This window comes from Pelecanus crispus, chromosome 9 (genome assembly GCF_030463565.1).
Source record: "Pelecanus crispus isolate bPelCri1 chromosome 9, bPelCri1.pri, whole genome shotgun sequence".
Lineage (NCBI taxonomy): Eukaryota > Metazoa > Chordata > Aves > Pelecaniformes > Pelecanidae > Pelecanus > Pelecanus crispus.
Genome location: NC_134651.1, coordinates 27,437,649 through 27,726,006, shown reverse-complemented (window position 1 = coordinate 27,726,006; position 288,358 = coordinate 27,437,649). Strand labels below are relative to the sequence as shown.

Here is a 288,358-nt window from a genome sequence, read left to right as displayed (position 1 = left end):
GAATTGTTTAGCTTGGAAAAGACCTTTAAGATCATCCAGTCCAACCATTAACCTAACACTACCAAGTCCACCAGTAAACCAATTAAGGGTAGAGTAATAATTAATTTCATGCTTCCTGGCTTGGTGGCTGGATTAATTTTAATGAAAGTAAAACTAGGAATCATTAAGATTCGAAAGGACCTCTAAGAGCATCAGTCCAACACCACTATACCCATTAAACCATGTCCCAAAGTGCCACATCTACACCTTTTTTGAACACCTCCAGGGATGGTGACTCCACCACCTCTCTGGGCAGCCTGTTCCAATGCTTGACCACTCTTTCCATGAAGAAAATTTTCCTAATATCCAATCTAAACGCCCCCTGACGCAGCTTGAGGCCATTTCCTCTCGTCCTATCACTAACTACTTGGGAGAAGAGACCAACACCCACCTCAGTACAACCTCCTTTCAGGTAGTTGTACAGAGCGATAAGGTCTCCCCTCAGCCTCCTCTCCTCCAGGCTAAATGATCCCAATTCCCTCAGCCGCTCCTCATAAGGCCTGTGCTCCAGACCCTTCACCAGCTTTGTTGCCCTTCTCTGGACGTGCTCCAGCACCTCAATGTCTTTCTTGTAGTGAGGGGCCCAAAAGTGGACACAGTATTCGACGTGTGGCCTCACCATCGCCGAGTACAGGGGCACAATCACCTCCCTGCTCCTGCTGGCCACACTATTCCTGATACAAGCCAGGATGCTGTTGGCCTTCTTGGCCACCTGGGCACACTGCTGCCTCATGTTCAGCCAGCTGTCAACCAACAGCCCCAGGTCCTTTTCGGCCAGGCAGCTTTCCAGCCACTCTTCCCCAAGCCTGTAGCGTTGCATGGGGTTCTTGTGACCCAAGTGCAGGACCCAGCACTTGGCCTTGTTGAACCTCATACAGTTGGCCTCGGCCCATCGGTCCAGCCTGTCCAGATCCCTCTGCAGGGCCATCCTACCCTCAAGCAGATTGACACTCCCACCCAGTTTGGTGTCATCTGCAAACTTACTGAGGGTGCACTCAATCCCCTCATCCAGATCATTGATAAAGTTATTAAACAAGACTGGCCCCAAAACTGAGCCCTGGGGAACACCGCTCATGACTGGTCACCAACTGGATTTAACTCCATTCACCACAACTCTCTGGGCTCGGTCATCCAGCCAGTTTTTTACCCAGTGAAGAGTACACCTGCCTAGGCCGTGAGCCGCCAGCTTCCTTAGGAGAATGCTGTGGGAGATGGTGTCAAAGGCTTTCTAAAGTCCAGGTAGATGACATCCACAGCCTTTCCCTCATCCACTAGGCGGGTCACCAGGTCATAGAAGGAGATCATGTTGGTCAAGCAGGACCTGCCTTTCATGAACCCATGTTGATTGGGCCTGATCCCTTGTTTGACCTGCACATGCCTGTTGAGCGTACTCAAGGTGAACTGCTCCATAATAAATAGAAACTAACAAAAAAAAAAAAAAAGAGATTGAATAATATGTACCAACGGACCTGAAGTCTACCAAGGTACCTGGCAATTCTACCAAGGTGTCTAGAAAATACAGAAGTCTATCACACAAGTTCCAAGCAGGATTATGATGGTAGCTTTCCTTGGAAATTAGTCATTTATAAATATGTGTCATGTTCTGTAGTGATGGCAAGCCATTGTCCCAAATTCCAGATGCACGGAGGCTACATTGACGAGAGAATAGAAAATTTCTGCATTTGCTGAAAGTGGAAGGAGGCATAGAGGTTCCTTCCTAACAGTTATGAATTCCCATCTTTTTGAAACTAAACCTTCTAACCCCGAGCCTATTTTTTGTGACATCCCACATGCACCACACAGCAGAGGGTACACCTGTGTCTTAAGCAACCTCACCTCAGCAATGCAGAATAATTGGGCATCAATTCTGACAGCTATTCTGCAGGTAACGTGTGTGTGTGTGTGTGCACTAGCATGCATGCTTGCGTACACATGTCTTTGTCCCTCATGAGCCAGAACTTGGCACTTACCGGCCTGTAATATACTCTTGTAATACCATCTTGGCTGCATCCCAAGAGGAAGGCTGGGACAACACTCAGACCATAATGGGATTGCACAGTGGGGGAGAATGACCTGCCTTCTAGCAAGCAGAGTAAGCAGCGCTCACTTGGCGTGTGTGAAGGTGTGTAATGACACAGATCCCAGAGCCCCACCAGTCTGCCTCTCTGTACAACATCATGAACTGGCTGGAATGAAATAAGCCTTTCCCTGAGGGACAGAATGCTCAAGACAACCAAGGGATGCAGTTGAAAATCCTTAACTGGTATGTACTTCTTATTTAGTTTGCTTTGTTCCCTGCCTTTCAGAGTTAACAGACATCAGTGACTTAAAGCTACAAATCTGCTTAGGGGAAGGGGATTAGCGTAGACAGGAGGGCTTCTGAATGAGTAGTTTAAATTGCAAATTGTTATATGCAATCCACCTCCCTTCAGAAACCTCAGAAAAAAAACCTAGTTTAAAATAAAATGATGCTTGTCATCTAGGACTCGCTGATGCAGAAATGACACGGCCACTTTGATTTAGCTGGAGAGGAAATGTGAGAGGTAGTCCCATGTGCAAATTAAACCCTTTGATCCTGACATCAATCTCTTAATTAGGAAGCTGTCAGGAGGAGGCATTTTTGTTAACACATGTCTGTCTGGACAGACCTATTGCTCTGAACAACAGCAGGATTAAATTCACCAGCGATTATCCAATTTTAATTTGTGCATTTCTTAGTGCATTATTCATCAGCATAGGCCATACTACAAATTACCCCTAATTACAACTACAAGTGTGTCTGTGCCCTGCACAGTCCCTCACCAACCTCTGTCTTCAGCAATAAACAGAGTTGCTCACTCCTGGCAAGCTCCTGTCTTTCCCCATTCGCACAGCTCAGTGACTTTCCAAACCCGAGCTCCCCCTGTTCACCCACAGGCACTTCTCTGAAGAAGCCTTTAGCAAGCTGCCTGCTCATCTCTCATTAGGTACATGTGCTTTACAAAGCATCTGGGCTGCTTCCGCTTGGTATATCAAGTCTCTACTCTTTTAGCTTATGTTTTCCAGTTCTTGAGTATGTCTGGACTTAACTGTGGAAATCTGTCTCCCTCCCAATACGTATTTCAGCCTATGCTCTTATTTCTGCACCTGCATCTTCATTTCTACTATAAAACTTAAACAAAAACCTCAGGTAAGGCAGTTAGTATTAAAACACAAACATGTAACATGGACAAACACACATTACTCCCAACGATTTATTGCTGTGCTTGAATGTTTACCTCTGATGTGGATATGGAACTACAGCAGCAGCCCAAAGAATCTGTCTCAGACATGGAGGCTTTTTGTTGTTTTTCCCATCATACAGGGCAGCTACACTGAACCTAGGAAACAAGAAAATAAGAATTAAGGTATTAGGTATACTAACACATGTTCACAATTATTGCATATTTTAATTTGCGTGTTTAATAAAGGGCATACAGAACAGTGCATAGTGAGGCAAGCCACCTGCTGTGTACAGTGCCCTGGAGGAAGGTTATATAGTTGGGTTAAGGTAGATGGAAAAAACCTCATCCTCGCTGTTTGGGCTTACCCTCACCATTAGGGTTGAAATGTCCCTGACTCCTGGGTCCTTGCTCTGGCTGGTGAAACCCTGTATCTGCCTCACTACAGGTATACTACACTTCTGTTTCCTTCCAGACATCATATCTAGTGCTGGAATTTAACAGGATAGGCAAGGACACAGGATTACTGAGAGTACATATGGAGCAACCAGAAAGAGGGAAACTCTTGGCCATCCTGTCCTAATCTGGAAAGAGAGGAGTGGGCAGATAAGGAATTAACATGCACCTAGATGCTGGAACACAGGGACAGAGTGTTTGTTGGGAGATAAATTAATGATAACAAAACCAGGAAGTTTTAAACAAATGGACTAGAAATCCCAGTCCCTTTATATGCTTGTGCAACTATCAATTTCAGTTAAGTGTTGTGAGTTTATTTTGCCGCCTTCTCTAGGTACTGTGAAACACAGTCCACACAGGACATAGACTGATGTGCATTTTCTGACCTTGCAGAAAAAGCTGTGCAAAACCAAGGGGAGAGATGAAAGATGAGGGCCTGATTTTCCTCTTATCTAACGGGGTGACTCCAAGAGAACCCAGGGAAGTCAGTGGTGTTGGAGTAGCGTAAGACCAGATGCTAAAAGGTTTTCTTCTGGCAGTGCTTTCCAGAAATCTGAAAGGATTCAGGCACAGTGGAGAGATTGAAGTTTAAGGTTCACCCAGGCAAGAATTAGCCTTCCTGCTTACTGGAACACCTGACTTGGAAATGACATATATGCTGAACCGGGAGCAAAGTCCTGCAATAAATAACCATGCTTCAGTCATTTCCTCCTTTGTGCAGCGGGGAACTGGCACTTGGTGAGTGATCCCTTAATGGTACCAGTACCAGTTTCACCTTTCTTTTCCTTCTTACTGCAATGCTTATGAAAAGAAGGGAACTAAGCTGCAGAAGCCAGACAGTGAAGATTTCTTCTGGAGAGGTAATTTCCCATCCTGTGGGGTGCAGTTTGTTTTATGGTGCTGCATTACTTTGGAAAGAAGAGCAACAGAGTGAGCCAGGCAGTGTCAGAAAGCGACCATTCAAGCAGGTGGGGGGCTGGCCACTTATGGCTTAACTGGGAATAAGCATTTTAAATGCTGAAACTGTGTATCCCAGGATTATACGGGATCTTGTCCCTACATGTCCATTCTTGGCTGCTATCATAGACTGGATCTGGAGCTAGCTATACCTTTGATGTGACACAGTATGGCTGTGCTGCATGTTTGCACATACCACTCCCTCTTTGTTCTGGGGTAGGCATTTCTGCTCTATTGCAGTATTCTGGTTTCTGGCGCAGGTGAAAAAGTATCTGTCAGTTGTGAGTCACTGTGGCTGACTGTGGCCCATCTTTGGCCTATGTTTGCTAAGTACCATGCTTCTGCACCACCTTGCATCGCTCATAGTAACAGGTCATCACATTCTTGAAGTTAATACGCAGATCCAGTTCCTGAGTCCTGAATAAGAACATGAGGACTTCACCATAAGAATAACTGATTATGAAACACAGAAGTTCCTTCTTGAGAAAGTGTAAAAAAACAACAGAAAAAACCCAAGCAGCCAGAAAGAACACATTCATGTTGCATTGTTAAATTTTCGTAGATGTTGTGCTACAAAATTGGGAATTGTCTTAGTTACAGATAAGCTCTGGCGGTTGCCGTAGTCTCACAGGGAAAAATCAATTCTTAGTATAGTCAGCAGGTGTTGTGTTGGGGACACAGCACTTGCAGTTTCTCCATGCGCCAGCCTTTGTTATTAAGTGTGACATTCCACTTCTTGTTATTGGGTCACCTATGTGAAAATTACATTTAAAATTCCTGCTTTAAAATGTGAGTTAGTGTTGGACTTCTACATCAGCCATCTGTCATCTCTTGAAGTTTCTATTTATTCTTCACTTTGGGTTCACAATATATTTTGTAATTTTGATAATTAGTTATTTTCAGCATATCTTATGATTACTTTAAAGTGGTAAATCATTCTGGGCTTACTCAGAAACCCTCTTCAATCCATGCTACTGTATAGCCCTTCATAGCCACAAATAGGGCACAAAGATCTTGTAGCTCGTCAAGGACTTTCTAGTTTCCATTTTGCTACCCTAACAGCCTTCCTTATGGTTAGGACATTGGTGTAACCCACAACAGTGGCAGTATCTTGCATACAGGAGTATAACAGCTCCTTCCATTTAGTCTGAAGAAAAGGTTGTTTATGCACCCATTGATTTTAAATAAGACCATGATTTATGGAAGCTATTTCTACCTTCCCAAATAACACAGAGAAAAAAAAGTGGGCAGCTATAGGAAAGCAAGTGATAAAATGAGCCCTAATTCTCTTACTGCAATGTTTTCTTCTAACATTGAAGTTTATTAAAACAAGAGGGAGAAAACAGTGGTATCCCCAAACTTCACCTTGGGGTTTTTTTTAATGGTAGTCTTCATTTTTCAAGAGCATGAATTTCCAAAAATAAAGACGTGACTTGAAACACTTTTCTGATAATTTAGTTGCAAATTTCTAAACCTCAGAAACTTGTATAGCTGCATCAATAAATGAAGATAAATTATAAAATTATTTAAATGATTCAATCAGAAAGCTAATGAAATCCGAGTACCTCTCAAAAAGATATACCATCCATATTATACAGAATTGTAGTTATCAGAAATTTTAAACATAAGATTTTAAAGTCTTTACACATGATAGAAGGAATCTCAGGGATTTCAGTGAAATTATTGATGAAGTATCCCATTAATCACTAATATTAATGGTACTGCAAACTCCAATTATCTGTACAGCATAGGTAGAAAATGGAACTTTCAACTCAGTTAATTTCTGGTTTTCTTGTTTTGCTCAAACTTTCCAGAGAACCTGTCCAAAACCCAGACAAACATAATTTAGGGCCAGAATAAAATAACTTCTCAAAAAAACTATGAGAAAATAAGAAATTTGCATTTGAGTGTCAAGATAAAACTGGAGCAGGTGTTTCTCTTCTTCATGGGGGATGTTCCAAGAGGTCAAGGACTTGCCTGGAATAAGTGCCAAAGATCAATTTCTGGTTCGGTACTGTCCACTCATCTTCTTGTAAAGTAGTTCCCAAGCACTTTGCTGTCAAACAGGAATGTACAGAAGGGATGCAGATGATTCAATATGTCCTCTTTGAGCATGAGTTGTAAAATCTGTTTGAGATAAAATGCTAAGAAAACACCATTGATAATAGACCATAAAAGGGTAAAAATAGAATTAATTTTTGGTCAAAGGTTAGCATTTTATGGAGTATTTTGCTTATTGCAAGCATTTAATTCTTATTATCAACTTTGAGCTGAGCCTTTTCTCTGGGTGTGCTGGAACAATGGATAGAGGGAGAGATCCTTTAGAGAAATGGAGGGGGCAGAATGGATCACACAGCTGAGAGAAGTTTGTCAATATGAGGCTGTGGAGAGCTGGGCTAATAACTGATGTCTGCTGCACACAGCAGCCACTGAATCACAGGTTACTTACCAGCCTTAATGTGCAGGGATCACCCCTGCTAGTAGGAAGAGATAATGGAAAAAACCCTGTCTGGAATTCTGGAAACATTTAAAGGGAACTTTGCAGAGTCTTTGCCTGTGATTTCCCATGCACAGTAAAAGGCATACAGTGGCCTTCCCACTGTAGCAAAAGTGGGAGCCAGCAAATTAGACCTAGTCCTGGAATCACGCCCAAAATCCAGCTGCAGTAGCCTATGGGACAGGAAGCGGCTTCTGAAGACTTTGGTTCCTGGCTGTTCCAAGGATCACAGCCTAAACGGCATCATCCCTTAATCAAAGCACTAGTGTAGATTTCTGGCCACCAATATTTTCACTATTATGTTCTTGATAGTGAGCTGCTAATTTTATTATTGTTCCTTCCTATTCCTTATTTTGCTGCTCATGCCTTCATTGCAACCCCTCCCATTCCAGCTAAGAAAGGTGAACTCTAGACCTTAGTTTCTGTATGGTTCAAGCTCTGAGAGTTTGAGGGTACTGAGCATCTTAGGAGAGTATGAATTCAATCTGTGTCACTGGGCTAGCCACTTGTAGGAACTGAACTGCTGGGTCAACAGACCACCCAAAGGTAACTCTACTGTGCATTGAATTACATTGCATTGTGGGGTCTTTTTATTTGTGAGCCAAACTTGAAGTTTAGCCAATAAATGTGCCTAACATTTGATTGAGGGAACTATTCTGTGTAAAAATGTGCATGGTGACTTCTTCAGGGTTGAGAGCACCTCCAGGCTTATGTGGTAGAACTTGGAGCAGACCACCACCCCAGTGCTGCATATCTTTGCTTTAGGTAGATGGTTTCATTGTTTCTACATTAGGTGTAGCTTATTATGATCCCTTTTGCTTTAATGAAATCTGTAAATATAATTATTTTAAGGCATTTTTCTGTTATTTTTACAAGGAAATATCTCTACCCCACTGTCCATTCTGATCAAAGCCTGAGCCCTTTTCTGGCCTAATCTTATGTTCTTGGCACTGCAGGTTGCATACAGTGATCTGAAACATAATGGTGGTTTTCAGAAAGGTAAGTCCTATTCCTTGCTGTGATTTACTGACTAGCCTGAGGCCCAAAGAGAAGAAAACTACCTTAACATCATGGTCCATCTCAGAAAGAAGATAGCAATAACCCAGTATCAACAAGGTATAAAATAATATCAATCTAGACTAGAGATGCAGAGGTGTCTTGCCTAGCCTGGCTGTGCTCATGCTGAACTGGTGACCTCTGTCACAAGGTGTGGCACTGAAACTACACAGATTACCTCTGGAGTTTTATTCAACACAAATGAGAGCTGTTAGTCTGTAACATACTTCATAACCTTGTGCAATGTTTATAGATGCTTTACACTCCAGTTGTTTGGTTTTAAATGTAAACCCATAAAGTATTTTGAGAGAAAAAAAGAAATAATTTTTCAGTAAAAAACTTGAAACTTTGACAGTAAATGCTGCAGTATGTAACAAAAGTTGTATAAGACAAGACACTCAGCTAGAAAGCCAGTTCCTCAGCAGGTGTAAGTATGAACTATCGATTGAAGATCTGACCTATAGCTTCACTCAATTTTCATTCCAGCCGTTAGAGTAAAGCTTTCTCTTTGAATGTGTATTAGTGCCTGGAGCAAGAGAAGGTATTCCTTGGGGCTTGGAGTTGGGGAGTATCACCAGGACAGTAGTGCAGGTGACACAAAGATGGTGCTCATTCCTAGGAAAGGGGAGCTGTGGCTCACACCTTTCCTCCCGTGACAGCAGAGCAGTTCTGCTTGCTTACTTGCTCTGCAGAGAGGCAGGATGTCGCCATGCCTCTACACATGTGAAGAGAGGAGCTGGGCTGAATAAAGAATGGGGTTTTTTTTTCCAAAGAGAAATCATGGATGCACTCACATTTCTAAGTGAATTCAACTATAGCAGAAAGAATATGTATCTAAAAACTCTTGCAACAGAGCCCTCTACATTTCCAGGTATCTAGTCTGTACATCTGTTTGTTTGTTTTTCTTTTTCCTGGTAATGTCTATGTTTTCAAGCATCAATTCTGAAAGAATACTATAGATAATGTGAGGCTGCCAAAGGCACTTTACCAGTATTCACTGTGCCCCCTGCCAATCTCTGGGAGGTAGTGGAGCTGAGTAATTGCTGTCCTTGTAAAAGGTGTTGCCTTATTTCCTCTTGTGAGACAGCTGGGTTTGATGACCTGTGCAAAGTCATGTTCCGGGTCAGCTGTGGAGCCAGGAGTGGAACTCAGAGGTCCCAATACTATAAATGTTAGACTGTACTGCCTGCAAGCAGTAAGAACTTATCCAGTTAAACACTGCTAAAGAAATCAAATTGCTAAAAAATTGAGACCAAGAGATGTATGCCTGTGAGCTACATGGCATCAGGTATGTTACTGTACTTGACAATAGCTTTTCTTCTCCCCAGGGTGATCATGTGTGGCTGGACGCTCAACCAAACAGTGAATTTAATGTCCCTATTGGGGCAGTTGTGAAGGACTCTGACTCAGGACGGATCTTGCTAGAGGATGATGAAGGCAAGGTGGGCTATGCTATAACTTTCTGTAAAAGATGAACATAAAATTTAAAAGTACAAAGTACAAAAGAATGGCCCTATTGAGTCAGACCAAAGCTCCATCTAGCCAAATGATCTGACTTTGATAATGTCTGGTAGGATATACTGGAAGAAAGAATATAAAAATAAGGCAAGTATAGGGTGACACCCTAGACTCCCCAGGTCCCAGCACTATGAAGACTTAGAGCTTCCTGAGCTAGAGGTTATATCTACGTAGTTAAGAAAAGGAAATGGACAGGCTCCAATCCCTAAATTTGGTGGAGCTTTAGGTGAAATCGTGATCCCACTAAAGTCAGTTGGGGTTTCATCCCTACCTCATACAATGCTGTGGCTGTGATGACCTGACAGAGCTGCACTCTGAACAATGCTACATTTGCTGATGTCCAGAACCCACCTGAATGGCTTCATCTGGTGTTTTAAATCATCTGGTCCTGGGGAACAGCAAACCAGTTAATTTCTGTAGTTCAGTCAACTGTTTGTTAGAATATGCTGGTTTGAGCATGGATTATACCGAAGCTTGCTCTGGTCTAAAATGGCTCTCCTTCATTTACCTCTGAGCAACAGCATAACACATTAAAGCTGATGCCTTGCCTTTTTCAGGAACACTGGATCACGGCTCGGAATATGCACATGGTGCGCCTGATGCACCCTTCCTCTGTCCAGGGGGTGGAAGACATGATCCGCCTCGGGGATCTCCATGAAGCAGGCATGGTGCACAACCTCCTCATCCGCCACCAGGAGCACAAAATCTATGTGAGTGCCAAGGTCACCAGGCATAGTACTTTCAGGAACAACCTCTACTACACATTTAGTGGAGCGACCTGAGCAGCCTGCAAGCCTTTCATACATGGGGCCCTCTGCTTCCTTTACTGATTGAGGGTGCCAAGGAGACACAGCATAGTTTTTCTCTTCTTTCATTTGAGTACTTTGGCTCTTAAGAAGAGAGCTAATAGCAGTCTCTGAAATCACAGAGATATGCATAGGTAGTGACCCTGCTTACTTTCTCCTAGAGGGATCATTTGCAGTGATCAGTGACTGACAGCTAAATCCAGCCCATGTTACAGCTTAGTGCTGCTATTACCTGCAGCTGTGACACAAGATCAATCTAACTAGTACACAGTGACATGATTTGGATTGTCCTCCAGTCCAAGTCAATGTTTACTTGATTTTGATGTAATAAAATATATGAAGAATAAATCTGGATATTTAGGACACCTGGTTTCATTTCTTGTCCATTACAGGTTTTATCTGTGACTGAGCAATTCAGCATTTTTAGTTTCTTTGTTCCTTAGTTCCCAGCTTCTAATATGATAATAATATTCAGGTTTTTCCATGCTTTGCCTGCGATGTGATATACACCATAGGAGACGAGCTGTCTTTTACAACACAGATGTGGTGACGTTTAGTGTAATCAAGGACTGATTTTATAGATGCTGCAGTTGTAACTGGCAAGATGTGTGCATAGACCTGTTATATTAGACTCTAGCAGTGTGCAGCTGTCTTATGTAGAAGTTCTTGAACAATATTATTGCCTTGCATTTCCACAGCCTTCAACAGCCTCCTTCATTTCAATGGTGCTGTTGTTGATGTTACTAAGTTACTGTATGAATAACACAACCATAACATTGCCCATTAGCAAAACTCAGCTAAATGTGCACTAGAACACAAAAATAGCTTAACAAAACATTAAAAACAGCTTATGATAACACACAAAAATGCCAGGTCAAATTGGACTTTCTTGTGCTTTAGCTTGAGACAGTGAAGCGAGCTGTGATTTGGCAAGGAGATTATAGCTAGCATTCTTCCTTTTGCAAAAACCTCCGTATCCTGGGATATTTAATAGCAGCTTATAGTGAGGAACCAGGCTCTCAGCCTCACCTAAGTGCTGCTGTGGATCTCCCAGGCATCCCCCCTGCCTCTATTTAGATTTATACTGCAAGTGGCTTTGGTTGTATTCTTGTTTGCAGGTTTGCTGCTAGAGGTAATGCTCATAACTGTTTTCCAGACTTACACAGGATCAATCTTGGTAGCAGTGAATCCATACCAGCTGCTGCCCCTCTACACAATCGATCAGATCAAGCTGTACTGTAACAAGAGGATTGGAGAGCTACCACCTCATGTCTTCGCCATTGCAGACAACTGTTATTTCAATATGAAGAGGAATAAGAGAGACCAGTGCTGTGTGATCAGGTGACTGGACTCAGAGAGGATGAGTAGCAGAAACCAAGTCTGGCATGTTTTTGGGGCACCTTTGTGGACACAGGAGACCTTCCAAATGGAAGGGCACAGATAAGACTAGAGACAACAGGAAGGAAATATTTTCTCCCCTGCTACTTCACTTCCAGTTAGGGCTGCAAAAGGTAGAACATAAGCAAGGTATTTCTGAAGTCCATTGTTTTCCCCCAGAATCTTTGAATGTGGTGATACATTCTGCACGTGGTCACTACATATAGAAACATAAAATATGAGCCTGTGAGATGTAAGGCTATCTTTTACCTTGGGGACACGATACTTACATTACATGTATTTTCTGAGAATAGAGATTTCCTGGAGAAAAACAACCTCTGCTCACTTGAAGATGGAGGGAAGCTTTCTTCATCCTATAAACACATAACATGTATCCATTTTCTGTTAACCATCAGTGTGAAGAAACAGATGTCTTATTGCAATAATATCTGATTATAGCTGAGGCAACTCAGTTGATGTACTAAGACTAGCATTGAAAATCTGGTAAAGCATTAAAGAGGAAAAGCAAGTGGTCATTTAATTTGCACTGGTACAGAATGTCTTCCATGGATTTGCTTGTTTTTAATCAGTGGGAGAACTTAGTCCTCAGCCTAAGTCTGAAAAACAACTTACATTTTAGCAAGTAAGATGGTGAAAGACTAAAATTCTCCAGCCCTCCATGAAAGACAGTCAGATCTGCCATTCACAGGATAAATATAAGTGGGATTTTTTTTTTTAACTTGGTCTGCCATTTTGCCACCCTAGCCAAAAAAAGAAGAAAGGAAACCTGTAATGATCTTGTTTCTTACTGCAGTGGAGAATCTGGAGCTGGGAAGACTGAAAGCACAAAGCTAATACTACAGTTTTTGGCAGCTGTCAGTGGCCAGCATTCCTGGATAGAGCAGCAAATCTTAGAGGCCAACCCCATTCTGGAAGGTGGGTTATTTAGCAAACATGCCTGATTTGCCACCTTTATCTCAGGGTTTTTGTAGCAGCATAAAAAATTCAGAAACAGATCTTTGAACCATTATTGCATAACTGCTAAAAACCCTGAAACACTGGTGATGCAGGGTAAAAGTTCTCTATACTTTTCTGCCATGTCCCCATGAAGTCCACAGAAGCTCCCACGCTGTAGGAGGAGGTGCCACTCTAGTATGTAACCCAGAACTGCTGGGAGCACATGAGTCCTTGGGAATGCAGAGCCCATTGACTGGCCAAGCATAGATGTATGTGTGAGGGAGCTCCCTGAGACACCCATCTTTCTCTATAGAGGGATCCAGTGTGTTCCCAGTAAGTCCTTCTGGAGTTCTTCAGACTTGCCCAGCTCTCTTGGCTGGCCAGATATAGGCCGCATTTGGATCATCTGAATATGTCTTTTAGGACCCAATTATCTGGATGCACAGTATGCCTGCCTCTCTCTTTAGGAGGCAGCCTGAGACCAGTCACTCTTCAGTGCTTCTCAGCACTGTCACTTGGAACACAATGTGTAAAATACTAGCAGCAAAAAAGAAGGCATAAAAAATAGACTTGATGTTTATTAGCTAAAATAATCCAGATGCTATCTCTGTCCCTTGCCCATCAGCTTTTGGAAATGCCAAGACAATTCGAAATGACAATTCAAGCCGCTTTGGGAAATACATTGATATCCACTTCAACCAAAATGGTGTGATAGAAGGAGCCCGGATAGAACAGTTTCTTCTGGAGAAGTCCCGGGTTTGCCGGCAGGTGAGGGCACTGGCAGATGTCCATTCTGCCTGCTCCTGTGTTACAAGCCTATGCTGACAAGGCTGTTCATTGGCCTATTTCTTTCTTTCAGGCTCCAGAGGAAAGGAATTATCACATCTTCTACTGCATGCTAATGGGGATGAATATAGAGCAGAAAAAGATGCTGAATCTGGGCACTGCTTCAGAGTACACTTATCTTACTATGGTAACAGTCTCAGCTTTCTTCTCCATTATCCCTCTGCCATTTGCTTCTCCCAGCGAGCAATTACAATCAATAGGAGCTGCAGATGGGTAGTTACCAAAACTGAACAAGCCTTTCCTTAGAGTACCAGAAGCAGTAACACCAAAAGTGCTGTGAGCCTCAGTTTCAGAGATTTATTGTAATGTCCACCAGTGGGAGGCAGCTTGTGGCAGTTCAAAGCTTTCTATCAAAGACTTAAAAAACATAAAGGACATAAAGGAGGTAGGAAATATCCCCCACTTTCACAGGTACTCAGATTTCAGATCTCATGCCAGGGAGAATATTAATCAGGTATATATACTTCAGGAGAAAATGAATAAGCAGAAACAGTGCCAAGAATCCTAGTCCTTATATCTGATCTTATATAAATAATGCAGGAAGCTGGCATTCAATCTAATCTCCAACACCTAATGTTAATGTCCATGTCTGGGCTTATAGTGGCAGGAGTGGGATGTTCATAGGTGAGATTTTTGAAAATAGGTAGTTAGTTGGTTTAGGGCATGAAAGACATTGTGAAAATCCTGTTCTTTAGCCTGTGCAGATACCTCATATTAAATATGTCAGCTGGTTTGATTTGGGCTGTTCTACAGCTGTGGAAAAATGGCGCTAAGTTCTGCCTCTGCTGAAGCTAATGGGAGCTGGGCATCTACTTTCAGAGGAAAATAAATCAAGCCTATAAAGCTGCTTCTGGAGTCTCAAAAGCAACACTGTTAAAGTTGCTGGAGATTTTTTCAAATGTAATGTTTTCAAAATAGCAGTGATCTTGCAGCAAGAGCTGATGACTGCAATTCACACATTGGCCATTCCATAAAAAGGTCTGCAGTTCCTTGGGTCAGCAGTAAGGCAGTATAATACAGAGACAGGAGGATTGGATTGAAGGAGAACCTATCCATGGGTTTGTTCAGGTCAGCTGTTGGCACAAACTGGCATGTTTACATGCTGTAAACTGAAATGTCTAGAAATACTTCACTTTGATAATCATCACACTATCTTGTTGGTAATAGCAAGAATAAAAAAGGCATTTTCCCATCTCCATTTGGGCTGAAAATAGTTTCTGTCAGGAGCAGCATCCTAGGATCTGCGGTGCAGGCTTTGCTGAAGGTTCTTCTGATACTGCCTTGGATGCTTCCATCTGCCTTCCACTAGATGCTAATATTCTTATTTTGAGATTTGCCTTCTACTACTGATCCAATCCTACTTGCTTTGATTTGGGATTAGGGCTCTTAATGGTCCATTGACGAGGCAGAGAGAGGAGACCAAGGTAACAAGCATGGCCTTGTAAGTGTAGATAGCTTTGTCAAAGTTTCCTGTCCTTCTATGCTCCAGAGCAGCCTTCCCCTCAGCTTTTCCTTTTGGCTTTCCCAGTATTCAGTCTATCCCTGGAGAAATGCATTATTTAGCCCTCTCCTAATGCATTCTTTTTGAGAGTAGAGATGAGGGAAGAAACAGCCATGGAAAGAACATATAGAATGTCTAAATAGGCTTTTACTTTGTGTCTTGTGGCAAGTGGCTCACGGGGCATCCACATTGTGTACAAGGGTTTGTCAGCCTGCAGATCCTTTCTTCCTTGTATGGGTGCTGGGAGGATTTTCCTTACCTGTGGGTGTGGTGTCTTGCAGGGCAACTGCATGTCCTGTGACGGCCGGAATGACACGAAGGATTATGCCCACATCCGCTCGGCTATGAAGATCCTCATGTTCTCAGATTCTGAGCAGTGGGACATCAGCAAGCTGCTGGCTGCAATCCTACACCTGGGGAATGTAGAGTTCGAAGGTAAACTCAGCATTGTCTGTGCTTGGACTTTCCTCAGACTCCATGGTAAAGGCCTAAAGGTGCTGCCTGCTTCCATCTGTACAGATTAGGTTGTGCTGCTCTGCCCTGTATAAACAGGCGAACACGGTTGGAAGGGCTGGCAGATAAGCACCATAAAATTTTGATTTGTGACTCCGCTGCCTAGTGTTTTAAAAAACATAATCTTATTATTGTTTTGTCACACTGTCAGGTTTCCGTGGTTATAAATAGGCCCTTATCACACAAACTGAAACAACAGATAATATAATGCCATGTTACATTTGCTGACTGTTGTGCTACACAAGCCAGAGGACACAGGAGCAACTGAGTGATGTTTGCTGTGGAGATGATAGCAGTCGTTTTCCTGGGTTTGGTGAACACTCACCTGCATAAGTGCACTTCTGGTATGGCACAGGCACAGTGTGAGACACGTACCAGCAGGATGCCAGAAGCTCTCACATTTTAGAAAAGGACTCCTTCTCACGTTGTGATACAGAGGGCCCAATACAGTAATGCCAGCTGGATTCTTTGGAGTAATGCTGGCTGCTAAAACGAGGGATTTCCCTTGTTCCCTTTTGTTGTCTAATTTTCCCACAAGCCAGATACACAGAAAAAAATATTTTCAGAAACACATTTTCTGAAGTCAGATACCACTTCCCCAGAAACCCAATAACTACTATTTAAAATTAATAACCTTGTCAGTTTTGCTGCTCTTTTTAGCCTGATGTTCTGGAGTTGTGAGTGCCTCATACATCCCAGGATCCCTGGTGTAATCATAGAATCATAGAATCATAGAATTGTTTAGGTTGGAAAAGACCTTTAAGATCATCCAGTCCAACCATTAACCTACACTACCAAGTCCACACTAAACCAATCAAATCAGGACCCTCCTTAGTAAAATCATCAAACCCAGGAGTTTGAAAAGATAACTTACTGCTTTGCCACATTCCCAGAGCTACAGGGTTACAGAAATATGACTGCAATAACAGCACAGCCCCCCCACCGTAGCAGAAATGATTCACCCTGAGATTGACTGTTTCCTCATTGTAGCGGCTGTGTACGACAACTTGGACTGCTCTGATGTGATGGACTCACCACACTTTTCAATTGCAACCAAATTGCTTGAGGTAATGGACTCTCATCTTCTCCTACTAGTTCGCTCCTTCACCCTTGCTTCCTGAGCACACTGACAAAGCATGTATCTGTGGAATGTTTATGTATGGATGCATGTATGTCCCCTTCTTCCTGCTGACACTCAAGTGATGCTGTTGCAGATGTTTCTCTGAGCTAGGAGACCTTTAGCTGGGACAGCAGGCCACCAGTGAATGCTTCTGGACAGGCAGTTTGTCATGGCCCTTTTCCTGAGACAGACTTTGCTGGATCTTCTTTATCCACCTGGAATGACCAGGTTGCCATGACTGTTCCTCCAGGTGGACTCCAGTGAACTCCAGAACAGCCTCACAAACCTCTCCATCATTGTCCGAGGAGAAAGTGTGTCCAGGCCTCTGAACATAGTTCAAGCTGCAGATGGGAGGGATGCCTTTGTGAAGGTACTGGTGCTTACATCTTCTCTGTTTAAAGACTGGGGATGCTTTCAGAGCTGTCTGTCTTACTGGTTGAGGAGCCTTATGTGGCAAACATTCACCCAGAGGGCTCCGGTCCCTCATAGTTTTCAGGCATAGTTTGACAGCATTGTAGCAGCACGATAGCAAGCAGTAAGCTATGTCCAAAGACTGTAATGATGGGCTCTAATTCCTCTTTCATTTTTTCTCAGGGTATATATGGACGGATTTTCCTGTGGGTAGTGAACAAGATCAACTCAGCCATTTTCAATCCAGCTTCTCAGAAGCATAAAGACAGACGTCAGTCCATTGGGCTGTTGGACATTTTTGGGTTTGAAAACTTCAGCAACAACAGGTAGGAGGCTCTAGATTCATTTCCACTAGGAAGCTGAAAGCAGCTGATGTAAAGGGAAAGAATGAAAAAACAGACAGACACATGCTCTTTCACTGTCATCCTGATTCTCAGAAAAGCAGTGAAATTTCCATCACTGAATTTTCCCAGTGATGATCATGGACAGATTCAATTTTTCTTCAGTCTTGGTCATATTTCTGCCTCCTCCCCCAACCTTCATTTTGGTGCAGCCGTTGCACATGTCTATTCCAAAACCTCAGGAATTTTCTCAGAGGAGATGGCTATGAAGCTGCTATGAGCAGGCAGCCACTATATGAGGATGTAGTATGTCCCCATGTCTCTGTACCAAATTTTCTTGTTCCATAGCATTTTTACAATGTCTCTTGGGATATATTTTGCATATAGTACAAAGGAGGCTGTGTTGTGTTTCCCATTTCAGCTCATGCTTCCATCTTGCCCAGTGTTCTCCCATGTCTTCTCTGGGACTGCTTTGTTTCTCTACTCTTAAGGACAGGTCAGGAAAATACCTGGTCGGTATATTGTTGTCCCACTGCTACCTCTCCTACTGGTGGTTTCAGTCCCAAAGCACCATTTCTGTTTGCTCTTCTCTATGGGGGCAGCATTTCTCTCAGTTGTGTGGTACCATATCATCAGTACTTCACAAACCATCAGCACATGTTCTGCAGTCTTTTCCAATCCATTTCAACTGATGCATCTTGCTGGCTTTCAGCAAGATAATATTCCTCACTGACTTTTGGAACATGGTCTAGGAACTGTTCAGCCCATCTTCTATCTTTTGTATTCTCTCCTATTATTTTATGCTATTCCCAAAGGCTGCAGTCCACATGGGGCCTTACTGTGGTGAGCACTCCACAGGCACACACAGTGTGCTACAGCAATTACCTGGTAATGAAACTCAAATGCAGCATTAAGGAGTAACTAACAAAAGAAGTGGTAGTGTCAGTGCAAGTAAAAACACATCACACACTCATATAGTCAAGCTATTTTCACAGTTATATGTTCCCCTTTATCTCTACATTTTCTTGAAACACACACAAGATCTTTCCTTGCTTACTCAGCAACACTCAATCGTCACTTGGCTCATTTCTGCTTATCTTTATCATAGCAGAAGATGTATCCCTTATATTGCTAAGATTGGCAACATGCAGTGGTGGTGATCATTAACACCGTGGAATATAGCAGTAGTATATCTGGATATGTATTTAATACAGAGAATAAACAAATACCATAGAGCAGTGCAGCACTGGCCAAGGATGACCATGGGTTCCCATCTTGTCACCCCCCAGTTTTGAGCAGCTCTGCATTAACATTGCCAATGAGCACCTTCAGCAGTTCTTCGTGCACCATATCTTCAAGCTGGAGCAAGAGGAATACCTGGCAGAGCACATTGCCTGGAATAAGATTGACTTCACTGATAACCGCCAGGCTCTGGAAGTCATCGCACTCAAGCCTATGAATATCATCTCCCTCATTGATGAAGAGAGCAAGTTCCCAAAGGTAAATTTCTGGTTTCACCTGCAATGCCTGGCTTTGCACACAGCTCACAGGTAACACTTGGCTTCACACACAGAAAAGTGCAAAACTGGCTTCTGGATACATTATAAGAGGCAATGTCTTCTCCCCATAGATGTTCCTTTTAAATTAGGTCACTATGCAAATGCTTTGGTCTCTGCTGGAGTGTGCTCTTCCTGGTACCTTGCTGTTGAAACTCTTACAGCTGTTCCAGACAGAGAAGGAAGGAGTCTGGATCATTTTACAAGAGCTTCTTAGGAAATCTTTGAATTTGCATATTATTTGAGTGTTGTTCTGCTGTTGGTCTGGGCTGCAGCTTGCTCTTTCTTCTCCTGGATGACAGACCTAGTTAAGCAATGTCACTGTTGTGAGGAAATGTTATTCTGCAAAGATGCAGGCATCTCAAACAGGGGAGCAGAGATGAAAGTAACATCTGATCTCAGACATCCCTGCAGAGCATTTTCATAGTCTGCAGAGCACGGTGAGGCTAAGCAGGAGTGCTGGTACAGGAATCAGACGGCAATGTGGGCTTGTCCAGAAAAGCAAGCCCCTGCCTCAGCTCATTTGTAGTCCTCAGGTAGCAATTTGAGAGGATCATGTACAGGCAGACAGCTTTCCCCTTTCTTCCCTAAGAAGAGGGTGGTCCCCACTGTATGTCCTGCAGTCAGGACAAGAAAGCATCTCTATGATTCCTGGAGCCCATGACTTCTCAGATAACACAGCACTCACTACCCCTAGCACAGGCCAGTGAGCAGAGCCAGCCTCACATGCACCACAAGGAAATGAGATTGTGATGGCACCCCTTGAAGAGAAGCACCCAGCTGCCTGCCTGCCTGTGGAAGTCATGATCTGGGCATGCCGACTGGTATCTGCTCAGGGCAGCCTTCTTCCAGCGATCTCTGAGTCTTTCACCAGTTAGGAAGTGAAAGAAGAACTATGCCTGCCTGGGAGAAGGAGCACACACCCCTCAGAGCATGGCTGGGCAGGACGGCATGGGAAGGTTGGCGAGGGGCTCTGCTTGTGAGGTCCAAACATTTGGGAAATTCTCAGCGCACCTGGTGATGTTAGTAATGTTATGGGGGTTTATGTACAGCCCTAAAATATCAGGCCTTATGCTCTGGTGGTGTGTTCTGTCCTGATGCTTGAGAGAAGGGTCTGTGTAAAAGGGAAGACACTTCTGGCACTACCTTCCTTCAGATCTACTACACAAATAAGGGCCAGAATTTGAGCTTTTGTTATCTCTGAGCACCACTTCTATTTGTTCTCTGAGCATTGCTGGCGGGAATCTGCTTAACTGTCCTTTTTTCCCTGTATTTGTTTCTAGGGCACAGATGCCACCATGCTCATCAAAATAAATTCCCTCCATGGCAAAAGTAAAGTCTACATCCCACCTAAGAGTGTCCATGACACCAAGTTTGGCATCAACCACTTTGCTGGGGTTGTCTTTTATGAATCAAAAGGTGAGACTATCTCTGCTAGATACAGAGGGTGAAGAGAAGGGCATGACCTGCCCTGGATGTGTGGCACTCCAGGGTAGTGTTGATCTGAAGTCAGATCAGGAGGTCAGGAGGATTACTATAAACTAATCTGCAAGTTACTGTAAATGAAGTGGATTTCAGCTAGACAGAGTAGTGCTAAGAGCCAGCAGGCTGCAGAGGTGACAAGCTGATTTTGTTTCCATCCTATAGATTTCCTGGAGAAAAATCGGGACACACTGAGTGCTAATGTAATGCAAGTGGTTCATTCCTCCAAAAACAAATTCCTGAGAGAAATTTTCCAGGTGGAAACGACCCCACCTAGTCTGGGACGTGGGACCATCCGGCATGTTGGAGCTGACCAGGTCTACAAGGTTGGCTTACTGGCAGTGGGTTGCAGAAACAACTCATTTCTCCTCCCTTCCATAAGGCTCTGGCTGTTCTTTACCTCCACTTTTCTTTTTCACTGTCTCTGCAAATCCCTGTCCCTTTCATTCAACTCATTTCTGCAAAGGAGTCTGCAGGAAAAGTCAGGGTCTGGCATTCATGCTGTGAACAAGTGTAATGTCAGCCCTGTCTCCCAGGACTGCATGCCTGGACATCTGTGTAGCCATGCCTTCAGGCTGCCACAGAAGCATGAGTCATGCTACCTCCCCACATGTTGTCATCAACTGGATGGGTTTGCTCTGTCTCTCCCTGGGCATCCATACTACATCCACATTGCCAGGATGTGTTTAAATTAGTAGGAGGAAACTGTAGTTCAACAGGTTCATTGGAATGGAGAACAAGGCACCAACCAGAGACCCCTCTGCAAAGCCAGTAACTGTTCAGAAGCCAGCAGCTAAACTACTGCCATACTGCACATGTAGACAGTCTGCTGGGACCATAACACCAAGGGGTCTGACTGGGCAACTGGCAGGTGGGTCTTGGCCTTTTTGTTCTTGCAGAGGGCTGACAGGCTTGCACAAAGGAGCAAATAGCTGTGCTGTCACAGAAAGATACTCTGTCTGCTGCTCCCAGTGGCACCTGTAGACACAGTCTCATTGCCCTGCATATTGCTGCAACTTTAGCTCTCCCTCCTGGCCCAGAGACTTTGTGACAAAGTTCGTGATGGCAATTATCACAGAATCATCTGTGCCTGGTGGTGTAGGAAGCCTTGTCCTGTGCCTAGTGAAAATGAGGTTGTAAAGCACAGTGGACTGAAAACAGCATGGAGCAGAGCTCAAGCTCTCTGTCCTGCTGCAACTTTCACATACCTTGATATCTGAGCATTTAACTATGCAGTGTCATCATTGTGTGAAGGTACTTTTGCTTTTAATGTTTATATCTTTGAATTTTCCTGTCAGGGTACAGAACAAACAGTCAGCTTGCTATCTTACCTGTTATCTGTCTATTCTCCTGGCATTGTTTTCTGATCCTATCCTTTCTTCCTCAGTCTTTATCCCAATGTGGCTTTCTGCTGTCCAGAACATCTGGCCATGGACAGGTAAACATCCTGGGGGAGAAGAATGTCAGAAGCGATACAGGCAGCAACAGAGAACTGGCTTATCATCTCTTAAATGCTATGAATACCTTCAGAATAAATATCAGGTGTATCTACATTGCTCTAATGCTCCAATGGTTTTTGTCTCTATAAATAAGGCTGTGTTATTGAAAAAAAACCCCTTTCCTACATTTAGAAAGTACAGCAGCATGTCAAGAAAGGAGATACTAAATGTGGGCTACTGCCCATTTCAAAATGCACAGAAATTAGCTGAAATACCCCTATTAATTTCAAATAGGTTGGGCCACCGTTGGGAAGCCTAAGAAGCAGGCTACAGTGAATGAAGTCCCCAAAAAAACTTTGCTGTCCTGAGGTCTCAGAGGTGCTCTCCTGGCACACCAGGGGTGAAAAGTCACTGCCATCTCAACAACAAATTCAGCTTTAACAATGTTAGATGCGTGAGACGATGAGGGCATGGGCTTCAGACTTGTGTGGCCATCCCACTGATTTAGTGGTAGAGCAGAAAGGCCTCTAAGATTTGGGAGTGCTTTTAAATCTTATACAGCTTAAACATGTATATGCTGTTATCAAATCTACTTCAAACAGATGCTTGCTAGCCCTAAGATGCGTCAGAGCTGCTATGAGACATTCCCCGAACTGTTTTCCAAAGGCATGAGTGTTTGGTCGCTGGAGGGCAGCATTGCCCTATAGCTAAAGCAGAAGGTGGCCACTCGCGCGTTAAAAGGGACTTTAAACGTAAGAACCTGCAAAATATAAGAACCTGCAAAATGAGGTACCGTGGAGACCATGGAAGTGAGGGGAGCCACTGGACTTTAAATTATTTACTTGGAAAAAAAACCCCAAAAACCCACAACCCACCAAACGCTGTATTGTGCTGTAATGATTAGCTCCATGCCGGTATGAAAAAGACCAGTGGAGTCCTTTTGTTACTTGGGATATGCACTGTTGTCACCTAATTTGATGTACCCTCAAAATGTACAAGGAGGTAGAAGCTTAGGCCTACTCTGATGATCTGTGTGAAAAAGACATAGGTGGAACTGTGCTTTCAGAGAAGCTGGGCAAGTCAGGAGCTAACTGCAGCCAAGTACAATCCCTGTGGAGTTACACTATTGCAACTGGGAGCAAAATTAAACCCAGGAGCGGTGAGACAGAAAGCACTTTATATGCAGCCATAAATGGAGTAGCTCTTACCTTATCCTCTGGTAAAAGTTTGTCTTTTCACTGCTTACTGTAGTATTAACGAGCAAGGCGATCAGTCATCCTAATCACTAGGAATGAGCTGTTCTGGATCTAGCATTCCTAACTAGCTATGAGATGGCAGCAAAATGCCTGGCCTGGAGGTTGTTATTGCTTTGGGAGTGGCTGTTTCTCACCAAGCTTTCAGGCACACACCCATGAATAATAGGTTGTCACCCAGGCCCTACACTAAATGCAGCCTTGGTTGGAAGACAGGCCTATGTGGGCCTGTGTGGAATTTCTTCCACCACAGCCACCCCCACTGCTAGAACTTGGTGCCCAAGTAGGTGAAAGAGTTCAGTGGGGTTTCTTCACAAGAATAAACCCAAATTAATAAGATGCAGATGGCCAATTTAGCTCCCATGTAGGTAAATAATTTTTTTTCTGGCAGTTGTGTGATACTGTTACATTGTACAAAAATACAAAGATTTTTTAATTGGCCCTCTGACAGTCAATGATGTAGCAGTCAACATGTACTTACTCTTCCCAGGGCTTGGATACCACTAAACGGCTCTCTACTCTGGGAGGACAGTTCAAGCAATCCCTGGAAAAACTAATGAAAATCCTCCAGCAGTGCCAGCCATACTTCATCCGCTGCATCAAGCCAAATGACTACAAGAAACCACTGGTAATGTTTTAACAACACAAGGTCTTGTCTTGAGTAAACTTTTTAATGAGAAAAAGCTGTCAGTTGCTGTGTAGCATTTTATATCTGTACTTCAGCCAAGAAGAGCTGGAGTACAGGCTATTATGAGAATAAAAAGAGTGGTAGGATATAGCATTGATTTACAAAAGCATCTTTAAAAGCATCATAGAGTAATAGATGGCAAAAAAGCACACAGGTGTATTCCTGAGAGGAGTTGTAAAAGCCTTTCCTGTAAAGATAAAGACAAAACTGGAGAGTTTCTACCCCCTCAACAAGGGGACAAACAAAAAACTTATGATCCAACAATGATCATACTATGAAATAGCCTGAGAGAGAACAGGGGAGCTGTTGGTGTTTGAGAGGGGTGATGTGGCTTAATTTGACACTACAGGAGAACAGGAATGAGTTTGTCATTAAGATACTTGGCTAGAACTGAGGAGATCACAACCCAGTTCTGCATTAAAAATTGTATGGTGTTGGTCAAGTGACTTAATCATTTTTGAAGTACTGCATGTGGCCTAGTGAGCCTATTTTTAATCTGCATTACAAGCAACTAGCAGCACTCATGCTATGTTTTGCATGTTTCCACTGCCAATAAATACAAATTTGAAGACCTTTAGGGTGACTTGTTTAGGCCTGTAATCAATTAATTTAGAGCACTAAAGAAATAAGAAGTGCAATTAAAAAAAGCATAGTAGGCCATTTTGCAGGCACTCTGAGGTCAGAGGTTAATAGCTGTGTTCTGAGGAATGCTGCATACGTAGCTTCTTTCAGTGCTAAGTCTCCTCCTTGTCTGCTTTCCCTTTCAGTTGTTCGACCGGGAGCTATGTATCAAACAGCTGCGATATTCAGGGATGATGGAGACCATTCAGATCAGAAAAGCTGGCTACCCAGTTCGCTACAGCTTTGAGGAGTTCTCTGAGAGGTACAGAGTTCTCCTGCCGTGGTCTCTTCGAGAACAGGTATGCTAGCACAAACTTGGTTTAAGGCTAATCTAACTTTTCCTTGTGAGGCTTTAGACTTTCCCACAGTAGAAAGTTCTTGGATTATTGGTGGTACAGTTGAGAGACCTGTCATCACAGTAATTGTCATCACAGTAACTGTAGCTAAATACTTACATACTCGCTTGGACCTTAGCTGAAACGGTAGAGATGCTTTTAGGTCCAGCTATCCTTGACCTGCTCCACACAGACATCCCAGGCAGGGTGGCATCCCCATTGCCCTCAGATGTTTCTTTTCTGTAATCACACACTTCTAAGGTCTCTAACATCCTCCTCACACTTGGAATGCTTGGCCATGCACTCATGTTCTTCCTTTTCTTGACCGTTTGAGCTGACCCACTTTCATTCATTATACTGTCAGCCCAGAGGTCTGTAAGACCTCATCTGTTTCTCTTCTTTGCCCTTTGAAATGTAGGGCTATAGATCCTTACGTAGTGTGCTGTGTTTCCAAGCCCTAATATGATGATACTTTTGCACATCAGCTGAAGGATGATGCTCGACTGAGCTGTATCAGCATCTCTGAAGCAGTGCTGGGCAAGGACGAAAGCTGGCAAGCTGGAAAGACCAAGATTTTCCTTAAAGTAAGTAGAAAGGACAGCTTATTGTTGTTTCTCCTGGAAAAAATGGGTGTTCACAGTATAGCTTGACCTGCCCGTGCAAGAGTGGTGACCCAGAAGGACTGGGTTCTCTTATAAACTCTCTCTTGAATCTGACGATGGATCTTTGTTCCTGAAGGCCAAGTAATTTAATGGACACAGCTGGGTGTAGGAGAGGCTGATCCTGTTCCTGTGCTCCAGTGCTGCAGCTAAAACAGCACAGCGCAATGTATTGGTCTCTGCTCAAGCCTTAAGCATAAAAAAGAACTGGATACCAGCACAATGTTGCAGGGGACTTCCTTGTCCATAGCATTCCCTCAGGTAAAAACAGTCTTACTGCAGGCAGATTCTCTGCTTGTTTATGGCTACAGACAGACATGGTGTGGTCAGGTGGTATGCAATCTTCCTACTGCAGTTCCACAAGTGCATTTTAATCGCACTACATCATGCTGATTTTGGGCCTCTTTCAGACCATGTGTCCGGTTTTCAGAAGTTGTGAGGGTGTCTGCTCAGCTGGCATATCCACACTTTCTTTTAACAGGATCATCATGATACAGTATTGGAGCTGCAACGCCAAAATATACTCACAGATAAGGCTCTTCTTATCCAGAAGGTGATGAGAGGATTGAAGGACAGGTCAGTGATCACACAGAAGGAAATTTGCTTTGGTTTGAAGCGGTAGTCTTTGTGGTGCAGTTTAACACACTCTGTTAAGCATTTTCGAGTATGAAATGTATCAATCCATACCTTCCACTAGCCCAAAATTCAGCACTTGTCACGTAATAGTGCACAGTGCATCTATGCAGATTTTGCACAAAGATTTGTTCTGGCTTAGTTTCTTTATTTTCATGATGCTTTTCAAAATGCAGAGCTGTGGCACATGCAGCTTGTATGAAGAGGAAGGGCTGGAAGGAGGATTTGCACTTAATATTTTTAGTAAACAGTAGGTATCCAGAAAGCAGGAAATCCCCATGGAATCTGCGTCCTTCTCAGAGCTACAAGGACTCTCTTATTTAGGATGTTTCTTTGATACAAGACATAGAAGAGAATCAGATAGAAACTAACTAGTCCTTTTCTTTGCCAAAGATGCACAATTCTTGCATTTTGTCTGGTTTAGTTTGAAATATCTTCAGAAGTTAAATTTAGTCACTGTCAAGTAAATGTTTGTCCTCATTAAACACTTTACATCATGATTTATACTTATTAATCTTGTATCCCCCAACCAAAACCATGATATAGGACTGAATGCTGGTTTGGTTTAGAAACATTCCTGACAGTAGAGAAGCAAGAACTATAAAACATGACACAAATGCCCAAAAACTTCCGCCTTTTTTTAAAACTCTGCCTGCTATCTAACAGAATATCACCTCTCCCTAAAAGCCTCACTTTGCTTTTATTTTTAAACCATCAGAGCTATGTGCCACTTCTGACAGCCACAGTGTGACAGCTTTTACCATGGGAAGTTCATCTTTCTCAGATGGGCTCCTAGTCCTGGCAGTTAGGACACTGGGGAGCAAGTAGTCATCAGATGCAGGAGTTAACTTATCCAGGCTTGGTGCAAGGGCTTTTTCATTCTTACAGAGCTCTCGTCCACAGCAATTAATTTGGTCTACGGTTGCTATGAGTATTTTTGCAGCATTAAGGGCAAAGTCAGCTCAGATGCATCAAGGTGGATTAGTAATACTTCTGTCTCATCCTTTCTACTAGCAAATGGATAGCAAAGCAAATAGTAAAACACTTTGTGAGCTCAACTGATTCATAGTGCTGCTTCACTTGCGGAATGAGCTGAGCCTAGGTGAAATGTCCTAAGGCCTTTATTGACAGAAAAGGTCAGGCAAAACAGCTTATTCTGGCCTTTTCATCAGCATGGAGAACATGTAAGCAGACAAAATGCTTTGAATGAGGATAATTTTGAAGCATGTGGTACAAAAGTATCTAACCAGACTAATCTTTCTGCTGCAATATAATACTTTTCTTGGGCTACTCAGAAGCAGGAAGAACAGCCCTTGCTGAGCTTCAAACTTGCCCTGGCAAGATATCTACTAATAATTGAGCTAGTTAGTTTAAGAATAGCTTTCCTGGCTCTAGTGTTCCTAGACAGCAGATAAGGCTGGGATCAGACTATAGACATCCCATAAAAGGAAAAAAATGCCATCTTATTATTTACTATTATCATAAGAAGCAGCAGAAATAACGTATTGCTTGTCATCTCACCTGTCTGTCTGCTTAGGAAGCAATTTCTGAAACAGAGGAAGTCTGCTGTAGCCATCCAGTCAGCCTGGCGAGGCTACTGCTGCCGGAAGGATTTCAGAATGGTAAGAGGCAGGTGTATATATAAGTGTGTATATATATATATATATATAAAAAATATATTATATATTATATATAAAACACACACATATATTATATATATAAACACACACACACAAAAATATATTTGTGTGTGTGTGTGTTTATATACCATGCCCTGTCAGACTGAGTGGAGTATTAGGAATTAAGATATTCACAACAGAAGGGAGGAGAGGCAAGATGGTAGGGTGGAAAGAAGGATGTAAAGTCTAAGGAGGGCTCTGGGAACTCAGGGCTTGCTGAACCTGTGACATTTCTGCTTTCTGGTGAAATAGTAACCCAACTAACCTCTGGCAGGCCTGGCTCTGGTGACCTGACATATGAGAGATTCCACACTTCTAGTCAGGAGTCCAAGGCTAGCATTTGTGCATCACCACCATGCTATGAGCAAAGTGTCTTTCACAACTGTTACAGGAAAACTGGGAATCTGTAAAAAATTACCAGAAAAATCATTACAACAATCTCACATTATTAAAAATATTGGCTGATTTTCTATAGATGGTGGGTTTTCTGGGTGAGGAAAGCTACACCGTATCAGGGGCACTTACATATTGTGTATTTGTGTGGCAGGAATTATTATTAATATATCCCATACATCCCATTTGCAAGGAGCAGGAGGAGAAACTGACAGTTTCAGTCAGAAACATTTTCTATTCTGCATCAGTGATGCAACTGCTGTTGGAAGAGCCAGGCTGTTGTCCTGCACTCTGCCCCATCCTCCTCTGCTGCTTCTCTTGGGATTGTCATACCCATCTCTCCAAGGACATGCCTTTTTTTTTTTTTTCCATTCACTTGGCTTCATTTCTGCTCTCTTCCTTCCCTTGTCATAATCCCAGGCTATCATTGTCACTTCCTGGAGCCACTCCCTAGAACAGGTCCCCAAAACAACTCTATATAATCTAGTTTTAAAAGCCTATTACTGGAAGAAAATAAAGCATAAAAGGCAGTATTGCATTAGCCCCTTCCAGGTCTTTATCCAGTTACTGCATTTTGTTATCTTCTACTCATCCCAACTTACTCCCAGTCTCAATGGTTTGAACCATAACAACTTCTTTTCCTCCACCTCCTACAGGTTATGCTGGGTTTTGGGCGCCTGCAGGCCCTCTACCGGAGCCGACAGCTTGCTAAACAGTATGAAGCAACCCGGGCTCATATCATCAGGCTTCAAGCCATGTGCCGTGGTTATCTAATGCGTCAAAAGATAGCAGAGCAGAAGAAAGCTGTATGTGTTATACAGGCATACGCAAGGGGCATGTTTGCTCGCCAAATCTACCAGAGGATGAAGAGGGAGGTATGCTCACAGATACCTTGTGAACATATTGTTTCTATGAAGTTCTGATAGAGATTTAATGACCAGCAAGTGTTGCCATAGCATAGCACTGGATGTGGATATTTATTTTGGAATATTTTATTTTGAGTTTTTGTCAAGTATGAAAGCAGAGTTTTAAGCAGACAATCTTGTTTACGTTTGCTTTCTGTGTTCATTATCACCGATCAAAACTTCACTGACAGAGCTGGAATGTTTTTGACAGAAGGGAGGAAAAAAGATAAGATGTGCATGTCTATCAGTCACTCCTGCAAGGGAAGCTCAATTTCTACAGCAAGGCCTGATAATACCACTTAGGGATCCATTCAAAAGGGAATCCTAATGCAGTGTCCTTGATATGCACTGCCAGAGAAAATCCTGCACTTACTACCTTAGCGGTCCACAGCACATGGGAGGCCTTTCTGTGATTTCCTTTCTGTATTAATGCTGTACAAACAGGATGAAGCCAGTTTGCAGATTTCTGCCTGTGGCTTGTTTCCTAAAATGCCAAATCTGGAACGGAGTCCATGTTAGGATAAAGTCCTGGTGTGGACAGCTTGTTAATGGCAGAAGAGAGCCAGCTCAGCAGTTGTGGAAACAGTCATAGAATGGTCCTCTTGTCCACAGAACAAGTGCAAGCTGGAAGCCAGAAATATCTGCTTGGAAGAAGAGAAACGTCTCATGCAAGTCCTTGGACCAGTGAAAGCAAGGGAAGAAGCTATGAGATTAGAGAAGGTAAGTATGTTGGCAGAGGAACACTGAATGCTATGTTCCTTGGCTGACAAGATGGCTTGCCCAGCTCACACCTGTGGACTTGCTCAAAGATCTGAGCACTGCTATATTTTAATGAAAAGCAGACATAGTTGTAAACCTACTTACAGAAATGGGACAAGGCAAACATATGCACATTTCTGTTTGCAGTATGAGCTGGCACTTTAGCCAAATATGCACAATGCTATTACAGCCCCCTGACACAAAACATTTGTAAATTTTAAATAATGTGTGGTTTTTCTTATGTTAGGAATTCTGTGTTTTCCCTGTATTATCTCTTGTTGATAAAATTCTTGAAAAATTGCACATCATTACCAATAGGCCAACAGACTTAATAAGGACAGCTGTAAGAGCAAAGCCCTACTGCTTGATGGGCTAGGTCTTTGTGACTGCTTAGCATAAGCAACATTTGACTTTACATTCCAACACTGCACTAGCAGAGCTGGACCTCACTGTCATAACACCTTTGTAATAGTATTTCGTCCTTGCACCCATTCATTCTAGCAGAATGATGGTCCAGTTATGCCTAACCAGCTTCTATGTTTAAAGGAACACCTGGCTATTCTGGAGAGAGAGGAGGCAGAAACAAGACAAAGGAGGAATGCTCTTGCCAATAAACCAACAAATCATGATGTTATCAGCGACCAAGAAATGGTGGACAAAATTTTTGGGTTTTTACCTTCTATGATCGGAGGCCAGGAAGGACAGGCCCCTCTGGGTTTTGAGGTACAGAGCTGCAGACTGGTAATGGGTTATGTTCATCCCTCATGTAAGTCCATTGACTTTGTTGGAATTCCATGGGTGGTCAATTCTGTTTAATGAACTTCTTTTCTGTACAGTGAAAAAATCACCCAAATTAGTCATCCAGACATTCTCTTTGGGATCTGCTTTCAGAGGCAGTTCCCAAAAGTTTTTGGTCACATGCAGTTTGGGGACTATGCGTCTTCAAAAGCTACTTTGTCCAGGCAGACCCTTACCAAATACTGCCATCCTCTGCATTTTGGCACAAACCACATGTTCTGCTGACAGTGCTTGGTGATTTTCCAGCTGAAACAAGCTGGAAGTTCATGGCCCAACCCCCATATTCTTAAAAACAAAATTTGAGATATACTGGTCCTGACAGCTGTGGAGGATGGAATCGTGTAGGGAGAGGTAGGCAGAGAAGAATGGTATGGGTTAGCGCAGGATGTGAGCAATGAGATAGCACCTGGATTTTCCATCAGCAATGTTCTTGCTCCAGCTCTGGGGCCCTCAGCACAAGAAGGACATGGACCTGTTGGAGCAGGTCCAGAAGAGGGCCACCAAAATGATCCGAGGGCTGGAGCACCTCTCCTACGAGGACAGGCTGAGAGAGTTGGGGTTGTTCAGCCTGAAGAAGAGAAGGCTGTGAGGAGACCTTATTGTGGCCTTCCAGTACTTAAAGGGGGCCTACAGGAAGGATGTGGACAATCTTTTTGGCAAGGCCTGTTGTGACAGAACAAGGACTAATGGATTTAAACTAAAGAAGAATAGATTTAGACTAGACATAAGGAAGAAATTTTTTACAATGAGTCAATCACTAGAACAGGTTGCCCAGAGAGGTGGTGGAGGTCCCATCCCTGGAAACATTGAAGGTCAGGTTGGCTGGGGCTCTAAGCAACCTGATCTGGTTAAAGCTGTCCCTGCTCACTGCAGGGGGGTTGGGCTAGATGACCTCTGAAGGTCCCTTCCAACTCAAAGCATTCTATGATTCTAAGACCAAGACAGAAAGATCATATGGAATGGATGCGTCTCAGAAGGACAAGCTCTGAGTCCCAATGATCTGTTGGTAGCAGCTGAAAATGGCTTTGGGGTTAGCTGGAAAGCCAAATTCTGGAGGACCTATGGCCAAGAGAAAAAAAGAAAAGAGAAAAAAAAAGAACATAAAATAAGAATATCAGAGTACAGGGAAAGGAAATATGCTTCTTCCTCATGTTCTGCACAGGACTTGGAAACAAAGCCAAACAAGCTGTACGAGGTGGACCTTGACATGGTTCCCATGAGTGTGGAGCTAGAAGAGGAAGCAGATGGCTTGGAAGAGTACACCTTCCCAAAGTTTGCAGCTACTTATTTCCAGGGGTCATCTACGCATACACATATCCGGAGACAGCTGCGGCACCCACTACTCTACCATGATGACAAGGACAATGTCCTGGTATCTTGCTTCTTGTTGTTGTTGAACCTGCTGCCTCCACAGCCCTGGCTTCTACAGCTCCCCTCATCCTTGGGTCCCCCTGCCTCTGGCACAGCCCTGGGAACCAGAGACTTTAGAGCCAAGCAGATAGTCCTAAGCACTTGTATGAAAGTAGTAGTTCCCATCAGCATTTTTTGGCACTTTGCAGACAGGCACGTCACACAGATACCTGCCTAACACAAGCTGGTCACCTTTAGTCTGCCTAAAGAGGGAACTCTGAGGCTTGTTTGTACTTCTCCAGATAACTTTTGGGGGTCAAAAATGTACTGGAGAGAAGAAGCATCAGAGCTCACCCACCTCTCTGCTCTTGTTAGGGTTGCTGGTCTGTGAGTTAGGACAGAAGGGGGAGGCCCAGGCCTCCAATTTTCCTGTTGAACTATAAGGGGATTGAGGAGGGGAGTTTTTCTTGATGCTAAGCAGCCTTGCAGAGTGGAGGATCCCATGCTGCAAACACTTTGCTATTACTTGGCTTTCTAGTTCTGGGCGTGAGGGGTCCTGGAAGAGTTCACTCTACTGCTTGTCTGTCCAGGTGGGTAAATGCAGAGTGTAGTTCAGCCAAGGTTTCTCCACCTCACCCAGCCACAGCACACCTGCAAGGTACCAATAAAGGGAATGGTGAGGGCTCAACCATCACAGAGCAAATCTGACATTCCCACTAGAGCTGCACCCTCTTCCTTTAGCATGAGAGTGTTGTGGATGTTGCTGTCATGTTTGACATGAAAGTAAACTCCTGGTGTAAATGGTGGGAGGAGACAGGAATTTTAATAGCCTGGACTGGATAAAGGAAGAAAATGCTCTCATATAAACAGGGAGAAATAGCATGAGGCCATTGGTTCTCTTGGCAGTTTCTGACTGTGCTTTCTACCACTACAGGCTTCTCTAGTCGTGTGGGTTATCATCCTGAGGTTCATGGGGGACCTGCCAGAGCCAGCAATGTTTGCCAAGAATGCCACGACCAAGAGCGGCTCCGTGATGACACAGATATATGACACACTTGGCAGGAAAAACCAGGTCCAGTTCAGGAATGACAGCCCAAATATGGTGAGAGGAGCAGGATATATTTGTATTTTCATTTGCTTTCCTTGGTTTCTGTGCTGTTCTACCAAGAGTGAGAGAAGCAAAGGAATCTTTCATGCTACTGTACTTGAAATGCCAGAAGTACAAAAGGGCCCGTCAGTCCTGGAAGGACACCGCAGCTCCTTCTGGCAGGAGGGGACAAAACAAAAACATCTCCATTTGAGCATCTTTCCTTCCTTAATGAATCATTCTTGCTGTGCATTAAACTAATTTCCTGTAATGGTAATGTGTGTTGTAGAGAGAAAGCAGAAAGGATAACAAGATTTCCAAGGGGATCTCTTCCCTGAAGCTGAAACGGTCATCCAAGTTGACAGGGAAGGTAAGAGGTAGAAATAAATTGCTTCCTCTAAGTGTTTTTGCCTGGAACCCTGTCTTCACCTCCTGACAGAGGTTATGTGACAGCAACCTCACAGCTGGGAACTTGTTCCACTGCCAAGCCAGTGCAGCCCTGTGTACGGGATACCTGGTGCGCTGTTTTCTTTTAAACTATCCCCATGTGCACTGCTGTCATTCATTCTCTGGCAGATTCACTTCATCCCTTCCTGCTGAAGAGTGACCCCTGAACACAGGGAACAATTTATTATTGAGAATTGTTGATATTACAGAACAGTTTACCCAAAGCCCTGAGCAGACTGAGAACCACCATGTGCTTAGGGCTATACAGGACAGTACAAGAAAGTTCTCCTAGCCAGTAATAATGCTGCAACACTGCATTTTATGAGTTAGCTTGAGAGAGGGGGAAATATGTTCTGTTCCTAACTGCTCCTGCACTGAGCAGAAAGTTTTAGCCAGAAAGATAGAGAAGGAATGTCTCTCATTTCTGGGAGAGCTGCCTGGTAAGAGGAGAGGTTTCTGGAGCACTCTGGGGTTCTGCTTGGTTTCTTTCAGGTGACAGACCAGCTGAGAAGTGGAGAAGAGGCTTTCCAAGAGGACAGCTCGATCTCTGAGAGACCTATGTCCAACCTAGAAAAAGTGCACTTCATTATTGGCAATGCAATTCTGCGTCCTGCTATCAGGTAGGAAATTTGTACCTCCTTTCTAGGACCAGGCACCCATTACATCAAGGAAATCCAGCATCCCCTCTCCACAGTCCCAGGGCATTTTCCAAATGCTGGAAATGTCTCACATTTATCTCTGGGGATTCCTGACTGAAAGTCCAAGCTAGTCACTTAGAACTGAGATTGTAGGCCACACACCTCTTCGGAAGATGGTTCACCTTTATAAGAGGGGACAGAGAACTACTCCCTTACTGCCTTTTCTGGTATCTTCATCTCATAGTTTAGGTCAGCTGCCTCCAGGCATGGCTTTCTGAATACCCCACAGATACCCAATGGGGTAGAGTTCAGGGCTGTAACCCAATAACACCTGAAGGTGGAACATAGCCCTAGTATGAGGAAGAAGAAACATTCAGAAGAGACAATAAGAAGTATGGAGTTAATGTATGCTAGGTGTATGAGAGGTGCTCGTAACCTCAGTTTCCCAATAGTCTGTTTCTGAACCCTCAAGCAATGTCCCCAATCAGAGAAGGCTGAAGGCCTGGCTTGCTGAATATATCAGCCACTAGAAGAAGAAATCCTGTTTACAAGTGGTGTGAAGCTGGACCTTAGGCCAAAGCATGGTGCGAAGATGAGATAGAAGCTGGTTGGTCCTGACCTGACCCCATGAATTCTCTCCTCTATTTTAGCCCATTTTAGCTTATACAACACTTTTCTGTAACAAAGCCCATAGGCACAGACCCTGCCTTGACGTCAGTTGTGGGCTGCATTCCTCTCTACATAGCTGCTTTGTTTCCGTCAAGATGCTCCCAGAAGCAGATCCTCAGCTGGCAAAAATTGCCTTCAATCAATGTATCATAACAGCCACAGGCTAAGTATCTACTCCCTCAGTCTGTGTTTCATCATATGTCCTATCTGAGAAGAAAAACCCTCATCCACCTCGTGTCCTCCCACATCAGACTTGCCAAATGTGTGTTCCAAGAGTCCAGAAAATTTAAGATGATTTTTAAATAGCAGTTTTGTTTGTATGCAGATTTTTGCATGTTTCCCATATGTCCTTGCTGCAGGCCACTTGCATTTTCAGAAGCTCACTCTGAAGCACCCTTTCCTCCATTCCTGCCCAAGGGCTCACTCCAAGTTTACTAAAAACATAAAATTAAGCAGGGTGTCCCCCTACCCTTATCCCAAAATCCACATATGAGCAGACAGACAAGAGCCATGAAATACAAGCCACATACTGTAGAGAGCTTAGAGCAAGTTTCACATGTGGAGGGACAGCAATACCATTTCACAGCTGGATGACCTGGGAGTTGTTGTCCCTGCACAGCCCCTGCTGCTTGTCACTGGACGTAATCCAACATGGGAATTGCACTTGAACTGCTCAAGTAACAAGGGGCGGCAAAGGGCACTAAAGTATACCTTGAGCCTTTTCCTGCCAAAGCCAATGACACATTGTTTCCTGTGGTACATTACAGGTGGTATCCTAGCTAAGGTGGTTAAACCTGGCTCAAATCTACTTCATCATGCTGCAATCGTGCCAAGCTTACAGTGGAAACGTAGCCAAAGACAGTTCAAGACAGTGAATCAATCATTATCTGTTGCTTTCACATGTTTTATTACAGAGATGAGATTTATTGCCAGATTTGCAAACAACTCACTGAAAACAGCAACAGGAGCAGCTATGCTCGAGGATGGATCCTTCTGTCACTTTGCCTTGGTTGCTTTCCTCCTTCAGACACATTTGTGAAGGTACACTACTAACCTTTCCTACAGCAGCTTAAATGCCTTAGCTGATCTGGTTTCTTGTGTATTTTGATGTTTTGATACAAATAGCCACATAAACTGTTTGGCTGCCATAGCAGCTGGTGCTGTGATTTTAGCAGAAGCTATCTCATCTCATATGCTTATCTGGGAATTTAAATAAATGATTGCTGTATTCGCATTTAATTCTTTTTCATTACATGCCATACAATGATCGCAGCTCTTATTTAGATCTGTAATCTGCAAAGAATCTGGCAAATTTTATCCTCTCCAGTTCTGCCTTTCCAACATTTAAAAGCTCTCTCCAGTTACAATCCTAGTGATTAAATATACTCAGGAATCCAGTATAAAATCAGTCCCTGTATTTTACCAGTTCTTACCCTACATCTCCAAGCCCTACAAAATCCAATAGAGACTTGGGCTTTTTCATAATTTTCTTAAATACGTTAATTTCCAAATCGAAATGGATGATAAATCCAGTTCATCACAGAAAAAAAAAAACAAACCAAAAAAACCACCAACTTGTGGCTCCAACTTGACACCAGCCTTCCTCCTAGGTCTTAGAGGCAAGCAGAATCCATAGATAACCCTGAATCTTCAGCCTTGCTTTACTGATACCCTAGCTCAAATGATTAATCATAAATTCTGCCACGTGGCCACTACTTGGAACAAACTGGACACAAAGCCATAGACATATTCTGACACCAGTCTTAATCCAAAGTCTGTGAAACATGCAGAATTCACAGAAGGCCTGACTTCCTCTAGTTCTCTTTTCCTAAATCCATACCTTATCTCTAGGAATATTCTTAATCATTAAAATAACCAGGTGACTGACCCATGCTTGCACTAAATACAAGTATGTAAATACAAGTCCATACTTATACCACGTCATCCAAGATAACAGTCATACAAACTCCAAAAGCTCAGTTTATGCAATCTTTCTCTTCCAACATCCAATCTTAATTGTGGACTTCAACTATTGATATTGCCAGAGAACTTAGTAAAACTACAAGTAACCATAATCAGCATCCCTAACCTGCAATTAGCCCTCTTCCCAGCACTTTGGTCCATATAGAATGTCAGAAGACTTCAGGCTCTTCAAGTGGAAACACTAACTCTTGCTCTAATCATAAGAATAAAGTCTACACTGTCTAATATTCATCATATAGTTAAACATAGCAAAAAGACTGACACAAGCCTTCCTCTTTAGTCTAAAAACTTTGCAGAATGAGGGAAAACTTGGTGTCAAACCTCCTTTTCCAAAACACTAATCTCAACCCTAACCTTTAACACTTTCTGGTGAACTGTAAGCTAACTGATCAGGGTAATCTATTCTATCAGCTGCAGAAGGTTTCTAGTGTTTTACGAGGATTAGTGTTTCCTAACTCCTTCTTATGCTCTGTGCCTATAGTACCTGTTGAATTTCATCCACCATGGGCCGACAGGCTATGCACCATATTGTGCTGAACGTCTGAGACGTACCTATGTCAATGGAGCACGGACTGAACCTCCAAGCTGGCTGGAACTTCAGGTAGCAACTCCCTTTTTGATAATTTATATTCATCTGTGTCATTTCATGCTGGATTGTGTTTACTAACCTGTGCTAGCAGATCTTCCTAAATTCAATAATGGAAATCAATTGCACAAGGGGATTGAAGACTAGCTGCCTTGTTCTGGGCAGCTTCTCAGATACACCTGTCCTGGTTATTCAGTTAACCTAAATCCAGCAGAGGACATAAATTAAAAGCTGCAACACATGATTTGCAGGGAGATACCTCCATTCACACAGGAGCCACAGGCCAGGACCACCTCCTGAGGGAGGCTCTTACCATCATTTGTGGAAAGAACTGAACGGGGCTTATGCTTTTAAAATGGAGGGAGGAAGTGTGTACGATAGAGCTACATCACCCTCCCCCTTCCTTTACATGTCACCCTAGTAACTAGGAGTCACACACACACATGCACACATACCCCTCCTTAAGTGAAGACCTCAGTTCAATTCCTTCCTAAATCTGAGTGACCCCATTGCCTAACACACACCTCCCTGGGCAAAATGCTTGCTGCAGGCCATGTCTCCACTGATGCATGTAAGACTGTACCCAAGAGTCATCAGGCCAAATACAGCTCATGAAAAGTCTACCAATCTGCACTGTTATGTGCTAATCAACTCCCCTGAGCTGTGGGGAGGAGGGAACTTCATTCCAGTGCTGCTCCAGGGATGTAATATGTATTTAAGACTCACCATGCATTGAAGAAACTGTGTGGGGTTGGAGATTCACTTAAAGATCATTGACTAGGGTGTACAGTGTGTGGAGCTCTTAAATCTAAAATGCCTTCTTCATTCTTCACAGAAAAGTAAGGTTTGCCCATAATTTCTCTCATTTGACTCTGACTTACAGGCAACAAAGCAGAAGAAACCCATTGTGTTTAATGTCACCCTGATGAATGGCCAAAGCATCACTGTTCCTGCAGACTCTGCTTCCATTGCCAAAGAGATTTGTCAGTTCATAGCAGATAAAACCAAACTGAAGGATGTGTTTGGTTTTTCACTCTACATTGCTGTATTTGATAAGGTAAAGTGTAGAAAAACAGAATGAAAGCTCCCTTCTCTTTCTGTGGAGTTGCTGCTGTCCACCCAGACTCACTGAGGACTCCCTCTGACTTCTGGAAGCACACCCGTCCCAGTCCTATGCTCAAGCAAAATCAGTTTTGAATCCCAGCTGAACCTAAGGAGCTGATAATCCTATTCTGCCGGCTAGCCACTTAGCAATTCCTGCTGCAGGCCTGTGAGGTTTCCTTTGCCAGGTCACATAACTAACTATCGTCCCTGCTCCCATGCATGGTGTCGTGGTTTAACCCCAGTCAGCAACTGAGCACCACACAGCCGCTCACTTACCCTCCCCCGCCCTGGTGGGATGGGGGAGAGAATTGGAAAAAAACCTAAAACCCATGGGTTGAGATAAAGGCAGTCTAATAGGACAGAAGAGGAAGAGAAAGTAATAATGATAATGATAAAAGAATATACAAAACAAGTGATGCACAATGCAACTGCTCACCACCCACTGACTGATGGCCAGTCAGTCACCGAGCAGTGATCACTGCCCGCCAGCCAGCTCCCCCCAGCCTCCAGACTGAGCATGACGTCATATGGAATGACCCCTTTGGTATGGAATACCCCTTTGGTCAGTTTGGGTCAGCTGTCCTGGCTGTGCCCCCTCCCAGCTTCTTGTGCACCTGGCAGAGCATGGGAAGCTAAAGAGTCCTTGACTAGTATAAACACTACTTAGCAACAACTAAAACATCAGTGTGTTATCAACATTATTCTCATACTAAATCCAAAACACAGCACTATGCCAGCTACTAGGAAGAAAATTAACTATCCCAGCTGAAACCAGGACACATGAGCAGTGCAGCACTGTGGTCTCCCCACCATGTTCTGGGATCCCACCTGCTCATCATGCATGTAGCACTGCAGAACTGCTGGAGCAGGGTGAAACTAGCAGCTCTCACATGCTAGGGAGCTCTGCTCAAAGACATATTTCTCACCTGCACTGCTGCACATAACTTTCTTGTCCTGTGTTACAGTGCTGCTGATGCAGCCTTTATTATGTGGCATTGAAAGCCAAGGTCCTTGCCAGGGCTGCTGCTGCTAGCTCACATGCTGGCATTTTAGCCTCTCCTTCCCTTTGGTTTTTTTTATAGTAATGCAATAAAACAGACATACACAGCAGGATGACATCTTGGTGCTCAGAGTTAGGCACCAATAGCAAAGAAATTAATTCAGAGATAGCATTTTTGTTTAGATTACAGCAACACTTGCACATGCACTTAAGGGGATATACAGGGGATAAACAAAGTACAAGGGGACAAACAGAAGTTTGTAAACCAGAGCTGCTTTGTCTTAACTTCCAACTTATTTTTCCCCAATACCACCCCTGTGCATAAAAATACACACATTTACCAAAGTACAACTTGCACATTCATCTGCTTACCTTTTCAGAGTTTTTCTTGCTGTCAGGAGACCAGGAGCTTTGGGTTTGTTGTCCTTCACTTAGATCCAAAGCAGGCATGCCAGTAAATACAGTGTCCCTTTATTCTAGGTCTGGTCACTGGGTGGGGGACGAGATCATGTTCTAGATGCCATCTCTCAGTGTGAACAGCTGGTGAAGGAGCGGGGCACACATGAACGCAATGCGCCCTGGCGGCTCTACTTCCGGAAGGAAATCTTCACCCCCTGGCATAACTCCCAGGAGGATCCTATCAGCACTGATCTAATTTACCACCAAGTCATTCGCGGCATCCGGTTTGGAGAGTACCGTTGTGAGAAGGTGGGTCTCCTTATTCATCCTCCTAAAGAGACAAAGCTATATTAACATTTCCCACATTAAAAAGCAGGAAGAAGAATGAAGTTTCTAGTGGCTGTGAGCAACCCTTCCCTTCTTAATGAACAATTCCAGTCCAGGTGATTGTGGCAGCTGTCATACTGGCGGCTGTAAATAATACATTTTTTTTTCTGCAACTTTCAGTTCATGAGGCAGCTGGAGGCATGTCCAAACGGACAGTTTGGGTCCTTTTAAAATGTCTTTGCTAATAATCTCTCTGATGCTATGATTGTGTGAAGTTCACCTCTCCTTATGCTGGATGACTGTCAAGAGTTATGCAGACAAAAATGGAGAAAACCCCATTCTTAAACTGGCTTCAAGGTTGAACAAGGCTATCTGGACTTTGTGACATCTTTCTAGGCCTCTTTTAATGGATTAATTGTTTCAGGAGGAGGATTTGGTCGAGATAGGTGCAAAATACTGTTACATTGAGTTTGGAGAGTCCATTCACAATGAACGTGTGCAGAAGGCGCTCCATGACTGTATCCCAGTGAAACAGCTGAAGTCCAAGCCCCTGGAAAAGTGGGTGAGCCTTATAACCTACGCACATGCTAAGGTAAGAGTTTGTCTGGCACTGCTGGGTAACCACTCTCGAGCACCAGCTTCTGCTTCTTTCACCATTTCCATTTATGAATAGTCTGTTGGGGGAAGAATGAAAAACAACTCAGTTTTTATATCCCAAATAGTTAGTTAGGGCTGGGGGAGCAGAGAACCTTTCCACTCACTCTTCTATATAGGGCTCAACAAGAGGGGCAGAATGAAAAAAGTATATTTAAATCTCTGAATAGATTATCTTTTAAGGCTCTCTATCTCCCATCTAACAACTGAGTCAGGATGAGCATGGGATGCAATATTGGTGTTGATCTGGAAATGGATTACCTGAATTATTTCCATGGCACCCAAAGTGTGTTAGACTCTGAACAGATCAGTCAGTGGGGATTTGAGGGAAATTTGGAATCCACATACCTGTGGGCAGCCTCAGCTGCATGTGGCTTGGGTTCCTGGAGGCTGTTCCTGATTTGACTTTCTCCAGGTACCCTTGACACCAGTGACAGCAGGGGGCTGTTAGGAACCTCTGGGATCAGGCCTGCTCTTTACTGTCTGCAAATCATGCAAACCAGATTTTACTGAGAAAACCTTGGGTATCTTTTTATACTGCAGGCCCCATACACACAGGACCGTGTCTCCTGTCAGACTGTGAAGGAACAACTTGTAGATTTTGCTCGCTTTCAGTGGCCTTTGCTTTTTTCCCGATTCTTTGAAGTCACTAAGTTTTCAGGTAATACCTGGAGCCTGGGAGTAGAGGACAGATATAAGATCAATAGAGGAGGACTTGTATAGCATTGAGAAGGAGTTTATTCTGCATTTTCAGGTCCCAGCTTGCCCAAGAACCACTTTATCATTGCTGTAAATTGGAAAGGTATCTGCTTCTTGGATGAGTCAGAAAAGCGGCTCCTTGAGCTGACCTTCCCAGAGATAACTGGCATCCACACCAACAGGTGAGTTCCCCAGAAAGACAAGATCTGAAGAAGGCATCTCTGCCCATACTTACAAAGGGTCTTCCATGTAGGAGGGAGGTGTACTTTCTCTGCCATCCCCCTAGGTGATTTGATCTGAGCCTGGAAAGGTGGTTTACCCTAGGTCTGGGAAATAGAAAGGGACAAGTTCTGAGCAGCCTGTAAAGGAAGCACTGAAATGGCTGAATCTTCCCAGCTGGTAGAAGGAAAGATGATCCTGCTCAGTAGAAAGGTGTAAGGAAGCACACACATGTACCAAGACAAAAATGGCCCAAATAACTAATATAGTTAAGCCATTGTCTGTTATGCACGCTGGGCGTTCATATGCTTCTCAGGTGTGATGGACCTGAACAAGATAACTGAGGGAACGAGGGTTACCATTGGCTTGCTCAGGGCACACAGCCTTGCATCAGATCACTCAGAGAATAGAGTCTTACATACAAAAAATACCTCTGTGAGGACTGTCACAGATTTAATTAGTTGCCCAGTTACTCCAAAAGAAGGGTGTTCTTTTGTCTATAATGAAGCACTTTTGTACAAAACATGGTGGAGTCCAGAGTGAACCTGAACCACTTCAGTCCTTCACCCCTACCAACTCATGAGAAAGCAAATTAAGAACTACCAATATTCACTGTAAGGGAGTTGTCTGCAAGGAGGTGTAGGTGCCTTGGCTGTGATTGCAGATGGGTTTGTAAGTTTTTCAGATGCTTTCATAATGCACTGTTCAATAATACATAGGGCAGTGAAGTCATTTGGACAGAGTTGCACTCTCATCACACTTCGTGCCGAGGAGTTTGTGCTTACATCTGTAAACAGTGTTGTCATTGCTGAACTGGTGGTCATGTTCCTGGAAGGACTGAAGAAGAGATCACGATTCGCTGTGGCAATGCATGAGAAAAAATCCCAAGGTAAGTCTTACAACTTTTCCACATGGTAGGGAAGAAATCGTGAGAGAACCCACAGCACTTGTTTGAAAGAACTCAAAGAGAAGAGGGAGAACTTCAGCAAGAGTCCCTTTGCTCCAGAAAGGATGCATAGTGATCAGCATGGCAATACAGAGCATAAGACAATGTGATTCAATACCTTTGCATACAAATAACCTTTCCTTCTTCCTTCTACTTCTTTGCATATTTTATTTAGATAGTACAGTGTCCAACAACTCAGCCTGCTTATAGTAGGAAGTTGGATTTGGGCTCCCTGGAAATACTTTCCAGAAAAATTTCACAGAGGTGGTAAACTGGAATTTTCTGTGGAATATAGTTGGCTGGAACAGACAAGAGAGGATTAAAATGTAAGCATTAACTTCACCTGCTTACAACTATCGAGTTTCTTTCCATGCTTTGCTGCCAGTTCCAGACACAAAGTCAGTGTCCATTTAAATCAAATGGAGTTTGCCATTGCTCTCAGTGGATCAAAATCAGGCTGTCAGAGGAAATTTAAGTGGTTTCTCTGAAGTGTTACTGGATAATTAGCTGTATTTACACAAATCACTTTCTATTGCTAATTGAATTCAGGCCTTCAAAATACAATTCCCTTGTCTTTCACATTGCAATCCCTTTGCATTTTCTTGGACTGTCAAGCCTGAACAGTACTCCCTTATTCTGTTTTCCAGAAGACCCTGCCATCTTGTCCTTCAAGAAGGGAGACTTGCTAATCTTCACCGAAGACAAAAGGCTTGATGCAAACTCTGGCTGGATCTGTGCCCAGAATGAAAGGACAGGCAAAACAGGGAATGTATTTTTGGAAGAGATCTACATCATTCCTTCTCTCACAAAACCCTCTAGTCAAGTGCTGGTAAGAAAAGCTGAGCACTCTCTTTGAAGAGACTGGAAGATAAATGATAATAACAGTGTTAAATATGATTAAATTTTTAACTGGAAGTTAATGGTTCCTCCAAAGTTAGACAAGTTCTATACCTGCCATTGAAGTCAAGCATTTCATGCTGTCCTGGCTGAAAACAAAACTAAACCTAGCCCAAACTCTAAGGAGAAGATTGCAGTTGCACAAAAGCAATGACTTTCAAAAAAACAGTCCGTTCACCATTAGCAATTTCAGTGCCTGGAATTGGTAGCAATTAATGGAAATGGGTGTGCTGTTGAATTTTTCTGCATTCACACTGGGCTTGATTGGTGATCATACATTACCTCTCAAGGGAAGCTCTAAGTGCAGCAGGTTACTTCAAAAGAATATGCTCCTTGAGGGAGTCAAGGTTTCCCATTGATCACTCTGCTAACAATTTTATCTTTAGTTTTGGAGACTCAGTATATTGGATACTGTGCTAACATGTAAAAAGCTGAAAAAGTGAGGGAAAAACACACCAGTGATAAGCAGGTGCATTTTTAACAAGTGTTGTGCTTTGGATAATCATACATATTTTGATGGTCACTACTGTTGGGTCTATGGAAATTACTTCCTTGAGTCAACTATTCCCAAGTATTTCCTGAGTCTCTGAAGATGCTGCTTAGGGGACTGAAGGTCTCCTGCAGCACAGAGCACTCAAGTTTAGTATACACCCTCTGTGCATATATGCTGAGTAACACCTGACAATATGTGCAGAGACCTGTGTCCATGTGACATCTCTACATGGCTGTGTCATTCCAGAGTTTGCTGATGATGTCTCCAGACCAGAGAAGGACAGCTTCACAGAACTCCTACATGGATGAACCTGATGAAGAGGATCTCAAAGTGAAGCCTTACACGCTGGAGGAGTTCTCCTATGAACACTTCAGGTGAAGCTCTCTGTATAGTGTGCACCCTATGAAAGTTCCAGTTGATCTTTTGTGATCCTTAAAGCCTAGGATGTAACAGCATCTCCCATTTCTCATTGGGTTTCTTCTCTTTGTTCCCTGTAATGAAGTGTGACTTTGGACATGCAGAGATTCTGGCACATGGCCTGCTTGTATCTTTTGTCTGCAGAAATGCAAAGGGAAGGGTAGAAGAACCCCAGCTGGACTTTTTTCTTTTCTTTCCAGCAGGCCCTATTCTTACTTCTCACCCCTTCTTCAGCACTTACCAACTAGCCAGGGTACACAACATCTCAGGCCTCAGAGAGTAAAGGAAAAATTAGTCTTCTAAAACCTCTCCTTTTGCAAGCCTTCTCCATTCTGGATCTAAAAGAATATTTATTTTCCTGTTCTTGTCAACCTGCACAATCAAAGGAGATATGAGATCACTGTCTTGGGAAAGAACAGGCGTAGAGATAAGTCTCTGTGATAATGACCTCCTATGTTCATAGCAATACTGATCTAGTAATTTTGTATTGCCTGCACTTGTTTTCATTCAGGACTCCTGAGAAGGAATCCATCAGCAAAGCTGTTCTCCAGAAATCCCGCAAGCACAGTCAACTGTGGGCACACTCTAAGGAGCCCTTGAAACAGCCCTTGCTGAAGACAGCATGCACAGACCCTGATCTTCGGGACTTGGCATGTCAGGCCTTCATTGATATCCTTTCACTCTTCTCTTTGGGATCTGAGAACACTCAGGGAAGGAAGAGCTAGCTACCTCCACTAAACTCACCTCCATTGAGATAATACTGCATCTACATTCCAGGGGACACATTTACATCAAGGTGGGGGGTATCAATCCTGCACAACTTAGCATTGTTTCCTTTGTCTACAGAGGAAAGGTTCCTATTAGACCAGACGGGTTAGCTCAGTTGGTTAGAACATGGTGCTAATAACGCCAAGTTCACAGGTTCAATCCCTGCTTACTGCAGGGGGGTTGGGCTCGATGATCTCTCAAGGTCCCTTCCAACCCAAAGCATTCTATGATTCTATGATTCTATTCCCCCCCAGTGCTCCACAGCTCCTGACGATTCACTTAACTGAGAATGTGGCTTTAGGAGTGAGTGAGATTTACTGCATATGCCCAGAGCAAGCAGCTAATACAGTACAAATCACAGCCAAGCAGTGACTGCTGCACAGGGTAAGGGAGTAGGGGACAGGTAGGGAATATGTTCCAGACCCTCCTCACAGTATTTGCCACTTAGGCATCAATAGAGTCACTAACATGTTATGATCCAGGTGAGACTTCCCATTTACCTTCCTAAAATTGGCCTGCTTTTGTCCTTAACAGCACATTCACCCATCATGAAATTCATGGGAGACTATCCCTCAAAACAGGCACACTCCTCTGTGGAAGTCACTGACCAGATATTTGTAGCAGCTATCCAGGAGGAGGTCCTGCGGGATGAGATTTACTGTCAGATTATGAAGCAACTGACTGAGAACAGAAACAGGTACTCACCTGGGTGCAAACACCCTGCTTCTGCAGAGCCAGGGCTCAAGTTCAGGTTGTGAGCAGGAATCGCTGCTACACCTATGATGGGGTGGGAGCAGAGGGGAAGGATGGCCAAATGTTGGAGTGAGACGTTCCCTTCCCCCTTTTTCCAGGCAGTGCTGTGGGGCTCACCTTTGCAGAGCCGTCAGGACCGCTGACTGGCCGTGATAGGCCATAGAATAGGATGGTTACTCGTCTCCCTTGAGCTGCTGCTTTGCTCCCATCAGCATTCAGTACTCGTCTCTGTGCAGTATGGTGTGAGGCAGGCAAGGTGTTACTGAAGCCCTCTTAGTCCCAAGGCAGTCTGTGGAGAAAATATGGCACTGCATAGAGTTCTTGCATGCTTTCAGTGGCTGCACTGCCAGCCCTGCATTTGTTTTAAGTTTCCCAATGATAGTATTTCCCTCCTATAAGCACATGGTTCATGCTAGACCTTTTACTACCAGTGAATCCTTTTGAGTAGTTACATTAATTAGGTTACACAACTGGCTTGCAGAATGCACTGGTTACACAGGCCCCTGCCCATGCATAAGTCTCTGAAATAGGCTGATGTTTGCTTCCCCACTCATAAAAAGTATAATTTGACCTACTTCCAGGGGAACTGAATTGCAAAAAGCAGCATAAAATAATACTAATTATTAACAAAATGGATTGTCTGTTTGTCACTGCAGAAGTTAGAGAAGGTACTTCTATTTGTTTATTTTCTTTCTTACTGTTCCACAAATATTAAACTTAGTGGAACTTTTACCATGCGTGTAACTATTAAATGGTGAATTTCCTTGCCTGCAGTAAATCTTACAGGCTATTTAACACGTAGTCTGTAGCCATGGTGCCAGTACCATGCCTGATATTCTCTACCAATTTAGTCCTGTGGGTCATTCACTGTTTTGAGAGGGATCACTGATGTGGAAAAAACAATGCTTGAAAGGTGGCTATTTCCATATATTTTCATTAGAATAGCCAGAGCAATAAATCTTTCATCCTTCCCAGGCTACTGCCCTGTGGACCATGTCATGCTCTCACACTTACACAAGCACCACTGATCTATAGAGTGTAAGTGGGATTAAAATAGTGTGTCTTCGTCTGCAAAATCAGAAAAGTAAATGGGAATAAAGAAGCCAGCACCTCTTTATTCAGCAGAGTCTGGTGCCCATTCAAGGATAGACCTCTTGGCTTTCCTAATCAAAACCACTTCACACCATTTAGCATTTCAGAGCAATCCCTGGGACACAGCTGAAGTGTGTTCTGCTCCTGGCTTTGAAGGTAGAATGACTGACCACCTCCTGGCTGCAGAGCCTTTCTTACTGGTGAGGGTGAGATGCTAGAAGAGCTTCAATGGCAGATTTCACAGGTCCAGAGGCCGGAAGTACTGGCTTTCTGCCTGAAAATTGTACAAACTTGATCTGGAATTTTGAAGAACTGTAATAACGTCATTAAACAATGCCATCTACCTGCTCATTTTTCAGAGCAGGAGCGTGTGTAAGGGAAAGTCAATTGCAAGCAAAGTGCTTGTGCTCTGAGCAACACTGGCTAGCACAGAGGGCAGGTGAATACAAACAGCTGATAAAGTACAATCCAAATACATGTGAGCTTGAACAGCAAATTGACAGTGGCTTTCCAAGAGGATGGCACAAGGGTCACTGCTGCCAAGATGACTGTTAAACTGGAGCTTATATTTATTCATGAGATTTGCAACTGTCATGAATATTTATCAGCCAGGATTTAGCATTGTCTTCGCATACAGGCTGTAGTCATTGCTCAGAAAATGGCTGCCAGATTCTGTGAAGGCTCTGTTGATTTGCAGGTCTCTGCAGAACGGCACAACATACCATGATGGGAGTGTGTTTCTCTTCCCTGTGGCTGGTGTATGGTCAAACAAAGAATTACATGTGGCTATAGCAGAACCGTTTGCTTTGTGTTCACAGGTACAGCGTGACCAAGGGCTGGCAGCTACTTTGGCTCTGCACTGGCCTGTTCCCACCCAGCAAGTCACTGCTGAAACATGCCCAGAAGTTCATGGAGACACGTCAGAAAGAGACGCTGGCCCTGGAGTGCAGTCGGAGGATTCAGACAGTGATGAGGTAAACAGCCCAGCATATAGCCAGATCTAAGTGTTAAAAAGTCATGAATCAGGTGCCAAAAAGTATGTGGGCTAAAATATTGAGACTCCTACTTTCCTTTCTCTCTTTACTTCCTTTTTTTTTGAAGTGATCATAATTTTTAATTCTCTTATGGACTTTGAGCCACTGAGAGATAGTTTCACTTTTTTCTTTCACAGTTAGCAACATTTTAAAAAGTTCAGCATCACACATAATCACTTGACTCCCAGAGCTGGATATTTCAAACATCCTAAAGGGCATGCAGCTTGAAATGAAATCCTGTGTTGTCACTGATGAGGTCCTGACCTTGCTTTCCTTTGGTGAGGCAGCATATCCTTATCCCCCTTACATGTGCCTGAGGATTAGTCTTGAGTTCGTTGAATCTCAGTAGCATAGAGCTGCATGTGCAGCTAAAAACACTAGGTTTTACTCATAGTAGGTTGGCACCACTGAAGTCACTGACATCTGCAGAGTGCTAATGTGGCTCTGTTGGTTCTCTGATGGTGAAGTGTGGTGGGTTGACCCTGGCTGGATGCCAAGTGCCCACCAAAGCCACTCTGTCACTCCCCATATCAACTGGACAGGGGAGAGAAAATATAATGAAAAAGCTCGTGGGTCGAGATAAGGACAGGGAGATCACTCAGCAACTACCATCAGGGGCAAAACAGACTCGACTGGGGGGAAAATCAGTTTAATTTATTAGCAGTCAAATCAGAGCAGGGTAATGAGAAACAAAACCAAATCTTAAAACACCTTCCCCCCACCCCTTCCTTCTTCCCAGGTTCAACTTCACTCCCAATTTTCTCTACCTCCTCCCCCCGAGCAGCGCAGGGGGACAGGGAATGGGGGTTGTGGTCAGTTCATCACGCGTTGCCTCTGCTGCTCCTTCCTCCTCAGGGGAGGACTCCTCACACCCTTCCCCTGCTCCAGCTTGGGGTGCCACCCACGGGAGACAGTCCTCCATGAACTTCTCCAACATGGGCCCTTCCCAGGGGCTACAGTTCTTCACAAACTGCTCCAGTGTGGGTCCCTTCCACAGGGAGCAGTCCTTCAGGAGCAGACTGCTCCAGCGTGGGTCCCCCGCGGGGTCACAAGTCCTGCCAGCAAACCTGCTCCAGCACGGGCTTCCCACGGGGTCACAGCCTCCTTTGGGCACATCCACCTGCTCCGGCATGGGGTCCTCCATGGGCTGCAGGTGGATATTTGCTCCACCATGGACCTCCATGGGCTGCAGGGGCACAGCCTGCCTCACCATGGGCTTCACCAGGGGCTGCAGGGGAATCTCTGCTCTGGTGCCTGGAGCACCTCCTCCCCCTCCTTCTTCACTGACCTTGGTGTCTGCAGAGTCGTTCCTCTCACATATTCTCACTCCTCACTCCAGCTGCAGTTTGTGTCCCGGCATTTTTTTTTTTCCCCCTTCTTAACTATGTTATCCCAGAGGTGCTACCACTGTCGCTGACTGGCTCGGCCTTGGCCAGCGGTGGGTCTGTCTTGGAGCCGGCTGGCATTGGCTCTATTGGACATAGGGGAAGCTTCCAGCAGCTTCTCACAGAAGCCACCCCTGTAGCGCCCCCACTCCCAAAACCTTGCCATGCAAACCCAATACATGAAGCAAAGCAGATCCATGCTAGGAAGACAGGATGAACACAGTGATTTCCTATTCTTTGAAGAAATCCAAATGAGCAAAGCCCTGAGACTTACATGGCTGCTCACACCAGGGTACTTCTCAGTCCTCTAGGCATTACCCCTGTCCTGGTGAGGGTTGAAGCAATAGGGCCTCCAGCCCACAGTGCTTCCCAAGCTTCTGAATGACTTGTTGGTGTAATGAACTTGACATGACCAGAGATAGCGGAAGGGCTACCTGGTTTTCAGAAAGGATCAACTGAACTGTAGGGGAAGGTTTCCCTAGATTCCTCCAGACACTGGAATTACCCAGCTGGACACTCTGAGAACACAGTGCTTTGGCATCAGGGTTAACCCCAGCCTTCTCCCTTTTGATGCTGCTGTGAGTTACCACCTGCCTGCCACAGACCTCTTCAGTAAAGAAGCTGCCCAGTGATTTCTCCCTCCAGCTCCTCCATCCTGCCCTTTCTTTTAGGCTGGGCCCTGCATTTGGTCTGTGAGCCCTGCAAGCCAGTCTCAAGGGGAATGCTAACACAGCAGCTGTCCCCCTCGCAGTGGATGGGTTTTGGCGCTGCTCGGGAAACGTCACTGCACATTGAACTTGCCTTTGAAGTGCCTGAAAAATGTGTGGAGAGGAATGTTATTCATTGTTTTTTCCTATGGAGAAGAATGAAAATTTCCTACCTCCCTATGTCATGTGCTATTCATGCTCTAAGCCCTGTTGAGCTGTATAGAGCTTCTTCAGAGTGGGGAAACAGGGAGGGGAAAGCAGAATGGGCTGTTTAGGAGGAGAATTCTATCTGCTAAACTACCCCAGATCTGGAGCCTGGGGGATGGGAGGAGGAACAAGGCAAATGTCATTTTCTAAGAGCATTTCTTTTCCTAAGATTAAACCTGCATCTGCTCTTAATAGGATAGGATAGAATAGAAGAGAATAGACTATTTCAGTTGGAAGGGACCTACAATGATCATCTAGTCCAACTTCTCCCTCTAAGTAACCTGTTATCTTAGCAAAAGGGAGAGCAGGCAGCTCAAAGGACTGACCTACAATACATGGAGTGGAAGCCAACCAAGCCCTTGGGTACACCTTTTCCTCCATAAACAGCTTTACAGCTCCATCCCCAGACTCCTCGCCAGGGAACCAGTGAGCACCCCGATGGGTGTTAAGCAGATCTTGCCTTGGAAATGAATTCCTAGCTGAGGCTGCAAGGAGAAATGGCCCTGTGCCTCCAGCCAAGCTGCTGCACTTCCGTGGTCTCCTATAGCCTCCCTCCTCCCTCTGCTGCAAGTCCAGGAGTAGATGAATGAGTAGGGCAGGTGTACACTCCTTACAGCGCCTGTACAGTATCAGAGCACATGCTGTTCAACCTTGGCTTACAGTCAGGCTTTCCTTCTCCAAATGGAACTGCTACTTTATTTAATGGAAAAAAAAATAGTTTTCAAATCCACACGACTAAAGGTGGATGCCAGACTAAACTCTCTTCCCAAGAGATTGTCCCAGTGTGAGAGAGGAGTTTGGCCCATAAGCTATGGTATACAAAATCTCCAAACAGCCTGCTCTGTGCCACTGAGGGCAGGAAAATATGAGCCACAGAAGGTTATGTGCTAGATTTGTCCTCACTTTAGCATGACTCAGACTTCAGGTCCAGTTCCTTTGCTTTAAAAGGCAGCTCTGCTCTGAGGCATCATTTCAAAGAACTGTGATTGTACAGTTTAAGCGCCTCTTGAGTCAGTGATTACATGCCAGCTCTTTTTTTTTATATATATATATATATATATATGTAATGCTTCCAGCAGCCCTCCAAACTTTTCTGGTACTTGCCTCCTAAGCTGTAACTCATTTTGTATCTGAATGCGTATCTTTTTGCTGATACAAGAATTAAATAAAGTGTATTTCTCCTTGTGGCCGCTATCTTCACACTTCAATAACAGTAAGGAAAAATGTCACTGAATATATAGAATGGGTGATGGTACTGGCTAGGAAGGTGCCTTATTCATGCAACCTCCTTGCAGAGTAGAACAGACTTTTAATAGACATGCCAATAAGGCCCTCAGTTTCTTGCTGTTAATACATGTTAACGCTGTTAATCTGCATTGGGGTGAAGATCCATTAGAGCCTGCTCCATGTCACAGTACTAGCATTCTGGATGGAGCCTGTTGTTCAGATGGAATACTGTTGTTCAGTTCCTCAAAGATTAAATATCCAGCACTGATCTCTCTTATGATGGTGGTGGCATTTTCCAGGAGTGGCTGCAGGAAGTGGGCACCTCATCCCGTGGAGGTTGAGGCCATCTTACAGAACAACACTAAGATCTCACACAAGATTTGCTTCCCCAATGAAACAGAACAGGTGAGAACGTACTTGTTTTCCCAGCCTTGACCATTTTCCCAGCCATGATGTGTTCATGCAGGAGCACTTTTCAAGACATTCAGTGTTCTCATTTCTTCCTCTCCTCTGTGTAACAAGAGTCTTGTTATCTCATAGACATTTGATGTGGGAACAAACACCAAAATCCGGACTCTGTGTCAGAACATCGCTTCCAAATTGCAGCTGGGCTCCTGGGAAGGTTTCAGCCTCTTTGTGAAGATTGCAGACAAGGTAACTCTTCTGGACTATGGCAGGGTAGCCAGACTCTTCCCTCCTCTCTTACTTATTTACCAGACCACCTAAACAACCATATATGAAGCCAAGCAACAGAGCAGGTCACTACTGCTTCTGCCTTACTGAGGGGATACAACCTAGACTTGAACTTAGCACCTGACAATTATTTTGAATCTGTTGAAGAGGCTGGATGGAGATGCAGAGTTTCTATCAGCCTACTGGTACACAGGTGGTACTAAAAGCAGAGAAGACACGGGCTTTCTTGCAGCTGCTGGGATGGTAGTAAGTTGTATGTTGCATACTACAGGATTCAGCCCTTTTCCACTCAGGCTTTGCCCAGGAGACGTGCTACACATGAACAGTACCCACTAGTATTAGGAAGAGCAGTGGTTGACCAGCATCAGTTGATTGCTCTCTAGTTTCTCAGAAGCTTGCCTTGCCTGAGCTGAAGCTTGGGTTGGCTGCCTGGCTGAGAGGTCCCTTCTCTCTGGAACTGTGATCAAGGCAAAAGCAGCACTGAGTCCATGCACAGGGAGTTTCTGATGTGCTGCGTTCCCGAAAAGACGAACCCAGTACGTGCCAATATTTTACAAAGAGGAGGTGGCTAAGAATAAGGTAGGCATCTTCAGCTTGACTTCAATAAGCAGGCTGGAAAGAAAAAAGCAACAGAAGATGCAATAAAAATCCCCATATGAACTGTAAATCATTTGAGCCTTCCTCCCCCTACTTCTCTGCTTCTTTACCCTTGCCTCTGCCTTTCCTGCTGTAATTGTGCTCTCTCACTGTTGCCAGGGAAAGAAAATTCAGCCTGATACTTGGGTATGTTGGCACAGGCAGTATTTTATATGATGTGCTAATCCTTCCTTTTCCCCCTTCATTGCTTGGCCTCTTCCAGGTGATCAGTCAGAATGAAGCAGACTACTTCTTTGACTCACTAAGGCAGGTGACAGACTGGAACAGGAGGAACAAACCAGGGAAAGATGGTAAGGAGAATGCCAGCATGACAAGAAGCTGCATGAGATGCTGTGTTGAACTGGTGAAACAGCAAATTTATCCAGTAGAATTTACTCTACCTTGGGAAGTGTGTGGCAGAGCCTTATTATATCATTTTTGTTTGTACATACATGGTTAGGGCCTGCACCAGCAGTAAGATCCAGTGACCTGATGCAGCCAAGCACTGGCTATCAGAAACACCAGAACATCTTTGTGGGGGGAACTCTCCAGAAGTTTTAAATTGGTACCAAAGATTTTTTGACCTGTTGCATCCAAAACACATAGCTGGATGCACACAAGTTAGACAGGTTGATCCTCTTTACAGTCCAAAGCTTGTGCATTGCCAGATCAGGTATCAGCCGACACACGTAAACAGGTTCTTTACAGTGTCACTCCCATTTCTTGGGTTGTTAGAAAATTGTTGTCTAGATTATTACCTGGTGATACCAAAGCACAAGTTGGGCTGCCAGGGGAACACTTGTTAGAATAAAACAATATAACACTAACGACAGCAATTCTTTGTACTTCACTCCCATATATAACATAAATTTTGAAATCTACATCAAACTCAAACTCCACTCAAATTTCATATTCATTTATCCTGACCTTGGTTTATTTCAGGACAGCTGACGTTCAACTTCCTGAAGGACTGTCTACATATCTAAGACTTTCTGACTTCCCTCTTCTCCCCACAGCTGATGCAGCTGCTAGGAGCTCTGAAAATCACAGCATGAAGTTGTAGGTGCCCTAACTCACAATTCATTTCTGTAAACACAGCCATCAGGGAATGTACCTGCATCAGTATAACAGAATTCAGGTGTGCTGCACATCAGCAGGCAGCTGTCATGAGCACCAAGAAATAACAAACACTTGCTGGCATCATCAACTTCTTCCTCCATCTCTGAAGAGCCTGCACCTTAGATCACTGCACAATCAGTGTCCAGAACGGACAGCTAATCACCTTCTTGGTCATCTAAAATGGCCTTTTGTACTTTTTTGTTAGTAATTTTGTTTGTTACTATTAAAACCAGAATTACATTTCTAATTACATTTACAAGCCATTCAAAACCTGCAGACCTCTACAGTGATACAGAGAATACTAACAAGATGTTGTTTCCTTAGGGGCTACTATGTCTGTGGCTTATGAGGTGTACTTCATGAGAAAGCTGTGGCTGAATGTAACTCCTGGGAAGGACCTGAAAGCTGATTCCATTTTCCATTACCACCAGGTAACCAGCTCCCTAAAGCATAAATATAATGGCAGACAAAGTGATCCAAGAAATACTCCTAAGAAAATAAGCCTGCCGGGGTATTACCTTCTCTCTCACCAAGGCCTGCATTATAGAGCTTCCAGAGGAATGCCTCTGGAGGGCACAGCTCAGCCTCAGGAGCAGATTTACTTCTCACAGTGTTCACACCTTAGCTATATATTGCTTATGTGAGGAGCACAGCTCCCTAATCTAATTGTTCCCTGGAGGTGCTTGTTCTACTCTGTAGTTGTGTGGAGACTCATAGAATGGTTTGGGTTGGAAAGGACCTTTGAAGACCATCCAGAGAACCTCCAGGAGGAGTCAAAAGTTCTCGGGATGCCCTTGAACTGTGTTTGGCAAGACTCACATCCTGACCTCACAGATTTAGCATGCACAAGTCAGTGTTTGCTTCAGCCTGTTCTGTCTGGATTCAGAGCTGTTCTCTTCCAGGAGTTGCCAAAGTACCTCAGAGGCTACCACAAGTGTTCCAAGGACGAAGCTGTCCAGCTGGCAGGGCTGATTTATAAAGTGCGCTTCAACAATGACCGCACACAGCTGGCAACCATCCCCAAAATCTTGAAGGAGCTGGTGCCAGAAAATCTGCTCCGAGCAATCTCACCAGATGAGTGGAAGAAGGTAAGAACATCAGCTTTCATTAATCATGCTACTTCCACAAAGCTTTATGAGAGAAGACGGGCACTGAGACATACTACTTTTTTGATCTGACAGTCTTTGAAAGCACTATCAAGGGATGCTACTGGATGTTGCTGTTTTGCCTCTTACAATCTAGATTTTTTGCATCCTCTATACCAAACCTCTGAAAGATATCTGCAGGCCTGGATGACTGATTTGCGATGTGCATTTTTCTTGGAGATACTCATCTATTTTCAGTGCCCAGAAGCAGAGTTAGAGATAGGAAGGTCAGTGACGGGACTGACTTGAGGATCTTGCAGAGAAACAGAAAATTAAGATCTGTCCTAAATATTTCATAGTTTGGCCAGCAAATCAGTCACCTTGCACTGTATGCATGCTACTCATAGCAAAAGGCTCTTTTCCCCACCAAAAGGCAAGAAAGTTTCAGCACAAACTTATCACTAAGTTCACCGAGGAAGACACAGGACACTATTTCAAATACAGAGGGAAAATTCACCCTATGTGTTTCAGCAGAAAATGTAATACACGTCTGTGGGTGTTGAACACTGGCTTTCTGAATTTTGTTTCATCCCATATTGCCCCTCTGTCCCGAAATCCATTCCTGTGGGCTCCTGGACTTCCTACAGCCAAGTCATTAGTAAGGAACACTGGGGAGGTTCTGGCTCCACCTTGCCCCATGGCATGGAAGGCTATTTTCATTTTCACAGTCTTCTGTTGCTGTGGGTGCAAGACTGATTTTGGTGATGGTGTGATGCTGTTTTTAGTGCTCATGCTGGACATTGGAAACCTGTCTGTCTCCAACTGAATAGGCTTTCTATCCTTTTTTCTAAACAGAGCATTACTGCAGCATATAGCAAACATGAAGGAAAAACTGTGGATGAGGCAAAGATTGCCTTCTTGAAAATGATATACCGGTGGCCAACATTTGGATCAGCCTTCTTTGAGGTGAAGGTAGGTTTAAGGGCCTGTATGAATGGCTTTGGTAGTAGACAAGCACTGGGGGCTATGGACTGACTACAATTCCGTATCTGTGTAAGTGACAATGCATTATAAAGCTGGCTTCCCATCATCTACTGAGGAAAACTCAAGTTCCTTGAAAGAAGGGAGATAGGTTTTTTATCCCTTCTGAACTATGCCTGTTATTTACTGGCCGTGTTGTTGTTCCAGTTGTAAGACTTCAATATTATAACTATGTAGTAGATCTTCTGGTTATATAGATACTTAACTGTCCTGTCATTGTTCTCCACTACAAAATGTTGTGAAATCTTGTATCTCCGGGGACTCTTCCCTCAGAACAGAACTGTACTAATCCTCCCTCTCTTTCTGCAGTGGATACCTCCAGGAATCATTTCCCACTTGCTACCTTTAACTTCTCCTCGCTAGACTCTTAACTGGTTTGCAACCAACCATTAAGCCTATTATCAGACAGCCTAGGAAATAATGGACCTGATTCTGCTTTTATGTAGCAGCTGCTCAAGTCATCAATATATGGCCAAAAAAGTCATCCTTAGCAATGGTTACATAATATTGGGGAGCTTTATGGTTCAGTGTTTATTTGGTAAAGAGAACAAGCAGCACTGGACACTGTTAAAGGTCACTATGCACCTGATACGCATTTCTTCGTTTTCTGCTTATCTTGCTTTGTTACTCGTTTATAGCAAACCTCGGAGCCAAATTTCCCAGAGATTGTGCTGATTGCAATCAACAAGCAAGGAGTCTCACTGATACATCAGAAGACAAAGGTAACAGTTGATTCTCAAGAGTCTATCTAAGGAAGGATTTAACTGATCATGCTAACTTAGAGACAGCAACAGGACCTTCTCCCTGAATGGTAGGAGAGGATGAAGTTCCACTATTCATCTTCTGTGTGAAACCGAAGAAAATGTTATTGCCTCAAATCACTTCTTTGCAGTTTCTACACTGGAAAGGAAACAGTGTAGAGCATCTCTGAAAAAAGAAGTGGTAATCATGATGGACCTGGGTAAAGTGGTAAGATCAGGCAGATGGATGGACAGTGCAGTAGGGAACCTGCTTCAGAAAAATGCTTTGTGGGAAACCCAACCTGTCTAAAAGATCAGGCCAAATGACAGTGTTTACCAGCTCTCTAACCCAAACTTGGTGTGGTCTTACCAAGTTCCCAGGCAAAAGCATTTATGAGTATCATCATTTGCTTTTAATAAGAAAACAATTATCCAGCAAGTTTTAGATTATTGTAAATACAATGGCAGTGTGCTAAGGCAAAGATCAATATGTCATGAAAGGAAGTCTCATTAGAGTGATTAAGACTCACCTGCTTGGTGAAAACACAATATACTACTACTCTGGATGCAAGACCTACCTCGATCCACTGTGTTTATAAATGAAGTAGGAAAGAAAAAGAATCCTCTGGCTCTACAGGTTTTCTTCCATAACAGCACATTTTCATTTGAGAAATATTTTATAGTTCACTTTGTTTCCCCTTACAGGATATTTTAACAGTCTACCCCTTCAATAAAATCTCCAACTGGAGCAGTGGGAGCACATACTTTCACATGACAATAGGGAACCTGGTACGAGGAAGCAGGATCTTATGTGAGACATCTCTGGTAAGGAGAGTTTTGTCAACTTATACACAAGAAACTCCTAACTTTTTCCTTACATCCAGAATTGCTACAAAAAAATGGTGCCAAAATAGCTGTTAAAACAAGTGCAGATACAAAAAGCATTCTCTGCTATGTCAAAAAAATTGCAGTTTAGAACTGGTTCAGTACTATATAATGCCATCTGACACAAAGACATAAGCTGCAGAGATGAGGAAAAAGTCATTTCCCAAACATCAAAATTCTATCTGAGACATTAAGAAAAGACTGCGCTTACCCAGAAAACTACGTAAGAGGCTTTTTGTCTTGCATGGTTTGATCCATCTATGCAGTAACGCCATCCTTGTAAGATTTTACACTTTTCAATGAGTGGTACCACCTTTTTAAGAATTGGTTTCAGATTGTCCACAGACTCAGAGAAACATCACTGTATTGATATTTAAAGGTAAATTTGTAAAGATAATATAAAAACATTTAAGGGCTAACTTCTCTCACAGAAAAGCTCGGATTTGTAAGAACAACATGTTAATCTATAGAATGAATGACAAGGAGACAACAGAGCTATGCTCTGTAAAGTTTTGTAAACCTATGAAAGGAAGAGCAGAGGGAGAATAGATAAATAATTATCAAAACAGAGATAGCTGTTAGAAGAGGAGAAGTCCATGCAGGGAAGAACCTAAGAACAACATAAAACAGGGAAGAAATAGTTATTTTTCCTTCTGGAGGTCTTTGAGAGACTTAAGACTTTTTTCTTTCTGACAGGGTTACAAAATGGATGACCTCTTAACATCCTATGTACGCCTGCTAATGAATGCTGTAAACAAGCAAAAGAACCTCCCAGCCTGAGAGTGGAAATAGAATCCATGACCTGTATCTGTGCCAAACTACCTGTAATTTCATCTCCCAGAAGAAAAGCCATTTAAAAAATATTAATCTTGATGATCAGTCTTCTGCTCACACACTGAATTAACTGTGCTGCTGAAATATTACCACAAGAGAAGCTCAAGTGAGCATGTGCTTTCAAGTATCTGTAACGCTTGTCTGTCTTAGATGTAGTATAAGAATTCCATTCAGATTTTTGATTTAGAGAAAGTTTAGCTGGATTTTAATGTAATATCGGGGCGGGGGGCAGAGGAACCCTAATATGAGAGCCTCTTGTGATACTCTGAATCTCCTCCATTCTTAAAGAGAGACACACATTAACAGCTGTCTTCCTTTTGGAAAAAAAAAAGTCCCCTTGTTGTAAATGCTTTTACCAAATGCATAAACTCACTGAGTCTTTGCAAACAAAGGTAATATTATTATTTTCCTCCTACTGGAAATTCTAAGAGTGGAAAAATGCCCTTTAGTAGCAGGATAACTGAACACCTTGAAAGGTAAGACGCTGGCTTTCATCCTTTTATCACTAGGTTATGTGCTGCAAGTTACAGCAGACTATGACAGCCAGTTGCTGTCAGAATATAACTGTCACTCCTGTGTGCTGCTAAATTAGCAGGCTGCCCACTGTTTTACCATTGCCTTGGTTAAATAAAATAGTTTTCTTTCTTCCACACTTTATAATGCGCTTGGAAACTAACAACTGCTTTCTGCTATGGAGTTTCTAGTAAGCATAAACAAACTCTGAAATGAGTCTGGATTTTGGGCCCATTACTTTTACTCAGTTGCTCCTATTTCAAGTTACAGACGTGCTATTCAGTGCAAATCGGACTCGGAGAATGCAGTCTAACAGATAGCTGTTGAAAAGAGACTTTTCTGCTCTACAAAAATGTTCTCAGCTTGGAATTATACAGACATTTGTTCATGAGACAAGAATAATAGCTTTAATTTCTCCTGATCTTTTCTATTTCCTGTTTTGCAGGCACTTTGAGTGGTAAAATTTGATTCAGCACTTGTTCATCTCTCAGACCTTTGTAAACACACAACTTTGGTCCTATAGGAACCAGAGTGTACTCGGAATGTGTAAAGCATATACACGCTGTGGTGGTAGTAAGCCTAGATGCTTACCCCATCAGAGAACAAGTACTCCTTGCTCAATGACGAGCCCTCCCTTGCTCACAGTGAAACACAGACATGTCTTAAAGCATTTACACCAAGTTCCTTGAGACACAATCTGGCGGTGCTGGTAAAGCAGCTCTGCTAGATCTCTCAAATTTGCCAATGTATGCACAATGGTTCTCTTGTTCCCTCAGATGTGTGTGTGTGAAATTCAAACGCTAATGGGAGTTGTATACATGGGTGGCAGGGAAGAGCCCTACTCTCTTTGTGCATCTAAATGAGTGCCACACTTGTTGGAATAGTTGATCCTTTTGCATGCAATTAGATATTCCTGCTGTAATGTCCATTGCTGGCAATGGAAACGTTTGAGACTACGACTTTGAGTTGTTTTGTCATCCTATGTCTGATCTAACTGGCTATAAGTGAGAAGCATTCAATACTTCAGCTGTACAAAAAGAAATTTTGCAGCCAAATTGTATTGTTTCTGGTTTTTAAATAAACACTGCAGAAAATCAACCACAATGTCTTTTTTAACAAGAAACCTGAATATTCGCTCTAGGTCCATGTAACCTAAACCTACCAAACATCCGCTATAGCCTGTAAATGATCTTAGTGTCCCATCTACTTGTCATATACACAACACAATTTGTACAGCACAGCCTCTAAAAGGATGATAACCCTTTCTGCACACCCTTATCAACAAACACATCACCATAGAAGCAGCACAGATCCAAAACGTGAATTCACCACGACAGTGCATCAGATGTGGGCAATCCCCAGAGTTCCTCGGAGTGCACAATGCTCTCTGGCTCAGCACTGCAAATTATAGTTTTTGGTTTTTTGCTGTACAATATAAAACTTTTTTACATTTGTTTTTTGTGTGAAGATTTAAAATGTATTACAGTTAACTTTATTACAGGAACATAAAAAGGTACAGTATTACAACATTTCAATCCACGATCACGTTTTGGTTAGACAGCACAAGCAATGTGTGATAAAATGAGAGCTCTACAAGGTGCAGAATCCACACTGCTCATCAAGGCCTGAACCAAGGCAAGTAGCTGCTACTTCTTTTACTATACCATCCATTACTATACCAAGTCTATACCATCCTCAGCACTTAACAGTGCTTTACAGACTAGTACAACTGCATTTATTGCATGTTTGCTTGCAATCTATTCTTTCACCATCCAACCACTTTTTAAAAAAGCATCAGTCACATCATCGAATACAAAACATGCAACATCTAGAGACTCTCTGTACAGAAGGTTGAACAATATTTGCCTACATTGCACAGACTGCTGTAAAAATAAAGACCGGGATGCAAAACCTAGAGAGCAGATTAGGTTGCTATAAAGAAAGATTACAAGTGATTAACATACCCTTTGAATACAAACAAGCTTCACATAGTGTGGTTTCTAAAAGCAAAACCATTTTCAAGTGTACTCAGTGAATATTAGTGATTTTAATTCAGTATGTATGAATGTAAACTATAAATGTATATAATGAGACAACAGCTTTTAATAAGTGTAGACTTCTGGGCCAAGTTCAACCTTGATATAAATCTATACTCTCCAGTGGTGTGATACCTAGGATGAATTTGGCCAGCATGTCTATTTACAGCAATGGAAAAACGCATGCAGCTTATTTCCGACTGAAACCTTGACTTTATTAAAACAAAAACAAAACAAAAAAACCCAACCTGTCAGCCTATCAAACACACTAAGGAGAATTCATAAGTCTGCATTATATTCTACTTAGTTTTTAAAAAGTGGACTCAAAGAAGTAGAGGAAGATGCCTTTATTTAAACTATAGTTATTTCTCCTACTCCTTCAATTCCACTGTCCCACAAAAGGTGTGTCAGTAATATTCACTACTGTAACTCTGCACATTGCAGGCTATGGGCAGCAGGAGTATAAGAAAAATAATTGTGAAAAATTAATAATTTAAGAGATACTAAGAGAACATCACCCCCTGCTAATATAGAGAGCAGGGATGATGATTTTTTCCCCCACTAATTTGAGGAAATGCTCTGAAGATAAGGACATCCAAATCCTAGAGGACTGAACATCTTATCAAAGAGAATGATATCAACTGTCCTTTGAACGCTGAAGCTTACTAGGTCTACTGAATTTCTAACATAAGACAAAGTGAGAGCACGCACTAAGTCTCTACTTGCAGTACAAAGTAATTCCATTCACCTCTACATACATGCATTTTCCATTGCTGAACTTGAGAGTGGCCACCGAAAGAATATTACTTATTGCCTGCTAGTTACATAGTCTTTCCATATTTACTAGTAGCTATGCGGCTGTGTGTTCCTCCACCATCTTCCCAGGAGGCTGAAGATGCACAGCTGCTCAGATTTAGCATTAGACATGGCCTGTGAGTAAGATTATAGGAACAGACCTGAATGCTTTATGCTGAGAAGAATCTGCATAACATACTTAACCTCACCTAGATCAGTAGTTCTTGTGTTTTATGCTGTAAAAAAAATGCCGAAGAATAGACTTACAAGACTGGTCTTTGCAGTGGCCACATACTACTGAACCAAAAGACATGCTGCTCTTTGTGCCCTTAACTAGAAGGCCATTTAAAGGCTGGTGAGAGAACAGTGACTAGCCACGTGTTCTCCTAAAGCAGTGACAAAAGCAGCCACTATTACTGTAATCTACAGTGCCTATTGGTCAGAAGAAGATGGAAGAGTTCCACTGTTAAAATTAGGCCTATCCCCTCATCAGTGTTATAGTGGATGCAGTATACCTCAGTTAAAAGTCTATGGTAACTTACAGCAACAAAAAGCAAAGCAGCTGAAGGAAACCGCATTAGCAAAGGCAGTGAGTATCTAAGAGATGGTCTCTCATGTGGGATTCTTATCTGCACACAGTTAACCAGGATTTCCCACCACTGCTGTGATATCACTGGTGCAGTTTCATGGGCAGTAGCTACAGCAAGCACATTAACAGCTATCAACGCTTTAGCTATTATCTTGTTTAGATCTATTCATAGTGAAGTGTGATGGCACCAAGGACAATTTTAAGGTAGATTATTGCCCCAATCCAGCTGCTGCTCACACATACAAGAAGTGAGAAAGCTTTAACTTCTTGCTAGCTAATTCACCTGGGGCTGCAGCGTGGTGCCTAGGCCCAACTGCTGTGGTCATTTGACCTACTAAACTAGCCACTTTTTGGAACATTTAAATCATGCAAGGGACAGCCATCCTCCAGTGCCTTTCATTCTGTCCACCTGGCAAAACGGCAAGCGCAGTCTCCAACTATCCAGGGAAAGGGATTTTCAGGCTGCTCAGCTTAGTTCAGCATACGAAACTATGGGGGATACCTCCAGAGATCTCAGAAGCTCACTGTGATTATACAACACACAGGTGGACTCAGGAACAGCACTGCTGATGGCTCACCCCTGAAAAAAATACCAAGTGTTCAAAACCAGTAAATTTCTCAGCACCTTGGGTTATACTAGCAGAGACAGGAGGACCAGTGAAACTTCACCAGTGACAGGCAAAACTACAGAGCAGAACTATATGCTTAAGATGTACAGATTCACATCTGAGGTCCTCTCTTTAAGTAAACTCAGGTCTTAAGAAGAAAGGTGATGGGAAACTCTTATTTGGGTGAAAATTTTAAGAAAAATACTTCATGTTTTTTTTCTGCGTAAGACCACATTTGCTACAAACTGTAAATATTAGAAACCCCTTCGTGTAATTGGTCTTTCTGGAGCATGACCAAGAAGCGTATACTCATCTTTCAAATATAGAGAGAAGCACGGGGAAACTGAAGCGTTTAAATTGGTACCATATTATCAATTCAATTTCATCATGCAAAAGAATAACCAAGGCTCCAGTCACGTTGCCTCAAGAAATGTCAGCTATGCCAGTGGATAAGGCATGCTTTGTGTTGACCACTAGAAGCTCTAGTACCCATGCAGTAGTAGAAAACAAACTGAGAAAATTACAGTGTCAGTTTCTAACAAAATCTTTCATTTCCCATAGCCACCTCCTCCTTAAGGAGAGCCCAACTATTCTGAAGAGGCTGACATGGCCTTGACAATTGAAATCTGCTTAGTACTGAACAGGGAAGCTGCAAAGCAAACTTCTTCAGCTGTCTTAACATTGGACCTAAGCCAGACAAGCAGGCAGTGTAGATGCCATAACTATTGGTTCCTGGGCTTTCCCAGTAAACCTGCAAACCAGAAGGACTGTACAGCATCTGTATATGCTCAGTGGGAATCTAGAGAAAGACCGGAACATTTTGCACATAGCAAGAGTGACAGCTTTCAGAATATTTGCCTACATATTAAAAAAATTAAAAGTGTCTTCACCCAGGGTAAGAAGAGAAATTTTTATACTTTAACTGAAAAAGAGCAAATCACACATTTCTTTCACCCCTACACTCAACCACTGTTTCCAAATTCCTTAGACTACAGAGGAATGGAGAGAGAACTACCGTTCAACCGAGGAAGGAAAGACTGTGTGCAATTCCACAAAGGCAGAAGAAGCTGTTATTAGCAAATTAATAACCAGCCTGTAAACTGCTCAAGCAGAAATCATATTCCTCTTTCTGCCAGTGTTAACGGACAATTGCTTGAGAAAAGGGATAGTCAAGATGCAAGCTACATTACCACAAGCAGGGGAAGATACTACTTATCTTTGGTTTCACTTGTTCTTAGCAATTGCCTCTGTAATCAACAGCTGCTGTGAGCAGCAGCTTATGACTGTAAGAGTGCAGTCAGTAGACTGACAGACCTGTTTAAGCAGAGTTTAAATCCAGAGCTTTGGGATGTGCCTTCTTGGATGCCAGCTCTGACAACTTCTTCAGGCGTTTCTTCAGCTCCAGAGGGAATTTCTCATAGCACTTCTTGCATACAGGCTTCATGTCAAACTCCACAAACTTATTCCTTTAACACAAAGAAGAGTGGGCTATTAAGATGATATTTACAAACTATATGCTTCACTAAATCAAGTCTCCGTGCATCTACGTAAATGCTGTTGTTTGTGTTCTGCTGCATGCATAAAACAACTCATTTCCTCGTCTGGTCGTGTAAGTACAGAGACTGGGGGTTCTTACAAGGGAACTAGGGTCTTTAGTATTGCTAGTTAAACAAGGAGCAAGATTTTGCTATATATTTGTATGTAACAGTCTAGAATAATAATGTTGTTATCGAATGGAAGTGTCACTTCAAAGGTCCTCTTTGTGATGAATTAGAGCTCCTTCATATACAAGGCCAGTGGGGCCAATACAGCATAGTAGGATAAGGGTTTGAACCTGAGAAGGGAAAAATGTAGGATTGCTTTGTTTTCTGTCCATCTTCTACATATTTGAAGTAACTGGCACAATATTTTCTTTCAAAATAATCTACACAATTGCAAATACTGTCATTGAGGGGAACATCCAGACTAAGGAGACATGGAAGCTTCAGGTATTTCAGGACAGGAAGTTACTCAACGTTTAGAGCCTTCCTTCTGCACTGCTGAGTGAGTTCTCCCCTTACCCAACTTTCTTATAGAATAGATTAATGAAGGAAAATAAAGTAGAGAGGATGCCATAGTCCCAGCTCACTTTTAGTTCTGAAATCAGTGGAATTAGAAGCACCTGCTCCCACAGAGAAAAGGTATATTGCCCCTCACAGAGGCACTGGCTCATGGTTCCCCCAAGTTGATACCCTGTCTTAGGGGCAAATGTCTAATACGGTCCAAAATATAAACCCTGACTTACTTCAGTGTAAGTTTGATGTTGCAGGTGGAGCAGGAGAAGCAATTCACACACCAGGCCTTGTTAAGAGCTGATACCACTGCAAAAGCAAAAGCACAAAATAAGAAGAAACTGCCGGATTATTTGAATTTGGATTTGTATCCAAATTCAAATGAGGCCAGATGTGAAAAGAAACACTAGTGCCTTGCAACTGTGGGACTGCAACAGCTGCACTAACAAATGGAACAAGGACAGCAACCCAAAACAAGGAGAGAACAAATCTTACCATCTCCCTCTATCACGTGGCTGCAGTTGTAGCAGACATCTCCAAAGAGCTGCACAGCAAAAGAAATAAGAACAGGAACTCATGTTACTGACTACTCATGCTCCCCAAATTACACAGCTGGTGTGAACATTAAATCCTAACAATCAAAGAATTCCCAGACATTGCAAGTAGCCCCAAAATATACCAATTTAAATCTTCTGAATAACTTCTCATACACTTGCCAAATAGTCTATGTTCCTTTGGATCTCGTGCAACTAAACGCTACAAAACCTTTTTTGTTGATGCCTCACACTCTACCACTGTTATGTGATCTTAAAGTCCTGTACACGTGGCAATTTGGAGAAAAGAGGATTGGTAGAGTATGATGCTTACTGTAGACAAACATTTCCTGATGCTTAACTATGAACATCAAAATAAAACCTAGAGCTACTTTCTAAACAGTAACACCTATCTCTTACCTACTTTCTAAACAGTAACACCTATCTCTTATGAGAGAAAGAGACTAATTTATCTGACAGAAGAAAATACCAAACTCATAGCTGTTCAGCAGAGTCATACAGAAAAAACAGGATTTGATTGGCTTTTGAAATGTACTTTTCTTATGCTTTAGACAGCACAATATTTATCCTAGGCCCATGGAAGCAAGTAATTATCAAAGAAGTCCACACATAGTTTTGCAGTAGAATTACAGGGATTTTAATCACAACCCATGGTCAGTGTTTTTTTCTGTCAATGGCACAAAGAAAAATCAATACCCCCAAGACACTTCTACCATGTTCTCAGCACCACTTTTCACATCTACCAAGAAAAACTATTTTTTCTGTTAAATCTCACTAGTTTCTTAATATTACATTGCCTCTACAAATTCAGATTATGCAAAATCTGCATATCTTTGCATATATAAAATGCAAAAAAAACATTTGCCAGTTAGAGCAAGTGCCTACAGTATAGATGGCAGAATTTACCTGGTTATAGTGAGTTTCACAATAAGCCAGTCCTTTTTTCTCGTAGTGTCGGTGCCCCAAGAATGGCTTCTCACATTTGGCACAAACAAAATGCTGTAAAAGAAAAGAAGACATTCAGTGGCAGGCAAAGCGACTTTTACATCGCCAGGGAAAAACTTGCATTGCTACAAACCATGGCTCAATACAAGACACTTAATCATAGAATCATAGAATGGTTTGGGTTGGAAACCCCAACAGGGACACCTTCCACTAGACCAGGTTGCTCAAAGCCCCATCCAACCTGGCCTTGAACACTTCCAGGAAGGGGGCATCCACAACTTACCTGGGCAACCTGTTCCAGTGCCTCACCACCCTCACAGTAAAGAATTTCTTCCTAATATCTCATCTAAATCTACCCTCTTTCAGTTTAAAAATGCTACCCCTTCAGCTTTAATGAAACTCAGGCAGGAAAATCTTTACGGAAGTATAAGCAAAGAGGAAATATTTAGTCTACTATAGTAATTAAGAATTGTGTTAAAGATAGGTAGAAGACCCGCTGAAAGGGCAGTCACCTTGTGTGATAGACTTGCAGACTATTATCTTGCTTGTTTCAGAGAAGAGAAACAGGGACATAAAACATGGTTGGTATGAATGCACTTCAAATGAGCAGCATCATCTCTCTCGGTTCAAGCCCTAGGAAGCTTACATCACTAAACCCATAAATCACTAAAAAACTTCAAAGCAAGCTGTGACGACTCAGCTGGAAGTTATACAAACAATGAGCTGAAAAGGCTTAAAAAGCAAGAATTGCACTGGCTCTGCCTGCATTACAAATTCTAACACTGTTATGAACCTGTTAACTGGGGTTGGATAGGATATATCTAATTACATCATGGTAAATATGTAAATTTATTAGCAAGTAAATGCTGTTCAGTGAACTATATTCTGCAAGAATCTTTACAATGCAAGTCAGGCATTTTAAAATTAAGGTTATCACTGTTGTGAAAGCAGAGCTTCCTTAGGTAACCCTGATTACCCTGCTGTACTCATTCACTCACATAAGGTGAAGACAATCTGAAACATAAGCAATTGTTTTTTGTCTGAATTCATATATTACAGATCACGTAAATGTCTACAGCTTCCAACTAGCACTAGTCGTCTTCCAAAATGGCTCCTGAAGGACGTTTCAGATTCTGAGAGGCCTCACCTCAACGTGCCATTGCTTGCCCAGAGCATTGACCACTCGTCCCTCAATGGGCCTGCGGCACGCTCCACAGATGGGGATTCCCATCTTGTCATGGCAGGGCAGGCAATACAGTTCTCCCTTCAGTTCCCGGGCCTCAGCAGTCAGCTCCTTCCTGAAAACACAAACATGTCCCTGAAGTAAGAACACCAAGTGAAGCTCTTTAATACCTGAGATGAAGTTTTGGAAGATTCAACTTGAAAGTTGACATACTTTGGCAATATTCGTGCTACAATGCGGAGTCATTAAATTCAGCTAGTGAAAAAACAGTTATTGTCAACTCATCTTTCCAAAATTGCTTTCTCAGTTCACCAGACAAGAGAACATACATGGAATATGTATGTTGGCTAGATACTCTGGCAGAAATAGGAGGTGCGCTTACATGGAACAATGCAGTATCATGCTAAGACTCAAGGTATCTTTGAATAGGATAGCTCAGGTACAATGATCATCCTAGCAGTGCTCAGCACTGAGCCATTTACTTTATTCTTCAGCACTTTACCCATTCTAGGGCAGTACTGTGCTCCAATTATACTGCCTTCATAGTAAGTAATTCAGGTCAGACAGGTATCAGCATGGTAATGGACCGTGCCAGAAGAGTGACACAGCTCACCAAGTCATCTTTTTTTTCTATCCACGAATGCAAAGTGAAACTATTTTGAATAGCTTGGCAACCGCTATCTTTGGACAACACTATTATTGTAAGCTTTCAGGTAAGTTCATAACAAGGAACTATTTTCATTTTCAGTATAAAATAGTGTCATTCAAATTTAGGATAAAAGAACACTGAACAGCAAAATAAAACTAAAGTTCCTGTAGGCTTTCCAAACTTCTTTCAATTTCTCCCCACACAATTTCTGTTTCTTCAACAATGTGAAGGCAGCAAAGTTTAGGCCTTGGAAAGGACTGCACTGCTGACTGTACTGTTTGTCTCTCTCCTTTTTTGTCAGAGTTTAGAATATGAGAACATACCCACAGTGGGTGCAGTTGAAGTGATCCGGATGGTAGGAATCATTCCTAAACATCAGAGGCTGCTCATCAATTATCAAGTGGCACTTCTGACAGATGTATTTGCCCAGTCCCTTAGCTTTTTCACGGTTATGGCATGGCCTGCACAGATGCCTGGTTGAACAAAGTAAAGAAAAGAAAATACTAAGAAATTCTTTCTCCTAGAACAGTGTGCAGTGCATGCTGTAGGAGGTACTTTAAGTAACAGAAGCAGCGTATCCCGAGGTTAGACTAAATGTAATTTAGTTTAGTAACCTGCCTTTCACATCAGTTGCAAAGAAAAGAGTATGTGGATAGAACAGTCACAGAGTTGTATTTCCTTAGAATACTCCTCCAGCATTCACTGATTTACATCCCATCAGGGATATCATTGTGTCATTCTTCTAGGTATCCTTTCCAGTTGTTCTAGATCCTTTTTGAGATCTCTCTATTACTACCTACGGGATCCAGCCATAACAGAAGCATTACAGCACTGGGAGGGAGTCGAGGAGAGAGAATGAAAAATATTAAACCAAAGCACATTGCTCGAATGCCTTCACCATGGCTGGATTCCTCAAGTCTTCAATAGCTAGGACAAACAAGAGACCATTGAGTACTAGGTCTTCTGCCTACAAATTCCTTTTAGTGCTAAGTTAAAGAAAATAAAGAACTACACAATTTTGCAATTTTATGTGGTAAATGTAACTGTGTTCCTATCACATGTTCTAGAACATATGACAATAGAGTCCTGAACAGGTAGATAAGCCAAATTTCTGGTAGAAAAGCCTGGGCAAAGGCATAAAAAAATTCTGGAAAGGCTGATGGAATCCACCAGTTTTATCCCAATATTTAGGAGCTGTTCAGTTTACTTGCCTATTACCTATCCCTCTAGCTGCAATGCTGCAGACTGGGAAGAATTTATGATAAAACAAAAATGACAGAGGAATGACTTCTGTGCATTTCTTTGTCACAAAACAGACAAGCCTGCTTAATTCCTTTCACTATATCACTTTGTGAAACACTTGCTGAGATTTACAGGTCATTCTCAAAAGACACCAGACAAAAGGGGAAGTTCAGATGCAAAGGGTAGATTTATGGCTGAAGTAGTGGGTTCTTTTCAGGGCCCCTTCCAAAATACTGCTGCGATGAATCACTTACCCTTAGATCTGTAAAATGGGGATAAGAATACAACACAGATGTTGTTGTGAGACCTCAAACATTTATGACCCTCTGCTGGCAGGCGCCTGTCTAAGTGCTAAGTATCATTATTATTCTCCCCAAATCTGAGTCCTCCTGTCAGCAAGTGTCTCTCTCCAAGGCTGGAACTACTGTCTGCCCAGACGGAGTCCAGAAAAAGCAGACAGCACCCCATTATAAGGAAACATGCAGCTGTGCTCATCTCAGCATAAAGGCATCAGTTTTATTCGGCACTGTCAAATGCAGAGTAATTATACGGGGGCAGGACACAGGGACCCTGAAGCAAGTGTCCTGAAAGAGACGCCTCTCATTCAGCTGAATAAGATGCCTTCAGCCATTTGGACTGATAAACCATTATCAACCCCTCCCCACTCACAAACCCTCTCTGCTGTCCCATAGAACCTCCTCTATTGCAAGCAAAGGGAAGTGTTGGACAGGCTAAGCTGTTACCATAGCAGCCGCCCTTCTCCCCCTCCTCACTCCCACCATTATGGAATTATCCCATTCTGAAATGTCCTGTTGTGTCTATTAATACCAGACTTCCCCCAAACAATGCTTCTCTCCACCCTCCTGAAATAATCAGGGGACTCCAAGAAGTCTGTGTTCACGGCTGGGAGTTCAGTAGCAGCCTTTAGTAAGCACCATGAACACTGGAATATTCATACAGTGTATTCATATCTATAACAGCAGCAGCAACCCCAGTGCCAAGAGTTCAGCTGGGATGAAGACTGCTCTTCACTGCTGGGGTGTCCTCTCCCCTGCCCTGTTGTGTGACTGAGCTGATAATGCACTATCAGAGCTAGAAGGACACTATATAGAGGGGCTCCCCTCTCCACCCTCAGCAACTCTGCCACTGTGTGCTCTTTTTGGATCATCTTATTGTTTTCACCGTTGCTGCTTCTACTTGGTTTGCTGTCATCAGGAGTTCCTCGAGATTTTCCCCCAAAGGACCCTACACTCCACCCATAGGACTGCACTGTAAAGAGGTAAGAGACAAACTTCTGTTAGCAGAATAATGAAGGAGCTTTCCTAATGGCATTAGTTTTAGCTGACATCAGTGAGGTGGAAAGACACACGCACAGAGGCGGATGAATATAATGCAAAAACAGGCAGCATTTTTTGAACTTTGAAGAGTAATTTCCTCACTCTGCTTCACATCACTCCCCCAAAACATAGAAGTTTTCAGACTTCTGTACCTAGTGTACATCCATTTGTGCCAGGAAACTGGTAAAACTGACAGTTGTATGGTATGTCCAGTGCTCTCTGACACTGCTTTGATGCTCACAAGAAACAAGTATTTTGGCTGAAGGGTGGGAGGCTCAGCAGGGAGTGATTTTCAGGAGAGTAATTTCAGTCAGAAGTGGACTACTTCTAATGAAGAGTACTTTCAGTGAAAGATAAAAGACACTCCCATTTGACAAGATACTACAACCATAATCATAAAAACCCACAAACTAGCATAATCCCAAACCAGAAACTGCTCTAGCTGAGAGCAAGAACAGGAATTTCTGATATCTGCTACAAACGCTAACATATAGTTCAAATTTACCTGCTGTGGGCATTTTAATGAAAGCCCCAAACTAGCCAGGTAACTAACTTACGACGAACTAAATATTTCTTCTGCTTATTAATTGTTTCATTAATGATACAGAGCACCTGCTGAAAGAGTAATCAGGTTGTGTCTATAATGACAGCCTTGTGGATTGTTATCTTGCTTGTTTCTGAGCAGAAGAGAAACGGCATAAAATATGGTCAATGTGCATGCATTTCAAATGAGCTTTGATGTCCTCATTACAGCTCAGCCCTGGGAAGCCTGTGAGAATGGCTCATTCCAGAACAGTGCTCTGTTTAGCAATACGTAAATCACTAAATATTTGCACAACACCAAGAGTGCAATCCAAGTGAAAATTATTGGACAATGAGCCAGACTCCTAAAGGAGTTTTCTGTGTGTGGAGTCAAAGCCTCTTGCACCACATAGCTCAGCACAAACTACACAGTCTAGGTCATTTGGGAAGGTTTCTAGTTTGCTTTTAGCATTCATACAGACTAGTAGAACAAGCTTTCTAGAACTTTTGAGTGCTTTTTTGTAAGCATAACAAATGAAAAAGAAAGAAAAAACTAAAAAATAAACACATTTATTTTAAATTGATAGGATAAAAGCCAGACAAAATAGAAGTGGAACTGTAAATAACAGCAAAGGTCTTTCTGCACTGTCTACAGAACACACTGTCAAAGAACTATTACTTTTGTAAAGTTGTAGCATTTTGTTGAAAACATGTACACTCTAAAAATAAGCTCAACAATTAATTCCAGTGGCATGTCAGCTTTTTTCCTAATCTACTCAAGTGTTACACTACAATTTTCATGTCAACAAGCAGAATTGTAAAAAAAAAAAAAAAAAAAAAAAAAAAAAAATTAAAAACTTGATTAAAATTCCCTTCTAATTTAAAACCTAAGCAAAATTAGAAAGCGGCCCACTTCCCTTTTCTATGATTTCTGATTTACCTCCCTTCAGCTTGCTCTAAAAAGTAAATTAGGTAACAGCAGCTCTCGTATGAAGGCACTCATTTGAAAAGGCGGAATCTATTTCGATTTTATCATTAGTTCTAAGCCTCTCCCTTCCTGACACTGACATACTGGGCTGCTAGATAGCTCTGACATTTTCCTTTCTACTCCACCCCACAGTATTTTGCACTGAAAGCATGTCCAGATGGGAATCAATGCAGACTCAATGCTGCCGTCAGTGAGGACAAAACTCTCAACTTTTAAGTCTTGGCTATTCCAAGTCTGGCACTGACACTCAGCTGAATCTGAATCCCAAAGATCCTCCTTAGGAAATCAGCTCAAATAGAATCAGTTCAATGTATTATGCTGCTAAACCTAGTGTTTAGCTTGTAAACAGGGAAAAAGTCAGCTTACTGCTTCACTTCCTGAACTGACTTAAATCATTATCATCAAGACAAGAGACATCCCTGCCTGTTCCATTAGACAACCCTTGCTTCTGCCTTTTCAGCTGGCCCAAGCCAGCGTATACTGCTTTCTCAGTGGTGTCACAACCATGTATAGAGTAATGCTTAGCCATCAGGCCACCCGATCACTGACAGGTATGTATGTAAAGATCACCTGATGACATTTTTGCAGATGAAAAGCATATTTAAACAAAGTGCCTGGCACAAAAAAAGGCTGCATAGCCAGAACGTCAGGTGACAGGTACTATTGTAAATTAACAGCCAGTAAAAAGGCATGGCCTCATCGTATTTCTCCTTTGGTATGCAATAGAAAAATACATATTTAAACTAATTCCATCCAGGGAGGACAAGTATTTGAGCATTCAACGTTACTATGACATACAAACTTCAGAATCTTGTGCTCAAAAATACTTGCAGGTTTTACTTTGTAAGGGACAAATAAACACTAGAAAGAAAAATTGCGGGCTCCTCTGCAAACCCAGGAAATTCTCACAGAACTGCAACAGGGAATTTTCCTTTTGTACCTGAAAGCAAGATTTCACATATATTTTTATAGATAAAATGTCCCTTGGGAAAAAGGGCAGTACAGTCTTCCTTGCACATGCACTTTTAGTATCTCCAAGACAATAATTTGTCTAGGACTACAAAGAAGCATGCAGCTGGCAGCAGGCAGTGAGTACCCCACACACTCAAACCTGGAGTCTTTTTTGGGCCATAAACATGCAGGGTATCTAGGCAATGCATGGATTAAGAAGGCCCCTCTGTGGCCATATGAAGAAATTTCAGTTTCTGAATTTCACTCAGTCTACCCTCTGTTGACTTTTGTCTCTTCAGCTGTGAACTAAACAGAAGTGGTCCAGCATATTAACCTCTAGCTGTTGTAGTTTTCTGTTCACCTGAAAGTGACAGCAGCCCCACAAAAGATGGTAATTACCTTGGATCTTGTTTACACTTTCCAACATATTGGTCTGTTCTTAATCCTATTTCAGTTTCTTGATTAGCCACCAATATTTTTAGACATCTGAATAATCAGCTCTGTTCAGAAGCCAGATGCATTGCATAATGCCTTGAATCAACTGTCTAATGATGTAAGATTTCAGCATATACCATAGCTTCTCCCGAGACTAAAAATTTCATCTAATGATGTCAGGAACTATCTTAAAATTTTAATCTCAGTAGAGGAAAATGGATGTATTTAAAGATGTATTGAATATTACGGAGAAACGGTCAATCAATACAAAATGCAACAGTGAGCACAATGGAGGTACTGCTGCACATACTGTAACACCTCTGAGGAATCCAAGAAACAGAGACTATACTGGAAACTCAGACTGCCTGCATTTCCCTACCACCTATACCCGCAGATCAGAAATGTATAAAAAGCTACAGGTAGGCGCCTAGAAAATCTTATCAGTTTTTGTTGATGCTGTTCAGGCCCCTGCAGACAACAGAGAGGCTGGCACAGCTAAGCTTGGAAAAGGCCCTGGATAAGCTACAGTGGAGTTCAGGCTTTTGAGGGAGGAAGAGAGAGAATTATGCTGGGAGGAAAAGAAAGCTGCAGGGAAGGATGACACTTTGACAAGTAACTGACAGCATGGGCATTACTAATAATCTTCTCTGAGTCAATTCAGTGCTTTTTGCTGTTCAAATGAGATGCTGCTACCCATCTGAAAAGTTTCTTCCTATATTGGAACTAGATGCATTTGCCTTAAATACAGGACTTTAGACTAAAATAATTCTCAAAGATTTTCAGGAACCCTGCTGGTTTTTCTTAGTAACAGCAATACCTGACCTGTCTTCCACCTCTTCTAGGAAGAAGACAGATATTCTAAGCTAGGTCACCTTACAACAGATACCTGCGCTCAGAAAAGCCGACTTCTTAGGAGCTCTTCAGCCCTGAATCAGGCTTTCAAATTAAACATTGCAAATACTTTCTAGCTAGACATACAGAACCCACTTCCACGCTTCCATTAACCACACACGCATTTCACTACTCTCTTATTCAACTGATCTCAGCACAGGTTGGAGACAAGCTCATAATCAGCTGGCTAGCTCTTTATAGTGGTTCCTTCAACAGGAATTAATGGTCTGGAAAACCCAGCCGAGCAAGAGGTATTCAGAATTTTAATATAATGGTTTAAACTCAGACTGACCTATTGTATTAAATACCAATATTAGCAAGCAGGAGACATCACTGATTTCCATGTGTGGTTTTTTGAGTGGGTTTTTTGGGTTTGGGTTTTTTTTTTTTTCTCCCCTTCACAAAACCAGGCTCTTTTGTAATATACTGTCTCAATTCTTCCAGGTTGTGCTGGTTTTTTTTCTTCAAAACTTTGGTGAAAAATGAATGACCCAGCAGATACCTCAAGCCTACTCTTCAATTGCTCAAATCCATCAAATTTCTCTTTGGAAGTGTCAGAGCAATGTGGTAAAGAGACGCACCTCGAGAACATCCTTTTTGCCACTTTCTACTTCCTGGACTTCATCCTAGCTTTTGTTGGCAATGCCCTGGCTCTTTGGCTCTTCATCCGGGACCAAAAGTCAGGCACACCTGCCAACATTTTCCTGATGCATCTTGCTGTGGCTGACCTGTCCTTTGTGCTGGTACTTCCCACCCGGCTGGTGTACCATTTTTCTGGTAATCATTGGCCGTTTGGTGAAATCCCATGCAGACTCACTGGCTTCCTTTTTTACCTCAACATGTACGCTAGCATCTATTTCCTCATGTGTATCAGTGTTGACCGTTTCCTAGCCATTGTGCACCCTGTGAAGTCCATCAAGCTCCGCAGGTCCCTTTATGCCCATTTGGCATGTGCCTTTCTATGGGTTATAGTTGGGGTTGCAATGGCACCTCTGCTGCTCAGCGTGCAGACAGTCAAGATGAAAAACACAACTGTCTGCCTGCAGCTCTACAGAGAAAAGGCATCACGTCATGCCCTTGTGTCCTTAGCAGTGGCATTCACCTTCCCATTTGTTACTACAGTGACTTGCTACTTATTAATCATCCGAAGCCTAAAGAGTGGAAACAGAGTAGAGAAACACCTGAAGGAAAAAGCTATCAAAATGATCATCATGGTCCTGATGATCTTTCTCATTTGCTTTGTACCTTATCATGTCAATCGCTACATTTATATTCTCCATTACAATGGGACCAAAACCTCCTGTGAAACACAGCGTATTCTAGCCCTCAGTAACCGCATCACTTCCTGCCTCACAAGTCTAAATGGTGCCTTTGACCCTGTCATGTATTTTTTTGTAGCTGAGAAATTCCGTGAGGCTTTGTGCAATCTGTTTTGTGTTAAAAAGACTGTAATGTTGCCTCAAACATACGAGGGCAAGACAAATGAAAGCTCACTGAGTGCTAAATCTGAACTGTGAACATGACTCTTGTCACTGCTTTGACTTAAGAACGTTCTATTCCACCAAAATCAGTTGAGAGCGCAAATATGCAGCGAGATAGTCCACCCACAGTCACTCCTCCTGAGGAGGGAAGTCCTGTTGTTTTTATGGGACTGCAATCAGCAAGAACCCCTCTGACAACAGAGATCACATGTTCTTGTCTTACTGAAACTGCAAACAGAAGTACAGTTCTACTGATTTCCCGGATGTGAAACTGAGGGCTTAGGAACACTTAGAAATATGGAAACACTTAGGAATATGGAAAGTAGCAAAGAGGCTATTAAATGGACATTTAAAAAAAAAGAAAAAAAAAGAAAAAAAAAAAGAAAAAAAAAAGAAAAGAACTTAATTCCCAAAGCATTCAGCAACTATTCTGCACAATGCATACAGCCTACTTTAAAATATTGTATTGTGCCAGCAGTAGAGATCCACTCCTGAGATCGACCTGCCTGATGCTGATGAAATGACAGAATGCTTACACATGTTGTTCAAGTCTCTGATTTCAAAGCGTTTATACATAGTAGACAGAAAATTGGTACTAAATGGTGGCAAGAAAAAACAAGACTAAAATGCTGCAATGCACCCAACCTGGACTGGAATTAAGATAGGACTTATAATTTTACTACTTCCCAGCATTCAGAGATGGAGATGAGCTTCATACTACCTTTTCTATCTGCCCTCTGCCACTGTCTCAAAGCTGCAGACAGAGGATGGACAACAGTTACTACACTGCCTCTTTTACATAGTTCCCTGCAAAACACCAGATAACCTGATATCCTGATAACCCTCAAACTAAAGAGTGAAAAAGGGCTGTTTAGGAATACAGCATTCATCTTTACTACATAACGAATCATAAAAATATGAACCCAAATAGCAAAAGTGAAGAAAAGTAAGCATATGAAGAAGTCCACTTTGTCCAGAAGAGATGCCTGTCTTTGAGATGTTTTACAATTATTTTCTGAGACTTACCTAGCAGACTATTCCTTCACTACAGATAAAGCAAGGATTACCTTAACTATCCTCACTGATACAAATTGCATCCAGTGGAATATGTCTGGAAATGACAGGCAGACTAGGGAAGACGAGGTACAATGAGAAGCGGGAAAAGAAACCCAAGAGTTTCCAATAATATTACTAGAAGACCGCTTCTATGCTATGGAGATAAATATTGTAGGAAATCATGTGACAGGTGAATTATATTTTTTAATGTGTAGATACATACACACACATATCCCTTTTCTGTGCTTTTGAGAATGAGCTCCTTACCATTTTAGATTTGATCTACAAATTATGAAATCAAACACACTTTATCTTGCTTGAACTGCTTCAATCCTGACTGCTTTCCCAGAACACCCTAGGTGCTATCACAACAGCCCATTCTAACAAGCTTAGGTGTCAAAAAAAAAAAATCAGTTATGTCCAGCTCCAAAAACTAAGTCACAGAAGTTGCATGCAGGATGGAAGAGAAGAGGGAGTTGAGGGGACTCCCTGCTGGACAGGGTACAAGTATATAACCTTTCCTTCCCTCCTTCACAAGAGAATGTACACTCTAGGAAACTACTAGGCTTTGCTCAAGACAGATGAAAGCCTGAAATTAACTATGAATTGTGCAACACTGTCTGCTAACTGTTGGATTATTTTATTTTCTTATCATGATAGGCTTTTGTACAAGTTCCCTTTTATGTTTTTATTTCTTACTTCTTAATTAAATGCATTAATCAACCTTTAGGACTTATTTTTATATTTCTGTATGTAAAATGAATGATTTCCAAAGACCAGGGGAATCACATGCTGAACAGGCTTTGCTGTAACTGTCGTGTTATTCTCTTGGCCTTTTGCTGTATCTTGATTTCCTGCTCAGCAGCTTACTTGGTAAATAGCCTGCCCAGGATCACATAATCCCTTTTTCTCACTTGCCATTCAGCCTCTTGCCTGAAATCCCTTTCTTTTCCAGAACCCATCCACTAGCTACTAAAATTTGAGTTTCTGCTTTCTACATGTTTAAGTGGATGAAGTACGCCATTCTTTATTCCATTTCCCATCTCCTATCAGGCTATTCCTTAAAGCTTCTTCTGTACCTTTCCAAGCTTTATCTCTCAGTGTACACTAATTGACCACTCTCAACGTCTCACTACTGTATCAATAACATACTGATAAAACTTTCAGAGCTCCTGCTCTATCTTACCTGCCAGCATTCTTCACAAAACCCAGGTCAGCAAGTGCTACATCGCAGAGCTCACAGCGGAAACATTCTGGGTGCCAGTTATTGTTCATTGCCTTGATAACACGCCCAATAATGAACTCACCTGCAAAAGGAAAGCAACACCTTCAGATGTATGCAGAAAACAAGTTTTATCAAAAGTCTACTGCCCTTCATAATCCTTCCATTTTAATACCACAGGAACTATTACAATCTAACTTTGAAAAAAACCCCAATTATTCCCACAAGCAGGATACCCCAAATCACTGCTGGTCTCATGCTTTGTTTCCCTCCAGAGCTCCTGCTCCTTAAAATGACCTCAACAGTCTCAGGCCAGGGCTGGATGCAATGGTGGCAGGTTTGCACAGCCCTGTAGCTGTTACCCCACAGTGCTGACATGCACCACATCTTACCACATTCCCCACAGCAAGGAGCAAACAGCATCTGAAAGTCATGCTCACAGTACTTCCGACCTTCAAACTGTGAACAAAACAAGAGAGAAGGAGCGCTGATGAATAACTGAGCTACTCTTACGTCTTAATAGCTCAGTATGATTTTCCACTGAAATGACCAATTAGTCAAGATCAGTCAAGTTTTCCAGTTCTAGCCCCCCCTCACCTGTTTTTAAAATCCTAAGGATTTTTCTTAAAGAAATATCCAGATATGGCTTCAGCCTCATGGTGAATTTGCATAGCAAATAGTTAAATTAATAGCAATGCTGCTACAAGACAGTAAAGATCTTGAAGTGTTCAAAGCCCTTTTCCTATAATTGGCTTTAATTTAATTTTTGCTTTAATTTTTTTTACTCATGCAATTCAGAACTACTTCTACTACGTGAGGCTAAAACTCATGGCAAATTAAGAATGCAGCATGTTTAAAATAATGTATTACTCAAAATACGTGCTTGCACATATTCTGTAAGAATATTTCAACCTAATTTTTAAATGGGTTCACCGATTTCAGTTGCCCAATTGGAAAAGTTTGGTACAAAATGTTTAAAAATGAAGAAAAAAACTCACTTATGTCTAATGAAACATTAAGAAACATTTTCTATTTTCTTTTTGAAATGCCTCTTACCCAAAGAGCAAGCACACAGTTTTTGTTGTTACTGATGTATAGGAAGGAGTATGTGAGAAGAAAAAAAAAAGGAAATTAAGTCGGAAGCCCCTCAAAGAAATAGCAACAAAGGTTTAGGGCTAAGAAATTAAACATGCAAGAAAGACGGAAATCCGTATTTCTGCCAGAATTTTCACCTAATTCCTTGCATTTTAATGGAGCCATTTCTCTTCTCTTATACACAATATGAGACCTCACCTCATAAAAAAGTCCATCTGGGAACTGACGAAAACATTGAGCACAGACAAAGCAGTTTTCATGATACAGCTCCCCATTGCTGTTCACAATCCTCTCTGCGGGATCAAATCGAGTCTGGCAGCGTTCACATACTGCATTTGCAAGAGCATCAGACATATTACTGGAATAAAGACAAGAGTAAAAACATGAGCAATGTCACAGCCAATCACATGAGTATAATCATATCAGCCAAGTTTTCCCAACATCTATGAACACAACATTTCCACTGCTTTAAACTCCCTTTTAAATGAAAAAAAGAAAAAAGGAAAAAAAAAAAAAAAAAGACCAATGAGTCAATTCAGCACTGACATCAGTTAGAAATAATGTTCTTGCAACTCACACATAGAATCATAGAATCGTTTAGGTTGGAAAAGACCTTTAAGATCATCCAGTCCAACCATTAACCTACACTACCAAGTCCACACTAAACCAATCAAGGGTAGACTAGACTAAACCATGTCCCAAAGTGCCACATCTACCCGTTTTTTAAACACTTCCAGGGATGGTGACTCCACCACCTCTCTGGGCAGCCTGTTCCAATGCTTGACTACCCTTTCCGTGAAGAAATTTTTCCTAATTTCCAACCTAAACCTCCCCTGGTGCAGCTTGAGCCATTTCCTCTTGTCCTATCGCTAACTACATGGGAGAAGAGCCCAACACCCACCTCACTACAGCCTCCTTTCAGGTAGTTGTAGAGAGCGATAAGGTCTCCCCTCAGCCTCCTCTCCTCCAGGCTAAACAACCCCAGTTCCCTCAGCCGCTCCTCATAAGGCCTGTGCTCCAGACCCTTCACCAGCCTTGTTGCCCTTCTCTGGACACGCTCCACCACCTCAGTGTCTTTCTTGTAGTGAGGGGCCCAAAACTGGACACAGTATTCCAGGTGCGGCCTCACCAGCGCCGAGTACAGGGGGACAATCACCTCCCTGCTCCTGCTGGCCACAGCATTCCTGATACAAGCCAGGATGCTGTTGGCCTTCTTGGCCACCTGGGCACACTGCTGGCTCATGTTCAGCCGGCTGTCTACCAACACCCCCAGGTCCTTTTTGGCCAGGCAGCTTTCCAGCCACTCTTCCCCAAGCCTGTAGCGTTGCATGGGGTTGTTGTGACCCAAGTGCAGGACCCTGCACTTGGCCTTGTTAAACCCCATACAGTTGGCCTCAGCCCATCGATCCAGCCTGTCCAAACATGACAGAATGAGCTCATGTAGCAGACTTACCTACTGAACACTTTTGGCTGCTTCACCAGTCTTTCACCCCATTATGCATCCTGCTAACAGCTCACACCAAAAATGCACAATTTTAAATAAACCAGTAGTTTGCAGAGCAGGAAGCACAATGATCCTGACTTCCCGGGATTTCTGGTCTCAAGATGTACACCTCCGAGGATTTTCTGATGTGCAATAAGCACTGATATCCCTCTGCAGTCTCCCCTTCACTGTAGGAATTAACAGGGCATTTCCCCCTCTACCCAGCAGCTTATGGGCACAAGAATCATTGGAAAATAATTCCATACAATGCGTCTGTCTTCCCGACAAATTAGTTGAAACTGTCAAAATGTTAAAAAGGCATGGGAAGAGAGAAGTCTCTCTGGCTGGCTTGGCAAATACATCATCTTAATTTCCTCAGAAAGTGAGGCTAAAAAAACCCCAAAGCCACACTCACAAATCGTGTAAAGGACCATTTCCTCTATCGCCCCTAAAATGCAGAACGATCCTAACTCTTTTCACAAAATTTTCACACTTGCCATCATGGTAATCTAAGTTCTCCATGTACTAACAGAATGCAGTTTTAAAATCATACATCATATGTCCCAACAGGAGGGAAATATTATAAGGAAAGAGTCTCAGTTTCTTGTTGCAATGTGATCTTTCTTTTAACCACCAGACTAACCAATAATATAAAAATTCAAAATTATTACACTTCTAGATATACAAAACCTATTTTATGCCTTCTGGGCACCTTCTGAATTCTATGATTGGAAAGACAGCAGTTTTATAGGTGGGAGTATAAAAAATTTCCAGCATGTTAAAAATCTCTGAAATATTTGTTTTGCAGTTTTCCTGAAGCACACAACATATACATAAAATTAAAGATGGCTTGGTTTAAAAGGTTTTTTTCTTTCTTTTTATATTCAAAGCTACTTTGAACTGTATTTCCATCATTAGTGTTATTCTACAACCTGACATGCTACCTTCCACACCTCTTCACAGAGAGCAGTAATTCAACAAGCACATTCCAGTAGCAGAAGATTCTCTTTCCTCTGGTCAGAGACACCCCTAGAAAAACATTGCACCGTTTGTATTCCAGGGCTTTGTGCTCCGAGCGCAACTACAACGAGCAGGCAGCAGTGCAGGCAGCAGCCTCGTAGTCCTGAGGCGACAAAACCAGCCCTGTGCTTCAGCTGGCTCAGCTGAGCCCAATGTATCACATCTGCAGCCTGTACACATATCCTACGCTGTGACCTGGAGTGACTGCTCAGTAAAAACAGACTTACTTTCTGCCACTGCAATTCCAAGGGTGGCAAAGAGCAAGGGAGCTGGTAATAATTTCAAGAATGGAGTACCGATTTAGCAGAATTTGTTATAACTTGTTTCCTTATTGCAGTATGAAGGAGCTTTAAAACACAGACATGGACTGGAATTATTGCAGGAAATCCTGCAATTTCATAAGCTAGAGATCATAGGTTGAAGAAACATTTTTATCCTCCCAGAGTACCAAAGGAATAGGTCAACATAAAAACATCAGTGTTTGCAGCAAAGCCAAGAGACCTAATCAGCTTAGTTTTCAATCGCCACTCTTCCTGTTACATCATGCAAATGCGTACCAGGACTTGAAAATATAATCTCCCCATCAAGTATTTTTTCCCTCTTGAAAAATTTGATGCCTGAATTCCAAGACTTGAGCTAGCCAACAGCCATGATTAAGAATGCCTCATGCCAACATCAGTGAAAAAGCTCTTCTGGGTTACAGAAGAAAACCAGGCAAAATAGCGTTCTAGCAAGTCTCATAGTCTCCTACACAACAGGAAGTATTACAGCCTACACACTAACAACAAAGCATGATCGAAGGTTGTGTTTGTTGGGTTCTTTTGCTTTATAAACATGAAATCAACATTTGAAAAATCCTGATTTTTTTTTCCTTTCTCCAAATGGACTTTTACAGCACTCTAGGGAAGGAACAGTACCCATTGCTGCCACTACCAACTACCCGCTGGCTGAACTCTGCAAGAAGAGAGCTGCCATCTAGACAATGGCAGTATGCCACAATTACAGCCTGCAATCTGCACAGCCACGTTCCTGTGGGAAACACAGCGCAAGTTCACGAGTGTGATAGTTCACACCAAACACTACTGAATAAACTTAGCCCAGGAGAGATTCTGACACAAGTTCCATGGCTGTGTTGGCGAGAAAGATAATAAAGATGTAGGGACTCACTCATAAGGCTTTCAGGAGCCTCCATTCTGAAACCAGCATTCGAGGGCTGTCAAGACAGAATAACCCCACCGTAAACCCTAACTTCTAAACAATATAAAATGTATTGGGAAACTGAAATTCCTAGTGAAAGTCAAATGCACTGTTGTTCTGTGTTCTCACTGTCTTCCCTTAGCATGAAGTACAACTTTGGATTTAATTTTTAACTCTCAAAAAATTAATTTACGCCATTCATTTGCAAAAGCCAGAGAATATCAGGAGTCCCAAGAGTCTGTTTACCATTCTGCTGATGCATGATGATGCAAAAGGTCCAACTCCTAGCTATGGAATTTTGCTCAAGATATCCCAATACTGTTTTAACAACAGAATATGATACACAGCAGCAAAACATCACTAATGATTTTGCAAACCAGCATAGAACAAGCACTTCAAAGACTTGGAAATGGAAAACATTAAAAAAATTTCAAAACGTTTGGTTGATGCTCTCAAGATTTCCTTAAAGGCATAAGAAAGATGATCATGATACAGCCTGAGCTGTCCAAGACATGCCACAATGCAAATGAGCTAATCATTGTGACTTGTTACTCATACATGAAAGAAACTATTAGTCCAGGAAAAAATAAAATAAAAGAACCTCTACACAAAATAACACAGTTCTCTGCCTCAACTACAATCCAGTTGAAATTTGTTGGGAAGAGCTGTACAGGAGTCAACTAAATCACACATCAGCTCCTGACCAATGTGTCTCCTGTAATACAAACCAGCAGCTGTGGCTCTTTGATAATCATAGCTCGAGTTTTACCTCTTTGCTCTCTTTTCATTCATGACTTTGCATCCATTTTTACTTAAGACGCTTTATTCTTTTACACTTGTCGTGGTTTAGCCCCAGCCAGCAACTAAGCACCACGCAGCCGCTCGCTCACTCCCCCTACCCCAGTGGGATGGGGGAGAGAATCGGAGGAGTAAGAGTGAGAAACACTCCTGGGTTGAGATAAGAACAGTTTAATAATTGAAATAACGTAAAATAGTAATGATAATAGTAACAATAAAATAATAATAATATACAAAGCAAGTGATGCACAATGCAATTGCTCACCACCTGCAGACCGATACCCAGACAGTTCCCGAGCAGCGATCGCTGCTCCCCGGCCAACCCCCCCCAGTTTATATACTGAGCGTGACATCATATGGTATGGAATAGCCCTTTGGGCAGTTTGGATCAACTGTTCTGGCTGTGCCCCTTCCCAGTTTCTTGTGCACCTGGCAGAGCATGGGAAGCTGAAAAGTCCTTGACTAGCATAAGCAGTACTCAGCAACAACTAAAACATCAGCGTGTTATCAACATTCTTCTCCTACTAAATCCAAAACACAGCACTGTGCCTGCTACTAGGAAGAAAATTAACTCTATCCCAGCTGAAACCAGGACAACACTCAAGCTCAAATTTGCGACTTCGGTATTGCCCTAAAGGTATGACTTTGCATTTATTCAAAAGTTTTACTTTCACATATGCCATAGTTTCTTAATCTCCTTCAGCTACATCCCTGTGTGCCCTCTTCCTTGTGCAAACCCAAGCATTTATTCAGCTAGCTCAAGGTTAAAATTAACCAAGGCTGGAAGGGGGAGGGAGGACAGTTGTAATTTAGAGCAGTTTTATAGTTCAGTTTACTATACTGCTGCAAAAACACTTCTGCCAGCAGCATGGGGAGAGGAAGAGCAACACCAAAACCATCCTTTTGATGGTAGTGCCAAGAGTCACCACAAAAGTCTGACTTGCCGTGTCAATCGTAAGCTGTTTATATCTGAATCTTTCCCACAAGGGACAGTCCCCAATATGGAGTGCTTCTTGTATTCTGTTTGCTCGCTATTTTTTGCAATTCAGTAAAATACAGAATCTTCCTCTGTTTTAACAATAAGCTGGTGACACAAAGACAGGAAAGGCCATGAAAAAAAAAAAAACAACCCCATGACCAGCTCAACATCCTGAAGTTATCCTGTCCTGTGCAAACCCTAAAATTATCAGTGCTCAAATAATGCTTTTTCCAATCTTTTGGCATTATGTGCTATGTCTTTAACAAATTACCTTTGTCAAAATACCTAATTTACAGAAATTAGTTATTTGCCATTATAATTAGGTGTGGGTTTCTCATGCTTTGACTTCTCAGAAGAATTTACTATCAAGTATCAGCATTGCTCTCAAACTGGGGGAAAAAAAAAAAGAAAAAGAAAAATTCCTTCTTTATAAGAAGTAGAAGTTAATTGGGAGACCCATTCTGTGCCACTGGTACAGGTGCTATAGAAAGATTTGAAAGCATTTTACCTTCTTATCTCACTAAAGTCAGTATGAGTCTATCTTCCAAAACCAGTGGTTTCATATATATTTGGGCTAGTAAATGTCATATTTTTATAGTATATTCTCATACAGATTCATGAAATCGGGCCTGTATTACTACAAGAAAAAAAAAGGGGTGGACTTAAATACCAAGAAAGCTGCCTAAAATGCTATAGCTTCTATACTGTTACCTCCTTTTTTAAACATTCGTCCACAGGGATCTAGCACTGGTGACAGGTTGAGGGGGAAAAAAGAAAATCTAATACTTGCACTGCTGAGAGTGTAGACCAGAAGCTCCAGCCTTTGCATTAGTAGAATTCAGTACCTTAAATATGGTTGCAAGACAAAATGAACCAGACAGCTAGACAACCAGGAGAACAGATGAACAGTCTCAGACTCTATCAGGTCCAAGAAAGGAACTGCAAGCGCAAGGAGTGCTTCTGTCAGAAAAGCACAGTCAAAAAAGCAGTTTTCTTTAATCGGTCTTGAAAGCTTTTTGGTTTTAGTGTCAAGGAGAGTTCTCCTCCATCACAATGCTGAATGAAGAATTACTTTAATACAGAGATGACCGAAAACCTTACAAATACTACAAAAAGACAGGAAGACACCATTTCAAGATACAAGAGCCCAGGGCACTGTCCAAACCTCAACAGACAGGCACCATACCTATCCTAGGGAATCCTAGAAAGGTATTCTCCACTCTTTCTGATCTACCAGTAGAAACTAGTGTATACATTAGATATCACAATATGATAACATTTACATAGTCATTTCGAGTATGTATACACACACAGATGCCTAGGATAGTGAAAAGTCAAAAACCTGGAAAGCTATCACCACTTGTGTATATCATAGATGCCAGTAGCTAAGACAAAAATCAGAGCGCTCCAGGAGAGGGGCTTCATCCCATCCCCATAGCATGGTTGAGGATTTGTGGCTTTCAGTCCTTAATGCTGACAAAGACAAAAAAAAAAAAAAAAAAAAAAAAGCCAGGATAATACCAGACTGTATGTATGATTCATTTCACAGATAATGACTAATATAAAGAAAAGAGGAATGGTATTAGTTCATTAACTTCTGCTGAAAACCAGCCCTCAACTACCCTTAGCATTCTTCCAAAATCTCTTCACTGCAATTGACTTTTATCTGGAAAACTTTCCCAAATTGATTTAACTTCTTTAAGTTAACTTGTCATAAAATGTTGGAGGGAAAAAAAAAAAAAAAATCCCATTTGTTCAATGTATGATTTGTTGTGCATTTGATAAAACTATGTGCACAGCTTAACATTTTCAGCATTTCTCATTCTGCTTGCATTGAATTTTCAGTTCATTCCCTATTTAAATATTTTTTCAGCTGGCTAAATAAGAAATGAATAGTGTTTCTCTTACCATATCTTCCTCGACCATACAGCCCCCATCTCTCAGTGAAATAAAAAAGTTTTTGTTCTTATTTACTACACAGAGATAACCAAAATCAGGAAAAATATACAAATGCAACTTATGGTCACAATATGAAAAAAAAATCTTTATGGCTCCTCATCTCTCCTTAGCCTACCAGCAACAGCAATTTGCTATTAGTAGAAGCCAGGGGTTTAAAAAAAAATTCCGCTCCTTCACACATTTCAGCTGAGAACAGAATACAGTGTCCATACAGTTGGCCTGCAGGGGAAGCTACAATCAGGTAGACCTTTGAGACCAGCAGCAGCAGCAATGAAAGTCTGTTGGTATTCACACAGAAAAAAATCCTATGCCATGGGTACTTGGTAGTCCCTCTCAACGCAATGCAATACTGATTTCCAGTAAACTATGACCAATTACTTAAAAAGACACACATTTAGCAGTGTTCACTCAGCCCAGAGAACATCAACATCAAGAAATATACAGGTTTTAAACAGATTATACCTCTTACATAGGAAAAACACCCTTTTATTATCAAGCATGTACCACTTCACCCACAACGTCTATTTGATAAATAACTTCTTACACAGATTTAATCTTTCTCTTCTTCACTTCCATTATCTCAAAGGAGCTAAAATGTGATGTTTCTTTACCAGCACTGATAAGACTGATCATTCCCAAATGTGTTCATCAACTAGCAGCAACACTACTTGTGGATTACTCTCATTTGCCTGAAGAAAGGACATAAACTATCAGGACCTATCAGGAGGGAGAAGCAAAAATTATCAGTAGCTCAAAAACTGTGGATAAAATACAAATAACTCAGGAGACAAAATTCCCAAACAGATTATAATCTTCAGCACTGTCATCTACTGAGTAAAACCAGAATATGTGGCTTTATGTTACTTTGCTTCAAGAACTATGATGTGAAAAATGTATTAAATTTACATGACATTTCCCCCCTAAATCACTCCAGCAGCTGCAAAATATTTCTTTTGAACCTGCTTGGCCTTATTAAAAATTCTGCCAGCATATAGTTCATATGCAAGCATGGTCTGCCTTGCTCTGTACACGTCACCATAGCCATTACATACACAGCCTCTCTCCTTCAACACAACGCAGTATCAGCCCATGAGCGCTCTCCTACCTAGCACCAGAACCCTGTAGTGCTAAGTTGTGCTTGGCCTCAGAGTGAGCTCCCCACCCCACTCCACTTTTCCTAGACTTACTGACATGCCCAAGCCCCATGCAGTACATCTGGAGAACCATTACTGCCAGCATCACTATGCCAGTGCTGCCCAGATCACCTCCTCTAGCACCCTCACACAGCACACTTAATAGCATAGGTTTAAAAAGAGAGGTGGTTTTTTTGTTTTTTTTTTGTTTTTTTTTACAGATAAGCGTTTTCCAAACACCAAGTTCCTGCTCCTGAAATCTAGCTGACATAGAAGGCAAATGAGAACTAGCCTTGTTTTCCTGCAAAACCATACTAGCGTAGTGCTGAGTGCTATAAACATGCTATTCAGAAAAGGGCATTCTTCCTGCACAGCGGATTAAGTACATCTACTTAAGAGAGAGTTTTAAACTCTAATTTAAAAAAAAAACCACCAAAATCAAGGCTTGAAAAATCTGTCATGTTTACAAACTCAGAAAAAAATTATTAGAAATAATATTGGAAATCGTGGAAAAAAAGTATTTCCTATCTTCAGTTCACACCCTGATGTTTGTGCTCCATTGCTGCTTTTTCAACGCTTATTTTCTTTTTTCTCACCAGTCTCTTCTATGCTTCTCACTCTTCCTGAACAGCATCCTCTCCACTCAATGGCATCAAAATTTCTCTCACTACCTTCTTATTCCCCTCCTCACTAAATTCTCATACATTCACACCCACAACTTCATGTAGGAAAAATTGAAAATTTATCAACTAATAGCTATAGGCTAAAAGGAAGAGATAGTGGGAAAAGTAGGGCTCTAGTGAGGGATCCACAGTTCAAACTGAGAAGCCAAATCAATCACTCAATTACAGGTAAGCATCAGATCTATCTCCAGCTAAGAAAACACTGAAATTCAAAACTTCTGACTGCTAGAAAACAACCTCCTCTCCTGCATGCTCACTGATCTTCCCAGTGACAGAGTTCGGATCTCATATTGCTGCTGCTGCAGCTCACAGTTCTCCCAAAATGCAACAAACTAAGTTATATTTAATTCCTGTTAATTTCTCTCATGCCCAAAATGAACTTAAATGAAAATTTAGAAGTAAAGTAAAATTTTAATCTGAAGCACAGGAAAAGTAGCTATCAAATCAAGCAATGGAATTGTCTGGGTAGATTTAAGAAGCTTTGGTTGACGTGTTCTAAATAATCTCAAGAAGCGGCTACACTCGAAGCTTCACTTTCTGCTGGACTGGAGTTATTTACAAAAACTAAAATCAACTAGCTTGCTATTAACAGTACAGGTGAAGAAATGGACTACTGAGCCCTAAAAATCAAGGAATAGTAAAATTTTATCAGCATTTTGAAAAATTCACCGTTTTCACCATTTCTTTATTCCCACAGTGCCTAAATACTTCACCATTAACAAGACTAGAGGTAATGTTGGTTCTGAACAGTCTAGTACAGTGCTTCAAAATGGGAAAGGTTCCCCATTGTTGTTTTCCTGTTATTGTTAAAAACTGAAAGCTTCCTCATCAGCAAAGTCCTTTCCTTCGTAATCTACTTGGAAATGAAAATAAACAGACTCCATCCCCTCTGCCTGTGTGCAGACAATTCCTGCTTTAAACAAAAAAGCACACCACCACCACCCCCCCCCCCCCCAAATGAACATCTATCAGATCCTGGAAAATGGTTCAACAATACCATTCCCTTTGTCTCCGAGACATACCCACGTATCCCAGCTGCTGTATCTGTCCTGTTGCTCAGGAGTGACCCTGTGCCACTTAGCCGATCCTGCCGGCGTTGATAAAGTTTGGAGGATGCCAGCCCCCGAAGTCGCAGGCCAGCCATGGCACCCAATACCCCTGCGAAGGGGAATGCAGAGACAGCTGGAGCAAACACTGGCGACACCGATACTCAGTGAGTCACCTTCCTTTTGGGAGTTGCCTTTACATTTTAGAAGAGCTAAAGCAGGATGCACAGACCCCTGCTCAAGCATCGTTTCTTACAATTCATCTGCCATTCTGCTACAGGCTTAAGGGTCAGACAACCTCCTTCTTGTATTCCACCAGTAATTACCTATTTAAGCCAGCACACTAGGAGTCTACATCAGCAACTCATTCTGTGTTAGACTTGCATAATGTAGCTGTATAAATTTTGTGAGATTAAAAAAAAATCCTGAGTCTTCACATAATTAATCGAAGAAGACTTTCTCATCAAAGCAACAGAGAAATACAGAAAAGCAGAACAGATTACTAGATCTCTTTGACAATGAACTTAGTTTACTGCAGATCAGCATCTGACCCTGACATCTCTAAGGTGCTTCCCTGCACGCCGCTGCATCACGCGATGTCTTCAGGATACTGCAAACAACAGAACCGGTCCTTCCATTTGGATAAAGCACATTCCAAGAAACAAAACCATGAAGACTTTTGCTCTCCGGACACACTCCAGCCTGCAGAAGTGGCATGCAGTGGAGGGTCAGGAAGCAAGGAGAAGGAACATACTTGGCATTCCAGCCTCCAGAGCTCTCTGCTGGGAACTGAACAGGGCCTTCAAACAGGAATCTGCCCTTTCTACCACTCCCCCTCTCCACCCCTCCCACAAGAGAGAGAGGATCACACAGCACAGATGCCTCCGGCCTGGTGTAGGGGGGTAGAAAGAGTAAAAATTTGAGAATACAGAAGGCAGTTTTTAAGAGAACAAAGGGAAAGGAGCGGAGGATGGGGGCATCTGAGTCAGTGTCATTTAATCAGCATTGCCATGAAAAACATCTCAAGAGTCATTACCAACAAATTATCTTTTAGTAAATTATAAAAAAATTAGGATTTTTGTAGCATGAGAGTGAAGTATGACTACAGCCTGGCAAGCTAAAGAGGGGAAAAAACTGAGAGAAGTAGAAGTGATGACTTCATAAGTACTAAATGAGTATTAACCAGCAGAGATCCCTTCTGTCCTTTAAAGAAAACCAGAAGGGTTTACTGGGACCCAGCAGAACAGGCACAAATAAAGAACATCACCCTTTCAAAACTGGAAATCAGTAACCTCAAAATCTACAATCCACCCCACATTTCATTGGGAGTTTTAGGCTCCTGACCTCTGACAGCAATCTGCCACTATGATTCCTTTCAGATTGCATGTGTGCTTTATCCAGTTCTACTTTTGATGTAAATGGAACAGAAGAAGAAAAATGTCCTCCATACTGTGTGGTTTTTGCTGACCTTTTAAATTTTAGAGCAGTAAAACACCTTTAAAATGTAATATTAAATCACCTTTCTACTTTTAGCACAAAGGAAAATATTAAGTCACCACAACATTAGTCTCCCTTAACCTTAAGCAATCTGGCTAAAAATCTCCTTCTCTCTCAAACAGCTAAGCTTTTACCCTTCTGACTCATACGACATGATTTTATTGGTTCTCAAATAACCACCCTTCCACAGAAAAGTATGACTCTCTTCTTCAATAGGGAAGATGAGGGGATTAAAGGAAAAAAAAAAATCCAAATAACCACCCTGTCTTCCCATCCCTCAACACAAGCTTGCTCACTCACTCCTCTCTTGCTGCCTTGCACATAAAGAATGAAAATGCATGGGTTTGTTTTTCTTTCCCTCTTGACAGATTGCTTTTAAGAGACAGGGTTGATGCCAAAATCTTACAGCTGGTTACTTTCTGGGCCAAAGCAGAGAAGAAAGCAGCTAGACTTCTTTCAGGCATTAACAATTAGTTCTCCTCAGAGAAGCACCTCTATGTCCCCAGAACAGACTACTAAGGACCTTCCAACAAGTTAAAATTCATCTAGAGAGCCTCAGAGAGCACAGTTACATGGGAAGATAGTAAGATTAAAAACACATTTTCCAACCCAGTAGAGTAGAAATGGCTGCTTATAAATCCAAGAGATTAGACATCTCTTAGTTTGATGCAGGTACTTTGGAGTCAGTGTCAAGAACCTTTCTTAATATTATCAACCTTTTTACTCCCCTCTCCTCCTTCAAACCATTTTACTTGCAATTGCTTCATAAAATAGAGCACATGCACAGCAGCAGCTCTCTACTGAATTAAAAAGCATCTAGTCAAACGCTAGCCTAATCGAAAACAATATACTCTTATTTCTTACCTCAACTGGATTAGGAGCAATCAATAAGCGTATCTGTAAACGCAGCTGTTCTTCTTTTGTTGACTGCAGGAAGTACATAGGCGTATCCAGATCCCAATTAGACCAAGTATAGTGATAAAAATTTTCTTACAAAAATAATTATGCCCTGAAACATGCACTTAGGAAATATTTTTCCTTGGGTTTTGTATTAGATTAATTTCTAAAGGCAATATAAAACAGCACAGGCATGTTTTACCTTTATGTTTTATAATCAATACCACAGCAGCAAAGTCTTAAATTATCTTCAATTCTGGTTTATTTTCTACTTTGGGCATTTGACAACATTTTGTTCACTGGTCATTCAATGATCCTCTTTCCCAGGAATAAGTCCATCACAAACAACAAAGAAAACAGGGCAAAACACAGTAGCAAAAAAAGAAGCCCCAACAAAAAACCACCCCCCCACCCCCCCAAAACCCCAACAATCCTCGAAAAGGCAAAAATCAAAATGGAGAGATGGACCAAATGCATCAAATACAAATTATAGAAGCAGTCATCACTTATTTATTGGTAAGGAAGTACCATAGTATACTTCTAAAGGCACCAAAAGTCACATAAATTGTATTTCTCAACACTGCAAAATATAGAAAGGCTACTTAGAAACACACTGTTTTTATACCTAACAGATTATCTCTTATACAGTTTATTTCCAAATGTAGTTAATCAACATGTAACTTAATAAAACTAAAATACATATATCTCTCTAATTTCTTTCTGTCCTATTATCTTTGGGTCTTAGTTGGAACACATATATTCAAAGACGGGGCGTTTGGTTTGTTTTGGTTTTTTTTTACGTTAACAGCATCCTCTTAAACCACAGACTGCTCTTGAAATTAGGGACTATAACCACCACTTTAGTCAAGACAAAGAGAAATAAAATAGCTCAGCCAAGACGTGGCAGTCAGAATTACTATTTGCAAAAATTCCGATGATCTACTCACCAGTTTTCTCTAACAAAACACAATCCTTACGTTGTAACAATGTAATTCGTGTTATGTGCAATATTTGAATTTAATTTGCTAAATAGTCACCTATTTTTAATAATTTTCTACTATGAATACATAGAAGTGCACATGTTTCTTTGTATTTTCTGGAATTATATTTTTCCCTAATGCTAAAAATCAGCAAATCAAGTTACTGCAGCTATTTAAGTTCAGGAGACACCCTCTGCAGCTAAATGGGACAGAACACTTAAAACCAAAAATGGGGTTATTTTTCATCTATCTTAATTACTAATAATGCATCAGTAATCACAGTACCTAGAAGCAAGTCATTTTGTGTTTCTATTTGACAAGAAAGGTGAAGTGAAAAAGAATAATGTATCAGCGCTTCATGTTCTCCACTCTTCCTTGCTTTAACACAATGGATCACAACAAAATCATTCCCATCCCTGTGTCAACAGTTTGAAGACCAGAGGCACATTTATGTCATGTTCCTGGCTCTGGAAGGTTCCCACTGATCGGTATTGTGGGGATGCTCCAGCTGTGAAACAGTTCATCTCCTTCCGGAACCCTGAAAACCCTGAATCTCAAAAGCCGGAGAACATTTGATTAGATAATGTCGACAGATTTTAAGAACTACCACATAACAAACATCGAACATCTGCCACAGTTGAGTGACCTGTAGGTGGATCTAAGGAAGTATGTTCTTGACGCTGAATTCTTTCTAATTACTTAGAAGTCTGTCCCAGCCTGAAAATGACACTAAACACGGTGCTTGTCAAATGACATTGGTCACGCAAGGTGCTGAGCAGTGCGATGTTTCACAGACACTGAAAAGTACAGGTTTTGTTTTGCTGGGAAACCGCTACCCTACATGGATTATACTATCACCAAGGAAAAAGTCAGTTGAATTACAGCTATGATAAATGTCTCTGATAGAACATTCTGTCCTAGGAACAACAGCAGACAGAAATTTAGAAATTTTCATAGCTGACAAACTTTCCAGGACAAACATTTCTGAAAACATTAAATAACACTTGCATTCACTTTTCAAAAGCTAAAGCTGAGGCCTGCTCATTTTAACAACCCTCTGAAGTACATCTGAGGAAAAGGAAACAGAAATCCTGCATTACTTTGAAGAACTGCAGACTCTGCAGCATCTCAACTACCTTGGAACTCTCCACCAAGCCTCATGCTTCACGTCAGAGCTTCCCACCGAATACAGTGTTGTACCTTAACAAGCAGGTTTCTGAGGAAGCACGGAGAGAAGACAAGAAGGATTACTGTCCACAGGCACTTCCCACTGTCCTCTGCAGCTCAGTGATTTCACCTGAGGTAAACATGTAATTCTAAACAGTACTACACTGCAGTTCTATGAAAATGAAATCAGCTGGGTTCATACAGCCACAATTCTTCCCAGGTCCTCCCCATCTTGTCCCCATTTACGAGCTGCATGGGTACCCATCACCTGTAAACATTTAAGACTCTTGAGTCTTCCTCTAGTTTTAAGGAAATGAATGTAAACTTGTAGATATGCACCTATTTCACAAGTCAGAAGAACAAAAAAGGGACCATTAGGACAGAAAAGACAAAGTAATCTAAAGACAGGAGGCAAAAAAAGGACGTTTTGAGTATGTACAACCACACATTAATTCGTCATCACAGAGAGCAAAAATAGCACTCACCCAAAACACAAAGGAGGATACAACAATTATTCAGCACGTTCTCATACCTAACAACCCACCAAATGTGATCTACATCGCATAATCCTAAGAAGCTGCATGATACAAACATCAAGACTTTACATAAAAGAAAAACAGATGCTTACACACAAACTACTCCAGATGCATTTCAGTATTCCCAGTCATGAAGAGCAATGCTTCATAATTACAATAATGACAGCAGGATTCAGGAGGATGACTATCCTAAAAAAGGCACCCTACTAATTTTAATATTACTTCTTCATGCTTTTCACCTCCAAGACACTTTACAAAAGCAAGCTTATTTTCACAAACTGCTTTATAACGCCTGGGTTTTATTTCACAGCTGGGAGAACAAAGCGACCAGAGACACCAAAGCACTTGTGCAAGCCCTCGGAAGTTGCAGCAAATGCTTTCCCCCCACTGCTTTTCTCATTTACATCTGTCAATCAGGTGACTTTACAGAGTTCTCAAGCGCCCGGCAGCGTGGGAGGAGAATCACGCTCCAGATTTAAACAGCTCTGGGAAGACGCAACTCCAAGGCCAGGCCGAAAAAGAGGGGCCCGCAGGTGTGGGCGGAGGGGCAGCGGGAGCGGGCTGTCAGTGCCTGGGCCACGCCGCCCGGCTGCCGGGAGCCTGGCTGCTGGCCAGGCGCTGCTCAGACCCGCAGCTGCTCCTTCCCAACTCTCTCTCTGGTCTTCCCACCGCCCTCCGCCGTGTCGCCGCGCAGGAGTAAGGCGCGGCGGAGCAGCCCGGGCTCCGCTCTCCCGAGAGCTCAGGCTTCCGACTCGACCCTGGCACAGAGCCGCCCGCCTCCCCCGGCCGCAGCGCGCCCCGCTCCGCCTGAACCTCACAGGAGGGCAACGTCCTCTCGCCCGACCGCTTCCTGCCGGGCGCACCAGCGTTTTACCCGGGACAAACAGGCGCCGTTCCCGACCCTTCGCCGCCTGCCTCAGGGGCGCTGAAGGCAGGGAGAGCCCACCGGGGCCAGGGCGCGGGACCGACCCCCGCCCGCCGGCCGGGCTCCCCGGGCCTCCCCCGCCGGGCTGCGCTTACCCGCCCCCGGCCTTACCTGCCCGTCATGGCGGCGCGTCCCCGGCCGGCGCCGGGCTGCGGCGGAGGGGCTGCGAGGCGGGACGCGCGGCTCGGCGCAGCGGCTCCAGCCCCAGCGAGCCCCGGCGGGCAGCAGAAACCCCGCCCCGGCCCGGCGGCGGCCTGGACCCCTTGGGCGTGGGCGGGAGCCGCGGCCCCCGGTGACTCAGGGCAGCCCCCCCGGCCCCGCGCATACTTTTCCTATAAAGGGAAAGAAGCATCGAGTAACGAAGCGGCGGAGCGGGCCCGCCCCCGGCCGCGGCGCAGGGACGCGGCGGCCCCGGGCGCCGAAGCTCCCGCCGGGCTGCCCGGGAGCCGGCCTGGCCCAGCCGGGAGTAAACACTTCGGCAGCTACTACGAGCCCGGGAGGGAGAGGGGAAACGCCGGCGGGACGGTTTTATCACAAAGCCGTTACCTGGTGCACAGTTTATCTGACATATACCTCACGGACAAAACAGTTTTTCCCGTCAACAAAGAAGCCGCGCTTCCCGCCTGCCGCCGCAGGCTGCTACGCTCGTTGCACATCCCCAAGGCGAGGGGAAAACAGCTTTGCAGCGTTGTTTTACCCCCAGGGCAGCAGGAGACGCGTCTGGAAGGCCATCTTCTAGAACGTGGTTAGATGGCATCCTTTGCTGCCAGAAGGAAGAGGGATCGCGCTCCCTAACGAGGACCCCTCCAAGCGCGACGTTTTCGATAACATCTAATCCCTTCTTGCTGATGATCGAACTTTGTCCTGAGCACTTAAAGAGATTTACGTTCTCTGACATGTAACAATGTACAATTTATCAATGCTAAAGTCATCCGCCAAATGGGACAGGCAGCTTCTGCCCAAAAGCTATTTCAAACTTTACTTGCATCTTGTAAGGTTGCCTAGTGTGATGTGGCTCACCATTGCAACGCATGTTGTTGCAAGCTTGGGACTGATGATGGAAACTCTGTGCTGTGTTTCCTGGTGTCCAAACATTTAATTTTTCAGCCCTGCAGTAAACGTTTGGAATCATACAGGTTAAATTAGCATTTGATGTTTTTATTACTTATTTAAACCAGGGGGAAGAATTGAGTTAGATGTTCTCATTTTTGGTTTAAAGGTTGGTTGAGGAAAGGGTAATAGGTAATCTATAACAATTTAACAGATTTTGTTGAGCGCACAGTAATAAACAGACAAGCTCGTAGTCATTCTCTGCATCTCCAGTCTCTCCTGGTTTAATGGTTTCTGGGTGCCAACATGTAATGTCTCTGCTCTTGCAGCTCTCCTTTAGGGGGAAGCCCGGACTACTGGGATTGAATGTGTGAGGAGGAGACTCCAGGCGCTGCCAAGGGCGCCGGGCGGAGCAGGGTGCAGGGCAGTGCTCGGCCTCGAGCGACCTCCCAGCCCCCGGGCCGTCACCCCCGGCAATCAATCCTTCCTCTGGCTCGCTCCGTCCCGTGGGGGCTACCTGTGCGCCCTAGCAATCTCAACTATCATCTTTCTCGTACCGATCTACATTTTGAATGGGCACCATCTTCCTTCCAGCTGCCGAAACGGTAAACTGTCACCGCTCGCAGCTGCCAAGCCTTTTCGGCCGCTTCACGAGGGGCAGCTGAAGCGGGCTCTCCCCCCAGCAGCGACTCCCCGCTCCCCCCCGCCTGGCAGGCTTCCCCTCTCCTTTTGTCAGACAAATCTGCCCTTCCTTTGAAGCTACGAGCAGGCGACGAGCAGCAGCGACAGACCCCCGAGCGGACCGGGACCGCCGGCGCTGCGAGGGAACGGAGGGCAGCGCCCACCCCAGCCCCTCGCAGCCCTACGCGCAGGCGCGCCGCCCCCTGTGAGGGCGGGCCGCCGGAGATGGCCGGTAACCCGGATGCAGCTACTCCGCAAGATGGCGGCGGGGCGGGCGGGCGGCGCGTCGTAGCGCCCGCGAGCGGCCCCCGGCCCCGCCATGGCGGACCTGGGCCGGCAGTTGCAGGAGTACCTCGCCCAGTCGAAGGCCGCTGCCGCCGGCGGCTCCAGCGCGGCCCCCGCCCCGCCGGCCGCCGGCTGCGCACGGGAGGAGGAGGGGAGCGGCGGCGGCCTGGGGGCCTGGCTGGGCCCGCTGAGCCCCTTCCCGCCAGGCCGCGGCGCCCCCCCCGCGGCGGCGGCGGCGCCCGGATCGGGGCCGAGCTCAGGCTCCAGCTGGCCGTGGGCGACCGAGGCGGACCCGTGCCTGCCGGGCCTGTCGCGCTGGCAGCGGCTGGCGGGGAGCGGGCTGTGCCTGCTGCTGGCCGCCCTCTGCTTCGGGCTGGCCGCGCTGTACGCGCCGCTGCTGCTGCTCCGCGCCCGCAAGTTCGCGCTGCTCTGGTCCCTCGGCTCGCTCTGCGCCCTGGGCGCCGCCGCCCTGCTGCGCGGGCCCGCCCGCCTGCTGCGGGAGCCCAGCCGCGGCTCCCTCCTCTACCTCGGCGCCCTCGGCGGCACCCTCTACGCGGCGCTGGGGCTGCGCAGCACCCTCCTGACGGCGCTGGGCGCCGCCGTCCAGCTGGGCGCCGCCGCCGCCGCGCTCCTGGCCGCGCTGCCCGGGGGCGCCGCCGGCCTGCGCCGCCTCGGCGGCCTCCTGGGCGCCGCGCTGCGCCGCCGCGGCAAAGCGCTGCCGGTGTGAGCCCCGCGCCGCCGCCGCCGCCGCCGCCGCGGGGGGAGGACCGGCCGCAGCCCGGCGGCGCTCGGACAAAGGGACTGAGAGACTCACGCCGGCGCCAGCCGAGCCGCGGGGCACGAAGACGCCTCTCCGAGACGGGGATGAGGATGGGGCCGCCTCGCTTCCCCTCCTTCGCGTTCCTGCTGGGTTTTCCTCGCCCGTTCTTCAGCAAGAAAAGCAGCGGCGGGCACCCGCAACGGCAGCAGTGACTCTCTAAACTCGTTTTGCTGTGTTCAGGTGTAGCGGTGTTGGTGTCAGCGTGCCGAGCCGACCCTGAGCACGGGATTTTTTGCCTTATTGCAAAGTCAGCTCGATAGCCATGGTCTGGAGTCTCTCCGGCTCTGGGTGGGAGCTGGCAGCATCCCCCTTTCCTACCTCCAGTATAGGACCAAGTGGCTGCTCAGCCTACTGCAAAACGTGAGTGAGATTACAGAGCTGATGGAATGTAATTATTGACTTGCCCGTTACGTGAAAAGCAAGTATCTTGCAGCTGAGGTGCGTAGGGCTGGCTGATGTTGAAACACGGCGACAATTCAGTGAAACCTGATCAGGTGTGGGGGTGAACGTTCAAAAATAGTTAACTGCTATTAACTCATTTTTGTGCTGACCCCTGCGCTCCGAACACATACTTCAGTCACCGTATGGTGCAGTCATCCGCCACCTCAGACCAGTGGTGAATATGAATAATGCTGTGTGCCACTGAACTGCATTTCTCTCTATAAACCATCTTTAAAATATCATCCAGTAAGCGAAAAAAACTTTCCTGGGGCTGTGGGTCACAAAGACTACCCATAATTATAAGGGTAGTTTTCTTGCATGATGATAGGATAAAAGGTGCTAATCTTAGATAGGAGCCTTGGCCTTTGCAGGTATTGCTGCCTTACAGCTGCTGTAAGGTAGCAAATAATGTGGGCTCTTCAGCTCTTAGAACTTTATTTTTTTATAAATCTATTTTTTACTCTCTCAACTTGGGTAGGAATTGCTTGTCACAGCATGACCTTCTAAAATAGTTTTGCTAGTAATTAGAGCCTGTTTCAGCTAGCACAGCTCTGTTTCAATGCAGAAACTAAGCAGCCTTAGGAAGGTGCTGAATTCAGGCTGACAGTCCCTGCCGAGAGCTTGGTACTTCAGTTTGGTCTGTACACTGTGCTACTGTAGATAAGTGGGACTACCAGGCCTAACCTGCTCAGAGCCAAACTGAGTATCTCATGGAGTGTATGTGCCTCATATACAAAATAAAGCCAAACACTGCAATATTTATCTGCTATCACTACTTAGGGTTTAGTTTATTCACCTAATACTTGCTCTGAATTAAACTGAAATTGTTAAATGGGGGTACTTAAATGTACATAGATTGCTTTAATAAAACTATTTCTGTACCAAATGTCAGTATAGACATTCCACTAATGGTCACTTTTTCCTTAAAAATGTAGATCAGAGCTATCTGAGTAGCACTGAATTAGTTCTCCCATTTTTACAACTTCTAAGCTATAGTGTATAAAACTAATTTTATTCCTAACAGCACTATCAAATTAAACAAATCTTAGACAAGGTGGAGCTGTAAACTAGCAGGTAGAGCATAAGGATTCTACATGCAGCACTGGTAAAAGAACTTGACCTGAGGAGCACAGAAGTATATTCCTATTAAGTAATTTTATCCATTTTCCAGCAATAGTGGGTCATGGTGTCATGGACCTGCTAGGTCCTGTCTCTCCTGCTATGCTGTCACCTTCTAAGATTTTCTACAAAAGCTAGCTAATTATCCAATTTTCTTAGACTTTTTGTGCATATTCCCTGATTGTGGAATATTTCAAAAACTTAATTAAAAAAGCTGCCCCTTGATGAAGAATATTACTTACACCAAGTACCATAGTGGTTTAAGGAGTTAACCAACCTTCAGAGGAAAAAGAAGCATGCTCCCTTTTGTCTAGAGAAAGCTGGGTTTCCTATTATTAGGTGCACTCTAACTTGTTTTGGTAGAGGACTGTGGTTCAAGGACTAAAGCTCATCCTCTAAATCACATACTCTTAACTATAAGACAAAAGTCACTTTCAGCTCCTTAAAAAAAAATAGGGCTTGTTTATTTTTTGTTTGTTTTTTTTTTTTTTTTAAAAAAAAAGGCATTCCCCTTTCCTAATGATTAAATCATTGGTATTTATCATTAAAACTTCAGGATAGATTCTAACTCCCAGATGTATACCAAAAGTGACCAAAGCCCTTCTTCAGATAAAGGTAAAAAGCAATTCTCCCCCCGCCCCCCCCCCCCCAAAGGAGAAACTGTGTCATATCAGGTGCATCTCAGCCATTTCCCAGTTAATTCCTTTAAGACCATTCTGTCTCTCTAGAGTGCCATGACAAGGATTTTATAGGCTAATGATGAGAGTTAATTACTATAATTTTCAAATGCCATTTTATACACTATGAATTAAAAACTAAGAAAAAAACCCTTACTTGTGACTGACTGAACCAAGAGAAGAGCAGTTGAGCATCTATGCTTTGATATCTTTAAATAAGATAGGTCATCAAAATAAGCCAGTCTTTAAAAGCTGACTGAGAAGTCAGATAAAATAGCTGCCGTGTGTCACTATGCTGTTACAGTAGCCTTGTTAGCTATAGAACTATGTTGCCACATTATCCTGAATATTATAACATGAAATTCAAGGGGTGGGGGTGGGGTGGGGGTGTGTGAAGCCTGGTAGTGATATCTTTCATTATACCCTATACTTTTAATGTAGGACCCTCCTGAGAGCTGGCTTTAGAATATGTACTTACGTGATAAAATTTTCATTGAGGCTTTAGGTATTAAAGGAGCCTTTTGATAACCTGGTGACTGGAGATGATTAATATGAATGACTTATGGGGAAAACAAACTCATGGTTGGTAAGCAGCTTTATTATGAAATGTGGGAAAAGGGAATAACCTCCTCCTCATTTCCCTCCCCTAGTAAAACTAGGAAACAATACCCTAGAGAAAAAGATACTTAAAATTGTTAAGATGAAAGTGATCAACTATTGAGGTTTGTACTTCAGCATTTGAGTGCACCAGACTCTACTGAACACCCGTATCTTTAAGCAATGTGTCCTACAGCCACTGTAGAACATATGCATCCATATTAATCAAGGTGCTAAACTTCTTTCTTCCTCAGTTTCTATAAACAGATGCTGTTTTGAACAAAAATATTTGACTCGCCCAGGTGAAGTGTAGAATGACAATATTTGTCATGTCTATTTTGCTAGCAGTCCAGGTTATAACTCACACTATGTCTATGACAACTTTTTCTAAATGGTGTTCCACGTTTTTCTCTTTCAGGATGGTAGACTAGCAAGCAGCGGTGATTTCCCGTGTTTTGGAATTTTAACGTCAGCACCACTTGTAATCTGTAGACAGCTGTGGCTAAAGGTGAAAATGAAAGTTATACATGATAAACCAAAAAACTAGGAATCAGCTATTAGTATTTTAAACGATTGAGATTTCAGGAGGTAGTTCTGTTGCTCCATCTGATACACAAGTTTGCCTAAAGACAACCCTCTTTATAATAGTAGGTGAGTAAGGAGTCACACACTGTTGATTTTTTGTTAATTTTTGCGCAAATTACATTCTGTATTCATACAAAAACAACGTAACTTCTGACAAACTGTACATATAGAAACAAGTTTCTGTCTGGAGGCGAACTGAAATCTGTGGAGGTGCTCCATGTCTCACAACACTTAAAAAAAATTCCAGCTCTTCACAAAACGAAGTAGGTAAAAGAAGGTGAGGAAAACACGGGTGGAGAGGAAAAAACAGAAAGCTAGCTACAATATTGCAGCTAGTAGCAGTTGATTGATCTAGGAAAAGACCCTTGTTAGGAACTAATGCACATTCAGTTATCCCAGTTAAGAATCCAGGTTTGTGGTGTTGCAGGATTACTTTACGAGTCCAGAATAGCAGTCTATTTAAATATTGTCCAGCAAGGACTGGGTGTCACCCAGTCAAAGCCTCTTCTATCGGCCTCTTCCACCACCCCTAGATGCTCTTCTTGATTGACCAGAGTTCATGTTATTTCCTCTTCCCCAGTTACTTCCACTCCTTCCTCCTCGAGAAGGGTTATTGCCTCCTGCAGGGCCTCCACCAAAAGCTTCATCCCTGTGGAATCCATCGTGATGGTCTCCATCTAACGAACTAGACCTCCCAGATTTTGGCGCTCTCTGTGAAGGTCCTGAATTTCCTCGTCCTAAAAATGAAGCACAGTCAGTTACTGATGTTGAAATCTAAGCCATGCCTCTTCTCAGACGTACCATGTATTTAGCTAGTTCTTCTGTGGTATAATCATTCACAGACCAAATGTAGTTGAGACCTGTAATTTTATGCCTCCTCCCTCTGTATGATTTTTCTTACATAGATTTAGTGTCTCCATTACAGTCCAGAAGATGGACAGCAATCAAGCAATTCCTTGGGAAATAAAGGAGATTATATCCCATACAGTCAGCAATCACTTAAATGAAGTAAGCTAGAACAGTGGTAGTCATGGTGTCCTCAAAACTGCCAGGCGTACTTGATTCTTATGCTTCAACACCATCTGTGGTTCTCTCTATATTTTTATTGCAAAGTACTACTTTTTTGCCTGAACAAACACATTGCACTGATGGGTCAGTTGAGGTTGGTGGTGAAGACAATGAGTAACATTACTGTTTCATTCCATTTTTGCTAGAAATAATGGAAAACCACTCTGTTTTACTACTAACCAGGAACATAAACTACATGAGCTCTTACTGCCAGGAACAGGATTTTCTGCTTCTCACAGACCTTTTTAGTACTGATATGTAAATTAACATAAAAACCCCCAAGTCAGTAGCTGAAAATAACAAGCAGTATTTAGAAAACAATTAATGGTAGCAGTGCTTTACGGACATGTGCTACAGCTAAATTAGGATATTTTTTGCTCCACGTTAGCAAGAGTGATTTTTTGTTGACTCTGCTTGGTTCTGTGTGAAATAGAGACGAAATTGTCCCAGAGTTTATAATTCATGAAGTTTTAATCTTCAGATGACTTTACCAATACAACTAAAGGTGACACAGCCCATATATGAAAAAGTATTGTTCATGTTTTATTTATCAGGCTTTCTGCCATTGTTCTAAACTTTCTTTGGTACATTAATGAGTTGTCTAGGCACAAGAACTGTGGTAGTTAACAGTTGTTTTGACTTAAGTATTGTTTTGACTTCAGTAAAGAATCAGAGTTATCACAAATTATTATTGAAGCTGGAGAAGGCATCCTTACATATTTGATAAGATGCTGGCTAAATGAGACACACAACCTACAGGTTTGAAAGGAAAAATATTGATACAGAGGGAGTTTACCAGCAGAGTTTTATTAAAAACATCTGTGAATGAATGATAAAAACTGCTGTTAATACAACAATGGAAATACAGTCCACACAGAGGAGGACTGGCATACAGTTAAACTAAATGATCTTCAGGACAATAAGAGAAGTGGAATGAAATTCAGTGGCATAAAAGACGAAGCTGTGCAGTAGAGGTCGAACAACAACGAAAAAAATCAACTTATAGGCTGGCAGCTCAGCATTTGGAAGCAACTGAGAAGGACCTCTGTCGCTGATCACTACCTAACAGTGGGTAGTCAATATGAGGGCATTAAAAAAGAGACAACATTTAAAAAAAAGACAATGGCAATACTGAAATTTATAAGAAAAAGGATCAAAAACTGGTGCAAGGCTAATAGGATGATTGTGGAAATGGCATGCACAGTAATAGGCTCTGAACCAGCTACTAACTCCAAAAGAATGTATTTTGTGGGTTAGAGTAGCTAGTTGCATGACAGTGCCATGTGACTCTTTAAAGAGGGAAATATGACATCAGGAGCTATTAGGAAAGAATGGAGAAAACAGACCAAAACCACGTGAACTGTAGAAATCCATGGTTAAACATCATCTTAAATAATGTGTGCAATTCCTAGTTACCCTGTTTAATTTACAAAAGGATAAATTCAAACTGAAAATAGCATATACAGAGTAATAAGGATAGTAAAAGGTACAGAACAACTTTCCAGAGAGAACAACTGAACAGATCAGAGCTCTGACTTGGAGAAGAGCTAGTTCAGGTTGGAAATGGTAGAGTTCGATGCAATCAGAGGTGGCATTCAGAAATAATAGGGATCAACTTTCAACTGTTCCAATTAAAACACAAGACATCATCGAATGAAAGTAGTGAACAACAGGCTTAAAACGAGAAAAATATTTTCCTTCCTTCCTTTTGTTTTTTAAAGCATAGTCTATGGCAATTAAGTTTTAGAGCTCTGTCCACAGATGTTGCGGATGTCAAAAGTTTGTATGGTTCTTAAAGCAATTAGAGAAGCATGCAAAAGGTAACCGTCAAAAGCCATTAAATACAAAAATATTTTAGCCAGTCATTGAACTACGCATCTGCGTAGGTTTAGAGAGCATTTCAGGGACGTATCACTACAGACTTACAGTGTTCTTAACACTCTTCCCTCAGTACCTGCTACCGGCTATTGTTGAAAACAAGCTACTGAGCTTTATGGACTTCTGGTCTGATCATGGATGGCCATGCTTACACTTTACAAGTAGAGAACTCATAAGGAAAGACTTAAAGTCTGGGTTCATTAAGTCCAAAAGAATGAAGGCTGAGACAGGAAAGATATTTGAGTTAGAGGATGCTAGCACAAGCATGAATATTAACATATAACTATTCTGAAAATTAGAGGGGAAAAAAGCTCTTATTAAGAGTTTTCCAACAGGAGTAATAGGGAGCCAAAAGCTAACTGCTTTTGAACAGGGCAGTAAATAAAAGGATTATATGATGCTAAAGAGAAGATCTGGATTTGATGTCCCAGAAAATCTCTTTTCTTATGTTCCTATAAGATTGGTCTTCAGCTTCAGAGCTGGTAAGATCAAATATTTACCAGTTCAGCTTTATCCCCTCTGAATAGATAAGGAATTCTGGATAAGCCTACAGTTGAAAAATGTGGCAGTGTTACACAAGGCTTTCAATACAAGGGGCTTTTTACCTTTGCCTCTCTCCTCTGGAGGTCCACCTGGAGCATCCATTTCTCTGTGGTCAGAGGTCCCTGGTCCGTCATGCCAGGGACGTTTACGTGGTGGCAATGAGGCCATGTCCATGCCCTGGAGCGAAGAAGAACGTTCTCTGTTAGCTGGAGAATGCCCGTCATGAGGAGGGTGATCTGGACGAGGACCTGAGCATGAAGAGAAAAAACAGGATAATAAGTAATGTTTATCTGATCATTATTCCTAATTTTTTGAGGCAGTCACATAAATTTACATACTTTCCATACTATCTGGCACACAATTCTAAGTTAAAATTACATAAAGCTTCCCTCCCATCCCAACAGGCAAACAAGCAAGCATTAGATGAGTAAATTGTAAGAAAGCTAAAGGTAAAACAGGTTTAAAAGATGATGGGAAGGAGAGAAGTGACAGATCTAAAGTGTTCTTTTCAGTATCAAATATTTTCATATATTTTAGAGACAATCACATCTTCATTTATTCATGTGTCATTTGTGCTCATTTTTTCTATGACATTCTAAAACTCTGTTTTGCCCCATAAGGGGTTGCCCTTAGTAACACAAATGCAAATACCAATAAGCTGTCAGACATCACAGGTGAAAACATTATCTTTGCAAACAATAGGTACGATGCCACCCAAGAGAAAGATTACTATTGGCATTAATACACTGTCAAAAAAACCCCACAAGATATGCTTCACTCATCCACAGGTGACAACAACAGGCGGTTCTGGGCTGTACAAGAATTCAGCTTAAAATCAAGACTTTAAGGCCACCATAATTTTTTGTTCCGTGATACAGCTGCATTTAGAGCCAGTTAAATTCTGTATAGTTAATTTTTTTCCTAAATTTACAAGTCCAAAGAACTATGTTTTGCTTTTCTCATGGTAAAAGACTGGTAACAAGCATGAGCGGTACAGGAAAAAGAGGTGATTTCTTAAAAAAATTTTTTGTAATTGTTTATATTGTAGAAGTCTAGTCTATTAACCTAAACCAAACCTCACCAAATTTTTTACCTGGTTCTCTGTTTCCATCCCAGGATTCTGGTTTCCGCCCTCCTTCAAAGCGTGGAAATTCGTCTGGAGTAGGAAGTAAACCCTTACGGCCTCCTGAGCAGTAAGAGACACAGGGGACAGGAATGAGAAGAGACATTGTATTAGTGAAAATACTGTAATTTGCCCAAGAAACGTCTTTGCTTCCTTATCCTTGCATTTCAGTATGGAAGAATGTTCCCCTCACCTCTAAGAGCACCACGACCTCGCCCCCGAACACCATGGTCCCTTCCTCTTGAGTTTTCATCTGGAGAATCAAAAGTGTCATCTGGCCCAAAATCTTCAGGGCCAGGAAAGCCATCTCTCCCCCTGGGTCCCCGGCCCTCATGTCTCGAGGGTCCTCCTCTTCTGAAGCTACAAGAAAGAACATGGTACAAATGTGGTTTTTAGGCAGTATTTAGATTGATAAACTTGAGTCAGCTTCAGTTTCATAATCAACTCATTTTTGAACTGTTTTACTTAATATTATAGCACACACCGTTACTAGAATAGGATTTGGAGGTGGAAAAGCGCTCATTTTCTGCCTTTGAGCACTTCGTTTATTCATTTTTATAGTTTTCCTTCATATTTCCTTCTGTTGATTGTCTTGTTTTTTCATACAAGAAAAATATTGTCAAATATACTGTGTTCATTTAATGAAAAGGGGGAAAAAACAAATCAGTGAGCGATGATAGATATAAGGTAAGGTAAGAAAAAGTATAAGTGAATTTCCCTTAACTGTGGTGGTCTTTCCCCTTTCCTTTTTTCCCTTCCGTTTTAGTGAGAAAAACCGAAAAAATACAAGCAGCGGGAGTCATGGCTATAACAAAACATTCCAGCATCTCATTCCTATCGATTTGGGATTCTTTTGCTAGAATATTCTCTTTTTTGTTCCATTCTTCTAAGTGTACAATTTTTGCAAATGAGTCTAGACTGCACATGGCCCTGTAGGGATGATGATTGCTGAACAGCATGCACAGTGGCATTCTACAACCTGAAGCGCAGTTTATCCAACTGCAATAATGAAGAATTTTCTTTTGCAAAATGTAGTTATGACACTGAAGTTGACAATTTCCTTCTAGTAAGTACCACACAGCATCTTCAGTAATTTGGTATGATTGGGTTCTGCATCTCATCTTAAATGAGTATATCTCCTCCACTATCACACTGGGGTTTTAACAGAGATCTTCAGAGAGAAGAATGGTTCTTAATGAACCGTCAGTCCCATTTCAGGTAAGCCTATAGATGGCTGCATGAGCACTAGTGGTTTTGGTTTTTACATTACCAGTTGAAACACTTGGAGTGCTTGTAAAAGCGCATATATGTTCTGTGTATTACTGCAACTCCAAAAGTATGCACTAGCACCGGTTGTTACGATCGTCTCGGCTTACAGCCCAGTTTCTGTGCAAGCACAGGCGAGATGTTTAGGTGGTGCAGGCACACTGGTTCAGGAGCCCTCGCAGTGCGACCCCAGGCTGCTCCTGCCCACCCCTCAGTGACAGCACAGGTAATGCAGAGCACTCTTTGCCCATTCACACTGATGCCCCCCACCTCCCCTCTCTTCCGAGTTCCACACTGGCCAAACCGTAACCACCGTAGTATTCAGATGGTGTTGGCTTTGTGCAACATCCCCTTCCCCAGCTCATTAACGACACAGTGCATCCTATTACAAGCAGAACTTTAGACACTTTTATTTAGAATTTTAACAACATTAACCTTTTAATTACAAATTTAAATATTTTAACAGTAGTCATAACACAATACAATATTTTTAAACTTTTACATTTGTTTTTTGTTTTTTTTTAATTAAAAACAATAGGTCTGTCTCCACCTCCCAGAAAACAAACACAATACAGAGAGGAGGCTGCTGTGCCTGTATAGGTACAACAGTGGATGGAGGGAGTGCTGTGTATGGACAATGAACCATTTTACATTAACCTGGATGATTTGGGAAAACAAACTGAACAGTTTCAGGTACAAATGGTTCAAATAACCACATAGCGATACTGTTTAGCCTTGAAACAGCACAGTCCTCTAGATGTTTTTTAGAGGGCCTCCCATTTTAATACTGACATGGTGTGATTCTGCTTAGCTTGTAAATTACCAAGATTTGCAACACGAGGTCCTATGGCTAGCATGAATAGGGCCTTTCCTTTTGTTTCCAAGCAACATTATGGACACAGTTTAGTTTTGAAATCTATCATACCTATGCCTGACATAGCCACAGCTCCTAATATTGTGTTATGTATATCCTTTTTCACTTTTTCATATCGGTCACATGTAAAACCCTGCCTTGCATAGGGCTCAGTTCCTGTTTGACTGCTCTCAGATCTTCTTCCTTGAGGCCTAGGACCTTAATGTACAGAACTACACACTCTGCAGATTAGCAGGCAGGAAGAGGCAGGTCTCTGTGGTAGAAGCATCATGTTGATATGCACAGGTAGAGTAAGAACAGGACAGGGATGAAAAGGATGGGAAATTAGAGAGAAACACACATACACACACTTCCCTCTCATGCTTGATCAAACCAGTTACAATCTAAATTCCAAACCAAGTCAGCTAAACGAGCGGTTGGGATTCTTAAGTTCACCTCAGCATCTGCAGTAAATGGCACTGAATTCACCTTCATTCAAAGGAATTCATTAAGTTTGCAAGCACAATAAGCCTTTTATAGCCCTGTGCTGATTCCTTTTAAACCAAACTCTCTGTACAAACACTTGTACTCTGACAAATAGACTCTTCTTAGTTCAGAAGTCAGATTTACAGGTCACAAGGTTTTTGGACTCTCTTCCTGAAACCTTTTTAAAAATCAGGAGCATCATAAAATATTTGCCAGTCCCTAAGCATTTCCAATACAAGATTTGAAAATCTCTACTGAGCTTCTAAAAGTGTTGTCTGCTGTGTCTTTCAGAATTCTATAATGCAGACCATTCAGCTTGGATTCTCTCTATTTTTACTTTTTAGAAATGGCTTTAATTGTTACCTTCTTTTAGTTACTGTTCATTTCTTTTCATACTCTTCACACAAAAGGAAGGTACACCTTTACAGAGCTAGGTAGAAAATAGCTAAAAGAAGAGCTGTATAGATGCAAAGTAAAAGGAATGTAAGAAAATTATTAAAAAGGCAACTAAAACACACACAATTCACATTATGTGGAGACCACAATATATTTGTACAAGTACATGTTCTTATACATATAGAGTTGGTGGTCAGTGAGAGGCTTAGACCTTGGAGGCCAAATTTAACTCAGTTAAACTAGCATAAATCTGCAGCAATTTCAATGACAGTTAATCTTGCTGACTTAGCGTAATTCCTCCATATTTACATTGGTAACTAGAAGCAAATTCATCCCTTTGTGATTTATTTGGAAATTGTGAGCAATGAGATGGACATTGCTGTAAATCAGATTATTGTTGAGTTCTTCGCTTGGCATTAAGAAATAATTCAGAAAGAAATAAAATTTCTACAAGCAAAACCATCAGAAAATAGTCTCAACAGTCCAACAGATGCTGTAGCTCTGCCCCTTATATTTGATAGTAGGATCACTGTTCCTGCTCCTTACAAGTATATTACATCTCATTCTACAGTCTCTACAGTCATGCTGTAGTTTGTGACTGGAGACAAAGTCTCAAAATCCACTTCTAGTGTTCAAAAGTTTGTCACTTTAACCTTCAAGTTTCCTCTCAATTTTCATCAAAACGGTCTCAAATCTTCATCCTGTGTCACTGGGTCTTCTCTACAAATTTCCTCCCTTCTCTTTACTTACTGTTTAAAGACACGGAAGCTGCTGTGTACAATGACCATTTTTCAAGTTTTCTTCTATTACTGAATGATTTTTATGGACTCTATACTCAGGTATATTAGAGTTTTCATTTCCTTATTGGTTTCCAGTTTATAAATCTGAAACAGATAGACTCCTTAATGAAAGGAAACCAGGAAGAAGGAGTTCCCTCCATTTATCCTTTTAACCCCCCCCAAAGATGAGTACATTTATTCTTACCTCTCATCTCGTCTTCCTCGGAACCGTGCATCCTCAGGATCCCGTGGATATCTATCATCTGAAGGTCTCCGTCCTTCCCAAGCACCAGGAGGCCCACGGTTTGAACCCCCTCCTTCAAATTCCCTGTGATCAGGAGGAAAGGGAGGCCCAGGTCCACCTCGTCTCCATTTTTCATCTTGCAATGGTGGGCCTCCTCTCCCCTCAAATTCCCGTAATCGATGGCCAAATCTCTTATCTGGATGGAAGTCGTCACGGAAGTCATCTGGTCGATCAAAGTCATCATGGAAATCTGGGTGAGGTCCTCGTCTATCTGGCATGCCCCTGCTGTCTCTACCATCACCCCACTCCTGGCCACCTCGAAACAACCCTCTCTCAGGCCCATGATCAGGACCACCACTGTTCTGGTCGTGCCTTCTATCTGAGAGAGGGCCCATGTGATGGTTTGGTGGACCACGGGAGTCACCTTGAGGGAAAAAATCATAGCAGATTTCTGTAATGTTTTCTAAAAACGCTGTAGGATGCTCTAGTTCGTACAGTTCTACAAAGCATACACCATACATTTCACATTAAATAATTTTTTGGGGAAAACTTTTCCTCTATATTCCAACCCAAGTCTGTAGAAGCTTTCCTCTCAGCCAAGGCCCTGTGCTCTGCTGTAGCCTTTTCTGTCTAGAGGCACTGCGCTGGAACAGCCTCTTTTAGGAGAATTACTCACAGAATAACAGACAACATATTTAATTACCTTTATTAAGACCGGGTCCTTGGTTGTGAGGGCCAAGACGACCTTGTCCTCCCTGCTGCCCCAGTCCTGGTATCAGTGGTGGAGGACCTGGGTTCTGTCCATCCTATGAGCATATAATAAGAAAAGCCATGTGAATTGCCACGCGTGAGTATTTTTGCTTTTTAGCACTTTGTAAGGGGACAAAAAATTTTAGTTACAGAAAGACCACATCTTCACAGGTCTTAAAATAGAAACAGCTGATTTCCCAATGGCTTCAGCCTAATTTTTCAGACACTCACATCAGTAATGCTTTTCAGTCACTGTTTGAGAAACATGTAATTTTATATGAAACTTAGCATTTCAAGGACTAATATTTTACCCAAAACAACCAAAGATAAAGCTCATATTCTAGCTGCCTGTTAGAGAAGATGAGGAAACTGTGTATATTTGTTTGAAAAGTATCAGGTACTGATTTATATGCAGTTAAATTGCTGCATAGACCAAAGACTTCCTTTGGAAATGAACAAAAAAAATGAAACAATGAAAAAAATAAAAATATCAAGAATGTCAGGACAGGGGGGACAACAACAGAGCCAGAAGAGAACCTCTCCTATAAACCTTTGTAAACTGCTAATACATGGAAGTACACGAGTTTCATTTTTAACATGCTGGCAAAGTTTGTTTTTTCTTAATTCTAATTCTAGGATCAAAAAAAAGTACTAATACTTGGCTAAGCACCAAGAGACAAGTTGTTAATGGGTTATTAAGCAACGACAGGGCTAAAAGCAGAAGCTGCAGCCACCTGCTTTTCTCAAGCAGAAACAGTAGAGTGAGCAGAGGTTTGTGCAAGTTATATGATCTCAAAGGAAAAATAAAGCACATATATGTCTTTTCTTATTTTCTCTCTTTTTTTGTGAATTTTGAAGGCTAAAATAATATTCTTTAAATTCAGCTACTGTCACAGACCCATGAAAGATTTCTACAGGTACCACATTTACACTGGACCCACTATGATGACATTGGTTGGGAAACAATGTGGTCGAGCTGTCCGATTCTGCCTTTAAACAGCAAAGGCCAGACAAAAAGTCTTTGGGGTTTGTAGTTGACTGGAGCTAAAAGGGGGCACTTATATAATTTACACTGCAGCAATGAGATGTGGATGTATCATTGTGAACAAGACAGAGTTGAAACTTGCAAGATTGCTATACAAAACCTTTTTATGTTGGCATCACCAAATAAAAAAAAAACAACTCCCTAAAACCCATACCAGAAACCCCTAAACACATAGCATTGTTTTCCTAGACATGTTTGATATGTAAGATTTAGACTTGGCCTTCATATTAGCTTGTGAAAAAACCTCCAGACTGCAGGTAATTTGTAAATGCTTAAAACCCTATGCTCCATTACTGTCATTGTACTCATAATTACACTGCTTAATATCTCCATGAATCAAAGTTAAATAATTTTCATGCTCCACATTTATTTTTGAGAAACACTACCTTTTTTTTTTTCCTGGTTGCAGCAAAACAGTAAGTTCCTTTGTGTATTTTTCCCATCAGACCTTGAAATACTGGTTTTAAATTAAACATTTATATTCAACTGCAATATAGGTGATAAACACAAAAAAACATACACATATATATACTACAAACATCGCATTTGCATTAAGTAATTTTGTAAGGATGTTGAACAAAAAGCAAAATAAAAGGCCTGGTCCACTGCCTATTAAAAAAACAAAAAAAAATGCTTTCCTAGTGACTGAATGTTGACTTGAGTCCAGTACAAATAAATTCCCTGACTAGGTAAGATCCAGCTATCACAGTGTTTCTGCCATTCTTGACCAAAACCTTACTGGAGTTCCATGATTTCTCATATATTTAGCATATGCTTACTTACAATAAACTTTATTGAACTTCTTAATTTATGCCACTAGTGTTTAACCAAAGCAGCAGTTTTTAGCACTCACTAAATGCATTTCCTTAGTATTTAGCAAAAATCTCTATTCCAAACAAATCATGCTTTGACAAGATAGGAAGACAGAGCCGTAACACTGCATTTGCACATCCCTTTCATTTCAAAATACATTCTGGGCCCCAAACTGGGCTCAAAACTGAAATACAAATATGTACAGCTCAGAAGGAGATACCGTACTGAGAGCTTTAAATGGCCTTGCGTACCCCACACCTTGAGGTGGGTACGTCTGGAGCACCTCACACCACCTCCACCGTCGGCTCAAAGATTCATTCTCCCCAACATGGGCTGAGGTTCTGCACAACTCAGGTAAGCCGGTGCAGCAGAACGCAACTGCTCCACGTTACCAGTATATCTGCCCTATATATGCAAACGGAACAGCCATTTTATGATAGCCATCTGCATTAATTAAAACTATGCACTGAAGGGGGAAAGAATTCTTGGTATTCACCCATAAGGAAAATTTGCATTTCTTCTAAAATACTGCACAAGCTCCCAAAGTTTGTCCCTATGTGGACAAGAGGCTTGGCCTGAAATATTCGTACCTCACTCAACCAGTGAGACAAAATTCAGCACATCTATCTAAAAGGAATATGAGAAGATCAAATCTAAATCAGCAATAGCAAAAGAGCTCCAAAGTACTACTGCTAACTTGGGAATATTCTATTTATCCATCTGCATTTTAATGCCAACGTGCCTATCTCCAGAATAAGATTCTGACAATCGTATCTCAGACAATTTCCTTCTCACAAACAGTTCTCTATTCTGTTTCACGTTTGCAGAAGGCAGTAGATCTCATGTTCAGGAAGAGATGTACATCTAGCCCACACACTCTGCAGTAGACCTCTGCTTTCCAGTCTATAGCAGATGCAGGTAATAGTGGTATCTTATATGGAGATAAACCTTTACAAATATGTATAAATGTTCAGTATTAATGTCACAAGTCCTTGATAAAGCACATAAATATTCATACACTCCTGCTGCTGAAAAGGAAGGTAAGTGATTTGTACGAGTTTACAGAAGATAAATGTCAAATTCAGAACAAAAAACAAGCTAAAGCTTATTGTTTAAATAATCACAGAGAGGGCCTTTTTAAATAGGAACTACTATTATATTCATATTACAAAGAAGCAAACTGGAGCAAAAACTGACATTACAAATTTTAAAATCCGTTCATTTTTAAAAGACATTACCGTACTAAAGCTGCACAAGGAGGAAAATGGTCAAATACACCTTGCTTTGTCTTTTTTTAATATCTGTAAAAGACTTCAAGATAGCAATATTTATTGAAAATAACTGGCCTGTCAAAAGCAACTTGCTGAATTCCAACCAAGTGTTAACAGCAGGGTCAGACAAGGACAGCCCTACACATATATGTAAACATACACAAACTTCTATACACACACAAGCTTTGTAATTATTCTCAAAGCAGAAAAGTTAGTCTCCCTCGGATAGCAATGAAAAACACTATGCTAGTTTAAGTTAGATAGTTGTGGAACCAACTCTCGTTCGCTTAACTTTGATGCTTTTGAAATCTCAGCAACAGTGTCACATTAACAGCCTTCTGAAGGGAATTATTGCTGATTTGTAAGGAAAAAATATTCAAATAAACACACAATTTGTAGGTTACTCTGCCTCAATCTGAAATGGAATCACTGAGCTAAAGATCACTCATTGTGATTGGTACTGGACTACACAGCAAGGACTATATGCATACCTGTCTAAAGCTTTAACTAGAAACTACTGAATGCAAGTCTAAAAGAGTTAATTCTGTTTAAAAGAAACACCCACACATTTTTTAAAATTAAGTAGAATTTTTTCCCAAACATCCCCTTCAAAATCCACCTTAAAGCTGAAGACGATCAAGAGAAATTTTAAGTACAGAATGAGTGCCATATAAATAGGAACTTGTAAGAGCTAATAAATACATGAAGTTCTGCGTTATCTGTGGTAGATCAGAAGATGGAATAAACCTGTTACAAAAGGTGCTGAAGAGGGCAGAGCAGGTTGCAGCTGGTACTGAACCAGACTTAATCAAAACCTGACTTGATTCCTGCAGAATTAATTGGCACGTCTGTAAGTCTCTCCAGTATTCCAGATCAGCTAAGCGCAAGTATATTGCTGAGCTGATGAACCCTCTTGGAGCTGAGCGCCAAGGCAGCAGGGCACAGGGACATCTAATCGGCAGCACAGCGGTCAGCACACATCCAGGCCACGCTCAGCAGTTCCAGCTCGGTGCTCACCCTACCAGACCTGGGCTAGTCCTACACGAACCTGTCTGATACCTGTGCTCCCTCTCGTGCTTCTCAGCAAATGGTGCAGTAACAATTTAACTGTGTACACCACCAACCTCTTAACTTGTGCTCCAGAAAGTACAAAGGTGGCTAAATGATTTCTATACCAAGGTAGGAAGCAGGATAGCTGTGTCCCTGTGCGCTTAGTTTGAACTGGTAAGTTCAACCAGACCTAAGATGATTCCAGGTGTGACAACATCTATGGTAAATTCATCCCACAGTTCGGATTAACTACTTTGGGACAACTGAGAGTTGGCAGCAACTTGCTTTTATTAACACATTACCAGTTTTCTTATGTTTAGTTTGCTTAAATTCAACTTTTATTAGTGCTTACCTACTCCCCAGGGAATTCCCCATTTAAGACAGCTCAGTGTCTTTAAATTAAAAGAACTGGAGTTTCTCTTAAGGTTACATATTTTCAGAGCAGACTGATTTCTGTACCAGTATTTCCAATAATCCCTTTTGTACAGCTACCTCTGCTGTTTCCAAACTACGTAACTCTTTTCATTATCATTTAAGTTTTCCTGAGGCCTCAGTCTTGCAAGTATACCAAACCTCCAGCCTCTCAGCTCCTGCTTTGCATTTCTACTGCGTGATGTTATCATTCCTACGTTCTTAACACTCTTCTTGTTATACAGACCAACACATACCTGATTAAATGGGGGACGAGGCCCATCACCCAACAGAGGCGTTTTCTGCTGCTGGAAAGGCAGAGGGCCCTGGGAAGGGTGTGGCCCCCTTGAAGGGTTCGGTTGTCCCTGAGGTCCTTGCATGTTTCCTTGAGGCCCTACTAAAGAGCCTTGTGGAGGTCCCTGCTGGCCTTGTGGACCTGGTGGCCCACGCAATTCTTGTGGTGGTCCTAACATTGTACCTTGAGGCGGGGGTCCCTGGAGGCCCCTCATCTCCTGGGGACCATGTCCTAGTAAACCACTTTGCATATGAGGACCTCTCATTTCTTGCGGATGACCCATCATCATCCCTTGTGGAGTAGGTCCCTGGTTATCTCTGGGTCCTGGTGGACCCTGCATCCCTCTTGGATTAAGTCCCATCAAAGGCCCTTGAGATATAGGGCCCTGCATCCCTTGAGATCCTGGAGCTCCTTGCATGCCATGAGGAAGAGGTCCTTGCATTCCTCGGGGACCGGGTGGCCCTTGCATTCCTTGACCACCAGGAGGACCTTGAGGACCCAAGTGACCTTGTGGGCCAGGCGGACCCTGCGGTCCCAAGTGAGTCTGAGACCCAGGTAGACCCTGTGGTCCTAAGTGGCCTTGTGGGCCAGCATTACCCTGTGGACCTGGAGGCCCCATTGGCCCATGAGGGCCAGGATGCCTCTGCATTCCTTGATGTCCATGTAAATCCTGAGGCCGTGGCATTCCTTGTGGAGGCCCTTGGGGGCCTGGAGGTCCTTGTGGTCCCATGAACCCTTGTGGACCTGCAGCTCCTTGGTGTAATGGAGGACCCTGAGGTCCCATTTGTCCTTGGGGTCCTGGAGGTCTGAACTGTCCTTGTGGACCAGGAGGTCCCATCTGAGGCATATTCATTGGCATCTGCTGAGGTGGAAGGGGCTGCTGAAATCCTTGAGGCATCTGTGACATTGGGCCTTGCCCTGGAAAAGGCTGGGGTCCGTGAAGAGAGCCGCCTGGAGGTGGCGGCTGCACTTGCTCAGCTTGCTTTTGTGCGAGTCTCTCAATCTTCAATTGCTGTCCGAAAAAGAGACCCAGAAAATCAACTAAGCACAGAAGTATATGTAACAACTAAAAATCAGAAGCAATCATCTCATTTCTCAGGAGTTTAAAAAGATTTAGTGCTTTTCTCTTAACAGAAATACAACTAAAGAGATCCACAGATCCGTATTAGTTAACTGAAATGTGGGGGCCTCACTAAAGGTTTCATAGCATCATGCATTAAGTCGAATATCCTGTTCAATTAGATGTTATTTTTGAAAAAAGGCGACAACAGTACTGCAAAAGCAAGCTACACATTTTAGTGCTAAGGTCCAAATATATCACATAGAGTACTAAAACAAATTTCATAATAACTGTCTTTTCGTACATACCTCCAAGAGTTGCGGGTTTGTGTACTGAAGTGCTGCCATTTCCTGTTCAATCTCCGCCTGTGTCTTCTTTTTCTCCTCCAGCTTAGTATCTTCCTTTCTATCATTCAGTGGCTCAGGTGGAGGAGGCAAAGGAACTTTATTCTGCATCCATGCCTATAAAGAATAGTAGACACAAGATGAATTCTGTGGAACAACATGTATGCAATATATTGCTGCATCGGGAAAGGATATGCTGGAACGCCATGTAGTAGGGATATTCAGAAGCTAAAAATCAATGCTGAATAGAACTTCCATATCTTATAACATCCTATTTTCTAGGTACAAATACAAAATATAAGGGACTCAACCAAATATTTTACGCTTAAATAGTAATTAAACTAACTACTATGTAAATTATTTTGCACTGGGTGTTGAAATAAAAGAGCTAATACTGGAAATCCAAAACATTTCAACAGCCACACACATTCTGAAGTTGGGAAAATAACAAGTTGTTCTCCTGTTCACTGTGTATCAGGTACTCACCTGCTGAAACTGTGCTGGTATTGGTTTTGCATAGGGTACTTTTTTCTGTGGCACCTTCTTTTGGTCCTTTTGCATTACTTCCTCCATTCCCCAATCCAGTCCTGGGATTGTCATTTCAATATCATTGGACTCATCTTTCCCTTTAGCACCAGGGAGACAAACAGTCAGAGAAATGCAGGTTTACAGAGAAATCCTGTTGCTCTCTTTACAGCTTATTCAGCAAAAGAAACCAAGAGGTTTTCAACTCTTCCTTCTTTACATGGGAAATACGCAAATACTGAACTTTAGAAAAAAGCATCTGTGCTACCAAAATATATGAGAGGAATGAAAGAGAAGTCACACAGTATGTGGATGGCTCAGGAAAATGCTTCCCCATAGCTACTACTTACCCATCTGCTCTTGCTCCATGGCTATTTTCAATTGTTCAGGTATTCCCATCCCAGGAATAACTGCTAGGCTGTTTGGTTCCAGATCATCTAGAGAAAAACAATAAATATTTATACTTGGAACATTTTTCTTTACATTATCATTTTATCCTTTTGGATTCTCACATGCTTCTACCGTTGGTATCACTACATATTTCACAATTGGTGGGTCACTTTTTAAATTCCATACATGAATTACAGGATATTAGAAGAACTGCAAATTCAGATGCATAAACACACTCCAAAAGGTCAGAAACTATGTCCTTTCAGGAAAGTTACATTCAGGGTAGAAGCTCAGAAAAGGATATAATAACCCATACCCATTCCCATTTTTGTTATAACAAATCTCTATTTTAAAACTTGAAATGCTGCATTTTAATTAACATACCCAAACACAAAAGAGCAAATAATCAAAAATCTAAAGAAACAGATGCAACCCCAGAGATAAAAAGGTTGCTGAGGCATGCCATAAAGCTGGGCAACCCTGAGCAGCCTAAAATTACCACAAGAAATCCTTAAGAGGGGGGTAAAGTTTTAAGATTTTAGTCAAGTTTAATAATTTGAAAGATTTTCCTGCTGTAGTTCAGGACTGTGGGAAGTCTTGAAGTCACATGAAGTTTTCAGGAAGAAAAGTAAACTGGAGATATTGCCAGGGGAAGAGCCAAACCTCCTTCCTGTGATTGACAGAGCAGGTCTTACCTCCTGGAGCTGCAGAAACAAAAGAAAACTCATTGTTGGAATTGTGATCGCTGATAACATGGAGAGTAAAATCATCCTCATATAAAAAAAAAAAAACTTTGTCTAGGTAGTCACCAATGCTATAATACTGTTTCATCATCTTACCCAGAAGCTGCACTCTAGTGTCAGCTAACGACCTATGCTTGTTCCTGACCTCAACCCTCTTTCTTCCGTGTTGACGGAAATTGCCTTACCATATTCCACACCATCCTCCGACATCCCAGGCAGCAGATTCAAGTTGTAACGATCTCGCATTTTATCTCCAGGACGATTTCTAGTCCAAAACTTGCTGTCAAAAGGAAGTTATATGATCTCAATAAAGGGTCAAGAGTATTAACTACTTTTAATGTAACCAGTTCTTTAATTTTTAGCATGCTATCTTGATTATATAAGGATTCAATTCTTACTAAATCAAGTTCAGCACTAGATCTGAACATCAGGTGTGAGGTTCAAACCAAAAATAAAAACCCAACAATTATCATATTGAATTATATAGTTACAATTTAGAAGATACTTCAAAGTGTAAGGGGCATAAGCACAAGGCATCAACATCAGATCCTGAACAGACATATATTTCTAATCCATTCCAAAAACTTCTTGCTCAGTTCAAATATATTCTTCATATACAGCTACACTTGTCAATACACACATCCACACACAAAAATATACTCCATTTATAAAACGCTCCATGTTTACAGAATGTTCAACCTAAAAGTACAAACTATATGCCTCCAAACTTGTTTGCAATGTGAAAAGACTGACATGACCAGCAGATGATATGCGGGGAAAAAATGCTGTGAAGATAAATAATATTTCTTCAGCAAGAAACTACAATTCTTTTTAAAAAATTTCTTCAGGAGATTTCAAAGCTCACACAAACCCAAAATCCTAGCATTTTTTAAGGCTTCCTTAGATGAAAGACAAGAGGTTAGACTCCACCTTTTAACGTAAAATGTCAGTGCCTATCTATTTAGTTAAGTTTGTGTCTGCTTTGCCCATTGGTTGTGTATCAGAAGAATTTATTCTTTCAATTTATTCTTTCAATCTATTCTTTGTTCACTGATACCATGCACCTTTCTAGTTTCTAAACATACATACATTCCCTTAGATCTTTTCTTTAAATACTTGAAAATACCTGGTGTGATCATTTGAGCCTGAACAGAGAATGTGTCCAAGGGGATGCCATGCCAGACTCCAGATCATTCCTTCATGGGCCATTTCCATTCCACCAACCTCCTTCTCAACCCTGATGCATAAAAAAACAAACCAAACCCCAAATCAGTCATCACACAGGTGAATATCTGCTACAGATACAATAAAAAAAACTTTTGCTATTCAGTTGTTCCTCTTCCTCTACCCCATACTTTGCTAAACTTAAGCCTCTGTTATTTTTCTGTTGGGTGAATTGATTGTTCCCAGTTCTTCTTAGTATGGAATTCCGTAATGTAGGGATTTTTAACTGTACATTTAGAAGCAAAATAATTACAACATCTCAGAACAAGCTCTAAGAAACTAGGATTTTCAACCATTCATCACCCTCTCAACAAAAGACTATTTTCTGTGCAAGCAATTGTATCCTTTAAAATACATCTGCACAGGGAAACTTCATCATAAATGAAGCATATTCACAAACTTCCTTGGGTATAGAGAAAAACTATACATAAACATGCATGTTAAATACAGATTCAAAGGTGCAAAGTATATTTTATGTTTACTATAATAGCTTGCACATCTGACCAACATCTTTCTAATGTGCTGATGAAAATGCCACACACCCAACATGCCAGAACAACAAAGAGCCATCAGATCCTCCACTGGCGAACAGCCCTTCATGAACAGGATGCCAGGCCACAGCTGAAATACAAAGTAAGCCACAATCAGAAAGTATAACACTAGGATTTCTAATAAATGGAAATCAGGATCTCAAAAACTTCCAATTTTAAATCCAAACTTATTAATAAAAATCCACATAATGTAACAAATTCTGACCTGTCGCCTCCTTCTTATGACCCCTGAAGACCTGAAGTTCTTCTTTCAGATTACGAATGTCAAAGAGCTTACAGAGATGGTCACGAGAAGCTGTTAACAGCCAGTTGCCATTCAGATTCAGTTTCACCTCCATCACTGTGTTTTTATGAGCATGTCTGCAAGCAGAGAAAGACAGACCGTTTGTCCAGATACTGACTTCTCAGACACAAATAAAAACGTGATAATTTATCAGTCCCAGATATTCAGGTCAGTAACAAAGTAGTTCAGGCTACTAAACCAGAATACTGTGGATTTCTGTGCAAAGGCTCTGTGCCTTAATCGTGTTCTTTCGTACTTCAGAGCAACTGGTAATGCTCATTGAGACAGTATTCAGTTACTGTGCACATTTCTACTGCAGCATAAGAAATTTTTCATCAGCCAGATGAAACCTCTCCTTTGTGTTTCCATATCTCAGTTCTGTTTTCCAGATGAGAACTGTGTGACTAGAAGGTCTATGGAGAAGGACAAAGTAAATTTAAATAAGGAATGTTAAAGTCACAATTTTCAAGTATAGACTTGACTTCATCTAACCTCTACATTTTCTGGCACAGCGAAAGCACTAGCTTTATATTTGAAGCAACTGTGTATGGCTGAAAAGATGTGAGGCAAAAAGCTAAGAAAGGAATTAAAACCAGAAGTTATTTTATGAAGTTAGCTTATATTTGAGCAAATCAAAGCCTGTGGGCAAGAACTTACAGTGTGGCAAGGCTCTGGCCAGTCTTTGGATCCCAGAACTTGATGGGCTGTTGGCTATCTTTACTTCCCGATACAACTAATCCCTTTGTTGGATGCCAGTCAACACATTTCACATCTGCTCCATGTCCTGTTAAGAAGATAAAAATTGTTCATTTTGAGATTTCAGACACTGAAAAGACACTGAAAAACTAAAGGGTGCACTCCTAATGTAAAACTAAATGAAAAACATCACAGAGCATAACATAAAATCAAACTAAATAAAAACTCTTTGAGTTATTTAGGTTGCATTCCTTCCCACTAATCACTGGGAGCACCTGCTCCTCGGATTACGCCCTCAAACCAAACTCACTTCAACATAAAAATTCTCTAAGAAGTTTCTGCTCAAACTGGTACTTTTCTTTGGGCTTTCGCCCTATGCTATTATGCAATATTTTAAAGGTAACATTGATGAAGCATTTGTATGTTGGTGGTAAGGGTGGTAAGGGAAAATAACACTGTGACACTTCACCTTCTGTGAAATATGGTGGAAATGAAAGGCAAATACATATTTGTTCCTATCCTATCTGTACACCATTGTGCTGTCCTGTCAGAAAATAAGCAAAGAAATTAAATTACGGATCTGAAAACTAAATTAGCATATGATGAAAAGAAATCTTATGAGATGCAACCTCTTATCAGGTCAGAGGGATTCAGGTTTTTTTAACGCTCGAGTTAGGAGAGAAAAACCCTCGTGATATTTCATTTTCAACAGAATGACTGACCTTGACAGAGAATCAGTGATGCTCAGATGATCTAAAAGCTGTCAAGAAGAAATGCCTGTTCCTGCTACACAACAAAATGAAGTTTCTGAGCTGAACTATAGGGATTTAGAGAAGAAATAATGAATGATAATTTCTTTCTCCAATCTCCCTCCATGCCAGCCCACTTCAAAGGAAAGCCAACAGTGATAGTCAAAGCCAGAAAATGAGGCAGCATGCAGTAACTAAAGAAAAAAGCAAGATGAGAAAGGAAGGGCTGTCTGCAACATAAAGGCACTGAAGTTATAAAATGGTATGGAAGAATGGTAGCATGTTCCATGAAAGACAAAGGGTTCCCATCAAAGTCAGGCAGCTCCCACTAGTACTGCTTTGCTACATGGTGGAACACGTAACTTCAAGCAGCACAAGCTGTCTTAATATAGGCCTCAATTCGACAAGACATGAAAAATTAATATCAGTTGAAATTTTCCTGAGGCCACAGGAAAATCAAATTAGAATAAGCAATATACTTCTATCTTAAAATAAAAGCAAAATGTTAACACATAGAGCACTCTCTTTATCCAAACAAGTGCAACTTTCCTCCTCTCAGCAGGAAAGGACAGACAGGGAAGAGATTCTTGACCCAATAAGAAATGAATGCAGCTTTGGTAAGTTTATGGGGAACAACTTTAAGGATTGATTGACGATACGGATGAAGGAACCCAACTCTCCTCCTCCAGCCATAGCAGGCAGAATTGCCCTTGGAATATGCGGGGTCTCAGGGAAGAGCAGGATCCTGAAGTTGCAAAGACTATAAATGTGCTCATAAGTGACCGCTCTGGTGGTCTGTCCTACAAACAGAGGGGGACTTTGAGATGCCTTGGTTCCCTTCTCTCTGGCTCTTCTGATGCAGAAAGAAATGAAAGGTACTGTCTGTCTGGATTTGCTCTGACTAAATCTCTCAACTAAAACATGAAGCTGAATGCTGAGCAAACCTTGCTTCTGAGTGTTTATTTGGGAGGAACGATTCAGCCAGTAGTAAGAGAGAAAGTGCTCTTCCTCCATAGTGGAAGGCAATTCATGCTTGCAGATTTTCAGCTGATGATACTCTGTAGGTACTTGCTATCCTGCAGCCCCCAAGGAAAGACGGGATTTTAATTCAAGGGCAACAATAGGCCCTTATAGAGAAATGTTCCATTACAGTTAATAACTGGTTGAACCATATGAAAATGTGTTCAGACTAGAATACATGAGTACTATCATAAATATGGAAAACACCAAAGCCCAGCAAAACCATAAAAAAACCCTACCCACACAGACTGGAATTACATTGGCCTTGCTGTTCCTGAAATAAAGACAATTACTAATGAAAGAGCACCGAGAGACAAAAGGCTACTCTGTTTAGTCGGCAAGACTGCATCTGGAAAACAGGTTATGCTGGTGAAAGGCCATCTCTGGATGACAGCTCATCCTGTGCAAGGCCTGATTTAGGGTCTTCTTTCGAGACCTAACCTGAGTTAAACCAGCCCAAATATGTACCCTGAGGGGAAAAAAGGCTCAGAGTGGGCAGTCCAGGTCAAGTTCAGAGCCACATACTTAAAAAGAACAACCAAAGCACTAAAAGTCTTCAAAAGGGAGCGACAGTGATGGGACAGCACCAGACTGGTGGGCTTCTCGGAAGCCAGGTTTGATAGTCACTACCCACTAGCCCCAGACCACAAAGCTGAAAGGTACCAAAAGATGCCAGGACACTCAGAACTTGTAACCAGAGCAGATAAATCATTATGTACTTCAGCAGGCTTTTGACCATCATCAGCACATTAAAATTGACCACAGGGATCAGAAGAAACTTACAATATTTAAAAACATAACCATTATAAATGCCATTATAACTGGCATTTCCTGCAGAGAGCAATCTTTCAATAAGCATGCTCTGGACTATGGCAATAGCGGGGGAAAACGGGGACCTTCCTTTGTAATCTAATCAAAATGATCTATCCTGCCCTCAAGACAGACATCTCTTAGACAAAATTCTGCACTAAATGGGATCATCATATATACTTAGCTATAGGTTCCTAATGCAATGAAGCTTTCTTGAGAGAAAATAAATTCTTTCCTATAACAAATATGATTTAAATAAACTATTCCCAAGGGATGAACTAACTCAGAAGAATTACGTAAGAAAACCAAGGTAGCTGAACAGCATCATCTAATAAGACCTTTTCAAATTTCTTTTTTCCTCTCTTTTTTTTTAATTGGAGCAATTGACACTATGTTGCTTTTCCTTCTTTCTGATGATAGATATACGTACTATCTGTACTGAGACAGATGATGCAGAAAATACATTTAAAATAAAACTCCACAGAAAAAGAAGGCTGGTAGATTTTACTTCATAGATGTTTTCAGTTCTTAGTTCTAGGCTAAGACCTGGGAATGAGACTCTCCTCTGGTACAGAACTCCTGTCACCACGCACCATGCTCAGAAAACCTTAATTCATGCAAACCTCTGTAGTTTACATTCCTTATTTGCTGACTCTAAACAGCTTTTGCTCAGTAACATCAACAGTCACATTTATGTCTCTGTGACCTAGGAGAGCCAGGACAGGAATCCCTCTCTGAACAATGCTTGCACGCTTTCTGCCCCGAGCCCCTGTCTGTAAAAGGCTTAGATGTTTTATCATTTCCCTACCTTGAAGGGACATCTTATGGATAAATGAATTGAAATGTGTGAATTGTTTAGAAGTCATGGCAACGGAAGGCCTATAAACAAACTGAAATGAAAGACTGGAGGTAAAGATTTTTTGATAAAATGAACTCATTTAAAATAATGAGTTAATGTCTGCACATAAAACAATATACTAGTGCTTGTCAGTTTTACTTATAACTTTTTCTAATGTTTAAAAAAATCTGCAGAAAAAATAAAAATAAGCATATGTAGATTCTTAAAAAAGTTCAGATACAGAAGTATTTCTCTAATAATACTTTTCATATGCATAATAAATTTTTGCACTGACTATAGTCACAAGTCTGTTAATTAAAATACTGATTGTTAATAGTTTTAGCCAACTTATTTGAAGGGTTGTTCTTTAAAAGACACTGAACAGAAACACTGGCTGGTGAAAGGCATAAAAAGATATAATTAGGTTATGTATAATAGCGTTTGATCAAATCCAGCATGTCACAAGTCTGGAAAAGTACATGTAAATTAAGGACCTGACTTTTTTCCCCTCTCACTAATTTCTGCATATATGACTTAGTGAATGTAATATATGGTGTAAAAAAGTTGTTTTAGATCATTGTCTTTATTACAGTCTATAACATATCTATATATTTTCTAATGCAACTATGTATAAACTATCAATTATAGATATATCAGGTTTATTGCTGTAGCTAAATTTTTTTTCTATTATAGCCTTTCCCCTAGGAATGAGCCCCATTCTGAAGGCACATAAATTGGAAAGAGGATTTTGTAGATGATATTGTAGGATTTCTAGATCTTTCTCAACAATTATTTTGATGTATATGCACATAATCAGATGACACTCTTAAGGCATCTTTTTGTACTTTAACATCCACATTCCAAAGAAAACGGATATTTGTAACTATATATATTTTAAAGAATGAACATAATCATTTAACTGCAACAATACTGTTTCTCATTTAGAGAGAATTCTATTTGCTTGGATTTTTTTTTTTTAAAAGACTTGTTCTCTTATGCAGTTTTAAATGGGGAGTAGAGCTGTGTATCCTCCACTTGAATTGGTCAGACTTGAAGCCTTTTCATCACCACACAGTAACATTCACCTTCCTGTAATCTGTATCCCCAAAATAACAGGGCACCTGTCAGAAGAGCAGGCCATTTGTAGGGGACTGTTTCCAAGGGATCTGCAAAGACACATCAGGTCTTACTACCGTTGAAACTAAGGTTCTCCATGCCCCACCCCCCCGCAAGGGACCTGCAAGTCAAAGATAATGGAAAACAACCATGTTAGCAGAAAGATGTTCTCAGTTTTCTACATAATTCCCTTAGACGTTGTTAGTTGCTTCCAGCCTGCTTAACAAATTGGATTATTCTGCCTGTTCCATTTTTAAGGAAGGCTTTTAAAATGTTATCTGACAGTCATCCATTCCCCTAGCAATTCCCTGCTTCTATGTAAAGCTCACTTAGGAACTGAATACCGCCTATCTACAAGAACCTAGGTACTGTTTTGCTAACACCAATCAGGTTAGCAATAAGGTTAAGAATATATTTTAATTCCAGTAATTTATCGTTCTTTACCCTAGCACAGTATATGAACTATACTCCTCTTGAAAGCTGTCCTATGAGCTCTTTCACTTCCTATTCTCCACTACAAGAATGAATGCCACAGAAACCCTCCATCTACAGATACGCAGTATGTTTTTTCTTTGTAGCATAATGCGGAAGGTTGGTGAATAAGAAATTAAGGGAAAAGCTCCTTTCAGTCTTCAGTGGATTAAGAACTATGCCTTTCACCATACTTTCAGACCTCTGTCCCATAAACTCAAGTTTTATTTTCCTTTATTTGTTCACAGTCTTTCTCTAGCCCTCTGCTAGTTTATTAAACATGGTATCCAGAGAGACTGCTGGAGTTTTAATCTACCTACAGGGAGTATCTCCTAGATCATCAGTATTCCTCTAAACCAGCAGCAGAATGGGACACAATTAAGCGTTATTTACAAATCTTTTTTTTTCTTTTTACAGTTCTATAAACATACTAACTTTTCTTCCCAGACAAAAGCTCTTATAACAGGAGAGTTTGTTTTTATCATCTGTGAAATCAGAAGGTTAAAAGAAAAAAAAAAAAAAAAAATCAGTAAACACTAATGAAACAGGTGTGGCTAAATAAATAAGTTTTCCCAAGATTACCCGGAACAGCTAAACAGCCCCCAAAATGTGTTTCCATAAATGAGTTTAGAATTTGTATGTGCTAGTCCCAACTGAACTTACACCACTCAGTCAATACTTTGAATTCTACAAAATCCTAAAACACTAGCAAAAAAAACCTTTGAACTTAATGCTAGTTGTGTGCTTGCAGAGCTTGCATAACTGCAAATGCATTGCAAAGAATCATGAAAAAAATCTTGTTATATATTGCATGTAATTACCAGTAATGGCATGTCATGATCTGAATTCTTTACATCTGTTGAAATTCAATGACAATGTCTTCTGTAAGGGTTTAAAATGAGGGGAAGAAATTCAGCTGGGTCCCAGTGTATGGGGGAACTGGGTCATGCAGGGTTCAGTCTTTAACTAACGGAACTACTCACATGTTAAAGTAAATGTTTAAATTCTTCAGTGAATTGAAGGCAGAATGCTGAGCAACTTCCAAAGCTGAAATGCATTGCTTTGAACAGAAACAAAAATCACGCAACAGAAAATGTCTACTGTTTTAGATTTGTGGTGTCAGGTCGTTTTTTTGGTTTTTTTTTTTTGTTTGTTTGTTTGTTTTTTTTTTTTTTAAATCATCGAGTATGTTCATGCTAGACTCTACAAATACTATAGATGCACCTTTCCTTTTAGATATATTTGCTTTTTCTTAACTCCTGAATTTATTTTTGAGCATTATCACTACCTACACCCAATCAGGTTATTTCCTGCATATGTCGTAAAACATATAGGAACAAGTTTGACACCAGGTTGTGCAACAGCACAGTAATGGGACCAGCATCTGTAACATGCAAAGAGCTGTTTAACATTCTCTTAGAAGTGAGAACTATACGAAAATTAAATATGCATGTTTCACAATTTTTAATCATAAGACATAGTTGAAATACCTAAACTGATCACAGATAATTATCAACAGAAAGTTATTTTAGTATGTAAAAATACTATAAAATTTTCACTAATTTTGCTTAATCAGTGTCCAGATTTTCTAATTTACCACCACTTTTATGCACTTAATCAAAAAAGCCTATGTACAACATTAAGTGCATCTCTGTCACAGAGAGTTCATCTATGTTACGATGCTTTAAAATGCCACATAATGCTTAGTGTGATACAGTAGTCATTATTTCTAATTAAGAAGTCATTATTAATCTTAACCAGAAAGCCATCAGGAAGCTCAGAGCTAGCTCAAGAGAAAAGACAGGAAAAACAGGGCAGAAAGTGTAAAAGGGGAAGATACACCACATTAAAACTATCCAACACCTTCTTAGTCAATATATATATATGCTAGTGCTTAGCAGTAATGGCAGCTGAATTCCAGGACAAAGGCAGGTTTTCATCACAGTTAAATTATTTATGCAAAGCAGACTGGATTCTACTTTGCACTTAGGCACAGTTATCTATTAAAATTCTTATGGCATATTACTTACAATTCCTTTGTGGGTATTCATCAGAGAATTAAGAGGGCTTTTTTAAATTGCAAAAGGTAGAACAACATCCTTTTTTTTTGCTGGTTACATTATCTGTAAAGTAGCTGGGACTTGACGTTCTTTTCTGTTCAAAAATTAGCCAGCCTACTTTGAAAGCAGCAACACACTTGCTTTTCATTGACAGAAAATATTTATTTACAATGGTATTTACATTTATGATATTAAAAATAATGTTGTACAAGAAACATTAAAAATGAACAGCAATTGTAAGAAAAATTCTCATGATTCATAACATAAACAGCTGACAGGAGCAAAAAAAAAACCACTCCCTCAGACAGAAGCTGTCCTGCAATTTTCTATTGTTTTCTGGCACCTTCCTTTCAGGTATCTGGTACTAGTCACTGGATCTGAAAGAACTTACGCTGCCTCTAATGAGTGTTTACTGTCTTAAGCCATCAGACAAGACTGATCTCTAGTCTAATGCGGCATGGCAATTGCTACAGAATGCCATATAGAAAAGGGAAAGTATAGCTGTGTCCAGGAACAGAACAACTAACAGTCCCTTCAAAGGAAGAAAAACTGTGAAAGATGGAAATGCAATGATTTTGTCAATCATTAGTCTTCAGTTCCCATAGATTTGTGGCTTTTTATCTGGGTACAGAATCAGTTTGCTGGGCAACATTTTTTTTGTAAAAACAAACCAAAAAATATCCCCAAAAAGTGTGAGCTTTCACATTAAAACGTTCCCAGTCAAGTCCTCCAAACATGAACTAAACAAGTGTTTTGGCGTCTGCTCATAGCCTGTACCATCAACTTTTTTAAAAAAAGATGAATCTGATTAGAATGTCAAAACATTTGAAGCCTCACAATGACACTATATCTCAAAAGTAACTGTTTAACTGCTTGCTCAGTCAGAACATAAACTTGTATTTTATGAATCAAGAATAAAGCGGGGCATGTGTTAAAAACTGGTGCCTGAAGCTAAACTTCCAGTAAGTGATGTAATTTTAAGATGCACTGGTCCTAGAGTAGCTTCAGTGAGGTTTTTTAAGCACATACTTAAGAAACTAGTTTTACTCGCTAATTATTGAAAATGTTGACTGGTGTGTTCACTTGCTGCCATAAGGGTGTCAAAATCCCCAGCCTTTCCACCTGCAGGCTTTTGTCAAGCCTTTGCCTGTTACACTTGTGTGAAACACCACTAAGCAAAGCCAGACAAAGATGGATATTTTTACTGAATACTACAATAAGTAACAGAAAGAAGGAATGTAGAAAACACAGTACTGACTTAGACATATTTTTAAATTAATTTGAAGCTAATAAAGAAACTTTGGTGCATCCTAAAATTTACCATGGCAATTTAGTGAAAGGAGGGAAAAGAAAGGAAATCAGGGGACACACTGCAGAACTTAGTACCTGCCCGCCTCAAGCTCTGTGCTCTGACTGTAATTTCAGTCAAGGTTGTAAGTGGTAGAGTCGGAATACTTAGTTGCCAACTCAGGGAAGAGAACAAATGCTTCCAGAAAAGCTGAGAGTAACCATCATTAATCATTTTCAGTACTTATTTCCTTTAACATCCTGCTGGACATTCATTGAAGTTCTGCTGGTGATTATGGCTGTTGCAAGAGAAAAACCATAGTCCAGATACCTACTTTGGAGGTTAATCCAAGTTTCAAACCACTGTCTAGCCACATGAGCAGACCTCACTCTCAGCAAACTGCTAAAACCTAAGAAAAAATTTTGCGGATCCCAGCAAAAGAAGTTACAAGAAGTCTTTTATATAACTTGATATACTCTTACTCCCAAATGAACGCAGGATCTTTTAATAAAAACATCCAACACAGGACTACCAAGATCTTTCAGTCAACTTGATCTTCCTTCATTGGAAGAACAGGTTTCAATGTGTTTTTATAGTTAAGACTACAGGGCAGGATCCTACTTTTTTACATCCCATTGAGAGGAGAGGTACTATCAACTCTCTTCTCTACCAGACAAGTAAATTACTTTTCAAGACAGCCATGTTCATCTGGCCAGTCACAGAGGAAGAACACTTGTCCAGCCAGCTTCTCACTTCAAGGGACAGCAAGTTTGCAGGAAAACTGTTTTCCTCCTTGCCAACCAAAAAACCCATGTAAGCTACTTTTGATAGCCAGTTTACCAATACAGAACACCCCATAAGTCCATTATTTTAAGCAAAGAGGTAATGAATTTAGGTACACAGAAGTTAGGAAAACTATTTTCTTTGGTTCTAGGGCAAATACTGCATAAGCACCTGCTCTCAGTAATAAGCGAGCAGCAGTTGGCCCAGGGGCAGGGCCAGAAGATAACAGAGAAATTATCAAACTTCATACACACTCTAGGAAAAGATTTATTTGTGTCAGTCAATAATCCAGACAATTCGCAGGTATGAGAGATCCAAGAAGGGATATGCAGATAGAGGCCATTTAACTTGCTCTTTGCATTTTACACCACCAAGATTGAGCAAACTAGGAAGCAGCAGGTCTACTGAAGTAAACCAGTGGCAGAAAGCAGAGCACGTAATATTGGCCTAAGCTACAAAGCAGTGCTCTTTCTATACAGAGGTGAAGCTGAACAGACTGGAGAATTTTCATCTCAAGTACAAGGTACCAATTTTCAAGCAACTGAAATACAAAAGGGCTGTACATTATGAGGGTGGAAACACACACAATGAGCAGAGTACCGTGAACTAAAATTAGAAAAAAACCCAGCATGTAATATCATGTGGTGACTTACAAACGTGTCTAATCTAGTCGTGATCTTGGGGCTAATGAGAAGAAACACAGCAAAATTTTTAGAAAAGTTCAGTACAAAAATGTAATTGAAATGCAGGAGCAAAACAACAATTTGAATAGTGTTACAGAAACACAATAGAGATAATATCTTCCATTGAAATTTCAATCAAGCAGCAAAGAAAAGCTGAGCTCAGGCAAGAGACAGAAACAATGAAAGTTTTATCATAGTCTTACTTCAAATTTCTGCACCATCAAGTGCTCTTATTTCCTCTTATTTTCCTGTGCCTTCCTGTATCCCCACCACCACATCTGTAGACTCAGTCCTCTTTCCTGCCACCTATTAATTCTGAAATTTAAGAAAATCTTTTCCTCTTTCACATTTAAAGATAATACTAAAGTTCCTATTTAAGTAGAGGAACCCAAATACTTTCTATTTCTGTTTCAATTCTAAAAACAGGTCCCCTGTTAACCAACTGTTTTGTAGAGTGTGGTTGTATAAATACCTGTGAAGCGCTCTAAAATACCATGCTTCCCCATGTATCATTTTAAATTCCACAAGCACATGAATGGATCTAATAGTAAAGCTCTTCACATGTGACCGAACAGAGAGACAGGGAAAAAGATGGTGTTGAAAACTTACCAGGGATTTTGTGCAATAAAACCTAACAAAGAAAAGGAGATATGTCAACAGGAAGAAAGGGGATAAAACAATCCAAAGAGTACTTAAATAACTCAGATATATCAAAACCAGAGGAAAAAAATATGGAGAACATGTAAAAAGACAAAAAGTGGTTATGGGAAGAAGAAAGGCAAAAGGGTCCATCACCAGTTTAAGTGGGGTTACAAACAAAAGGTGCTGGTAACAATTTGTGGAAAATGCTGTTCTCTGATTCATTTACTAATGTCACAAGTAAACGTGAACAAATGGTATCTGATTTAAAATGCGGGTAAAAAAATACTATTTCCTCTTCATGTAAAAAAAATAGGTGCGAAACAGGTTTCCTATGACAACATATGAAGGGACTGTTCTTTCAAGATCAGAATAGAGGATAGAAGAATTAAACAGACCCCCCCCAAACCATATTACGGATAGATTGAATACTTCTTTGAACCCTGTGCTTCTTGAAATGACTAGCAGTTAGATTTTTTCACTGCTGACTTCAAAGGAATAAAAACAACAGACAAGATATGACTATTGTACTGGCATTTAAGTGTGGTGTTTCCCTCTGTGATGCAGTCTATGACTGAATCTGTATTTGAATCTACAGGTACATGCACTCAGTAGCATGTTACAAATTTCCAAAATAAGCATAAAGGAATGTTGTGGAGGTTTGCAGGGAAGTATCCTAAGAGCATATTGCAATTATAACTGCAGTGTATGTTCTCATGAATTAAATGGAACTTTAATGGAAAAATAAATGTTGACTAAAACAGGAACATTTTCTCCCCAGAAGCAGAAAAATCTTCAATTCAAATGCCACATCTACACCTGGAGGTTATTGCATACCCCTCCATGTTAGCACCAGAAATACTGTCTAATATTTCAAAATGAAAGTTTTTCAATTTTCCAATTAAAGGATAGACAGACACTTTGTTAGTCAAAAACCTTAGATTCCCAGGGGGGGGAAAAAAAAAAATTACTCTGAAAAACTTTTTGAACTCTACAATAAAGTTTTAAAAAAGCTTTTAAAAAGATTTATACAAAATTCTACAAAATACGTAAAGCAAAAAAACTGCAAAATACATAAAAAGCCAAATGACATGGACAAAAGAATCCAAAATAGAGAATGTCCATCTGTTTCTAGAGTGCAGCCATAGCAGAAAAAGAATTCAAACCATCTCCTCAGCAATGCTGAGAAAAAACTTAAAATTTTCTGAAACAGTGATCTTACCTGCATTATTTTGACTCAAGTCTTCTTCATTACAAGACTAGCACAGAAGCAGTAATATTAATGCTAGAGATTTTAATTATTAGTATTCTGGAAATAAAAGTTGAAAACATAAACAAGTTACCTATGGGACTTTTTTTTCTGGGTTTTGGAGCATTTGTTATATGAAAACACCACCACAAAAGATACCTGCTGAACTTCAATCATGCAAATCATCTGCAGCTGTGTAAAAAATGTAGGGTCAAACCACCAGAAGAAAATGCCAACTAGATAAAAAATTTAAAATCAAAGGCAAAAGAGAACAAGTGTTTACTGGGCAGATGTGATTCAGAAAGAAGCTCTTTCCTAAAGATTCCTTAGATTTCTGCCAATGCCTTCTGTAGCAGCTTTTGAAGTTTTTAATCTTACACACACCAAAAGAAAGGAAATATAAAATATCTTTCCAGTCTCAGAAATGTAGAAACCAGTCTACATGATAACAATGAACTGGATCCATACGTGAAACTACAGAGGTAGGAGACAGAAGCTAAAAAGTAGTGCTTTTGGGAAAATGGCATATGTTCACAAAATAATGGGAAGAACAAGGTAAGTAGATTTGGCACATAAATAGCAAGGGAAAAGTCATCACCAGTAAAAGGTTGCTATCCTGACTCGAGTGGAACTGATCTGTGGTCTTCAAATGAAACACCTTTTACAGTGCTGTCAGTGCTGTGTAGAAATAGCTAAGCTGAGGAATGGAAAACTGCAGTATTTCTCTTCTAGGAAGTTGGACTTCAGAAATCTTCTGTAAAATAAAATTACTGATAAATTGAGTCAGTGACTGTGGGAGAGGTAGTAAAGTCTCCTCTTCACTTGAACAGATAAATCCCCATATGTAGTCTCATTCAAGTACTAACAGAAGCAGAGACCAAAAAGAGATTACTTTCATGAAAGAAGATGACATAATTTCTGTTTCAGAAAAGGCTATGTAAAAGCATGCCATTGCTACTGAAGTAACCACTGAGGAAACTGAAAAAGCAAAAACACATTTGTTGGCAAAATGATGCAAGATAACAGTTCTGCCAAATTTACATTTTGATTTTTAATATTTTTGTTAATACAGCAACCCTGTATTTGGGAGCAAAGTGCATTTTTAACCTTAAAAAGTTAACAAAAAAAAGGAAGCTTTAACAGGTATAATCCCATGTCAACAGTTTATTTTCAGTGCAAGTTAAAATACAGTTATTGCTTTAGTACACAGAATACACCTTCATTAGACTAGTCTCTGTTTTTGGAATACATATTCCCTTGTGAATTATCTGCTGCTAGAAGATGCAGTTTTACAAGCGTCAATGTGTCATGAGAGTGATCAACTGTGACACAAGCACTACATTGGAGAAGAGGGTACAGCAGGCTGAGAAACACCTGGCTTTAAGAATAACAGATTCTTCAGCTATTGGAGACTGGACATTAATCATTTGTACTCCATCACCAGTATCCTAACCTCCTCAAGACAGCACGTCAATGAGGCTGGTTGTGCCTTTGTATGAAGGCATCTTTCACAGAAAAGAGACTAGGAGTTTTAAGTTCTTTTACTCAACGTCTACAGTGAGATGCACTATGCATGACATACATTCTATGGCAAAATAAGCAGCAAACCCCGTTATTCCTCCTACCATGTACAAACAAGTAAACTTTTACAGAGGTTGTGGTAGTTTTTAAACAAAAGCCTGATTCATCTATCATACAGTTTTATGAATAGTCTTTTCTGCTGCTGAGTGAATGAAGAGAAACTTTTTTTGTGAGGGACAGATTGTCTAGAAGATTAGTGCAATTTACCACCTTTCACTACCAGAATTTATTCAGACCGATTGGAACCAGAATTATCACACGACATCCGGTCAGTAGAACTTGTTACCTAAATCAGCAGGGTTACCGGTTGCTACCACACAGATGTCCAAGTCACAGTAACTGGCACCAAAGAACCATGGACTGTACTAAACTGAAAAGTTAATTCACTTTTCACTCCTAAGCTCGAGTCCTCCTTTCAGTGCAAGGATGGCAAAGAGTAGACATGTCAGGAAAAATATTCTGATACTCTTCATGCCTACTAAATGCAACATTAATTTCTAAGATTCTTAATATGGCACTTCAAATTAAAAGTAAAATTAAATTCTAACTAGAATTCCCCAAATTGTTACTTTTCAAACATCACTACTAAACTATGTTTGTTAGATACTTGTGATAATTGCTGCTGTAACAAATCCTTTTAAGTAGTTTTCAGGAAAACCTGTCTCATGCCTATTCCTTACTTGCACTTTGGTATCTTGCAAAAAGTTAAAACAAACTTATTCAAATACCAACATACTACTGGAACAAAAGTTATTAATTTGGTCAAGAAAATATTTTGCAGTGGGTTAAAAATAACTTCTGGTATTTCTAGTAAATAAGTTCTGTGGAATAGAACACCATTATTTAGAATCTTCTTTGAATTTCAGTAAAGTGCTATGGCTTGCTACATGTTGCAGCGATGATACCTGGTGGGGGACAGTTCTGCAGAAACAACTTCAACCATTGTGCACAACACAGACAGACTTAACTGCCAGTATTTCCACCCAGACTTACTAGGAACAGACATCCGCATGGTAAAATTGTAGACTGAAACATACATAGTAAGTGCTCTCAAGAACAAAGACTGTATATTCCTTGAAGAATTCCATGACACAGGGAAAAGAAAATCACAGAGTGGGAGAGAAGCACACAGTATGTGAGGAAGCCTTTGAGCAAGCAGGATGGTTTGGGGTTTGGTGGGTTTTTTTTTTCCAGACAGGAAGCAGCAGTTACACCTCTACAAAAACGGCCGACAAGATTGCACCTGCTATTTAAAGGCTCCGCCATTCCAGTTTTATAATGTGAACACAGAAATTCTAAAGTTTAATACTAGCATTAAAATTTCTGGTTGCATTTTTATAAAAGCCCTGTTTGAAACTGTCAGCAAACACAATATATACTACAGAAATGACATGCTTACATAGGCGACTGGAATGATAATTTTTTTTCTCCATTCCTTTGGAAGCAAAGGATAGTCATGATAAGCTGGGGATGGTGTGAAATACAGAACCTACCTTTGCCCAAAGATCTCCAGAATAAAACTGCAGAATATAAATCTTTTTAATATAATAAAAGAATTGTCTGAGTGAATTTAGCATTGTACATTCCTAGTCTTAATACCGTATGCTTACTTGTAAGTCTCTGGAGAACAGGGACTTCCAAAAGGAGAATGGTGATCCACAGAAATCCATATTCATCAACATTATCGATATTCCTAATCACTAGATGTAGAAAACTAGCCAAGACAATAATGATTTTGAGAATATATGTATTCCAAAAAGAAAACATCTTATAAATTCATTTTAAGTGGGTGGAGTTCCTGCTAGGGCAGCAACAAAGAGTCATTGCTGTCTGAGGATTTAAGAGTATAAAGCAAGATCTGTAGGGAAAAGACATCTTAATATCCAACTATATCAGCTGACCTAAAATAAGCAAGTTGTTGTGTCCTTAAGACAGGTTGGTGTGGCTTTTATTTTTTTTTTAAAAAAAGCCAACAACAACAAAAAAAACCAACCAAAACACAACCCTTTTTTTTAACTATATCAGCTGGTCTAATTAAAAACATTACTTCTGCCTACAAATTATGCATGAATAAGAAAGAGCAGAAGGAAGATATAACAAAAAGGCAGGATTTTTCTTGACCAGGCACAAACAGCACGCAGTAACACAGTGCACCATACCAAGCTGCAGACCTAGTCAACCTTCAGAAAACAGAGATATCTTGCTAAAAATTTTTAGATCTTGTACTATGCTACATACAAGTATGCTCGATAGCTGTCCAGGTGGTATTTTCTGTGTGCAACAGCTCCTTGCTACTGATTAACTACAATTCAGAACGGGGAATTTTGTCTACAGATTTTGAAATATAGTGGTATTCCTTTCTAAACTCATCTGTAGTAGAACAACAGAACAAATCTGGCTTGGGCTTTTCAAGTGCTTGAAAAGTAGCATGTTTCAAGACACGGCAACTTCTACTTTCTTTTCTAACTTTAAGATAATTGCAGTCTCAAAATTATACTTAATATTGTGCAGTCTTCTGTTAATATGCTTAAACTTGAAAATTAATTAAATAGTTTTGTTTTAGACATAAAGGTCAGCCAAAACTTGGGATAAGTGTGGGCATAAATGATGAAATACACTATGTAGACCAGCTTTTGCTTGGAGGGGAAAAAAAAAAATCTGTAACACCCATTTCATCTAGACATAAAGGCTGGTGTTTGCGAAAATACCAGGTCTCTTATGGCTCCTCTGGAGAACTTAGAAACATGATCTAGAGAAATGCACCTTCAAGAACAGCAGTGACAAAGCAGATGGACAAACCTAGGCTCCTTTAGGAGTAAATCAGTTACCTAAATTACTTTTTTTCTTTTAAAGCAAACATTTTCAATCTATTTTAATTGTGCATATGCTTTAGAGCTTTACAACACTGCCTGTCCAATCTATTTCAGGGCTGCATAATTTTGAAACAAACAAGAAAGCAGCAACTAATATTAAGTCCATAAAATGTGCCGCTGGGTACCATTATAAAGGCTGTAGAGACTGACTGAAAATACATATGCATATATAACAATTGCATATATATCTATCTATATATGTATCTATAGATATCTTTTTACCTCACTTAACTACATAATCAGAAAAAGCTTTGAAGATGCTGACAGCATGCTATCAAATCTTCCATCTTATTTACAACAAATTTTCATTGCTTGTAGGAGGACTCTAAGCAATCCTTAAACTTCATAATGATTAAGTTGAACAAACTATCAATCACTGTGGGATGACCAAACATTTATCATCTCTGGAAAAATTTCCACTAAACATTTAACAAATCTTTCCAATCCAAATAGGTAGCATGCATTTCCTCAGGCATGTTAAAAGCTGGAAGAAAAACGAACTAAAAAAATAACGAACTTTTGATACAGTCTTTTGAAAATCAGTTCCTTATGTCATATACGCTGGTGTACAGCTGAAGGTAACTAAAAATTAAATCACTGGGATTCTTTGTTCTTTTGTTTCCCCTTTGGCAAAACAGAGGAATTCAGTATCATAAGATAACAGGGTAAGTCAGGTTGGAAGGAACCTCAGAAGTACCTTGTTCAACCTCCTGCTCAAAGCTATTGGGTCAGACCAATGTGCCCATGGGATTATCCAGTTTTATTTTAAAAATCTCCAAGGACAGAGACTGCACAATATCTAAAATTAAGCAAAACTCTCACACTGCTCAGTAAGAGAAGAGCTGAAGAAAAAAACCCAAAAAACAACCAACCAATCCCCAAAAAACACCCCACAAAAAAACAACCTACCAAACTGAAAGTGAGACCCTCCATCTCCCCAGTAAAAATGGCATTTTAAATGTGTTTTCCATTCGACTAGAGAATGAGATAAACTATTTTTAGAACTTTCAACTGTACTGCAATATTTATTTTTCTAATGGCAACATACCTGGAACACCAAATGAGTCTGAACTGAAACTTCTAGGAATTCCCATCAGACTTGTACTTAAGTGGGAAATTACTTACCTGTGAATACCATTTATACATCAATTTGTGCTATGTATCTCTAAATATTAAAGAATCATGAAAATTCTCTTTTCAAAGGAAAATGTTTTACTTTCATCTGAAACTCTATGTCCCATCTCAGGACAAGTTTCTCCCATGGGAAGTTTGTGGGTGGGGAAAAATCAGCTCTTCATTGAATTGAAAGAAGATACTCAGATTTTTTTTTTTTTTTTTTAAATCTTTAAGTGTCCTGATCATTTATAAAGCCAGGAAGAACCTCAACTTCTGATGAAAAATAGTTCTCAATGAGCATTAGGCCTTGCGTTAAGCAAGGAAGAATGCTGAAATCTTGCTACACAAACTCTCAGTCTGAGGACAGTAAAAACTTACCAGAGCTCCTCCTTCCTTAAATCTTAACACACACAGAAAAATAAAGCAGAATAGGATCATCTTGGAGAAGAAAGAAAAAAAGGCAGCTATAAACAGAAGTTCAAATGCAGAAGTATTGTATAAATATTTAGACTTACTTTTCCCTAACATGTAATAATAGCAATAATAGACTGGATCCTGAGCTACGTTTTTTCATCAATTCATCCCACTCTTTGAGGGGTAGAATAGCTACAGTGAACTTCCTAATTTATTAGGTGTTATGAGTCCTTTTAGAGGAAGGTTTTTTAAAGTGAGGTTTAAAAAGTAATATTTTAATATAACATTTAAAGTATTTTCATGCTCCATCATTCTAAATAAAAAGGCAAAGAAAAAAGCTATTGCACGTATGGTAGAAAATATGCATCTGCCAGCACACACCGAAAAGCTGGGTTTGCTTTTTACTAAAAGATATGTTTTTTCCCCAATTTTAAGTAGCCAAGGAAACACATTCCTCAGCTTTTTTGAATGGAATTTTTAAGTTTACTCTCTGAGATCTTGGGAACTTGGTAGAAGCACTTACTCCAATCCTGTTGCAGTTAACTTTCAGCTTCTCAGGTCAGGCTCGTACTTAAATAGCCATATTAAGTTCCCCCTAAAAGCTTATTCTCATGAGCAAAAAGCTACACACACAATTTCTATGAATGGTCAAAACCAGTTAAAGATAACTTTCTGTCTTCAAAGACAATATATGCAAGATACTTGCAGTCCTTGCCTTGTCTACACCAGAAAATTATACTGAAGTGATATAATATGTGGCTGTAGTTATATCTGGGATAGTTCTACCTACCTACATATCTTTATTGGAGCAAAATCAGTTTATATGCAATATGACAAATATTAAGAAAATATTGCATTTTAAAAAAAGATACGTAACTAACTCATGCTTTAAATTGTTGAACACAAGCCAGAATTTGATGGATTGAGTAATGTATCAAAATAATGTCTTGCAGAACTAGAAATATCAGATGCTTCCACTGAGATAATAATTACAAATAGTAATCCAAACTGTCTGGGATGGAAGAAGTGTTAAACTTAGTCCATGAAACTTTTTATAAGATAAAAATATTTTGTAAAGTTGTAGTTTTCTCCTATATAGCTGTACTTTTGATGCTTACAGCTGTGCTTCTTTGAAGCCAAGACTCTTAACAGCCCTATCATTTAATTTTAAAAAAAACTGTAAAAATACTTTCCACTATAAAATATGAATTTATAAAACTTCCAAGACAGTTACTTCACCTGCAATACACATACCTACTTTCAGCAATAAAAATCAAAATGTATTCCCTTGAAAAGTGTTTTATTTTCAACAAAAACCTTTTATCTGTAAGTTGCAAAATTAAATGACAGTTTGTATTTTCCCTGTGAAATGAATCTCAGTCACTTGGAAAGTTCCAGCACTGTACTTTGAAAATTAATGTTGATTACATGTTTGCATGCTTAATCTAATCAACCGCTTTTTGCAGAAGCGTGCAGCATGTATGTACCTTGATTATATTCTCAACTGAAGCAATCCAGAGCTAGCCTTAGGTCTGAAGAGCAACTATTAGATATTTCAGTTTTAGAGCTGTTAAATCGACAAAACTTGAGGTGGGGGCGGGGAAGGGGAATCCACATTACTTCTCAGGGACTAATAAAAAACATCAGGAGTTTTAATCAGCTGGTAGAGACAGCTTTCTCCTAGTTACAGTAGGAATAATGGCATCATTTGCTTCCTAATATAGCACTCCATACTCATCTTCTGAACGAATACAGAATGTGTTCCTAACTCTACTCAAACTCATCAACTTAAGTGTCTAAGAGTCATGACATAGAACATAAAATTTAAGAGATTAGGAAAAAAAGTGTATGTATATGGGTACTGTTATTACACATTTCCACACACTCACATTATAGTATATATACACAGACTCTTGGTACCTTACATACTGTCCATTTGTGTCTGAGTGTGTCATTCAGCCATAAAAATCCAGCCTCTTCTCTTGCTGCTCCAGCAAGTTGAGTTTGCCCAGATTTATCCCCACAATGCCAGGAGCACAACTTCCATTAGTTTCCACCACCTCATTCTTATCTCCTTGCTCACGCTGCCACTATCTTTTCCCAAGCATTACACCAGCTATTATTTTATTAAGTTTTTTTCATACTGACACAGCCTCTACACGTTCCTCCCATTTGCTATCCTTCTCATTTCCAGATACCTTTCACCCAGGTTTTTTTCAGGATTCTTATTTATCCCTTTCTCCTGGTCTGCTATACAATCCCATCTCAGCACATTCCCCAGTTTCTCTTTCGACTGTGTCTTCCTACAAATGCAACATGTGATGAGCAGGACTAGCTTTCTCATGAGAATGTAAGGCCAGGCAGGTATGGAAGAGAGAAAAAAATACCACCATGTTTTAGGGAAAACATTTGCAAGCTGTCTCCCCATATCCCAGTCCAGATGAAAGTGTAATCTTAAGTATGGGAACTGCCATGTTATTCATATGATAAAACTTGATGCAAAGTGTCTCACTACTAAAGCCAGAATATCACTCAGAGCTAAATGTACTATAATAGGAAATAATTTGAGTGTGCAGAATTGAAATGATGCAAAAGAAAATATCAAATGCTTTGCAAAGGCTATGCTCACCTAGATGCACAAAAGCTTTTAGTACAGTAACTACAGAATATGAAAAGAGGAAAGAAAAAAAAATAAATGTGGTCTGTTTAATCCACACACAAAAGAAAAGTGGAGTCAAGAAACTTTCCTTGCAGGCTTCTAAGGACTGACATGGATTATTTTCACCAGAGAACTCTGGGGTTTGTTTTTTGAAGAATTCTACCATTTATTCTGAAATAGCATATTTATTTCTGTAGTTACACTCTAGTAGGAAATGGTATGTCAGATGAAAGACTCAATTAAAAAAAATAAAGGAAGTACCCAATTCTGAGTATTTATCCACATAAGATTTTATCAGAGAAGATGAGTTACTAACATAACTTGCATTAAGACTAACTCCAGATGACTCTGTTTCTGTTGAGAACCTTTGATACAACAAATACTGGTGAGTAGATATGAGGAAGCCACCATTCTTAATGCATACAACCGGCATCCTTTTCAACAATTACACTCATGCTGAGAAAGGAAGACTGGTATCATCTCAGCATCAATATTTAGCGCCTCTGTAGTTTGGGACTTTTATCATTAGCACCAATGTAAACTGCTTAAAATAGTTTCTTCCTTCTCAATGACAATGAGCAGGGCTTGAGGACAAAGCTGACTGCTGCATCAATGGTTCTAACTGTAGGTGAAATCCTGACCTAACTATGCAGAGTATCGTGCCATACTATGTTTACCTCTATATGTAGTCACAACAGATGACAGTAAAGTTCTCACCACTGAAGTATTTATACTAATAAACCATAAACCAGAAGGTTTCACCTAGTTCAGTATTTATCTACCCCTTGCAATTATCACACAAAAGGAAGCACATGTAAGAAACCCTAATGATGCAATCGGGAAACGTCTTAAGGAAGTATTATGTATTTCAGCAGCACTAAGAGTTGGCTGTCCTGTGAAACATGAGGGTTTCTCAATATTCCTCCAAGCTTAACAAAACATATTTATTACAAGTATTAGCCTTTTTAATGTAAAATTTGCCCTTGGACTCAAAATGAGAGATTATATAACTTTCGGCTTCAGTATAATTTTCAGGGAGGAAAAGAGATTTCAAAATTGAATCTGAAATAATCTCATTCTCACAGAGCCTCTTCATTCTTGTCGCATGAAAAGTGTTGACAGAAGCGTCCGGTATAACTTTTATAGCATGGTTCTGTGGCTCATCTCTCGTGATCTCTTTCATTCATTCTTTGAGAATTCTGTATTCTTAGTTATTAACTTTTCAGGATTTTTAAAACACTAGATTCTAGATGAGAATCAGAACTCTAGTATGTTGTAATTCAACATTAGTCAGAACTGGACTGCAATATAAACCAAATGCTTTTAGGCATATCAGATGCAACCAGCTCCAACAGCAATCTTCAATACCCTCTAATTCTCCTGGCATTGTTTTAGGGAGCAGAGCAGAGGCGTCATGAAGCTACCTCCTAATCACCACCTTTTAATCACAGAAACTAAGGACCTCAAGTATAGTTGATCAAACAAAATTTTTGTCCAATCCAGAATACTTCACAAATAGAAACCTGATATTAAGTAAACAGAGCAGGAAGTTTCTTTCTCAACTCTCAGATGGATTTTTACATTTAATACAAATAGAACTGGATATTTTAACAAGTCTACCTCTAATAAAGTTTCCTATACAGAGAAAACCAAGACACTGTAGCCTTGAAAGTCATATTCAGGAATAAAACTGAGTTGCTAGATGACACCTGAACATTAGCAGCCTCAAGCAAGAAGAGATTGGATTCTTCCCATCTAGTGTAGGTTATACTCACCACCCTAGCAAGCAGCAATGACTGAGGTTATCTGTGAACTCAGGAAGGTGTATATGTATTCACACTCCAAGTCCTTGGTGTTACTTAACTCTGGAAAAAGTATACAGATACTAGGAAAATATATTTTGCATGGTAACTTCCATTTAGGAAGCTGGAAATTGTATACAATATTTCTAACTCTTAATCTCAAACAGGTAACAGAGAGGTTTCCTAAATGAGATGGAAAAGTGAATGAGACTGTGTAAAGAGTCCTCTATGCATGCAATGCCAAAGCAGCAGCATCAGGGCTGGCACAATGCATACAGCAGAACAAAAGGGCTCCTGCGTCACTAATTGTGCAAGTGATCTGAACTGTTTGTGAAGAAAAAAAACCTCAACAGATTCACTATTAACATCCCAGTGAGCGAGTTCTCTACCATTTGTGTCTAAAACACATGAAGAGTTTGATGCACAGCCAGAGTACAACTGTACCTCAAAAGACTTAACTGCAACTTAGACCTCTCCCTCATCCCAAACTTTGCCTTGACAATGAAGATTCACGAAGATCAGAGACCTGCAACATAAGCGGCCATACTAAAATCTACCAACAAAGATATTTAACTGATTCAATACTAGCATTTCAAACCAGCTCATCTTTAAGGTAAAAAATTCAAGGACTTGCCTTCTCTAGATTGACTATGGTTGGTGCCAGTATCAGCCAGGTCTCATCTCATCTTAGGCTACTGTTCTGAGGAAAAATCCTTCTAATATTCATTTGTGTAGAGATGCATCAGTAGACTAAAAGACGTATCAGATATACCTGAAATCCTAACAGCACAAAGAAGCAAGCCCCTACAAAGAACTGAAGGTTTAAACACTGTCTCCTTACAAGAAACCCAGTATCAACATACATGTATTTCTTGAATTTGCTGGGTTTTCTCTCCCTACTGAGACAAGGAAAACAACAGAAAAACCTCATATAAAGGGAAGAAAGATGGAAAAAGCAACATCATGATTTTTTTTTTTTCTTTTAAATTATCCCATATAGAGTTCAATTACGTTCCAGGAAAAGGTAACAGTTTTAGAAGCTACCTGCTTCAAAGGCTAAGATCTAGCTATGAATGTATATTTAAAAGTGAAGGACCAAACTGAAGATGTAGTTCTGGTTAATTCTGGTTCCTTTCAAGTACTGAACACATAATCTCTGAATTTAAGTACAGGGTTTGCTATTTGACTGAGGAAGCAGATGTCAAAAAACTTTGAAGAGATCCTTCACTTTCAGGCAGAAAGTGCAGAGTATACAAACCATACAATAGATTTTAACAACTGAACACTCTTCATATTATTTTATTTGCTAATGAAGATCCAGAAACAGCGTAGAAGGAAGAAATAAAAAATTCTCCAGTTATTTCAGTATGACTAGCTGCGGAGACACTTTTTCAGAACTTGTAAGCAGATGAAAATTTAAGTTTACTGTGACTGCTGTGACTTCTGCATGCACGTACACTGTAGGTGATGAGTTTTTGCAATGGTGTTATGCCTGAACAGGAAATTCCAGGCAGAGCAATGTTATTAAAGACAGGCAAAAGACTTTCCTTGGAGTAAATCTCATACTAGTAAGAAATTACATGTTGTTACGAACTGCAAATTTTAAATCCAGACAGAATATAAAGGAATCACGATTGCTTTTAATTGTTCAAGTTAGGATAAGAAAAAAATCTTTTGCCAAATCTACCATGTTGGCTGGAAGATCTTTTAGTGTATTACTCTATTTTACAGCCAGAAAACAGAAAAACTTATCTACAAAATATCTTATCAAATCCTGGGTTACCATCCTTCAGAGAGCTAGACAGAGTCACCCTCCCCAAAAGACCTATTTAAGCCAGGCAACCTTTCAAATCCTGGGAACACAGAGCTCGTCTAGACTTCTGAATGAAAATCTTAGTCCTCTCAAGCACATGTTTCTACTGGATTTTGTGTGTGTGACTGTGAAAGGAAGGAGAAGGAAGGACAGTGGAACTGACAACACTGAAATGTGTTCATAGCCTCCTAACCCATGATTTCACACTGGGAATAATTAAGGAATCATGCTAACTAATGATCTACCCAAAATGTTCTCAGGGATACGTCAGCGCAGACCCAATACCCAAAGATTCACAGCCACCAGTCAAAATCATGGTAACATTAATTTCTCAAGAAAAATAGAAGGACATCAAGCTTTTACTGCATACATTTTTTCACTAGATGTAATTAGCATGATTAAAAGCCATCAGTGTGTATGTTTTTATAGAAATGGGGGCTGTTTACATGAGTCCTGGCATTACCTTCACTGCAACTGTTTAAAGACCTGACGGTGTTTTGTTATAAATGTCATTATTGGAAATGCCTTTCAGAGTAACAGATTATTGACATGAAAACAACATATTGTTATACTATAGACTATTTTCTGTGTCTTGTTATTTTAACAAAAACATTTTTATTTTAACATCAGTTCGATGCCTACAAGTGCATCTTTGCAAGTGCACCAAACTGTGCTTGTTATCATCAAGATGGTAACATTACCAAAACTAACATAGGCAAAAACTACCAGTACAGAATTAGGAGTACAGCAGCTTTACTTCAAGAGAAGAGACAGTAATTGGGCCGAGTGGAAGCAAGCAGATTAGTGACTATGACAATGCCATTTCCCCCACCTTCAAGTTCTTCCAAGGTAATTCACTTGAAGATGAATTACTTAAAGATGGTTCCTCAAGGAATGGAAGATTTTAATCCTATTTATTCATTTATGATATTAAAAAGGAGCCTGATAAATTTGCACATACTTCTAACAAAACACCCAAGCTCCACCTGCTATGCCATGGAAAGCCACGGCAAAGCAACATAAATTAATAAAAAGCTGGGCAGCAAAGGAACTCTGAGCCAGATTAAACGAAAAAGATCCAGAATGTCTGACATTATGTATGAAGAACAAAACAGGGCCTCCTGTTTATTTTCATTTTGACAAATTAAAAGGAAGCTGGACATAGTTAATAAGTGTTTCTCATGCAGCCTACATAGTCATGGCTTTAACTACTGAAAAAAATGTGTATCTTACTGTAGACAGCTCAAAACTCCAGCAAAACCTTAAGAAGTAGTCCTATGTAATTTGTCACTTCCAATTTGTTTTTCCAATCCTCTTTGGAAGGTAAGACTAGAACTGTTCCTTCAGATCAGTTTCAAAGGGAACCATTTCATCAAATAATAGAGATAAATTATATTAGTTCATTCCAGTGCAAGCAAAAGCACTGTAACAAGTCTATAGAATTTTGTCCTTTCTAGATCAGCAAAGCTTATCCATGTACCTTTAATGCTCTTTACAGAACTGCTTTAAAAGCATCCCTTAGCATTAAAGTCCTCAAGCCTGTTTTTAAAAATCTGTTCCTTATTTTGTTACTGAAAAATCAGTAGGAATAATGGTACATTGATACTGTATCCCTGAGAGTGATAATCTTTTTTATGAAAACATCTGACTAGATTGATAGTTTCATTTGATTTTTATAATTCTGTGTGATAACCTGAAGCATACCTTAACACATTAAGTGAAGCTTTGGATCTAAACTACACTGTAGAATCCCTTCAACCTCACAGCACCAATATTAACCAGAACAGCTGAAGCATGGTTTGTGAAAGTAGGAAATAAAAAGCATTCCTTAGCATGGTATTTGATCTAAACACTTTTTGTATATAATGAAAAATATTTTTAATGAAGTACCACCAGAATTTTAGTTTACAGATCACTAACTTTGGAATGGCAATGACATGAGTATTTACACATTTTCAAGGCTGTACTAAACAAAGTTTTACAGGTCACACTCCTAAATATGTAAAAGCAGAATGCATGTGGAGAAGCAAAAAGCTGAAGATCAGTTTCCTAAAGCCATAACCTCTGAACTCCAAATAACAAAATGAAAGCTTGTATTTTCCACCAAGAAAGCTACCTAAGTGTTACCCATACAGCTCTTTCAAATATGTCTTCTGATCATGTTTAACAATAGTGCTAGGGACCAAAACCAAATCAAACTTGCAGGTTTTGCAGAAACATCCTCCCACCTCTAACACTTGCTTTGGGGCATTATTTTTGTTTTGTTGTGAGGGATTTTTTGGTGGTGGTGGTTGGGGTTTTTTTGTTTGTTTTTTCATATCTAACAGCAGAAACAAGGAATAATCTGCCCTGTCCAATTTTATCCAGAGATGTAAAGGTTTCAAAATATTTCCAACTGACTTAAAAGATGAAGTGTATTGTGGGTACATCATATAAGCAGAAGCAAAAATATTCTTTACAGAGCTATTTTGCAAACTAAGAAGTGTATATTGAGATGTTTAAACTGTAAGAGAACAAAGCATAATCCTATTTGAGATACAGTCACAATTACAATGTTCAAGTATGCAAGGCAACAGAAGGAAATGTAAGTTCTGTTCTTTATGGTCTAAATTAAATGCTTTACTCCTACTTTATGCAGAATGTTAAAAGAACGCAGAAGAATTGGAGGGGTTTTTATAATCTTGACAACTCTGCATGGAGGCAATCCCCATTTCCTCCACATAGTTTAAATGAGTAGTTAGTACAAACCTGGAGGAGGGTATAGAATGTGTTTAGTGCAGAATGATTTCTTTTGTAAAGCATCAAGCAAACCAGTCCCAAATCTGTCTGGGTCCTTCCAGAATAACAGGTATAAATGATATAGCCTAGAAATTTGCTTGCCAGCTCCTGCAAAGATCACATCTACCATAATGTCTATGCACAGGTTCTGTTAGAATATCATCATTGCAAGAACGCTGGAGCCCAATGTCTTTTCAAAGTAGTGGTGTTTAAGAGTAACGCATTAGTAAAACAAGAAGAGAGCTTAAGAGTCAAGAGAAATACAGAGAGCTCTACTTCATAAAATAATTAATGCAGGTCCAAGTTGAAAGCATGATTTTAGAAAAGAAAAATCCTTAGTTTAGGAAAGCACTGAACAAGCTCACACACCTAAAACTGGAATCCCATGTTTTTACTGCATACCTTCTTTACAGTTTATCTGCATGCCTACAACCCCCAAACCTCATGGCAGTGTTTAATATATTCTCCTATTAAATTGTGTGCTTTTGGCATCTTCTGCAAGAAAGGAGTAGTTGTCAGAAGCTATTGTTATTGCTCAGTAAGATTGCAACAAGAGAAGGAGAAAGCTCAATAAGGCCAGTGGAAAGGCACCAGAAGTTAGCGTACAGAGATGGTGGACAGAAAACTATTGAATCAAAGCTGGGATTATTTGCATGTGCTATACATGATGCGATCAAAATTTACTTCCTTTCTCTAAATGCTCTCCTCTTAAAGACCGAGAAAAAGTAACTACCTTGCCTCTGAAGAAATCAGAATGGAAAGCACTCCCATGAAAAGAATGGAATCCTCTGCATGAAGATGCATGTTCTGAAGTAAAAGTGGTCACAAAGATTAAGCTTTGGAGAAAGATAAGTGTATTCCTGATCCAGAAACAGCTATTTCTACCAACACGAGCAGTAGAAAAAATGTCCTTATATCCACCTCCATTGTTTAGAGCTTAAGTGGGCAGTAAACAGAGTAATGCCATTGTGAACTGCAGCCTATCTGAATATTATAAGGCACCTATAGCAGCAGCCAAACAAAAACTTGTTTGGAGGATTTAAGACAGGGATGTAATACAAAAATGTAGACAAGCTGATACTTCTGTATTGTGAACACCTAGTTAAAAAAAGGTTTTCCCCCTCCTGAAATACCCCAATCAGTACTTTTGGTACACATACCTCGAAGAATTCTCTCCTCATGGCAACGTAGAAAGTCCCAGATTCTAACAGTGCCGTCGTCAGAGCATGTAGCAAATTTATTATCCGTGGGTGAGAAACTGTTACATGAAGACACACAGCAGGGGAAAGAAGTCAGCATTTAACAGATTATCTATGCTTCTCAGACAGGGCAAAATTATACTGTAATGTGTTATACACTGAAAGATGCATTTGAACATAGGGACTTTTAAGTGAATATAGTGCCTGCCAAATGACACTTCATCACAAGACATGAATTTAGCATAGGATTACTATTGCATTACAGTCCCCTGTCAAATGAGGAAAAAATCCGGAATTTATTCTTAGCACCTTCCTACCTATGACTGCACACGGTAGCACCTTCTCTGCAGGATGAGAAGCAACATCAATATGATTTGGTAACTGTCACCCTAGATTTTCATGTTTGGTAATACGATAAGAAAGTGACACTGTGTAGAAGCACAGGAGAACAGTTCTTAGGGAAAAACTCCTCTTCAGCCACAGGTGCTTTGCAGCAGAGAAGCAAAAATAAGGGAAAGCTGGTCACAGGAAAATGCTAAACTGTTGAAAAAAAAATTGTATATAAAACAAGTGTACCACTACTGTAAAAGTAATTTGGAAAAAATCCCTCTTATTACACCCCATCAACACCATGAAAAGAATCCTACAGACACAGAAGCAGCTTCCAGATTGAGCAGTCAGTATCACTTGATGAAAGTCACTGGAAAAGCAAGGAGTTATTTAGCCATGTGATCAGGGCCAGAACATCTCCAGCAACTGACAGGCACTCACTTCCTTTCTGGTGCAGTGAAAGACCACGAGGGCGCCCTCGTGAAATCCTAGATCTTTATGATCAGGAAAGGGCTTAAAATAGTAGAGAAATTCAGTGTATGGCCATGATAGTCAGACAGTAACTGAATCCAATGTAAGCACTTCTCATAACCAAACTCTGGCAGAAAATGCTGCACCCTATCAAAGAAAAATGGTGACTTTAGTGGAAAGTGGTTTTGTGGCAGTGAACCTTTATCGCCAAGGGCCAGCACCTGAACCCGAAGAAACACTGCTTTAGCTTCATTTTGGATCTGCAGCTTCTCTTCAGGCTTACTTTAAAAACATTTCCATATCTTACTAAAGATTATGTGCAGTTTGCTTTAGAAACATCCTTCATTTACATCTTACTGATAGTATCACTTTAGATTCCATTTTTTATATAAATAGACATTTGCACAACTGAGGCATCAACACTGAACCAAGAGAATATCCTACAGTCTTCTTTTCAATGGCTTGCTTACAGTTTCAAGCTTGAAGAACCCATTCAGTATTAACATTAGACTTCTGTATGTGGCAGTCTGCGTGGGTATTTAGTATTACTGGAAGTCTTGGCTTCACCAAGCCAAGCAGTTCTTCACTTTATTTAGTGTTTTATTATTTTTGTGAGAACTATGCAGGTGTTTTATTTCTGAAGGCTTTATATTTTATTCAGTTAGATTATTAAAGACTGAATTCTTTATTTGGAATGAAATTGTTGTCTTACACAGTGCGTATAAAAAGGAATAACTGATACACATCGTCACCATATAAAAATGAAAAGAATACCAGTGCAAAATGCGGCAGACAAATACATCTCTAACATATTGCAGAGGCGGATACTGGGACAATACTGATTCAGAAAGGTGCCAGCAAAACGGTGAGAATGTGGAAACAAAAGAAAATATTGTGTTTATGTGGTGCAGGAAGTTTCCCAGAATCTGACAGAACCCATGCATTTCTGCACCCAGAATACACTTAGAGAACAGTCTAATCATGGCAATAGGTACTACAGAAAATGGTATATTGTGTATAAACCTGGCCTCTCTAATCGCCTCCTTATGTGCCTGGAACATCTTGACGTTGTTCATGTTGGACTGCCAGTATTTCACATATCCCCCGTGGTCTGCTGTCAGCATCCACATATCATTGTGTGACCAAGTCATAGCCCTTACAGGGCTGTCGTGAGCCTGTAAATTCAGAAACAAAATTTCTAGAAGACACGTTCAAATACTGTCTGACCACACAAACACAAAAGTTAGTAAAGTTCCTAGTTAACAGCTGCCACAAAGAAATTAAAACAATGATGATCTAGTTAGATTCAAAACGTTATTGTGGAAAAAAAGAATCCCTTACTTTGTATACAATGGTCTTCCAAATAATAAATGAAGAGTATTTGCATTGTTTGCAGAATGTTTCTTTATTATTACAAATACTCATAGTATGTTCTTGAGAACAGTTAGTACAGCATGTGGAGATGGAATGAGAAGTATTAAATGAATTGCCTATAGCCACAATCTGACATGTGGTCAGAGCAGAATAAAAACCTAAACACCTCTAAGGCTCCCACTACCACACTTAGACCACAGACCCATGATGAGCAGGGTGAAGATGTGTGCCTAGAACATGCTCCAAAACCTCAAGGAAATACACAGAATCTTGACAGATTAATTTACCTGCAATATCGTTTCAAAATTGAAAGTCAGTCCATTCCATAAAGTAAACTCTCCACTAGATGCACCAGTGACCAAGCGCCTCCCCTCAGGAGTCCACTGCAAAAGAAAAATTTAACTAAACTGTGCAAATATAATATTCAAATATTTCTTCACAATCCTCCAAATAAATCATAAGCTTCTTCCAGGGCACCTGCAGAACTGGAATTTACTAAATGACTTTCTAGAGGATGTAAGATAGACAAAAATGCAGAACTGTGCCAGAGGGCTTTTGACTTTTGTAACAATAGGACAAAGCCCACTGTAAAAGCAATGAAAAAAATCTAGTCGTAGAGAAGAAACAGCTTATTGGCACCAATACATTTCTAGCACGACATCCATACTAAACAATACTGCTGACATCATGCAAAAGTTAAAAGATGCTACAAGAGTCAAACAGCACAGAGACCGAATTGCCTTTTTTCTGTGAGTCGAGATATATTAGCCTCCACCAAATGAAAAAAAAAAAGTGTGGGAAGCGCACCTCAAACTCTGAGAGTAAGAATTATTTTGTGCTCAGACCTTACCATTTAATTTCCTAAAACCCTCCACAGAAAGACTAGACACACAAGTAGTCCATATATTATTTGGAAATGCTTTAACTGTTATCTTGTTTCTTTCTTCAGTTAAGAATATCACTAATTTAAATTAAGACAATACAACTAAGTAAATCCAACACTATACTCACCCTGACAACAAACACTGGGCATTTTACTTTATTAGTAGATGTCCGAACAAATTTTGTTGTTACAGCATTCATAGGGTTGTTCAGCATTCCTATAGGAGGGACCAACTATGAGAGAAAAAGCAAAAGATTCAGTAATGACATTTCTAACCAGAAACTGCAAGAAAAGCATATATTCTGAACACCTATTTCTGGAAAAGCAAGTTTTTCATTTGCAGGGATATTATCAGAAGTCAGTCAGTAGAAGTGTTCAAAAGTCTGCATGATTTACCATCCCAAACATGCAGAACCAGCATCATCAAGAGCTGCTTTGCAAGCTCAGTGCATTATGAGAGTTCTTATGTCCAAAAATTAAAAGCCTATCCAATTGCAGGTTCTCTTCAAGGACATGGATTCCAATAGAACAAGATAGCGTAGAGTGAAGATACCATTTGTATTTTTAAGGCCTCTTGTGGACAAAAAGATAACCTCAGCTGACAGGCAGAATCCTTCTGATTTGCTGGGCAAATTTTATCCACAGAACTCCATCAGGGAATAGAAAGATTTTACTTACATCATTATAATATCCTGCATCAGGCTGGATTGCTCGCATATCTCGCTGATCTCTCTGCCATACTCTATTCTGGAAAAAAGAAAACAACTCCTAGTTAATACCACCACTATACTTCATTGTTAAACAACAGAAAGCAAGGAACATGTTGACAGCCTGTTTGGGAAATTCCAAAGCACTCCAAAGATTTTAGAATAAACTCAGTTAAAAGATGTTGGTCTCAGGACACCTGTAAAATTTGTACAGCATAAGCAAAAGATTCAGGAATGTTTAAAGTCTTAATTTCATCAGACTAAAGCAGCTCATTTAAAATTGCAGCTTAACAATATGAAAGGAGCAGTTCTATGTAACAAGCCACATTATTGTAACAAAGACAACTGGTACTTTGCTGCCCAGGCTAATAGGTACTCTACAAGAAGCACATTCAATCATTTCAAAAGGTTTACTTTCAGAATAAGCATTTACACCATTAGGAGCTGTGCTGATGAACTGTGAATGAAATCCCACAGAGTGACACGAGCCAGAAAGCAAGCTTCTGTGGCTGAAGCCTAAAGATAATAAGGCATTCAAACAGATACAGCTTAGAACACCAAGGAATAAAAATGCCTTCAATGAGTTAAATTTTGTGAGCTGTCAAACACAATCTTTTCAAAACACTTTACATGAATTAAGAATGAAATTATTTCAGCTTCATGCTGTAGACTTCACCAATTTACATCTGTGTACATATCAGAAACGTAAGCTAAAATTCTAGATAAGAGTTCCAGCATACACTACCACAGTTTGCTAGCATTTCTTAAGCCAAGAGCAAATTACATATAAACCATTTTTCTCATTTTTTATAGAACCACATCAAATTAAATCAATAGTATTGAAGCCAGGACTGAAATGGAATTCTGGCATATCCTAATTTTCTGTAAATGTCCAAAACATACTGATATGATTTTGTTTTGGTTTAATAAACAGAAGTTTGAGGGTTCTTATGTCTACCACAGTAAAAAAAGGTCCTGAACTACTAAAATTATTTTTTCAGAAGTAGTCCACTACTAATAGAATCTTGTTGGGGACATTCCTAAAATATAAGAATATGTTTTAAATATTTGGTGTTTAAACAGATCTTAGAAGGTAATTTAAATCTATTATCAAGAAAACCTTCCAAGTGTTAACACCTACATGCCATAATCATTCACTGGCCACAGCAGATTGAATTCATTTCATCATGTCTTTGCAATGTCGCTGTTGAGATTCCAACAATTCCTTTGTTTACAGATTTGATTCTGTTTTTTCTGAGCTACTATCCAGTACTTGTAGAGTAAATCTTGATCATAAAATTATATATCTTAATAAATTAGTATCACCTCATCAGGAAAGCTAAATAAGCATTTTTACAGAAACATTTCTTCAATAAAACTTCATTTAAGTTGTTTTGTATCTGTTAACTGTACAGAAAGGGATTTTCAGAGACCACAGTGCAAGCTGCAGTACTATTTAGTAAAATGACGAAAAAACATTTTTATGGTGCCCTGGGTTTGGAGGGAAAGGGGTAATGGTTTATCTCCCACTTCAGGAAATTTCTATTTCAAAACAAAAATAAGAACAATTACATTATTTATAATGAGTTTTTATGTTCACTGGAAAGTCAGAACATCACACAAGACACTCAACGGCACTCCAAATTGGAACTCCAAGACAGAATGTAAAAATTGTTTACGCAAAATCAGCTGTGTATATGTGCAGTTTTATTATCAAGGACCAAACCCCTTTGTATTCATACTATACCAAATTTACAAGCATTTGTCACTTAGTTTGAAAACGCAGCAGGGGATCTCCCAGTATTCCAGACTGCTCTATGGACACTGAAAAGCACAATCACAAATTTCAGGAAGGAAAAAAAGTTTTTCAAACTAAACCAGAAAATTAACTAACCTCCAAATATTTAATTACGGAGGGATTGTAGTCTATGGTCTTTCGGTTCACAGCTTTTCTCATCCGCTTTCCATCGAAAGTAAGCTGTTGCATTGCTTGCTGCTGTGCAAAATCAGGTCTTTTGTAGAACAACTGCCGAGGCGCCTGGTGCTGGAACCTCGGCATATGGAAAAATCGGGGTGGGGAGCCAATTTCTGTGGCCATGGCTATCTTGTTTCTGAAAGACTGCAAAAAGTGAAACACTAGGTTACTACATAATAATGACAAAAATCCCACATTAGTATCTCCACTACCTTAAGTTTATGAGGACGAATAACAACTTCATAAAGCACTGTTTATTGGGAAGAAACATTTGCAGGTTCCTCTGAACAATTATTCATCCCCTGTGCCACATAACACTGACATTAAAGTGGTTAAATACTTTGTTCTCTATCAAGAGGAATTCTGTATTGAAACAGATCGCTATAAAGTTTGTATTACCATCCCTAAACTAGAACTGTACATGAAAAGAATGTCACAGTAAAAATAGTATAAGTAAATGCAAGAAATTCTAAGACCCTTTGACAGAAGATGGTATTTCAGGTTCAATATACAACAGGAAACACCACATTACCTACAAATTAATTTAACTATTAACAAAGAAAAAAGTTTTAAAGGGCTACCTCTAAACCTTATTCTAGGACCTGAAAACAAAATTGCATTCCCTTTACATAACTTATAGTAAATACACCACAGATCACATTCTACCTGTAGGCATACTTTCAATTCCGTTATTGCAAAATAAATGGATTACATATTTATCAGGGTTTGATAAATGTGACCGAACATAACTTCCCCTCAACAAGACCCACTGAGAATGTTAAGAAAATGTGAGGGACAGGAAAAAAATTTCAATATTCAGATTTTTTCCAGCCTGTAAAATCCTTAAGTGATGAGATCATAGCAACCTCTTCACAGCTGAAAACTACAAGTTGCCCTTTAAATATCAGTTTGTTGGCACAAGTCAGGGATTAACCTTCTTCACAGGCTTTGCAAACCTAAAGTCACACACTCCTTTCCACTGCTAACTCAAAGTGTGTCAGGCCAGCTATAAAACAAGCCATTTATGACACCTGGCTGTTAGCTACACAAACAACTCTAATGCACAAGGGGAAAAACCAAACTAAAGCCATTACGACTATTCTTCATTCAAGACAAACAATTCTAAATCAGAATAGCATGTTGCCTTAAATGTGGTAAGGGAATTTAAGACCTTTAAGACCTTTGGCAGGAGTAGTTATCTTTTATTAGACCAACTCTTGTAACTGGAAAAAGAGACTAGCTTTCAAATAAACCAGCCTTCACTGTGTGGCTGAAAGGCTCATTTGTGTGAAAGCTGCCCAATACCAGGTGGTCTAATAAGACACCATGTCTACCTCCAAATACTGCCACATCCATAACACAACTGTAACAACACAATTACTACAACATTAAGCTAGTCTGAAACAAGAAAAAGGTATCAAAAACTTTCTCATGCAGGAAGTATGCCAAGTACCCCTAACACTGTCTCAGATTCTCTTACAACTTGTCAGAAGGTAGCAACTGCTGTACAGAAAGTTTGAGGTGTCAAATCTCCAAGGTAAAATTAAAAGGACAGTAGTGGATTTATATGAAAAAAGAGAAAGCAGCTTCTTCAAACGAGCAAAGCAAGCTGGCATTAAACATGCAAGTCCATTAATAAAGTCTTTTTAATGTAGTTTTAAATCATATGCATTACTCAGGAAAAAAAAAAACTAGAGAAAATTTCCAGTGCTAATCTCTCTCAAGTCTAAAGACATACACTCCTATACCAACCAGTGCTTTAAACCAGAGGGAAAAAAAAATTTTTTCAAAGCCACACATCTGTACTCTCTTACAGGCAATGCAAAAAGAGATTTCAAGAACCAAGACCAAGAATGCAGACCAAAGATACATGCTGGGGCTTCCAAAAACCTTTGATCAGATATATTTGCAAGAAAACATTACATAAATGCCTTTTTAGAGAAACACCCCAAAGCAACAATTTAATTAATCATTTATTCTCATCTTTCAGAAAAAAAAAATCTCACAACGAAAAATTTTCAATTGCAAACACAGGTAAATAAAGCATTAGCTATGATACGGATCAGTTTAGATGGGACATACCTAAACCTACTGCAAGCAGTGTCTAGCTTAGATTAACATAAACATTCACTTAACATGCAATCAACATCAGCAAAAACTACTGTTTAGAAGGTAACCAAAGGCATAAACGTGTTAATTATACCTCTTCACACCTACAGACCCTTCCAAGTTCATGATTATGACAAGACAATGTGACATCACAACATGACAAGTGAAATGACACAGGATTAGGAAAATGAGCTTATGTTCTGTTTATGTTCTAAGCTGTTTCTCCAACTTTTGAGACCACTATCTATCACAGAAAGCCTTCTACTTGCAGTTACAAACTTTGCAAGAAGATTTTTGTTTACCCAGCTGCTCATGATCATCATCTAATAATGCCTCCAACATCATGCTTTTGTCCACATAATATCATTATGCCCATCATGTTTGCATACCATATATATATATATGAGTGTGTGCACATGCATATAGATGCATGTATACATCTACACACCAAGTGAAGCTTCTAAACAAAGCAGCTTTAGAAATGAAGGGGGGTTTTCGAACAGATTCCATTATCAGATGAAACTGGAGCATTTATTTCCAAAGACCTCTACTCCAGTCAAATATATCCATTTAACATTTAAGTTATCAGTATCCTACTTTGTCTTTTGTTGGGACAAACCAACGCCTCAACAGGCTCTCCTTTAGATTTTTTGTATCAGCCAAAAAAGTGTCCGAATTCAGTGCATCTATAGCTAAAGCTCCTGCTGTATTGCGAGAGTGAGTAGAAACATGCAAACAAATAGAGGACAGTGTGTAATATAGAGCAGTAACATCCAAATTCCTATTTTAAGCACAGTACCAAACGTTGTTTTTATTTTATAATCCATCAACACGGGTTTAAATGGAAGACTCCATTTTTTCCTTAATGCACAGAATTAAAAGCAACAGTAGGATTTTTTTCCCAACATCAAAACCAGTTCAGCTCTTGTTTCGTTTCTGGACAGTAATGTTACCAATTAACTGTTATTCTCTTCTAGTTCATTATACTTTTATCACAATTTGATCTGTGAATTGAATTTTTGTATGCCGTTTTCATGCATCCTTATTGTTCGCAACAGAAACATGACTTTTCAGAGAGCTGACTGTCAGTTTCCCCCTTTCTGTCCCCACAAGTACCCCTTCAAAGCTGACTAGCTTTCACACATTTGGGGGGTAAATGTATTTGGGGATATACAGAGAATATATAATGAATTCACCGAGCAAAGATAAGGCCATCCAGAAACACTGGAAGATAAGTAACTGGGCCCACCTTTCAGCTAAGATGACAAAAGAAAGCCTGGAAAATGCAATCAAATTGGGGAATAAATGAAGGCCCATCTGACATGAAACTGAAGGCAGGAATAGGACCAGATGGACGAAAAAAACCCCAAAGACAAGTTGGGAGAGACACAGTTAAGAGTGGGAGTACTTATAGAAGCAAAAACACTAACTGAGGAACAAGGTCAGTCAAGAAAGAGAGACTGAATGAAAAACCTGACAAACAGACACAGCTTAAAAAAAAAGATAAATAAAAAAGAATCTAGTTGAGAGAGAACTGGGCAGAATAAAGTGTGCAACAGAACTCAAGGAGCTTGTGATAGGACCCAAGATGTCAAACTCCATTCCTTAACTGTCAAACACACTTGCAAAAGAGCAAGCTTTTTATTTGTTCCTAATACTGCCATAAGGATGGCAGGTTTACTAATGCTATCAAGTCATCAGAAGGACATGGCTATAGAACAGAGCTAAAAAATGAAAAAAAAAAAGAGGATGACCTTATACCCAGGGCAGCATGGTGTCACAAGACAGACGGATTTGTGTAGTTTGTTCGCTGCTTAAAACAAGAGAAAAGGCACATACAGTATTAGTCCATTACAGAAAATGGTTACCACTTAGTTCACGTACTCAAATAAGGCCACTAGCATTTCACTTAGTAACATTGTTACTTTATCATCTTATTTGGGTACAGCTGTTTCTTTAATATCAAAATAAATCTCCCACGAAGTTTTGAGAATTGACAGATTTGGACTTTGCTGGCCAAAATCATGCAACCAAAGCCATTTACACATAACTTCACTAAATTAAACAAATTAGGCTAATGAAACCAAAATAAAAACACCAAAGCATCCTTCTACACTGGTTTAATCAGATAAAGTTTGAAGAAAAAGAGTCATGGCTTATACTAAATCTGTCACTTCTTACAGAAAAAGAAAAAAAATAATCTGATTTATGTATAATCTTGACAAATTTTATACGGTTTACCCAAAAAGTAAAGATCATCATTAATGAAGTGCCGTAACCGGTAACTAAAACATGCTTGCCTATGTAATACTTATTTTTCACTGAACTGAAAGCAACCTGGGTGCAGTACAGTGAGTAATAACCTGAATACATCAAAAGAAAAGTTTCCAAATGGTAGAACAGAAGGGTATTCTCCTGGAGAGAGCAAGCAAGCAGTTACTTTGCAAACCCTGTGCTGCCCGCTACATCAGAACATGCTGCAGTTTGAAAGACACTCCCCTGAAATGGCTAAACCAAAGGAAAACACATGCTAGAAGTTTCCTGAGTGTATCTGTATACTACTACTTTAAATGCGTATTAGACAGTTAAACAAAGTACATGTAGACTTAAAAGCACTTTTACAGTGTAACAGAAACAGTGAAAACGAATAGTAATTATTTGCACTGCAACAGCACATAGGGAGTCCAAAACATGGTTCAGGACATTTAGTGAAAACACTATTAGAGTAGAACCACCTCATCTTTCTGAGGCAGAAGTACGAGATAAGAACACCACAATGCAAAGTTAACATAAGTTTATTGTTCAATAAATCAGCAGCAAATGCCATCTTTCTTTGATTAGACAAGCACCTTTACATCTACAAGGTATTGACACTGCTTAATTTCCTTTTAGTAACACTTCTTTAAATTCAAAAGTCCTATTGTAAACGGTCACCTCTGAAAAAATGTGCCTCTACGCTTTTAAATTTGTATATTAAGAAATCTGTAAGCACATGTGAATAAACACACCTGTTCTGAAAAAAAAAATTAGACCAAATACAATTTAAAGTTATTCTTTACAAAGTATCAACACTGAGTTCCAAAAATTGCTCCTTTCTTTCGTCCTCTGAAGAATGTGCATCTCTGCTCTGGAGATGAGCAGTGGATCCTTCCATGGTTCCCCCTTCCTGAAACATTCCCACTGTTTTTTATGAAAGCTCTTTCTTGGTCTCACCATCCAGTCTTTTTCCTTACCTGGGAATCGTACCTGTTCCGACTGCAAAAGAATTATGTGGAAGGATATATTCCAGACATAAATTTCTGCCATCTTCAGCAATTTTTTTTCATGTTTTAGAAAAGAATTAAACATGCATGCACACACATTGTTTCTCTATTACACAGGAATAGAGCCAGCCATCCTGGTAAAGGCTGAAGAGAGTGAGAGACTGTTAAGACTCACAGACATTTCTTGAAAGGCATAAAATCACCAGGTACGGGGTTACATAGAAAAAGAATTCTTCACTTTTGCAAACCATGTAATCTTAAGTAAATGGTCTTCCTAATATTTTAAACTGTCTAAACTAGGCATTCCCAAAATAATTCCTCTTTTAAACAGGAAACGAACCTGAGCAGATTAGTTTTGAATCAGCGTTTCTGCATCTCCCCTGCTTCATTCACTGAAGCAGATTTGCTTATAATCTTCAAGTATTAGGAACTCACATTACCAAATATGCTGCAAAAACAGCACTAGCAGCAGCAAGCTTCCACCACATTTTTCTGAAGATACACTTGAAATCTGCTGAAACTAATTTGCATGTCTGCCAATGAATTAAACTCTCACAGCAGAGGTGACTTTCTTTGCTTCTGCTCTATGCAGATATCATAATTTTTCTGAAGAAAAGATTGATCATAAGTTTCCTTCATAGTATATTAGATAATTCCACTCTAAAAACACAGAAAAACTATGAAAAAGAAAAAGTGATGCTGATTTGCAGATCTAGTAAAGAATATATTAATTTGACCAATTCCTTGAATTGCTTGTGTTTCCATTTCCTATTGTATTGGAAAAACATTTAATCAGATTTACAAAACAAGATCACCTAAAGTCTGAAAATTGTACATTTGTGCGAGGCACTCAAGAACCTCAAATAATTTCACGAGTACTTTTTTTTTTTTTAACAGCCTTTTTTAGATCATAGATTTTGGTCAGATAAAGCTGCTTCATCGAAAGTGCTACATCTAAACAAATTTAGTCCAGAAAGAATGTTATGGATCTTTATTGATTTACAGTTCTATAACTAGATGGTATCTTCCCCACTAGTTATGTCAGATAATGGCTGTATTAAGCAGGAATATAAAACCAGCTAAAAAAATACATTCTGATCTGCAAAGCCACTCTGTGACCCATCTTGACTTTGAACTGCATTAACAGAATGTCACTTTTTGTAAAAAGAGCATATACCCCAGTGATAAGGAAAGTTTGCATTGGTCAATGAGACACAACAATGAAGTGCAAAGTTGTCCAACTTAGGCCGGTGGTCATGAAATGATATATTTTTGTCAAAAGCAGACAAAAAAATGTTTTACCAGTAGAAAAATTTGCATAAGGTTCTTGTCCTTATTTAAAATGTATTTAAAAATCTTATTCCCACTTTTGAATTACATAAGGCACAGTGACAGCATGTAGTTTTCTGCATTTTTATATGCAGACCTCCAAAAATTTTCTAGAAGACATGCAGACATGACTATAGTTAAGTTTAAACCTAAGTAAAATAAGACCATTCGTACAATCTGAGAATAGACTCCTTAATTATCCACAGGTGCTGGAGGTCCGTAACACAGCAGACCACAAAACTCAAGACAAAAATATTGACCTGTATTATATGAGACTGCTATTAAGCAACATTACTGCTCTCTGCAGCAAGCAGATTTCCCCAGGGCTCTACTGCTGTACTCCCAATATACATCAGCATCAGTTCTCTAATGTATTTTATTTGTGAATAAAACTTTCCCAGAAATGGGTTTTAAAATTTGACCATGCAAAGTGGGGGGAAAAGGATTTGGCAGCTTTCCCTATTCCAGTCATTCTATTTCAACAGAAAATGTAACCCACTCCTGCCCCCCCCGCCCAAACAAACCAACCCCCCACCAACAAACTCCTACATCTTCATCAGAAACACAGAAACAGATACTTACATTAACCATTGGCTAAGTCAAAATAAACTACTCTGCCCAAAAGGTTCAACCACCTCTTCTTATTTGGAGACTCTTCAAGGATTTGTTTCATACACAGCCCTGAATCTATTACATTGGCATGATCAAGGACCTAAAAATGCAGAAGGAATTTTTTTTCCCCTTTTACTTCAGTTCTGTACTTTCATTATGCCTAGTTTCACCACAAAGTTTAGACCTTTGGATTTTTAACACAACCCAAACACATACACACACGATATGGAGTCTGAAAGGACAGAACATGTAACATTTCTAACATATCTATCAAGAAAACAATCATTTTTACTGTACAGTGGTTATTTTAATGCAGTTCAAACGGTTTATTCTGTGCAGGAAGAAAAGTGGTACTGATACTTAATTGACAAAAGCCCTACACCTTTGAAATTTCACATACAAACACACTATGCCCAAGAACCTCTGAAATAGTAGAGAAAGCATACAGACAAAATTTGAAATGAAGAAATCTGAAAGTCCAAGGGAGAATGGGCTATCACAGGGAAAAACTTCAAACAGCCAGTCTGAAAGTTTCAGGTTACAGGGCCTGGGGGACAATCTTCAACAGCTGAGTCTTAGCTGCACACAATTTACACGTACATTTAACACTTTCTTCAAATTTTGCATTTTTAGTTCTAAACAAATACCTAATAATGCAATGAGTGTCAAATATTCCTCATGTTATATTCAAACTAAACCCTTGACTCATTCTAAAATAGACATATTTACAGAAGACAGGTGCTTAAGTACATCATAAAAAAGTCAAAATACATTAGTTAACAGGACTCAAGAGACGGGTCCTGCTTTACCACTTTGGCCACACTAGAGAAAACTGCTTTCACAAGTAAAACATCCTAGAATGAGTCCCTTTCTGCACCTCACAAAAGCAACTTGTACAGCAAGTTTCTTGAAGTGTACTTCAAAACAAACACAGAAGCAACCAATTGCAGTAAGAGTACATTTGGCAGACAGCACCTAAACCTCAGAAGATGCACAGGATTTGGTCTACTGCCATGATTTCAGTATTACTGATTTGATAGTTTTGCCTTAAGTTAAAGTTTACTTGCAATATTTTAATAATTTTTAATAATAAAACAATATTCTTCCTCCCATTAAACTACCAATATATTCCTTTATCTTGACTCCTGCTTCGCATTTCTCAAGACCTGCATTTAGATTATAATCCAGACTGTCTTTTACTACTGTGAGTCACTATGATAATAGCAATTCATCTAACTGGCTGAAATACATCCAGCTTGGTTTTCATGCTGAAGTGATTACTTGATGCTGCCTTACCTTGGAGCTACCATTTTGTCAGGAAACAAAACTTTAGACTAACTTTTAAATCATATACCATAGCACGACAACTACTAAAAAACAACAAAGGAAAAGCAGTTTAAAAACAAAAAAGGCCTCTCATCCTTGCTAATCCTAAATATCAAGATATTCTTCAGCTGGTTTTACATCAGGACCTGCTGAACTAACACTAATCTTGGTAAAAAAATCACAGCTGAATCTGCTTGGGACACTCCTCCTCGTTTCACCCAATATACAGTTCACCTTCATTTATAAGGAGGACATATTGTTGATTCATATTCAACTTGACATTGACAGTAACTGTCAGGTCCTCTTCAGCAAGATTGCTCTTCAGCCAGTCACTTTGCAGCTTGTACAAATCCATGAGGCGATGCCGGCACATGGAGAAAGAACTCTGCACGTCTCCTTGCCAACCTTCAGCAGGTTTCTGCTGACCCATTCCTCAAGCATGTCTAGGTCCCTCTCAACTCAAGTGCTACTGTTTAGGTACATGAACCCCAAATCACCACACTATCATCATCTTTCCTCCTTAGCTGACTTATGATCGAACTAGAACTTCACAGGACTCTAGAGACAAATTATCATTTAGGTACCATATGGAAGAAATGCAGCCATTTTGCGTTCATTGTCTATACGTGGCTCCTGGCAGGAGACAACTCCTTAGAAGACTCAAGCCCTCATTTGTATAAAACACACAAACAGCTGGGGGACGGACAGACACATGACAGGATACAACAGAGTGGCAAGAAATCCTACAAAAACATCTTCAGAGAACTTTATGATCAGCGGAAGGGAAAAGGACTAGAAGGACTATAACAGTTTGCAGGACAAAACTTAAGTAGGGAAACACAGCAACCAGTGTGTTTGTTTCGGAAGTCCACACAATCTAACAGTTTGATTCTCTTCACACTATGGGAGAGAAACATACATTTTAATACATTAAACAAAGTTGAGTACCTGAGTCCCTAAGGTAAATTCAATGCTGACAAGAAGGTATCAAAGTCTTTTTAGTAAGACTTGGGAATTAGTAAGAGTTCTAACTTATTATAAAGATTCACCTTTCATAACCTGTATCTATCGAATGCTTAACAAACATACCCAAAACTCTTGTAACTTTTATGTAAAAGCAAATGTTGAAAGCATCAAAAGAGAAGAATTAAGAAAAATCTCTATTTTATGACCCAAAGAATGCTCTCCTCCCTGCCCCCCCCCCCCCCCCCCCCCCTTAGTGTTACCTGGGCCAGTCTTCTGACAAAGCAATGCTTTTTGCCATACCAGTTTCTGGGCCAAATAAAGGTAAAAGAATAGCATCTCAAGTTTCTGTAACTAAGAAACTGAAGTCCGGAAGGGGGAGCAGGAGGAAGGGAAACAATGCTATCATGTGTAAAAATGTGTCTTTATATGGTGGAAGCGTAAGAAGGTAAAAAACACCCCACAACTAAAAGCAATTTTTTCAGTAGTTAACTGTATTTCAAAGATTCTTTTTCTACTTCCCTCTCCAAAAAGAGATCTTGTACTTCAATAGAACACTTCAAGACAAAAGAACTTCTTTTAATTTAATTGCATATTTTAATGGTAAAAGCCATTCACCACCCACATCTACACTCCAGCTAACTCGCATCCAGAAGCAGAGCCTTTGTGTGACAGCCTCCATCTTCTGGACAAGTCAAGGTTACTTACATACTTCATGTATTTAATATAAGAAAAGAAGATAGTAAGCACTTTTACAGCCACACTGCAGAATAAATGCCCTATAACATACTACTCCACAGTATTTTCCTAGCAATATCCAAGGAGATCTTTCTCCCTCAAGGGTTTTTGATTCTCTTTTGATAAAAAGATGTAGCAGATGCACACAGAAAGATTTATCCAAGACAGATTTGCTTGTTTTCCTCACGAAGCAAAACTCAAGGTTTTCAAGCAGTTAAATTAGCAGCTATGTTTATAGGAAAAGATGCAAATTAATACCTACAGTTGCCCAGACGTAGCTAATAGACACACCCTTAAGCAAGAGTAGTGGAATTGGAGAGAACAATTCAAACTTTATCAAAGCACACAATGCTGCTAAAGAAGCCTTATGGACCCTGCTAGAGAAATTCAAACCATACTTATATTAACAATGCTTCCCATTATTGACTTACTGGTGACTCAGAGAAGTTAAAAAACCAAACAAAAAACCAAAACCCCATCAACCAACCACCCCCCCCCAATTATTAAAATAGCGAAAGAAAACAGCAGTTCTAAATTACTTTGATCAAGTAAAGTTCTGACTGTAGATTATTTATGTGGATAAAGACAGAATTCAAAAGTGTAGTTTCTCAATATTTGCTCCAGTTAAGATTTAAAAGTCTAGTATGTATGTAAACTACTCTTTTGCCAGAGTTTGGTGTGGAAGATCAATGCATAATCCCTGTTTGCTACTGGTTAGGCTAGAAACTGTTTAATCCAATGAGGAACAAACTTACAATAGGAAAAAATAAACTGTAATAACTACTGTAATTTTAAGCTCTCAATGTTTAAAAGTCTACATAACATCACTCAAGCAGTTCTAAAAGTTTTGTCAGAAACATGCCTATTTTAAAACATAGTCAACATTGAGATCCTTCTATATAAAAGAACTTACAATACTGGAATGCTTTATGAATTGATGGCTGATGTACACCACTTGCTCACACAACTGAAAATTAATTAGAAATACACTTGCTTTTAACTGGAATCACACAGCCAGCTCTTCCAGGAATATAACTTTTCTGGTCTTTCTCATGAATTACAAGCCATGCAAATGCCTGTATATGATTATGAAGATATATATACACTACTCAGCCACGTTTAAGCTTCTTTTGTAAATAGTCTCCACATTCACCATTTAGTACTGTTCAATAAAAGCACGTATTAATCTTCTCTATCAATACATTTTTCAGTAAAGGAAATTCAAGTTCACATACATAAATCCCACATAAAGCCTTCGAAAAGCAAGGGTTTTCAGTATAAGATTTTCCCCAATTACAGGAAGAGTCAAGCTCCTCACAGAAATGACAATTCAGTAGAAGTGCATGTCACCAGAGAGTTTCAGTTTTGAAAACTAAGTTCTCCAAAGGTCTAAAATCCCTTGGCATTTCTTTCCCACTTCGTATCACCTGCCTTGAGAATATCAGCAAGCTTTCCTGCCAAAAGCAGCACTTCAGTCAACAGATCTAGGTCAGTATTTTCATCTTACTCTACAGAAAGCTTGGCAGCTGTGGTTTATTATATTAGTCAAGACTCTACAAAAGATATTATTAGAAATAGATAGTTTATTTATTAGGCTTAAATTTGCTGAGGAGACCAAAATATTTTCATCCACCAGCAGAAAAAGATTGCAAAACGTGGTTTGATGACTGACTCAATTATGAGTTTAACTCCAAACTGCATAATTTAGAACAGTGCAAACATCGCAGAATGAACACACTATATTAACACTTAGTCTGCAGTCCTCCTACTTGCAAATTTGGGCAATCTATAATTTTTCTTGTGATATAATAATAAAATTTCACTAGTCTCTGCAAACAAATGTAATGGATTGCTTACAAACATGCCCCAGTAGGAAGACAGGCATTTTCAAAGTTAACTGGTGATTTTTACTGGGGTTGGGGGAAGGAGGGCAATGGGTAGGAAGCGTGACTGCTCATCATGATCACACAATTTAACTGCAGCGATAGCTGCTGAGTGAACTTCAGCATGGTGGGAAGAGTCTAAAGGATTGCTGAGATCAAGTTCCATAATGACCTGAAGCCAACCTAAAACTGCTGACACGGAAAAAAGCAGTCCTGCCTTGACCCCAGTGGTGTGTTCCCATCCTTCATTACCCCTCCTCTGAGCCAACATGAACATCCGGTGACCACACTGGCTATTGACCTAAGAAACTGCTCTGCGTTAAGATACTCTTTTTGCTAATGTTAGTCAAAACCCAGAGCAGCTTCTCAGCCAACTTACTGCAGAGTTCCAGGAATGCCTCTACTGACACAGGAGAAAAAAACCAAATGACCAGAAGCAGGGGAAATTACCACTTTGGGCTGCAATGCCAGTTTAACTGACTGCAAACGTGCACTGGACAGGGTAGACCTGCACCATTATGCAGTCCTCAGGCTGCAAGTCAAGCACTTGCATCAGCTGGAGCTGTGGCACTACTTATCCAACCCAAAGTGCAGCTCCTGCCTGACTCAAATTTGCAGATGAACACTCATACACCCATAGTAAAATACAAATCACTGTGTTGCCGAAACTTCGTAATGAACATGAAACTACACCAAACTCATAAAATACTACAGACTCCTTGTTAGCCAGCCTCTGGCCTCCCTTTAGAAAAAGGACATGTTAATATATTCTTTTGTATCATGTTTCTTTTGGGTTTGGGAAAACAATTTAAAGGAACCCTCAAATGTTTAAACCCAAGCAACACGGATTATTTCAAGTATCTGTGTGCTCATCTTCAAGCGTATAAAACACTAATATACAGAACTGATCGGTGTCAACACATCCATACTTTTTGTTGCAAAACTGCTTTTAGCCTATCCTGCCACACTGTTCAACTCAGGGGTACTCACTTTTGGGTAAAGTTACAAGTGAGTGACTAAGAGCAAGCTAAATTCAAGCTTCATGACCAACTGCCTTAAATTAAAACTTGGTACTAAATAGACATGATCTTAAACATTTAGGGATGTATTTTATGAAGAGCTGATATATCTGCCATATCAACTAAGAACAGAGCATACTGCCTCTCAACATGTGGTTACAGTCACTCAATGACTGTAAGTCAATGCTATGGCAGAGACACATAGTTCCCATCACCCCCTCTTTCTCTACCGCCTCACCAGTTCCAGAACTAGTGTTTCTACTACACAGGCCAAAACAGAAAACTGAGCCAGATTAAAAACAAACATCACACTTCTGCTCACGGAAGGGGTATCCCTGTACAGCTGCCTGCACCACTGTATGAACTCTGGTACCAAGAGAAGACAGGCAGCAGAACATTATGATTTTAATTATTTAAAAGAACTAAGAATTCTAGGTTACATCCAATTATTTTTTTGAACCAGCACATTTCATTATGGTGACAACTAATTAAATAACAGCAATGAGCTCATGATAAGCATGTTGTTGTTCTTTGTATCAAAATTAACTCACTAATTAAAAGTAAACAGAAAATGAGAAGCAGTCAGATTTAACAACAACGTATGGAAAAAAAAATCCTATTTAAATGAAAAATGAAATTGAAGATAAAGTTCTAACTCCTTTTTTGATAGAAAAAAAATGTACCAGGGTTACTTGTTGCAGTATGTAAGTGTCCAGAGAGGAAGAGATGCTTTCATTTGTGTCTGAAGAATGTGAAAAATTGCTTATACTTTTTATATTCTATATATGTGTAAGAACACTTCCACAAAATTGTTTGAAACAACACTTGTGTGCAACACAAAAGTTTTATCAGGGTTAGTCAACAGTAAAGTTTAATACCGTAGAGCAAGTCTTTCTTCCTACAGCTGAGGGAAATTGTGATAAAAGCAATGGCTCATGAAGCTACTTAGAACAGAACCCCCAACTCCTGATAAGACTTCATTGCAATTTACTCAGCACAATTCATTGTTATTACATGTGGCACATTTTTCAATCTTTAAAGTATATTTACATGGATTTCCAGCATTAGAGATTATCCCATATTATGGAAGTTGTCACTTATTCTTCCTGTTCAACAAGGTATCTCAATGAACGGGGTTTGGTTCCCCCTGCCTCAAGTGAAAACCAGGTACACACCTCCCTAAGTAAACTGGGATCTGTTTATCATGGCCATTCTTGCTACACAGAATCATACTTCTTCCATTTTATAATTTGGTGCAGAGGTAAAACAGGAACAATACCAGTTAGCTTAATTTCAAAGCATAAAATAATTCGGTCTCTAGTATCCCTCCACATTTGGAGAATTCCTTATAAATCTAAACTGTGATCACTCTAAGCAAGTGAGAAGGAACTATACCAAAAAAGTATAATGGATCAAGTATCAAGTCAGTAGCAGATTTAAACTCTTATGTCCTGACTTGTGCTTAAGCTATTAAGAAGTACTACAGTTTTCATGTTTCTTTCTGGGTTAGTTTTTTGTGTGGTTTTGGTTTTTTTCCTTCTTTAAATCAAGCCCCCTTTAGACAAGGGGAAGAAGCTTGAAATAAAACCTTTTAAAATAAACAATGAAGAGCTAGAATACTTAGCCACTTTTCTAATTACAACCTCCACAAAAACACAGGCTTCTACTATGCTGTAACACATTCAGGCCTTACCTTTTCCCACCATAAAGTTTAATCTACATTACCGTAAACTGAAGAATTTTAACCAGCATTTCACATCGCTGTGCATGCAGTCTTTATATTGAATGTGTTATCAGAATTAATATTGCACAACAGAAAAGAAACTAGCTTACTTTCCTTCATGGTAAATATATACTTCATATCACATTTCAAGTTTCACAACAGAATGATTGGTACACCCAGCCTGAGTGTGGAGAGCAGGTTGAACCAGAAATGACATTCTATTAAATGCTGAGTAGTTTTTTTTTTTTTTTTTAAATTCTAGTGACCGAGAATGGATTGCTGTTAAGCTTAGCACCATTTTAAAAATATGGTATCATGGATGCTCTAAATTGAAGTGAAATGAATAATAACATAATACAAACAAAGAATTAATTTAGCTATCAAAAAAATCTACTTCTCTGCTCTTACTTTCAGAGTTCTCTATGAGAAGAGAACTAAGGTTCTTTTAATCTTTTGAAAGATGTTCACCATATCCACTCCCCACCATTAAGCTCTAACAATGTTCAGTTTAACTGAGGTTTACTTATCAATGACATTTCTTCATTAACTATACCAACCAAACCTGCATATCTGTATTTTTACTTTGTATAAAACTTTCAATAGCAAAATGACACAATGTCAAGAATGAAAATACGGCAAATAAAGAACAAATTTCGTAACACTCACAAACACACTACAGATGCAAGTTTTCAGCTTGTTTTTACAACTTTCCTGCACAAAGATACGAGTGGTTTCCTAAATTATAAGCTAGAGTAATATCTAGGCAAGGCTAAAGTTGTTTTCATTTCCAGCGTGAGTGAACCAACTATGGAAATTCCCTAGATATCAACCTTGTCGCTAGCAGATGCAGGAAGTGAAATACTTTGCATTGACTCATCTCAGTAAAAAGTTAAATTGTATTCCTTCCATATCCCTACTCAACCAAAAGTCTTCTCCATGATATTTTTTTTCAGGTGAGTCAGAAGACTAAGACTTCTGCCCTAGCAGATGGGAACAAGCCAGAAGCTTTCTCATCCATTCCTCAGATCAAGGCCTCTCTTGGCTGCAGTAAAAAAAGGCACTTCTAGTACCTCCATCTCAAGCGCAATTTAGGATCACTACGTTATTACTTCCTGTGCTAACATCTGCTACTAACAGGAATACAAAACTGATGAGAAATTTTCAATTCCAATGATCAAAACAGTCTACTGTTTACTGGTACAAGGATTCAATGGAGAACCAACACCTCAGGTAACAGAGAAAGACTTTAACTGTTTATAGTGACTGACATTTAAGTTAAAAGGTTTCAGCAGCTCCAGGAGTAGAGCATTAATTTAAATGTACACCAGCTACTAGCACCTAATTCTCTGCAGCTCAAAGAGATTTGTTTTTTTCCCTGACTTTCAATATCTGTTTCTCAAAATTGATGCTCTTAATATAATCTGGTAGTTCCATCCACTTCTGAAACAGTCAAATGCAGGAAGGTTGTGTAAAGCTCACCTTCTAAACTGTAGAGTTGGACAGAGAACTCCAAAAGTGCTAAGAGCAAAGCAATTAAAGGCATGCCAGTTTATTCTTACCGTGCTGAGTGTTTAAATTAGAAGTCTTTTAACTACATTTTCAGATCTTCCCATTAGAAATACTACAGCACAACTGAACAAGATGTTAAGAACCAGATTTTGAAATATGTTTTATGATTATATATTCTTGTACTAAAGATGATGGCAGAATATTGCAGCAAACTGTTGAGAAGTAAAAGTCAATTTAGCTAATAAAGAATTCAGGAAGAGGGAACGCCAAAGTATTTTGACACAATAATGTTTGCATACTATAAACTCTCTGACAAACATGTACGTAGTGCTGCCTTTCTTAAAGGAAGGACAGAACAGTTTGAGACAGGAAAAGCATAAAAGAATAAAAATCTGTTGCAAGAAGGATGAGGGACTAACGTCTACATAGGAAAACAGATTCCCAAATACTACTCACAAATTGCTATTAAGGATATAAAGGGGTACAAAACCAGTACAGTACAGAACTACTTACCTATGACAACTTTTGTAAGACAAACAGATGCATTCAAATGAGTACCAATATTTCAAAAGACTGTATTTGAAACCATACAGCTATCTACTCATAACAAGAAGCTAACAGTCAGCAAGAGAGAAATAACACCCGTGTTCAAGAAGGCACAAAGTTTAATGAGTTCTCTCAAATGGAAAAATGCTGAAGTATTTTTTCAAATTTAACAGGTCACCTAGGTTTGCTACCCATGTCATAATCGTAGGCTGGTGAGTCTCAATCAGTGGAACGTGCCACCATATTGTCATAAAATCCACCCACCCTTCCCGAATAAGCAAGTGCCTGCGACACATTGCTGTATCTACCCGTAATGGCCAGGGCTTCCCAAGCCGTATCTTCAAGCAGTCACAACCCGATCTCTGCTCAATTCCAAGGCAGAGAGAAGAACAGTAGTATTGTTAAAAAAAAAAAAACAACCCCAAAAAAGTATAAAAAGACAGGACTGAGACACTCGGGCGAGGTCACCACCAGACACCTATGCAGCAGGCACGAAAGGGGAGCACCTGCGTGCTCTCAGCCCCAGCTTTCGCCGCCACCTCAGCCCTCCAGCACACCCCACCCCATGGGCCCGGCGCCGCGGAGCTGGGCCCTGCGCTCAGCTCATCCCGCGGACAAGGCCTGGGCCCCGCGCTCCCGAGGGCGACCCAGCCCGGGCAGCCCCGCCGCCTCCCACTGCTGCACCCACCCTCCGACGCTGGCGGGCCGCGCCGGGGCTCGGGCTCTTCCCGGCCCTGGCCACACAGCTTCTGGGCCGCGGCCTAAAAATGGCGGAGGCAGCCGCACTTCCCAGGCTGCTCACCCCCGCGCCCGCCCCGTCAGCGGCCCGGCACCGAGCCGTACTCACCGCCCAGCCGGTCTCTCGTACCCCGACTCCGCGCCCTGTCGCCTCACCACTCGCCTCGTCCCTCCGGCCCCGGAAGCCGCCGCCTCACGAGCCCCCACCGCGGCCGGCCGCCATCTTCCTTCCCCCACCAGCGACCGGGCGGCGCACGCGCCCTACGTCAACACGCCCGGCGGCGCGAGAGGCGGCCCCAGCGCTCGCGAGGGCACGGCGGCTGGATGACCGTGCCAGTGCGCAGGCGCGCGAGGCCGGGCGCGTGCTGCTTCCGCGAGCCTCCCGCCGTGCCACGGCCCGCGCCCGCGCTGCCGGAAGCCCGGTTCCCCCCGCCCCTTCCCCTCGCGGGTGGAGGCGCGAAGAGGTGCGCGCCTGCGCACTGACGGGCGGGCAGGCGGCCGCGGGCCCGGAGGCGCTTCCCCGGAGAGGGCCGCGCCCGGTGCCCCGCTCGCGTCTTGCTGGGGGAAGAGGATGACCAAAATTCAACCCGCGAACCCGCCGCGGAGGGAAGCTGCGCCCCCGGGCCTCTGCTCTGACAATGCTGTGGGCAACACGGCCTCTGCTGCCGCATCTGCTGGCTCCAGCCTCTCCAAAAGGGGTACGGCTAGTACCAGCAGCTGGACAAAATATTGTTTCCAATCCAACATCTCGCATAGCTCTGTATTTCTGTACTGCTTCATGTTAATACTCAGCGTGTTCACCAAACAGCCAGGCGCTACCACAGAATCGCACCTCATGCAATTCCCTTGCGCATCTTCCCTTCCTCTTCCCCGTCCTGATTACCAGGTTTCAAAGTACAACAATCAAGAACAACTAATCTCAGTGCTCATAATTATCTACTTGTGGAGGATGGTGCAAATCTCCTGAGATCACTTCAGGTCGCTAAGTCTGTTACACTCCCCCTCGGGAGTCTTATGTTAGCTTACAAAGTAATAATGACTCCCAATTATAATTATTATGTCATTTTATGCAGAAGTGTAGGTAAAGGGGTCTAGAGCTTTGGCTTTTTTAACAACAATGACTTCTCATTAAGATATGAGAGCCTGTGTATTTAAAAGATGAAAATGTCATAAAGCTGCTTGAACAGAAACATTTCAAAGGGCAGACTGAGTTACAGTGGGAGCAGTACCGGAAAGCTTATCCTGTATCAAAAAGGGCCACTGAGCTTTATAAAATAAAGATTCACCATGCCACCTTGCTTCTGTCTTTGTTCTTTATTTATAATTATTCTGATGCAGTTAAAGTTACTGTGGTTAATTAGAAAGGCATGTCTGGTTTATTGGCTTGCAGGAGATGTAACGCCACTAAAGCACAGAAATAAATGCTATTTGCAGTGAGGCAACGTGCCTCGGTTGAGGTAGCCCAACGAGTTGACATAAACCAGCTTAGCCTTCCAGCATAACGGCAACATTAAGCTTCCAGTAAGAGCTGAAATAATATTGTATTTCTCTCCCTTTTGCAACGCCAGTGAAACTCTATTACTTACCATCACAAGCAGTGCCTTAACACACCCATCCTTCCCCAGCTGTTCTTTCCCGCAAAATTTTCCTTCTTCCAGGTGTGGTGGCGAAATTACTAATATTTAAGATTTGAGAGGGCTGGCTAAAAAGTTTATCTTAACTAAAAGAACATTCAACTAAAAGCTAGCAGTCTGTGATTGTTGCCAACTCCCCACTTCTGAGCTAATACTGGGTGTGCCGCTCCCATAGGCTCCACCAAGAGCCATCCCTCTGTAGTGTCACCTTACTCACTGTTTGATTCCTTCTTAGAACTGTGGCAGTTAGCAAGCTACTTAAGGAGTCCATCCCTCCCAGGATGGACACCTGGCTTTGCTAACATCAAAACGACTGGTTTTCTCCACCTTTTTCCTTTCTGAAACAGTATATAGGTTGGGTATCTGCGATCACTTGGCAGAAAACAGGGGAGCAGAGAGGGAGATGCTGTCCAAATGTTCTCTCGCTATGACCGTAGTTAATAATGCCTGTCTGACCGTCCTAAATTGTACTTGCGTTATTACACACTTGGGAGTCCCCAGATCTCCAACACAGGTTAATAATCACAGGATCTGTTTATCAAAAAGCTCCTCATTAATAAAACAATAATATGCACCTAGTGTTTATAAAACACACAGCCTTAATTAGAAATATCTTTTAATTTACACTAAACAATAATAGAAAATTATTGAAACTGTAAAAATCCACTGTCCTGATCAAACTATAAAAAAAAACAAACAAAAAAACCACCACAGGAATTGATGCTGCCCATCACTAAACCTTCCCAGAGTCAAGAACAATTTTGTCCATCTCTTTTACAAGTTCACAAAAAAAAAGTCACATCTACATTTCTGCTAAAAAACAGAAACATGTTGAAAATTCCCAAATTGGGGAGAGGGATTTGGAAGAAACAAATACTTGAGCCACTGGAAAAAGGCTTTTCAGGTTCTTTGGCTCTCACAATACAGGCACCCTTGCCAACTCACACGTGGAACAAACCAAAAGGCCTACACTGATCTCCAGTCTGAATGCACCTGCGTACGACACAGCACTGGAGTACCCTGTATCCACAACTCCCCTTACTCAGCCAGGAGCTGGACTGGTCCAGTGGGCTGAGAAACAGTCAAAGTTCCCAGGTTTTTCTGTTCAGATAAAGGGGTTGAGGGTTAACCTTAATACTGGAAGCTGCGTTTAGTCTGAATGTCGTCAAGAATCTGCTGTAATTCCTCATCTTCAAATCGGCCCTCCAGGCTGCAAGATAAGAACAATGAGGGTAGATTAAAGGTTTTAGAAATAATCTCCCCGCAGATGTGTTTCAGACAGCCATAATTCTCTCCCGTCAGTCTCAACACCCCTCATTGCCCACCTGTGTGGTACCACCAGGAACCATCTGTAACGTTACTGTACAAACACCGCTCTAATCCCTGTGCAGTGCCTCCTCTTTAAATGACAAAACTCCATCCTTCCCAGGACTGAATAATTTCAAGATGTTTTGTCAAAAAGGCAAGGTAGAGGTTTAAATAGACCTCTAAATGAAGTGCATATAGCCTCATGCTCATAAGTCAGTCCAGTCTTGCTATGAAATCTTAGCATACAAGGAAGAAACTGTAATTCAGATAAGTGTTTCATTCTCTCCTCTGTCTCAGGCCATAAGGTAACAAATCAAGATATGAAGAAGTTACTGCTCCCCTGTACATTATCCACAAAAAACAGTTCATAGGAGCAGTGTCATTTGCTCCAACAGGAAAAAAAAACAAACCCAAACAAAAAACCAAACACAGCTGGGTGGGCTAAGAACCCCAATTTAAGCTGTTTACACTTAATCTAGTAAATGTCAGAAGTGTCATGAAGGACACATACAAAGATTGCCTCACTGTCAGATCAATGGGTATGTGAAGAGAGACTGAAACCAAAAGTTTTTCCATCAACAGAGGTAGATCGAAGAGAGGGCACCAGCCCACAGCTGGCTTTAGATCACAGGAAAGTATATACAATATATAAATGCTCACCTGGGAATCAAAGCTTTTGCTTCCTCAGCTGTCTCGGGACACAAGTTAGCCAAACATGCCAGTTCAAATTTATGGAGCTTTTTCTGGAGCAGCAAACTGTAAGGAAAGACAATAACTCGGTGAAATTACAAGTAAGCTAGAAATATAAAAGGGCATAAACCAAACAAAATAGGTATCTTTTTTTCACTCTGCTTTTGGCACTGAAGTCAATGTTTTTTCAGGAGGAAAGACTCATATAACTGCACAGAGAAAAAAAAAGTCACATCTGTTAACTCCACTACCCCAGAATTACTCTACAAAGTCTACAAAATCCTCCCATTTACTCCGATCAGCTGTCATTTAAATCCTGAAAACAAAACAGTTCAGAAGGCTTGACCTAGACAAAGTACAACCCTCTATGAAGAGTTATGATCAAATTTCTTGCCTCTTCAGAAAGACAAGATTCGGAATTATAGTACAAATCAGGAAACACCACTAAACTGTACTTTCATAAAGCAACATCAATATTACACACCAAACACTCCAGTCTAGTCTTAGACCCTAACTTTTTTCCACTCACCTACGGACACTGGCAATGGTTTCACGGTTTTTGAAGCGGCTGAAGCGTGCTGTGTAGTTCAACGTTTTCATGAAGACTTCTGAAAGCTCCTGCTCATCTTCTGCACTCTCATTCTGTTGCTTACGATGCTCAAGAAGCATATGTACTTCTGAATTTAGAAGAGTTTCCGCAGTTTCAAATTCTACATTTGAATGAGTGAACATCAGCATAAAAAAGGTAAAGCATGGATGAAAAAGTCCACTTACAGAAGCTTTCTATGTAAATTTAGCTTTAGGCAATAAAGAAATGAACAATGTGTTTCACTGTGATTGTGCAAGCCTTTTCACCAATGATTAGGCAGCATTTCATACTGAAAATGCTGATAAAAATTACAGCGTTTTGAGTGACAATGAAATGTGTTTGTCTTTTTGACCACACATTTTACATTTGCAGCCCTAACTACCTGATTTGTCACATTTTTGCCATGTTTTTTCCACCTATTTTTGGCAGAACTTAAGTAATATGTGACTTAGAAAAATAGAAAAAAATATTTAGAACTGTAACACTAAAAAAAGTTCAAAAGTTAAGTCCATGGTCTTTGGAAGCCTATGAGGAGTTCTTAAAGTAAATGTGGATGCTGTTGAATATTTTAAAAAAGGCTTCATTTACTTGCAAGGGTAATTGACCCACTTTATTATCATCAGGAAAAAAGTTTTAACTAATCTTAACAGATTTTTTCCCCCTTTTTAGCCAACTCTCCTTAGTTTTGTTCATCATCATCATAATCATCATTCCAGTAACAATCATAATTCAGGAACAAGAAGGTCTTTCAGCATCAGCAGTACGAGCTGTTCAAAGCAGCAGGATCAGAGCTGGCATCCCAGGGCGCCCTTCAGCACTGTTTAATAAAAGCAGTCAGCTACAGGGCAGTGCTAGAGGGACTGGCAACCTTTATTTTACATGGAGCAGTAAAGTAACTTGGGCTGAACATGGGTAGGCTATAGGTTTTAGTGTAAAAACATCCAAACCCCAGTCTTTCAGGACTATGCTTTTTGTTAAAAAATGTAGCACGATTACCCCTCCCCCGCCTTTTTTTTTTTTTGTCCTCTTCCAAGGCAGCTCTAAGGAATTCATACAGCTCTGTAATTCATACTGAATAGTTTTCTGAAAAAAATAGACTGTTAGCGTCCCTAGTTACAACTCAGGCTCTGGGCAGCTGGTTTCCAAAAGTGCTGCACTATCCTCCTGTTAAGAAACATCGATTAGAAAGTAATGGCTGCACCAAAAATGAAGAATCTTCTTGCTACAACCTCATACGAAGAATTTTTTTATTGCTGTACACGCACGCAGTGCTCCACATAAGTAAGAAGAGCCACATTCTCGCAATCACGGGTTCCCCAAATACAGCCATGGTGTATTACCCCTGATTTTTAACACCTGGGGCGGTGTAGCCGGTGTCTCCGTGACCGGCGGGGCCCCGGTCCAAGGAGCGGCTCGGCGGGGCCGGCGCCGCGCGCGAGGGCTCGCTCGCTCGCTCCCTCAGAGGCGCCCGCGGGCTCCGCGCGCTGCCCAGCGGCCGCCGCCAGCCCCAACCGCCGCCCGCCCCAACCGCCGCCCCCTCCAACCGCCGCCCCCTCACGCGGGCGGCCGCCCCACGGCGCGCACCTTTGGGGAAGACGAGCTGCGAGGCGTCCTCCTCCACGTCCGCCGCCCGCGGATCGCTGCCGCCCGCCGCCATCGCCTCAGCCGGCACCGGAAACCCCGCCGCCCGGAAGCGCGGCGCCTCTCCAGCCCCGCCGCGGAGACACCCGGCGCTGCCGGGAGGCGGCGAGGGAGGAGCGGTGCGTGAACGCTGCCGGGAGGGCTGGTTGTCATCTGCGCACGGCTGTGGCGCTGAGGGTATAAAAGAGCGCGGTTCCCCCTCCGGGGCAGCGAGGGCAAGCGGCGGGAACGGGGCGCCTCAGCGCCCGCGCACAAAACACAGCCCTCAAAGTTGTGCTTAAGCTCACTTAGAAGTTAGCTCCTACAGACCGAAAGCAGTGGGGCGCTGGAGCTTTATTACTGCGAAGGCAGGCCAGATAGCTGTGACAGGACAAGGCGTTGTGGGCCGAGAGTCTCACAAGGCATAAACCACGGCCCGGGAGAGCAGGCTGCGGAGGGAACGCTCCTGGAAACCGCGCTCATCTTCGACACGAGCAAACCCGGTGGAAGGCTCCTTGGGGTCAGTCATTTAGGAAGTAACTGAAGAACTCGAAACTCTGCTGGTCCCCTTCATCAGACCCTACACAGCAGCACCCATTTGCCCAGAAGCACGTGGGGACCACTGAGGCAGCAGATGCATCTTCACCTGTCTGGCTTCCCACCAGAAGTGGATCAGGGAGCTACAGCCATTTTGCTACCAGAACATCCTCCAGCTAGATAGCAAACCTTGACCTTAGGAAAACTGTAACCGTTTGCACCAGAATTTCTATCTAGCTCACTGTGATTAATATACCTCAGTCTGTGAGAAGGTGTATTGATACCATTAATAACACACTTTGAAAGGGAGGTTACTTTTTCAGACTATCCAGAAGTAATCTATAGACCTGTAAAAGTCATAGGTAGGCTGAAAGTGATTATAGTTCTCCTGACACTATGTCATAGGAACACTGCCAGCAGAGTAACTTATGGAGTAGTATTTTCCCTGGAGAGCTCACATGTAAGTGCCTAACCAGCCAAAGACTCTTAAAGTAATCGTCTTATCAGACCTTACTATGTCATCCTGCGCCCTTAGAGAAAGGCAAAAATAGACTGTTGGAGGATTTATGATGAAACAACTCCCGTTCTCATGACTTTACATCGGTGCCTAGGTGAATCGTTTCCTGCATGCTGGGAGAAGGAACACATTAAGAAGAAACTACAAGAATACAAAGGGGTCAAATCATAGATCTTTTAACATTTGTTATCTGGATAAATGAGCATGGCAGAGAAACTGATTGAAAACTAATTTGTTAAGTGGTACAAGCAGATATTCAGGAAGATAGAATGAAAATATCTGAGGGAACATCTGGCAAATTAAACAATTTCAATTAGGCTTACAAGAAAATAAGGAATCTGTGCCAGATTGACGAGAGAAGCATTTAAAATCACTTGGAATCCTGATGGCTTCTCAAATAACCCATCTACTCAGAACATCATGATTCTCAGAGCAGTAGGTAGCTTGCAGAGGTTTAAGTTATTAATTTCACTTTTGTTTTTCCCCAAGGATCTGTTCTACTTAAGTGTACAAAACCTAAAACAATTAAGAGAGAGCCAGATATTTGCAAGAGTTTATAAGTACAGCTAAAGAGGCTATCATGAAAGAGAAAGGCTCATTATCACTGATGTGTTTGGTTAAGGTCTCAAGAGTCAAGTAAGAGACAAATAAGAACATTCCTGAATGGAACCTGCTCGCTTCTGACCCCCCCCCCCCTTTTTTTTTTTTTTAAGAGTTTAAAAAATGCACTTACAAAACTACAGTAAATATTGTTCGGCTACTGCAACAAATCAAACATAACAGAGTACCTGACTTTTCCTTTGTTATTTTTAAAATGCACTGGCTTCTTCCTCACTAATAATGACTGTTTCAGTATTTATCAATTCAATTGGAAAATGTGCATAGCAAAAAGGAAGATGAGAGATTAAAATAAAGTGACTGACTATAGGACTTTTCAGGCATATTTACTGGTCATATCCTAAAGTGAACTGATTGGGGGGAAAAAAAAAACCCAAAAAACCCCAAATCTAATTTCTCATGATCAGATTCTCTAGTATTCCATATTCCAGGGCAAAAAGTATTGACCCTTGCTGGAGACATGATACTAGATAGTGGACTGTTAGACAGACCTACTATGGTAATTTCTGCATTGCCATAATTTAAAAACAGAGCCAGTAACAACTAGCTGCACCAACACAGACCTTAAAAAAAGCTTAGCTAAATACCTCTGTGTAATAAAATGTAGGAAGAACTAATAACAAGGATGTCCTATTATTAGTATAACCACACTTTGTAATATGGTTTCCTTCTAATTCACCAGCAGAAGAAATGTTATCTTCCTAGCAGTTTGAAGCTTTCTAGCAGTAATTATGTATTTTGTGTGGAGTGTCAAAACCCCCAACTTAAAAAAAATAAGAGTTTTTGATGGATTAAAAGTGGTAAGATTAGGATATTGAAACAGTAGTCTTTTTTCATTATCATCAACATTTCTAGCACATTATAGGAATAAGTCAAAATCCTGGGAGTGATCATCAAACATATTCACAGGTCATCTTTTCCCAGATTGTAGCAAAAAGGAACTTTTCTATCCTACTGCACCACGTACTACAATTCAGTTTGAGAGCAATCCTCATAATACATAGGTCAATATAAATATTAATGTATTGAGTCGCATGGGAAAGTGTTCTGGTTTTAATTTTTATCCTCAAGAAGTGTCATTTCTTAATCCCAATTAGATAGCTTATAAATTTTGTCCAGAAATAAAATTCTTTGTGTTTAGAATAAAAATGCTCAAGTATTCTTCATTTGAAGTATCTTGTAGAGATTTCTCCTAACCTTTCTGTAATGTGTTTTTAGAAGGAAGTGAGTGGTAAATGACTAATTAATTTCATTTCTTATTTCAAACAGAAATAAAAACAGAAGAAAGTGTTTTCTGGAGAATTATCCTGGTTTATATTTAGTCTGGATTGAACTATTTCAGTGTGCAGTCATACGTACACCTTTCTACCTGGCCGCATCTTCATTGTGAGCTGCTGAGTGTCACTGCAATTACAGAAAGCAACACACATGAAAGAACCTCTGATGAAGGACACTGGGACAAAGATTTTATGTCTGACTGATTCAATATGAAACCAAGAAAATCAAGTAGGGAAAAACATATGCCATAAGAATATACAAGTCACTATTCTAGCCACAAAGAAGCTGAGAGAATATACTTGATAACTTACCTGGGCACATGACAACAGTGGATGCTAGTTTTATGGTTGACTTCAGAATTTACAATGAGTCACCTGGGAATCATGTAAGCCACAGAGTCCTCCTCACTCAACCCACTCCTCATACTGCATCAGGGATTTACTTTCTAGCTTTACTAGTACCAGCAGCGTATTTTCTGAAAACAGGTTTTTGCTTTGTAATTGCACTGAAGTCAATGAACTTCTCGAGCATATTTAAGTCAAAACTACCCTTCCCCTTGGTTTGGTTGTGATTTTTTGGGGGTCTTATACCTGTTCTTCATTGATATCCAGGGCTGCCCTTCCCAAGAATCACAAACAGGAAATGTAGGATCTTTAACTATACGTCTGCTATAAATAGAAAATGAGTAATAACCTGAAAGTGTATGGAAAAAACATTTAAGCCAGAGGTATGTACATCAGAACTATTATACAAATCAATTGATCCTATCCCAAAGCAAACAGTAAAATATTTAGTAAGAATCTAGAAAGATGGGTGTTTCTTTTTCCTGAAATAACAATTTTACATCACCTGAAGACTACAACCTGTGAAGTACAGATAATCTGTTTTCATTAGTTCATTTTAAAAGACAAAACCAACCAACCAACCAACAATTTTGGTAGTTTAAGCCAGATTTACAAATTCAGGATTTTCAGCATGATACAGAATTCTGCACGTATGTGCTTTATGTATTTCACCATCATGACAACTATTAGGTTATTGTCAAGCAAACATTATTTCAGGATACAAAAATACTTTGCTATGCCATTATTAATGAAACATATTTAATCTTTGGTTTTAAATTTCCTACCATTTTTCTTCCCTTTCTTCTAGTGAGCCTGTCTTGACTATTTCTGTGCTTCCAGACAGCTGTCATCCCATTCTGGCAACCTCCCTGGTTCTGAACATTTAATGTAATTTAGAGGTTTGGTATTCATACATGTAGTATATTGTTCATCTTTCTAGATGAGAAAGATTTCATCTTATCCCCCATAAAGGCTGTGAGAAACCATATAAAGAGGACAGTACAAATAATCTTTATCCATTATGATTTATTCTCTACAATACTTCATTAGAGGATAGAGTTCAATTATTTACACTCAGAAGTTATTATATAGGTAGGAGGCAACCAAGTGTAATACAAAGAATTGGTCTGACATCTCTGCACTGAAGGTCAAAAGAGGTCTCCTGCTTTAAGGAAATAAATTAACCAAAAAAATCCAACAAAACAACATGTAATTTCCAGAATACAAACAGAAAATAGCACTAATAGTCAGTGAAGATTGCAGATGCTTGTTAATGTACTATGAAAACAAATTATTCTGTGCAAAGGTTAAAATGAACTCTTAGATTTTTCTTACAGATTTTTGTTTGTTCTGATAAATTGTAGATATGTGATATTTTGACCATAAAACCTTCCCAAACTGAAATGGCCTCAGTTGAGATTGACTGTTGAACATTATGAAAAAAAAATAATTAAGAACCTCACAGTGGAAACATTCCAACACTGACAGACTCCAGTGATCAAAGACATTCTCCTGTAGTTACTGTAAAACAAAGACAATTCATAATTGCAGTGAGATTATTTCTCGGTTGTGGTTGTCATGAGAATAAGCCCTTCTAGACCAAAAGGCACTTGCTTCTAAGGATGAATTAAATCCAGATCAAACCAGGTAACAGTTGCTTTGAGAAGGAGTAGTTCCAACCTGCTGTCCCAGCCAAGTAACCACAGAGAAATTCTTACATCAATTGGTCATTGATTTTTATTGCCTCCGTCTTGAGGCAACTCAAAGTACATTTTGTTTCTAGTTCACCTCTTTCATCCTTATGCATAGCTGCCATGTAATGATCTAGAAATGGGATTATTTCCTGAGACCACCTGTCCTTGTCATACATTTTTCTGAGCTAACAACTACTGACACACTTTTCAACTGATTTTATAGCTGGACCCTTATGGGACTAAAGCTGAGAGGGCCTGTTTCTTAGGCAGCAGACCAGTGTTTCTGATTTGCTAGCTTCTCTTCTCACTGCAACAAGACAAGAACACAGTACACATTTAGAGGCATTTTTGTTTTTTTTTTTTTTGTTTGTTTTTTGTTTTTTTAAACAGACTGAGTGGGGAAATCGAAGTGGGAGAGGATAAGGCTTCCTCGGTCCCAAACCATCTAGCCCACTTCAGCCTTAAACCAACCAAGTCACTCAATCTTAAAATTCTGTTTTTTAAAAATGACAGCTAACCCTTCCCACCCCACCCCTTAGTCATCCCCTATTCAAATAAAATGAAATCAGGAAAACACTATACACTGTTGAAGACACAGAACAGGGCAAACATTTGAAAAAGAAACAGTATTGTTGAAAAGCCTGGCACTATACGCCTGCATGACCAGTCTCACTGAGCGTGCTCAGGGGTGAAGTTTTAGCACCATTTTTTTGCTTTTTTTAAACCTTTTAGAAATTAAATTCTAACACAGAACACTTGAACAGTAATGAGTGTAGCCCTATGTATCATACTGTTTGACAGCTGAAAGGTGAATGCTATATCCAGAGCTGACCCCACCCTCCCCCATCACTACACGGCACCTGGGAGAGTAATTACAAACCACTCGAGTTTGTAACAAGACCGATTTATTCTCAGCAGCAGGAAATCATGAAACAATCCCTTAATCTTCAATTGCTTTTCAACAACATCACAAGGGAAAAGTGGCAATTTATAAGAACGACCCAGTACAGGAGGAAAGCTGGGTCGGTATTGCACTGTTATCCAGAATAGGACCCCCTCCTTTCCCTCACATGTCTCTCCTCCAGCCAAGAGGACGTTACACCAACATGAAGCAAAACTGCACAATTCTCTTTGTTTCTCTAGGACCAGAAGGAGCAGCAGCATGCAGTTCTGAGCTTTCTACCAGCCCTATTCCCTGCCATGCCAGGAGAGAATTTCAGGCTTGAAACACCAGCCAATTTTAAAAGCCATCATTACCACACACAAGCAAACTTTAAAAGATATATGCAACCAAATAGCCATTACTCTGCTATGCACTTGTATTTTCTTTCCTGATCATTGTTGACCCTCCAGAAACTTGGGAAACAAAACAAACCCAAACCACAAGATTATATTTTGAAGTCCAGTGACCTCATTGAGAGAGTTTCATAATTTAGTGTTTATGACATCCCTCAGTGATGCTGCAGAATAACAACTGGGTAACTCCTCTTAGATGAGAGTATTTCTTGTAATCATCAATGATGGGAGAAGAAATACAGAATGCACGTGAGTTTCACACAGTTTGGGTAACACAGGTTTCCCCACTCATTGCCTTGATGTGGTAATGACTAAACTGCGTAAGATAGTAACATACCAGTGAAACTACATAGCTCTATTCCATAGGCCTGCTATAAACTGGAATACTCACAGTTCTCAAGATCGATAGTCACACCAGAGAAAGTGGCTGTCCTATCAAAAGGAAGGTCCCCGAGACTGTTAGCTTAAGTTAAATTTCAGTCACTAGTCTCACTTGTATGACTACAGTCAATGCCTTGCAAATCCCTCCCCATCCTTAATCCAATCAGGCTCCATTACAAACGTTTGGACACAAAACTTGGTCGTAACAGAGAAAACGGTTCAGGGACACTCCAAGTACCTTGTCCTTCACATACACAGCATGTGCCATGTTACTCTCTTACAGGCATAACAGCATTCTATTTCATAGCAGGCTACATTACAAAGCACTGTCTAAAAACCCAGAAAACTGTAAACGAAGAGGATTTCTAGAGAATCCAACCTACAGTAGGATCTGATAATTAAAGCCTTCTGGGGTTTATTTAAATAATGGATTCATCTGCAATACCATCCAAAGGTTTTTCACCTCTTTAAGTGTTTTCTGTCCATGACGATGGGGTGCTATCCAGATGTTCAACCCTCCCCAATATCATAATGTCCGCCTGTGATGTGTGGGGACTGCAATCAGCTCTTGGTACACAACAGATACCAGAGGTTAAAAAAAATTAAAAAGAACCTAAAAAATGTTTTGTTGGACTCCGTTGCCCAGGCTGCCAGGGGAATGCTCCTACTTGATCTGGGGGGCTTCCGTAACGAACAACTCAAGTTTCCGGAGTGTTGGTAACACACAAGAACGGATCAGTCCGAAGTGGCACTTTTCACTCCTAGAGGTCTTCTGCACCTCACAACAATTCGTAGGCATGGAGCCCCAATCCAACTGAACCCCCGTTCAGAGGGAAGGCTGAGATAAGGCTTGGGCCCCTGAAGTTCTGTCATGCTCTCATCCTCCCCCCAGGTCAGCTGGAAGGCAGACTTGGCAACGGAAGCTAGCATCATAAAATGGTGCAGTAATAGAAGTAACTGGACCAGGAAGAGGAGGCATCTGCCCCAATGATGTCGTAGCCGTTGGCAGCAACTGGGGAGTGGGACTGGTCATGCAGCCGTGTGTCAGGAGTAATGATTGTAGAGGGGGGGGGCATGAAGAGTGCCATTCTGGAAACAATGCTGTCGGGAAGCCATGTATTCTGCATAACTGATTGTCACCTTCTCACTGCGGTACCTATGGGAACAGCATAAGAAAAAAAATAACATAAACAGACTATGCAATATGAAGGGACTAGACATAAAAACATTCATCCCAGATCACCTTTTAGCTAACAGCCAATAATGACCAAAAGGAACCCACTAACTTCAAAAACTATTTTGTCTGATACTGCCTCATGCAATAGTCTGAATAATCCATCTAAGCTTGAATCAGCTTCAGTGTCCCAAAAGTTGAGCCCTATTCAAGGCAATCATAATTAAGGGGACTCGTGAAGTAGCACACAGGAATCAAATGATCAATTTGTATTCTTTTTATCCATTTGCTGTGGAAGAAAAAGGGCATGAAAAGTTTGCTGGAAGAAGACTCAGTTTCAGAGACTAAATAACCAGTATTTCACTATTATTATTTACTTCCGTGGTTATCTTCACATTTGAAAGGCTAGTGAAAGAAAATGGTGGATAGCTGGGCACAGGGAGGTTTATTATAGCATACATGTGAATTAGCCCATGTTGTACAATGAGAATTCACAAAAGGTAAAGTCCCTTCTGAGAGACCAGAGATTTCCAGGTGCTTCTAAGGCATGCTACACAACAGATAACTTCAAAGTGGTTGTGAATTGCACTAAGTCCATGTTACAAACCTTCATCCTGTCCTCCCCTGTTAAAAAAACCCCAAAAACCCTGCATACCTACCTCATTTCTCCAGAGGTAAAGAACGACCTGATAAATTAGTGTTTCTATACAAAACCAGAATGTCCCAATTTTTACTAACATAAAGGGAGCTGAAACCAGTAGGACAGCTGGGGGTATAGAAAAGCAAGCAAATTCTGAAAACCAGCCAAATTTGAGTGTGGTTTGATTTTAAGACAGCTGTCACCTCCAAATAGCTACACCATCCACAGATGAGCACACTGAGAAAAGGAAGTCTATTGTAAAGATACAGAAAAAAATCAACCTTTTTAACTTTCAAAGGTTCTACTTCTTTTGATCTTTCATGTGGATGATAATAATACTAAAACCAGTGGCACTTCTCTTAGAAAATGCTAACTTCAATCCTGCATGGAGCGAACACATTGCACTTCATTCCATATACATTATATGCCTAACGTGGCATTTATGATTTTGTCTTTCAGACTATGCCTCTTATCTCAAACAGGCATGAAGACTTACATCAAGCACAAATACTTTATAAACTACCCACAAAACACTATAAAGTAAAATTAAAAGGTGACAAATATATTGACTTACCTGGTGAGTTTAATCGTTTTCCTAAAATCATTGGTAATTGGAGCCTTAAAGCCACCTTTCCTGAGTAAGGAGTCTATGGTCTGGATCTGATCCCAGTCTATTGAAAAATAGAAGCAAGGGAAATTTTTCAATATAAAAATGGTATTTCAAAAGGATAAGAGATGCATTAAAAGGCCTCTAGAAAAGCAAACAACTAAACAGGAAACTCTGAGCGTTAGAAATACCAGTGTTGAACTGGAGATACATGGTCTTATGCATGCACACTATCTGCACATGCCAACCCCTTTTAACTCCTATTGGAACTGCAATGGTCTATAAAACAGTAACTCCATTTTCCATATGACCTCTCTTCTTACAAAGGTCTGTGCCTTGCTTCTGCTGCAGGGACCCCAAACTGTTTTATCACGTGCCACTCAAGTTTAGCTCTCTAAGACTTAAAATAAGATAATACTTAGCTCTTTTACATAGACAAATTGGGATCAACCTGATGATCTAGTGATAGCACAGTGCACTGCTATGTGAGAGATCAGAGTTAAAATTCCTACCTTAGTCTTTTGCCCCAGAGCCAGGAGGATGCGACCACTCCACTCTGCTAGGTGGAGGAAAGGAGGCAATATTTTGAGCAGTTACCATGGTGACCGCTACTATATTTGAGTGGGAAGTATGTTCCAGAGGGGCCCTGTTTCCTGCCCTCATCTGGAGGATGCTACTTTAGCAAGAATGAGGAGGAAAGGGACTCTCCTGTTGGTGCTGTGCAGCCTGCAGTTATCCTAGTTGGTGGGAGAAACATAGAAGAGGAAAGATGCAACGCTGAATGAAGCTGGAAGATCCATACTTTGAGATCCTCTTATTTCTTAAGCCCTAAAACATTTTTACACTAAGATACAGCTGTGCACAGATGTGGGATGAGAGAAAGGCCAGATGAAAACCCAGCAGCAGCTGTATCAGGTGTCAGTTATCCAGATTAAGCCTGGTAGCTCCATGGCACTACTATGAGGATAGCATTGCAATCCAAACCCAAAATCCACAGATTTATGTTACCCAATTCTGTGACACAATGTGTTGACGTGTTTGGCTGCCATCTCAAACCCACCTTGTTCCTTAGCAACCTCAGGTAAATACGTGGCTGTGCGTTTGACACCTTTCTCATTGATGAACTCTATTCTGATCCCATGGATCCCAACCTACAGATGGAAATGAATAGCCAAATAAGAGGTGTTTGCTAGCACTGAGTCCATGATCAAGTTGTCATTCCCACAACACTGTGTATCTCTCTCTCTCTCTCTCTCTCTGGCCAGTGTGGCTTTTGCCTGGATAAGGATATTCTCTTCCCCACATTCTGTCCTTGCCAGGCAGGTCTCACAAGTAGCTCTCTTCGCAACATAAAGGACCTCTGCCACCTTTCCCAGATGAGCCTAACCAGTCTCCCTGCTACTTCTCCTGAAGTAAGACTTGTCAGCATTCTGACAGTTTTTCATCTCTTAATGTTGGGCAAGAAAGACAAGATCTCTACACAAGAGTCATGCCTAAAATGGCCCGACCACGAAGTCTATTTAATCTTTCTTGAACTAAATGCATTTCCACATACAAGGTCCTAAAAATGATTAATACCTTCGGTCTTAACTACTTTTTGTTCCAGTTTCTATTCACAGCATCAAAATACTTCCCAGGTTTTTACATATGTATTTACATCCATCTCCTATTGGGCCAAATCCATAAAACATTTTCACATCTCTCGTATTCCCATTCAGACCCCCTCCCAACCAAAAGCATACTGCTATCCCATCCTCTTCCTCCCTTCTAGCTTTCCAGCCCCATTTCTTCTGCTCCCAGTTTCAATGCCCGTACACCCCTGTAACAAAGGAGACACATCACCATGTACTAACCCGAACCCGAACGGAATGAGAGAGTGATGCAGAGTTCCAAATGCACCTGTTCTCACCTCCCAGTCCAGGTAGTCACTGGCATCCTCAAAGTTAGTGAGGAGGGAGACAGAGCAGAAGAGTTTGGGCAGCTCCTCGCGGGTCAGGGGGGGAAATCGGCTGTCCTTAAGTGCACTAAAGGAAAGAGATGATGTATTACCTAATACAAGCACCAAATTAAAGTGTCAGATGCTCAATTATTCCCTTTGTGATTATGCCTCTGTGAAACATGTTTCTCTTTGCTACTGCAAAGTGATTTCCATTCTCTTCCTAATCTAATGAACTGTAATATGCAAACACTAGTGCAAGCCTCCTGATGCTGTCCTCCACTTACTGCAGTTGGAGAGAAATTATGTGCTACGTAACATGTCAAAACTGTTAGTATGCAAGACAGATTTGACATTAACCTTAAAATGTCAACCAAAATTCACCTGTTGCCACGATGTTCCACTAAATCCTGATATATTACCTCACCCTAACTATCATACAATTCTCAGGTTTATTTTATTGTGAAGCATATTAAACTGAACTATGTCGATCCAACATCTTAACCTTGAATCCTTATAGATCTTCAGCAAATTAAACTAATTTCAGATTTATTTAATTTTCAACATAATTACCTGGTTAATGTGTATTCCCTGAGTCCTGAGTGAAGATTCATGGCTGAAAAGGTCCCAATGCAGCCACGAAGCCGCTTGTCTCGCCCCGTCTTCCACGTCACAAAGAGTGGACTGAAAAGGCAAAGAGAAATACTCCAGCCTCTAGAGATATTTGGTTGCTAAGGGGAGGCCAACAAGGTGTAAAAGACCACATATGCATGCACTTGCTTTCTCTCTCTCTAATAAACCCCAACAGGCATGTTTTCACACCTGCTATCTAGCAATAAAAAAACCCCACACCCACACACCCCCAAATGCAAAAACCAGCATCTCCCCCCACCTTTTCAGCATACTCCTTTCTCTCCACTAGTACTCTGTAAGCTCTCCACCAACACCTTCCTGGCCAGACTCTGCACTGTCTTCTAGAGTAATATGGTTATTTGACCCCACTGATTACCTCTGTGAGTAACAGCCTCACTTAGTAGCATCCACCAGTTTACATGACAACCCATATCAAAATTAATATTGGTGAAGCAAATAAGATTACTTATTTATCATACCATTGACCTTGAAAGATCTCCAAGCATTCTACAAACCATCTATAATTCAGGTTTGCAATAAAAGCTTTTTTTTTTATTAAAAGGGATTAAAAGCAAGCCTAGGGTTTTTTTCCCTGTTATTTCCATGAGGATCTGACTTCTGGGTCCATCCCTAGTGCTCAAACAGTTTACATTCACATCTTTTGCTTACCTTACATTTGATTTATATTTACACAGATTCTCTCCTGTTGAATACATATCTAAATCACTATATTGTTTCTACTCAAACATCTCACAGATTTCCACTTTCCTGTCTACTGTCATGAACAGGCATAACAGTAGACTCTCAAATTCAGCAGGCTCATTTCAATCTGTTAAACTAGAAGCCACAATTAAGCCCCAAAAAGCAAGAAGTTCAGAACAACAGTATTCAGAAGAGCTCTACGAAGAGGTAAACAGGTAAAGATGACCATCAGTATTAAATGCAAAAAGTTCACTTCTATGAAGTGAGTGAAGTTGCAAACAGCTGTAGAGAGAAACAGTAAAGAAACAAGAATGGTGGCTGCAGCCACACAAGAATGTCCAAACATCTGAAAATTTTACAAGGCAACTGATGATGCTGATGTAATTATAAAAACAGGATGACTGATCTTACTTTTTCAGATTACATAGTACTGAATACCATATTACATGTGGTCACTTTGAACCCAAGCATAAATGAGAAAGTTAGTCAGTAGTGATTCCACACGTCAGCCTATGGATATCTATTGAACTTTAAAAGACAAGTAATATGATAGAAAACATGCACTGTTAAGAAAATAATTTTCTGAAATTAAACAAACATCGGTAGGAGTTCTAAAACATGAAAAGAGAATAACTGATTCTACATCAGAATGCAGACACTTTCCTCAAACTCTTGAAGCTATTTAAGCAATATATTTTTGCAGCAAACATTACAAAAAATATGAAGGGATTCTGTTCAGACAACAAAACCAGCACGGAGCGTGGACAATTTCTCAAATACAGGCAACAGAGCCTCTCATGTCTAAGTAGTTTGAACATAATTTAAACTGTAGTGATAGAGCAATGCCCAGTGATGTTCCTCAGAGCAACAATGGAATTAAAAAACTCTTATCACAGCATAAATCCATCATTCAGGATCTAGTTACCAGCTGTGACCAATGGCAGAAGTACTACACAAAATAGCAAACAGCCTTTAAGCGATAATTCTGAAGTACTTTGCCCACAGAAGAAGCAGAAACATTCTTCCACAACCATCAGCCACCTTATGGTTGCTTGACCAAGAGAGAGGATTTACTGTTCTAATTTTCCAACAACACTTCAAGGCACTTGCAGGATATCATTCCTCTACACTTTCATCTAGCTACCATATGTTGAAACAGAAAACAGAAACAGAGCGTAAGAAAATACATCAGAAAGCTTACCAAAAAAAGATACTAAACTTACAAAGGAGATTTCTGAGAAAAATTACTGTCACAAGCTCAGTGGAAATTTAGCTTAATCTAATTAAAGTTTTGAAACCATTACTTAGCCCACGTGACACTCACCCCAAACAGAAAAGGGGAGAAAATGAAAAGCATCACTGACAGAATACAAATCTAAGTAAGTTCCTTCTCTTCTTGGATTCAAATTACAGGTTCACATTTCCAAGTCACCTCTTTCCCCTTCTTAAAAAAAAAAAAAGTTTCCACTGAGCTGTGACACAGCTTTCTGCATCTACAATAGAAGAGATATTACCAGAAAGGACAGGATAATTACATTCAGAAGGCTGTCATATTTTAAAAGATCTTAAAGCACATTTTTAACAATTTTTCATTGTGGTCATAACAACTGAGGCATAAAAAAAAGTTTTGTACAAGCATATTAAATTTCACTATTACAAAGTTTTTCACTGTAGAAAAGACATTGTTTCTATATCTGAAGAATAAATGTGCTCACCAAATTGCAGGTACAGCTGACAATAAGCCAATTGTTCCATAGCCCCTCCTTGAAAAGTGTATTTCCCAGATGTACTGAGAAAAGTCACTACAATCTTTTACCCATGCTCACCCAAGAGCACTTAACAGTACTTCGTGGTCACATCCCGAGCAGATTATAGCAACCATTTCTCCCCCAGCCACAACATCCTGCTTAGGTGCGTTTGATGAGAGATGGCTAGACTGAGGGGAGGGGAGTTTCAGCAACTAAACACTAGGTTCTCCAACTGCAACTATAAAGGGAATTTTCAAGTAGCACAATACAGTTTGTTCAAATCAGAATTTAGATTGTACTAGGAAAAAACCTGTTACAGTACAGATTTTATGATGCAAGTATCTTATCCGTCTTGCATGGCAACTGGGAACTTGCATGGTGTAGTTTTAGTACCAGTTTATAATACCTACTATTGGAAAAAAAAAAAAAAAGACTGAAGTACAAAAGTGGAAGAAGTAACCATAGTTAACTATTGGCATTCTATACAGACTCAAAATAACCTGAAAAACAAAGAGTATATTTTCTTAATTTACCAAGTTAATTCAGACATAAGTACGAGTCTTGCAATGCCACCTTCTCTACATTGATTTGTGAACCTTGTTGCTAACATGTATGTAAGGTTCCCTTACTCTGTAGGTATCTACCAGCTCCGTAATTCCCATCAGGATTGTCCATGTGCGTATTCTCTCAAGCTGGTAACTGGAACTCACGGTAGTCTTCAGGTCATAACCTTGTAACTTTTATGCTATTACCCTGTTTATGCAGAATCCTGACCTTCACGACTACTTCTATCTTTACTTCAGGGTTCAGCACCAATTTAAAAGATCTGTTTTCTGAGAAATAGCTTGGGACAAACCTGTTCATCTTTCTATTCCTTCCATCAACAGTCTCTTTTCTATCTGTCCAGAGAAACTTCTGGTATATACCTTTGTTTTGTTCAAAGATCTCTTACATCAACATTAATTATGTTACAAAGGACAACAATGCAAATTATTTATGTATTTTCACTTTGCTTACTCTTATATTTGATAAAATTTGGCTTGAAGTTCACGACATTACTGTCTCAAGTGTGACATCATCCCTGTGTGCTGCTCTGCAAGAGAGCAAACCCCGTGCTTTTCCCTGGGGTATGTACAATTATTTGCTAGAAGGCACAGCATAGATGCTGAAACACAAGAAAATTCAGGTGGGCATTTGCCCAGAGGAGAAAAAAAGAGAACAGCTGGTTTTGCTTTGGAGTGCTGATCTAAAAGACTTCTAAATTGTCAGCACAGAAATGCCCTGTGAACCTTTTTTTACTTTTCAAATTTGGGCATAAAACTCAAACAGCTGAGACTCCTGAAAGAACACCCTTTTTGAAACTAGTCAACAGGAACAGCAATGAAATCCAGCTAGAAATCTCCTTGAATGCCAAAATAACAAATCTGTATAAAATAATCTGTCTTATTAACTTAAGAACAGAACAACAAAAACCCCCCCTTTGCATTTCAAGTGACAAAATAACAAGGAGACTAACGCATCATTTTCTAAAAGCACCCTACATAGCTTAGGTATGAAAAACAACAGAAATATTTCAATTTGGGGAGTCCCTGGAACTATTCTAGATTCTAGTCCAGAGTATTTCTCAATTCACTTGTATTTACAATATTAAACAGCTTAGTCTGCAGTAGCATTCAGAACATGTATCCATAATCCTGCTTGGATAATAATTGCATGGATGCACAACTACATCTACACGGACAGCCAATAAAGTGGGGAGACATTCAATACACGGAAAAAGTCCTTGACCTGTTTAAGCCATTGTTCCTTTACATCAATTTAAAATTCATTAACTTAAATTATGGATGTCAACAACTTTTTATTTTATCTATTGTTCTGGAGGTGGCCCCTGGAGGAGTGTCAGAAGGTGTATCTGTCACTGATCTTTCCCATATAATTATTCCACCAAACATTTTAACAACATTAACATTTCTACACCTACGCGTTCGACCTTCAGATAAACATTAGCTAAATCTCACCAAAGTGAAATACCTTCATAAATCTTCCTCCTCACTTCTTCTCATACACACCTCCTTTCTTCTTAACCTTGGTATCATCCTTGAAAGTTAACTCTCCATTTCTCCCCATATTGCCCAACTAGCACTATCTCCATAACAGAGTTTTTCAGTTCCACAACCAAATTTTTTGTTTCCCCTCCCTGCTAAAGCCATTAACTTGGACAAGTGAACACCCTTGTGAGTGTCCTTGTCCAATTCTCACCAGCTCAGCACTTGTTTCAGGATGAGCTGGGAACTTGTTCCAACTTCTTCCTTTATTCCCTTCCTTCCCTTTATTTTCTTGCTTCACAGAAGGAAGCCTCTCCTCTTGTCCCTTCACCAAGTTAGTGCCTGACATTAGAAGCAGCATCCTCTTCAAATTAATGACATTATTTTACTGTTTTCTAAAAACTCTAATTTCCATTTCACTCATTCTTTTAGTACAATTTTATGGGAGGCACAGTGCCCTTAATGTTTTGCAAAGGTATCTATTTTCAAAGAAGGGAGCAAACTTCCACAGAACGTTATCACAAAGTGGGTTTGCACTCCTTGATAAAGTATGCAATGTCTCACACAACACATCAGACTGTGAGCTGAAGAAGCACCACACTTCCTCATACGTTCCTCATATTTTGCCTAGCTCGCTCTCTGTAGAGCTAAGCATGTTCTCCCTTGAAGGCCACTCTTCAAAGCTCCATTCATCTCCACCAAAAAACGTAACAGAATATTTTTACTCTTTGGTGCACTCAGAGCGCATCGTTTTTTGTTTCTGGTAGACAAAGCAAGCAGTGGAATGTCCCCCCTTCCCTCCTGCATACCAGTTTTCCCATTTTCCAGAGGAAACCCTTCATCCCTCCCCAACCGAACCACAGCTCTGGATGCTGGTTTCTCAGCTTTCCTCCCGCACATGGATTTACTCACTAGGGGTCATTGGTAAATCGAGGAAGTCGTGGCTGAGGGAAACCATAGAGATGACAGTAGAGTACATCAAAGCAGTAGCAGCACATCTCCGCTGTCACCACCAGGTTCTTGGTGCTGTTGGCAGTTCCATTGGGCCGAGTAAGTGGGCTCAGAGCTCCTGAAGTAGGATTCATTCGAGTAATTGGGGAATTTCCTGGGCCCAAAGTCAAGTCAGATACGTTCTCCCTTCCATTATTCCCATCTGTATGCTGGTGGTTCTGAAGAGGACCTGAACTGGAGCCTGGTAGAGTTGTGGCCTGATTCCCATGACTGTGCGTTCCACTCCCAGACAATTTGGGCTTCTTTACCCCACAACAGCCAGCTGCCAGCTTGGGCTCAAGTGGAGGAACACAGCGTCTTTTTCCCATCCTGCTTCAAAACTTGCTGCCTGGAGCACTGCAGAACCCTGGCAAGGAAGGGGTGGGGGGAAAAAAGCAATACACAAAACAGTTACAGGTGAAAAACCAACAGCTGCTTCCTCGCTACTGCTAAGGTGTCAGAGAGGCTTGCTTTTGCAACAGAAAGAGGAAGAAAACCCTCGCAACGTGCGACTAACTACAGAACTAAAACCCGTTCAGCAAGCAGAATGGCTGTTTTTACACATAAATTAAAAGCGCTTGTACACAACATGCACGAAATCACACTTTTAAAGTTATTGGTGAGGCATATTGAACACTGTAATAGGCAGCTCATCACAAACAAACCCCCATACCCACCCTTCCCATAAAGGGAATGAAACTGTGGGAGAACAGAAGAAAAAAGACAAAAAGACTTTGGACTACAGGTATACCCCATCCACTGCTTTGCCACATCAGCTGTTCCCCCTTGGTCAATGCCTGCACCAATGGCAAACAAGCTATTGAAAAACCACAAGTGCATTTCCCTTCCCCATTCTCAACAGAAGAGTGACAGCAACTCCAAATGACACCTTCAGGGTTGGACTCCCGCTGCCCTTGATTTAGCGCTAGCCTAAGTGAGACACAAAGAGAAGCTACAAGCATTGAACCACGATTTTCTATACAACAGACTATTTTCCAGACCCCAAGAACTAGAATCTGCATTCACTAGTGCTCACAAGTAAACACAGTTGGCATATGCACGAGAGGAAGAGCTGAAGACAGTCTGAACAGAGAGAACAAGTAATGGCAGGAAATAGACACGGTATTAAAAAACCCAGCACAGTGTTTTGCTTGCAAAGAAGAGAATGCTAGCTCTTGCATCACGAGAAGGGGTGGAACAAATACAGGAAGGAAAACCTATGCAGACAAAAATGAACAAAGATGATAGGCAAGGACCGCATGTCAAAGGTAGGAACTTAAATAAGTGTAATGCCATCATTGCCATGAGATTTAAACACACAAAGGAATGGAAGAACAGTTCCCCATCTGCCAAATGGGGCTAAAAGCACAGACACGTCAGTCACAGAGAACATCACAGAGAACTGGAAGTCACACTCGGATCTTGTGAGCGCCAGGCTACTTCTTTAACCACCAGAGCATGCCTCCAACTCTTCCAAGTACCTAACCGATAGCGGAACTGACAGCATAGACACAGAACGGGGGGGGGTGGGGGGTGGGGGTGGGGGTGCGATATGCACTGAAATTCATGGTCTGACAACTCCCTTCCTTCTCTCCACATGCAAACAACGTAAACTTTATCCGTGAAGTTTCATCAGCCATGATAAGACTCTTGCGATCCTGCACTGAACCAGAACTGGTGTGAGACGCGTTGAGAGACGCGTCTCTCGACACAAAATACGTACACCTGCAGTGCTTACTCTGCTTCGGAATCCTCACCTCAAGGTTTTAGAAAGATCACCTGCATAAGGAACAATTTGCAAGACCTAATGAAAATTATCCTTGTTTCTTTTATCTCTTACCTTTGTAACCAAAAAAAAAAAAAAAAAAAAAAAGGAAAAAGAAAAGCGTAACTTTGACAAAGTAAACTTGCGGTTTTCTTCAGTGCCTATTGAAAGTTATGCTACTATAGCTCAGTGAAGCTACTGGGATAGACGAGCCTTTTCAAGTTATCACTGAAGGCTAGCTGCCTTGAGGGGGAAAAATAATCTATTTGTTTGCTTGAAACAGTAACTCTTCGTTTTAAATTGAAGACGTGGCAGGGGGCAGAAAAGAGGTCTTCTCCGTGTATCGTCCTCCCCGCCTCTGCAGCAGGCAGAAGGGGCCTAACAAAGGCGGCTGCACCGGTGGCTGCCCGGCTCCCGCGAAGGGCCCCGCTTCCCCGCCGCGGAAGGCCTCCGCCGGCCGCTCGTCTCTGAGCTCCCCCCGCCCAGGGGAGCAACTTCTCCGCCGAACAGCGCGGTTTAGCCGCGAATACGAACCCGGAGAGATGCCGGCTCTGCGAAGGGCCTCAGCCCGCTACTCTGTGACTGGGCTCGCCGGGGAGCCGGCACACCGCCCCGCCGCTCTGCCCCGCGGGGGGGGGGGGCTGCCACCCCCGCCCGCCAAGCGCCGGCCGGCTCCCCGCGCCCCCGCACCGGAACGCCCGCCCCGCCGCACGACCATGCGGCCGCCCCCCCCGGCGCCGGGGCAGCCCCGGCCCCCGCAGCGCAGGGGGCGGCCGGGCCCCGCCGCCCCCTCCCCACCCCCCCCCGGCCCCGCCGCGGCGCGGGACCGGCCCCGCGCGCTCGGACACAAACTTTCCGGCGGCGTTTCCGGGGGCTCCGCCAGCCGCGCCGGCAGCGCGCCGGGGGACGCGGCCCGGGCCGCCCCCGCAGCCCCCGCGCCTCGGCCCGGCTCCCCCCGGAGGGCGCAGCCCGCCCCCCGCGCCGGGGCAGAACCGCCGCCGCCAGGGGGCGCCGGGGAGCGGGAGCCCCCCCCCCCGCGTTGACCCCTTCCCTGCCGCCGGGGCGGGCGGGACGCCGGCGCCTTCCCCCACCCCCGCCCCGGGCTCGCCCACCTCCTTGCACCCGTCTCGGGCCGGACGCGTCTTCTCCTCCGCCTCAGCCCAGCCGCCGCCGCCGCTGCTGCCCCGCCGCCGCCGCCTCCTTCTCCCGCCTCATGGAGCCATGGGCCTAGGCGAGGCTCCCCAGAGAAGCGGGCCCGGCGGGCGGGGGGAGGGGGGCAGGGCCCGCCGCGGCCGGGCCGGGAGCCGGGCTTCCCGGGGCCGCCGGGCAGCGAGGGGAGCTGGAGGACTGGAGCGAGGCCGAGGGAAGGTCCTCCGCTATCCCGGCAGCCTCCTCCCTGCTCGTGAGGTAATGAGGGAAAAATGTACATAGTCCGCCAGCCTCCCGTCGGCCCCGCGGTGCCAGCGCGACCATAGAGAAGGGAGGACGCTCTTCCCCCCTCGGAACCATAGATGCGGCCGACTTCCGCTCCCAGTCGGAGGACGCGCGGGGCCGGGTTCCCTCCCCATCACGTGACGGGCCGCACGTGCGAGGACAAACAGTCTCGGGGGCGGGAGGGGCCACTCGCGCGCGGGGCTTCCCCGCCCCCGGCTGCGCGCTGACCCGGGGGCGGGGGTGCCGCTCTCCTATTGGCCAGCAGGCGCTGTGACGGCCCTCCAGAGGAGGGGCGAGCGGTGGGAAACATCCATTGCGTGGCTCGGGGCGGGGAGACCCTCCCCGCCGGCCTACCACCCCCCCGATCCTCCCCCGGCTCCTGGGGGGCCTTGGTCCATCCCGGCGCGCGGCGGCCAGCGGCTGGCGGGCGCTCCTTGCGCCGGGGCCGCGCAGCGCGCGGGGCTACCCCCCCCCCCCCGCCTCCGCCCCCTCCGGCCTTGCCCGGCGCGGGGGGCGCTCGCGCTGAGGGGGCGGCGGGAGGGAGGCCCGCGGGAGCGCGCCCAGGCACGCGGCCCCTCCGGCCGCTTGCTTCATCCGGCCTGGCGGGGCGAGGCCGGGAGGAAGGGCAAACCCCGGGTAATTTTCGGTGAGGCCGGCTGGCAGTCGCCTCTGTCGCTGTGGTTTTTGCCTGCAAAGACAGTGACCAAACCAGCCCTGGCCGCCGCGCAGCTTTCGGTTACAGTACGATGTAAAACGTGTTTTTCGCAGTAGCACGAAGACAGCAAGTGTCGCAACCGCACCAGAACGAAAGCTGCGTAATACTTCTAGCTGCTTCCCATCCCCAGTAGGACACCCCAATCCTTCCCCCATTCTACACAACCCTGTCACAAATATCGCAGAGGAGTAGCTACTCCATCAATGGCTTTAGGACATGTTGTAAAAATAGAGGCTCAATATACGCTCTCAAAGGAGAGGCTTCTCTCACAGCTGGTTCTTTTGAGTACATCCTCTCCCAATCCTCTGGGATGAGGATTACGGTGAAAGTCAGGGCGCTCCGGCTGTATGACGTGTTCTCGGTGTACAGCAAGTTACGCGATGCAGGAAGCCTGCAGCAAGCCACTTTCTAACTTCCTTCTGAGAACGCTTAAGAAAGCTGAGGAACAGATTTTTGCAGATCCCTGTATAAGCACACTACACACTCAACCTCAGGAGACAAAGCGGCATAGCTCTTTGAGACTGTAAAATGGAATTTCCTCATCTAAGCATAAATAAGAGGCAAGAAAACATCCGCTGGAGAAGTCCAGTTGAGTGTCAGTGGGTCTTGCTTTCTCCTACAGAATCTATACGGTTTCTGCAGCACTAGGACAACACTGAAATTATTACCATCCTGAGACTATAGAATAGCATGATCCTTTTAGTCTAGATGATAACCTTAGTTTTCATAAGCTGGTATTCAAGGCTATCACAGGAGTCTCCCCACAGAATCGGGTGACAATAGCTGAGAAGAAAGGATTAAGAGCAAGTTTTTAACTTCTGCCATCCTTAAAAGAATCCTTCCTTCCCTTTCCCCCCAAAATACCTCACCCTTTGCTGGTAAGGCCTTAGATTTCATCCAAAAGCCCTTTGCTAACAATGTGAAACAGTTCTTAACCCTACAAAAGGCAACTTTATAATCGTGAGCGAGCTTCTTGCAGAGTCTTTACGAGCCTGGGAGCGTTGGTGGTGTCAGTGTTTTACTACCATGACACTGTCAAACAAATACTGACCAGTTGTGCATGTTCTGTTCTGAAGCATAAGAAATACAAGGCGATAAGCAGCGGTTTATTCAATTCACACCTTTTCATGTCTTACCTTTCACACTTTAATTTGCGCTGCGCCAGAGTCTCTTGCATCTCAACATACACATGCATTCGCACACACTCCTTGCGGGCTTGTAAAACTGTAGGGATAGTTTGAGGTTTTCTTTCTTCTAGCCAAGAAAATTAGCAAACAATTATCATAACCTTCCTAGTATAATGATACTGTAAATTTAGTAATAGAATTGTACCTTACCCTGAAAGTGTTATTTTAAAAAGTAAAATCAAACTAATATGAAAACGAGACTGCCAGCCAGACATATCTGAAGTAAGTTCTTTTTGCATGTGTTAAAAACACGAGAACCATGTGAATATGGACATGGTACGTACTTCCCTAGTTTAAAAAAAAAAACAAAAAACCACAACCCAACACAAACCCACCCCAAAAAACCCCACACAACACAAATAAGGAATTAAATACCATTTTTTCTAATCTAATTTCTGAAAGAACTCAGTTCTGAATAAAGTCAAGATAACAGCCCTATAACTGGATGGAGAGAGGGGGGGAAGTGTTCTTAAAACAGAATTAGTTCATGAAACTGAAGCCTCCTGCTGAGGAGACTAATAATGAACAGATTTGGCAACGTTTCTAAAAGATTAAGGTTAAATGCACAAGTGCATGGGGGGGGCAATCCACATTGCATCTTCAGGAGCTGAAATGTGAATTAAGTTATTCCCTCTGCAGCACAAGAGGCCAACTACTTTCCAACATTCTGTTTCTTCTCCCCAGAAAGCTTCTTTCAAGGCTTTAACTTGTTTTTGAGTTTACAGGTTGAATAGTTTCACTAGTATAAAGGTATACAAACTGCTCACATACAAAAAACTCCAAGTCCTTTATTAATGTTTTCAGGATGTATGTGGTACATACAATTAACATTACACCAGCTACAGGAAGTCCTCTGTTGCAAGAGGTACTTCAAAACAAGTATCCCAGAGCACCAACATAGACACACTCACAGACACTACAAAAATCACTTTGATATGATTTCCCCCCCCCTTTTTTCCTTTTTTTAACTTGACACAGCTAGGACTTTGGAGCCATTGGAGATTCTGAGTGTGGCAGATCTCCTAGTGCAGTGGCACTGGTTTAAGAAGGCTACTTCAGACACTGGGAGGTCAGAAGAACAAGAACCGAATGGGTAACTGAAAGCAGTGTCATTTTCAATGCTTTGAAGCATGGCTGCTGTCTGGCTCGACACCTGTATGTCAACCTCCTGGTGTCCCCTGCAGAATCTTCTCCTGCATTACAGGTGTATACACACCTTGTATACATTTACTCCTAAGCTGCGGAACAGAAGGAGAGCACTGCCCACTACACATTGCATCACTAGTTCCAATTGGTAGGCACTGACACATCAGGAGGGTTAAACAAATGGGACTGGAAAGACTTTAAAAAGGGATGAGCCTGAGAGAAATCTTTGTTCATTATGACAGATCAGTGACAATCCCTTCAGGTCACCACGCTTCACATGTCCATCTGTTGCCATCTGCTCCCTAAACTCATCCTTTTTATTCAGATGCTCTGCTTAAAAATAAACCCAAACTACAAAAAGGTTCAATTCCATTCTGTACACGTTCTCTATTTCCAGAGTCATTATTCTGGCTTTACGCCTTCTCCTTTCGCTTTAATTTGGATACTTTCTTGACAGTTCCATTCTTGTTTAGAAGCTTCAAAACACGATCCTTGTGATCCAACACCTTTAGCATGGAGTCTCGAGCCTCATTGATTTGATCCATCACAAGTTTACACCTCTGCATATTCCCCTGAAATGAAACACTATTGTCATTAACAGCAGACCACCTAGTCTAAGCAACCACTGTACCTTTTCGTAATACCACTTATAACTGATGACACTGGAAACACAGGAAGTGTACCCATGTGATTTTTTTTTTAAGCCACTTTTAGCTCTTACTAACTGCAGTAGGATATTTTGTAATTAAGGGTAAAGTGGTTCTGCTGGGTTGAGAGGCCACAGGAACCTACCTGTATCAGTTCATTGATTCGATGCAAGTCATCATCGGTTGCTGCCTTTTTCTTAGGAATGAGTCCCTCCTGCAGGGCCGTCAGTCTCTCATACACATCATGCTCCAGGTTCGTCTAAAAGACATTAGCACTTCATCAGAAGGTTCACCACTAGGCCAGAAAACATTCGCCCGCATTAAGAAAGCTACACAGAGAAGATGATAATCTGTTCCCCTCTCAGCTGCTCATGTTAGTAATTCAGAAGATGGAGCCTCTGATGTAGAGTGTGGCACTATTGTTCTTACTAACATCCTATTTACAGGATTGCTCCACTTCTGAACAAACATGGATCCTAACCAGAACTGTTTCCCCTGTTTCTCACAATACTATTCCAGGAATGCAGAGGTTTTGGGGAGTTTGGTGCTAGAATGCAGAGCACCTACCTCACCCCCAACCTGAAACAGAAGCATCCAGGAATGTGGATCAGTGCTGCCTCCTCAGATCAGCCGCACCATCCCAAACAGACGCTTCTTCAGACCTGTGCATCAGCAGGAGGGAGTTGGCAATTTTGATCATCTGTACAAAATACATCAGCTCTTATGTCTGGATCAAAACCAACACTCTAAGTTTCCAAGCCACTTACGCCACATTCCTGAGAAAGGGGAAAGCACGTCCCACTCCCTTTGGGCACTACACACCAGCTCCTTTATGGTATCCCAATGTCAGATGACCATGTACTGAGTTTGTAAAAACATCCTCCTGTCTTATGCAACTCTGTGTTCCCCCATGTCGTAGGAAACCGGCAAGCCCCATTCACCTACCAGCTGTAGTAGCTGTGCCGCACAGAGATGAACCTTCCACCCTTGCGCACGACAGGATACACCCTTCTGACTGGCAATCTCCTGTAGCATAGCCTTCTTCTCTTCTGTCACCGGGAAATACAAAGGTATGTTATTCAAATTTCAGGAGTTCGCCAGGCCTCTCTTCTCAAACAAAAACATTAACCCAACTCTGTCTCTCCATGCATCTTAATAAATGAGAGCAAGCAACGTTTTGATTCGGATAGGAAAATAGCTATCCATCTGCCAGTTATCTGACCACTGCTCTCGCTTATTAACAGGTTATCTGCATTTCCAGAAAAAAATATATCCTGTGTCCCATCCTGCCCCCCTCCCCCCCAACTTAAAAAAGGTAGTGCTCAGTGTTTCAACACCTTGCCTGAAAAAGTAGAGGGTCCATCCTTTACCACTGAAATACATATCTACTCTCTCCTTGATGTATTTACAGTTTTGAAAACCCAATCTGCTTAAAAATTCTGAGATACTAGCTAAAAAGCCTAAAAAACAGTATCTTATCTCTATTTTCCTCATATTAGGAAAAAAAAAATCTTCTTTAAAAGCCCATTCGTTAGTTGACAAGACTAGTTACGCTAAATCTAGAATGTTTTTGATTAAACTGGCAAGTTTGTTAGATAGCAAGAAAATCAGAAAACTAAACTGTAGCATATCACCACAGCGTGTCCCTTGTTTAAGGATTACTTTCTTTAGTAAGTTTTTATCACTGTACGTAAATACATTTCTCAATAACCACATGATTTTTTCTTTTACAAAATTATAGCTAATTCCTTCGTTTCTTTCCTCCTTTATCTTGAGAGCGGAAGAGATTTAGGCAACATCTAGCTAATGAAAGTCATTAGCTCACTTGATCAACCCTTGTTTTCCAAGTTGCAATCAAAACCTTTTTGTAGGATTGCTTATCAACACCAGCTAGCTACAAATGCTCCTAAGGCACCGTTACCAGGTACACTGAAGTGGTTCATCCTGGATGAATGAAAACTGTCAAACTACAAGAAGCAGACTGACCTTTTACCCGGACATCACTGTATCTCTGAAAGTGGTGATAAGCGGCTTTCCAAGGATTGCGATAATGCCGGAGCAATGTGATAGGCGGCCTTGGACGCACAGGGACATATCTTACACCTTCTTCATCTAGAAAAGGATCCAGGGAGAACTCTATTATTATCATCATTAAGTAGGTGAAAGTAGGAGATCAGCATGGCATGGTAACTCCAGCAGAAGATGGGTAAGCACTACCTCATACAAAACGATGGTTTATATATCAAGAAAGGTTATTTCCCTGAACATCACTATACAGAAAATGCTGAGAAACCGATACTTGGGACTCTGTATTATTTATATTTTCAAAGCAGGAGGATGACAGAGCACCTTCTTTGAGAGGCAAAAATACTCATTTGAATAGGAAAAAAGATATCAGAGATGACGTTACCTATATACTCCTTTGGAGGAGACTTGCGCTTCTCTGCCTTCACCAGCAAACTTTTGGCAGTGGATTTCTCATCATCAGTGCTGTTTGTTTCCATCATGTCCCCTTCCTCTGTGGAGATGACATGCTGCTGCTTACGGGGTTTCTTCCTTGGGGAGGCACCGGGTGGCAAATCACTTGGAGGCATTGAAAGGTTGTTGGCCAGCAATGCCAAAGATGGAGACACAGTACTCGTAGTCAAAGGAGGGACTGCTGAAAGGAAGGAAAGGAAGAAAACCCAAACCATCAGTAGTGTAAAGGTAACACACTAGCATTGTTTGAAGACTACCTCCAACAGTAGTTGCTGTTTCAGCACATTGTGAGGAGCATGGACTCCACTGTATGTGCACTTCAGCTCCATGAGTGTAGAAGGCCAGATATTAAGCCAGCAACAATTGCTAGGACAAGCCTATACCCTAAGATCTTTAGTGTCTCATGTACAAGAGCATAAAGAATGAGAGCAGAGACAACTGTCCCTCAGTTCCTTCATATTTGAAGCTTATGTTAGTTGAATGCTACAAAAAGGAATCCATGCTAACATCTGTCTTATGTCACGGTTAAAAAAAAAAAAAAAATCTTTGTATGTGCACCAGCAAAGATCATAGTCAATAGCAATTAAGTCCCCTTCCTCTTTGTCATGTAAGTAGAGTCACACGCAATCAAACCGGGACTGCAGTACTCCTTGCAAGAGTCCATTTGTACTGCCAAGTCAACAGCACCATGTCAGTAGGTTACTGCACCAATCAACACACTCTGAAGTCAGGCAGCACAGCGGCAGGTAGTTTGAAGGAACACATCTTGACATTTGGAGGGAAAAGCTCAATAAGCCATGACTAAGGCTGCAACAAAAAGTTTCTGGGATGGGATCTCTTGACAATTTGGCATACCCACAATTGCCAGTGAGAGAGAAAAGAGCCCTGAAGAGCCTAATGCTATCTGCCCGTGCTCCAGAGACATCTGTAGCAAGCAGCTTCTTCCATCACAGTACAATATACAGCTTTAAGCAAAGTGATGAAACCAACAACTAAAACAGAACTCTGATACCACATAACCCATGACCATGGGATGCATTCGTATCATTGTGCCACTGTATAGTGTGTGACCTGAGATCCATAAGGATCTGAATTTTACTTATCATACCATCTGATAGCAACTATGGCCAAGCTGGATAAGTAAGGCAATATAATAAATATTTTTTAAGAGTTCTAGAGAAAAATATCCATGAATCACAGGAGGGCCCCATGAAGTCCTACTCTGGTCACTAATTCTTCACCTACAAGAAAACTGCCAGAAAACTGAAATGAACTGTACTGATTCACAATATATTGGTACTGCTGCTGAGCGTGTGCCTTTTAAGCAAGGAATTCACACAGGCTCTTTGGAGTTGGATCATTTGAACATGAACAAAGCAGTCACAATAACAAGTGATTTCATGGGAGATTAGGGAGAAGGCAAAGTAGAACTTTATGAGCAATAAGGCATATGGGAACCCTTTGGTATTCTGTGCCACCATGAAAGAGAAGCAGTTTCATTTTCAGGATGGAGGTGTTGAAATCCTCCTGACTTCTACGCTGTCTCGACAACAAAAGAAACAACCTGATGATTAACAACTACCTACCAGATACTGGTCGCATTATGTCCATAGGCTCTACTTCCTCTTTGATTTTTATCTCTGGTACCGCAGGACCCAGCACGGCTGACAGGGCACCACTCATGGTTGATGGAGGAGCGGGTGCTGCCACAATTGTGGTAGAAGTTGGTGGAGCAGCCGGGACGGCTCCTGGAATGGTGGACAGAGCTGCTGCAGGCTGCGAAGTGGGACTGGCTGCTGCGATGATTGTTGGAATGGCAGAGGGGGGTTGCTGGGAGGTGGGGGGGACCGCAATGGTGGGCTGCTCGCCGCCTTGATTAGACACTGCCTCCATAGACACAGTGACTGGAGTGGCCATGGACACATGAATTTCAGGTTTTGGCTTGGCACTGTAACATAAAAAATACAAAACAAACTGAAGTTAACTGCATGTCAGTCATGACCACCTAGCACAACGTGAATGAGCCGAGCTGGATTCAGACTATCCAGTTTTTCCTGCACCCGCAAGTTACACCTGGCTCAGTAACGTGTTTAACAACAGGAGAAGGTGTCATCTCAATTACATTTCTTCCTCCACTCCCTTTCTAATCCTTTGTATTTATTATAGATGCTATTTTCTTCCACTCATTGTAACAAGCAAATCTCATGACTAATTCCAGGTAACTTCAAAATACTTGTAGAAGAATCAAGACAGTTTCACAATGCAGACAAAAGGAACTTTTACCCAAAGCTGTACTGCCCCTCATCCTCTGTTGGCAAGAGCTCCCACTGTGGCCAATAATTATAAAACAATGAATTGTAAAGCCACTGAACTCAACTGAAGCAGGGCAGAAGCTCCATTTACCTTTCTTCAGCATTAATTTCCAAGAACTACAGAAAAAGGTTTTGAGGCCTATCTTTCACAACAGCAGAGGGTTTTTTGTTTGTTTCTATAAAAGCTCATAACCACATCTTAAAAGGCTACTGCCTCAGCTTCACAACAGAACTAGTCAAGTCTGTTCAAAGTCATCACACTGACAAATTCAAAATAGATTGTTTCCCAAAAGAAAGGAAAACGCTCCAATAGCCAAAGAATACAAATCCAACAAATATAATGAAACTATTATGATGCAGTTAGTTGTTTCCTAAAGTCTTACCCAGCAGGCCTTGGCGATCCAGATGTGCTTCGCATAGTACTCTCGACACGCGTGCTAGCTACTTCAGGTGGCTGAGGTGGAATTAAGCTTTTCCGGACTGCCAGACTGTAAGAGACAGACAGATCTAAGAGTCCCACCTCCCTGATGCAAAGACAAATACCACTGAGAGCAAAGGAATCAACCCTCTCTTGCCCAAACCAGGATAGGAGTCACAGCTGTATCACTGCACTCTGTCCTCAGTATAACTGACTTGCTACAGGAAGTCTCATTTTACTTTTCAAATAACATGTTATAATTTCTTTAAAGAGAAAATATTAGTTGCTCTGGCCTAGCCTCACTCCCACTTAGGGCTTCTCCAAGAATGCCAGGTTTACTTTCATCCTGCCAGTCAGAGCATCTTACTGAGACTGCCAGGCTCCAACAGTAGACAAAGGGAGGTCTGGCCATGCCACTGTCCTCCACTGCTATTTCAAGACTGAACAAATCATCTGGAACTAAACAGTGCTCAGACAGGCATCTGCTTCGTTAGTTGGACTAGACTGTGTCAAAGCCTGACTCCAAGACCTCAAGCCCTGAATGTGGATATTAGGCACATTCAGCGCAGGGCTGAATACAGAAAAGTATTTTACAGACTATTCAGTCTCCTGTGGGGCTGGAAGTCAAGTTGTTGTCCAAAATAGTCAACCTCTCAAATGGAAGCAATCTTTATTGATCTACCTCTGCTTCTTTAATTTCTGTTCCAGTTTTACAGCCTGCAGCTTCTCTGCCTTAAAAAAAAGTTTTCCACCCCCCCCCCCCCCCCCCCCAAAAAGGGTAATTTTAGTCTCATAGGGCACATCAATTCCAAATGTTTTCAGTCATTAGTTGGGAGGAAATGCATTGTTAATTCTAAAGCTGTCTCTTGCCTCTTTATTCAGGCATTTAAAAATCAGACAGACAACATAAAATATTTTAAGAGTTTAAGTTGCTCCCTCCCTTTGTCCTAATCAGATTTCACAGCAGGGTACTAATCCTACCCTTGCTACTCATCCACATATTCTTCCAAGAAAAGCACTGAAGACAAAGCACAAAATTCCAATTTTAGTAGATTATAAACTCTTTGTTTTTATTAACTAAGCAAAAAAAACCTCAAATCCACTTTCCCTCAAAAGGTCACTTTCAAGAGCTAGGAGAACAAACTGTCCTTCTTCTCATTTTATTACTGACAGTAAAAGAAAACTATATCCTACCCTGGGGGAGGAAAAGAATTGTGTTTCACAGATCAGCAGGTTACTCACAACCACTGGCTGACGGAACAATCTACTAGAACTTTTGTTATCTCCACTGAAATGATTCCATTTAGCCAGGCTAGATTGCACAGAACGTCATTCACATGTCATCTTCAGTTCTACTCACCCATCTGTGGTCGGTTTCTTCCGGAGGATGCTTGGGCGCGGGGAAGAGCCCTGGGCTGGTGCACTGGCACTGGCACTCTGGCTATGGGTTTGCACAACTGTAGTTGCTGCAGAAGCCGTGTTGAATGTGTTGCTAATAGGATTGGCTACAATGGTGGCTCCATCTGCCAAGACTACTGCTGGGAAGGATAGACATTGGCACAGCAGAGAGAAAAACAGATACGGAGAGGAAAAAGCAGCAGTTACTTAAGGAAATTTGATGACAAAGCAGGTGTTTGCAGAGCATATGTTGTCCATGCTTCCTTGAATCCCTCTGTCTTTAACTACAGTGCTTTCAGACCATTTTGTAAGCAATACTTTTGCTACAAGCGATCTGATCACTGAACCTTCTGCAGGGAAGATGGAAACTACCTCCTGCCTAACAACTGCTGCTAGGGAAATAATCTTTTCCAGAAGAAATGGAAAATGCACAAATCACTAGGGAGATCACCAACACTACCAGCAGTGTTATTCTGTTGACCCAGTTGCATCTACATGGCAATACGTGCCACTTGCAAGTAAGCACCATCGGCTGTGTGTATGTTCTGACCTTCTGCCAAAGCCTGTTTGGCCAACTAACTGATGCAGAGCATTTAGACAGTCAGGAAGTCACCACGCAATATGCCTGCCAGCTCTGCAACAGCATATTCTCTTGGTTACCATATTCCATTTCTTCAGTAAGTTGGTGGAGTTTCATCAGACCAATCATTTTTAATAAAAGATGGTTTCTATCACAGTCCAAGATCAGGTTACCAACTGCTGAAGGTACCTGGCTGTATCTTAATTGCTCCTGTGATCTAATGCGTAGCTGGAATAGTTTGTAGAACATCATTTACTTGTAAATGATTTTTCCCCACAAGGCCTTACTGAAGACAATCATCTAAGCTCAGGCACTACAAGTTTTTTCCACTGAAGTAACCCATTCAAGGCTACCCACACAGTCCACCTGGCACGCTTAAAAAAAAAATAAATTAAGAAACAGGTAAAAAACATTTGCTAGGAGAATATGTGGATGAATGCATTTAGTGTCCACTACTGGACCACAGAGACTGTAACAAGATCATTAGTCAGAGTAAAAGGAGAAGAAAAAAAAAAAAAAAAAAAGCCAAGCCAAATTTGTAGGACAGATACTCAGTTGCTCTGACTAGACCCAAAGCACAGACTTTCCTGGTTGCTCTTACCTGAAGTCTTGGTGTCAGCTTGTGGCTGCTGAGCACCGATTGGTGCTGGCTGCAGTCCCTGCGTGCCAATTGGTGCAGCAGGGTGCAGTCCTTGCGTCCCGATTGGTGCTGGCTGAATGCCCTGGGCACTGATTGGTGCTGGCTGGATCCCCTGCGCACTGATGGGTGCCGGCTGGATGCCCTGGATGTGACGGGCATGAGACGCATCTACAGTCATCAGCTGCATGGGGTTGAGGTGGACAGTGGAGGCCACTCCTACGCCAGTCTGAGCCGTGATGGCCGAGTTGGGCGCCTGGGCTGAAACTGGGAGCAGCAACACAGACACCTCGTCACGCCTACCCAGTGGGTCACCTCGGTTCCCCCTAGCACCTCTCAAATATTTACTTTCAAAGACTATTTTGCTTTGAAAAATTAATTTGCCAGCCTGCTTGTTGCAGTAGTAAATTTGAGAGTGGAGAGACCAGATTGTCTGCCAGAAGAATGAAACGTTACTGTTTATGTCCATTCCATTTTCTATTTCAAATTGCAACAAGAGAGAAAAGATCAAGTTTAAGTCCACTTTTGGTTAGGCTCAAATTGTACTTCTGTACCCAGTTTCCAGTCTTAGAAAGCTGTGCACTGTTTTTGCTTAGTATCTTATTTTACAGTACTTGTAGTATCAACACTTTTTTTTTTAAGCAGAATAAATGCAAAGAAGCCTAAGGCATTTCTTTTCAAAAGACAGTCTTTCCACAGAGCTTATCATTGCATCAGTTAAAAACACCAAACCTTTGACTGTACAGAAGCAAGCAGAGACTCAAGTGTAAGTACCTTAAAACAGGACTTACTTCCTTATCCCCTTTCCCCAGCCACATAGTCATAAAAAAAAATTTTACTTAGCATAAGTGTACAAACTGTTCTGAAGTTGAGTATAATCTTATCTGACTCGGAATGGGGCTTGCAATTGTAGGCTGGATCCCGCAACTAAAATGAACACGAAAGCTTTTTGTGGCAGAATGATGCTCCCAATGAAGCACCTGTTCTATGAAGTTCAAGTCATTTATTTGAATTTACAGCTCTGAGAAACTATGATCAGATGTACTACACAACGTATTACACTTCTCCCAGGCAGCATTTAACAATGCTGTTAGACTACCTGCAGTTCCTGGATCTCCAGATTTCCAGTCTTTACAGAACAGTACCACTATTTCTGCAGCCATACACAGAATGCAAGTGCAAACTCGCCAACAATGGACTTGCTTGCTAACAATGGAGAACCCTCTCATCGCAGAACAAGCTGTTTTTCTCATTGTCACAGGTTTTCAATCAAGTTCTTGTGCTGACAAGACACTCCAAAACCAGCTGTCAAAACCCTGAAATCAGGCACCAGGTCCCTGAAAACAGCTTCTGTATAAAGTATAGTGCATTAATTCTCTTAGTGGAGCACCTTATGCAAAACACTCTTGTTGCAGAACTTTCTATCCAACAAAATCCTTTTGGAAGACTATATAAAAACAACCAGCATTTGGAATGCCAAAGCCAGTGTTCTTCCTCAAAATTCCATACTAACACTCCTTATCTCAGTGATCTTCTAAAGACTCTCCTCTGCACTTTTTATCTAAACCCTCAACTGGCTGTGCTCAGCACAGGTGCATGTTCCTCCTGATACCTTGAATTGTCTACTTGAAGTTGTCACCAGTTACCGTCATAATTGGTACCTTCAGCTGATGCTTCAAGTCAATTTAACAAGCAAAATGTCTCTGTCAATGAGCTCCTGCTGAAGAACCTATGTCCGCTTTTTGAAAAATTAGCATCAGCTTACTACCACCCCAGTATGCCACCAAAACTGAAACTCCTGATAGTGTGCAATCATGTTCTGTCAGGGGCTCTGTAACCACTCCTCAACCACAGCTGCCAACACCAAGTACCACTCATCTGCACATTCTCCTTTAAAACCTTCAGGCAAAGTGCAGGAAGGTACAAAGCAGCTCACCTGTCCCTTATGCAAGTCATTTCATTATCCTGAAGCCCACCTCAAATCCTGACATGACATGGTCAGGACTTGCAACTTTTCACTGGAATTTCAACAACAGAAAGAACGAGCCCAAATAACTCCATTCTCTGTGCATACTTTCCCATTCAGCAAATAGGTTTTGCCGCCTCCAAGTCCTTCCAAATTCCCTCTATACTGCTCAAGGGTAACATGCTGCCAGCAGACACAAATGTTGCATAAAAATCCAAATCATGCATCTTCCTAGGGTTTAGATTGTGGAGATTATCACATTATAGAGAACAGTCCTAAACCACTCAGTTTTACCTAAAAGCGCTCCAAATTTTGTCACAGAATGACCTAAGTTTGGGTGGACTATGTGGGCTCACATTACACATGATTTTTTGACTGTCTGCAAGTTATTGCAACAGTTCAAACACATTAATTGCTCCATTCTTTTAAATAGAACATTAATGCAGAAGTGTGCAATGCAGCTTATTTTTTCCATTTTTTGGATCAGGTTTCTCTCTCAAACTGTACACTCATGTGGAAAGAGATTAAAACGGGCTTGTCAGAACACCAGGGAATGAAGATGCATCAAAGAGCTGGTTTGGAGGAGTTGAACTGCTTTGATTTGTAGAATCAAAAACTTTTAGAGATGCAAACCCTTGGATATCAAATGTGAAACTCCTGAGAAAATGGTTATTAGCTGTGTTTAGTACCTCTGAAGTAGTTCAATACCCCTTGCCCATGAGTTTTACCCTCAGCCAACAAGTCGCCAAAGACTTTTTGTGATAAATTGTCAGAATCAAGCATAAAAGCCTCTTAGCTTCTCCCATCACTAAAGCTCATGTATGAGCTAACAACTGAACAAAGCATCAAAGTCAGCTTGTCCCAAAGCTTGTCTTACCTGGATATTGGCGAATGGTGGACACCGAGCTGGTGATGGGGGTATAGGTGTGCGCAGTCAAAGGATAAGCAGAGGGTGGGTACGTTGGTAAGAAATACTGGAACTGGACAGGCACCGACTGCCTACAGGTGTCAAAGAGAGCAAGCATTATACACACCATTTCAACAGTTTGCCTTCAACCCCTGCCTTTGGGCCGCTCCCTGAGTTTTGTAATCTCAACTGTCATAAGCTATCAAGTATCTCAACTATCATGATTAATTCAAAACTACCAAATCACCCCCTTCCTGGGTTTCTAAAACGCATTATTTCCAGCATATCAGAACCTAGAAAAGTAGCAAGGCACTCAAAACCTACTCACACACACTCTCATTCACAGAGCTGTTATTTCCCCACCTGTTGTCATTTCTGGTTTCCATTGCTACTGGGTTTGGAGAAGCCCGGTGACTAGAGAGGGGTATGAGATTACTCCTCTCTGCTGTGTAATCAGACTGGATCCGGGGAGAAGTATGCGTGATTTGCTGAGGAACAACTTTAGCTGCATAGAGACAAACATGTAATCAGTTAACAGTCAAAGAAAAAGTTGGTAGACACTGCAAAGACAAGATTAATCCTTCTGGCAAAAACCCCAATACTACTCCCTGCCCCCACCAAATAAAAAAACCCACTCCATTCCCAGATGATTTTCTGTCCACGGTGATGATAGGTTTCCTCAATAGGAAGAGCGAGCAAGGGAAACAAAGCATTTTTCATCACATTGTACCAGGTTAGAAGGACATTATAAATGCATATATAAGTTATACTTGCTAACAGATTAAGTTACTCCAGTGCTCAAGTGATTTTTTTTTTTACTTAGGATCAGTCCAATCCTTTCTGCTGTCAAGAACTTATTTATCCAGGTTTTCAAATCAGAACTTGACAGAGACCAAGGGAAATGAGATCAAGGCAGACAAGTATACATACACAGAGGCCAAGAAAAGAAAGAAAACGCCCACAAAAGCTTTACAGGAAACACTGATATATCGAGATACAACTTCACTCCTTGGAAATTTATGGCAGGGAAAGATACTAGAAGATTTCAAAAGAACACGAAGGAGGCAGGCAGGAAAACAGAGATGAACAAAAGGAAACATGCATTTCTGTAGGAAACACCTTGGACAGATTCCACACTTAAGTCAAATCAGTTTCCCACCTTTAGACCTTAGTGTTTTACCTCCAAATGAACACACTAACCAAACTTGACTAGGCTACACCTAATGCCTCAAGAAGCACAGGAATGAAGTTACAAAATCAACTATGAAAGCCATATTCTATCACCAAGCAGTTACAACTTCTAGTATACACAATGCAGGTGCTGAAATGCCAAAAGGCCCAAGTTTGTCTAAAAATTCAATTGAGTAAGTTAATGAGCCATTTTATTACTCACTCCTCCTAGAACATCTATTTCTTCTTGGTATTAAAAAAGCTACGCCACAGTAGACCTGTTAATTGCTTTCTCCCAGCTTGAACTGATTTTCTTCCCCTTCTGAATTTGCTAATATGCACAAACACTACTAGTATAAACAGAAAATTGAAGCATCAAGTACACACTCTTCTTAAAATTGAAATTACTCACCAACTGGGATGTTTGAGGTCGTGACAGCTGTAGCATGGGAAGAATGGGAGGGCATTGTCATGGTGACAATGGTGCTTGTAGGCGCTTGGGTGTGAGACACAGAACCTAAAGAAAAAGAAAAAAACATACAAGATCTTTCTACGGAGCCCTGTCACACCAGTGTATCCATATCCAAAGAGGGCAAAAACCCCAACCCAGACAATCTGCCTGAAGAACCCAGCAGTTTCTCTCCTGAAGTCTGCACATGCACTTGCAAATGCAGTCTTTACTTCTGAGGAATTCTCTATTTATGGTAATCAGGTCCCATCTTCAAGGAGGAAAAACAACAAAAAACCCAACAAAAACCACACCCCACAAGTCTTCCACAATAGCATTATGAATACTCACCAGCTGTGGTTGCTGAAGCAATTGTATTTGTTGCCAAAATAGGTGCCACTGTTGCTGCTGCCACTGGAGTACCAGTACTGAAAATGGTTTTCTATGAAAAGAAGAGAAAACCTTCAAGTCAAAAGACTAGTACATTTAAAATATCTACTTAGCATGGAATCATGCTGCATTGACTGTAAAGAACATGAATTTCTAACCTAATATAACTCTTTTCCCAAATTTAATCTTAGCACTCAAGACAGAAACAAGAGAGACAGCTAGAAGCAAGAGGGTTTGTGGTTTGGTTTTTTTCTTTCCTTCTTGCAGTTTACCTGAGCCATGGTGTGGAGCTGTGGCTTCTGTGTTCCTATAGCTGGGTGAGACGGTAGTGTAATCCGAGTAGCTGTATCTCTCTGCTGTGCAGGCCGCTGAATACTAATAGCTGCAGAAGGTGGGTGCTGCTGGATAGACAGGGTGGGTCGACTGCAGAGAAAGAAAAATAGTTATGAAGATAACCACGTGGATACTAAATATGAAAGATGCAGGGACACACATCAGGCCTTGGTTTCTTTCTCTTTGAAAGCAGCACTGCTATCAAGTATATGGTCAAGATTCTTATGCTGCTTTAACTACACTGTTCTGTCCTCATCTTCCCTAAGTACCCAACTAGGAGGGCAGACTTATCAGTAACACGTTATCAGTTAATAACAAAGACTTTCTGTCAGGGATGCTTTTTGACATTTGTGTGTCTTTTTTTCCACTCTGTCTTCATAAAAAGACGGGCTGAATTAGCTACAAGTTGCTACAACAGCAGCTCTGCTTTCCAGGAAGCAGGTGATCACAACTGATTCATTAAGCTCCTTCTTTCTCTGAACACAGAGCAACAGTTCACATTTATAGTAACTTTTATTCACAGAACTGAAAGCATTTGCACTGTGCAAGCATTACTATTTTTGTATTACATCATCCCACTTCTAGAGGACTATCAGCTCTGGATGATTAACATGTATGTTTCCCTTTCCCCTGTGAAGTCAGAGCACTGGAGATTTCAAAGTGTCTTTACCTGAGGGTTGATTCCGTAGCATGTGCTGCTGTTGTAGTTATAACCGGGGACTGAGCTCTTGTGGCCGAGACAGTTGCCACCACAGCTGGAGGAATAGTGCTTGAAGTTGTCACGGGAGGACGAGACTATAAAAATGAGTCAGAAAGAGACACATTCAGAAAAGAAATTCTGCTATTTAGATAATAGCTAGGGATTACTTGGCTATAACTGTTTTTTTCTAGATCTTATCACTAAGTTTTGGCATTCTAAGACATTTCCAGTCTTTCTGACTTTATCTGCAAGCTCCTAAGCAGATCTGTCCTAGTTTACAAAGCACGTATGTCATAGGAATCAGTAACCAACAAAATTAACATCGGTTCCCTTGAAGGTCTTTAGGGAAAAAACCCAAAGGTCAGTTCCCTTCAGAATGAAAAGAAACCCTGATCCAAGTATGTACAGGAAGTCAAAGGTGATTGCATCGGGATGCTAACTGAAAGCACAAAGTAGAGATGTTTAACCCTTTATTGTAGGGAGATGGTATCTACAATCTTCTCCTTATACATGTATATTAAGTTGAGACATACATAAGCATATTAAAATGGGATTTTTTTTTATTCTACATCAATATATATATATTTAAGAATAAATCAACACCAGCATATCGTACCAGACCTCTCAGACTTTAAAACTTGAGTATATCTAAACTAAATCCTCTTCCCAGTTTCTAAGCTCTTTGGAGACAATTGAAAACCCAATTTCTGGCACCAAGTCTATGAAGGAAATAAAACCACAAGACTAATGCAACTATTTCACTACTTGTTACAAACCTCTACCCAAGAAACAGAACTGGAAGAGAACTGACAGTAGCCTCAGCCCAGTAAATACACAATTACAAGTAAGTGCCAGGAAGGATTTGGAGCTGTGGTCACAGTTCTGCCGAGCTGCCTGGCTGCTACCTGCCTGGATTGGCTGATGAATGATGTGCTGAACTGCTGGCTGAGCTGTAGCTGCATTTGGCAACTGCGAAGCAGGTCTCAGGACTGTAGTTACTTTAGAACTGGACATCACTGCAGCAGCCGCTGCACCTGGGAAACAAACCAAGTGTGTTAAAATACCGTGCACCCAAATGACTCCATTATGACTGCAGAGACAGACTCTGATGGTAGCTGGTATGCATTTCAGTTTGAATGTATTTCACATGTACGTCAGTTCAGTTGACATTGGTTTAAAAGGCTTGCTACCAATATACGTAAGGTTCACAAAAGTATGTGGGGAAGGGTAGGTATTATTTTCAACGAATTGGCTTTATTGATACTTCTTACTCCCCTATAATAACCTTATATTGCAAATCCAATCTTTTCCTATTCCAAGCTATGGAAGTCAGTAGAAATAATTTAAACAGTTTGATCACTGGGCTAACGTGTAAATAAGTCACCTGATACCAACAATAATCTCCCTGCACCCAATGAAGCTCCAAAGAAAACTACACGTGCAATAGAAGAAAAATAAACCAGAAAAAAAATCCCATGCAACTCTTAAGCTACAACAGCATAGGACTTTGGTTAATTTCTCTACTGTTGGCTGTCTCCTGATCAAAAGAAATTGCTGTCAAAGGCAAATAACCTGAAATTATTCGATGGACTAGACTGCATAGCTTCTGCAGATGTCCCTAACTGAAATTATTACCTCAAAAGGTAATTTCAAGCTAAGAGAATAAAAGCAGGAAGAAAAAAAAAAAAAGAAAACATGCACTAAGTGACAATACAAAGTTTGTGGCAGCTGTCCCACAAGAACCAAGTGAACGAAACTAAATTTTACTTCAGCTACAAATAAAGCTGCACAGTCCTTCCACCTACTCTAGTAAAAGATAGGTCTTTGCTCATGTCAATTTATTTTTCTTGCGTGACCAAGTAACATCAAATATAAAAAGAAATAAAAATGTAAATGCTCTTTGAATTCGGATCAGTTTAAAAGTTGAACTGGAAACGGAACCCGTAAGCTTTTTGCAAGTAAAACTGCGGTCAGAAATCAGACAGACTGTATTGAGCAGAGGGCTTCTTTTAATGGGCTGAACTCCTGTTTTGTAAGCTGTAGCAACCAAAATCCTGGGAGACGAGAGCCTGTAGTTAGCACCAGCATTTAACTCAAGGGTAAATGCAAATGCATGCAATACGATATGTTATTATGCACAAAAATGCACAAGTGATCTTGTGACAAGTGGGTACAAGAATATGCTCCACAGCTGCTCAAGTGCCACTGTCATAGGTGAACAACGCTTACTACCAAGAACATACATGACATTTTGCAGGACAGGTCAGTCGTTACCAGTGCATATTTTGTCTTGAAAGTGTTCACTGTTTTCACAGCACAGAAATAGAATAACAGACATGCCGGTATCTGCCAGCATTTTAAATGCTGTCCCACAGTCCTGCCCTAAATGGCTGAAGGCAACATAATGCTTGAAAGGCCAGCAGTCACCTGTTTATGCTAGCAGTTTTAATAGCTGAGGTATTAGCTGCCTTAGCAGTGAGGAAAATTTTTAGCGGTTGAAGGCTAGATGCACCTCCCCTGAGAGGCTGTTAACAGAAGGCAGGGATAGCACAGCTAGATCTTTACCTCGAGGTAGGTGAGAAGCTCCAATGTGTAGTGGAGGCCCAGGAGCACTACTTCTGATGATAGACATCTGCACGTTGGTAGCCATGATATGATGCAAGTTACTAGGATGCCCCTGCAGAGTTAAAGAAATAACAAAACACAAAATAAATGATCAGCTCTGCTGACAAGAAGTAATGGCCACATGTGCCAGTTTTGGCTGGGATAGAGTTAATTTTCTTCATAGTAGCTAGTATGGGGCTATGGTTTGGATCTGTGCTGGAAACACTGGTGATAATACACTGGTGATAATGTTTTAGTTACTGCTGAGCAGTGCTTACACAGAGTCAAGGCCTTTTCGCTTCTCACACCACCCCACCAGCGAGCAGGCTGGGGGTGCACAAGAAGCTGGGAGGGGACACAGCCGGGACAGCTGACCCCAACTGATCAAGGGCATATTCCATACCATATGATGTCCTGCTCAGCATATAAAGCTGGGGGAAGAAGAAGGAAAAAGGGGACATTCAGAGTGATGGCGTTTGCCTTCCCAAGTAACCGTTACGCATGATGGAGCCCGGCTTTCCCGGAGATGGCTGAACACCTGCCTGCCGACAGGCTGTAGTGAATGAATTCCTTGTTTTGCTTTGCTTGTGTGCATGGCTTTTGCTTTATCTATTAAACTGCCTTTATCTCAACCCATGAGTTTTCTCACTTTTACTCTTCTGATTCCCTCCCCCATCCCACTGGGGGGAGTGAGTGAGCAGCTGTGTGGGGCTTAGTTGCTGGCTGGGGTTAAACCATGACACCACACTAACAGTATTAATGTATCCAAGTCCCAAAGACAGAGAAGAGATTTTGTAGAAATACTTGGTGTACAAAGGTTGCATGCTTTACAAGTTGAGTGAGGAAAGAGGCAGATGTTTCTACAAGGTAAAGTTACAGAACCTGCTGACATTGTGTGTGGAAGATGTAAACATTTATCTTTTTCACTGATCTATTTTTCTGGTTGGCACATGGGTGACAGTCAGTCAGCAGTCACCCACATATCAACCAGAGAGATGGCCCTTCTGCCATTAGTGACTTAAGGCATAGATTCGTACCACCTCTCCAGTAAAGTCAAGAGAATAGTGGGAACCTGACAAATGCTGCAACAAATTAATTCTATTTTCTAATAATTCTGGACTTCCCAAGGATATTAATAAAGCTAAAAATCCACTGAAACTGCTGTACATCCTTAGCCAGCCTGACTCAAACCCACCTAAAGGCACTTTACATCAAAACGCTGAGACTTCAGAGGTTTAGTGATGAGTGTTCTGGCAAACTAGTTTCAAATCACAAGGACTGGCTCTGCAGTCAAAGTTATAGGGGGGAAAAAAATTTCTAAAGCATTATGTACACCCCCCCCCCCCCCAATTTTGTTACTAGTGATTTCATAAGAATACACTGCAAACCCATGAACTATTCACCAGTCTCTTCTGATCTGCTCCCAGGAGAGCTAAAGAACACTGCAGTGATGAATCCCAGCAGTTTGTCTACACTGGAAATTCTCCAAGTGATACTGAAACAGCAGGAGCTTTTAAGGAAAGACTCAGCTGCACAGAAGCTTTTGGATATGGCTCTGCTATCACAGCCTCGCTGTGCTACATCAGTTGGATGATTACAGCAAATCAGCAGCTTTCTAAAGAGCTAGTGATAACTGAGTCTGAGGTTTAATGCTCCAAGCAGAACTGATCCAACAACCAGGGGCCACTAAATGGGGAAGCCTGCTGCCTCTACCTTCCCTCCTGCTACAAGACCCCACCTCCATTGTACCAATATTAGTATTGATCTGGCCATGTAGTAAGCTGGAAAAGAAAAAAAAAAACCAAACCCAAACCACCCCAAACCAGACCTGTTGCCCACTGATTGTTGCCACAGGAATTGTTGGAGCCTGTGGTATGTTGCTTTCCATGGTCACAGTAACTTGCCCAGGAACCTTTGTGGGAGCCGAGAGAGTCGAGGGTGGAGCAGGAGCAATGGGCCGGCTGGGCATGGTGGGCTTCAAGGGAGGCTACAAGAAATACAAAGACAGAGACGTTGGCAACTCCAAGTGAGAGCTCAATGTTGAAGCAGAAATCATTTCTGGGGGTCAAAGCCTGGAGAGAAAGCTTTGCACGAGGATAAATACAATTAAGTATTTGGAGAGGAAGGATATTGGTCATTTAGAGCTATTCTATCTTCATTTGGGACAAAGCAAGGGCATCTTTTGTACAGGAAATACGCAGTTTCTAACATACAGCATGAGTCACAGATGGAATCTGGCAGGGCTATGGCATTCCCCTACAGACACTGGGCATTAACAGTTAATTTGATATGCTCATCCACTCCTGCAGGGAAAAGAGAAGATTTCAGAAACCGACTGAAATCACCCTTCTCTTAAGAGATAAACAAAACCCACCCCCCTCAAAAATAATGCTGTGATACTGTGAAGTCCTCAGTGTATCTAATGTAACAGCTAAACCCATGAGGCAGTGTACAGTCAGTAGAAGCACACAAGGAAAGCTTAAAAAACAAAAGCAGGGAAGTTTTTGGTGTAATTTATTTTTGCTCAACACTCTAACTTGTAATATAGATTGTATTTTTTTTTTTTGCTATGAATTGTGAACCTCCTCATTACCTTCATAAGTCCATCTGAAAAGGAAAGCGGGACAGCTGGAGTCAAATGTGCTGGTGGTGCTGTCACTGTCACCGGGGCACCAGACTGGACAGGGTGGTGCTGCGTCAACATCTGAACCTGTGGATATGGCCGAACCACCACTGGTTCCTGCTTTTCTTCTCGAGGTTGTATAGAACTGCCAGGGCCCATGTGCTCTCTAGGAGCAACTTCTGAGTCGCGACTAGATTCATCACTCACTAGTGAAAAAAAGAAAAAGGGAACTCTGAGGAAAAAGGTAAAAAAGTTTAACAAGTTCGCATTGGTTACCTACCAGGTCAGAGATGTGATGTCACAAACAATCTAAATAAAAGAAATTCACCCTTACAATTAAACATATTCCAATGATGAAAGCTCTAGCAATTCTGGCACTGCTTCTGCCAGTTCCCCTCTGAACTGATAGGCTTTGTAAAGCCAGGCAACCTGGGGTCATCTCCAAGAAGTCCATCTACACATCTTCTTCAAACAAATATCGACTAATTTTTCTTTCAAGTGAAAAATACATAGTTATCTAAGTAACTACCAGAAAGTCCCACCTCAAATAGGTACTATTAAAAAGTCTTCATTTAATGCATTACATATCTGAATATCAAGGTGAAAACCAAGTATAAACCCTCTTGAAAATGAAGCCACTCCCCCCGCAATCACTTCTGGTAGCCTGCTGAAAACCTGTGATCCTGGCAGGGACAGCAGTAACCAGAATGCGGGCTCCCACCCCATTTCCAGCTATATGAAACACTCCCATATCCACCCATCACTTCTGCTAGAAATACGCAGAAGGCGAGCTGAGGGCCGCAGGCAGCCGAGCAAACGCACTTAAAACGAGCAAGGGAACAGCTCTGCCCTGACGTCGCTTTTCAGAGTCAGCAACCAAATAAATTTTCACGTTGTTCTTCCCATCCGTGACCGAGGCAGCTCTCGGGCTGGCTGCCACACGCCCGCGGGGCCGCCCCGCTCCTCCCTCCCAGCGCCCGGTGCGACCGCGACCCCATTCCCGCACACGATCGGGGACCGCCAGAGAAGCCGGGGACGCCGGGATCACTCCCTGTCCCCGGAGCCGGCTGCGGCCGCCGGCGGAGGGCGCGTCCCCTGCGGGGCCCGGAGCCCGCTTACCTGTGGCGGCGGGGGCGATGAGCCCGGCGGAGCCGCTGGTAGGGATGGGCGGCGGCGCTGGTCCCAAGCCGGCGGGCGGTGCGCCCGAGCGGGGGAACTGCTGCGAGCTCATGTCCGCCTGCGGGCACCGCCGACCGTTAAGTTGCGTCACAGAACGTCACGCTACCGGCGCGCACCCCCCCCGCCCACCCACCCCCCCCCGCCGCCGTCTCACGGGGGGCGACGACAGCACCGCCCCCCGCTCCCGCCCCGCTCATTGGGCGCGGCGCTAGCGGCACTGCCAACCCTGCGCCAATGCGGCGCGCCCCCACCACACCGACCAATCCAGCGCAGGCCTCCCCAGCCAGTGAGGAGCGACCGTACTAATGACCTCACGCGCCGGCGAGCCAATGGCGGGGAGGACAGCGCTAGCCAATGAGGGCCGCCCGTGCCCGCCCTGCCGTGCCGCCGTGAGGGGCCGGAGGGCCCGGATGTTCCCGGGAGCGCGGCGGCGCCCGGGGCCCCCCCTGCCCGCACCGAGCGTGGCCCGCAGCGCCCGTCATTGCCCTGCCCTGCCTAGGCCTGCTCTCCTCTCTCCTGTCCTGCGCTACCCCCGTCCCTTCCCGTCCTCCCGCCCCAGTCCCGGTCCCGGCGCCGCCGCGCAGGGCCCCGCCCCTCTCCTCTCTGCCGCTGCCTCAGCCGCTCGCACCGCTCCGCCGTGCTGCCGCCGGGCGCGGGCTCCTCCTCGCCGCCGCGCACTGAAGCGGCGGCCACCGCCCCCCTCTCGCAGCCCTTGCCCGGAGCCACCCTCGGCCCCCGGAGGGAGGCGGGGCCGGGCGCGCTGCCCGCGGCTTTACCTGTGCCCGGGGCGCTCCGCGGCAGCCGTCGCTGAGCCGCTACCGCCGAGAACCGAGCTCCGCTTCCGCCGCCGTAGCTGCCCACGGCGGATTGGCCCCGGTCGGCCCCACCCGCCGCAGCGCTCCCTCGCCCCATTGGCTGCGGCAGCCCTCCCCGCAGGGCTGCTGGGAGATGTAGTCCGCGCGCGCGCCCCGCAGGGCGCAGATCTCGCGAGAGGCGGAAGGGGCGGTGCCCGGCCCGGGCGCGCTATTGGCCCCAAGCCCTGGGGTTTCCTGGGAAACGCGGCGGGGGCGGGGCCGCCTGGCGGCGGGGGCCGGCGCGGCGTTACCGGCACGGCGTGGCGTGGCGTGGCGTAGGGCGCCGCGCCGCGCCGCCCCGGGGCCGGGCTCCTGCCTCCCTGTAGCCCCGGGAAGTTCTTCACCACCCGCCCCTCCGCCAGACAAACCCCGCCCCCGCCCCCCCCCCCCCCCCAGCCGGTGCCGCCCGCAGGGCCGCCCCTGTCCCGCTTCTGCCCCTTCTCGCATCAGGGCGGCGTGGGCCCGAGCCGGCCCTTCGCACCGAGTACCGCGCGCTGCCGGCACCAGGATACTACAGATGCGTACATGGGAAATAATTCTGCCCATGCGCCTCGGCGAGAGGTTTGCTTCTCGATGCTGCTTTCTAAATTAAAAGCACGCAAGGAAGCACCCTGAAATCAGGAGGAGCTTCGCAGAGCGCAAGGCACCGAGAAAAAGCTGAACAGATCCTAACTGCCGGCCTGGCGCGGGGCCGGCCCCGTGGGAGATAGAGTTTTGCTGGTGTGCGCTTGCTGCGTTCAGGGAAATGGGACTTTGTAAATAAACAGACTGCATCAATGAACACCTGACTCCAACATTCCTGTTGTCTCTGGCATAAATATTTGCTACTAACTGGGACAGAGGTGAAAAAATAAATAATTAAAAGAAAAAAACCTTGGTGACAACGCAAATTGCAACCCTGAGACGCCACCAGCCCAGGGCTGCCTCGTGTTTGACCACACGCACCTCAGAATACCACTATTTTCCATGACGTTGTTCTTGTTTGGGTCCTTCTGTCTTGAAGCTCAGAGATGAAGTCAGATAAGCAACTGTAATTTTCAGAGTTTTAGTAATATTTTAAAATGAAACCAGAAAGAAAACCTTGTAATTACAGAATCCCATTTGAATAATCCCTAATTTTGCCTTGCACACCCCCTGCAAACAGCTGTTGAGGAAGCTTTGGGCACAGACAGTGGTTAGGTTCGCTTCAGAGGGATACGGCTCTTCAGGGTGACCATCGATCAGGACTTGAGACTTGTCCTGTGGCTTGACTCTTGGGACACTGGCCTTAGCCTTGTCAGAGTTACTTTGCCTGGCTGGACTCCCAGCTTTATTCTGGCTCAACACCTCTTGAATGAGATGTGCGGTTCTGCTCCCTCATGCCCATGGCTCAAAAAGATCACAATAACTCTACAAAACGTTCAGAAGATGTGGCAAGCGTAATCGGACACAGAGCACATGAAGAATGGGTACATGGAGTTGGCATCTTCAGGCTGGAAAAGGGACAGTTCAGAGGGAGCTGTAAAATCATAAATGGCGTAGAGAAGATGAATAAAGAACAACTGTTCTGTATCTGCCATGTGCTGCTTTCATTTCCCCCCACATTTACACCGTAAACAAATGAGCAAGTGAAAGAAGCTGTTCTTTGCACAGTGTGACTAAGCTGTGAGACTCTTTTCAGCAGGACAGGTTGCCAACTAGACACCTTAATGAAAGAAACAACATTGGTTCCACCTTTGCCTCTGGAATTACCTACTTCTAAAACTGAGACTGCACAAATGTTCTGGAAAAATCGTTGCTCTCTGTTCGTCCTGAGCTTATGCCCTTACGTAAATGCCCCATGGCTCTGGTAGGGACGTAGTCGTGGACTAAACAGGTCCGTACTGACCCAGCCCGGCTATTCTCACGTTTTAAGATGAGGGCCCCCCCGCCCGCCGCTGGGGTGCGGGTGCCAGCGTGCCGATACACGCAAGGCTGTGTGATAAAGAACCCTGCCGTATGGCTGCTGAAGGGAGCGGGGTTTCGGCGAAGCAGCACTCGAACCCACACCGCTTCCCGCCCCCCCCCCAGGCTGCAGCTACCGGCCAAGCCACCGACGGTACCTCGGGGACGGGGCTCTCCGGAGCGACCGGGCGGCGGCTGGCCCCGTTTCGCCGGCAGGCCCGTGGCAGGCTGGCACCGGTCTCCCCGGGGCCCCGCTCGCTCGCAGGCCTGGCTAAACGCGGCTCTTCGCAGCCACCGGCTCCGGCGAGCGCAGCTGAAGACCCGCGGCGGCTCCGGGCGGGCCCCGCTCGCCGCCGGGCTTGTGCGGCGACAGGCAGTTCGCCCGAAACGTGCCCGCGCCCCGCCTGCCGCCTTACCGGGGCTGCCGCTCCGCGGGCGCGCAGGACGCCGGTAAGGCCACTCTCGCCCTCGCCGCAGCGCGGCGGGACGCGGCGACCCGGCCCCCGCTCCGGGCTGAGGCGGGCTCCGGGCTGCGCACCGCCAGGCGCCGGCGGCCACGGGCAGTGCCGGGAACGGGACCGTGAGGGGAAGGCGAGATGTCCCGCCCGCTGGCCGAGCCCCGCACCGAGCGGCGGGAGGAGAAAGCAGAACGGCGCCCGCCAACACCCCCCCCAAGATGGCGGCCAGGCGACACTCTGTCGCTGCCCCGATAGAACTCTCTGGCGGCGCGGCCCCTCTCACCCGGCAGCGGAAGCGCCGCGCCCGGAAGCGGCGGGAGCGGCACGAGCCGGAAGGGAGCGTGGCGGCCGCTGGCAGGTGCGGTTACCACGGCGACCCGCGCGCGGGGCAGGGGAGGGGGCGCGCGCGCGGCGGCGGCGGCGGCGGCGGCGCCGCCTGAGGCGGCGCCTGAGGCGGCGGGACGGGGCGGCCCCGGCCCCTGAGGAGCCGGAGGAGCCGCCGCGGGGCCCGGGCCGCCGCCCTCAGGGCGCCTCCGCCGTGCGGGGCGTCGGGAGCGGCCGTGGGGTTCGGCGGGCCCCGGGGGGCTGTTACGGCGGGGCAGCTTGGGCGGAAGCGGGCGGCCGGTGCCGGGCACCGCTGCGCTGCCGCCCCTCAGCCTTCCGGAGGGCAGCGTCCCTGCGGGGCCGGCACCGCTGCGGCGCGGAGGCGGCGGGGCCCCTCGAACGGCGCGCGGCCTCGGGGCTTGAACGCCCTTCGCCATTAACGAACAGACATGCCAATTTTAATTTGTTTTTTTCTTTGAGTCATCGGCGTTGTCTGCGTTACCGCTATTCGGTTAGCCTGCCGTGCATTGCAAGCGTAGTGCGACGGGTAAGGTATCTATGAAAGCACGCTGGAGGCTGACTAGTAGCTAGGACAAATTATTTCTAGTCAAAGCTCTTCAAGCATGTGATTTAGGACTAATCAGTTAAACACCATGTTTTAGTTTCAGTATCTATAGCACGGCAACAGCATACCCGCGCTGTAAAAGCCGTGCTTACAGAAGCAATCCAGGCATTTTTACTTTTTTTAAAAAATTCGCTCTTTACTGTTCACAATACTCGGTTCACACAGGTATCTTACTTCAGTGTTGCGGCCTTGACGCTGGGAGTTGGCATCTTTGTCCAAGCGGTAGGTCTTTTTTCTTTTGCCCTTCCCTGAGGTGGAGTGTTGTACCCACTTGCTACCGGGCAGACTTCACGGTACGTGGCAGAGGTCGATGCTCTCGCAGTCCGTCGGGACCTGTGGCTGTGGGATGATTTATTTCTTTCTCTAAGGCAGGATGTGCAAGTTTCCAGAAGTCAACTGTATTTTAAACTGAGTAATTGGAGGAAAAACATTTACAAAGCAAATGAGGCTTGAAAAATTTACTTTACAATGTTGTAATGCAGATTGGGTTTTGCTTCATTACCTTGCACAGAACACAGCAGGATCTCATGTACTTTACGTTCGTTCCTGTGCCTGTTACCTTTTCTGTTCTCCATGGTGTATTTTTATTTTTCTTTGAGATACTGGTCTTTCCTTTGGTTTATGGCTGTTATTATTCAGGGAGTGTAGATATTTCTAATCTGCAGGTTTTCAGTTGGCTAAACTGAAAACCAGCCAACTGTTGGGTGACATATGTGTCCTTTTTTTTTTTCCCTATTTCTTATAGAAAAAGGCTTTATTACAGCCTTTCATGAAATGGGAAAACAGGCATGAGAAAGTAGCATGGGACTTCTAATTGTAAGAATGCAGTACAGCATATTCATTTACATGTTCCAAACTACTGTGTATGATTTGCAGTGAATAAGAAGGACCTAATTCTGGGAGGAACTGCAAACCTTGGGGTTTTTGTTGCGCTTGGCAGAAGCCAAGGTTTCGCTCCACAAATATTGACTGAGCTTCCTCCTCTGCACACAGCGAGTGGTGGTTGTAACCGTTCCATGTCATGTGATGCCATCTGTCTGCTTCCCAGGTGCAGCATAAAATAAATGTGTGCAGCTGAGCAAGTTGCTCTTCATATATTATAGCAGGGCATTTCTGTTTTTATTCTGAAAGAAAGGACGTTGAGATACAGAAAGAGCAATGGGTGAGTGATTGCTGGTAAACCTTTAGGTGGAGTAGTGTAAATTTTTAAAGGGAGTAGGATGAGGTTTTATGTTTATGTGTGTGTATATATATACACACACAAAGGTAGAGCTATAGCTACAGATATATAACACATATGCAAAGACTATTTTTTACATTGAGATCATCATGAAAAAGAGACATGAGTTAGATCCTGACCGTTTGTCAGGTGTGATATACCTGGAATTTGAATGGGCTATTTTTCCAATTGGGAGGTGAACGGAAAATGAGTTATCCAGAAAAATATGGATTAAGAAGTGAGAAGGTGCCTGGGTGTATGTTATACTCCAGTCAGAGAGCGGGGAAGAAAGCTTGAATTTCTGGAGACTGTAATGGAAAGCTAACAGGAGAATTCAAGTCTTCCATAAGCTTAAGAGTTGTGGGCAAGGAAATTCCACTTAGCTGTGTTATGGTGAATAGGTCAGAGAATTTATAGGCATGAAAGTACACATTAAGGACAATAAGGAAATGGCTCCCCCTCCCCCCCAGCTCATTTCTCACAGTAAGTTGTATCCTTTGAGTCTATCTTCATTATTTTGTTCATTTTTCAGCTTCTAAAGTTGGTGGTACTTAGTGCATCCAGGAAATGCTTGTTTCTTCATTCCCCAGAGAAGTCTGCTGTACCCAGCACAACCTGAAGGACTGACTAGGGAACCTTAACTGTGCCTGGCTCTTCTGACATTGGTTAGTATACCAGCTGATGTATCTGTGCAAATACAAAATGTGACTGTACCTCCCATGAAATGAACAGTGGGTTGTTTTTCCACCTTATTTGAAATACGCAGTTTGTAATACCTCTTCTTAAAGCAAGTAGTATACAATGTGGGTGTCCCAGAACAGAATAGAGTTTATTTGAAAGCATAAATGTCGAGGAAGCTGAAATTGGTTTAGGTTTAATTGCAGCTCAGGAGTCAGATCTTAAAATCCTTGTCTCTTTTCATGTTTTCATAGTATTTTTGATTTTGTAAGCCCAGGTGAGACTGATTATCTCACTGATGCACTGCATTAAATGGGCCACTGAATCTTAAAATATGCCTTAATATATTTGGATATGTGAGATTCTGTATTTATAAAAGGAGACAATGCAAAACTGTCTTTTTTTCCTTCATCTTTTAGGCTGCTTCTATAAAATGGGAATACTTATTGCAGTTGTTGGAATCTGGTTCAGCTCTTCACTTGTAAAAGGAGATTCTAAGGCTGTGACAACATCTCTAACTACAAAGTGGGCTTCGACTCCTTTATTACTTGAAACAAGGTAAGTGCATTGTGATTTTGTGTTGACAAATCAGAATGCTTAGAGGATAAAGTAATGTGTTCTCTTTTTCATTTGTTTTGTGGTGCTTTGGATTCTGGTCATTACTTATTCATTGGCAATAATAACGCTTAGTTCAACAAGATCATTGCTGTGCTTGAGGAGATGGGATGAATTTTTTAAAGGAGATAGTGGTTTTTTGCATGATAAATTCTTTCATTATGCATTAGAACAAACATTAATAACAATGAATAATTCCATAGTATTTTTTGCCTTATGAAGTTTTACTTGAAGCACTAGATAGAGATGCTTAGCACAGTCTTGTAAGATTCTATAGTAAAAGACTTCAATGATGACTGTAGGTTTTGATACGTTATCTGTTGCTTGTGTATGTTTAGCTCAGTTAAGCTTGAGTTTAACTTTGTTCATGTGAGTTGTGCATTGATTGTCTAAAGTCAACTGCTTTGCTAAGAGTTGTGCAAGTCAGCCTGGGGAGATTTCTTCTATGGTATTAAAAACTTTTTGTTTTGAAAAGACGCTGTTTAAAAACAAAAAAGAAAGCAAAATGCTATCTTTTCACTGCCAGTCTACTTAGCATTTTAGAAGTCCCCATCATTTCATTTTGCAGTATTCTAATTTGGATATCTGTGCAGAATAGGACTTTTAGATTTTTGTGTAAGAGTGTGTGTGTGTTTAATTTTGTATCACTTAAGGGTGTTGCCACAGATGGAATTCTGCCTGTGTTATCACAGACTGGTTCATGTGAAAACAGTTGAGCATTAATGGGTTTCATTCAGATGGGCGTGGCTTTGGGTGGTAGGACAGGTGTGTCCTATGTGAAATCACTTTTCTGTAACCTTTTCTACAGAAGCTGAAGTTTGAAGACTGAAAAATTCTTAAGCAGTAAAATGCAAAGCTCAGGTGTTAATGCCATGATTTAGATACCCTGACAATGCAAGACATTTGCTGGGGAAAAGCTCACCCTAAGAGACTGTGAAATAGTAAGCAAATAATTAAAATAATGTGCCAAAGGCTTTATATATAACCTAACCATTATATTCGAAGACTTTGGGTAAGTAGGATTGTTCATCTGGGGTGAATTGCAGAACGATACAGCAATGCAGTGTAAAATCATTCCTGCTGTTCAATTTACTTAGCCCGGCACTGCAATTCATTACCCAATTGTTCAAGAAGTACTTACCACCTTAGGTCAGAGCAGGTTGAAATGAACACACAAGCTATTGTGGCAGGTAGTAGGCTCCAAATCTTGTGTTGTAGCATCCTTTGGCATGTGAAGCATACTACAAGTTTAGACACGATAATGTATTTGTTGTTAGCAATATTTAGAGAATTATTTTACTATCTAATGTTGTATAACTACCTAATCATGTACTTAACATACGGTGAATTACAACATCATGATTTGAAGTTGTGACTTCTCCTTTTGCTCATTTAAAAAGAAACAAAAAACCCCACCCCATCAAAGCTAGTAGTTCCAATAAACTAGTTTGTTACAGCAGAGTAAACAAAAATGTATGTTTCTCATAAAAGATAGCTAGCAAGGAAATGCATTAGGAAGGAGAGCTCCCAGCATGTACACTGCTGTCTGTCAGTGGTCTTTGAGAGATTAATAGCTGCTTTACAAGCTTCTTTCATGTACTATGTGTTTGTACTGGCCTGCAACTATTATTTGTTTGGGTTGGTTTGCTTGTTAGCTTTCCTGGTCTGCTTTTTCTAGTAACAGATGGTTTTCTGATACAGGTAAATATATGGTAGGAGCTAACTTCCTGTAAAGCTTTACAAAGTTTTAGAATTGTAACTTGAGAGAAAACTCATAGATCTAGCTAACTCTTCGCTTCTTACTCAGTGAATTTTTATCAGAAGAAGGTCAAGAAAAATTCTGGAATTTTGTTGAAGCCAGTCAAAATATTAAGACATCTGAACACAATGGTAAGTTTTCATAATCTTTTTCTTGATGATGACTGATAGTTGACATGGTTGAAAAATAAACTTTTGTATTCCGTTTTGTTAGTATTGTACAAGCCAAATGAGGACTGATTTCAGTAATGTTTTTATTGTGAAGTGTGCAAGGCTTTTGGATATCAGTTTGATAAAAGCTGTAGTGGACAAATCTGAAACATGTTTTATTTGCCAATTTCTGTTTCAACATGAAGTATAAAATATTATAAATGTTTTTTTCTCTGTGTTTCTAGTTCTCAACTGAAATGAAATGGGAGCTTTTAACTTCTTCCCTCCTCCCCAAGCCTATGTTTGCATCCTCAGGAATGCATGTAAATGTACTGTCATGGATCTCTATTGAAGTTCACTCTCCTCCATCTGTAGACCTGGCTGTAATGAAAATTGAGGAGGAACGGTCAAGAGCATATTTGCAGTTAATGTCATGGGCTTCTGTTAGTGTAAATCACAATTAAGATGAAAAGCTCTTCTTCAGTGAGACTATGGTATAGAAAGATAACTGCTTGTACTTTGACTTTGCAGGTAGTGATTATTCTTCTTATCGTGAAATGCTGAAAGTAGCCTGCCAGAGTCTGTCACCTTTGCAGCAGAATTTGTTGAAATTTTCCTTGTCTTTACGCTCTTATTCTGCAACAGTTCAAGCTTTTCAACAGGTTAGTACAGGAAATCCTCAACTGATTTGCAGAGCATTACGTTAGGCCCAGGAAGGAGCGAGCTGTATAAGGAGACGTTTGAGAGTGTAAAAATTCCTGAACTGATTAAATGTTCCATACATTTGAGCTGAAGAGCATATGTATATGCTAATTTCACTGAGTGCCAAATTTGAGTCCATCCGTCAAGAGCAGACTAAAGAATTGGGGTTTCAGCATGTCTGCGTGTCTTTGACGCCCGCTGCACTAATAAATGCGTGACCACTTTTATGAGGAAAAATCCCTATGGCTCCGTTGGTACTTGTGATGCTGCTGCTGTTCCCATTATTCAGCAGTAGTGACTTGAAGATAGTAATCCATTAATATATAGCTTTAATGATTAGAACCCATAAATGGAAGTTCATTGTACTCTCTGCTCTCTTTCAAACTTGGAGTATCGTATAGCTCATTGCAAATTGTCTCGCATTATAATGTGCTTTATCTAAGTAATGCTAGGAGACGTCTTCCTTTTTCATCTGGAATAATTTAATCATTTGATGTTTATCAAATATAGAGGTTTCTGATGTGTAATGAAAAAAAGAAAAAGCCCAACCAAAAGCCCCACAATTGCAAGCCTCATTTTTTGTACCTGGAACTAATACTACAGTTAATAGTAAGAGACCAGAAAACTATTTGTAGTAAGTTAAGACTTAATGCTCAATTTTGCAATTTTTACCTTGTGTTTAAATTATGTAATAAACAGGGAAGAAGTTACTAGTTTAGAATTTAGGAAACTGGAGAAGAGCAATTGCTCTTCTTCAGAACAGATGTTACCATTTTCACTTGTTCTAAGGGCAAACATTCAGCCTACTTTATTACAAATATTTTAACACAGATAGCAGCAGATGAACCTCCACCAAAGGGCTGTACCCTGTTTTTTGCTGTGCATGGGGAGAAGACGTGTGAATTTGACTCTCTTGGAAACCTTTTACAGGCAGCTTCAGAAAGGTATTTGCTTAATTGCCTGTCATTGGATTAGCTCTTAAAATTTAGCCTAGTTAGACTTACTGCTGTAAAGAGATTGCAATAAACCAGTAGCTTCTACATTCTTCAGTATTGCTTTATACTGTCCATTCCTTGCATAGAGTGGCAGTCTTTTATTTCTTATTAATCCAGATGGGAATGATTGCTTTCTTATCCCTTGCTCTTTTGATAGTCTGCTAGGAGGAGGAATGCTTTGAACGTGCACAGGGGAAGTTGGAAACAATTTGTTGAAGGATAGTAGGAATTCTCAGGAATACGTAAAGCCTTTAGTATGTAGCGAGAATAGTAAGAGCTGGGCTGCATATTAAAATGATAGTTAATATAACAGAGATCATTTCATGAATGGCTTGAAGCATGCATAGTATTTTTTCCCTATATAATTTTCTCAGAATTAACAAAGAAAACTATTACCACACAATATATTTCAAATTCAGATTGCTTTACAAGAAGAGAACATGATTGTAACTTTTAGTACCAAAAAGAAACTATAAAATATAATGCCCCTTTAGAAAAAAAAAAAAACCCCAAACCCTTAAATTTCATTTTGTCTTCATAGTAATCTTGGTGGTTTTGGTTTTTGTAAGCTTAAAGGGTTTTTTTGTGAATGTGCAGACATATGGCATCTATAGCTCACATGCTATTCTTCTGATTCACTGGGAATATTTTAAATATTTCATTGTATTTTAGAAAAAAATTAAAAACAGAAGTTGCAAATAGCTTTCTCATTCGCTTTCTTGTTTGTATACTAAGCCAAGGACAGGGTCCTCTTGAATTTGAGTTCCTGGAACATTTGCTCTGTTAGCCTTTTATTTTTTTATACAGAATTTATGAATCACCATTGGGGGGAAAAAAAAGTTAATTGAAAATTTAGGGGAAGTGGTTAATTTTTGAAATAAGGATCATATTAGATTCAAAATAGCACCTAGCTACGTGTTTCATTCTCATATGTCCATTTTTAACAAAGCTTTATCAATGTGCATCAAGTGCTACCAACCTTGATAATATAGGGGAATAGCTTGATGTATGTTTTCAGTGAAGACAGGAACAGTGATTAAAGATGAGAAAAAGAAGTGTTGCATTGAGTGAGAAAATGCTATGAATCACAGTGTGATAATCTTCAATGTTTACTCCTAGGCCAAAGCCATTTTTGTTCAAAGGGGATCACAGATACCCAGTGTCAAACCCCGAAAGCCCTGTCGTCATACTGTATGCTGAGATTGGCTCAGAGGATTTCTACAGATACCATAAGAGGCTTGTTTTAAAGGCTGAGGCAGGAGAAATCACTTATGTCCTCAGACACTATATTGCTGTAAGTAAATTTGTGTGTTGTAACAAAGGTATTTGACATGGAAAGAGTAACTGGCCTGGGTTTTAAAAAAGAAAAATGGCCTAAGTTTGTTCCTTTAAATTGACATTTCCATTATGTGTTGCTGCTTGATATTTATTTTAAATACTCAAAGTTTATTTTTTATTAGAATCATAGAATCATTTACGTTGGAAAAGACCTTTAAGATCATCCAGTCCAACCATTAACCTAACACTACCAAGTCCACCACTAAACCAGTTAAGGGTAGAGTAATAATTTCATGTTTCCTGGCTTGGTGGCTGGATTATTTTTTAATGAAAGTAAAACCTAGGAATCATTAAGGTTGGAAAGGATCTCTAAGATCATCACTCCAGCCATCAACCCAACACCACCATGCCCATTAAACCATGTCCCCAAGTGCCACATCTACCCGTTTTCTGAACACTTCCAGGGATGGTGACTCCACCACCTCTCTGGGCAGCCTGTTCCAATGCTTGACTACTCTTTTCATGAAGAAATTTTTCCTAATAGCTAATCTCCCCTGATGCAACTTGAGGCCATTTCCTCTTGTCCTATCGCTTGTTACCTGGGAAAAGTGACCAACACCCACCTCACTACAACCTCCCTTCAGGTAGTTGTAGAGAGCGATAAGGTCTCCCCTCAGCCTCCTCTTCTCCAGGCTAAACGATCCCAGTTCCCTCAGCCGCTCCTCATAAGGCCTGTGCTCCAGACCCTTCACCAGCTTCGTTGCCCTTCTCTGGACGTGCTCCAGCACCTCAGTGTCTTTCTTGTAGTGAGGGGCCCAAAACTGGACACAGTATTCCAGGTGCGGCCTCACCAGTGCTGAGTACAGGGGGACAATCACCTCCCTGCTCCTGCTGGCCACACTATTCCTGATACAAGCCAGGATGCTGTTGGCCTTCTTGGCCACCTGGGCACACTGCTGCCTCATGTTCAGCCGGCTGTCAACCAACAGCCCCAGGTCCTTTTCGGCCAGGCAGCTTTCCAGCCACTCTTCCCCAAGCCTGTAGCGTTGCATGGGGTTCTTGTGACCGAAGTGCAGGACCCAGCACTTGGCCTTGTTGAACCTCATACAGTTGGCCTCGGCCCATTGGTCCAGCCTGTCCAGGTCCCTCTGCAGGGCCATCCTACCCTCGAGATCGACACTCACACCCAACTTGGTGTCATCTGCAAACTTACTGAGGGTGCACTCAATCCCCTCATCCAGATTGTTGATAAAGGTATTAAACAAGACTGGCCCCAAAATGAAGCCCTGGGGAGCACCGCTCGTGACTGGTCGCCAACTGGATTTAACTCCATTCATCACAACATTCATCACACAATATTGCATGTAGCTGAGGAATTCAGAATATTTAAAATATCACAATTTTTTAAGTAAGAGGATCATTTGGTTTTACAAATGCAGAGTTAAACTCCAGATAAATTACAGAGTTTCATCTAAAAAAAAGTTGCTCTCTACCTGTGTTAGATTATAGGAAATAGATAGTTAGATACTTCCACAGTCAGGAGGCCACTTAGTTACTTGATATGAAAAGCAGGGATTAACCTTAAGGTACCATTTTCAAATGAAAGGCATTGTTTCTGTAGCAATTTTATTACAGAACCATTTACCAGTCCTGGTGCAGTTTATCCTGGTTTCCATCTCCCTCCCCTAAATTGCCCATAACTACTGGATTAGTGTTTAAGTCTGTATTTCAAAAGCTCTGAGAAATCTGAGTTGACTTTTTCCCTGAATATTACTTAATGTTGCTAAAACCTGCAGTGTAGCAGGTATTAGCCAGACTTGAATACAAAAAAAGCATCAGCTGGTTCACTTCTAGTGACATTGACATTTTTGATAAAAGTCATACATTGCATACACCAGTTTCCTTTAAAAAGTAATTTGTTAATCAGTGTTGGGAGGGGTATTTACATTCAAAATTAAATGTATTACACAATAGGTCTTGATACAGTTGTGTGACTCCTGTATACTTCAAAATACTTTTAACAAGTGATCGTGTTTGTTTCCCATTAAAGTCAGAATTATGCATCTCTCTTGAGTCATCAATTTATCCACTTTTTTAATTATCTGTTGTAACTCTTCAGTGAATGTTTCATTTCTTAACATCACAGATGCAGTTCCTTTCCCTCCTCTACCTGATTTGATGACATGAGCCTATCCTGCTCTACTTGACTTACATGCTGAATCCTGAAAGCAGTGTTCTTGTGTTCCTTCTTGCTTTGTGGTTTTTGGTGGTTTTTTGGTTCATAGAGATATCTTTGCTCTCTGAACTTCAAAAAGTTTGGTTGAAATACAATAGCAAATATAATTATTACAGTACAGTACATTACTGCAGAATCACTCATTGTATTTGTTTCTTACTTATGCATTACCAGTTATGTCTGAAATGAGTACCAGCTTGGGATTTCTTAGCTTTGGGAAATGGCAGCTTTTAATTTGTATATCAACACAAAGAGTGGCAATATTGTACTGTTTGCTTTGCCTTACAGAATCCCAGTACAGAAAAAGTCTACCTCTCTGGCTATGGTGTGGAACTGGCTATTAAAAGTACAGAATATAAGGCCAAGGACGATACACAGGTGAAAGGTGAATTATTATTATTTTAATGTGAACATTTTAATTTTGCAAAGATAATTTTATATTTCTTTTAATATGAATGACTGTCTGAATTGCAGATGTTCTTTCTTCAGCTCTGAAATCACTTCTCTTCCTCTCTCTTTTGGGATTATGTTCTTTATGAGGCGTATCCTTGCCATGGCACTTGTCTTCCGTCTTTGTGAAATGCTGGGCACAATGCAGTCATGACTCTGGATTAGATTTTAGTAATGGCACTACTAATGCAACTGATTTTTTTTTACCAGATAACCAGATTCTCTGCAGATGTAAAGCAATTCCTCTACCTTAATTTGCCTTATCTTATCCATCCTTAGACCAGAATGTGTTTCCTGCTTGTTCTTTGGGAAAGCAGAACTTAGAATTCTGTGTGATTTTTTTTTTTTTTTTTTTTTTTTTTTGCTTTTGCTGCTTTTTTTAGAGCACTGATTTCTGTTTTGCAAACTCTCATGCACCTGCCAAAACTATTTTGTTAGGGTAATGTCTCTGTGTGTGTATACTCTTTATTTTGATGTTCATGCACACATATAAAACCCCAGAAGTTCCTGCTTTTATCTTGGAATTAAGTAAATGAATTTTTTTTTTTTAATTAGTTCAAGATAACAGTTGTGGAGAACAGAACTTGGATTTTCAATTGGGTTCTTCAGGATTTTGCCATTTTATCAACTTCTAGATACAGATCTAAACTCTCAGAATATTTTGGCACCATCTAGACACATAAGCCCTTTGGTCTTTATTTGTAAAAGTATTTAATTTTAAGAAAAAGTAACATACTAGAGGGAAGATTTGTTATTTGTAAACTTGTGAAGTTTTATACCAATATTGATGCAGTAATGTAAAATGTTTTACAAAATGGACAAACTGTACTTGCATTGCTACGAGCTGCAGATAGCTCATAGATAGTAAGCTGCACATTAGAGGTATATGGTTCTCATCCAGCTCCTGTTTGATTCTGGGAAAGTTCCGACTAGGCATGCCTCTGCTGTTCTGGCTTGTCCAGAAGCAAACACTCATCTAAGAGGTCAGGTCCTTTAGTTAGACTTGAGAATAAAACATCTAGATTGGAGCTGGCTTGTGTCCAACTGGTCAGGAGATCATGTGAGTCTTTTGCATAGGTTTCTTTTTGATGTTTAAGACCAGAATTGGACTTTACTCAGATACTATTTTTTCATCATGTATTTTGGGGCTAAAATCAGGGTTGTGTTCTGTCATGGCTTAACCCCAGCTGGCAACTAAGCACCACACAGCCGCTCACTCACCCCTGGTGGGATGGGGGAGAGAATCGGAAGAGTAAAAGTGAGAAAACTCATGGGTTGAGATAAAGACAGTTTAATAGGTAAAGCAAAAGCCGTGCACACAAGCAAAGCAAAACAAGGAATTCATTCACTACAGCCTGTCGGCGGGCAGGTGTTCAGCCATCTGCAGGAAAGCCGGGCTCCATCATGCGTAACGGTTACTTGGGAAGGCAAATGCCCACACTCTGAATGTCCCCCTCTTCCTTCTTCTTCCCCCAGCTTTATATGCTGAGCATGACATCATATGGTATGGAATATTCCCTTGATTAATTGGGGTCAGCTGTCCCGGCTGTGTCCCCTCCCAGCTTCTTGTGCACCCCCAGCCTGCTCGCTGGTGGGGTGGTGTGAGAAGCAGAAAAGGCCTTGACTCTGTGTAAGCACTGCTCAGCAGTAACTAAATCATCCCTGTATTATCACCAGTGTTTCCAGCACAAATCCAAAACATAGCCCCATACTAGCTACTATGAAGAACATCAACTCTGCCCCAGCCAAAACCAGCACATGTTCACGACTGAAGTTTAGCACTTACTCTACAAAGCTGGCATGTCCTGAAAGCTCCTAGGTCCGAGTGAATTCCTCTGCAATGCCTAGGTCTCTGAGATTTCCGCTTTTCTTAAGCTTTTCCTTCTCAATAATCCAACTTGGTTTTAATTCTGTTGTTACTGTGTTCAGTTATAAAGGTAATGTCTCTTGGATACAGGTTTAAAAGTAAGCCTGAAACTTGTCCTTTCTTTCTTCTTTTCAGTTACTGCAGTGTAGTTTTGTTAAGCTAATCAAAATGAATGTGAGAACTGTTTCTGAATAGCTCAGTAATAGTGTTCTTCTCTGTGTGTTTATAGGCACAGATGTGAACGCTACAGTAATAGATGAAAATGACCCTATTGATGAAGTGCAAGGATTTCTGTTTGGAAAACTAAGGTAAAACTCAGTTGTAAGTTGTTGGTCTTTGTCATAGCAAAAAACTTGATGCAGAAATGCTGATCTTCTGTTTTGTTACTATTTTTTAAATGTTTGAGTTATCCATATGTCTTAGCAGCATACTTTTTCAGATGTTAGTTTCTTTGAATTAGCAGCAGATTTGCTTATAGGAAACCACAGAATTTTTTTTACCCTCATACCCTTTTAGGCAGTTGTATCCTGACTTGACAGAAGAGCTGAAAGAGCTTAGAAAACACCTCGTGGAAAGTACCAATGAAATGGCACCTTTGAAAGTGTGGCAGTTACAAGGTAATCTGTATGAAGGCTTTCAGTATGGTACTGCAAAAACTTAATGTAAACATATCTTCTTGTGTTCTAAGCAAGTGAGGTTGCTAGTGGCTGCGTACAGTTGAGAGGGTTTGACTGTAAATTCCTGCATTGGAAAGTACTGGATTTTCTAAAGCGCCTTTGTAGACTCCTGTTGAAATAGCATTAGAAAGATTGTTTCACAGGACTTCTAAAATGAGGCTTGCTTTCTATATTGTGAAGTACAGTAAGCCACTTGCTCTTAAACTGACTACTGTATGATCTGCTAAATGCAGAACAGCAAAGGCAATGTAAAGTTTCTTTCCATGGTCACATTCTTGCTGTGGAAAGCTGAGATTTCTTTAAGACCAAAGGGAAACTGTATTTCAAAAGCATCTGCATGCAACTCTGGCCTATTTCCCTGGAAATCATCTGCAGAAGCCTGTGGAAAGTCTTCTCATCCTCTGAAAAGGAGTAATTCGAAATGTTGAACATATGTTGTAGCCACAGAGAATCTCCCTATATCCAAAAAATGGCTGTTTATATTTCTAGCTTGTGAAACAAGTACCCAGACCCCTTCTGAAGGGCACCTCAGCCAAAAAAAAGGTGATGGTCTGGACTCATTGAAGCAAGCTGTAGAGAGGATATATTGGTTCATTTTGAAAGGGTTACTTACTTCAAGGCAACAAATAGAAGTTAAATACAAGGAAGAAGACTAAAAAAAAGTACCTAAAGGCACAGATGGAAAATGAATTTTCATAGTTAACAAATAAGCAAAAAAGTTGAGAGCTAAAGTTAAGATGACTCTGCATTAGCTTGTTTTCAGTTTGGAGTTCTTGACTTCTATTTTTTCACTCCTAGATTTAAGTTTTCAAACTGCTGCTCGCATTCTGACTGCTCCCCCTGTGGATGCTTTGATGGTCATGAAAGATCTCAGTCAGAACTTTCCTACAAAGGCCAGGTAACTTTAATTATGAGTTCTAGGAAGTTTTCTTACTCTATTTTTTCTGAGCAGAACCTGAGACAGGCAGCACTGGTTGGGTTAATGTCTGAGCTTGCATTTAGCTAGAAGCAAACACTGGGGAATGTTTATGCAGAGAAGTTCTTCAGCCTTTGGTTACAAAGAGGATCTTACAGTGTTTTTCTTGGATGGTAGTTGATGTGGACTGGTGGAAAACTTGACAGAATTATCAGTGCTATTTTGTTGTGAAGTGCTTCTGAACCTTCTGCATCAAGTCCTCAAGAATTTGTTGAATAGGTGTTCTGTTTGGTGGATTTAAGGTTTATCTGTTCACTGGATCCCACTCTTCTCCTGGGATCCACTTTGCCAAATAGCCCAGTCAGTCTCATGTCAGAGACTGATGTGCAATTCCACTGTTTTTTGCACTTTTGTCAATGACTGTCTTGACCATAATCAAATCAATTTCAAGAAATTCAGTTATTATCTGGCCTGCCCAACCAGTCTAGCAATATAATTCATTTGATAAATTCCATGATCTGGGTTGTGAAGATGATATTATAGGAACTCCTCCTTTTTAAGTAGGTGGAGATATACCTGAGAGTAAAAAGAAACTGAATTCTGGTCTTACTTCCACTAACTGATGTTAAGATTGTGCTATTTATAGCTTCTTAAGGTAGGCATTGCACTCTCGTGTTTTTTGTCAGATCTGTGAGCTGTACTCGCCCATTCTGTGATGACACGATCACTAGATCCAATGTAAGGAAAGGAATGGGAACCCACAATGAGGAGTGAAATCCCCCTCTTTTCTGCTGCCAACCTCCACCTCTACTGTTCTGGCAGCTGCCCACTTTTATTATGGTTAATGTGAAATTAGACACTGAGAGTTGGCATGTAGTTAACATTTTTATGTTCTGTTGAGTTATATAGTATAAGAAAAAATAGTGCATCCTACTGTTTAATGGTATCACAAAGTGCAAGTGCTTCTGATTGCAACTCTTTATACTAAGAGACAAAATATATTTATGTATAAGGTACAAAAAGGTAGGACAAGTAGATGTCTTATCTATCCATCAGATAAACAGAAAGATGATTCACAGCATGATGTTTTTATTTCTGTAGAGCCATAACAAAAACAGTTGTTTCTTCGGAACTCAGAGCAGAAATTGAAGAGAACCAAAAGGTAATGCTTCCAGAAAGAATCATAGTGCTTTTGCACTTATGTTTTAATATAAATTCAAGCTTTGAAAATAATGATTCTATTTAAAAGTTTACATTTTGCTCAAAATAATGACCCGGTATTTTCACACACAACTTTGTCATAGTATGCATCTGGGAAGTAGAGAAGTGGTGGATTTTCAAACATGGATTAGGAACATAATTTAGCTTGTTTGCTCAAATATGAAAATATCAGTCATAAATTGTTTGAGTGAGATCACTATGGTGGGGAATGATGATATGGGATTGTGTTCACAGAGCTGCCCCTGCAATGGTTGTTCACAGTAGTCAAATGTTCTGATAGGTATTTGGCAAGCACTTGCTAATGTATATGAAAGTGGCCTTCTGTTCGGTATCTGAACTCGGAATCTGGTAACTGTATTTATTTATCTTTATAAAATTAACTTTAAATACAATGAAAGTAATATATTGTTAACCCTGGGGGAAGATGTTTATTTACAGAAAACATACAGTGTAGGCGTTCATAGGATTTCCATGCAGACTGTCTTAATCTGATCTACAGGACAGGACTGTGTCAAAAATGAAGCCGTAGAAATGTTGATGCCTATGTCACATCAGTCTTACTTAGTTTCCGAGTTACACATTTGTAGTGATGACTTGCCAGCTAAAGTTGTATAGAGATCGTTAGTATGTTTCTTGTAGGACTGTGCCTGTGGCTGGCCTTCTTTCAGTCTCTGACCTAGTAGTTATTTGAGTGGTATAGCGGATGCATAAAGTCTGAATGTCATAGCACTACTCATCCAGGGTAGTAGTTAAAAAGAGGCTGACTGCAAGTTACTGATTTTAGGTTTTGATTGTATTCTGAACTTCTCAAAAGCAGCTAGATATTAGAAGTGTGAGTGCTTTTTAGTGGAATTTATTAGCATCAAAATGTAGTTATATTTTTAGATTATTTTAAAATGTCTGAGCTAGATGGAATGTAGCTTGTTAGAAAGCTATTGCTTGAAAAGCAAATATATTAAGCATCTTCTTACAGTTTTAAGGATGCAGAACAGATTTAGTTCTCATTACCCAATTTGAGATGGTGCTTAAATATCTGGATTCATCAATGTTAATAAGGAAGCAACAGAATAAACTTGAAACCTTCTGCCATGGTTTAGAATGATTCATACTATGTGGAGGAAATGTTTCCAATGTTGGTGCTTTGAGAGTGAAACTAGTGAAGGAATAAAATTTAACAGCTATTCAAGTTAAGTCTGTGTGCTTTGAAATAGAATCATAAAAAAACAGAACAGGTTATGAGGGACCTCTGGAGGTCATTGAGTAGGCTCTGGTGTTTGCAGAAAAATGTTTCAACAGTTCTGTTGTGTGCTTGGCATTAGCAAAGTGCTGAAAAAAACAATAGCCACTTGGGAATTTTATACAGACTTTTGTACAGAATTCCATATAATTAAAATACACCTGGTAGTACAGTCCAGATAGAGTGCAAAATAGAAGTGTAAGATGGTAATAAAAACAAAGGCAGACAACAGCTTTTGTTATATGATCTACGCTGATCTGTTAATACATTTCAGTCTCACTTGGTATTAATAGGAAAAATACAAAGTATGTTAAATACACACTTATGTCTTTGTTTAAAATCTAAGCAATGGTATTTGGCTAGTCTAGTAGTAAGTGCAAAGTTACCTGAAAACTACTTCCAAGTCCCCTGAGATTTCTGTTCTGAAAGAGAAGTCTGTTGTTGTTCAATAGCGATAAAATCAGAAAAGAAGGGATGTGGTTTGACACTGTCATCCGGTGTGGTTCTAGAAGGGACAAAGTATAGAATATAAGTTCAAGATAAAGCTACCTGATGGCTTTGCTGTTACGTGTTAGATCAGACTGGTCCACAGGTAAAACCATGATTTTGTGGATTCATTTTTATTCAAAGTAAGTCTAGGCTACTAGATCCAGATCTGGCTAGATCTAACCGTGCCCTTTAAAGCTATTCTTTGCATGACTCAGTTTGTGTGGACAGTATTTGATAGTGAAGTTCACTGCTATTAGTAAGTTATAGTTTGCTATATAATTATTCACAAAAAGATACAATTTAACACTGCATGTACTCAGCTCTTCTCTGGGAACTTTTTTATTTAATAAAATATATAAATTCTTCCTCATTAGATGCCGCTTTCCTGTTCTTGGTACTTCACATGGTACTTTGCTATTCCTCCATTTGCTTTGCTGACATTCTTCATGATAGTAGTGTTTTTAAATACCCAAATACTATGTTTCTCCTTCAGGGTTCATCATGCCTCTTAACAGAATTTTGTAACTGGTACTGCAAGACAAAAATGGCATTGCTTTCTTCCAATACCTCTTAAGTTTTTAAACAGAATGTTTCATGGTAGAGTTGGGAAATTTGCTTCAGGAGGACTGTGTTTTATTCAACTCTTCTGATGCAAAATTGTTCTCTGTGATGGCGCAAGTGTCCATTCAAATGGGGTACTGCTTAGAGGTGCTTGGAAGAAATTCCAAAATATTGATAAGACTTTTTCCATTTGTGTGCTTCCTGATTTTGCGGAGATCAGACTACAATGGCAGCTCATCTACTTTTCATTGATGACTTATCCACTAGGTCAGGACTTAACCAGTACTTTAAACATAGTAGTTAGTTCCACTAGTGAGTGCCATGCAATATCCAGCAGTTTAAGTATGTTCTGCCCAAACCTGCATGTTAAAGAGCTAAGACAGGTAACTGGATGCTACTTGTCCATCTACTTTGTGGGCTGTCAGCAAAAAAAAAAATTAAATTACTTCTCTCGAGCATTTCTAATTTTTTAATCTGAGTATATTGGAAAAGTCTACTCAGGGACTTTCCAATGCACTAACAAATCACATAGAAACAAACAGAAGTCCCATTTATGTATATATGTATAAAAATAGCTTCAGCTGTTTTTTTTCTCTGGTATGGATGTGCGCACAAAGTCAGCAAAGACTGTAGTTGAGAAGTAATGTAATGCAACAAGGGAGAGAAAGTCTACAACTTTGACACATTAAACTCTCTAGTAATTTTTTTCTGTGCAGGGCATTCTTCTAATGGCCTTCTACTTCCTTTCAGTATTTCAAAGGAACATTAGGATTACAACCAGGAGATTCTGCCCTGTTCATCAACGGACTACTTATTGATTTAGACACTCAGGACATATTTAGGTAGGAATGTTTTCTTTTTCAGAATAATTGTATCCTGTTTAGGAGCTTGCATCCTGCTTGTGCATAGATAATAATTTAGACTGTTTTGAACCTTCTTCACAAAGTCTATATCTAGACTAGGTTTAATTGTTAACTACTGGAAAAAGCAAATCATGGTTCCTTCTCTTATCCAAGTGCATTTCTAACAAAAAAGCTGATGTGAAAACTGGAATACCCTTGAATATTGGAATGGGAAGTCACCTTTGTACTGTTCTTTTGATCTGTGCTGTGACTAGCAAGATTTTGGTCTCCAAGACTGTCAACATACAGATTTTATTCTGAAGAGAGCAGGCTGATTCTCAAAGGATAAACCACTGTAAAGTTTTCATCTGAAAGCCACCCTGTATCTTTGTCAAGATCTGTTTCAATAATGTGGAATTGAAATTACATATGTATATCATGCTTCAGTTATCTTGATTTACTGTAGTTTTTCCTAGAAATATAATTGAAAAGGTTTAAGTTTCTTAGGACAGTTAGAAATAGGTGATAAATAAGAAGTAATGCACAGACATGGCAGACTTGTTTATACCTTTGTCCTGGTTTCAGCTGGGATAGAGTTAATTCTTCCTAGTAGCTGGCATAGTGCTGTGTTTTGGATTTAGGATGAGAAGAATGCTGATAACAGACTGATGTTTTAGTTGTTGCTAAGTAGTGCTGACACTAGTCAAGGACTTCTGCTCTGCCAGGTGCACAAGAAGCTGGGACTGGGCACAGCCAAGACAGCTGACCCAAACTGCCCAAAGGGCTATTCCATACCATATGACATCATGCTAAATATATAAGCTGGGGGAGTTGGCCAGGGGGCAGCGATCGCTGCTTGGCGACTGGCTGGGCATTAGTTGGTGGGTGGTGAGCAGTTGCATCATGTGTTTCATTTTGGTGTCCCGCCCCCTCCCCCTGCCAGGGTTTTGTTTCTCTCTCTCTCTCTCTCATATTGTTCTCCTTTTCATTACAATTCTATTACTATGATTATTATTGTTGTTGTTATTTTATTTCAATTATTAAACTGTTCTTACCTCAACCCACCAGTTTTCTTACTTTTGCCCTTCTGATTCTCTCCTCATCCCACGGGGTGGCGGGGAAAGTGAGTGAGTGGCTGTGTGGTGTTTGATTGCCGACAGGGGCTAAACCACAACAACCTTTCATCTGCTAACCCTTAGGATAAGAACAAGTTATTTGCTGTGTCTTTAAAATTCAGCAACGTTTTTTCTCTTCCTTCCAGCTTGATTGATGTGCTACGCAATGAAGCCCATGTTATGGAGGGCCTGCACAGCTTAGGAATTGAGGGTCTTTCATTGCACAATGTTCTGAAGTTGAACATCCAGCCATCAGATTCCGACTATGCTGTGGACATCAGAAGCCCTGCTATTTCAGTGCGTATGGTTTTATGTAAGAAATACCTTCTTTGTCTCTGGGCAGTGCATTCTTAAGCTGTCAGGGGAACTTCTGTTCTTATCTCACAATCAGCTCTGAAACTGCAGTGAAGAAAAAAAAGTAAGGTTACAAATATAATTATCTCTTTAAAAAGCTTAACTTTTTATTTGTACAGTTCTCAATATAGTATCTGATTTTAAAATATTTCACAGTCTCAGACTCGAGCAGGAGGACTGTCAATTATTTAAATGCCTTTATTTTTTCTTAGTGGATCAACAATCTTGAAGTTGACAGTCGGTATAATTCCTGGCCTTCCAACGTGCAAGAACTGTTGCGTCCCACATTTCCAGGCGTGATCAGACAAATTAGAAAAAACTTCCATAATTTTGTAAGTAGTAACCTGACTAGAAATGAAATGAGCATTTTTTTCAACTGCAGGGACATTAGCTTTTGCAGCTTACCTACATATATGCTGGATTCCCTGTCACTTAAATATCTTGAGATAGGATGCTTTTCTAAAAGGTTTTGTTCTACTTGTACTAGTAAGTTATGGCTGAGATTCAGAGATTACTGAGCATGATTCTCTGGCATCTATTAGATGCCACGAATTGCTTCATCAATGGAAAAAATTATCACCTGATAAGTGAGAATTTGGTGCATTTCTACTTGGTAATACCTGAAGTTGGTTAATGAAATCCCTCAAATTTATTAGTAAGTATCTTAACAGGGTTAAGACCAACTTCAGTTGTTTCAGTTAGAAAGCGTTCTTGCATCAAGACTTCAAAAGATGATCATCAGTCCTCAGCTTAATCCTCGGTGTCCTTTTAGTCTCTAGGTAAACTACTTCAAGTTAGATCTAATAAGGAGTTTGTAAATTCTGTACTGTAACTTGTCATGTGGCAGAGTGGCCCTATAGAAAAAAGGACTCCTCTGATTAGCGGCAAATAGCGACTTGAACCACCTCAAGCTGTGGGAGCGTTAATATGTTATCTTTTTCTCTAGAGTTCAGTACTTTTAACATTGAAATTATTAAATGAAAAGGCAACACTTGGCATGAATAAAGGGCCTTAAATTCATTCTGAATGGACCAGTTCTGTCTGGGTTTGGGCTTGCTCTGAGAATGTCTTAGCAGCATCGGCTCTCCAGGGGGTTGAGCAGAGCAATGCTGTGTTCCTCAGCTCTGACAAATGTTTATCTCCCATGCGCATCTTAATGGGTAGATTTGTGTACACACAGAGGCAGAAGCCTAGGTGCTAGGGGATACTGAGGTAAAGATAAAGTACGTAAGGAGTCTGGTCTCTTTTAACCATAAGAGTGGTTTAAACAGGGTAGTTTAGACAATAGACTTAAAGGCTTTAGAAGAAACTATTATTTAGTGGGCCTCATCTCCCTGGCAGTGTATAAAATAGGACTGATGATAATTCTGCACTGAGATGTGAATTAAGCTATCTCTAATCAAAACCCCGATCTTGACTTCTTAAGGGAAAAGAAACTTTTCACTTGCAATTTATATGCAGGTGCTGATAGTAGATCCTACTCATGAGACCACAGCAGAATTACTGAATGTGGCAGAGATGTTCTTCAGTAACCACATCCCACTGAGGTAATTGCTATGTTTTAAGAGGCGTTTTTTTACATCAGTTTTATTTTTGTGACTCTTGCAATTGTAAAGTTCTCATTGCTAGGACACTGTAGAAATGTTAGATATCTTATATTGGTGGTAGGGAAGGGCATTTACTAAATACTGTTTCTTATTTAAATTTTTTTTAATATAACTTTTGCTCCTAGTAAAACAAGAGTTCAATTTCTTGAACTCACCATTAGAGATTATATGTCCTAAGTTTGATTCCTGGCCGCTCTGCTTAAAATCTTATCAGTCTGTTGTCTAAGATGGTGATCATAGCTGACAGTTGTATGAAGAGCTGATTATTTATTAGTATAATAGATTCATGATCTGGGGATTTGTCTGGTTGCAGGATAGGACTAGTCTTTGTGGTTAATGACTCGGAGGATGTTGATGGACTTCAGGATCCTGGTGTTGCCCTCCTTAGGGTATACAATTATGTGGCACAAGAAATGGACAATAATTATGCTTTCCAGACTGTCATGTCTGTAAGTATTCATTTAAAAGGGAAATTAATGTTTTAGTATTTTCCAGGTATGTAAGATTATGTTTATGTGCTGATCTGTAGATAATGGAAGAAATTTTTCTTTGACTTGGTGAGTATTCAGAGTATCTCCAAATACTAGTACCACATAATACATGTTTCTTTGTAAAGTGCTTCTGACCTAATTTTAACAAGTGAGACTAGATTTAAATGTGACACTTAACACTTTTGTACGTTTTTCTGATCCTGCTTCTGCTCATTCTGCCAATGAGTTCTAAACTGCCATATCCCTTCAGTATAATAATTTGTTTTGAACAGTTCCTGCTGCATACTTTTGCCACATCAAAGGATAATATAGATACTAGTAAATGCATTTTCAGTTGTGGTTTGACATTGTTGTACAAATCTACAAGCTGGGGCATACTGTAACGTTAAACCGCTGGTGACTTTTATTCTCATTTTTTTTGGTATGTATAAGTCGAAATAAAATCTTGTGCCTTCAAGAGGGAAACGGTTATCTACTTTACATGTGAGGTCTGTTGTGTTGTTTATAAACAATAAACAATATTGTCTTGAGTTCTGAAGGGAAGGGTAGCTCTTCGGATATGCTTTACTTGAGCCTTTTTTCCCCTAAGCACTACTTTTCCCCCTCAAATACCTTTTTCTAATTAAAGATGCAAGTTACTATTTAAAGAAGTACATGATATTTACCTCCTTCCAATCTCACTGGAATGACTATGAGGTAAAGCAAGATAATTATAAGAGCTACAAGTGCTTAGGAGCTGTTATTGCAGCTAATAAATATGAAAATATGTTTTGCAGTCTGGCTGTTAATGCCTTATAATTACTGGAATACAGGTGACAGGTCAATTTACCTTTGGTAAGGACAGAAGCTTTACAGTTGCATCTTGTAAACTTATATTTGTATCTCCCTTTCAGATATATAATAAAGTAAAAACAGGGGATCAGCTGAAAGTGGAGCATGTGGTTAGTGTTCTTGAGAAACAGTATCCTTATGTGGAAGTCAACAGCATTCTGGGAATTGATTCTGCCTATGATCAAAACAGAAAGGTAAGAATTCTTGAAATAGAGCTTTTTTCACTTTTTTGTTTTAACACCGTTTTGAAAATATAGTTGGGTACAATTTCTTGATCCAGTTCTCTTACTAACCAGGTAGCTATTTTTTATCACATCGGGTGACTTCTAGTAATACTTCAGTAAGTATTTATGTTCAGCACAAAGCTTTATATAATAATACATAATATGTATAATAGATTGTAGTATACATTTTAAAAAATCCGTATGTATAGTACCAGAACCAAGATAACTTTCTTGTGACTCGTAAGTCATGCTTTCATTCTGGTATGCGGACTTTAGTAGAGTTTAAAATGGCTTGAAAAAAATCAAGGTGATGGAATGGTTGCTAAGAAAACCAAGGGGCTTAATATCTGGGAGGGATTGGTGTGGGTTTTCTTTATTGGTATTTGAATATTGCGTGAGGTAGAGTAATGAGGATGAATTCAGAATGCCTTTCCTATAGCAAGGCATTCAACAGTCTTCCTCAATTTCTTAAAGTTATTTTTAGCGTTGATACTTTTCTGTATGGAGAAAACTGGGAGAGCAAATCACTGTTGGATCACTTATATGTGAGATGAAACAGATTTTATTTGCGGTTCTGTAGAGGGGTGGTTATGTATTTTTGTTGAATATTCTAAAAGAAAGAATGAAAATACTGTCTACAACAGCTCTGTAATACAGATGATACTGCCTACATCTGTAAATGTAAGGAATGCAGTCAGGGTTATATAAATAGGCTTGTATGCACACATGCTTTCCATCTTCCGATGTAGGAAAGTGAAGGGAAAGGCATTTTGAGGAAATCAAAATGAATAAAAGTAAGGCAGACATTTTTGTATGACAGGAGAGGCCTTTTCAGTTTACATACTAGGTGCCAAATCAAACCCAAACAAGACAAAAGCAACGGCCCCCCCACCCCAAAAAACTTCTAACACATGCAAAGTGCTCTCCTCCAGAAGACTTGAGAGGCTGCTCTGGAGGCCTTGCTGCAACTGGTGTACCTGACACCATTCAGCACAACCGCATCTTAAAACATTGCAAAGCCTTCGGATAAGCAAGGAAGCCTTTAGAAAGAGCTTATCTCCATATAAAGGGCATAAGTTAAAACAACACTGAGCACTCTGTCATGTGATCTGAGCTTTGTGATGTTTGTGTCCTTAAAAGGTCTTGAAAGCCCTCAATAAGAACCTCTAAACAGTCAGAACCTGATTAACTTCTGTCCATGACTGAGTATCAATAATGATGGTGCATTTTGCAGTGGTTACATGAAATGGGGAAATTTGTCTTGATGTATTTGTCTTGACATCCCCTCCCCCACAAGTAAATGTTTTTTCACAAGTTTAAGAAACATGTTCTTAAAAAGCAAAAAGAAAAAGCCTCTACCCTGTCTTATGTTACAATGCTATCAATGCTTGTATTGCGTTTGCTTCCATCTGCAAAGTCAGATTTCTTGTTGTGCATTTTTTGCTATTACCAGGAAGTGCTCATTGGAATTAATTTATTTACAGTATGAACTTAATGGAATATTTTGCACTTGAGTATTATAAAGTAACTTTTTTTTCTTTGAAAATCTGAAAGACAAGAACATCTTCTGCATGTAAGATACAGGAAGTGTGTTATGTACTGCATAAAATTAATATTCTCTGTATGATATAAAAGCTGGAAGGACATCTTAGTGTGTTTAGAAGAGACTTGTGTGGATATTGCATAGAAACATTACGAACCCTTCTGGTAATGGGCTGGCGTGGTAAAGCTACTTCTTTCTCTGTATTTAGGCAGCGAGAGGTTACTATGAGCAAACCGGTGTAGGTCCTCTCCCTGTTGTGCTGTTCAATGGAATGCCTTTTCAAAAAGATCAGCTGGATCCTGATGACCTAGAAACTGTGACAATGCACAAAATCCTGGAAACCACAAGCATCTTCCAGCGAGCTGTGTACCTGGTAGGTGCTGAGTTCACCTGTGACTTTAGAGACAAGTAAGATTTGGAAAACCTGACTCAAAAGTTCCTGAATATGTAATACACAAGAGAACTTAATTTGCATCATTTCTTGATTTGTTGTGTTGGTGGTGGTTTTTTGTTTCTTTGGGGTTTTTTTAAGTTATCTAAGGCAAATATACATATGAAATAACAAGTATTGCTTCTTTCTTCTTTCCTTTAGGGTGAATTATCTAATGACCAAGATGTGGTTGAGTATATCATGAACCAGCCTAATGTTGTTCCAAGAATTAACTCAAGAATCTTAACGTCTGACAGAGAGTACCTAGATCTGACAGGAATGAGTAAGGGATGCTTTTAATTGCATTAAACCTGAAGCATCTGAGTCAAAGACTTTTTCTGGCCCCATGGAAAGCTCTAGTGGCAAAGTATTAATAGCACCCCAAGTGATGTTCTAGCCCTGGTGCTGGGGGAGATGTTATGTAGAATAACACCATTAATGTCTACAGATTTTTTCAGAACAGGAATTTGTTTTGATTTTGTACAAACCTTTAGGGGAATATGACTCACGAAGTTGAGAAATTAGCAATGCTAGCAAAAACCAAGAACGGTCATATAATGTATAAAGCAACAGCTTTTTTCTTATTTCTAAGCTTTTGAGCAGAGATTGACTGTCATCTCTGGAATTACTTAAGATTTGCTGTGCCGTGTATTTTAGAACTTTTCTGGCTAAATGTATTAACACCCAATGCAGTGACTCTGCTGTAATGACAGTATTGCAAAAACTACCTTTTCTGAGTTGCTTGAAAAATAGTAACACAGTGGATTTTTAAACGTATATTATTTAAATAAATTAACTTAAACTAAGTGAGACTTGAACAATTCTTTCAACTGATTCCTGTATATCAAATATGCAATGTAGTTATTAATGTAACTTATGAGACAACACAAATACGTTCCTCAGCTTTTTATATATTAACAGTGGAAATGAGACGTAAAAAGCTGTATCACAAGGAACAAAATGGGATGTGTTCTTAATATTCTGGTAATAGTAGTGATTTTTCTTTCATTATACATGGAATCCTTTGCTTTGGCATCTAATACTTTTTTTCTTCCTCAGATAACTTTTACGTGGATGACTTTGCTAGATTTTCCACATTGGATTCTAAAGATAAGACAGCTGCTGTTGCAAACAGCATGACCTACTTAACAAAGAAAGGTAACATCCGCAGTGGATTATGAACCCAAATCTAATCTTATGTGTGTTTCCAAGTGTATATACAGTGCTCGACACATGCATTGAACCTTGTTCAGGTCTGTGGGTAATGGCACAATCTAAGTGTTAAAAATAAAGATTTTTTTATTAGGCATGGCATCTACATGGAACAAGAGTGTTCCCCTCTTTAAACCCAGCCTTCAATGAATAATGAAGTCCCACCCAACCTGCTCTTGCTGTATTGCAAATGACCACCAGAAATGCAGCAGTGTAAGCTCTGATCCTGCAGTGACACTAGAAAAATACAAAAGGCGTTCTAGCTCTCTGTCTCATAATTTAAAATTACGAGAAGTTACATGGATTCAGAAGAAAACTGTTATTGCCCATTATATAAGACAACACCTAATGTGGTCTGTGCTGTTTTTATTGCTCCAGTGCCTGTACTGCTTTTTCAATCATAGTATTGTTTTATTACAGTTATACATAAAATCTACCATTAGTGTTAAAACTCAGCTGTACTTCTTAATGTAAGAAGTGCATGCACAGACATAATACAGAGCTTCATTAGGCCTCTCTTATATCGTTTTCAGTTAGGAATCATAAATAAGCTGCTGTCATTTGAACCAATTCCTCTCGTTCCTGTCTTCTTTACTAGACTCTCACAAGTTTCCCCAGTATTATCCCCAGCCACTGCAACCTGCGTGCACTGACTTAAATGTTCCCATTGCTCCTTCTGTCTTGTATTTGCCCTTGGTTCACGTTCAGTCACTTAGATCTGAACAAGTTTCTTCTTTTCCCTTTGTAGAGTATAAGTTAAACCCACACATCTGCATGCTCATTTGGAAGTGCATGTTAATTTGCAATCCCGTGGCTTGACAGTTCTGGGTCACTGCCCCTTCTGTCACGTAAGATACTTAATAAATGGTATCTGATTACAGTAATGCTGTAGCACATTTATTTTCTAAAATAATAGGAAAGTTTTATGTATTGCTGGCTCAGCAACAGTACTGAAATAGCACTGTCGTGGTAGTTTTTTAAAGAAGGAAGATAACAGAAACGGTTAACATCCAAGTCGTAATGGCATGGCAGTTTTTGCAAATGGTCTTCAGAATGATGCCTTCACGGTAAGGTATGGAATTGGTAATATGTAGTATAATTAGTGCTGTAGCATGAAAATAAAGCATCAATCTGAGGGGAAGAAAAAGTCAAAGCTTATTCTAATAAAATTATCACAAACTTGTTGCTTGTTGTACTTGAACTTCTAGTTATTTAGTTATGCCCAGTATAGTGCTGCAGCTTCTTGATACACATTGGGTTTACTATCAAATTATTAATGTCTCTCTCCTCTCTCCTCTCCCCCTTTCCTTTCTGCTCCTTGACCAGGAATGTCTTCCAAGGAGATCTATGGTAACTCATGCTTTAGCATTTTATATGTTGTTCTGGGAATTTTCTGGTTCCTTTATAACATTTGCTTTAGAACCAGCAGGAAATGAAGCAAGCTGTTTAAATGCATGTTTGCTTCAACACTTTTTTCTCTATACAAAACTGATTTTGTGAACTAACAGCTTCAGTATGAAGCAGCAGTATGTCTGTACCCTAGTTGGAATCTGTAAGTTATTAACAGGTTCCTTTATAATTTCTAAATTAAAAAGGGAGCAAGCAAACAAACAAAAAAAATCCAGCTTGGAAACAGTGATGCATGCTCTCCTATGTGGGTTTCATGAATGAGGTAAATGAAACCTAATGTAATACCAATACTATTATTCTTGTCTTGCCAGACTTCATAGCTCAGCTTCATCCATATCTTCTCTATGTAATTCTACTTTTTTTTTTTTTTTAAACCTTTGCATGTGCATTATATTTCTCCTCCAAATGAGGAAAAACCTGAAGCTTTCCTTCCCTTCGCCCTCAAATTTATCCCACTCTTTTTTTTGATTGCAGATGATTCCTTTGTTAGACCTGTTACTTTTTGGATTGTTGGTGATTTTGATAAACCTTCAGGGAGGCAATTGTTATATGATGCAATTAAACATCAGGTAGGTAATGTTTCCATTTGAACAGGTTAGCAGTGCTAATAAAGCAGTAGGTGGAGGCTTGAAAAACACAGGTTGTGCTTCTTCCTGTTGCATAACCTGGGGAGACTCATTCTCCCTGCAGGGTCTCTAATTTCCAGCCTGATCTTATTTGTAGGGGCTGGAACATTGCTGACCTTCTTGTACTAGGACAGAATCCCCTCTTGGCACTATGCTAATACAATAAAGAACAGATGTTCTTTTAAGTCCATGGTTCTAAATTGAAGATGTCTGTGTTTTGGTTTGGAGATGAACATAAGCATTGCTCTCTGCTCTGTCTCATTTATTCCAGGAAGATAACTGAATCCTAAAAATAGATAGCTTACTCCTAAATCACTGTTTTGCCAGACCTTTGAGCGGTGGCCATGGTCCTATATTTTCTTATGTAGCACAGTATTATCTAGAAAATTCCTGTCACAGTGGTGCCTATAGATAAACTAAATACTTGATGTTAAATTAGTTCATTCATCCTTGTAACCTTGTGCTGTTATTCACCTAATTTAGAATCTGGGTTTCTGGTTAAGAAATGCAAAGATTTTGCTATAGAGTTTACTATAATAGACTTATTCTTCTCATCTAAAACACACCTGACATCTAAAACTTTCCTAATGCCTGTTTCGTTAAACACAGAAATCCAGCAATAATGTTCGAATTAGCATGATTAATAATCCTAGTGAAGATCCAAATAGCCAGAATACACTTGTCGCTAGAGCCATATGGGCAGCTCTACAGACACAAACATCAAATAATGCCAAGAACTTCATCACCAAAATGGCAAAAGAAGAAATTGCAGAGGCAGTAGAGGCAGGAGCCGACATCTTAGAATTTGCTGTTGGGGTAAGCATGGTTGTTGGTATTTACAAAGGTAGGGTACTTCGCTTGTTCTCCTAATGAATTTTTTAGTGTAGTATGTTCAGATGCAAAAGATGCAGTCACAGTGGAGAGTAACACTGTTGGTTTTGGTGTTGGTTTTGGTTTTTGCTCTGAAAGGTGAACTTACCTAAATACAAAAGTCAATCTAAAAATAAAGTAAATCCTCATACATATCAAAGCTACATAACTTTGAAAAGTCAAAAGGAATGTAGATTCAGGGATCTATTTGAGTCAGTTGTTTCTTGGGGGGTTAAGAGAACTATAATCTCTTTAAAAAGCTGAGACAAAAAAATTACATTTCTCAAAGTAGATGTAAAAAGGTTAGGCAAAAATCGCTTAAGAACAGAAGAATGGAACAACTGGTCTAAGTAGCAACAGTTACTAGGGCTGTGGCCCTTCACATCATAAGTTGTGATAATGTTTGAAGGTGACAGGCAAGAACTAGGCTTAAGACCACAAAGAAAAGGGACGTGGGAAAAATTTTAGCAAGATATAAAGATGTTCTTGAATGGGAACAAAAAAGGTGCATTTAAAAAAAATGTGCAGAGGTATACTTTTCTTCCCATTTCAATGTCAAGTATTCTTTTCTTTCAGGGTATGGATATCAGTATTTTCAAAGAAGCCTTTGACTCTCCCAAGGTGGATTTTATTCTGTCCCATGCTATATATTGCAGAGACGTTCTAAAGCTGAAGAAGGGGCAGAGGGCTGTGATCAGCAACGGAAGGGTGAGATCAATCAGCAGACAGTAAAAGAGATATTCCACATGTGGGAAGGAAGCAGACCTTGAGCAGTGGAGTCTAGGGATCAGACACAGAGTGTCAGCCTTCTTTAGGTCTCAGCAGTCTTTAGGACCGCTTCCAGTTTGATTTATTCAGACCTCCAGTGACCTTTTCTTTCTACTGTGTGCAGTTGTTAGTGTTTTGTACAAATTCAGACCTCTCAATAACAGTTGCTTTCATGTGGGCAGTGGATTGAGTCCAGGGGCAGAAAGTGATAAATTTGAATGACTGGTCTGCTCCAGTTCATTGGGCAAAATGCTACTGTATGTGGCCCTGATCAAGGTGCCTTGGTCTCTTCCACCAGCTCTTTTTACAGTAGCTACTTAGATTAGGCAAATTCTGTTACAGTGGTATTTCAGTGCAAATAATGAAGCCCAGCTGTGTACAGCATTCAGTTTTCTTTTGTCATCTGTTTGCTAGTTAGGAAAAAAAAAAAGCAAGTTCCAAGGGCTGCTGTATACTTTAATGGGTTAAAAATTTCAAGCAATGAGTTGCGGTATTCTATTTCTCTCATTAGCAAAATAGCAAGAATTGTCTAGGTAGTTTTTAGGCTTCTGAAAGCTGGAGGAGTGAGATTTGATGGAGTTTTGCTGGACTACTGGAATTGACATGGTATTCCATTGCCCCTTCAAGATGTACTATTGCATGTGTAATTTAATATGTCTGATTTTTGCAAACCAAGCACTCAGTGAAAATTTTAAGCATTTATTTTATGCCTTAGCCTGGGACTTTTGGCTCTAAATAGCTAGAATTCTCTCTTAAACTCTGCTGCCATTGACATTAATACCAGCTAAACAGTTGATACCCACTGAGACTGGTCTGGAGTATTTATTTAATATGTCTTTGAATTTTGTTTCAGTGTAGCCTTACCTAATAATGCTGATCCTGCTTTCTTTGTAGATTATTGGCCCATTAGAGGATGGTGAGATGTTCAATCAGGATGATTTCCATCTCCTTGAGAATATCATACTAAAGACATCAGGACAGAAGATCAAATCTCAGATTCAGCAGCTGGGATTTGAAGAAGATCTGTAAGTAAACATGAAGAGGCTTACAAAAAAGTGGCAGTACTCTTGATAATGTGACTTTCTGCAGCCCAGAGAAAGCTTTCTCAAGTACACTCTGAATAGGTGCTATGAACAACCATGCATGTGTTCATATGGTCAAGGCTCAGTTGTTCAGAGGGGCAAGTGAGAAAGGAAAAAGATGTAAAATATCTTTATTTGGTTTGAAGTGCTTTAGTGACTGTTTTGCAGTTCACAATCTCCTGGAGGTATGTAACTGTATCCCCCAGATTCAGGAGGCAGTTCTGAGCGTACTGGCAACCCCTACTACGGTACTGTGCTCAGAGTTCATCATTCTTGATTTGTTGCCTATGTCTAGTAGCAATCTGCCATGGCTGGTCTGTTATCTCGTAACGGAAGTTGGAGCAGTTGTGTTGCCTGGAGCCTCACTGACAAGCAGCAAGAAACTGGGAAAGTGCCCAAGTCTGTCGGAATTTGCTATAGAACCGTTCAAGTGAACATGAAACAGTAAATGTATTGGTACTCACTGAGATGCCAGTCCCTGGATCACAGCAGCATGGGCAGCAACAGCCTGCTGTATTATCTGAGGAGTTCTGGAAGTGGTTTCTTGGATTGGGGGGTCAGGGAGGGACACGGGTGGACTGAAAGAATGAGGGTGGTGGTGATTCTCCAGGGGCTGGCTAAATTCATGGCTGTGTTGAGCTAGATGAAATTTCGTTCAAGGTTTAGTTGACTCTGGTGACAGCTTTACCAACAGAGAAGATGTCTATATGCAGAGAAGAGTTGTTTGCTGCTTGGGATGTGTTACAAAGTGGTATAAATTGCTGCACATTATTACATTTATTCTTGAAAATGCTTTCTGCTCCTCTAAATGGAAGAGAAGCCTAACTTTTCATTAATATTAAGGCCTCAGACTTCTTGTGGGTTTTCCCCTCAGCTAAATCTTAACTGACAGACTCTTTTAAACCATTTACCTCTGATATGTCATGATTTCATAACTCGTATGTAGGGTTACTATGGTAGTAATTTAAAAGCAGAAAGAAGGGAAGAAAATGAGACACTGGAGTATGCTTTCTGAATCTGCAGTTCAGCTAAGTGCTGCTTGGTCTATCAATATAAAAATTACTTTAGTAATACATTTCACTGTCAGTACTACAGAATCACGTAAACTGCTTTTAACTTTTTAAAGAGAAACAATAGGAAAATGAAAATCATAGTTTTAGATAATTATTGCAAAAAGCACAGAGGTGAGCTAATCAAAGTCATCTTCAGGTTCAAAAGAACTGAAGTTCATAAGCATGCGTTTGTGTGTTGGAGGTCACAGCTAAGAAGATAGTTTCTCTCATATTTAGCATTATATTTTTCCATGATGCTGCTTGACTGTTAAAGGCTGGTCAAGTAAATTAAGCATCAGGTCTTTTGTGCAGAAATCTTGTGTGATTCTGAATCGTAGGAGGACAGGTTTTAACAGTATTCCATGCACTTTTGCATCCATTGCTGTGTTGGGAATCAAAAGAGAAATAAGGGTGGAGGAAGAGGGAATAGTTTGAGCATAGGCTAGTTTTGGACAGAACAGTGGTTTTTTGGTTTGAATGCTGCCAAAGTTTTTCGAAAGCTTTTGAAAAAAATCTGCTGCATTGGAAAATACTGTAGAACTTGGCAGACTTCACCAGGCTTGTGGTTTTGGTATGAACAATTTAAACAGCTGTCACTATAAATCTATGAGACTTACTTAATTCAGGAAAAGCTGACAGACCTTTAAGTTAGAGTATTGCTTCTTGGCAAAACTACGATGTACAGATCAAATTCCATTGAACTTTCAAAAGGCTTTACATTTTCAAGATTGAATATATTCTTAAAATACTAGACTGAAAATTTATGGGAATAATAAAAAGGAAGAAGTTGTCCAAAGTAATTCTCTTTTAATGATAGGACCCTCTCTCTCAAAAGTTTCTTCACATACAGGATTGCTTCCTAGTTCTTAGAGTTGCAGTTGTACAATGGGAAGACTGCTGTGAAACAAGGGTTTGATCTGAATCGCTTACAGGTCTAAGAGAGGTTGGTGAAGTTCAGGAATGCAGTGCCTGTAGCATGGCTGACCCCTAGAATACGAGCCGTTCTGTATTTGTTACGGAGTTAAACCCTTTGGTACCCTCAGTAATAAGGCTGCAACCTGTTTAAATTAATGGCAGATTAACCCTTAAATATGTTTAATTCCTCAGAGCTTGCGCAGAGAGGTAGTAAAAACGTTAGTTTGTGTGTCTGAATTCAGTCTGTCTTCTCTTTTGCTGCTAACTGGCAGAGATGTGATAAGTACATGTATTTTCTGAGTATCTGTAAACTTTTTTTTCTTTTTTCTTTACAGTGCAAGTGACTTGGTAATGAAAGTGGATGCTCTTCTTTCTGCTCAACCAAAAGGAGAGGCAAGGATTGAATATCATTTTTTTGAAGAACGATACAGGTATAGGATTGCTGGCAATATGCTTTTCCTTGTCTTTTAACGTTCCCATGGTTTTAACTTGCATTTAACATCTAAAAAAAAAAAAAAAAAAAAATCCAAGTAGCAATAGGGAAGACCCCAACAGTTTTCAGGGCACAGTGAGATTCCAGAAATTACCTTTGTCTACCGATCTCTATACATGTATATGTATATATTTTTTTCTCTATCTTGTTTCAGAAGGTGCATAGCATTTAGGAAGTAATTTGACTTCAGAATGAGATGGACAGTGTTTTTCCTATGTTTATCCATAAGTTTGATACTTTAAAATTGCTTTTTCTTCTGTTTAGTGCAGTTAAACTGAGACCAAAAGAGGGGGAGACATACTTTGATGTTGTAGCTATTGTTGATCCTGTGACCAGAGATGCTCAAAGACTTGCTCCGTTACTTTTGGTATGTATACAATGTTGTAATGCATTTTACAGCAATTTCAAAAAGTTGTCTCAGTTCTGTAATTTTGGAATGTTTGTCTTCCTCCTTGACTGGGTGGTGACCAATGGCCTTCTAATAGTGCGTCTGAGTTGCACAATGCATTTATTAGTGGAAAAACTAATTATACTATACTACACACTAACAAGATCATGCCTAGATATCATCCCGATAGCTTTTAGTTTCACAGTTTAGTTTGCAGTGACTCTGTTCATGAGGAAGAAGGTCTCTGCATCCCAGAAAGAACACCTGCAATATGAGGGAGCAGGTAACTGTTCTTAAAACCACCAATTAAAAGGTGGGTGTAGTACAGCAAATAATGTGAAGGGAGGATTGAGAATGGGCAGGTAACATGCCTTCTTGATGTCTTGTCTATAAAAACAGTGGTCAGCTTTCCTAGTCAGCATTTTAAGGGATGTCTTTTTCTCATTACTTCAGGTTTTGAACCAATTGATAAATATGAACCTAAGAGTGTTTATGAACTGCCAGTCCAAACTTTCCGACATGCCACTGAAAAGGTAAATGATACCATGCCAAGGTTAAAAAGAGAAAGAAAAACCTGTTGGAATGTGCAAGCACAGAAACATGGTCAAATGTCCTATAGGAAGTCTCAATAACTGCTTCGAGGTCATTTATATGATAGCACAATTTCCCACAAAGAATCTGGGAATTTGTGGATGGCATGAGGTAGTACTGCTGGTTTACAAGTTGGGTGCATTTTTATTTATATAAGTTAAATAACTTACTCATTTTATGGTTGAGTCTTTGTCCTGGTTTCGGCTGGGATAGAGTTAATTTTCTTCCTAGTAGCTGGCATAGTGCTGTGTTTTGGATTTAGGATGAGAATAATGCTGATAACACACTGATGTTTTAGTTGTTGCTAAGTGCTGCTTATGCTAGTCAAGGACTTTTCAGCTTCCCATGCTCTGCCAGGTGCACAAGAAACTGGGAGGGGGCACAGCCAGAACGGTTGATCCAAACTGCCCAAAGGGCTATTCCATACCATGTGACGTCATGCGCAGTATATAAACTGGGGGGGGTTGACCGGGGAGCAGCGATTGCTGCTCAGGAATTGTCTGGGTATTGGTCGTCGGGTGGTGAGCAATTGCATTGTGCATCACTTGCTTTGTATATGGTTATTATTATATTGTTACTATTATCACTACTATTTTACTTTATTTCAATTATTAAACTGTTCTTATCTCAACCCAGGAGTGTTTCTCACTCTTACTCCTCTGATTCTCTCCCCCATCCCATCAGGGCAGGGGGGTGAGTGAGCAGCTGCATGGTGCTTAGTTGCTGGCTGGGGCTAAAGCACGACAGCCTTGCATGTTCTGGTTGGTCCTTCAAGATGAAAATTCTGACCTGCTCTAAGGTCAACACAACCTGTGTTGCTTTGGACAAAGCCTCCTGTACGCAAGAGGGAGTAAAAATTTTGTATGAGGCTTCTTGGAGACACTGGAGGTCTGGGGCAGCTGATGCTGTCAGCAAGTTCAACAAGAGTGAAATATTTGCAAAGTTTGGCAGAAATATGTTCTAACACTTTCTTTCTGAAATTTCAGCTTTTATCGCTATGTTTTGGAGCCAGAGATTTCTTTCACAGCAGACAATAACTTTGCTCCAGGACCAATTGCCAAGTTTTTGGATATGCCCCAGTCTCCATTGTTCACTTTGAATCTAAATACTCCTGAGAGCTGGATGGTGGAATCTGTCAGAACCCCATATGACCTTGATAATATTTACTTAGAGGAGGTAAGAGAAATCAATGTGTTACTATTACTGCATTTAAATGGTGGTGTTTTTCCAGGGCTTATTTTTGTAATGGGAAAGAAATGTAGAATTTTAAAATGCTAATAAACATAGAACTGTGGATATTAATACCTTTTATGTTTGCAGACCCCTAAATGTTTTCTAGGAGGGATGCAGGTGTCTAAGCTCACTGACAGTAAGATTGCTGTTCTCAATTACTTGTGGATGCCTGAACCACAGATTGAAAAATACTGTAGGCTTGAAGCAGATCCTACAGATGCTTTGAGTGTGTATATCTAACATTTCAGAGTGTCCTGAGCAAGAAACAAAGAAACTCTTTGCTGGTCATTAAATAACTTTTTCAATTTATTAGTTGAAAAATTCTTTCAGATCAGAGCTCCCTGCAGCTAATGTCACAGCTAAAAATAAGACTTATTTTTTAAACTCTGTTTAGAAATCCTGAAGTAAGATCCAAGTCCTGTTCCAGTTAGTAAATTCTACTTACTTTCTCTTGCTCTGAGAAGCCACCAACCCAGTTCTAGCTACCTGTTCATTTTCACAGCTTTTGTTACCAACAAACATTCCTGTGGTTAATTGTTAACCTCTTGCCGTTAGCAGTTAACTTAAATAGTTTTCAGAAAATCTAGAAACTGGGCTAGTAAGTGGTTACAAAATGCACTACCCTAACGTGTTATGATGGGCACTAAAAACACATGTATTAAAAGTTAGAAAATCCATGTGTGATGCGAAGTAGAACATTTTGGACTTCAGGGTGCAATGTTAAATAATAAAAGTTAAATGAGGCAGTCAAATAGTCTTTTCCCTTGAAATAAGACATTATTTAGTTGGCCTTGAAGAACTGCAGGCATATATGAAACCCAGTAATTTCATATGTATAATCCAGCATATGCAAAAGATGCCAGACTGACAGCTCTGGAGGCTGAAGTCCTCTATCTGCAGAATGGGTATGGCATGGGCAGTGGCAGGACAAGGTTCCACACTGGTATGCCTCAGCCCTGACCTGGAGGAACCACCTCTAGAAGTGAGAGGGAAGTTCCGGCTCCAAAACCATCCAGCTCTGGGCCTTGTCTGCCAAGACAGGCCACAGCAGCCCCAGCTGTGCAGGTGACTCCTGCAGTACAGAAACCTGTCTGCTGCATGTGTAGCAATGTTGTCAAACCCTTTACAAATAGGCCTCTTGAAGAGCAACAGTCTGTACAACCTCGTGGTCATACAAACTTGGGTTACTTTCTCACTGAACATTATACTATTACTCTCCCCTTATGTTTGCATCTCTCTGATATTCTTTGGGAATATGATGCAGCATAGAGGTAGAGTGTGATACTGCTAATCCTGTACTAGTTATTCAGAAATCTCAGAAATTGTGTGTGTGTTGTTGTTGTGGGGGGGTTTTTTGTTGTTTGTTTTGTTTGGGTTGGGCTGGGTTTGGGTTTTTTTTTTTCTTTCTTTTCATCTCTTACCCTAACTGTAAGGATATAAATGAACCACTGAATGGCTGATACTACTACATATTTCAAGCCTCCGATTCCCACGCCCCCCCTTAGATTAACTGAAAGCCTGAGAGGGAGGGGGATTAAGTGCTTCAGGCATTCAAAGTACCATCCTGAGCCTCCAAATAAATAGCAGCTTTACTTTTTCAGGTGCACAATTTCCAATTCCTAATATGCAGTCTGTTGGTGCTATAGCAATTAAAGTGTCATTTTGGATGTGCAATGAGAGAAGATGCTTTGTGAGATTAGACTACTATTTTGCTTACGTAGTGTCCTCAGGCTACATCAGAATTTAGCCTGGTGGGGACCCAAGGTTTTCTGGGTTTGTGGGGCTTTTTGTTTTTTCTATTCTTTTCTTGGCATTTTTGTTCAGTGTAGAAAAAAGGAATTGGTCTTTCTGACAGTACCCTAGCACGCCATAAGAGCAATGCAGAGCAAAACAAAATGTTTATTTCAGATGATAAATATTAGATGAGACTGACTTTAAACAGATTTAGATTCAAAGTTCTGGAGCCCCTCATATGCCTTCTGTGAGATGCCAGACTGATCACTTACTTGACTACATTCTCCAGTAAATGTTAAAAAAAAAAAAAAATTGTGAAATAGAGCAACAGTCCTTCCCTTTTCTTGTCCTAGCATCTTACCAGTTGAGATTCAAATCTTTTTGGTCAGGGACACTCTTAACAATATGCATGTGAATTTCATCACTCGAAGGAGCTGAGGTCTTTGAGGCTTTCTAGGTATTTGTTTAATAAAATGACTCTGGTAAATAACATTAAGTGTTACTTAATTACTATGGCTATTTTAGAGAGTAACTGAATCGCTAAAAACTTGCACTTCAGAGCTAGTGCCAAATTCAGCAGTATCTTCTCCTTACAGGTGGATAATGTTGTAGCTGCAGAATATGAATTGGAGTATCTGCTTCTGGAAGGACATTGCTATGATATTACTACTGGACAGCCACCTCGGGGACTCCAGTTTACACTGGGAACTTCAACCAGTCCTGTCATCGTTGATACCATTGTTATGGCCAACTTGGTAAGCATTCAGTTGAAACTGGCAATGAATTACTGGTCCTACGGTCAGTACAATCACTTGCATAAACCATTTGAGTATTCTCTAGTATGTAGGCTATGGGTGTGTGGTGTTACTTACACTCTGCAGTTGCTTGCAAATATATCGGAACCTCATCATTCTTAACATTGATGTCTAAAACCTTGCTGTGTACTCATCTGTCTCTTACCTTTTTAAGATGTATTCCTTTCCCTTCAGCTTGCTGAGAAGGGTCATCTGGAATATCTTAAAACGATGCCAATGTTCTTAAGCAACCTCTTTCTGGGGAAGGTCAGACGGTTTGTTTTTTCTAGACAGGGTACTCCTTAGGCCATCCACTTTGATACTGTAAGCCTAAGTTATCTTGTTTTGGGACCTGTTTCTTCAGGAGATCTATGGAACAAATGGAGAGAGTCAGCAGGAATAATTGGCATTCTAGAAAACAAAGGAAGTGTGAAAGAATGGGAATTGCTTAATTTAGTTGAGGTGACAGAAGTCCAAGCATATGATTGTTCTCTGCAGCTGCCTTTATAAGGTAGCTGCATAAGGGATCAATCTGTTTTCAGTGTTCACACTGTTCGGTGTCTCCACTGTGGAGGGGTATGAAGAGACCATGAACGTGCCCTGTGCACATTCTTAACTTTTTAAGTTCAGTAGAAGAGATATCTTGTAATGTACAAACTATGTTACTATTTCCTGCTGTAGCTGAAGTACCAGTCTGTAGAGCTTCAAAATTGATGTAAATTTTGTTTTGTAGGCAGACCTTTCGTTGAACTGCTGTGTAGTTACCAACTAGTGTTTTGAAATTCACTCACTCCTTCATGAAGGCAAACTTTTGCAGAAAAAATGTTGGGATTGCACTGGTGCCATCAGGACACCCTGCAGACTTTCTGTCATTTAACAGATAATGCTGGGCTTTTGCATACTCCTGTCTCTTATGAAAAAAAACCCCAGCGATTTTTTTTTTTTTTAATGGCACTTCTGGGGTTTTTGTCCTGTTCTCTGGGTTTTTTAAGGCCTTATGGTTATGTTAATCAGCTGGCTTACAAATAACTGTTTTCAGATATAAAACAGTGGGTCAAAATACATGACTTAAAAACTTGGTTTTCTACATTTGCGCTTTCTGGAAACTGACAAATGGTGTTCTTGCTTTGCAGGGTTACTTCCAGTTAAAAGCCAATCCTGGTGCATGGACTCTAAGACTCAGAAAGGGCAGATCTGAGGATATCTACAGAATCTACAGGTAGGACAGTATAAGAAATACTTTAATTTTTTTCTTGTGAAACTTTTGAAGTAGGTAGGCATTGTAATATGTGAATCTAACAGTTTCCTTGGCAAAATGTAGTGACCTGAACAGCAAATTACATTTTGTACTGAACACAAGTTATGTGAGATGAAATAAATAATTTAAAAACCCCAGTAAGTGTGTGTTCAAATACATGTATTTGTTACTTTGCTGCATGTCTCAAACCTGTTTTACGGTGCCAAGGTTTAATACCATGTAGAAAAATGTATAGAAGAAATAAAGAACAAATTTTTGCTTTGTAGTAAAGGTCAGTATTTTACTGTCTTTTCAGCCATGATGGCACAGACTCTCCACCTGAAGCTAGTGAAGTTATTGTTGTTCTCAACAACTTCAAGAGCAAAATTATTAAAGTGAAGGTGAGTTTTAAAACTAGAGTTGCTCTTAATAAAGACTGTTTGACCAATAGTGGGGAAGGAACTTTGATTAAGGCCTGATGATCCCTTCCTACAAACATACATTTGAGGCAGTGTCCTGGTTCCGGCTGGGATAGAGTTAATTTTCTTCCTAGTAGCTGGCATAGTGCTGTGTTTTGGATTTAGGATGAGAATAATGTTGATAACATGCTAATGTTTTAGTTGTTGCTGAGCAGTGCTTACACTAAGTCTTCAGCTTCTTATACTTTACTGACTGAGAAGGCCGGAGATGCACAAGAAGCTGGGAGGGGGTGCAGCCAAGACAGCTGACCCAAACTGGCCAAAGGGGTATTCCATACCATATGATGTCATGCTCAGTATAGAAACTAGGGAGAAGCTGGCCAGGGGGATGCTGCTCAGGGACTGGCTGGGCATCAGTCGGCAGGTGGTGAGCAATTGTATCGTGCATCACTTGCTTTGTATATTCTTTTATCATCATTATTATTATTACTATTTTATTTCAATTATTAAACTGCTCTTACCTCAACTCATGGGTTTTTTTTCACTTCTGCTCTTCTGATTCTCTCCTCCATCCTGCGGGGAGGGATTGAGTGAGCGGTTGTGCGGTGCTTAGTTGCCAGCTGGGGTTAAACCACAACAGGCAGTTTGCACAAAGTTCGCATCACGGTATCTATAATGGAGAGAATTATCTGTAGACTTGGTTTTGTTTTTTTCACCCAGGCGAGAATGACATGTAACAGCAGTTCCTTTCGTATGCCCATGAGAAACAATTATGCTTACATTTTACTGACTCGGTTGTGCTTATGACTTAAAAAGCTAGTCAATTTTGTGTCCTATATATGTCTAGTAATAAACATTCAGTGTATTCATTGAGTCAGTATTTTATCTGTTACAGACAAATTTGACTCATCTGGTAATAAATTTTCTTTCAATCTGATTCAGAGTAGGTGAGAATACATTTTAAAAAAAAAGGCAAATTAGTAATGTACTGTCTCTTAGGGTTGCCTATCAGATAATGACATAGCTGAAAAGTTTAAGGAGGACAACTGATAGATAAGTGATGGTTATAACACATCCGGTTCACATTTCCTCACAGGATTTACTTGTGCTAGAGTTAATTCTGGGACATTCTCTTGATTTGCTGCTTTGTCTGTGTATCTGCTTTGGAGTCTCAGTGGCAAACACCGAGTGGTGTTGAGGTGTAGTGTTGGGTTTTGCGGGAGGGGTTGGCTGGTTTGTTTGAGGGTTTTTCTTTGCCCGTCTCCATCATCAAGGATGGTCACTAAGCACCTCTTAGCAAAGCATTTTAACCATCTAGAGAAACATGCATTCGGTGTCTGAAAACAGCTTTGGAATCTGTTCTGAAAATGCCGGTTCACTACCGAGCTTAGGTTAGCTCTCCAGACAGCTTAGGTTACCTATCAGCTCACTGAACATAATTCAAATAGATACAAACAGAGCCAGCGTCAAAATAATGCTCCATAGCTGTTTGCCCAATATGTTGTTCCACTCACTAAAGCAATGTTACGCTTTACAGGTTCAGAAAAAACTGGATATGATGAATGAAGATCTACTAAGTGATGGTACCAGCGAGAATGAATCTGGATTCTGGGAATCTCTCAAATGGTAAAACTAATTCAGTAATAACCTGCAAGTCTCTTGAAACTGGAAAACTATTTCATGATACATTTAGGTCTGTGATATGCACAGCCATCTATTAAGACTGCTTGAATTTATGTCTTGCCAACTCCTTATCTTTCATAGGACCCCTCTGTTTCTAGACAACTGAACTACTGCTTTGCACCTGCTTACCTTCCCTTACCCCTGGTGCCACTTGGGAGCCTGAAAACATTCCAAGAGCTGCATCTCAGCCAGCAATCTTTCTACTGAATGGCTGTTCACATATAAACTATTGCGTCTCCCATGTCTGTGTCTGCAGCACTCTGCCTTGTGGAGGATGCCCTGACCAGCATGGGGGAGATGACACCACGCCACACTGTTGTACTATATTAAACCAACACTGTAGCAATTTATGATCTGTTGCACTCTTTCCTATATAGCTGGGCCTTACTATCTTGTCCTTTATATAAATATGTTTGTCCTTTCAGGGGATTCACAGGAGGACAAAAGAATGAAGACGTGAAACAGGATAAAGACGATGTACTAAATATATTCTCTGTGGCTTCAGGACACCTGTATGAAAGATTCCTACGGTTAGTTCAGAATTGATAATCTGGGGGTCTCAAATGGTAGAGGGTGCCCTGCTTTCCACAAGGAAAAAGGTTAGAATTTGCAAGAACATTAAAAAAAAAATTTCAACAGCTCAGAAATTCCTAGATGTTGCATCTACTGTATTATAGGAACTTTTGTCTCCATAACATTCATACGCTCAAAATAGACTTAGTTTAATAGATGTTATGTTGCTGTCCTAGAATTTTCTCACTACAATATAACCAAATACAAATGTATTGTTAAGAAGTTATAGAATGAGTCATAGTTGCTTTGGAAAATAATGTGAACTTCTATTCTCAAAAGATTGTGAAAGCCAACAGGTTGTATATTCTCTGACTAGTTAAAGTACATAGATATTTGAGGGTTCAGTAATTTTGTAAATAAAATCAAGCAATTTGCAATAGGCTGAGGCTACCTGCTTTTTCTTCATGTGGGAAGATCAGTTAGTTACCTGACACATAACTGCAGTTAGTCTAATAATGTAAAACAGTAATTTGTAATCTGTTATGCAGCTGATCTCTGGTGGGTGGCAGTTGTTCCTGTAAATGCTTTATTTTTTTTCTTTTGATAGCATAATGATGTTGTCTGTGCTGAAACATACTAAGACTCCTTTAAAGTTTTGGTTTCTGAAGAACTACTTATCGCCTACATTCAAGGTTGGTTACTAATTAGAAATTTATTCTATTGTGGGGAAAAGTTTAAAAAAAAAAAAAAAATTGCAACTGGTACATCATACTATTATGTAAACATATGTACAGTTACCTGTCTGTATACCTTCTATTTTGACAAAGCATCAAGTTGGTATAAGCTGGTGGTTCTGCCTAGAAAGCTTTGAGAAATAACACACAGGTTGACAGGGGACCCAAGCTGAAGGTAAATGAGAAAAGCACAAACAAGTAATATCATAGCTGAAAGAATCTGAACTTTTTTTTTTGTGACCGCACAATAAAGATGTAGATTTTAAGATTAAATGAATCTATTATAAACTTACATCTAATACATAAGGATTGAAAGATTATAGGAAAAACACTACTGGAGAAGCAGCACCTATGACTAGGTGTGGAGAGAGCCTCATAAGAGGAGACATTAAAACCATGTTTCAGACTGACTAGAGTACATGAGCGGTGCATGGTAAAGAGTGACATGGGCTCTAGATGAGTATACCTGGAAATACTTATCAATTATATGGGATACATCATAAAACAAATGGCAGGATTCAAAACAGAACCCAGAGGTAAATTAAAACATTCAGGAATTTGCAACTTTTAACGTTTAATATTAGGAAGTAGCATTTCTTAGAGAATCTTGCCTGTTCAGCATGAACTCAAGGGGAAATAATTGGCAGTGTTCCCACTGCTGCAAACATGGGCTGTGCTGTGACTCTGCTGTTGTCAGTCACCTCTTGGGGTGGTGCAACAATATGCTTCCCCCCTCCCTTCCTAATGGGCTGTGTTGCACCAGCATCCCTTGGCTAAACCTGTACTCTTCCAGTGTCAGAGGAAGCCTCACAGCTGAGAACGTCAACTGATTTGACAGTGGGCCAAGCTGTTCTAGTAAAAAAATTTTTCCCAATTCTTTTCTCTCATTTTATTATTCCCATCTACACTGCTTTGTACAGCCCTACATAATAATTCTCCCATCTGTGAAATTTTACCATTTGAGTTAATGCATTCTTTTAAACTGATCTGTGGATTACTATAAAATGGCTCATAAGTAATTGTGTTGGGAAAAATGCCAAAATACTTAGTTGTCTTAATGATAGTTGGCTTTAGAGTTTGTACTGATTGTTCAGTTTGGGGTTATGTCTTTGTTTGAAGTAACAATGAAACTGTGTTCTCTGTGGTATTTCATTTTCTAATGTTCTATGCTTTATTATAGGACTGAAGTCTATCTCTTGTAATGCACTTTTCTTTTACCTGCAGAGGAACAAAGAACTGAGATAAGCTACTTTTTCCTCCCCTCCCTCTGCAGGAGTTCATCCCATACATGGCAGAGAAGTATAATTTCCAGTATGAGCTTGTCCAGTATAAATGGCCACGCTGGCTTCATCAGCAAACAGAGAAACAGCGTATCATTTGGGGTTACAAGATCCTCTTTCTAGATGTGCTCTTCCCATTAGCTGTTGATAAAATCCTGTTTGTGGATGCCGATCAGGTAACACAGAGGTTGGAATTACTTGATCTTTTCCTTTTTCTGTTTTGCTTTTCTCTAAGAATAGTATGTTCTTGAATACAATTTCCGTATTATTGGAAAGGTTGCAAGTCTGAGCCCTTCCCAGGCATGACTGAAGGTTGATTCTGTAACTATAGCATGCTTCAGTGAGTGCAGTTTTTTCTGCCTGTTCCCACAAAGATTGGTTTTGTTGGCCTGTCTTTTACTTTTGTCTGGTTCCTCATTTGCTCACTGTGATTCCAGCTAGTTTGCCAAATAGATTCTTGTTTCACCCTTCCATTTTTCCAGTTCTGTCTGTTCTCCCAGCCAGCCTGCAGGTCACTTTACCCCATACGGTATTTTCCGAAGTCACCAAACACCCTCCCCCTCCCACCCCCCTGCTTTTAACTTGGCCTGATCCGAGTGGCTTTCAGAGGAGCGAGAAGGCAAATCCCTTGTGCACGAAGCCGTGTCCTGCTGCAAAGCAAACGAATGGTGTCTATAAGGCTTTGCATGTGCTTACTGCCTGAACAGTTTGAAAGTACAGAATACATGTGCCAAAAACACTCCTTCAAAAATATATATGAAACTGAGAAGTACAGATTATCAACACGTAAGTATAAAATGCCTGAGGTGTTTTGGCATACGTACAGTATGATCCCATGTCAGTTAAAACCATTACAACTTATGCTAAAGTATCACCTCAGATAAATTTCCAGCTACGCTGTTGTCATTTTAGGCAGTTTTTGCTCTGTTTATAAAAGAGATATTAATGCATTTTTTTCCCCACCAGAGTGGTATTTTTAAGAGTAGTATTACAGCCACAACATCTATGTCAAAAAGACACTAGTAAGCCTTCATCCTTGAAGGGTTTGCAAACTTTCAAGAGGAAAGGATACAAAGGATCACAGTAAAGTTCATGTATAGTGAGAATTCTTGTTCCTTATTAAGCAATAATTTGGCACTTCAGCTGTGAAACCAACCCCTATCAGATTATTTTAAGCTCTATTTTAGCTGCTCCAGCTCTAAGGGCAGGGGAGACAACACCTTCTGTGCTGTGTTTTTGTACTACATATACATGATGCAAAAGACTGCAGAGTGTAACAGGTAATTCTTCCTTTAACCATTTGCTCAGTTTGAATTAAATCCTGACCAGCATTTCAAAATAACCTGTGGCAGGCTTCTACAAATAAAAATAAAATGTTCTTTCCCTTCAGATTGTGCGCACAGATCTAAAGGAATTAAGAGATTTCAATCTAGATGGTGCTCCTTATGGATATACTCCATTCTGTGACAGTCGAAGAGAAATGGATGGCTACAGGTTCTGGAAATCGGGATACTGGGCAAGTCATTTAGCTGGAAGAAAATACCACATCAGGTACTGAAGAATTCAGTTTTTTCAAAATAGAGGGGCGGAAAGCTCTTGCTACTACTTAGAATTAGCAGAAAACTAGCTGAGGTATACCACGCTGCAGTGAACCACTTTTTGCTTACTGTTGCCTCTTCAAGGTTCCATTGCCTATGGTCCCTTTGAAGTGCTAGGGACACTGATGTTACTTCCAGTATGCTACAACTTTTACAGATGAAGAACTGAAGTGTTAAAAGAACTGAAGTATTAACTAACCAGACAGCTTCATTTGTTAATAACAAATGTTGGAAGAAGGGACTGCATGACAGCAAATCTAAGGATAGATTTGTTGAAAATTTTTTTTTGTACGTGCCATGACCTTGTTAGAACTGCTTTCCTGCCTTCTATAGATAATTTGATGTACTGCCACCAAGAGATTGTTTTAGCATATTGTATCTCGGGCTCTAATGGGGCTGCAGTAAGTTACTCATCAGTCAAATGTCATTACTAATTGTCATCTTCATGTAGCGCTCTGTATGTTGTGGATCTGAAGAAGTTCAGAAAGATAGCAGCTGGAGATCGACTCAGAGGACAATATCAGGGTCTTAGTCAGGACCCTAATAGTCTGTCCAACCTTGATCAGGTGTGTTTTTCTTGTGTTTGTTTTGTTTTGTTTTACTGGGGTATGATGGCAGGTTGGGACCTCTCCTTTCCAGGCAAAACTTCAATCACATCCACATGCTAGTGGCAGCCCCATTATGCCCTATCTTCAAATTAGGGAGGTATTGATAGCATCAAAGATAACTGGTGGGTGGAAACAACGCTTTCCTCTTAAATGTCTTAAGACTATCAAATTTTCCACTATACTCCAAGACAAATACATAATACAATTGGGTACTTGTTTCTTGAGCTATCCAGCTCTGAGTGCTTTACTGTGCACTGACTTAATAACACGGAAATAAGGGTTGTACTGTGGCGGATGGAAAAAAATAACACAATGGTTTTAATCAATTAAGAATAGTCTTCCAAGCTGGTCTGGTACAGGTTTGATACTGGATTCATATTACTGCTTTAATACTGTTTGCTAAATAACTAATTTTCAACAAAATAAGATTAACAGGTGTAGTATGCAGGTTTTTTTCCAAAGGGCTTTTTTTAGAATGGAATGAAAGGTTGGTTCATCACTTTTTATTTGCATTGGAAAAAAACTCTTTACAAAAGTTAAACTTCTCAATACTATCTGGTTGGGGGGTGTTGTTCCTCCCACCCTGCACTCTGCGGAAACTGCTACTAACTCTTATTCCTCACAACAGGATTTGCCTAACAACATGATCCACCAGGTGCCGATTAAATCACTCCCACAGGAGTGGCTGTGGTGTGAAACGTGGTGTGATGATTCCTCAAAGAAGAGAGCAAAAACCATTGATCTGGTAAGTGCAGTATGGCTCCCTCATTCTTATGTGTCAATAAAATACAGTGACTGATTTTAGAGGCACTTCCCTACCTCAGATCTAGGCACCTCATCCTGTATTGTTACTTAAACGTTTTCAGCACTTCAGTTTTTTCATTTAACTTCTATCTTTCTCTTACCTGGAGCAGTGGCATTATTATGAATTTGGAAAGAGATTTACACTGTACTCTAGCTAAAATACAGGCATGTGGTGTTCATGAACAACAGATTAATTCCACCAGGGGGAAGCATACTTCTGTTCAGTAACTAAACCTTTTGTAGGCATTAAGTGTCTGTACAGTGCGTATGTTTTGTTTGCAGTGTAATAACCCAATGACCAAAGAGCCCAAGCTGCAAGCAGCGATGCGTATAGTTCCAGAATGGCAGGACTATGATCAAGAAATCAAACTGCTCCATAGTCTTTTCCAGAAAGAAAAAGAAACAGGAACACCAGCTAAGATGCCAGGACAACACACACATGGTAATCTTTCTGACTACTTCCCTACTTCTGTGACTTTCTTCCTACCTGTTTGGACTGGGGTTAAGTTGCATACTCATTCACTGGAAGCTTGCACCGTGCAAAGGCTTGCATGGAGGATCTGTTAAATGACCTGTATATTTCAATGGGACAGAAAGGCCTTGCTGAGTGAGGCTGGTGTAACTTAACCTGATTCTGAAACTTAGATAAGAGTGCTCTACTGCACACCTGTTCCAGTTCTGTTAAAAAGACCCTTACTGTTCCTGCAATTTTATGAGCTTGGCCTTACCTTAACCCTTAACTGAAGTGCCACTATACACAATGGGTATGAATTGTTCTTTGGTCACTGGTAACCTGGCAGAGAACAAGTCTTCGGGGTTCATATGCTAATTTTCAAACCAATCTGCCAATTGTGGTAGCTGGAAATGAGTGCTCATTTTTCTCTCCTCTTCTACAGATCCAGCAGCACATGTGGAATTATGATCCATGGAGAAAAATTCAAGTTAGACTGTTTCATAGACAATTTTTATATTGAAAGCTAGTTTTTTCTGGTATGTCTGCAAAACTGCTGAATAATTGAATGGGATGATGTATGCATTTTTATTACTTTGGGTTAATTTCTGCATATGAAATAGGATCTGGATTGCTGGAATTAGCATTACTGGTTTCTTGCACCTGTGGTAGAGATGAAAGAGCCCATGATGGAATTTAGCATTTCAGAAACAAAACTTCAAAATCCACTGGAAAAGCCACAGCCTGTTCCATCAGCTGTTGCTACCTCCACCATTGATGAAGATCCCGTTAGCCTCAGATCTAACTTGAGAGCCTGGAAATCGCAGACCCTGAGCCATTGGCTAGAACATAAGTCCTAACCTCAACTGATGGAGATAATTTTTCCAGGTAACATTAAAAGGCTCAGAATCATGCCTTGAATTTGGGATACTGTTTTATCTGCAGGTTTTCAAATGGTTGGAAATGCTTCTCAGATTTGTTCGGTATGCCCTTGATTTTGTAAGAAGTCCAGCATTACTTAGATTTTTCTATTTCCTGTCCAACGTCTGAAGGTTTGGCTTAATGTAAAGCTACCACAATCTATTTAAATGCCCATCCAAATACAAATGCCCAAGCTTACAAAGTGAGCAGAACATTGAATTTGACAGCTCAGTTCATCCCAGCCCATCTGACTTGAATCAAAGTGCCCTCCTTCCTTCCTGCTCAAAGTTTAAATCAGTCTGCAAAACTGGTAGGGTCTTACTGTTGCTGTGGTTCACCGATTCATGAATGGTTTTTGTTCATGAAAAATCTGTGGAAGCTTGGAAGTTTTTCATCATGTAAATTTCATTTTTCTTCAAACAGAGATGTTGTCACATCAATAAAAAATTCAGAGTGCTTCCGTCTTAAGCTTTAGTTCACACTCAGTCCTTTGATCATCCTTTTTGCTTGCACACATTACAGTCCTAATTTGATTTTGGGGTTTCTGAATATTTCACCTATATTTGTTTTCATTCTGTGCACAGATGAGAAAACATTTTCCTGCAAGGATTAACTACCCTGGGCTAGTTTTATCATTCATATTCATGTCTTAATTTTTAAAGATGATACTGCTATAGTTCTGTTATGAACATATGAATTAAAAAATCCTCAAACCCTGTTTCCCTCATTCTGTAGGATTATTGTCTGCTCCCTAGAACACTGAGAAGTTGAAGAGTTGAAATGTAATAGTATTTCTAGTAGTAAAACATAGCTCCTTATGCACTGCTACTTCAGAAATTCAAACTGGGATCACTTCTGCCTCCCATGTTTTTATACAGGTAAATGTTCTGTGCTGTAAGAGTTTCACACTAAAGATAATCCTGACTTAAGATACCCTTCTAGAATTATTGTATTATACATCCTATAAATGTTTTGGAGGAATCTGAAAGACAGCAGTTGTAGTGTTTAAACTGTTCAATAGGGCAACTGAACAGAAAAGCGGCTCTTTTCCAGCCAGCTCAAGAAAGGGCCCAAATCACTAACCCAAACTCTTAAAAAAACCTGTTAAAAGAAACAGCTGGGGTCCCTTAAACACACATTGCTGGCACTGTTGACAAGGTCAGTAAACTAACCAGTAACACTGCATGCATGCTTCTGGTGGATATCAGTAATGGGTAATTCTAGAAAGGTATTGGAAAGGACAGTTCATAATCTGCCCCTCTCCAGAGGGAAAGCTATGCAAATGTGGAGGGCTGGACATCAAACCATGAACTTACAGAGTATGACTTACCAGCTTAGGTATTTTCCACTTTGTGGGTTTTTAAATTCAGTTACAAGTGACTTATGCTTCCCACCAAAACTGTTCCCGTTAAGGGATAAGCAGACTTACACTAGAAGGATTTTTTTCTAGTGTTAAAACCAATAATGTGCCAGCCAACAAATGAAAGTAATTACATACTATGTTAATTAGGCTATTTTAAACAGATAATGCAGCACATGTAAGAGATTACCCTTTCTGTGTTCAGCTACAAACCACTTACGCCTCTTTGGAGCACGTGGAATGGCACAGGATCAGGTGGGCAGCAGCTGTATGCCACAGTTTCATCCAGGGATGGACGGGCCAGTAGAGGAGGAGAGTGGTGTGTGCATGGGGAAAGAATCTGCCCAAGCCCTCAGAAAAAGAAAAGCTCAAGTTTTCTGATATAAATATTATTAGAAGCCAGAAGATAGAGAATAAATTAACCTCTTAAATTCAGCACAATATTTACAATGTCTTGTTTGGAGTTCAATAAGGAGAAAATATTTTTAAATTAAATGTCAGTTACAGAATTATTTGTTTTAATTATGCTCCTCCATTCTAATAGTTCATGTATGCACTTAAACACCGATGCTGCATACTTTTTTTTTTTCTTTTTAAAATTACAAAATCTAGCAAGCTATGGAGAATATTTTTGTTCCGTCTGGTTAACAGAGACCATGCTCTTCTGTTCAGCTCTTACTAAGAAATAAAAAAAAAAATCTAACTCACAATTGATATAGAAAGAAACCAGAAACACGTATTGTGAGATTTTGTACATATTGCAGTACTCTTAAGAGTCCTGTACCTGTTCTCAAGTACATTATAAAATGCACATGGTACTAATCATTCCGAATGTGATCTACTCCACTTTTTCCTGGGAAGCCACTATTTATTTGCACACAAGAATAACAGTCATAGAGGAGAATAGTCACTTACTTTAGATCTGTGCATATGCTTGCTCATAGTGCTCAGCTGGGCCTTAAAAGAAAAATCTTTTGACAGCTCCAGCTAGAAAGAATCTCAGAGTAAGATGATTACTGAAATAGAGCTGCTTCTGATCATACCACTGATGGCCTGTTCCTGTAAACTAGTAAGACTGATAAGAAAAAATAGAAAATGGGGATTACAGAGGCCAGAACATAATTTTGGCGATTACAGAGGCCCTAACATAATTTTGGCTCCCTCAGACTAGAAACGCCACTTCTGTGGGAAAGTGATGACGCTGTTCCCAAACTCGGGATACAAGCAGCTTGACCTCTTGGTGAAAAGTTCACACTGAAAAATGCCCAGTACTTTATTTTAAAAGGAGGATTTCACTGCCTTACTGGAAAACAAATAGCAGAGAAATGTTTTTAAGATTTCTCTTTCATTTAGCTATTGGGGGATGGGTTGTAAGGGAAATGAAAGGGGTGGGACACGTACAGAGCAGTAAATACCCAGTCACAATCTTAGGAACCAAAACTTTTTTTTTTAATATAAACTGTTTTGCATATCCAAATCTTCTGTAATCTGTTCAAGAATATACCATAAGTCAGTGTGGCACTGATACCTACTGACCCAAGATATTGGGAGTTATTCTCTACTGAATGTTACCTAAACTGAGATTACAGTGAGTTTCCCAGTACAGTGGCAACAGTAAGATGTCTAATGTAATAAAGTCTTTTCTGTTCTTTACCCATACCTCTCCTGTCAATTACTTTGGGTCTGATAACTCATGTTTTAATGGAGTTACTTAGAGTACATTTGTCATTTATTCTTGTATTGAAGTGTTGGGATACTGTTGAAAAGCTTTTAGAAGGGGAAAGAGTTCCTCCTCGAAGCTGGTCTGGTTAATCATGGTATTAAAGTAACCCCTAAACTGAGACACTTCTGTTAAAGAAAGGATAGAAATATTTTACATTTAAGGTAGATTTATATCTTTTTTCCAACTCTACCTACTACTAATTAAAAAAAGGTGCTTCTATGTCAGTTTTCTTCATTTGATTAAGTTTTACACTGATTCATTTGTAGTAAGCGCTCAGAAAAGTGTTTCTCAAATAATGCTTGCAACTAAAAAGCTATGTCTGGGTCTCTTTCAGAGTTGGGAATGAATTCCAAACTCCTACAGGACTCTGAGAAAAGCCTCTCAACCAGAGCATCTCTATTATTCAAAGAGCTATGGAATAGACAGCTTTACACAGAAAGCTCAGTTGAATGCCATAGAAATATGTATTTGGTTTCCTACAGTTGGCTGTTTGAACTTGCTCAGGTTTGGAAAATGAGAACAAATCCTAGGAGACAACTAAAAGGGGAAGAGGAAGCGGCCAGAAAGAATAAATACATGCCGTATGCCTCTTGGCTCCTCAGCCAATGAGGGGTTTTGCATGACCACTGCCCCCCTTTTAATTTTCAAAGTACATATTTCAGCGTGGTACTGCGCATCGATACATGGTTTTGTGTCTGAGACGCGTTTCCTTCCACCGCAAAAGAGCTAGCTTAAATGAGAAAAACTCTGATGGGTGCAGGGGGAATGGAAAAAGTAGTTCTGAATCTTCTTCTACAAACCCCAATTTTAAAAATTGTATTAGCCTGAATACAACAGATTTTTTGATGGGCAAACTGTCCCATTCCCCTCCACCCCCACCCTGCCAACCCTATCAATAATACATGCCTGTAACTTCAGCCATACACCATATATAGCTCAGTGTAAAGGTATCGGGAAGCGCATTCCTCCAGCTGGGACTGACATGCCACATGGTACAGAATGGCTCCTGCAGTGCTGGAACACACCAAGGGCAGCTGCTGTCGAAGCCCACCACGTTCTGTCTTGGCTCTGGACTTCCTGCCACGTGTGCAAGGCATTACTCAAGGGTGTCCAGCCTGCCCCTTCACTTTCTTGACAGCAATCTTAAAAGTAATTCCCAGCACCTGTGTCTAGCTCTCATCAGCAAGCAGAGCCAGCTTTTCCAGTGTAAGACTTACCACCCTGCTCTGAATTAGTAGCATGGGGAGACCGAGTCATCACAGTGCACTATAGCACAGAGGCTCACATGGGGACTGTCTATCCCACCCTGTGCTGAGGCTGCAGCTGTAGTCTGCACTACAGGCAGATACCAGCATGTCCACAATGCAGGCCCACACCAACGGGGATCGCCGTCTGCTGCGTATCACCCATGGGTGTGCTCTCACAGCATCAGAACAAGTTCCTGCCACTCAGCCTTTCTTCAGCCTGAGATGTCTTTCACTGCAAACAAGTTGCACCTAAATTTCTGGTCAGTCGTTCTACGTACTAGTTAATGGGATTCAGAAGATCTTGGGGGGTGTGATGACAGGGATGGGGGACTGATACAGGGAGTTACAACAAGGAACAGAATTGCAGTTGAGGAGAACCCAGTTTGCTTCTAGCTTGTTTCAATTAGGAGGAGGCAAGCACTGCAGGATGCTAATTTTTTTTCTCATGGCCCTGTTTAAAGGAAAGCAGGCAGTTGAAAGGCAGAGGTCCAAGGTTACCTGAGAGCACTATGAGGTGCAAGGGTACCTGCTGTCGTGGTTTAGCCCCAGCCAGCAACTAAGCACCACGCAGCCGCTCACTCATTCCCTCTACCCCGATGGGATGGGGGAGAGAATCGGAGGAGTAAGAGTGAGAAACACTCCTGGGTTGAGATAAGAACAGTTTAATAATTGAAATAAAGTAAAATAGTAATGATAATAATAACAACAATATAATAATGATAATAATAGTAATAATATACAAAGCAAGTGATGCACAATGCAATTGCTCACCACCTGCCAACTGATACCCAGACAGTTCCCGAGCAGCGATCGCTGCTCCCCGGCCAACACCCCCCAGTTTACATACTGAGCGTGACGTCATATGGTATGGAATAGCCCTTTGGGCAGTTTGGATCAACCGTTCTGGCTGTGCCCCTCCCAGTTTCTTGTGCACCTGGCAGAGCATGGGAAGCTGAAAAGTCCTTGACTAGCATAAGCAGCACTTAGCAACAACTAAAACATCAGTGTGTTATCAGCATTATTCTCATCCTAAATCCAAAACACAGCACTATGCCTGCTACTAGGAAGAAAATTAACTCTATCCCAGCCAAAACCAGGACACCTGCAGAACCAGAAATACAAACCCGTGGCAGCCCCTTGCCTCTGGTATATGAGATCTAGACTGTGTGAACCTGCGACCATAGCTTTGCTGGCACACTAGCTAATCTCCCTGTAATACAGTATGGTAAAACTCACCTCACCTCTGTGGTCCTCCATGCATAGCATTTGGGTTTGGTACAGAGAGTCACCCTTCAGTAAGGAAGCATGGTGCCCCTGTGGAAGAGTTTGCCACAAAATTAAAGCGGTATTTTACCCAAAACTCTGTTTAGTGCCACTGCTGAGGTATTCAGCACAGCAGCTCAAATCCAGCTCCTATCCACACAGGAGAGATGAAAGGGAGGAGAAGCCTCTACACACATCGCAGGCATTTGATTCGTTTCTTGTTTGCCTTGTACCATTTAGGCTCTAACTGGGGAACAGATACACAGCCATATGACAGTAAGCACTGCTTTGTCTCCAGGTAGAAAAACCACCTTTCCTGATGCTGTTCTTGCTGCCTGTTTCCATCTTACTGATCAAATACTTGAACTGACATAACAAGATGAAAAATCAGTCACTAAAACGCACTTCAGCGTTAGACAAATTACAGTAGTTAGGGTGCCCTTATCATCAGGGCTTAGAAGTAGTGGCAGGGCTACACCATGCCAGTCTTCCATGCACACTTTGCTAAGCCTGATGAGATCCTCTCTAGATTATAGGTTTGGCCTGGGTCCCCATCCAAGACACATGTGGCAGTGCCTCTGCACACAAAAACATCCCTGCAATTTAGCACACAGCAGCACCCTCAGCTGTGCTCTGGGTGCAACAGGCTTTCCTGTCCCATCACCAGTGACTTCTTGCCTGCACACAGCTTGATGCCTTTATAACAACCAGCTAGCACCACCCGTAGAAAAGGCCACTGGATTTAATGCTGTCTGTAGCAGACACCTGCAGTCTGCATCACAACAGAAAACCCCATAAATCAGTAAAGGCAATCACAGGGGCTTCTGGTTGGAAGGTCTTGCTGGGCTTTGACAAGCTTATCAGGTCAGACCTCCCACTACTACGTGGTGGTGAGTGGAGATGCTGGGAGCGTAACTGCAAACCTCACAACTGGGAACCAGGAAGAACACTGAGCGCCTACTGGTATTGTAACTCCATCCAGCAGCTGTATGGTGCCTCTGTTACACATCTCACCAGCTTGTAATGTCCAGAAAATGTCTTCAATTATTTTGTCTGACAAGTCCAGCCTGATTTGCAGTCAATGCAGAAATGCCTGAAGTGCACCCCAGGAAAGGAATTAAACCTCTGCCTTCTGGAACCAAGAGACTCACAAACCAGCCACTGCCAGTGGAACACAAAGCACAAGGTTCCTCAAGGAACTGACTTTCCCAAACCCTGCTGCTCCTCCAGAGCAGCCTTGCAAGTCACCACAGAAATGTTCACTCTGACGCTGTATTTACACTTCACGCTTCCACCTTGGCTAGCAGTGATGGTGTAAATATACCAACATTTAAAGCCTACCCACAAGGAAATTCCTCTCCATTTGTTTTGCCTTCCTCCTTTTTGCCATACAACTATATTTACCCAATCGTGAGTATTGCTAGTGGATTATATACTCCATCTGTTTTGATTCAACGCACTGATCTTTGCTGACTTGAAGATAATTAAAGACCTCTACCCCACTCTCCCTTTCTGTCTGCAGCATGTATGCCAGCTGCTCATTGGAATCCAGATAATTGAACAGCATTCCCTAATCAGGAAACTCAAGGAAAATAACTTCTGACTACCAGGGTTTATTGCTGACTAGACTTTATTAAGATCCTTACTAAGACAGATTGCCTTGTGCTTGAAATGCATTGAATTTGTTCCTCATTAGCCAGCTTGGGGCTTGATGAGGAATGGGAACAGTGTTTCTTCCGTGTGAAGATCTGGAATAAAGAACTCAGAAATATACTTGATTATGGCACAGCAGGGTCCTCTTCTGCTCCTAGGCAGCCCAGGAACCACATGATAAGCAATCAAGCATTCTGCTTCTTCAGCTAATGCTGTTGCTACACCTGAGCACAGACACCTGGAGATGCAGGACCCGCCTGACTACAGCGCAGTGACTGGGGGATATCGATTTGCTGAGGAGCTGCTGAGCCTGCAGGTGTGCGGGGAGCACCCTAGCACCCACTGACAGTCCCACTTAGAAAGCCAAAATCCTCATGACTGACCTTTTCCAACTCCTAGAGATGGAAGGGGAAGGACTAAGACATACACGCATGTTTGAGAGGGCAGCGGGTAACTTAGCTGAACGGGGAGGTGGGAGGAGCGCTGCATCTCATGCACTGTGTTACCAGTTCCAGACCTCACTGGTCTCACTGCCTGTTCATCAGAGGCTGTTGTAGTTCTTGCTGTTCCCCCTCTACTACTAAGCAGAGCCACCTCATGTACAGCACAGCCTCTTGGCTTCCTCTTAAAAGATACCACAGAACAGAGAACCAGCTGCTTTGTTTGCTTAAAATTAATTCCCAACACTAAAGCCATGCATCTCCCCCCCCCCCCCATCATTTCTTTTTCACTTTTCTGGGGAAAGTTTCTGCCATTCATACTTACTACATCTCCTTTCTCTGCTGAAAAGAACATGTCTCAGATCTTAGACTCTTAGTCTCCAACCATTTCTCTACCTGTAGGTGTTTGTTTACTACAATAAATATACAGTAAGGACTTCCAGAGCTCAAACTATTTTCTTCAGCCTTTAGACTGTTTTCTTGATATTTTCTGGTTCGCTTGGTTGGGTGCGTTTTAATTTTTTTTTTTTTTTTTTTTAATAAAGAAAAGGAAATCTTGGCACCCAAACTGGATACATTATTCCAAGTATTCCAGGATCAATTTCATCAACACTGCAAAAAGAAAAAATGTTTGCGTGCATGTGTATTTCTGTACATCCACACTCATTCTACTGAGTATTTGCCTCTTGTACAATGAACCACCACAGGAAGCCTTCTACCCATCCCACTGAGAATTTCTTTTGAACTGCTTGTCCACTACAATCACTAAAACCCTTTTTTTGACTCAAGAATACACTCCCTCATTTGTTGGAAGTCCTTGTGTTTCTTATTCCTAGATGTGTAGTTTCAAATTTGCCTTACTGAAATGCTTTTGTTGTTCCCCTCCAGAAAGAGGCCCCAAGAAATCTGCATTGCTGCGTATGGTTCACTGCTGTTCAACAGCTGTCACCACAATTGCTTCCAGACCTTTATGAGAACACTGAATAGCACAGATCACTGCAGAGGAAAAGAATCTCAAACACCTACTTGATAGGGATTCCCACTAACTATTGCTACTAAAACTTTGCTAACTGGCTCTTAATCCTTTTAACACATGCCCTAAGAATATGCTATATAGTTACATTGGTTTGGAGCAACAAGGTAGGCTTTTGTGAAGCATTTCATGTACACGGTCCATGTTGCTATTAAACCCAAACCTATCATTCCTCAAAGTCACACTTGTGTGACAAGAATTATGTCCCATAAAACACTCTCAAGAGTCATTTCAGCTCTCAAGCCACCACTGATGTCCTAGGAACTTCCCCTCTGTTTTGTTTCAGACAGATGTCTGGAGAAGTAACTCTTTGCTGCACTTTTCTGGAACACATGCCTTATCTTCCACAGTTTATCAAAAACTAGTGTCATTGGGTCAGTGATTTCCCCAGTCATCCCTTCAGACTCTTCCTAAATACCAGTTATTGAGTTGTCCCTTTAGAAAAACCTTAAAATATCAGCTGCTTAACGTGTATTGCATCAGACTGATAAAGATATCCTAGTAGTATCAATAAACAAGAGCACACCGTTCCAAATCTTTCTACATAAAGCACACACATACCTAGTAAGTATCCTGCTTTTTATTAAACAATTTTGCCATCTTCACCTAGGAACAAAGCTAAATGAGTTAAGAACATTTTTCCTTATGTTCTACATGTGCTTAAATTGAACTGTATTTACGATGTGTTCAAGATCGTGTTTCTCTCTCTTGGGTAAATAAGGCCTTATCTGTTGCTATACTGGCAGCCATGGAGGCCAATTAGCAGACATGCTGACCGAATTATGCTCCTACCCAGGAATGTGTCTCTAACTCTGAATGGAGGCACATTGGCAGGCTTATATGGGAAAACTCCTTGCTGCTGTTGATCTGTCCAGATCTCTGTAAGAACACATTGTTTTGTTTTCACAAGCTAGTTGACTTGGGTCTTTCAAAAAAACGCTCAACAATAAGTAAGAGACTTACATATTAGTAAGTCTTGTAAGTAAGAGGCTTTTGCGCTCTTGAACGTTTTAATTGTTTGTCCCAAAAACATTGTTGATTGCTGGCTTGAACGGTGCCACCGGAGTCACCAAATCCAGTACCTTCAAACCACAGCTACTATTGCATGATCCCACTCCCAGCTTTATCCAGGTCACTTGAAATGGGTTGGGTTTCTTACTCCTCCATCTCACTGCTGGGAAGCTGTTCAAATCTCACCACGCTGACAGTGATGGAAATTATCTTCCAGTTGTCCACCTAAACTTACACACGGCAACTTCACACTCAGTCTTCCTCTCATGCCAACATTTGCTTTTAACTTCTACAGTTTTTTTTTAACTCCCTGCTGCCACCCCACTTCACATGCAGCAACTTTACCCTTTCTCACTGAACAAACAAGCCAAGTTTTTTTCAAAAAGAAACTACCGTTTGGAAGGTGAACTTACGGGTCACAATTTTCTGTTGAAAGCTGGTTACTCAGAATCACACTGGTCGACTCTGTGAGGTAGCTTTTTAGCTACATTGTCTTTTTATTAATATAATTCAAAAAAAACACTCTGACCATGCTGATCAATGACCTTAGCAGATGTTTTGACCTGTAGATGGAGCACTTGCACTGCTGAAAAAGATCCACAAGTGCCTGCCAACCCCTTCCAGGCAATTTCCAGCAATTTTTAAATTGGGAAGTATTTGTCCCATGTGGCCTACTGTGGCATTCCGTTAAAAAAAAAAAAAAAGAAAAAAGACAATAAAAGTAAAAAGGCGCCAAAGTCCAAAATCAGAAAATTGGAGGTGGCAAGCTCTACCCAAATCAGCCCCAAGCAGGAAGAACACATTCTCATGCCCCACAGCTGCATGCTGGCTGTGTTGCATGCAGGTTAAGACATGCAATGAATACCATCTCTGTGAAGTACCAAGACGTTTGCAGACTGGCTGCTATTAAGTTATGCAGCTTTTCAGTGAAGTTTAAATATAGTCACCTTGAAAAGGTTTAACTGCTTCCAGAAAAAGGAGCAGCCAAACAGATCCACTTCTGGATCTATTGTGGGTGGTTTTCTTGTTTGTTTGGCTGGTTTGTTGGTTGGTTGGGGTTTTTTTACTATTTACTAATAATAAAATCCTGTGGAACCACTTTTATTTCACTTACCATCAACTTTCTAGTGCAAATCGAGAGCCAATTTATTCATTCAAATGAAGACTATCATTCCCTTTCAGTACTACACTAGAATTAGGACACCTCTTTTACAAAAATGCATTGGTTCTAGGAGAAATGGGCTGGAAACACAGAAATCTTTACACTACATTGAACCAGGTTTATTTGGTCCACTGTCTTGCATCTGATCATGACTATCAGAAGCTCTGAGTCAAGAGCAGGCAAAAAAACCTTAAAGTAAGTAGTATAGAAACCCCTGCATAGTTCGAGAATCATCTCCCTACCTCCCACTATGTTAGAAAGGACTTGGATGTAAGGGCAGAAGTCTGTACTTCCTACATGAAGATCGTGTTTCCGAGGGAAGCTGTTGTCTCACATCCCACTCAGAGAAACACTTCTGCCTGGGTAACATTAACACCTAAAAGACTCATATAAGACTCTACATCAAATATACATTTTCAAGACTTTCATTCTGTTCACTGACATAACTGATAAATTTACTTTCTTTTTCAAGGGTGAGCACTGGGAAATACAGTGTGTGCTGTGAATGTGCCCCCCCCCCCCCTTTTTTTTTGTAAAGCAACCAAAAGCACGCAGTGATTGAGCTCCGTCATAAAAGTATATGCTATCATCTGAGTGGTACAGGAGAGCTAAAGCTATGCTCTGCCTACACTTTGAAGCAAATCTTTTTGTCCGAGTTTCCAAGTGCCCTTCTGCTTACTTCTTTTGGACAAACCCACTGGGGATCAAGATGCAGTCCTTCTCTTCCTCATCGTAGAAGTTCCTGCCTTGCTTTGCTTTCCCTCTACCAGACAGTTGATGCATGAGAAACCTACTGCCAGCTCATATCCATGGAATAATAAATGCACTTGATCACTTTGTGTTGCTGATCAAAGCAAGAACGGCATTCTAAAAGCAGAAATGTGATCTGAAGACAGTGTCAGCCCTATCAAGCATAAGCTGAATATTTTAACAGCTGGAAGTTGATTTTAACAGCTCTCCAGCAAAGCCCAGATATTTTAGGGATGAAGGTGTCACAGAATGAGATATGAGAAAGCTCTCACTATAGGTACCCAACCTTGCAACCACCTAAAACCTGTCCAACTTGTTTGCTCATTCATTCATTTATTTAAGGCTGTAAAGCTTAATGCCTATGTAGCAGAAAACAAGAGAGAAACTGCTCTTACAAATCAGTAGCTGCTCAGCATGTTAACCAAAGCACTGACCAGTGCACATGGAACGGAGATGCTCCGAGAAATCCATC

At 41.2% G+C, this 288,358-nt stretch overlaps 9 protein-coding genes across 25 annotated transcripts; 4 read left to right on the top strand and 5 right to left on the bottom strand.

Annotated features, from left to right (window-relative positions):
- Nucleotides 1-8,130: 8,130 nt before the first annotated feature.
- MYO7B (myosin VIIB) lies at nucleotides 8,131-58,862 on the top strand. Its single transcript, XM_075716167.1, has 48 exons — nucleotides 8,131-8,148; nucleotides 9,534-9,647; nucleotides 10,281-10,433; nucleotides 11,686-11,870; nucleotides 12,721-12,842; nucleotides 13,489-13,631; nucleotides 13,723-13,836; nucleotides 15,492-15,645; nucleotides 16,714-16,790; nucleotides 17,094-17,213; nucleotides 17,438-17,580; nucleotides 18,885-19,095; nucleotides 20,435-20,570; nucleotides 20,799-20,959; nucleotides 23,816-23,953; nucleotides 24,781-24,933; nucleotides 25,455-25,553; nucleotides 26,110-26,204; nucleotides 27,799-27,883; nucleotides 28,990-29,208; nucleotides 29,857-29,958; nucleotides 30,544-30,720; nucleotides 31,958-32,167; nucleotides 33,080-33,247; nucleotides 33,522-33,602; nucleotides 34,172-34,299; nucleotides 35,901-36,027; nucleotides 37,451-37,570; nucleotides 38,439-38,612; nucleotides 40,140-40,367; nucleotides 40,810-40,977; nucleotides 41,583-41,700; nucleotides 41,794-41,920; nucleotides 42,677-42,846; nucleotides 43,551-43,732; nucleotides 44,540-44,667; nucleotides 45,222-45,379; nucleotides 46,022-46,175; nucleotides 48,142-48,297; nucleotides 52,183-52,288; nucleotides 52,424-52,537; nucleotides 53,436-53,523; nucleotides 54,656-54,762; nucleotides 55,234-55,419; nucleotides 56,272-56,388; nucleotides 57,096-57,179; nucleotides 57,903-58,022; nucleotides 58,779-58,862. The coding sequence occupies exons 1-48, from the start codon at nucleotides 8,131-8,133 to the stop codon at nucleotides 58,860-58,862; spliced, it is 6,522 nt and encodes a 2,173-aa protein (XP_075572282.1).
- Nucleotides 58,863-64,775: 5,913 nt separating this feature from the next.
- LIMS2 (LIM zinc finger domain containing 2) lies at nucleotides 64,776-80,422 on the bottom strand. Its single transcript, XM_009486839.2, has 9 exons — nucleotides 80,258-80,422; nucleotides 79,357-79,423; nucleotides 78,929-79,049; nucleotides 69,163-69,312; nucleotides 68,155-68,305; nucleotides 66,969-67,061; nucleotides 66,004-66,052; nucleotides 65,742-65,817; nucleotides 64,776-64,923 (listed from the first exon to the last, which is right to left on the bottom strand). Exons 1-9 carry the CDS (start codon nucleotides 80,411-80,413, stop codon nucleotides 64,776-64,778), a joined length of 1,011 nt encoding a protein of 336 aa, XP_009485114.1. The 5' UTR covers nucleotides 80,414-80,422.
- Nucleotides 75,688-76,842, top strand: GPR17 (G protein-coupled receptor 17). Its single transcript, XM_009486829.2, has one exon. The coding sequence runs from the start codon at nucleotides 75,688-75,690 to the stop codon at nucleotides 76,720-76,722; it is 1,035 nt and encodes a 344-aa protein (XP_009485104.1). The 3' UTR covers nucleotides 76,723-76,842.
- Nucleotides 80,423-98,409: 17,987 nt separating the features above from the next.
- SFT2D3 (SFT2 domain containing 3) lies at nucleotides 98,410-99,102 on the top strand. The gene has a single exon (XM_075717044.1). It carries the CDS (start codon nucleotides 98,410-98,412, stop codon nucleotides 99,100-99,102), a length of 693 nt encoding a protein of 230 aa, XP_075573159.1.
- A 3,600-nt stretch (nucleotides 99,103-102,702) lies between these two features.
- Nucleotides 102,703-174,296, bottom strand: WDR33 (WD repeat domain 33). The gene is made up of 23 exons (XM_075716901.1): nucleotides 174,250-174,296; nucleotides 156,302-156,526; nucleotides 154,379-154,447; nucleotides 153,829-153,933; nucleotides 153,105-153,200; nucleotides 152,467-152,618; nucleotides 150,604-150,701; nucleotides 122,663-122,789; nucleotides 121,928-122,082; nucleotides 121,714-121,792; nucleotides 121,074-121,184; nucleotides 120,133-120,227; nucleotides 119,900-119,908; nucleotides 119,165-119,251; nucleotides 118,776-118,915; nucleotides 118,254-118,406; nucleotides 116,848-117,897; nucleotides 111,954-112,056; nucleotides 111,212-111,674; nucleotides 107,420-107,586; nucleotides 107,197-107,289; nucleotides 106,166-106,351; nucleotides 102,703-103,351 (listed from the first exon to the last, which is right to left on the bottom strand). The coding sequence occupies exons 2-23, from the start codon at nucleotides 156,503-156,505 to the stop codon at nucleotides 103,122-103,124; spliced, it is 3,972 nt and encodes a 1,323-aa protein (XP_075573016.1). The 5' UTR covers nucleotides 156,506-156,526; nucleotides 174,250-174,296; the 3' UTR covers nucleotides 102,703-103,121.
- Nucleotides 174,297-176,694: 2,398 nt separating this feature from the next.
- POLR2D (RNA polymerase II subunit D) lies at nucleotides 176,695-180,018 on the bottom strand. The gene is made up of 4 exons (XM_075716754.1): nucleotides 179,946-180,018; nucleotides 178,302-178,482; nucleotides 177,743-177,838; nucleotides 176,695-176,984 (listed from the first exon to the last, which is right to left on the bottom strand). The coding sequence occupies exons 1-4, from the start codon at nucleotides 180,016-180,018 to the stop codon at nucleotides 176,906-176,908; spliced, it is 429 nt and encodes a 142-aa protein (XP_075572869.1). The 3' UTR covers nucleotides 176,695-176,905.
- Nucleotides 180,019-185,517: 5,499 nt separating this feature from the next.
- On the bottom strand, nucleotides 185,518-197,481 carry AMMECR1L (AMMECR1 like). Of its 3 annotated transcripts, XM_075716228.1 has the most exons (7): nucleotides 197,354-197,481; nucleotides 197,044-197,284; nucleotides 191,577-191,687; nucleotides 190,977-191,091; nucleotides 190,128-190,218; nucleotides 189,035-189,131; nucleotides 185,518-187,802 (listed from the first exon to the last, which is right to left on the bottom strand). In XM_075716228.1, the coding sequence occupies exons 1-7, from the start codon at nucleotides 197,448-197,450 to the stop codon at nucleotides 187,691-187,693; spliced, it is 864 nt and encodes a 287-aa protein (XP_075572343.1). In that variant the 5' UTR covers nucleotides 197,451-197,481; the 3' UTR covers nucleotides 185,518-187,690. The 3 variants fall into 3 exon arrangements, with proteins under 3 accessions (XP_075572343.1, XP_009488794.1, XP_075572344.1); XM_009490519.2 differs by having other exon boundaries at nucleotides 197,044-197,481; XM_075716229.1 differs by lacking the exon at nucleotides 191,577-191,687 and having other exon boundaries at nucleotides 197,044-197,481.
- Nucleotides 197,482-202,990: 5,509 nt separating this feature from the next.
- Nucleotides 202,991-224,210, bottom strand: SAP130 (Sin3A associated protein 130). 8 transcript variants are annotated; one of them, XM_075716000.1, is made up of 20 exons: nucleotides 224,099-224,210; nucleotides 222,950-223,185; nucleotides 222,185-222,343; nucleotides 220,318-220,429; nucleotides 218,662-218,786; nucleotides 217,723-217,847; nucleotides 216,992-217,142; nucleotides 216,681-216,771; nucleotides 216,294-216,398; nucleotides 215,075-215,216; nucleotides 214,682-214,803; nucleotides 211,803-212,105; nucleotides 210,584-210,761; nucleotides 209,189-209,293; nucleotides 208,080-208,441; nucleotides 206,426-206,674; nucleotides 206,002-206,127; nucleotides 204,961-205,064; nucleotides 204,161-204,274; nucleotides 202,991-203,940 (listed from the first exon to the last, which is right to left on the bottom strand). In XM_075716000.1, exons 1-20 carry the CDS (start codon nucleotides 224,208-224,210, stop codon nucleotides 203,782-203,784), a joined length of 3,180 nt encoding a protein of 1,059 aa, XP_075572115.1. In that variant the 3' UTR covers nucleotides 202,991-203,781. The 8 variants fall into 8 exon arrangements, with proteins under 8 accessions (XP_075572115.1, XP_075572116.1, XP_075572117.1 ...); XM_075716001.1 differs by having other exon boundaries at nucleotides 210,584-210,758; XM_075716002.1 differs by having other exon boundaries at nucleotides 206,426-206,671; nucleotides 210,584-210,758.
- A 3,506-nt stretch (nucleotides 224,211-227,716) lies between these two features.
- UGGT1 (UDP-glucose glycoprotein glucosyltransferase 1) lies at nucleotides 227,717-279,889 on the top strand. 8 transcript variants are annotated; one of them, XR_012831338.1, is made up of 42 exons: nucleotides 227,717-227,751; nucleotides 230,094-230,226; nucleotides 230,659-230,797; nucleotides 232,662-232,744; nucleotides 233,294-233,424; nucleotides 234,296-234,408; nucleotides 235,579-235,753; nucleotides 238,262-238,358; nucleotides 240,520-240,598; nucleotides 240,807-240,907; nucleotides 241,766-241,865; nucleotides 242,985-243,045; nucleotides 246,142-246,233; nucleotides 247,495-247,645; nucleotides 247,915-248,034; nucleotides 249,164-249,249; nucleotides 249,623-249,758; nucleotides 250,694-250,825; nucleotides 252,607-252,771; nucleotides 252,991-253,111; nucleotides 253,888-253,986; nucleotides 255,925-256,019; nucleotides 256,686-256,892; nucleotides 257,523-257,654; nucleotides 258,609-258,739; nucleotides 261,099-261,194; nucleotides 261,521-261,623; nucleotides 262,098-262,177; nucleotides 263,222-263,411; nucleotides 265,799-265,957; nucleotides 267,130-267,215; nucleotides 267,550-267,634; nucleotides 269,190-269,278; nucleotides 269,761-269,865; nucleotides 270,456-270,540; nucleotides 271,856-272,038; nucleotides 273,253-273,413; nucleotides 273,912-274,026; nucleotides 274,697-274,813; nucleotides 275,155-275,314; nucleotides 275,769-277,122; nucleotides 279,662-279,889. XR_012831338.1 is itself a non-coding variant. In XM_075717185.1 (42 exons), the coding sequence occupies exons 3-42, from the start codon at nucleotides 230,673-230,675 to the stop codon at nucleotides 275,792-275,794; spliced, it is 4,596 nt and encodes a 1,531-aa protein (XP_075573300.1). In that variant the 5' UTR covers nucleotides 227,717-227,751; nucleotides 230,094-230,226; nucleotides 230,659-230,672; the 3' UTR covers nucleotides 275,795-279,235. The 8 variants fall into 8 exon arrangements, 6 of the variants coding, with proteins under 6 accessions (XP_075573300.1, XP_075573297.1, XP_075573302.1 ...); XR_012831339.1 differs by lacking the exon at nucleotides 279,662-279,889 and having other exon boundaries at nucleotides 275,769-276,211; nucleotides 276,980-279,235; XM_075717185.1 differs by lacking the exon at nucleotides 279,662-279,889 and adding an exon at nucleotides 255,367-255,390 and having other exon boundaries at nucleotides 275,769-279,235.
- Nucleotides 279,890-288,358: the final 8,469 nt, after the last annotated feature.

Excerpts from the sequence above, each read along its gene's own strand:
- UGGT1 (XM_075717185.1), top strand. The coding sequence starts at position 230,673 with ATGGGAATACTTATTGCAGTTGTTGGAATCTGGTTCAGCTCTTCACTT. Across the intron at positions 253,112-253,887 it reads CCTAGATCTGACAGGAATGA|ATAACTTTTACGTGGATGAC; the intron begins GTAAGGGATGCT and ends TTTCTTCCTCAG. Across the intron at positions 272,039-273,252 it reads TGTTTGTGGATGCCGATCAG|ATTGTGCGCACAGATCTAAA; the intron begins GTAACACAGAGG and ends CTTTCCCTTCAG.
- GPR17 (XM_009486829.2), top strand. The coding sequence starts at position 75,688 with ATGAATGACCCAGCAGATACCTCAAGCCTACTCTTCAATTGCTCAAAT.
- WDR33 (XM_075716901.1), bottom strand. The coding sequence starts at position 156,505 with ATGGCCACAGAAATTGGCTCCCCACCCCGATTTTTCCATATGCCGAGG. Across the intron at positions 118,916-119,164 it reads CATGGAGCAAGAGCAGATGG|GGAAAGATGAGTCCAATGAT; the intron begins GTAAGTAGTAGC and ends CTGGTGCTAAAG. Across the intron at positions 111,675-111,953 it reads AGGACCCGGTCTTAATAAAG|GTGACTCCCGTGGTCCACCA; the intron begins GTAATTAAATAT and ends TTTTCCCTCAAG.
- MYO7B (XM_075716167.1), top strand. Across the intron at positions 16,791-17,093 it reads TTGCAACCAAATTGCTTGAG|GTGGACTCCAGTGAACTCCA; the intron begins GTAATGGACTCT and ends CTGTTCCTCCAG. Across the intron at positions 26,205-27,798 it reads ATGAGAGGATTGAAGGACAG|GAAGCAATTTCTGAAACAGA; the intron begins GTCAGTGATCAC and ends CTGTCTGCTTAG.
- SFT2D3 (XM_075717044.1), top strand. The coding sequence starts at position 98,410 with ATGGCGGACCTGGGCCGGCAGTTGCAGGAGTACCTCGCCCAGTCGAAG.
- LIMS2 (XM_009486839.2), bottom strand. The coding sequence starts at position 80,413 with ATGTCTGATGCTCTTGCAAATGCAGTATGTGAACGCTGCCAGACTCGA. Across the intron at positions 68,306-69,162 it reads TTCAACTGCACCCACTGTGG|GAAGGAGCTGACTGCTGAGG; the intron begins GTATGTTCTCAT and ends TTGTGTTTTCAG. Across the intron at positions 65,818-66,003 it reads CCACGTGATAGAGGGAGATG|TGGTATCAGCTCTTAACAAG; the intron begins GTAAGATTTGTT and ends TTGCTTTTGCAG.
- SAP130 (XM_075716000.1), bottom strand. The coding sequence starts at position 224,210 with ATGAGCTCGCAGCAGTTCCCCCGCTCGGGCGCACCGCCCGCCGGCTTG. Across the intron at positions 222,344-222,949 it reads TTTCAGATGGACTTATGAAG|CCTCCCTTGAAGCCCACCAT; the intron begins GTAATGAGGAGG and ends TATTTCTTGTAG. Across the intron at positions 203,941-204,160 it reads GAATCAATGAACTGATACAG|GGGAATATGCAGAGGTGTAA; the intron begins GTAGGTTCCTGT and ends GTTTCATTTCAG.
- AMMECR1L (XM_009490519.2), bottom strand. The coding sequence starts at position 197,450 with ATGGGAAAAAGACGCTGTGTTCCTCCACTTGAGCCCAAGCTGGCAGCT. Across the intron at positions 190,219-190,976 it reads GTGACTACCTGGACTGGGAG|GTTGGGATCCATGGGATCAG; the intron begins GTGAGAACAGGT and ends TTCCATCTGTAG. Across the intron at positions 189,132-190,127 it reads TGAGGTTGCTAAGGAACAAG|ACTGGGATCAGATCCAGACC; the intron begins GTGGGTTTGAGA and ends ATTTTTCAATAG.
- POLR2D (XM_075716754.1), bottom strand. The coding sequence starts at position 180,018 with ATGGCGGCGGGCGGCAGCGATCCGCGGGCGGCGGACGTGGAGGAGGAC. Across the intron at positions 178,483-179,945 it reads GCAGCTCGTCTTCCCCAAAG|AATTTGAAACTGCGGAAACT; the intron begins GTGCGCGCCGTG and ends ATTCAAATGTAG. Across the intron at positions 176,985-177,742 it reads GCAAAAGCTTTGATTCCCAG|CCTGGAGGGCCGATTTGAAG; the intron begins GTGAGCATTTAT and ends CTTATCTTGCAG.